This window comes from Caretta caretta, chromosome 7, assembly GCF_965140235.1.
Source record: "Caretta caretta isolate rCarCar2 chromosome 7, rCarCar1.hap1, whole genome shotgun sequence".
Classification (NCBI taxonomy): domain Eukaryota; kingdom Metazoa; phylum Chordata; order Testudines; family Cheloniidae; genus Caretta; species Caretta caretta.
The window spans coordinates 592,617-806,146 of record NC_134212.1 but is presented as its reverse complement, the minus strand read 5'-3'; the positions used below and the strand labels follow the sequence as shown (position 1 = coordinate 806,146).

At 54.4% G+C, this 213,530-nt stretch overlaps 3 protein-coding genes and 1 long non-coding RNA gene across 16 annotated transcripts; 1 reads left to right on the top strand and 3 right to left on the bottom strand.

Annotated features, from left to right (window-relative positions):
• Positions 1-3,774: 3,774 nt before the first annotated feature.
• Positions 3,775-50,445, bottom strand: CPNE9 (copine family member 9). Of its 3 annotated transcripts, XM_048858301.2 has the most exons (20): positions 49,679-49,837; positions 42,869-42,909; positions 34,335-34,381; positions 32,890-32,993; positions 29,764-29,803; positions 25,228-25,304; positions 18,801-18,864; positions 18,367-18,470; positions 18,140-18,244; positions 16,820-16,861; positions 15,811-15,886; positions 15,377-15,430; positions 14,039-14,100; positions 13,408-13,454; positions 12,043-12,224; positions 11,498-11,625; positions 10,961-11,063; positions 10,003-10,060; positions 4,698-4,771; positions 3,775-4,283 (listed from the first exon to the last, which is right to left on the bottom strand). In XM_048858301.2, exons 1-20 carry the CDS (start codon positions 49,753-49,755, stop codon positions 4,131-4,133), a joined length of 1,638 nt encoding a protein of 545 aa, XP_048714258.1. In that variant the 5' UTR covers positions 49,756-49,837; the 3' UTR covers positions 3,775-4,130. The 3 variants fall into 3 exon arrangements, with proteins under 3 accessions (XP_048714258.1, XP_074986259.1, XP_074986258.1); XM_075130158.1 differs by lacking the exons at positions 3,775-4,283; positions 4,698-4,771; positions 49,679-49,837 and adding exons at positions 5,199-6,418; positions 50,350-50,445; XM_075130157.1 differs by lacking the exons at positions 3,775-4,283; positions 4,698-4,771 and adding an exon at positions 5,199-6,418 and having other exon boundaries at positions 49,679-49,847.
• A 163-nt stretch (positions 50,446-50,608) lies between these two features.
• MTMR14 (myotubularin related protein 14) lies at positions 50,609-106,025 on the bottom strand. Of its 7 annotated transcripts, none has more exons than XM_048857458.2 (19): positions 105,887-106,025; positions 105,055-105,203; positions 96,327-96,435; positions 88,115-88,190; positions 86,969-87,029; positions 85,395-85,517; positions 84,617-84,690; positions 80,280-80,350; positions 79,046-79,120; positions 75,889-75,955; positions 74,632-74,717; positions 74,104-74,180; positions 73,778-73,814; positions 72,685-72,755; positions 71,804-71,853; positions 71,458-71,596; positions 67,986-68,153; positions 55,393-55,548; positions 50,609-50,965 (listed from the first exon to the last, which is right to left on the bottom strand). In XM_048857458.2, the coding sequence occupies exons 1-19, from the start codon at positions 105,914-105,916 to the stop codon at positions 50,785-50,787; spliced, it is 1,800 nt and encodes a 599-aa protein (XP_048713415.1). In that variant the 5' UTR covers positions 105,917-106,025; the 3' UTR covers positions 50,609-50,784. The 7 variants fall into 7 exon arrangements, with proteins under 7 accessions (XP_048713415.1, XP_048713419.1, XP_048713414.1 ...); XM_048857462.2 differs by having other exon boundaries at positions 105,832-105,976; XM_048857457.2 differs by lacking the exon at positions 105,887-106,025 and adding an exon at positions 105,604-105,800.
• A 4,183-nt stretch (positions 106,026-110,208) lies between these two features.
• On the bottom strand, positions 110,209-126,366 carry LOC125639866 (uncharacterized). Of its 4 annotated transcripts, XR_007357618.2 has the most exons (4): positions 126,259-126,364; positions 113,497-113,556; positions 111,577-111,697; positions 110,209-110,726 (listed from the first exon to the last, which is right to left on the bottom strand). It is a non-coding gene; the product is annotated as an uncharacterized LOC125639866 (long non-coding RNA). The 4 variants fall into 4 exon arrangements; XR_007357617.2 differs by lacking the exon at positions 113,497-113,556 and having other exon boundaries at positions 126,259-126,366; XR_012669165.1 differs by lacking the exon at positions 126,259-126,364 and having other exon boundaries at positions 113,472-113,619.
• Positions 126,197-200,700, top strand: LHFPL4 (LHFPL tetraspan subfamily member 4). Of its 2 annotated transcripts, XM_048857638.2 has the most exons (4): positions 126,197-126,631; positions 189,411-189,647; positions 193,417-193,433; positions 197,630-200,700. In XM_048857638.2, exons 1-4 carry the CDS (start codon positions 126,226-126,228, stop codon positions 197,636-197,638), a joined length of 669 nt encoding a protein of 222 aa, XP_048713595.2. In that variant the 5' UTR covers positions 126,197-126,225; the 3' UTR covers positions 197,639-200,700. The 2 variants fall into 2 exon arrangements, with proteins under 2 accessions (XP_048713595.2, XP_048713596.2); XM_048857639.2 differs by lacking the exon at positions 193,417-193,433.
• Positions 200,701-213,530: the final 12,830 nt, after the last annotated feature.

Here is a 213,530-nt window from a genome sequence, read left to right as displayed (position 1 = left end):
GGGGGGCTGTGGGGGATGGGGAGGAGAATGCAGGGAGGGCTGTGGGGGGTCGGCAGGGGGGATGGGGGGCTGTGGGGGGTCGGCGGGGGGCTGTGGGGAATGCAGGGAGGGCTGTGGGGGTCGGCAGGGGGGATGGGGAGGGGAATGCAGGGAGGGCTGTGGGGGGTCGGCAGGGGGATGGGGGGCTGTGGGGGATGGGGAGGAGAATGCAGGGAGGGCTGTGGGGGGTCGGCGGGGGGCTGTGGGGAGGGGAATGCAGGGAGGGCTGTGGGGGGTCGGATGGGGGCTGTGGGGGATGGGGAGGCGAATGCGGGGAGGGCTGTGGGGGGTCGGCGGGGGGCTGTGGGGGATGGGGAGGGGAATGCGGGGAGGGCTGTGGGGGGTCGGCTGGGGGGATGGGGGGCTGTGGGGGATGGGGAGGGGAATGCAGGGAGGGCTGTGGGGGGTCAGCGGGGGGCTGTGGGGGATGGGGAGGGGAATGCAGGGAGGGCTGTGGGGGGTCGGCGGGGGGCTGTGGGGGATGGGGAGGGGAATGCAGGGAGGGCTGTGGGGGGTCGGCAGGGGGGATGGGGGGCTGTGGGGGGTCGGCGGGGGGCTGTGGGGGGTTGGCAGGGGGATGGGGGGCTGTGGGGGATGGGGAGGGGAATGCAGGGAGGGCTGTGGGGGGTCAGCAGGGGGGATGGGGGGCTGTGGGGGGTCAGCGGGGGGCTGTGGGGAATGCAGGGAGGGCTGTGGGGGGTCGGCGGGGGGCTGTGGGGGATGGGGAGGAGAATGCAGGGAGGGCTGTGGGGGGTCGGCAGGGGGGATGGGGGGCTGTGGGGGGTCGGCGGGGGGCTGTGGGGAATGCAGGGAGGGCTGTGGGGGTCGGCAGGGGGGATGGGGAGGGGAATGCAGGGAGGGCTGTGGGGGGTCGGAAGAGGGGAGGGGGGGCTGTGGGGGATGGGGAGGAGACTGCAGGGAGGGCTGGGGGGGTCGGCAGGGGGATGCAGGGGAGGATGGGGGGGTTGTGGGGGGTTGGTAGGGGAATGCTGTGGGGGGATGGTAGGGGTGCCATAAAAAATGCATTTTGGGGCCGCTTTGCTGGTAGGTTTCTCCTGAAATGGGCCATGGTGGGTGGAGCCCCGTGGGGAGCAGGCCTGCCCTGTGCTGGGCCGGGCCTGCCCGCCCCTGGGGCCGGATAGGTGATGTTGTTGCTCCTGGAACCTGTGTGCTCCTCTCTGCCGGTCGCTTTGCCTGGTTATTCTGGGCTGGGCCTGGTGCCTGGGCTGGGGACAGGAAATGCCCCATGTGACACCCGCCTGACCCTGTTCTTCATTGATTCCAAGGCCAGAAGGGTTCCTGGTGATCCCCGAGTCTGACCCCTGTGTAACACAGGCCAGAGACCTGCCCCCCTCCGTAACCCCTAGAGCAGAGCTGTTAGAAAACAGCCACTCCTGGTTTAAACCCTGTGGGGCATGGAGAATCACCAGGCCCCAGGGAAGTTGTTCGAAGGGTTAATTACTCCTCCTCTCAAACCAGGGGGTGTGGAATGATCCAGACCTAATGCAGGAGTTTCCACACCGAGTCCCCCCCCCACCCCCAAAAACTAACCCCCTCCCAATGGCCCTGGCCCTGGGAATTGAGTGCAAGAGGCAGTGGGTGGAGCCCTCCACTGAGATTCCCGGCTTTGCTGCTGGGTGGCCTTGGGCAAGTCCCTGCCCCTCCCACCCCCTGTCTATCTAGATGCTGAGCTCTTCGGAGCCAAGCTTGACTATCAATGTTCATCTTGTGATGCTTTCTGGTGGGGTGGGGGTCTGTCCCACGCCCGGCACAGTGGGGCCCTGATCTCTGCTGGGCGGGCAGGATGCTGTACAGGTCTGGTTTGCACTGTGGGGCCCTGATCTTGGGGGGTGGGGGTCTGTGCAGCAGGTGGTATAATGACGCCTGAGTTCTGTCAGGGGGAGGGGAGGCTGGGGGCTGTGCAGAGCCCGGCACAGTGGGGCCTGATCTCAGGCATAGCCATAACATGAAATGCATTCAAGGCTTAGCAAAGAGGCAGGCCTGCTAGCAGCATGCTTCATCTATAATAGACTGCCCCGCCCCTCCAGCCCCCAGAGCTGTGAGGCACCCAGGAGTAAAGTCGTATCGGAGACCCTAAAGCCAGAAGCTCAAGCTCCGATTACGATGAGGAGCAGAGCAAGAACAGGCCCGTTCCTAGACTCTGGAGTTTGTCTACATCTGTGCAAAGGTGACCTGGGAGTTGGGGGAGAGGGGAGGATGGAGGTGGGCCCAGAGCAGCTCCCTCCATGCTGCAGTGCCAGAGCCCACCCAGGGGATCAGTGCTTCCTGCAGGGCGCAGCTGGGCTCCAGGGGTCTGTGAAGGCAGGTGGTTCCGGATGCTCCCCACCTACAGTTGAGCAGTGAGATCTGGAGGGGCTGCTGCCACAGGCCTGGGCTGGTGCTGTCTTGGCCCTGAGTGCTCTGTGTCCCAGGACTGGCCACGATCTTTCAGGTGGGGTGAGCCTGCGTGGGTTCGCAGCATAGCTAACAGGTTGCTGGGCGTGCAGCGGTGCTTTGGCCACACATGCCCATGCTGGTGAACGGCCCTCAATGCTCGTTTAGAGAGAAGTTAACACAAGGGACATTGCTCTTGGCTGGCAGAAGTCTCACCAAGCTGTACTGGTGACCAGGGAATGGCTAGGATGCAGCCTGCACTGACCTGCTACGGGTAGATCTCTAAACCCTTTACTGCTAAACTACTTCCTTAGCTGTAGGCTGTGCCAGCCACATAATGCCTCATGGCACAGCAGCACACGAGCGCCCAGCACAGAACCCCCCAGGGGCAGCGGTGGTACTGTGTCGTGGCCCTTCCCTGCCCCCTACCGCACCATCACGGCATGCCCCGCCTGTCACCTCGGAGTGTTTGCACTACAGTGTGTGTGGCGGGGGGGATGCGGCAGTCCCTGTAACTGGGGCAGCTGCTTGGCCCATCCAGAGCAGGAGGGCAGGCCAGCTCCATAGCTGCCTGCCATGATCTGCCCTGAACAGAGCTGGGCTCCCCAGCAGGGTCCACAGAGCCCGGCCGAGGCTGGCAGAGTTGCCCTGATTGATCAGAATAGGGACTGGCACCCACCCCCAAAAGCTGCAGGGTCTGTTTGAAGAAATGGCCTCGGCTAGGGTGTGCTCACAAATCATGGGCTGGCTCCCTGGCACGTGCCCGAGGCCCCATTAGCCCTGCCCCCAGCTTGTCCCTCTGCCCGGCTCAGGCTGAAGAGCCTGGGGCAGGGGGGTGTCTGGGGCTCGATTTGGCCAGTCCCTGGCAACCATTGAGCCAGGGATTTCCTGGGCGAGTGCTCGGCGTGAAGGAGCTGGTGGCCCAGTTGCCCTGTGCCCTCACCCACGGTCCCCAGGGGAGATGGTGGGTGGGAGCCCCAGACAGGTTCGGAGGGGGGCAACCACTGGCCGAGCCGTGCAGCATGGAGCCTGCTGCCCATGATCAGCAGGTGCCTGAGGAACAGCAGCCCCTGCCCGCAGCTCCACGTGGCAGTGCCCTGGGACCGGGTGCGGGCAGCTCTCACACCCCACTGCCATCTCAGGCCCAGGCCTGGCTCTGCCGGGGACACTGCCATGGCCTGGGCAAGGACCCAGGAGGAAGCCCTGAGTCCCAGCTGGGGGCACTAGCCTGACGCTGCCGTGTCAGCAGGGAGCAGTGTGGGGGCTGGCAGGAGAACAAGCTTGCGGGGCCTGAGCCAAGGCTGCCCCGAGCCCCAGCACAACACAGGCACGGGGCACCAGGGCGCCTATAAAGCTTTATTGTCAGCATCTGGACAGAGCAGGGCTCCGTGCCCCTTACTGGGCTGGGGGGCTGACGAGACACTGCTGAACACCTCTGACCTCACCGTGCTCCCAGGCCCCTGGGCTGCCTGCAGCTGGCAGGGAAGGGAGCCCAGCCACGGAAAGGGCCGTTCCTGGGGCAGCTGCCCTCCTGGCCGACGGAGGCGCAGTCCCAGCCCCGCGGGGCCGAGCCAGCCTCCGGGGGCTGCATCCAGGGGGCGACAGCCAGCCCGGCTCTGGTGGATGCATGCTGGAGGGGTGCGGTCTCAGGCCCGGCAGGAGCAGCGGTGTCTGGCTTGGGCAGCACACAGGAGGAGCTACTGTGGGTCGGTAGGGCGGGGCTTGATGTCGTGACTCTTCATGTAGGAGAGCAGCTGCTCGGGGATCTCGGCCAGCACGTCCTTGGCCAGGCGCGCCATGCTCAGCACCTGGTTCCCGGAGCGATCCACGTAATCCCGGAACGGCACGAACTGCAACACGAGACAGGCAGTGCTGGGCCCCGAGCACCCCGCTGCAGCCAACAGGGGGGCAGTGCTGGGCCCCCCAAGCACCCTGCTGCAGCTACCAGCAAGGCAGTGCTGGGCTCCCTCCCAGGGGACTGGCCTAGGGAGTGGGAGCTCCAGAGCCATGCCCTCAGTCCTGGGCCACGTTCTCAGGTAAGCGACATCACACCCTGGCTCGAGGGAGAGACAATACAGCAGGTGCCGCCCTCCTGCCCCATCGCAGGCCGAGGGCACTGTGTGAGGGTTGGAGACGGGGGCTGCATGCATGCCGAGGGGCCTGAGGTCCTTCCCCAGCCCTTGTGCCCCTCTCTACTGTGCCGTCCTGAGGGCCATGCTGGGTCGGGGGCAGCCCAGGGGGTGCCGGGGGTGGGCACGAGTTACCTGCACGATGTCCCGCTCTGCATAGCGCCCCCTGGAGGAGACCCGCACGTCATCTCCATCCAGTTCTTCCATGGCTGGGGATGGGGACTCCAGTCAACATTTACAAGCTGTCACCATCGCATCCCCCCACCAGCCTCTCATGCCTCCCCCCCCACACCCGTCCCCATGGGGCTGGGCTGGGCTACCCCAGTGCTGTGATGTGGGGGCGCTGCCTCCCCCACCTCCCCGGGTGCTCTGTGCATCTGGCCCGGCTGCCAGCTTTTCCTGCCCTCACAGCAGACACATAGTGCCCCCCCGCAGTGCCCTCGGACTCTGACTCCCCCACTCCCGCAGCACCCCTGGACTCCAAACACCCTGCAGCACCCTCAGACTCTGACACCCCCACAGCGCACTCGGACTCTGACACATCCCCCCCACAGCAACCTCAGACTCTGACACCCCCACCCCTGCAGCGCCCTCGGACTCCGACACCCCCCACACACCCCTGCAGTGCCCTCGGACTTCGACCCTCCACCCATCAGAGGAGACCTGCCCAGCTGAGCCAGTGCCCTGTGAGCAGCCTTGAGCCATGGCTAGTGCTGGATGCTGTGACGAATTGGGACTGTTCTTAATGGTTCCTCTGAATAGTGTGGGGGTGCCTCAGTTTCCCCTATGCAGTTCTTAAGTATCTAGGTGGTGGGATAGGGGTGTATGATCCTTGCAGAGCCCTAGAGGGCAGGTGTGTGCAGGGGTCTGGACACAGAGAATGGCCGACACCCTGTTTCCTGGCAACTGGTGGCCTGGGCCCTTCCCCCCTGCAAGGTGAGAGCTAAAGGGTTGGAGAACAAAGGAATCAGGTGACCTCCTGGCCTGGAAAAGGGACAAAGCCCAGAGGAGGAGGAGGGGCTGGAGAGAGTTTCATTTTGGGGCTGGCTAGGACATGGAGTGAAGGGCAGACATGGTTGTCTAGCTCACTGCCCCCCAAAATGGACCCAGTTGAGGGGTCCTGTTCTCTGCACCTGCAAACTCTGTTTTAGACCATGTTCCTGTTGTCTAATAAACCTCTGTTTTACTGGCTGGCTGAGAGTCACGTCTGACTGTGGAGTTGGGGGGCAGGCTTCCTCTGGCTTCCCCAAGACCCCGCCTGAGCGGACTCGCTGAGGGAAGCGCACGGAGGGGCAGAGGATGCTGAATGCTCCGAGGTCAGACCCAGGAAGGTGGAAGCCAGGTGAGCTGTGTGTCCTGCAGACAGGCTGCTCCCAGAAAGGATACTTCCCCAGAGTCCTGCCTGGCTTCTTGGGGAGCAGTTCCAGAGCATCGCCCGGGGACTCCGTAACAACTGGTGGCAGAGGTGGGATCTATTGCACTCCGTGGACTGCGCTTCCTGCAGTAAGTGACTGGGAAGCAGTAAAACGAAGGGGGATTGACGGGGACCAGGCGTGCTGAAGATTCAGAGAGAGACGGTTTCAGGGGGTGGTTAACCCCTGGGAGTGTGTGAGCAGCGAGAAGGACTTTTGCAGGAATAGGGTCCCCTGGGGGATTGCAGTGAGCAGTCCCAGGGGCGGAGGAGTCTGCAGCTCGACCCTGGCAAAGAGGTGGTGACCTCGAGAAGGGCTGGCACGCTAGGGGTTCTCCCTGGAGACCGTGGGAAGCTGAGAGCACACAGGCCTGTGAGTCCACAGCAACCTGGGAAGAGCGGAGTGATGGCCTGTCACCGTCTGCTGAAGAAGGACATTGTAACCCTGTGCAGAAAGAGAGGGTTACACATTGGAAAGTTCACCAAGGCACAGTTAATCGTGCAGCTGGAGGAGGATGACCGCTCTAAGGAACAGATTCCTGACCCCAACTGGGGCTATAGCAGGATCTGGGAGCAGCTGGAGTGGGAGCCAGGCACTCCCAAGACTCCTGTCCCCGACCAGACGAGGGTGTTCATGATCGGGTTTCCCATTGGGGGAATCAGAAACAGATGGGACTTGAGCTGAGTCTGAGAGAGCAAGAGGACTGTGAGAGACAGCGAGAGCCCAAGAAAGAGCTGCAGAAGCAGCAGCAGCATGAACTGGCAGTGGTGGGGCGGAGAGACCTAGGGGACCTCCCCGGGGTGAGTGGGGAGAGACCCTGGGGGGCCAGTTCTGCAGGGAACCTCGAGACTAAATTGCTGCCCCTGGTTAAGGGGGGGGGGGCTGTGGATGCCACCTCACTGCCTTTGAGCAGGCTGGAGATTTGAACCAAGGTGACCCCGTGGAAAAGCCCTGGTGTCTAGCTCCCTTGCTGGGTCCCAAGGTCATAGACTCTTATCAGCCAGATGGGTGGGGAGGTGGACAGGCTCCCACTCCTGACTCCAACCTATATGTCTGCGTGGAGTTTCCTGGGGCAGGTCCCTCGGACCCCCAGTGGGAGCGGAAGGTGATGGTCAATGGGGAGACATTCCTGGGGTGGCAAGATCCTGGATCAGAGAGAACTGGTGTCAGGCCCTGGGTGGTGCAGTCTCAGATGCTGAGGGGCTGTGTGAGCTGGGTGAGGGTCCCAGGGATGAAGCCCCTCGCCCTGCCTATGGCCCACATCCTTGTGCAGACACAGGAGGGGTCGGGCTGGCTGGCTGGCTGTTGGGGTTCTCCAGGATACCAGCTGCGAGACCCTGTTGTGGGGTGACTGTGTCTCTTTGGGACAGGATCCAGGCCCTGCTCCTGTAACTGCTGAGGGTTTTGAATTTGAATCCAGGGAACCAATCGGCAGAGAGGGAAATGGTCAGTGAAAATGCAGATGACCTGGCTGGCAGCAGGGAGGAGCTGCTAGGCTCAGGATATCTGCCTGCCTGTAACCAGACCCCTGGGGCTGGGTGGGACAGAGAGATGCTCCCCGCCCCCTTGCACACCGGAGAGGGGGCTCACACTGGCTCTGATGCAGTGAAGAAAGCAGGGAGCTCGCTGCCTACCCCACTGGGACAGCAAGGGCAGCGCTGAGCACAGTGGGAGCTGAGACCCCAGCTGAGGGGGGGGGGAGACACAGGGGGCAGGTTATCTTTTGGGAGTGGCAAGGTGCTGGGTAAGGAAAGTTTGGATGAGCCTAGGCAGCCTTGTGAGCTGATGGCTGTGTCTAGTCAGCAGGATGGGAAGGCGAGGAGTGTCCCTGGACCTTACCTGTTATCTGTGTCGAGAATTGTGACAGTAAAGGAAATGTGTCTGTCAGGGGTATTGACTTGCCTATGAAGGGAGCTACCCTGATCTCCAAGCAGTTGTCTGTGACCAGCCTTGTGTGCTGAGACAAGGGGAATGAGATCCCAAGCTGTGTGTCTGGGAAAGGAGAAAGTGTGTCCGGCTCTTCTTGGTCTGTGGAGCAGACAGCAGGGGCCTTTCAGCCTGTGATGGTTGAGGGTCATGCAGTTGTCTCAGAGCTGGTTCTGGATTCAGCTAAAGCCCAGGAAGGGAATGGCCCTAAGTTTGTGTCTGCTCGGGAGAATGGCCCTGTAACTAGGTCGCATCCAGTTAGTGTCTATGTAAAATCCCAGAGACCAGACAATTCTGGTGATTGTATTTTGCCTGTTGCTAGTGTGTGGCTGGGAAAGGGTGTAGCAACTCTGTCTAATCAGGGTGAGATCCTAGCCAGGGCACAAGGAGAGCATGAAGGTGATGTGATTGTGTTACCTACTGAGGGTGTGGAAACCTGTAGCAAGAAGGAAAAGATTCCTGAGCTTGTGTGTGGCAAAGGGAAGGAGAATGCTTCTGACCTGTTATCTAGGAAGTCTATAAGTTTGCCTGAAAGGGGATTGTGTAGGACCCCACCGGATGGGCCAAAGGTAATTCTGGATGTAAGGGAGACCCAGAAAGAGTCTGTTGTTGCTCAGGAAAGTGCTCCTCTAGAGCAAGCCCTAGGTAAAGAGGGTAAGAGCAGAATTTCTGGGAGGGGTGAATTGTTGCATAGAAAAGCCCCAGAGAAAGGAATCCTCATGGAGTCTTTGCAAGCAGTTTACTGCAACTGAAGGGTGTGAAAGTGATTTAATCAAGAAAGTTTCAGTTCCTAACGGCCAGAAATTTTCTGTTGTGAATAGAAAAGGAGTACTTGTGGCACCTTAGAGACTAACCAATTTATTTGAGCATGAGCTTTCGTGAGCTACAGCTCACTTCATCGGACACGGCTGTTACTCTGAAATCTGTTGTGAATGGATCCACTGACTTTTCTATTGAAAGACCCAGTGTGGAGAGCTTTGAGAAGGTCTCAGATGGAGTGAAAGCTTTTAAGAAAGTTAAACAGTCCTATAACCAAGTGGCTGTGTTTGGCCAGCTTGTTGGGGAGAAGACCCAATCCCAGTTTGACCCCCTGGGACTTTGGGGTGGCCAAAGGGCACAGGCCGCATAAACCTTCCCACATGCGGCCTGCGAGTGCTATCGACCACCCCCGACCTAAGGGAGGGCGTGAAACTGGAAGGGCCTGGTGTAACTCCTACCAAGGAATGGGAGAGATGCTGGGGCATCCATAGGAACGTTGGTGGTTTCGAACTTCCCCAGGTCACCAGCTAAAGTGACCCTGCTCAGTTTGATCTCGAAGGGGGGAGAAATGTGATGAAGTGGGACTGTTCTTAATGTTTCCTCTGAATAGTGTGGGGGTGCCTCAGTTTCCCCTATGCAGTTCTTAAGTATCTAGGGGGTGGGATAAGGGTGTATGATCACTGCAGAGCCCTAGAGGGCAGGTGTGTGCAGGGGTCTGGACACAGAGGATGGCTGACACCCCGTTTCCTGGCAACTGATGGCCTGGCCCTTCCCCCCTGCAAAGTGAGAGCTAAAGGGTTGGAGAACAAAGGAGTCAGGTGACCTCCTGGCCCGGGAAAGGAACAAAGCCCAGAGGAGGAGGGGCTGGAGGGAGTTTTAGTTTGGGTCTGGCTGGAGACATGGAGTGAAGGGCAGACGTGGTTGTCTGGCTCACTGCCCCCCAAAATGGACCCAGCTGAGGGGTCCGGTTCTCTACACCTGCAAACTCTGTTTTAGACCATGTTCCTGTCGTCTAATAAACCTCTGTTTTACTGGCTGGCTGAGAGTCACGTCTGACTGCGGAGCTGGGGGGCAGGACCCTCTGGCTTCCCCAAGACCCCGCCTGAGCGGACTCGCTGGGGGAAGCGCACGGAGGGGCAGAGGAGGCTGAATGCTCCGAGGTCAGACCCAGGAAGGGGGAAGCCGGGTGAGCTGTGTGTCCTGCAGACAGGTTGCTCCCAGAAAGGAGACTTCCCCAGAGTCCTGCCTGGCTTCATGGGGAGCAGTTCCAGAGCATCGCCCAGGGACTCGGTGACAGATGGTCAGAACTGCACACCCACAATGGCCCTGGCCACCGAACTTACCATCAAACTCCGCCGGGCCCACTCCCACGATGATGATGGACATGGGCAGGGCAGAGGCCTGCAGGGCAAAGGAGAGAGTTACTGTCAGCCTGGGGCCTGACGCCTGTGGCTCCTCCATGCCTCGCCAGCCTGGGCCCCCTGCTGTTCCCAGGGCTGACACAGAGCTCAGATGGCACAGGTAAAGTGCGGGTATCCCAGCCAGTATCCCTTCACTCCAGCCTGGCCCCGGAGCTGCGGCACTACCCTCACCCCAGAGCTGGCGGTGCGAAGGTGGGGGAATAGCACGCAGAGATTGGGCTAAGGGGGGAACAGCACAAGGGGGACGGCCGGGGGAAGGAATAGTGTGCGGAGGGCAGGGGGAATAGCGTGCAGGGTGCAGATGGGGGCAGGCGGAAATAGTGCGCGGGGGGGGGAATAGCAAGCGGGGAACGGCTAGGGGTAGGCGGGAATAGCACGCAGGAGCCGCCCAGGGGGGAGGGAATGGGGGTGGGGGGATAATAGCGTGCAGGGGGATGGCCGGTGGAAATAGCGCGCAGGGACAGCTGGGGGGGAGGGAATGGGGTGGGGGAAAGTGCGCGGGGGGCCAGGGCGGGAATAGCATGCAGGAGCTGCCCAGGGGGGAGGGAATGGGGAGTGGCCGGGCTGGGGGGAGGATAGCATGCAGGAGCCGCCCAGGGGGAGGGAATGGGGGTGGGGGCAATAGCACACAGGAGCCGCCTGGGGGGTGATACTGTATAGGGATTGGGTGAGGGGGGGCCAGGTCAGATCAGCCTCACGTGAATGAGACTCTGCCACCCTGGGCAGCGCTGAGCTTGGGAGACCCAGGCCCGTGGGAGGGCGCTGAGTCAAACCACCAGATGCTGGCTCCAGCCCGGTTCCCCTACGTGGGCTCCCTTGCCTGCAGCGGGACCGGGCTCCCCCCCCCCCCCCCCGCACTGCCCCCGCCCACCCCACTCACGTTGACAATGGCCTCCTTGGTCTGGAGCATGTCGGAGATGACGCCATCAGTGACGATGAGCAGGATGTAGTACTGAGATCCGTCTGTCACCTGGGCAGCCGAGCTAGGGCACAATGCAGAGGCAGGGGACTCGTGCCAGCCCCACTCTGCCCCCCACGGGGCAGTTTGCTAGAACTTCCCCCTTTCTCCGCCAGCCAGGCGTGGCTCCTGGGGGCCATGCTGGCGGCTGCGCCGCCTGGCTGCCCCTCAGGGTGCCCAGCCACAGCCCCACAGAGCCCATGGCTCCTCAAACGCCTGCCCAGCCCAGCCCTGGAGCTCAGCTCTCAGGCCTGGCCATGCCTGCTGCTTCCTGGCCTAGCCCACAGCTGCTGGGCCCCAAGCTCTGAGTGGCCCCCCTTCCCCGCAGCCAGCGCCGGGCCCCAAGCTCTGAGCCGGAGCCTCCACCCCACCCCCTGCAGCCAGCGCCGGGCTGCAGGGCTCTGGGGCACAGGAGGGCACCCTCCCTGTGTGCCCGTGGCCCAGCCTCTGCCCACTCACCGGGCCACCTGGTTGATGACAGGGGCAAAGTTGGTGGGCCCGTACAGCTGCACCGTGCGCAGGCTCTGGAAGTAGGACTCCAGGACGCCATCGATCCCCACACAGCTCGGGTTCTCCACGTCGCTGTTCTAGCAGGGGAGAAAGTCGGGAAGGCTGGGCTCAGCGCTGGGGCAAGGCCCTGGGTGTGCACGTGCCGGAGACAGCCATAGGGCTGGGCCCTCTCCAGAGCTCTGCACCCAGAGGGCTCTCCCCACAGGAGCCTGCAGCCAGCGGATCAGCCAGGACAGACCCATGGGATCGCCAGACCATTCCCAGGGCCGGCGCAGAGCTTGAAGGCCTAGCGGGGTTCCCTGGAGCCTGCCCTCCTGTGTGCTGCCCTATCCCATTCCAAAATGCCCCATGCTGCCCCATCTCCTCCCGGCTCGGCCTGCATGGTGGGAGCAGCAGTCAGGACCCAGGGCAACACCACTGCTGGGAGTCACCTCCCATCCCACCTGGCCCTGGGCTGGTGTGGGGCTGGCAGAGGCCCTGGCACTGCCTCCTACCAGGGGGAACTGATGGGAAATGCTGCCGTCGGGTGGGACCTTGGCACCAAAGCCGTACGCGGGGAAGAGCTTGTCGCTGTCGTAGTCCTGGATGATCTCGCCGACGGCCTTCAGTGCCATGGCGTAGGCGCTCAGCTGGTATGGGCTCATGTAGTGCAGGGAGGTGGGCTGCGACGGGACCCCTGCCGGGCACACACAGCACCCACCTCAGCCTGAGCTGTGCTCCCCGGTCCCTGGCCCTGCCCCATCCGCCCTGGGCCCCTCGCTCCTACCCAATCCACCCCGGGCTCCTCCCTCCCCCCATCTTCTTCAGGCCCCTCCCGTCCCTGCCTCCCACAGGGTCCCTCTGCCCACCCTGCCCTCTGCCCCCATATCTTCCCCAGGCCCCTCTTCCCAGGACCCCCATGTGACGAAGTGGGAACGTTCTTAATGTTTTTTCTGAATACTGTGTGAGTGCCTCAGTTTCCCCATGGCATTAAGTCTCTAGGTGGGGGGATAAGAGGGTGTGATTGTGGCAGAGCCCTAGAGGGCCTGTGTGATGGTGTCTGCACAGAGAATAGCCGACACCCTGTCCCCTGGCGACTGATGGCCTGGGCCCCTCCTCTGCAAAGGGGCCGAATGAAGGGGTTGGAAAACAAAGAGATCAGGTGGCCTCCTGGCCCGGGAAAGAGACAAAGGCCAGAGGAGGGGCGGGAGAGTTTCAGTGTGGAGCTGGCTGGGGAAATGGAGGGAGGCCAGAGGGGGCTCTGGCCTCCCTGCCCCCCAAGACGGACCTGACTGAGGGGTCCTGTTCTCTGCACCTACAAGCTCTGTGTTAGACCATGTTCCTGTCATCTAATAAACCTCTGTTTTACTGGCTGGCTGAGAGTCACGTCTGTCTGCGGAGTTGGGGGGCAGGACCCTCTGGCTTCCCCAGGAGCCCCGCATGAGCGGACTCGCTGGGGGAAGCGCACGGAGGGGCAGAGGATGCTGAATGCTCCGAGGTCAGACCCAGGAAGGGGGAAGCCGGGTGAGCTGTGTGTCCTGCAGACAGGCTGCTCCCAGAGAGGAGACTGCCCCAGAGTCCTGCCTGGCTTCATGGGGAGCAGTTCCAGAGCATCGCCCGGGGACTCCGTGACACCCCATCACCTTGCCCCTCTGATCCCTGTTTGAGGAAACCCTGTGGCAGACCCCCAGAGTCTGGGAGGCGGGTAGCTGGGACTGGGGCAAGAATGGGCTGGAGAGCAGCTCCCTGGAGGCAGGACCCCCAGGCCCTTGCCGTGAGATGGGTGGAGGAGGAAGGAGCTTGAGGAAGGACCCAGGGCTGAGCTGTCCCTCGGTTTCCGTGGGAGGCACCTGGGCCCAGCCCCTGCAAGGGGCACTCACCATTGGAGGCCGTGAAATCGATGGCGACCGTGAAATTCAGCTGTGTCCTGCGGGGGCAGGAGAGGAGAGTGAGAGAGCACTCCCCCAGCCCCCCAACGACACGTTCCCAGCTCCCCTCACCCCACCCTGCTCCCCCAGCCCCCCAACGATGCGTTCCCAGCTCCCCTCCCCCTGCCCTGCTTCCCCAGCCCCCCAACACATTCCCAGATCCCCTCCCCCCACCCCACCACCCTCCCATTCCCCAAACCTGCTCCCCCAAACTCCCCTCACACCAGCCTCCCCTTCCCAGCCCCTGCAGACCCCTGCCACCCCTCCCCGCAACACCAGCAGCATCGGTTCCCTCTCCTGCTCTCCACCAGCTCTTCCCACCTCCTGCTGTCCCCTGCCCCCTCAGAGGCCAGGGCCCGTCTCCCCGGCCCAGGGGCTGCTGCCAGCATCGGGTGCAAGACTCCCTTGGGTCTTCGCGTGGGAGGCTGGGCCAGGGTCATGGGGGCAGGGTGGGCAGATGCAGCCCATGTGGAAGGGGGGGCGCAGGGTGAGGAACAAACCGCAAAGGGGCTGAGGAGTGCAGAGGTTTGAACAGAATTGCCTGGGGGGGCCATGCCGGGGGGGTCCCTGGGCACCCGCTCACCCGCCTCGGATGTAATCCACAAAGGTGAACTCGGACTCCACGGCGAAGGAAAGAAGGGTCACCTGCCGGAGACAGAACGTCAGAGACCCCCGAGACAGGTCCTGTCCTCCCCACTGACAGACCCCCAAGACAGACCCCCCCACACAGACACAGACCACCGAGACAGGTCCCACAGACAGACCCCCGAGACAGGGCCCCCCCCACAGACAGACCCCCCCTTCTCCCCAGAGACAGACCCCCCCCAAGACAGGCCCCCACTCTCCCCAGAGTCAGACCCCCCCTGAGATAGGTCCACCCAGAGTCAGACCCCTGAGACGGGGCCCCCCTCTCCCCAGAGCCAGGCTGTGAGGGAGTAGGGAGTGTTACCCGGGAATGCTGCGTGGCACTTTTACTGGTTACTGTCTGCATTGGTACGAGATGGTGGTGGGATGTCAGGGGGTGACTTCACTGCAGGGAGATACCTGAGCAGGTAACCTGAGCCAGGAGGGGGTCGGGGTCAGGTGACACCTTCTGCCCGGGAAACCGGACAAAGGCTGGAGGAGGGGCAGGGGGTGGCTGGGTGAGGCTGCTGGAGGGGGTTTCAATTTGCAGTTGGCTGGGGAGAACCCAGGTCTGGGCTCCCCTCTGCCCCCCAAGAAGGACCTGACTGAGGGGTCCTGTTCTCTGTACCTACAAGCTCTGTTTGGGACTGTGTTCCTGTCGGCTAATAAACCTTCTGTTCTACTGCCTGGCTGAGAGTCATGGTGAATCGCAGGAAGTGGGGGGTGCAGGGCCCTGACTCCCCCACACTCAGTGACACAGGCCCCCCAAGACAGGTCCCCCCAGAGTCAGACCCCACTGAGACAGGCCCTCCCAGGGTCAGACCCCTGAGACAGGGTCCCCCTCTCCCCAGAGTCAAACCCCCCAAGACAGGGCCCCCTCTCCCCAGAGACAGGCCCCTAGAGAGATATCTAGAGACACTTATTGGAAACAGAATGTCAGAGACCCCAACCAGAGACACCCCACAACAGCCCCGCTCTCCCCAGGACAGACCCCCCACAACAGACCTCTGCCCCTCCACATAGAGACCCCCCAAATACCCTCTGTCTCCCCAGAGATCCCCCCCCAAAGAAATCCTCCCCCACTCCGCAGGGAGACAGAGCTGGAGAAACCCCTCTTCTGTCCCCCCCAGGACAGACTGAGGCTGCAGGGCAGGCGCAGGGCTAGTCGGAGCTGAAGGAAGGGAGCCGTGGGGTGCATCACCAAGGGGGCAGGGGGCAAAGAGGGAGCCGGGGGCTCTGCCTGGTCGCGGCGGGGTGGGGGCACATTCCCTCAGGGGCCCCGGCAGGTTTCACGCACCGTTCCGGAGTTGATGTATTTCTTCTTCTTGCATTTCTTCTTTGGATTTAACACCTGATGGAAGCAGAGGAACAGTTCAGGAACCCCAAAATCAGCACCTCCCCTGGCTGTTCCTGACAGCCCCCCCTCCGGCTGCCAGTCCCCCTGGTAGTTCCTGACAGCCCCCCTGGCCACCAGCACCCCCCCACCCCGGCCATCATACTCTGTGAGTTAAATTCCTGAGCCCAGAATCTCGCCTGGATTCTAACCCTGCAGCAAACTCCACAAGAATGAGGCCCCCGCGAAAGCCACCCGAACCGGCAAACGCCCGCCAGCCCAGAGCTGCCCACTGGGAGAACAACTCCATGCCCCAGAGCTGGCCCAGGCCCCCAGCCCCAGTGGGGCTGAGCCAGGCATGGGGGGAACCAGGAGAGCTGGGCAGCAGCAGGCCTCACCTCATAGACAGTGAACTGGCTCTGAGCGCGGGAAAGCTCCCGGTAGCTTGTGGCAAACTCCCCGATGAAATCGTGGCTGTGGGCCAGAGAGCACAAGGCAGGTGTCAGTGGGCAGCACAGATGCTCACTCAGCCTGTCGTGGAGGGAGAGGGCGTGGGGGGCCTCGGCCACTATAACCTGGCACACCAGGGGCAGAGCCTGCGAGACAGCCCCCTGCTCCGACCTCTCCATCCCACTCCCCTCCCAGAACCAGAGATAGAACCCAGGAGTCCTGGATCCCAGCCCCCCGCTCTAACCGCTAGAGCCCACTCCCCTCCCAGGACCAGGAGAACCCACACACCTGCTGGGTGTGTGCTGTCCCATCTTGTGACCCCGAGACCACTTGGAGATTAATGCGTCTGCTCCAGCCTTAGCTAAGGGCTGTGTAGCTTTCAGCTCATCCCTTTAGCTCCGGGGGTTTGACACCACTCACAGGGAGAGAACCCAGGAGTCCTGGCTCCCAGCCCCACCCCCCTGATCCAACCCACTAGACCCCATTCCACTCCCAGGACTGGGATAGAACCCAGGAGTCCTGGCTCCCAGCCCAGTGCCCACTAGCCCTTGCTCCCTCACAGGCAGGGCAGAAAGGGGGTGGCTGGAGGACGAGAGAAGGGGCAGCCCTGGGGCCCAGACACAGGAGCCTTTCAGCAGGCAGCCCCAGCAGGGCGGAGAGGTGGGGCCCAGCAGGTAGGGGCAGGAACCCAGCCAGGCCAAGGGCTGCTCCCGCTGGCTCTGGACAGACTCAGGGACTGGCTCCCTGGGCCCCAGAGCATGGAGGCCGGCGGAGGAGATCCGCTGGCTGCAGGGTGGCCAGGAGAGCAGTGGCATGGATACAGCCCAGGGTGAGCCCAGGGAGAGCGAGGGGGACGGGGTTCTGGCCAGGGCAGGCCCAGGGATCAGGCCTGAGGCCAGGCCGTGGCTGGACGGGGTGGGGGTGGGCACTGGGGACATGCTAGCAGCCTGATCCCACCTTCCATCCCGGTCCCAGTCGTACACGTCTATCTTCACCGTCCTGAAATACAAGTGCGGGTAGCAGGTTAGCAAGCACCCAGGATGGGCCCGGAGAGCCCCACGGGGCCTGGCACTCCACGCTCCCCCATCCCCGCCCCCGTTCCCCTGCTGGGGCCCCGCTCCCCAATCCCCGCCCCCGTTCCCCTGCTGGGGCCCCGCTCCCCCGTCCCCGCCCCCGTTTCCCTGCTGGGGCCCCGCTCCCCCGTCCCCGCCCCCGTTTCCCTGCTGGGGCCCCGCTCCCCCGTCCCCGCCCCCGTTCCCCTGCTGGGGCCCCGCTCCCCCGTCCCCGTTCCCCCGCTGGGGCCCCGCTCCCCCGTCCCCGCCCCCGTTCGCCTGCTGGGGCCCCGCTCCCCCGTCCCCGTCCCCCTGCTGGGGCCCCGCTCCCCCGTCCCCGCCCCCGTTCCCCTGCTGGGGCCCCGCTCCCCCGTCCCCGTTTCCCTGCTGGGGCCCCGCTCCCCCGTCCCCACCCCCGTTCCCCTGCTGGGGCCCCGCTCCCCCGTCCCTGCCCCCGTTCGCCTGCTGGGGCCCCGCTCCCCCGTCCCCGTCCCCCTGCTGGGGCCCCGCTCCCCCGTCCCCGTCCCCGTTCCCCTGCTGGGGCCCCGCTCCCCCGTCCCCGCTCCCGTTTCCCTGCTGGGGCCCCGCTCCCCCGTCCCCACCCCCGTTCCCCTGCTGGGGCCCCGCTCCCCCCGTCCCCGCCCCCGTTCCCCTGCTGGGGCCCCGCTCCCCCGTCCCCGTCCCCCTGCTGGGGCCCCGCTCCCCCGTCCCCGTCCCCGTTCCCCTGCTGGGGCCCCGCTCCCCCGTCCCCGCCCCCGTTCCCTTGCTGGGGCCGCGCTCCCCCATCCCCGCCCCCGTTCCCCTGCTGGGGCCCTGCTCCCTCATCCCCGCCCCCACTGGGCCCCCATTCCCCCGTCACCACTCCCGGGCCCCCGCTCCTGCATCCCCTCCCCCACTCCTCTGCTGGGGCCCTGCTCCCCCATCCCTGCCTCCACCAGGGATCCACTCCCCTGACCTCACCCCCAGGGCCCCACTCCCCCATCCCTGCCCCTGGGGCCCCACTTCCCCATCTCCTCCCCCGCTTTGGCCCTGCTCCCCTCCTCCCCCAGGCCAAGCCATGCCAGAGAGCTGCCCCTCCTGCCCCCCACAGGACTGGCTCAGAGAGCTGCCCCTCCCCACAGGGCCTGCTGGGCCAGGGAGTTGCGTGTCTGGGATCTGCTCGCTCTGGCTCTGAGCTTGCAGCCCCCCCCCCCCCCCATGGCGGGACACGTGTCTAGCTCCTGACCTGTCATAGTCCCCGTTGCACAAGGCTCGCACGGGGATGGAGAATGGCTGCCACACCGGGTTGAGTGTGTTTTTCACCACTTCTGTCTTGTGGCAAATTGTGAACCTGGAGGCGGCACCAGAGAAGTGGGGCTGAGGGCAGGCACTAGCAGGCAGGAGCCCACCCCAGCTGCCCCCCGCTGGGCGCCCGCCCATGCAGAGTGGGGCGTCACACGGCCCCAAACGTACGTGCCGTCCTCATTGCTGCGGTAGAAGACAAGGAAGGGGTCGGATTTCCCGAAGAAGTCCTTCTTGTCCAGCTTGTTGGCGCAGAGCTGCATGGTGACAATGTCCTGAAAGAAACGGACTCCGTCAAGGCAGGGGTCAGGATCCAGGCAGGGGGTGGGTGGCGAGGGGCAGCTGCCGACGCGGGCAGGCGGCTCGTTCAGAGCCTGTAGGGCAGGCCCTACCGGACCTGGGCCAGCCCACTGACCTGGGGAGAGCGGCACCCCACCCAGCCCCATGCCTTCTCCACACGCACACCCCTTCGGCCCCCCCAGCACAGCCCCCCAGGTACACATGCCTCAGCCCTCCCCTGCCACCAGCGCCCCTCAGCGTCCCGTGGGTCCCGCAGCCAGCCTGGAGCGTGGGCAGCGTGGCCAGGCCAGCGGAGACGCACTCACCCGGCAGTTGCTGAGCTCCTCAGCCGACAGCAGGATGGTCCCACACTTCTTCCCTGGGACCCCCCTGGGACAAGAAACACCCCGTTAGGCCGGCAGGAGTGGACGGCAGGCAGCCCAGGGCGTGGCTGCAAGGGGTTTGGCTGCTCTCCCCGCCACGTCCTGTCTGCCCCATTTCAGCCCACTGAAGGGCCCAAGCCAATGGCCAGAGCAGAGCACTCTCCCAGCAGGGGGCGCTGTGGGGGCAGGGCAGGGTGATGGCGGGGCAGGGAAAGCTCCCAGCAGGGGGCGCTGGGGGGGCAGGGCAGGCACCGGATGTGGGGGGGCTCCCAGCAGGGGGTGCAGGGCAGGCACCAGATGTGGGGGGCTCCCAGCAGGGGGCGCTGGGGGGGGCGGGGCAGGCACCGGATGTGGGGGGGCTCCCAGCATGGGGTGCTGTGGGGGGCGGGGCAGGGCGCTGGCTGGGGGCGGGGAGCTGACTCAGCGACAGGTGTGGTGGGTGGCGGGTGGGACGCTGGCTGGCTGGGACGCTGGTGGTGCTGAGGAATCGCTGACCACGGAGCCCAGGGCCCTGCCGTCGCTCGCCCGCACTGCTAGGCAGGCTGCTGGCTGCAGTGGGAGCCATGGCTCATGTGGGGCAGCAGGCAGGGGGCGCTGGTGTCTCCCTGGCCCTCTACGCTGGGCACTTCCCAGCCACACTGTCCCTGGGAGAAGCTGGAGTGTGGCTGGCCGCCCCCGGCCAGGCTCGGCAGAGCCAGACTGCGCAGCTCCTTGCACTGTGTGTGGCTTGTACACCCCTCCCCTGGGCACCAGGGCCTGAGCCTGAGCCGGGTCACGGCCCCCTGCGCCAGGACCTGCAGATTTCAGGGCGGGTTTGCTTGGCACATCCCCACTGCCCTCAGGAGGGAGAGCACGTGCTCTGCCGGCCACGGGGACCCCTTCCCTCGGGGAGCTGCACCCCCACAGGGAACTGAGCCCATGGGGACTGGCTGCCCCTCCAAGCCGCCTTTCTGCCAGCAGGCAGGGCCAGGAGCCTTGGGGGCAGGGCAGGATGGTCCCTGGGGCTGCGGGACGTTGTTGGGGGTCCCCCCCTCAGCCCAGCCTCCCCCAGCTACCCCCTGAAGAAGTTGTCTCACTCCCTTCCTGGACCTGTGTCTGAGTGCGGCTGGCCCTGCTGCTCCAGGCTCCATGAAAGGCCTGCCCAGCCCCAGCCCCCCATGTGCACCCTGGCATGGGCCTGGCGGGCTCAGGGGCCTTTCCCCTCTGGGGGACATGGGCTCTGACCTGGCTCCAGGGCAGGGCCTGGCTGGCTCTAGGGGAGAAGTATGTGGCAGGCAGGGACTGGCTGGCTGGGGGCAGTATGTGGGGGATGGGGGCACTGGCTGGCTGGCTGGGGGCAGTATGTGGGGGACGGGGGAACTGGCTGGCTTGGGTCAGTATGTGGGAGATGGGGGGACTGGCTGGCTGGGGGTCAGTATGTAGGGGATGGGGGAACTGGCTGGCTCGGGGCAGTATGTGGAGGACGGGGGAACTGGCTGGCTGGCTGGGGGTCAGTATGGGAGGGACGGGGGGACTGGCTGGCTGGGGGCAGTATGTGGAGGACGGGGGAACTGGCTGGCTGGCTGGGGGTCAGTATGGGAGGGACGGGGGGACTGGCTGGCTGGGGGCAGTATGTAGGGGATGGAGGGGACTGGCTGGCTCGGGGCAGTATGTGGGGGACGGGGGAACTGGCTGGCTGGCTGGCTGGGGGTCAGTATGGGAGGGACGGGGGGACTGGCTGGCTGGGGGCAGTATGTAGGGGACAGGGAGACTGGCTGGCTGGGGGGCAGTATGTGGGGGACGGGGGTACTGGGTGGCTGGCTGGGGGCAGTATGTAGGGGACAGGGGGACTCGCTGGCTGGGGGCAATATGTGGGGGACAGGGGGACTGGCTGGCTGGGGGGCAGTATGTAGGGGACGGGGGGATTGGCTGGCTGGCTGGGGGCAGTATGTAGGGGACAGGGGGACTTGCTGGCTGGGTGGCAGTATGTGGGGGATGGGAGGACTGGCTGGCTGGCTGGGGGCAGTATGTGGGGGACGGGGGGACTGGCTGGCTGGGGACAGTATGTGGGGGACAGGGGGACTTGCTGGCTGGGGGCAATATGTGGGGGACAGGGGGACTGGCTGGCTGGGGGGCAGTATGTAGGGGACGGGGGGACTGGCTGGCTGGCTGGGGGCAGTATGTGGGGGACAGGGGGACTGGCTGGCTGGCTGGGGGCAGTATGTGGGGGACGGGGGGACTGGCTGGCTGGGGGCAGTATGTGGGGGACGGGGGGGGACTGGCTGGCTGGGGGAAGTATGTGGGGGACGGGGGGACTGACTGGCTGGCTGGGGGCAGTATGTGGGGGACAGGGGGACTGGCTGGCTGGCTGCGGGGCAGTATGTGGGGGATGGGAGGACTGGCTGGCTGGCTGGGGGCAGTATGGGAGGGACGGGGGGACTGGCTGGCTGGGGGCAGTATGTAGGGGATGGAGGGGACTGGCTGGCTGGGGGCAGTATGTGGGGGACGGGGGAACTGGCTGGCTGGCTGGGGGTCAGTATGGGAGGGACGGAGGGACTGGCTGGCTGGGGGCAGTATGTGGGGGACAGGGAGACTGGCTGGCTGCGGGGCAGTATGTGGGGGATGGGAAGACTGGCTGGCTGGCTGGGGGCAGTATGTGGGGGACGGGGGGACTGGCTGGCTGGGGGGCAGTATGTAGGGGACGGGGGGACTGGCTGGCTGGGGGCAGTATGTGGGGGACGGGGGGACTGGCTGGCTGGCTGGGGGCAGTATGTGGGGGACGGGGGGACTGGCTGGCTGGGGGGCAGTATGTGGGGGATGGGGGAACTGGCTGGCTGGCTGGGGGTCAGTATGGGAGGGACGGGGGGACTGGCTGGCTGGGGGCAGTATGTGGGGGACAGGGAGACTGGCTGGCTGGGGAGCAGTATGTGGGGGATGGGAGGACTGGCTGGCTGGCTGGGGGCAGTATGTAGGGGACAGGGGGACTTGCTGGCTGGGGGGCAGTATGTGGGGGACAGGGGGACTGGCTGGCTGGCTGGGGGGCAGTATGTGGGGGATGGGAGGACTGGCTGGCTGGCTGGGGGCAATATGTGGGGGACAGGGGGACTGGCTGGCTGGCTGGGGGCAGTATGTGGGGGACGGGGGGACTGGCTGGCTGGCTGCGGGGCAGTATGTGGGGGATGGGAGGACTGGCTGGCTGGCTGGGGGCAGTATGTGGGGGACGGGGGGACTGGCTGGCTGGGGGGCAGTATGTAGGGGACGGGGGGACTGGCTGGCTGGGGGCAGTATGTGGGGGACGGGGGACTGGCTGGCTGGCTGGGGGCAGTATGTGGGGGATGGGGGGACTGGCTGGCTGGGGGGCAGTATGTAGGGGATGGAGGGGACTGGCTGGCTGGGGGCAGTATGTGGGGGATGGGGGAACTGGCTGGCTGGCTGGGGGTCAGTATGGGAGGGACGGGGGGACTGGCTGGCTGGGGGCAGTATGTGGGGGACAGGGAGACTGGCTGGCTGGGGGGCAGTATGTGGGGGATGGGAGGACTGGCTGGCTGGCTGGGGGCAGTATGTAGGGGACAGGGGGACTTGCTGGCTGGGGGGCAGTATGTGGGGGACGGGGGGACTGGCTGGCTGGCTGGGGGGCAGTATGTGGGGGATGGGAGGACTGGCTGGCTGGCTGGGGGCAGTATGTAGGGGACAGGGGGACTGGCTGGCTGGGGGGCAGTATGTGGGGGATGGGAGGACTGGCTGGCTGGCTGGGGGCAGTATGTGGGGGATGGGAGGACTGGCTGGCTGGCTGGGGGCAGTATGTGGGGGATGGGAGGACTGGCTGGCTGGCTGGGGGCAGTATGTGGGGGATGGGAGGACTGGCTGGCTGGCTGGGGGCAATATGTGGGGGACAGGGGGACTGGCTGGCTGGCTGGGGGCAGTATGTGGGGGACGGGGGGACTGGCTGGCTGGCTGGGGGCAGTATGTGGGGGACAGGGGGACTTGCTGGCTGGGGGCAGTATGTGGGGGACGGGGGGACTGGCTGGCTGGCTGGGGGGCAGTATGTGGGGGACGGGGGGACTGGCTGGCTGGCTGGGGGCAGTATGTGGGGGACGGGGGGACTGGCTGGCTGGGGGCAGTATGTGGGGGACAGGGGGACTTGCTGGCTGGGGGCAATATGTGGGGGACAGGGGGACTGGCTGGCTGGGGGGCAGTATGTAGGGGACGGGGGGACTGGCTGGCTGGCTGGGGGCAGTATGTGGGGGACAGGGGGACTGGCTGGCTGGCTGGGGGCAGTATGTGGGGGACGGGGGGACTGGCTGGCTGGGGGCAGTATGTGGGGGACGGGGGGGGACTGGCTGGCTGGGGGAAGTATGTGGGGGACGGGGGGACTGACTGGCTGGCTGGGGGCAGTATGTGGGGGACAGGGGGACTGGCTGGCTGGCTGCGGGGCAGTATGTGGGGGATGGGAGGACTGGCTGGCTGGCTGGGGGCAGTATGTGGGGGACGGGGGGACTGGCTGGCTGGGGGGCAGTATGTAGGGGACGGGGGGACTGGCTGGCTGGCTGGGGGGCAGTATGTAGGGGACGGGGGGACTGGCTGGCTGGCTGGGGGCAGTATGGGAGGGACGGGGGGACTGGCTGGCTGGGGGCAGTATGTAGGGGATGGAGGGGACTGGCTGGCTGGGGGCAGTATGTGGGGGACGGGGGAACTGGCTGGCTGGCTGGGGGTCAGTATGGGAGGGACGGAGGGACTGGCTGGCTGGGGGCAGTATGTGGGGGACAGGGAGACTGGCTGGCTGCGGGGCAGTATGTGGGGGATGGGAAGACTGGCTGGCTGGCTGGGGGCAGTATGTGGGGGACGGGGGGACTGGCTGGCTGGGGGGCAGTATGTAGGGGACGGGGGGACTGGCTGGCTGGGGGCAGTATGTGGGGGACGGGGGGACTGGCTGGCTGGCTGGGGGCAGTATGTGGGGGACGGGGGGACTGGCTGGCTGGGGGGCAGTATGTGGGGGATGGGGGAACTGGCTGGCTGGCTGGGGGTCAGTATGGGAGGGACGGGGGGACTGGCTGGCTGGGGGCAGTATGTGGGGGACAGGGAGACTGGCTGGCTGGGGAGCAGTATGTGGGGGATGGGAGGACTGGCTGGCTGGCTGGGGGCAGTATGTAGGGGACAGGGGGACTGGCTGGCTGGCTGGGGGGCAGTATGTGGGGGACAGGGGGACTGGCTGGCTGGCTGGGGGGCAGTATGTGGGGGATGGGAGGACTGGCTGGCTGGCTGGGGGCAATATGTGGGGGACAGGGGGACTGGCTGGCTGGCTGGGGGCAGTATGTGGGGGACGGGGGGACTGGCTGGCTGGCTGCGGGGCAGTATGTGGGGGATGGGAGGACTGGCTGGCTGGCTGGGGGCAGTATGTGGGGGACGGGGGGACTGGCTGGCTGGGGGGCAGTATGTAGGGGACGGGGGGACTGGCTGGCTGGGGGCAGTATGTGGGGGACGGGGGACTGGCTGGCTGGCTGGGGGCAGTATGTGGGGGATGGGGGGACTGGCTGGCTGGGGGGCAGTATGTAGGGGATGGAGGGGACTGGCTGGCTGGGGGCAGTATGTGGGGGATGGGGGAACTGGCTGGCTGGCTGGCTGGGGGTCAGTATGGGAGGGACGGGGGGACTGGCTGGCTGGGGGCAGTATGTGGGGGACAGGGAGACTGGCTGGCTGGGGGGCAGTATGTGGGGGATGGGAGGACTGGCTGGCTGGCTGGGGGCAGTATGTAGGGGACAGGGGGACTTGCTGGCTGGGGGGCAGTATGTGGGGGACGGGGGGACTGGCTGGCTGGCTGGGGGGCAGTATGTGGGGGATGGGAGGACTGGCTGGCTGGCTGGGGGCAGTATGTAGGGGACAGGGGGACTGGCTGGCTGGGGGGCAGTATGTGGGGGATGGGAGGACTGGCTGGCTGGCTGGGGGCAGTATGTGGGGGATGGGAGGACTGGCTGGCTGGCTGGCTGGGGGCAGTATGTGGGGGATGGGAGGACTGGCTGGCTGGCTGGCTGGGGGCAGTATGTGGGGGATGGGAGGACTGGCTGGCTGGCTGGGGGCAATATGTGGGGGACAGGGGGACTGGCTGGCTGGCTGGGGGCAGTATGTGGGGGACGGGGGGACTGGCTGGCTGGCTGGGGGCAGTATGTGGGGGACAGGGGGACTTGCTGGCTGGGGGCAGTATGTGGGGGACGGGGGGACTGGCTGGCTGGCTGGGGGGCAGTATGTGGGGGACGGGGGGACTGGCTGGCTGGGGGCAGTATGTGGGGGACGGGGGGACTGGCTGGCTGGGGGGCAGTATGTGGAGGTATAGGAACTCCAGCCCCAGGCCCTCCCCCCGCATGGAGCCCCCAGGAGCAGGTGAAGGGAGGCTCACGTCAGGGGTCTCTCCAAGCGGCTCCGCTGGGATCCGATCACTTCGCCCAGCGCCACGAACGCCTGGCCCAGAAAGTCCTGCCAACAAGGCTCGCTAGTTAGGGCACACAGAGCACTGTTCTTGCCTGCAGGTGGGGAAGGCAGCCCATGGCGTGCCTCCAGGGCAGGACATCTCGGATCCCCCCACACCCCATCCCAGGGTGCCCCCACAGCAGGGAAGGTCAGAACCCAGCAACCCCCATATGAAATGATGGGGTCAAAATGAGCTGGGACCACGCGAGAGAGATCTCATAGAATCCTAGAATATCAGGGCTGGAAGAGACCTCAGGAGGTCATTGTGACCAAGTGGGACTGTTCTTAATGTTTCCTCTGAATAGTGTGTGGGTGCCTCAGTTTCCCCTGTGCAGTTCTTAAGTCTCTAGGGGGTGGGGTAAGGGTGTATGATCATTGCAGAGCCCTAGAGGGTAGGTGTGTGCAGGGGTCTGGACACAGAGAATGGCCGACACCCTGTTTCCTGGCAACTGATGGCCTGGGCCCTTCCCCCCTGCGAGGTGAGAGCTAAAGGGTCGGAGAACAAAGGAATCCGGTGACCTCCTGGCCCGGGAAAGGAACAAAGCCCAGAGGAGGAGGGGCTGGAGGGAGTTTCAGTTTGGGGCTGGCCGGGACATGGAGTGAAGGGCAGACGGGGTTGTCTGGCTCACTGCCCCCCAAAATGGACCCAGCTGAGGGGTCCTTTTCTCTGCACCTACAAGCTCTGTTTTAGACCATGTTCCTGTCGTCTAATAAACCTCTGTTTTACTGGCTGGCTGAGAGTCACGTCTGACTGCGGAGTTGGGGGGCAGGACCCTCTGGCTGCCCCAGGACCCTGCCTGAGTGGACTCGCTGTGGGAAGCGCACGGAGGGGCAGAGGAGGCTGAATGCTCCGAGGTCAGACCCAGGAAGGGGGAAGCCGGGTGAGCTGTGTGTCCTGCAGACAGGCTGCTCCCAGAGAGGAGACTGCCCCAGAGTCCTGCCTGGCTTCATGGGGAACAGTTCCTGAGCATCGCCCAGGGACTCCATGACAGTCATCTAGTCCAACCCCCTGCTCAAAGCAGGACCAACCCCAACTAATCATCCCAACCAGGGCTCTGTCAAGTCTGAGAGTCCTCGGAATCCTTGTGGAGACTTCTCTGAAATCATCCACTCACTAGGCAGCAGCAGTCAAAAAAGTGAACAGAATGTTGGGAATCATTAGGAAAGCGACAGATAATACGACAGAAAATATCATATTGCCCCTATATAAACCCATGGTGCGCCCACATCTTGAATACTGCATGCAGATGTGGTCGCCCCATCTCAAAAAAGATATATTGGAATTGGAAAAGGCTCAGAAAAGGGCAACAAAAATTATTAGGGGTATGGAACAGCTTCCGTATGACGAGAGATTAATCAAGATTGGGACTTTTCAGCTTGGAAGAGATGACTAAGGGGGGATATTATCGAGGTCTATAAAATCATGACTGGTGTGGAGAAGGTAAATAAGGACATGTTATTTACTCCTTCCCAAAACACTCCAACCAGGGGTCACCCAATGACATTATAGGCAGCAGGTTGAAACAAACACAAGGCAGTGCTTCTTCGCACACCGCCCGCCCAGCCAGTCTGCGGAGGGCGCCACAGTCTCCAGGCCAGGGGGTGCGAAGGCCAAAAGTGTAACTGGGTTCAAAAAACCAACTAGATCAGTTCTGGAGGATGGGTCGGTGACGTTATTGACTTGAACTGGGACCATATAGAACATCGTTGCAACCCAGGTCCCGTAGTGGCACTAAATCTTGTATAAAGGGGGTCAACTAAGGTGTCTCAGACAAGGTGCTGGTTTGCTGGTTAGGATGATGCTGTCTGTGTGCGTCTATCATTTTGTAGTTAAAGTTATGAATATTGGCTCTGTCCTGTCTGTATTTCAAACCTGTGCTCTGCTTCTGGGGGACACCCCAGACACGTTGGGGTCAGCTCTGCCTAGCCTGCTGGACGGCCCATTAGGGACCATCAGCGACACAACTGACCCAGTGAGAGAAGGCAGACGCGCCTGGGGACTCGGCCAGGCGTGCAGGGACCTGCCTAGGGACCGAACTCTGAGGTGTTTCCAGGCCATGGATGGGCAGCTTGTCCTTGGGACACAGAAAGCAGAGACCACACGGCAAGAGACTTTCAAAAGCTGCTGCAGCTCCTCCAGCTGGTCTTCAGTCCTGCTTCTGGCCTCTGGAGGGACTTGGCGACCCTGAAGCTTTGACCCAAAGACTGAAAGACCCATCCCAGCTGGGGATGTTCTCCAGAGACTGGATTTGAACCTGCCGTTTATTCCATCCCTGCTGCAAGCCTGACCCAAGAACTTGGCCGTCACTGGACGTCATTGATTCCATTGAACCCGTTCTAGCTCTCGTCTCTGTCTTTTCCGTTTATGAACAAACCTTTAGATTTTAGTCTCCAAAGGATCGGCAGCAGCGTGATCTGTGGGTAAGATCTGATTTGTGTATTGACCGGGGTCTGGGGCTTGGTCCTTTGGGATCGAGAGAACTGTTTTTCTTTTACTGGGGTATTGGTTTTCACAACCATCTGTCCCCATAACGAGTGGCCCTGGTGGGGATACTGGGAAACTGGAGTGTCTAAGGGAATTGCTCGTGTGACTTGGGGTTAGCCAGTGGGGTGAGACCAAAGTCTGCTCTGTTTGGCTGGTTTGGTTTGCCTTGGTGGGCACAGAAACCCCAGCCCTGGGCTGTAACTGCCCTGCTTTGAGCAGTTTGTCCTGAATTGGCACTCTCCGTTGGGTCCTGCCAGAACCAGCCTCATTACACGGTCCACCAATGGCTGTTAGCCAGGATGGGCAGGGACACAAGCCCGTGCCCTGGGTGTCCCTAAGCCTCCAACTGCCAGAAGCTGGGCATGGGCGACAGGATGGATCATTCGATAACTGCCCCGTTCTGTTCATTCCCTCTACAGCACCTGGCCATGCCAGAGCCAGGACACTGGCCCAGACGGACCACTGGTCTGACCCAGCACGGCCCTGCTGAGGTTCTGGATTCCTGCCTGCACCCTTCCAGTCAGAGCTTGCTGCTGAAATGAGGCCAGTGCTGCAGTGGGGAGCAGGTGCTATGGGGCACCCCGATGGGGGGGCATGGCCATGTCTTGGTTGGCAATCTCCACCAGCCCTTTGTGTTCCGGAGCTGCAGAAACAATGGCCAGGGCCCAGGAGAGGATGGGGGGAGGGATGTCCCCCGGCCGCCAGGAGAAGAGAGGCCTCCCGTGGGGGAGGCCTCTGTGCTGCAAGGGCTCTAACTGCTTCCCTGCCCTGGAGGAGTCGGTCTGTCCAGGGCCCCCAGGCCCTCCCTTCTGGCGGGAGGGGAGGGGAGGTGTGGGGCCCTGCCTGCAGGAGTTACCATAAGAACGGCCAGACTGGGTCAGACCAAAGGTCCATCCAGCCCAGTGTCCTGTCGGCCAACAGTGGCCAGTGCCAGGTGCCCCAGAGGGAGTGAACCGAACATTCAGTGAATCAGTGATCTCTCTCCTGCCATCCATCTCCACCCTCTGACAAACAGAGGCTAGGGACACCATTCCTTGCCCATCCTGGCAACATCCTGGTTCAGTCCCTGGTGACAAACGACCCCTGCCCACCTGGGGCTCCCCCAGCCCAGTTCTTGCTCCCGGCTGTGCTTTGCCTGTTTGCCACGGGGGGCAGGAGAGGCACGTACCTTCTGTGGTCCCAGGGTGGGCAGCAGAGAGAGAGCAGGTTAGACAGGGTGAGGATGGAGCCCGGGCTGCCCCCCCCGAGGGCCAGCAGCAGGTAGTGGGTCGCCCCATCGCTCACACAGAGCCACGCTCTGGGCCACAGGCAGCACCGGATCCAGCCAGGCACCCTGGGGGCAGGCTCTGGAGAGCAGCAGGGAGGGGATGCCGGAGAGCTGGTGTCAGAGCCTGGGTGAGTGGGGCCAAGCGGCGGCCAGGGACAAGGCCCATGTTCTCTGTGCCAGGTACGCAGTGCAGCTCCTTGGGCACACAGCGCCCGCACTGTGCTCTCCTGCCGGGACCAGACGGCCAGCTGCTCCCGGGCCAGCGCCCAGGGCACTGCCTGGAAACCGGGCTCAGCCCCTGCTCGGCCACACATGCCCTGGGCGGTCTCTGGCCAGTCCCTGCCTCGCCAGGCCGCAGCTCCCATCTGTGCAGTGCGGCTGCGAGGTGCCCCCTACAAACAAGGACAAGCTGCCTCTGCACTCACAGCTGGGGAGACCCTGACACCTCCCGCCCCCCACCCCGTAGGTCACAGAGCCGCAGCGTCTCACTGGTCCAGCAACATGGCAAAACAAGGGACCTGCAAGGCACAAGGGGGAGGGCTGAGCCCAGGGAGGAGGCAGAGCCCGGGGGCTGAGTCCAGGGGAGGGAGGGCAAAGCTGGGGGCTGAGCCCAAGGGCAGGGCTGAATCCGGGAGGAGGGCGGAACCAGGGGCTGAGTCCGGGGGGGCAGAGCGGGGGGCTGAGCCTGCGGGCAGAGCCGGGTCCATACTCACGTGTTTAGAGATGTTGCAGGTCTTGGAGTCCACGTTGTAGCTTGGGGGGAAGAGAGGAGAGCCGTGAGAACCCTGCAATGGGTGCGGGACCCCCACAGTGCTGCGCCAGTCAGAGTCCCGTCCCCCCCGCCCAGCAGCCCTCCCCACCCAGGAATGAGCTCCGTCCGGGGCATTGCTGGCACGGGATGGGGGCTATAGGGCCCCACATGCAGGGCCCTGAGCACAGCCAAGCCCAGCAGGTGATGGAGGCTGGCGCCTGGTGGCTGCCCTGACACCCAGCAGTGCCCGGAGAAGCCTGAGAGCCCGGAGAGACTCCTGGACCCCTTCTCATAGGCCACTGCTCCGGACACACAGCTGGGGCTGCGCAGCTCAGCGACTGGGAGCACCCTCCGGCCAAGGATAAGCACCGGCTCCCGCGGTGTCCTCCGGCCGCTGGAAGCTGGGTCCTCCTGGAGTTCCCGAGCTGCGCTGGGCACTGCACAGACAGATCAGAGACAGGCCCAGATGTGCCCCCTGGCACCAGACACAGCTGTTCTCCAGCCCCCCCGTCTCATAGAATCATAGAATCTCAGGGTTGGAAGGGACCCCAGAAGGTCATCTAGTCCAACCCCCTGCTCGAAGCAGGACCAATTCCCAGTTAAATCATCCCAGCCAGGGCTTTGTCAAGCCTGACCTTAAAAACCTCTAAGGAAGGAGATTCTACCACCTCCCTAGGTAACGCATTCCAGTGTTTCACCACCCTCCTAGTGAAAAAGTTTTTCCTAATATCCAATCTAAACCTCCCCCACTGCAGCTTGAGACCATTACTCCTCGTTCTGTCATCTGATACCATTGAGAACAGTCTAGAGCCATCCTCTTTGGAACCCCCTTTCAGGTAGTTGAAAGCAGCTATCAAATCCCCCCTCATTCTTCTCTTCTGCAGGCTAAACAATCCCAGCTCCCTCAGCCTCTCCTCATATCTCATGTGTTCCAGACCCCTAATCATTTTTGTTGCCCTTCGCTGGACTCTCTCCAATTTATCCACATCCTTCTTGAAGTGTGGGGCCCAAAACTGGACACAGTACTCCAGATGAGGCCTCACCAATGTCGAATAGAGGGGAACGATCACGTCCCTTGATCTGCTCGCTATGCCCCTACTTATACATCCCAAAATGCCATTGGCCTTCTTGGCAACAAGGGCACACTGCTGACTCATATCCAGCTTCTCGTCCACTGTCACCCCTAGGTCCTTTTCCGCAGAACTGCTGCCTAGCCATTCGGTCCCTAGTCTGTAGCTGTGCATTGGGTTCTTCCGTCCTAAGTGCAGGACCCTGCACTTATCCTTATTGAACCTCATCAGATTTCTTTTGGCCCAATCCTCCAATTTGTCTAGGTCCTTCTGTATCCTATCCCTCCCCTCCAGCGTATCTACCACTCCTCCCAGTTTAGTATCATCCGCAAATTTGCTCATGTTCTCGCCCACCCCGGGCGCTGCTGGGTGTTTGCACCACTGGGCTCCTACCCCGAGTTCCAGGGTCATGACGACTTCAGGCCGGCCCCTGTTACACGCTGGCCCGAAGAGCTTCTGTTTCTGCCTACGGCAGAGTCAGGAACCCTGGGAGCAGCATGGCAACCACCCTGCCTTGCTGCAGCCAGCCCGCCACCCCCCACCGCCACTACCACCCCGCCACGCCACCCCCCACCGCCACTACCACCCCGCCAGGCCACCCCCCACCGCCACTACCACCCCCCACCGCCACTACCACCCGCCACGCCACCCCCCACCGCCACTACCACCCGCCACGCCACCCCCCACCGCCACGCCACCCGCCACGCCACCCCCACCGCCACGCCACCCCCCACCGCCACTACCACCCCGCCACGCCACTCCCCACCACCACTACCACCCCGCCACCCCCCACCGCCACGCCACCCCCCACCGCCACTACCACCCCGCCACGCCACCCCCCACCGCCACCCCCCACCGCCACTACCACCCCGCCACGCCACCCCGCCACACTGCAACCGCCACTACCACCCCACCATGCCACCCCCCACCGCCACTACCACCCCGCCACGCCACCCCACCACACTGCAACCGCCACTACCACTCCGCCACGCCACCCCCCACCGCCACGCCACCCCCCACCGCCACTACCACCCCACCACGCCACCCCCACCGCCACTACCACCCCGCCACGCCGCCACACTGCAACCGCCACTACCACCCCGCCACGCCACCCCCCACCGCCACTACCACCCTGCCACGCCACCCCCCACCGCCACGCCACCCCCCACCACCACTACCACCCCACCATGCCACCCCCCACCGCCGCGCCACCCCCCACCGCCACGCCACCCCCCACCGCCACTACCACCCCCCACCGCCACTACCACCCCGCCACGCCACCCCGCCACACTGCAACCGCCACTACCACCCCGCCACGCCACCCTCCACCGCCACTACCACCCTGCCACGCCAGCCCACCACACTGCAACTGCCACTACCACCCTGCCACGCCACCCCCCCACGCCACCCCCCACCGCCACTACCACCCCACCATGCCACTCCACCACACTGCAACCGCTACTACCACCCCGCCACGCCACAGCCGCTCCGCCACGCCACCCTGCAGCCACCCTGCCATGTCCCAGGACACTGCAACTGTCCTGCCATATCACACGATGGCCACCACGTCTGTCATACCACAACCGCCCCAGAGCTCTGCAACCCCACCTCCAGTTTCCCCAGTCAGGACTCCACTTTGGCCCGGTTGGCAGCCATACCACAAATCACCTGGTCTCCGACTAAGGGCCAAGTGGGAAAGCAGGGAGTGAGCAGAGCTGAGGCAGGGTGGGGAGGGGGACCAGGTGTGGGGGGGAGCCAAGATGGGATTGGGGAGGAGAACTGGGCAGGTGGGACCTGAGGCAGGGCAGGGGGGCCAGGCAGGAGGAGCCAAGGCAGGGTGAGGGAGGGAGACCTTGTGTGGGGATCAGAGGAAGAGCAGGGGGACGTGGATCAGGTGGGGGAGGGGAGCAGGCAGGGGGAAGCAGAGGTGGGACAGGACAGGGGAACTGGGCAGGGGGGAGCCGAGGCAGGGTGGGGGAGAGGCATCAGGTGGAGGAGGGGGAGCAGGTTTCACTCACACATCAAAGCGCAGATTCTGCTTCTCCTCAAAGAAATAATCAAGGACGAACTTGCGGACGAAGTCGGGGTTCAGGGTGTTGTCAATCACTTCGGTGCGTCCAAACTGAGGGGAGAAGGGGGTGAGGGGACAGCACCCAACCCAGAGGGGCCACCTGGGGCCACGTGGCCATGGCCCTGGGGTCCCAGCATGTATGTGAGGAAGGGGCTGTCCCCCAGAGCCCCTCGTTTAATTTCTGCTGCCTCCCTGGCCTGTAATCCAGATTCCCTGGGATTAAGGCCAATGGCAGAGCCAGATCATTAGTGTGGGAGCAGGTGGCCATATGGGCCTGTTTAGCAGAGCTGGGGATTAGGTGGCCCTGGCTGGGAGCCCCCGCAGGGATCGGAGTGGGGCAGGCCCAGCCCTGCAGCAAGGGGGCGCTGGGTAACCCCCGGCCAGGCCGGGGCCACGCTGTTGCTCCTGAGCCGGTGCCCGGAGTGCAGGGACGAGTGGAGCTATGGGTGGGCGCTGCTCAGACTGGCTAGTGGAGCAGGGGCAGCCCCCAGCAAGAGTCTATTCCGGTCCCTGGGCAGCCCAGCCCCGAGGCCCCACCTCTGACTGATCTGTGCTGGGCCGAGGACAGACTGGAAATCCCCAGGCCTGCAGGGCTCAGCCCCGGCTCGAGGGGAGCAGCAGGAGACTTTGCTTCTGGCCACTCAGCCCTCCCCACCCCGTGACCTGAGCCCAGGGCAGGAGCCTGGGGCTGCCCTCCCCCGTCAGGGCCACTGGTGGAGCCCCTGCCCCAACACAGCAGGGCACATGGTGCTGGCACAGGGGAAGGAGACGTCCTGCGGCAAAGCTGAGAACTAGCCCCCACCTGAAGCGAACAGGCTGCCAGACGGGCAGCTCAGTGGTGCAGAGGAGGGGGCCCAGGCTGCTCACTGCACTGCGAGCTGCCCGCTCTGCTGCCAACACAGCACCCTCGGGGTGACCGGGGAGCCAGCGGCCCTGCTCAGCAGCCAGGCCCAGGGCTATGAAAGAGTGAGACAAGGAACCCTCTCTGAAAACGACTCAGAGCCACTGGGCTTGGGGCTGGGCTCCAGGGGAGGGGGAGGAGACAAGGTCAGGTGGCTAAGTCCCACCCTGGACTTCCAGCAGGTCAGTGGCCAGCTGGCCGAGAGGTGGGTGCTCAGCTCTGCTAGCTCCTTGACAAAGACTCAGCCGTGGCAGATGAGCCCACTGACTTGCTTGGGGGTGGGGGGCACAGGGCTAGATGGGCGCATTGGCAGTGGAGCTGGGGTGGCAAGCGGGTCTCCCGAGCCCCCCATAAGGAGCCCAGGGCAGCAGAAGGTCTTTGCCCTTCTCATGCCCAGCCTATGCCAGAGCAGGACAAACATCGACCCCTGCTGCAGCGGGAGCAGAGTGCTGGCTCCGGGCACTGGGACGGGCCCCACTGCGCTCACTCACCTCCCTCCACTCCTTGCTGCCGCTCCCGTGGATGAACAGAACCACTACTGCAGAGAGGAGAGCGCGGGGTTAATGACTGCCTCTGTTTCAGAAGCCACCCCATCCCACTGCATGTCTCTCACACTGCATCCGCCAACACAGCCATCCCACTGCATGTCTCTCACACTGCACCCCTGAAACACCCCGTCCCACTGCATGCCGCACACACTGCACCCCTGAAACACCCCATCCCACTGCATGCCTCACACACTGCATCCCCGAAACACCCCGTCCCACTGCATGCCTCACACACTGCACCCCTGAAACACCCCATCCCACTGCATGCCTCACACACTGCATCCGCCAACAACCCATTCCACTGCATGTCTCTCACACTGCATCCCTGAAACACCCCATCCCACTGCATGCCTCACACACTGCATCCGCCAACATACCTATCCCACTGCGTGTCTCTCACACTGCATCTGCTGACACACCCCATCGCACTGCATGCCTCACACACTGCACCCCTGATACACTCCATCCAACTGCATGTCTCACACACACTCCCCCATGGCACACACACCTCATGTACCTGCCACTGTGCATGCATACTTTGCACATCACAGTGAGTATACACACACCTCACTGCACATACACACCTCGCCCCTACACATTGCACACCCCACTCCTCTGTGCACACACTGCATGTGCATTCCACCACCACACACTCGCACATGCACACCTCATGGACACCATCCCACTGCACATGCACATCCCATCCCACCTATGATGCAGCAGGGACTGAGTGGGGCGGATTGAACTAGGAATGTGGCAGGGGAGTTTACTGGGACTGTCTGATCGGTGATGAGATAGCAGGGAGTGACTTCACTGCCTGGGATGATACCTGAGTCTGTAACCTGAGTTGGGAGGGGGGTTGGGTCCAGGTGACACCTTCCACCTGGGGAAACTGGACAAAGGCTGAAGGAGGAACTGGGGGGAAGCTGGGGGAGTTGGCTGGAGGGGGTTTCAGTTTTTGGAGTGGGCTGGGGAAGAGGAAAGAGTCGCAGAGCAGGGGTCTAAGCGCTCTACCCCCCAGAAGGGCCTGACTAAGGGGTCCTGTTTATGCCTGCAAGCTCTGGTCTGGACTGTTTTCCTGTCATCTCTAATAAACCTTCTGTTCTACTGGCTGGCTGAGAGTCACGGTGAATCACAGGAAGTGGGGGTGCAGGGCCCTGACCTCCCCAATCTCCATGACAACTGCTGTCAGAGGTGGGATCTACTGCACCCCGTGGATGGTGCTTCCTGCAGTAAAACGAAGGGGGATTGACAGGAACCAGGCGTGCTGAAGAGTCAGAGAGGAGTGGGTTTGGGGGGTGAAGGAGCTATGCTTAACCCCTGGGAGTGTGTGACCAGCAAGAAGGACTGTTGCAATAATGGGGTCCCCTTGGACACTGCAGTGAGCAGTCTCAGGGGTGGAGGAGTCTGTGGCTTGACCTTGGAAGAGGGGTGGTGACCTGGAGAAGGGTTGGCACAGTAGGGGTTCCTCCTGGACACTGCAGCTCGAGCACCCTGGCCTGTTCGTGGCCATCAGGGAGATGTACGCTAAGCGCCTTAAGAGCAACCTGGTGGAGCTGAGCAGGCAGAGGGGGCTGCACATTGGAAGGCTCACCAAAGAACACCTGATTGCCCAGCTGGAGGAGGAGGATCGCTTGGATGCACCGATCCCTGCCTCTGAGGGAAGCAGCCTAGCAGATGCAACATGGGCCCTGGTGCCTGACCCGGCTGGGAGGGGTCAGATTGCAGCCAAGGGCATCCCGAGATCCCCCTACCTATGCCTAGGGGAGGGGCTGGGAGGAGCCCAGAGAATACCAAAGGCACCCTGACCCAGCAGCCAGCAGGGGATCCTCCGGCGGAGTTCTCCATCCCTGGAGCTGAGGCGGTTGGAATGGGAGAGGGAGATAAAATTGAGAGAGTTGGAAGATCACGAAAAAGTGTGAGAGGGTCGCGAAAGGCAGTGTCAGCATGAGCTGGAGGAATGGGAAAAGCAGCATCAGCATGAGCTGGAGTTGGCAAGGCTGAGGAGCAGCGAGGCCCCGGCTTTGGTGAGTGATGGGGGACCCAGGACTGCATGGAGATTTGATAAGTGCGTCCTGGCCCAGCGTAAGGAGAGGAGGACATCGATAGCTTCCTGACGGCCTTTGAGAACGCCTGTGAGAGTCACAGGGTTGACCCAGCAGACAGGCTCCAGTTTCTCACCCCCTTACTGGACCCCAAAGCCGTGGAGGTGTACAGCCGAATGAAAGGGGCGGAGGTAGGGGACTATGAACTGTTCAAACAGGCCCTGCTCTGCGAGTTTGGGCTGACTCCCGACATGTACCAGAGAAGGCTCTGGAGTCAGCATAAAATGCCTGAGGGCACATATCTACAACTGGCCCTCCAGATGCAGGGATATGCCTGCAAGTGGGCAGATGGGGCCCGGACGAAGGAGGACCTGCTCGACCTAATTGTTCTGGAGCAACTGTATGAACAGTACCCTTCCGACCTGAGGCTGTGGCTGGTGGACAAAAAGCCAGAGAACCCCCAGCACGCAGGGCAGCTGGCCGACGAGTTTGTGAACAGTCGGTCGGGGAGTGGCAGGGAGGAGTCCCAAACGAAGAGGCCCCCCACGATGCAGAGAGAGAGAGTCACCATGGGACCTCCCAAAGGGGGAATGTAGAGCACCCCATCCCAAGGGGAACATCCAGCATCAGGACCAACCGACCCACTTGAGGGGACCAATGGGACCTGAGCTGCTATCACTGTGGCCGGAAAGGCCACATACAGACCCAGTGCCCCAAGCTCAGGGGCAGTCTGAGCAGACCAAACCCACACAGGGTTAACTGGGTAGGGACCCAGCTGGACGAGGAGCAGGCTTCCCAGGCAAGGGAGGCTGGCAGCTTACCAACTGCTCAGGAGGGAGGAGTGCCCCAGACCAGCTCCTCTGGGGGGCTGGATGCCCCGGACTCAAGGTTCTCAGTTTACAGGGTGGGCGCGGGGCTGTCCCTCCGGAGCGAGTGCCTTGTTCCCCTGGAGGTGGATGGGAGGAAGGTCAATGGATACTGGGATACGGGCGCGGAGGTGACGCTGGCCCGGCCCGTGGTGGTGGCCCCAGATCGGGTGGTGCCCAACACCTACCTGACCCTGACGGGGGTGGGCGGGACCCCATTTAAGGTGCCCGTGGCAAGGGTACACCTGAAATGGGGGGCCAAGGAGGGCCTCAAGGATGTGGGGGTACACCACCATTTGCCCGCTGAAGTTTTGATGGGGGGAGACCTAGAGGACTGGCCAAGCAACCCCCAGAATACCCTGGTCGTGACCCATATCCAGAGCCGGCGAGGGGCACTGCGCCCTGACCGTGGGGAGGGTACCACACCGGAGGCGCAGGACCCTACCTTGGTGGGGAGGGAGCGCCAAGGGGCACGGCTCAGAGAGGCTGTGGCCTCAGACCCGGCCAGTGAGAGGGAACCAGTCCCCATCCCTTCCCCAGCCGCTGAGTTCCAGGCCGAGTTGAGGAAAGATCCCTCCTTGCGGAAGCTCAGGGACCTGGCCGACCTTGGTGTGGTACGGACCATGAAGAGAGGCTGCCAGGAGAGGTTCCTGTGGGAGAAGGGGTTCCTGTACCGAGAATGGGCTCCCACAAGGGAAGTAGAGTCCTGTGGGATCAGGAGGCAGCTGGGGGTCTCCCAGAAGTATCGCCGCAAGCTCCTGTCCCTGGCCCATGACATCCCCCTCGCAGGGCACCAGGGAATCCGGCGCACCCGGCAGAGGTTGCTACAGAACTTTTACTGGCCCGGGGTCTTCACCACGGACCAGCAGTATTGCCGATCCTGCGATCTTGTTCCTTGACTTTAGCAAAGCTTTTGACACGGTCTCCCACAGTATTCTTGCCAGCAAGTTAAAGAAGTATGGGCTGGATGAATGGACTATAAGGTGGATAGAAAGCTGGCTAGATTGTCGGGCTCAACGGGTAGCGATCAATGGCTCCGTGGCTAGTTGGCAGCCAGTATCAAGTGGAGTGCCCCAAGGGTCGGTCCTGGGGCCGGTTTTGTTCAAAATCTTCATTAATGATCTGGAGAATGGCGTGGATTGCACCCTCAGCAAGTTTGCAGATGACACTAAACTGGGAGGAAAGGTAGATATGCTGGAGGGTAGGGATAGGATACAGAGGGACCTAGACAAATTGGAGGATTGGGCCAAAAGAAATCTGATGAGGTTCAGCAAGGACAAGTGCAGAGTCCTGCACTTAGGACAGAAGAATCCCATGCACCGCTACAGACTAGGAACCGAATGGCTCGGCAGCAGTTCTGCAGAGAAGGACCTAGGGGTTACAGTGGACGAGAAGCCGGATGTGAGTCAACAGTGTGCTGTTGTTGCCAAGAAGGCCAATGGCATTTTGGGCTGTATAAGTAGGAGCATTGCCAGCAGATCGAGGGACGTGATCATTCCCCTCTATTTGACATTGGTGAGGCCTCATCTGGAGTACTATGTCCAGTTTTGGGCCCCACACTACAAGAAGGATGTGGAAAAATTGGAAAGTGGAGGGCAACACAAATGATTAGGGGACTGGAACACATGACTTATGAGGAGAGGCTGAGGGAACTGGGATTGTTTAGTCTGCGGAAGAGAAGAATGAGGGGGGATTTGATAGCTGCTTTCAACTACCTGAAAGGGGGTTCCAAAGAGGATGGTTCTAGACTGTTCTCAATGGTAGCAGATGACAGAACGAGAAGTAACGGTCTCAAGTTGCAGTGGGGGAGGTTTAGATTGGATATTAGGAAAAACTTTTTCACTAGGAGGGTGGTGAAACACTGGAATGCGTTACCTAGGGAGGTGGTGGAATCTCCTTCCTTAGAAGTTTTTAAGGTCAGGCTTGACAAAGCCCTGGCTGGGATGATTTAGTTGGGGATTGGTCCTGCTTTGAGCAGGGGATTGGACTAGATGACCTCCTGAGGTCCCTTCCAACCCTGATAGTCTGTGATTCTATGACCCCTGTCAGAGGGTGGGGAAGGCCCGGGACAAGGGGAAAGCAGCTTTGAGACCTTTGCCCATCATAAAGGAACCTTTCCAGAAGGTGGCCATGGACATAGTGGGGCCTCTCAGCAAGACGACCCGGTCGGGGAAGAAATACATTCTGGGGATGGTAGATTTCGCCACCCGCTACCCCGAGGCAGTGCCCTTAGCTTCCATTGAAGCAGACACCGTGGCAGATGCGCTCCTGACCATTTTCAGCCGAGTGGGGTTCCCCAAGGAAGTTTTGTCAGACCAAGGCTCCAATTACATGTCTGCCCTGCTCCGGGGCTTGTGGGAGAAATGTGGGGTCCAGCACAACAGGTCCAATGGGCTGGTGGAGAGGTTCAATGGGACGCTAAAGATGATGCTGAAAACCTTTATGAACCGGCACCCGAAGGATTGGGACAAGTACTTACCTCACCTGCTGTTCGCGTACAGGGAGGTGCCCCAGGAGTCTACTGAGTTTTCACCTTTCAAACTGTTATATGGAAGGAGGGTGAGGGGCCCCCTGGACCTGATGAGAGACGAATGGGAGGGGAAGGCCACTCCCGATGGAGAGTCAGTGGTGGAGAATGTCCTGATCTTCCGAGAGAGACTGGCTGAACTCATGGGCCTGGCCAGGGAGAATCTGGCCAGAGCCCAGAGGAAGCAGAAGGTCTGGTATGACCGCACGGCGCGGGCCCATGCCTACGGCACCGGGGATCCGGTGATGGTTCTCATCCCCGTGAGAAAGAACAAACTACAGGCCGCCTGGGAGGGCCCTTTCAAGGTCGTCAAGCAGCTCAATGAGGTAAACTATGTGGTGGAGCTGTCGAACCGGGCGCACCACCGCCGGGTGTACCATGTGAATATGATGAAGCCATATTATGCCAGGGGGAATGTGGTGTTGGCCGTGTGTGGACAGTGGGAGGAGCAGGAAGATGACCCTTTAGTAGATCTATTCCCTGGGACCAGAGCTGGTTCCCCCCTGGAAACAATTCCCCTCTCGGATCAGCTAACCCCTGCCCAGCAAGCTGAGGTCGGGGAGGTGCTGCATCCATACCGACAGCTGTTTTCCAACCAGCCTGGACGCACTAATCTGACTGTCCACCGGGTGCAGAGAGGGTCGCACCCGCCGATAAGATGCTCCCCCTTCCGAGTCACAGGGAAAACTGCTCAGGACCTGGAAAGAGAGGTCCGGGACATGCTGGCTTTGGGGGTGATCCAGCCATCTGCCAGCCCTTGGGCCTCGCCGGTGGTGCTGGTCCCCAAAAAGGACGGGTCGGTCCGGTTCTGCGTGGACTATCGGAAGCTCAATGCCATCACTGTATCTGATGCCTACCCCATGCCCAGGCCTGATGAGCTCCTAGACAAGCTGGGAGGAGCTCGGTACCTCACCACCATGGACCTTACAAAGGGCTACTGGCAAGTGCCGCTGGATGCAGATGCCCGGCTGAAATTGGCCTTTATCACCCCTCTGGGGCTCTAGGAGTTCCTGACCCTGCCTTTCGGCCTCAAGGGAGCGCCGGCCACCTTCCAGCGCCTGGTGGACCAGCTCCTGAGGGGGATGGAGAGTTTTGCCGTGGCGTATATTGATGACATCTGTGTCTTTAGCCAGACCTGGGAGGACCACGTGTCCCAGGTTAGACAAGTGCTGGACCGACTCCAGGGGGCTGGGCTGACTGTAAAAGCGGAGAAGTGCAAGGTGGGGATGGCTGAAGTATCTTACCTGGGCCATCGGGTGGAGAGCGGCCGCCTAAAGCCGGAACCAGCCAAGGTGGAGGTGATCAGAGACTGGCCTGCTCCCCACACCAAAAAGCAGGTCCAAGCCTTTATTGGGATGGCAGGATACTACCGAAGATTTGTGCCCCACTTTAGCGCCATAGCCACCCCCATCACGGAGCTATGCAAGAAGGGGAAGCCAGACAAGGTGGTCTGGACCGAGCAGTGCCAGGAGGCTTTCCGGGCGCTGAAGGAGGCTCTGGTCAGTGGCCCAGTTCTGGCAAACCCAGACTTTGACAAGCCCTTTATGGTGTTCCCCGATGCCTCAGACACGGGACTGGGGGCGGTGTTAATGCAGGAGGATGAAAAGGGGGAGAGACACCCCATCGTGTACCTGAGCAAGAAGTTGCTACCCCGGGAGCAACACTACGCGGCCATCGAGAAGGAGTGCCTGGCCATGGTGTGGGCTCTTAAGAAACTCCAGCCATATCTCTTCGGGCGACACTTCACCATGTACACCGACCACTCTCCCCTGACCTGGCTGCACCAGATGAAAGGAGCCAACGCCAAACTCCTGAGATGGAGCCTGCTCCTGCAGGATTACGACATGGACGTGGTCCACGTGAAGGGAAGTGCCAACCTGATAGCGGATGCGCTGTCCCGGAGAGGGGGCCCCGAACTTCCCCAGGTCACTGGTCTCAGTGACCCCGCTCAGTTCAGTCTCGAAGGGGGGAGAGATGTGATGCAGCAGGGAGGGGGGTGGACTGACCTAGGAATGTAGCAGGGGAGTTTCCTGGGACTGTCTGCATTGGTGATGGGATGGCAGGAGGTGACTTTACTGCCTGGGAAGATACCTGAGCCTGTAACCTGAGCTTGGAGGGGGGTTGGGTCCAGGTGACACCTTCTGCCTGGGAATCTGGACAAAGGCTGGAGGAGGAGCAGGGGAGGAGGCTGGGGGAGTCGGCTGGAGGGGGTTTCAGTTTTTGGAGTGGGCTGGGGAAGAGGAGAGAGCTGCAGAGACGGGGTCTAAGCTCCTTGCCCCCCAGAAGGGCCTGACTAAGGGGTCCTGTTTGTGCCCACAAGCTCTGGTCTGGACTGTGTTCCTGTCGTCTCTAATAAACCTGCTCTTCTACTGGCTGGCTGAGAGTCACGGTGGATGGCAGGAAGTGGGGGTGCCGGGCCCTGACTCCCCCTCAGGCCGTGACATCACCACCCACACTGCACATGTGCACACCCCGCACTGCACGCACATACCTTGCACATCACGCTACATGCACCCACAGACATACTTTGTGCCTCACACTTATACACGTTAACCTGGCTCACCCCAACACTGCACTCTCCCCGTGCCCCTGCACACACTGTGCGTGTCCCTTGTGCAGCACACCAAGCATCCCCCCTGCACGCCCGCCTGCCCATCCCCCCTGCACACACTGTGCGTGTCCCTTGTGCAGCACACCAAGCGCCCCCCCTGCACTGCACGCACACGGTGCGCTCCATCCCCAGTCTCCTTCTCACAATCAGCTTCTGCCACGAGGCCTAGTGCTCGTCTCCGCTGACGGGCCCCGCCGGGCTGCGCAGCTGCCCGCACCCCCGCTGCCTTGCCCCGGACAGGTTTGTCTCGGTCCCGGCTGTGCAGCTTAACGCAATCACACACCCCTGCCACCGCGCAGCGCCAGGCACAGCCTGTAGGAACCAGCTGCCCAGGCCTTGCTGCCCCCTCAGGGCACGTTCCCCGCCTGCCCTGCCAGGGACTTCGCCCTGAGGCCGGTCCCCTAGCTAGCTCCACTCCCCACACGTACCAGGGTCAGACTTGGAGAAGGTGTCCACGTCCAGCAAGTTCCTGGGGAGACAGACAGATGGACATGAGCCAGGCAGGAAACTCGTCCAGCAATGGGAGAAGTGGGGGAATCGGGCTCTACGAACTACTGCAGAACCTGCAGCCCCCGAGCATTGGGCCCCAGCCCAGCCGCCCTCCCCACTCCCAGGCCAGGCCAGGCCTTCCCTCCCCTCCAGAGCCGCTGGAGTCCATCCGCATCAAACCCGCCAGCGAGAACAGGACAGGTCAGTGGAATCTGCACCCAGGAACAGGCAGCCTCTCTGGAGCTCAGACACGGGGTCCCTGGGCTGTGGGGGAGGGCGTTGGGGGCTGGGAGAGGAGGCCAGTGTCTGTGTGTGGTGGGGGACCCACCCCGCCCCTCAGTATAACCTCTCCTGGTTGCCATGGCAGCTTTGCAGTGGCACAAACAGTAACTAAAATTAATACTTCTGTTAACAGCTGGTCCCTGCAGCCCCCACCCTCCTGGACACGTCCACTGGGGAGTCCAGCCCGGCAAGGGGCTGGAGCACCCCTGGGCGGTGTGGGGCACAGAGGGGACTCAGTGGGGCAGGCAAAATCACAGGCAGCCAGGGGACGGTTACTAGCTGGGGCTGCCCTGACCCTGCAGCCCCAGCGCTGGCTGTTTAGGCTCCTGTACTTGCCCTGGGGTCCTGTCTCTGCTTGTATCTCCTCTTGGGGCCTCTGGGTGAAGCGTCTGCTCTGTGCAGTGCGGGGAGGAAACGCAGCTGTTCCCTGTGCCCGGAGGGCTCCAGATGTGCCCAGGGGCAGGGAGCCCAGCCCTCAGCTCCCCGTCAGCCACCACCCTCCGAGGCAGCTCTTCAAACAAACAGAATCATCCACACGTTATAAACCATGGCAAGAAACCAGCATGGCTGTGGCCACGGTGCACTCCCAGCAGGGGGCGCTGTGGGGCGGGGCAGGGCACTGGCTGTGGGGTGGGGCAAGGTGCTGGCTGGGGGGGAGCTCCTAGCAGGGGGCGCTGTGGGGGGCAGGGCAGGGGGTGGCTCTGGGGGGCTCCCAGCAGGGGGTGCTGTGGGGGCAGGGCAAGGTGCTGGCTGGGGGGGAGCTCCCAGCAGCGGGGACTGTGGGGGGGCAGGGCAGGGGGTGGCTCTGGGGGGCTCCCAGCAGGGGGTGCCATGGGGACGGGGCAGGGTGCTGGCTGGGGGGAAGCTCCCAGCAGGAGACGCTGTGGGGGGGCAGGGGAAAGCTCTGGGGGGGCTCCCAGCAGGGGGCGCTGTGGGGGCGGGGCAGGGCACTGGCTGTGGGGGGGAGCTCCCGGCTTCCCCAGCCCCGGGGTTTCATTCTTTCCCAGCAAGCCCACACCAGGCAGCTGCAGAGCCGCAAGGGACCCACGTTACCTGCCACAGCCAACGAACAAGTCCCTTTGGGCTCCCTTTTTTATGCCTTCAACATAAACATAAGGCATCAGAGCTTCACCCCTGGCGGGTGCCGGCCCCCAGGCCGCAGCCCCCAGGCCAGAGCCCGTGGGGATGGGAGGAGTCTAGGACCCACCTGTGTGCAGCGGGCGGGTGCTGGTGCCAGGGGGCTGGAGTGGTTTGATTGCTCAGCCCCTGCGGGCAGCACAACTCGGCCAGACGCAGCTCGCAGGACACAGGCGGCTCTGCTGAGGGATGCTCTCTCCGGCCAGGCCGGGAGTCCTGCGGGCCGCGCTGACTCTGGCTGGGGATTGGGGACTCTACCCGGTAACAGGCACGAGCAGCTGAGTGGGAACAGCCCCCATGGGTGCAGTGCCAGGGATGCTCCCGGGTCGGGTGACCATATCTCCCCAAAAGGAAAACAGGACACTGCACCCCCCCCCCTGCCCCACAGGGCTGGCCTCCCCACTTGCCCAAGCCCTCCTCCTCAAGCGAGGCTAGGGTCTCCGCTCACTCCAGCCCTGGCTGCCCCCCTGCACGGGGTGGGATCTCCGCTCACTCCAGCCCTGGCTGCCCCCCTGCACAGGGTGGGGTCTCCGCTCACTCCAGCCCTGGCTGCCCCCCTGCACGGGGTGGGGTCTCCGCTCACTCCAGCCCTGGCTGCCCCCCTGCATGGGGTGGGGTCTCCGCTCACTCCAGCCCTGCCTGCCCCCCTGCACTGGGCTGGGGTCTCCGCTCACTCCAGCCCTGGCTGCCCCCCTGCACGGGGTGGGGTCTCTGCTCACTCCAGCCCTGGCTGCCCCCCTGCACTGGGCTGGGGTCTCCGCTCACTCCAGCCCTGCCTGCCCCCTGCACTGGGTTGGGATTGCTGCTCGGCCCCCCCCCCATGTTCCTTTGCACCGCACCCCACATTTTTGACAAAAGTGGACATTTGTCCCATTTGCTCTTGCAAACTGATCTAGTCGGCAAGAACAAACGGGACAAACGCCCACTTTTGCCAAAAAAGTTGGGACAGGGCTTAAAAAAGGGACTGTCCTGGCCAAAACGAGACGTATGGTCACTCTACCCCCGGGATCCCTGGGGGGTGCCAAGGCAGAGGGTGCAGAGCAGGGAGAAGCCTTGCACCCACATCCTGAGGGGTGTGCAGGTGAGCCCGGGGGGCCGACCCACAGGGACGAGAGCCGGGGCTGGGAAGCAGGTGCTTGGAGAGCAGCAGGGCCGTGCAGGGAGGGGGTGCACTGGCGTGGCTCTGCGAGAAGCAGGCTCCCGCTGGCAGAGCGCGTTCTGGGGGGAGGTAGGGTCGGCAAGCTGAATGGGATGAGGAAGAAACAGCGTCTCTGGCCCAGACGGTGCTCGAACATGACAGGCAGCCCGTTTACTAGCGCACTTGGTGATGGCCGAGCGGCCGTTGCACCCCGGCGCGGGAGTGTCCGCAATGGAGAGATGGGCCGGGGGAGGCAAAGTGAGAAGAAAAGAGACTTAGCAAGGTCTGAGCAGCCTGACTGAGTGAGCGGGTGCCAGGGGCTGCTCCCCCCAACCCCCTGAAACAGCAGCCGCCGCAGCACTTTGGTCATTCCTGGCTGCGCAGAGTTTGACACTGAAAAGCACCAAAGGCTGCCATCAAATCCTCTGAGCTCTTTCCTGTGCCCCATGACACCTGCTCTCACCAGGGATGGGAGACACCCCAGCCCGAGGCTGGTGGCACATTCAGAGCAGGGCTCTGCCCTGCCTGGTTCCAGGCCAGGGTCCCAGGGGGTCTGAGCCCCCCACCCTCCTGGGGCTGCCCAGGAACTCAGCCAGAACAGAGGGTTTCCTCCACTCTTCCCCACCTCTGCTGGGAACACGGCCCAGGCCAGTGGAGCAGGACCCAAGGGTGTTTAACACACTGCTGGGAAGAGCCACACAAGGGAAAATTGTTCGGCTGGAGAAGGAGCCCTTTTGGCCTGGGTTCCAGCTCACTAGAGACCCTCAGACCAGCTGCCAGCCCCGTGCCAGGCATGGAGGCTGTAAAACACTAAGGGTCCCTGGCCCATCCCAGCACAGACACGCCCAGGCCCCTCCCTGCAACACTTCCAAAATTCTCACTGTTCCTTCATATTTGTTTGCAACAGGGCCTCCAAACGGGCGCGTCCCGGATCAGTCTGAGGATGGACGGGCAGGTGAGGGAAAGGGGAGTTCTGCACAAGTCACCTGGATTTGCCAGGAGCAGCTGGGTCTGTCAGAGGGAGGTGGCAAAGGACGAAGAGGGACCAACCAGATGAGCTCAGGTCACACCCTACACAGGAGGTCATGAGGAAGGAGACACAGAAGCGACAGCTCCAAGGATTGTTACCTGGCCTCCTTCCCGCTCCCCATCCTCAATCCCTATAGGTCTGACATGTCCATGCCCATGGCAGTGAAAGAGCAGACATTTGAGAGCAGGCTTCAAGCTATGGCCACAGAGATGCTGGAGCTGTGGGGGCGGGGTGCTGCCTGACCCCTTGGCTTGAAGGGGTTTCCATCATATCCAGGTTTTGCAGTTTGGTTCAATGGCTCTCAGCCCCCCGTACAAACTGTTCCAGCACCCCACATGGCCATGCAAAGAAGAAAGGGCCCAAAGCCTTTGGAAGCCGGGGCCAGGCCCAGCAGATCCGTTTCCTTAGGGAGGTGATCTGGTGAGGACCGGGAAAAGCTGAGAAGCTTGGGCGACAGCCTTGTGCTTGGTGCGGAGCAGAGCTCTCTTGATCCAGAGAGCTGCCCTGGCTGACCAGAGGCAACAACTGCCGACCTCAGAACAGCTGTAAAGAGCAGACACGCCCCCCTTGGGGAGAGGATGCCATTTCTGCATCTCGCCCCCCCAAAGCACAGGGCGATGTGAGAGATCCATCCCTGCTGATCCGGCCCATGCCCCCCGCCTCCAGGGGCGAAAGCTTCCTCGCTGCCCTTCGAGATCAGAGTTAGTCCCTGCTCCCGCAGGAAGGGGCTGCGGGTCTCCGTCTGCTCCGAGCCGTCAAGACCTGGCTCTGCGGCTGCTGGAGGCAGAGGAGCAGGCAGCCTCGCCAGCAGCCAGCAGCAAACCCACTTTCCCATCTGGCGGAGGCGCTTCTCCCTGTCCACGCACCGAAGGCTGCAGCAGCCAGGCACCAGCACCCCTGCAGGCCTGCTCCGAACCAGAGCCTCGAGGGGTCGCAATTGTTCAGTTCATTTCCCTGTTTTGGGGCTTCCCCTCGCACCAGTCACGCTGGGATCCCAGGGGTGCACACAGGCACAGTAACCCCTCAGCCTCCCCTGGTGAGGAGCTGGGCAGACGGTGCCGCTTCCCAGCCCCCTCGTACCTTGGCCCTGCCTCCCCAAAGCCCTCGTGAGCACACGGTGCTGTCAGACAGACCCAGCTGAAAACCAGCGACGAACATGAACAGGAGCCAGAGCTCGGGCATCTGGCCCCTGCACAGAGCGGGCGTGTTCCCCAGGACACCCGACGGCTCTGCCCGTGCAAAGGGGTGTGTCCGGCAGCCAACTCTGCCTCTCTTTGGAGCCAGACAGCCCTGAAAGCGCCTTCTGTCCCATCCAAACCCTGGGCTGGGGTCAGAACCAGGGGTGCTCTGGAGACGTGGCGGGAACGTGAGCAAACACTGCCCATGGAGCCATGTGCAGCCAGGGACACCGCCCGCTCTTCCGCACGGACCTTCCCCCAGCTCATTCCCAGGAGACAGCACGGGGGGCCAGGCCCGCCGACAGCAATTCCGGAGCCCAAGGCAGAACAGTCAAGGGGCCCCCAGCCTGCACGGACGTGGTTAGCCTGGCATTCGGCTGGTGCCCAGCGAGCTGCCAGCTGCACTGCTGGGCGCACTCTTCTGGCACGGCCAGGGCTTCCACCTGCCCGCCCAGCCGCCTTCACTGCCCTGGTACCACCCCACAGGCGCCTAGGAACCTGCGGCCTGCCCGGGGCTCTGGGGCAGCCTGCCACAGACCCGCTGGGTGGGAATCCCAAGCTGCAAGCTAGGGAGCCACTGGGAAGAACCTCAGCTGTCGTCTTTGCCTGGGCCTGAGTCTACGGAGACCTGCCAGGGGAGGGGCGCTGGGTGAGAGCGAGCGAGTCGGGGGGGGGGAGCGCTGAGTGAGAGCGAGCAGGGGAGAGGCACTGGGTGAGAGCGAGTGATGGGGGGGCGTACGGGGCATGGGCCAGCCCTATCCTGGGCAGGTCAGGCTCTTCCCCGAGCAGGACCAGAGGGAACAGTCTCTTATGCAGCTCTTGCACCATGGTCCTGCCAACAAAGTCTCACTGAGCGGGGCTGAGGGCTTAGGGTGTCGCTCACACCAGCAAACAGCACGAAAGCTGCATTTCCATTGGGGGGTTAAGAGGAAATAATCACTGAAGAGCAAGTTTGCTGCATGTTCGCTCAAACACACTATCCCCTGCACACACACCAGGCACACACGCTCACATACACCCACTCTATGCACACATAGTAGACATGCATATGTGCTCACATGCACACACAGCAGGCATACATGCATGCATTGCACACTCACACGCTCCCCATGTGCACTGGGTGGCTGGGCATTACATGCTCACATGCCATCATACACACATACATGATGAATATGCTTTGCACGCTCATATGCTGTTGCACATGAACACATGATGGACATGTGTTGCATGCTCCCATGCCTTGCCATGCACGCACACACAATGGGCATGTGTTGCACACTCACATGCTGCCTGCCACACACACAATGGCAATGCATTGCACGCTTACATGCTGTCTCCCCCACATACGTTGACCATGCACTGTATGTTCAAACACCGTCACACACACAATTGACATGCGTTGCATGCTCACATGCTGTCCCCACACACATGCGATGGACATGTGTTGCACACTCACACTCTGTCCCCCACACACATGATGGGAATGTGTTGCACGCTCACATGCTGTCCCACGCTCACATGACTGGACATGAGTTGCATGCTCAGACATTGTCCCACACACACACGATGGGCATGCGTTGCACACTCAGATGCTGCCCCCCCACATGACGGACATGCGTCGCACGCTCACACACTATCCCCCCACACATGATGGACATGCATTGCATGCTCACACACTATCCCCCGCACACAGTGGACACACTCACACATTGTCTCCCACACACACGATGGGCATGCGTTGCACAATCAGACACTGTCCCCCCCACAATGGACATGCGTTGCACGCTCACACACTATCCCCCACACACAACGGGCATGCGTTGCACGCTCACGGACAGTCTCTCTGGCCAAGGAGCCCGTTCCAAGCTGCCCGCCCCGCGCCCCTTCCCCGACGGACCCGCGCTGTGCCGAGGAGGGAAGGTGTGGCTCGGCCCCGGCTGCCGGAGGCTCCCGCCCGCGCCCGGCGCTGCCCGCGGCCCCGCACCTGCAGGAGACGGTGAGCTCCAGCTTGGTGGCCGGGACGCTGGCGGGCGCCGGCTCCAGGGCTCCCGGAGACGCCATCCCCGCTGCCGGCTCGCTGCGCTCCGGGCGCGCCGCGCTAAGGCAGGCGCGGGGCGGGCTCCACGGGCGGGGAAGCGGCGGCGGCCCCGGGCAGGTCCGTGCGCCGAGCCGGAGCCTCCCGCGGGCGCCCTGCCTCCGCCCCCGCCTGCGTCCGCTCCGCTCGCCCGGCGCAGCGCGTCTGGCCGCGGCCCCCTCCCCGCCCGGCGCAGGGACCGGCCCCGGGGAGCCCGCCGCGCTCCGCAGCGCCCGCGCCTAGTGAAAGCTCCACCGAGGCACCCCCCGGGGACCCCACCCCGACCCCAGGCGGCCCAGAACCGGCCCCGGGCAGGGCTGCCCACTAACATCCCCGCACCGGGCACAGGCAGCTCCGGCGTCGGCCGCTGGTGGGGGGGCAAAGGGCCGGGCCCCCGCACCGGGCACGAGGGGAGGGGCAGGCCCAGGCCTTGGCTGCTGGGGAAGCCGCGGGTAGGAGCAGAACCCCAGCGCTCCTGGCGGGATGGAGGGGCAGCCAGGCCCAAGGGCAGTGAGTGGTGTTGCACGGGACGCACCCCCTAGCCCCACCGTGCCAGCCAGATCGAGCCAGGGGCTACTTACCCCACACACCCATTTGCAGCCCTGCCCACGTCCATATGCTCCATGGCACACAGCCCCACTGCCAGGATCCGGCCTGAGCTCAGCCTAGTGGCCAAGATAGCCTAAGCGGACTCAGGCAAAGATCATCTGCCAGCCAGCCACCAGGCTCAGGTCCCACTCAGACAACATGGGATGCTAAGCAAACAGAAGCACCCAGGCCCCAAGGCCCCCCCTCTCCCCGACTGCTGCCACGGCCTAAAACCAGAGGCAGGGCAAAGGCAGGGGTGCAGATGCCTTTACTGAAAAGGGCTGTCACAACCAGTCAGGGCTGGCCGGGGCAGAGCCCCTGGTGCAGGCGGCAGGACAGGCCCAAGGGGCAGCTCTGCCACTTGCATGTCTTTCAGGTTCCTTCTGCTGCTGGACACACCTAGGAGCCAGTCCAAGTGTACAACATGTTCAGAGGGTGCTACTGCTTCCTCTCAGTCCAACGCCCCGTGCAAACTGCTCCAGCAGGCCCCCAAGGGCTCCGGCGGGGCTGGATGGCACAGCCTTCAGGCCAATGGTGCTGCTGTAGGTGGCTAGGAAAGCAGAGCGCACTTCCTCCAGCCGGGACTCTCGGCCTGCCACTGGCACCAGCCTGCAAGACAGAAGGGGGAGGGGTCAGCAGCAGCCTTCCCTGGAGCTAGCTAGCTAGCCCCAGCCGTACCCCACCGTGGGTACACATCAGCCCTTCCCCCAGCAAGGCAGGAACTCCACAGCCCCCGACCAAGTCTGGCTGCAACCTGCCAGCTAACACCACACAGCTCCAAGCCAGGGAGTTAGCCGCAGAATAGTTCTCCAGGGTAGAACCTGTTACTAACCAGTCCCTGGCAGCTGGTGCTAGAGTAGGGGATCCGGGCTGGTGTCCTGGCCCCATGCCAGCCTCGTCTCAAGGTTCCAAGCCCCAGCTCTCCAGCACCTGGGCCACAGTGCTGTGTTCTCCCCCCTATGAAGGCAGCAGAACCAGCCCTTCTCTCTGCTTCCCTCCCCCACCCAACCCCCCTCCATCACATCCCTCGTTTTTACAACAGTCCCAGACCTCCCAGCAGACAGTATCACAAACTGTCTCCCTTGGTCCACGCTGGCCTGAGCGGTTGGCTTTGCTGCGGATGGGCCAAGAGCTGGGCCTGCAGCTCCCGGCGTCTGGCAGAACCTGGGTGTAGCTCCAAGTCTCACCCAGCTACATTTTGTCCCTTGCCAATACCTCACTTTTTGCTCCTCCTGCCCGCATCTGCAAGGCCCGGAGGAGCAGTTTCTGAGGAAAATGGTACACTTCATTTCTGAGTTCACAGGTCAGATTTGACCCTGGATGCTGGCCAAATTCCAGCCTAAGTGGGTCCTGCCCGCAGTTTAAGTGGATACTACTAAGCTTCACTTCCTCTGCAGTGAGTTGCAGTTAGGGTGCATTGGGATCCTTCTGGACTGACGATTACAGTGATAGCATTTAGTGATCTTTGGGTATTTCCCACTTCTTCTGCCCCTCTCACCTCCTGTCCTCATACAGCCAGCTCTGAGCATGGGATAAGCTAGGTTGGATTTTGGGAGGTGGGTGAGGGGGTGAAATCCCCGAGGGTTCCAGCCACAATCACTAGAGTGAAGAGATTTTTCACATCTGTTCCACTGCAAGCCTGCGCTGTGTCTGCGTCACTCTCCTAGAGCAGGGCCTGGTTCCCCTGGGACCTGCTCTCCTCTCCAGCTGCTCTAGGTACAGTTTCAGGTCGGGGGCAGAGAGAGAAGATAACAGGATATTCCCGATGAGAGTGATTACAGTTCAAAGGCAGCTGTTCTAGGGTTTAGGATTGAAGCAGTCCTTGCTGTGTCTCCACCAATGGAGCCGTGGTTCCCGGAGAGAATAAGACATTCTGCAAAGGTTATGCCAAGGGCAGAGCACAAACCTTCCTCTAGAGACTTCCCTTGATTCTTGCTAGCGCCTGGCTAGCTCTCCCCTGGCACAGTTAGTGAGTGGAAGTGTTAACCACCCCCAGCCAACAGCATTCGTCCGGAAACAGCAGCAAGAGGGGAGATCTGGTGGGAGGCTTAAAAACACCAAGTGATACTGAGGCAGCCAACTACGCTGCTAGTTACTTTCCTAAAAGCCAAGCAGGAGGGCATGCTGGAAGGCAACACACTTAACAGATACAGAGGAAATACTTTAGCCTGTAGAAGTCTGCGGCACAGGATATTAAGGCAACTTCTTAAAATTAAAAAAAAGAATTACATATTTATATGACAAAAGTCTCCTAGTGTTCAGATAATCAGACTGTTTCATGCAGCACAGAAACAAGGGCACATCTTTGGTTGTGCATCTAGACTGGTCGTGTATTTACCTCCCAACTGTCAGCTGCTTACCTGCGCAGCTTTACTGACTGCTTCATATTTAGATTCCCCGTTTATTTCTGAAGGAAAAAAAGGTGGCCTGGTTTCCTTCAACAGAGAGGTCAACTAATGCTTGTTAGTGCTGCAGACTAAGTCATGTACACAGCCACTGATGAGCAGTCAAAGAGCTGAGGCAGGCTTTCAGCCAGACCCCCAGGTTTGTCACCGTATAGAGGGTAGGCTTGGATACTGCGGAGATGTTAAAGCTTCACGGGAAGTTTAAACCCCAGCTAAGGGGGCAAGAGGATGCAGGGCCTGAGACAAGACTATGTCCAGGCCAAAACTCCAAACTGGAGACTTTGTGGTAGAGGCCCACAACAGAGTCTGAGTAACGACTCTGTGGAAAATGTCCTGTCAGCAGAGAGCAAGCCTGCGAAAGCTCAGCCATCAGGTGCAAGCTCCATACCCAGAGGGAATTAAAATGGAAACTCGTTTGTATCCTGAACTAAGAGACAGCTGCAACTGTTCCCAACAAAAAGAAAAGGAGTACTTGAGCATGAGCTTTCGTGAGCTACAGCTGTGAGCTGTAGCTCACGAAAGCTCATGCTCAAATATATTGGTTAGTCTCTAAGGTGCCACAAGTACTCCTTTTCTTTTTGCGAATACAGACTAACACGGCTGTTACTCTGTTCCCAACAAAGGCTGCTACTCAGCAGAGAAGGTAAGGACCTGAACCCCAGATCAGGTTTGGAGAAGTCACCTGGATTACCCCACTTGACCCAGAGGCAGACCATTCCAGATGGCCAGTCTAGCCCCACCAGGTTAAGTAGGTTACGGGTCTGAAAGCCATGGAAACCCAAGGCAGCTGGACATCAGGGCCACGGTTTCAGTTGTGAGTATTTTGGGGGTAGCGGTGGTTAATCAATTATACAAATCTGAGGAAATAAGCAATTCTCCCTTGTCCATTGCCCTTGGCTTGGCTGGGCCCAGAAGTTACACTGAGCACTTCACATGCTCCAGATTCCAGGTGCAGACCTGTCCACTGCAGCAGAGGGACGCTGCCAGGACCCACAAGTCACAGCTGTGGAGCTAGTGACTCTTCACACTGAAATCCCAAACCAGAGGCAACACTTCCAGGAGATTGAGCTGTCTTGAGGCCAGACCCACCTAGGACTTAATGTGGGACTGCAGCTGAGGCTCACTCTGCTTAGTGCTACCCGTTCCCAGACACTGCAGCTACCCTAGCCCCGGGGGGGGGGGGGGGGGGAGAGGAGAGGGGACGACTCACCAAAGGACAGACATGAATTAAGCTGTACATTCAAATGGTCATTCATTGACACTAGGTCTTTCAAGATTTCTCCTCCCACCCCTTCCTGCCTGTCAATCACATCTCAGAGCCACACAGAGTGCTCCTCGCAAAAGAGGACTGTCACCACCTTGTGTGGTTGAAGATGCCTTTCTGAGGTCGTGCCCAGCATCCCTCCCAGGGTTTCTGGCTGTTAGTTTAGGGTTTGCGGCAGTGCAGGAAGGTACAGAAGCTGCTGCTGTGGTTCTGGCCTGCAGGACAATAGATGGTCACATTTCATCAAACAGGGCTGGTCGCACGGAGAGTTTGTCTCAAAAGAAACGTGTTTTCCAACCCTCCACCTCCCCCCATTTTAGGAGGCATTAAAAGGGTGCTAGGAGAGAGCAGCGCAGATGTCTGCAGAACGAGAGCAGTAAAGATTAGCTGACAGTTCAGTGCACACACTGCATCCGCCACTGTGCAGTCACTGGATTGACAGTTCAGAGGGAGAGACAGCAGCTGACATTTTTTAGTTGCAATTAAAATGCATTTCATGTCTTTGAAGGTCCCTCACAAATAACTTGCTGTCTGTGGGGCAAAGCGTTTGCTTCGCCTCAGTTCTATGAAGCGAATGTCAGGTGTTTATCTGGCACTGTGGCTTGCCCTGAACCATGCTCCGATATGGCATGAGCAAGTGGACAGCTGTAAGTCAAGCAGAGGGTGGAGGGAAGGAAGGAAGGAAGGGGAAAAAAAGCAGCAGCTCAAATGTTTTGGAGGGTCTGGAATCCTTGAGTGCAGGGACTGGACTAGATGACCTCTCAAGGTCCCTTCCAGTTCTAGGATTCTAAAACGTGGTAGAGATAAAGGGTCTCTCTACACAGCAAAGAAAAACCCACGGCTGGCCTGTGCCAGCTGACTCAGGCTGTTTCAGTGCTGTGTCGATTTCCAGGCTCGGGCTGGAGTCCAGAAATCCACATAGCAGCGAAACAGCCCTGTGAGTCCAAGCCAGCTGGGTACTTCCTTGCTGGGTGGACATACCCAGAGAGGCTAAGTGGGATCCAGGGAAAGAAACAGGCCTGACTCATTCCTCCCATTCCCTCTCAGTGTTATATGGCAGAACTGCAACCTCTCTCCCAACTTGTGCCCAAACGGTGCAATGACTCCAATGAAGAGCCCAGGATTCCTTTCCCTGCCTCAAGGCTGGGCACAGTTCACGTAACACTAAGCAAGCCTGGTGGTGCGTATGCCGTGGCTTAACTCAGAGTGCTCTGTGGCAGAATGCACTTCTGATAAGCGTTAAGGCAGGGGAGACTTCGGTAGCCCAAACGATTCTTGAGGCTAATGCAGCTCTCTGGCTTGTCCCAGTTTCATAGCCAGTCAACTGTTATGCAGAGGGAGCCATCCTCTGTGCTCAGCACACTTACAGGCCACTGTTAGGGAGCTCATCCGGGAAGCTGCCAGGGAGAGCGGCGTCTGTGCTCAGGATTGCATGCTCCTGAATACTGCCACACCCTGTTACCATCTGCCAGCTGCCAAAGTCTGTAGAAACGGAGGATCCAGGCAGGGAGTGGTCCACTGATCTGGGTCAGAAAGAGAGAGGGGACATGGGGCAGTCAGTGAAGTCATGCAATCATAGGCTTTTCTGCTCAACTCTTGTGCCAGTGGGCACGGTGGGGTTGACTGCCAACATTTGTGCCAGCACGTTCTGATGCTGGATGTGAGGGTGCGATGACAAGTGATTCTGGCACATAGCACAAGGCAAACCTTCCTTCCAAAAGCAAAAGGAGAAGCCAAGCTGGTTGTGACCGAGAAAGCAGTAGATTCATTTGTGAGCTGGTAGAGCAAAGCTAGCAAGGAACAGAGGATCATGCAAGAACCGGGAAACCCACCAGCAAGATGCAACAGCACGTCCTGACCCCAGAACCAGAAAAATGGACACTGCCCAACAAAGGGCATCCCTCCACAGCCCACTTCTGCTGTTAACACATCCAAATGCAACTGCGGGGACTTCGAGAATACAAATGTGGCTTGTCTGGTGCCTTCATGTCCTGGAGACTGTTTGGGAAAGTCCTCGAGAGCCCTGCTTCTGCAGTCAGTGGAATGCGAGTCCCTGAGGGAACACACCTGATCTTGGGGGAACAGGTAGAGCAGCCACACCAGTGCCCAGCGAGCCCAGAACTGAAGACCTATGAAGATGCTTTGTATTCACTCATCAGGAGCAGTATGCTGCAGGAGCAGGCAGTTAGGCAAAAGGCCCCAAGGACAGGAAAAGGAGCCCAGGAAAGAGGATGTACTCAATGCATGCAGCCTCCTACCAGAAAGGGAAACATGAGTGAACTGGAGGAGTTCCTCTGACAATCTCCACAAGCAGACGCCCGGGAGTGCCTAAGGTCATTGGGCCCTGCAACATGGCAGTGTAGACACATGGCCCACGACACAGAGTTCTCAGCAACCTGGAAGGTGGTTCCGAGTTTGACAGCATGATTGGTGGGTGCGGGGGGGGGGGGGGGGGAAGAGAAGCTGGAGAGAAAACTGGTATTGCCATTTACTTGCTGATTTTACAGTAGCAACCTAAGGAGGAATTGAAGAAAAATCCCTGGGCTATTAGAATGCCATCATAGCCTGGAGCTCGGGCAGCTGTGGGCATTGCCAAAGGCTGGAGTTTGCATTTGACCAGCAGTAACCATCCAGATTCTTAAAGGTCACCAGTACATGCAGAGAATAGTGTGTCTCCAGCTGTTAAAAGCCATTACACCTATATCAGAGACACTTGCTGGGTTCCCAATGCGACAACCTCTGGTTTCTTAATATGGCTCAGAATTAGCACAGGCTTCTCCCAGAATGGGGGTTGGCTGTTAAAGCTTATCACGTGCCTTTTACCTGGGTGCCTGTGCTGAGAGATGTATAGAACTCAGACCCAAGGCCACCCTGTCGCCACACTCTCCAGTTCATTGATCTTCCAGGGATTCTGCTGCTCTCCCCCTGGCGAGGACTCCTGTCCGAGCAGATAAGCGCTTATGGGGACACCCTCTCTGGAGAATGAAGATACTATTTCAAGGTTGGAAGAAGGATCTCCTGGTTCCCAGGAAAGAGGGCATGAATCCAAGCAGTAAGAGCTGTTGGTGGTAAGAGCAGAGCCCGCTCCGATGCTTCCGGAGAGCACTGGAACTCAGATGTCACAGGTCGAAACATGAAAGCCCGGTTCGGAGTGACATTTGCTAAAGGGAAGAATTCCCTGCTGTGGCAGGTGGGCGTCACTGAAGCACAAGGTTTAGGAGACAAATGTAAAGAAGCCAGTTTGCTCCCCCAAGCCTACACTTACATGGTGCTTTGAAAACCCATAACAAGGACATCCCATTCCCTAGCCCCAAGGAGCTCCTTATACCCAGAGCCACAGTTCAGAGGTACTCTCCCCCTCCCCTCTTCGATCTCCTTGAGAGAAAGGAGCAGGGATCTGAAGGAAGAGAGGACGTTGGGCAGATGAGGACAGTACAATGCTGAGAACCAGAAGAGGGGAGAGGATTGGGAAGGACACAGGAAGCAAGGGGGAGTAGGGGAAATGAGAGTGGGACTGCAGGTGAGGGCTGGCATCTGAGTGAGGACAAGGCTGTAGCAAGAGGCAGGATAGCAATGGGAATTCAGAGAAGAGGTGAGGAAGGGGACACCAGCTGTCCCTTTGGAGGGCATAAGGGGCAATCCGAGGCAGGGAGGCCAGACCCAGGAAGGTGACAGTAGCTAGGGTGCACTGCAGGCAGGAGAAGGAACGGTGAATTAGAGCTAGACAAAGCAGCAAGAGGACTTTGCAATTGGCTGTGGGGAGAGGGGACATGTGAAATGACAGCAGGATTATGGGAAGGATTGAGAGTTGCCAATAGAGCCGGGCAAAAGGAGCAGGGGCTGGGCAGAAAGGTGAGGAGATCTATTCTGGAGGGGCTGAGTTTGAGAAGAAGCCAGGGTGGAGATGGATGAGACAAGTCCCAGCATGAATGCACAGAAGGGAGAGCCGGGTACCAGCTAGTGAGAGAAGAGCCGAGGGTGAGGAGCCAGGATGGATCTGAGCGTGAGGTCAGTAAGGCAGGGGAGAGCGAGGCAGTGATGAAGTGCAGCAGGGGTGTTACCAGGGAACACACAGAGGAGTGCTCTGGTGTCGCTAAGTAAGGCCAGGTTCACGTCGAGGTGAGATGATTCCAGCTGCAGGAGACGTCCGGGCAGTGAGACTAATGGCACACCAAGGTTTTGGAGGCAGAGGGAAGAGAAGAGACTGCTTGGAGGCAGACAGGAATGTGCCAGGGGCTCTAGAACAAGGGGCGACTGTAAAGAACAGTCTTCTGCCAAAATCATTTGTTCTATAGCCTCTGCAGACCCACAATGAGATTGTACAGCCTGCCATGGGGGGGGAGAGGGGGGAAACAGATTCAAATCTGGAGTCACAGCAACCACCCGAATGCTTGGGAAGTTGGGCTAATGGTTAATCACCCCCACTTAAAAATTTGCATCTTATTTTGAACCCAAATTTGGCTAGCTTCAACTTCCAAATAATTGCATCTTGTGCTTTTATCTGCTAGCCTGAAGAGCCCTCTAGTATCAGATGCCTCTTTCCCACGTAGGTACTTCCAGAATGATCAGGTCACCTCAAATCCTCTCTTTGGTAAGCTGAATAGGTAGAGCTTTGAAGTCTCCCTGTACAGCAGGTTTTTCAGCCTTCTTCTTGGAAGCCTCTAGGCAGTGAGGAGCTAACTACACAGCAGCTGTTGTGGTGTAGTTGTGGTGGCCCAGTAGTGCAATTCTGTCCAGGCCACTGCCATCTTCAGCACCGGCCAGGGCTAACGGAAGGGACAAGCCTGGAGCAGAATGACAGCAACGTGGCCACAAGGACTTCGCAGGCTCCTAGGGAAAATGGGGCTGCATGTCTATGGATTCTCCAAGTCCACCTGTGACATGGACAAGGAAGATTCTGGGCCAGACTCCTCATGGCTGTGAACTCTGATGTCCAAAACACTTGCACCAGGGAGCAATTTGCTCTTTTAGGTTTAGTCTTGTGGGGACCAAAGGTGTCCAAATGGTGCAAGGATGTGCCTAAAACCCTTGTATTCGGGAGGTCTTAAAAGGAGGCATTGCAGGCCAAAGAAGAAAAAGACAATAGAAAGCACAAAGCATCAACTCCAAGGCCAAGGGGGAGACAAATACAATTTGAACTGGATCAATGGTGTGGAGTCTCCTTATGGCCCATCCTGCCTGTCCCACTGCCCCAGAGCAGCTGCACCCCCAACTCTTGCTGTATCCCCCAGAATTTGAACTTCTTCCTTCTGCTTGCTAAGGTCAGGGTCTTCGCTACTTAGCTGAAGGCTCATCTGCTGCTGATTTACCAGAAGGAAGAATCTCATTTCCATTTCACGTGCCTACTACTGTGCTGCCACACAAAAGCTCTGTACAGGAAACGGAGAAGTTCAGAGCTCAGAAGTTCAGTATCTTCCAGTAAAGATATTGGAATGGAACCTGCATAGAGGACAGACAGGAAGCCACCCTCCAATTGTGGTTCTGCTGAAACAGAAACAGCGATTCGTAGCCCTAAGAATGTCAGAGAAGTGGCCCAAACACTTGTTTTTTAAGCTAGGTAGAGTGCAGCTCCAGACATCAATTTCTCCTCTGGTAGAGCAGATCCTAGCCACTCCAGAAGCTCCAAGTCAGAAAGCCAGCCCTGCACACTGCAATCAGGTTTGAGGTTGAGGTTCCGTCTACAATAGGCAGATTTGTGCTTTTGCTAACTATTGCTACAGGAATTGGGCTATTCCTACGACGATGAGTACACGTCTGGCTTTTGGCAGACCTTGGTCTGGATGCTCTGAGTGGCACATCCCCACTCCATCACAGTAGCCCTCCAACTCCTTTCCTCATAAAAGGGATGTGGATAATAAAACAAGTAGAGCAACATGCTGCCAGGGAGTGAGGGGGAGTCGGGGCCCTGCACCCCCACTTCCTGCGATTCACCGGGACTCTCCGCCAGCCAGCGGAACGGAAGGTTTATTAGACAACAGGGACATGGTCTAACACAGAGCTTGTAGGTGCAGAGAACAGGACCCCTCAGTCAGGTCCATCTTGGGGGGCAGGGAGCCCAGACCCCAGTTCTGGGCCTCCCCCACCCCGTCTTCCCAGCCAGCTCCAAACTGAAACTCCCTCCAGCCCCTCTTCTGGCCTTTGTCTCTCTTCCGGGCCAGGAGGCCACCTGATCTCTTTGTTCTCCAACACCTTCAGGTGGCACCTTGCAGGGGAGGGCGCCAGGCCATCAGTTGCCAGGAGACAGGGTGAGTTGCCATTCTCTGTGCAGACACCATCACACAGGCCCTCTAGGGCTCTGCCACAATCACACCCCCTTATCCCCCCACCTAGATACTTAAGAAATGCCTAGGGGAAACTGAGGCACCCACACGGTATTCAGAGAAAACATTAAGAACATTCCCACTTCGTCACACATGCCCTGTGGGAAGGCCTGACCATCAGCACCAATGCCTAAGCAGCCATTCCTCTCCAACAGTTTTCTTGGCTAAAATCAGTTAAAGTTGGTAACAGCTGCATATCTTTTTTACCCAACCACACATGGCCACTTTTTGGAAGACAGCTGTACAATTTTTGTAAATTGCCAGACTAACCTTTTGGCGACCCCAGATAGAAACTGTGGCTTTCAAGTGTTTATTCCCAGTTGTAATCAGCCATCCATAATGCCTTAATGCAGCAAGTTCCATGGCTGTAGCTCATAAGGGCCCTGGAAATCCCATGATGGCCTTTTGATTTTTGATGGAATGACCAAAGTTGAACTTTTGGAAACTCCTCTTACCCCAATCTACTTCCCAACTGTCTCGACTTCCTGGGCCTCCATGTTCCATCTAGGAGCTTTACAAACATCCTCTTCTCCTGTGACGGATCCATTCTTTCTTGGCTAAGCACTAAAGAGAGAGGTGGTGGCAGGCGTACGGAACGAGTATTCCAGACTGAGATGTTAGTTCAACAGGAATATGTCAGGCAGTCACCTGATACAATACCTAAAGCATAAATAATAAAGACCCAGTTGGACCTAAATTCTGAAGCAAAATTCCTGGATTCTGAGACTCCCTGCTGCGCGGGCTCATCGAGCCAAGGGTAGTTTTTAATTACATGGAAAGTGACTGGTGGGGGCACAGCAGCCCACGTTTATTTTACTATTTCATTCAGGTTTGCACTGGCCCCACAGCTTTAACTATGTCAAAGAACTGAAATAATCCCTAGAGCACTTGGGAAAGAGGGACAAGAGATACATCCCTAGTGCAAAGCACTCCCAAAACACAGGCACCCAGGTGAGGAGGGGGACGGCCGGCAGGTCTCACAGCCCCTGTCACGAGCAGTGGGGTACAGAAGTGTACCCCACAGAGAAGGAGAGGGGAGACTGGGTGGCATGCGAGCGTCAAGCCCGAAGAGGGCAAGAGATTCGCTCGTTTAGAAACAAAGCTGTCTGCAGGGGGTGCACACAACTATCTGGTATCATAGCAGGATCTGCATCAGAGCTGCGCTCTTCTCACAAACATCTGATGGTGGAGAGGGGACACTAGGGTGAAAATGAGCCTCAGACCCCCCCGCGTTGGAGGAGAATCCCTCAGAAATAAGAGACAGGCTAGTGAGACAAGACAGACAGAATATAAAGAGGAGGGGCACGGCTGTCCCTTTACGCAAGTGCAGCAGGACGATTAAGTCTGCTGGCTCCCTAGGTGGGCCACAAACTAGCAACTGCTACCCTAAAATGGTTCCATGTAATTAGGTCATGGCTCCCCGTGCAGCACCTTTCCCCACAGAACGCTCTCTCTGGCTTCCTGAGCATGCAGCCTCCGCCTGCAAGGAGGGAGTCGAGGCTTTCAGCAGAGGAGCAGCCAAGACTAGCTCCTCTTCTACAAAAAGCGTACAGACTCGTGTCAGCCAGCCTGGCTGCTTGGCTTGCATCTCACTCCTTTTCTGCCTTCTTCACATGCCATTTGTCCATGTAGTTATAAACCATTTGGAGAAGAGGCTGCATTTCCCTGCACCCTTACACTAGTGCAAGCATCACCAAATTCAGCTGCAAAGTATTAATGCTCTTCAGAAGGTTAAAACAATCACAAACTGGCCGAGAGCATTGATTTCAGAGGTAGGACAGGCAGGTTTCTTGCAGCCCCTTCCAGCCCTCGGATGGAAACGGCTGGCAAGCGGCACTTGGCAGCTAGTGGCATTTACAATATTGGCTAAATCTCAGGCACCTATTACCAGTCTTTTTAATGCTGTAGCATCCTGGAGCACAGTACGGCATGAGCACAATTCCCCTGCAGCATAAGCCACATGCCAATCACAGACCCACAGGTTAGCAGGGACCACAAGGGTCAGCTAGTCTAACCCACTGTCAAGGTGCAGGATTTGTTGTGTCTAAACCATCCAAGAGAGACGGCTATCCAGCCTCCTTTGGAAAACCTCCGGGGAAGGAGCTTCCACAGCCTCCCTAAGCAGGCTGTTCCACTGTCCTACTGTTCTTACAGTTAGGGGAAGTTTTTTCTTGGCTTTAATCTAAATCTGCTATGCTATGGTTTGAACCCATTGCTTCTTGTCCTGCCCTTGGTGGCAAAAGAGAACAACTTTTCTCCATCTTTTTCGTGGCAGCCTTTCAAGTATCTGAAGACCGCTATCATATCCCCCCTTCTCTTTTCCAAACTAACCATACCCAGTTCCTTCAGCCTTTGCTCATATTGGTTGCATTCCATCCCTTTGATCATTTTTGTCGCTTGCCTCTGGAGCATTTCCAGTTTCTCTACATCCTTTCTATACACTGGTGACCAAAGTTGGACACCGCTACTCCGGCTGAGGTCTCACCAGGGCTGAATAGAATGATACTATCGTCTCCCATGACTTGCATGCTATGCCTCTGCTAATGCAACCTACAATTGCATTTGCTTTTTTTGCAACAGCACTGCACTGTTGACTCATGCAGAGGCTTTGATCCACCACAACTCCCAGATCCTTCTCAGCAGTGCTGCTGCCAAGCCAGTTTCCCTCCATTCTGTATTTGTGCCTTTGGTTTTTCTTCCCTAAGTGTAGCACCTTACATTTGTCTTTGCTGAATGTCATTGTGTTCTCTAGAGCACAGTTCTCCAATTTATCAAGATCCCTTTGAATTTTAGATCTATTCTCTAAAGTACTAGCAACCTCCCCCCACCCCTGCCAGCTTTGTGTCATCTGCAAACCTGATCAGTCTGCTCTCTGTATCTACATCCAGGTCATTAATAAGGATGTTAAACACCACCGGACTCAGAACAGATCCCTGTGGAACCCCACTTGAGACCTCCCTCCTACCCAACATCATTCCATTAATAGTTACTCTTTGTTTGCAGTCATTTAACTAATTATGTATCCATTTAACAGTAGTTCTGTCAAGCCTGCTTTTCTCCAGCTTACTTATCAGAATGTCCTGTGGGACTGTGTCAAAAGCCTTGCTGAAGGCCAGGTATATTATATCCACCGCATTCCCAAACCAGTTACCCTGTCAAAGAAGGAAATCAAGCTGGTTTGGCAGGGTTTGTTCTTGGTAAATCCATGGTGGCTGCTAGTGATCATCCCTCTGTCCTCCCGGTATTCGCACATGGAATGTTTGATACGTGGCTCTCGTCGCTGCCCGGGTATCGAGGTCAGGCTGCCTGGTCTATAGTTCCCCGGCTCCTCCTTTCCCCCCCTTTTAAAAAGATGGGCACAATGTTAGCCCTTCTCCAGTCTTCTGGGACCTCAGTCAGGGTCTTGGCAACTTCACACTCTTAGCCACAGTATCAGTTCAATTTGTAGCGTAATCAGAGCTTCAGTTCTGGAAAAACTCCTCATTTCCTTCTGCAGATATTTCAGTCCTGGTTCTGGCAAGTTTTGGGCCTGATTTCTAACACCTTTAGGACATAGAGAATGACAGATGCCCAGCACAGACATGGTAAAACCTCTAGCTACCAAGCACCTCAAAGCAAGTGTGAGAAAAATTTCCCAGTGCTGGCTGAACAGAACACATTATGGTTACCAACTACAGCATCCACAGATCCCACTGCGTAGCCACACCCGGGGGTGCTGCTCTGTGCAGTCAGCGCACATTACTGAACTGGCTGCAGCAGCATTTAGAGCTAGCGTTTCCTGTGATTCACACAGCTGCCAGAACCCCGGATTCCTTGCCTCACGACCGAACACAGCACACCAGGGCTGGTTAACAGACACAATACAAACACAGGCAAAGTTTACCCAGTTTGCTAACCCAGCGTCATGATGTGTGTGCTTGCGAGTCAATGGCCCAACGCAGACACACTGCGTTTCTCTGCAGCTACTCCTCCCAGAAGTAGTGTGAAACACAAGCTCAAGCGCACTGTATTTACAGCTCAATCCACATGGGCACAAGGAGTTAGAGGCAACTTGTGTTGCTTTCTAGACACAAAGCATTCAGCTGGAGAGACCATCGTGTCCTGCTCTGCAAATAAATCCAAGGCATCTCCACAGACATGTCTAGCACGTTTGGGAAGCACACCCTATGCAGAGATGTGGTGGGAAGTGGTTTTCTGCCAGCCAGAGACCTGACATCTGACTTTGCCTTTAAACTGGGTCATGGGCCACTAATCACATTATTAGTATGACAGAAGCTCCAGGGCAAATCTCTTGTGATCCAGCCCCTGGAGGAGCCCACACACTGGCCAAGTGTAACATATGCAACATTTCCCTCTAGGATGCCCCAGTGGAAACACCTAAAGGGTCATCCTGGCGTTCAATCTTTAGGTGTTCTGCTCAGGTGCCCTTCCCCTGCCTCCATGACAAGTCAGCATTACTCTGCTCTCCATTCTGGCTGCACCTGGAACAACGGGGATTAGCGGCTTGAAGTGCTGTTGGCCCACTAGGAACAGTCCATTTCTCCCCTGCTGCTGCTGCCGGGATAAGTGTTTTGTTGCCATGACCACATGGCCAGAGGATTAGATAGTCAAGTGCAATTGTTTCCTCAGCTTAGACCTTCCCCAGGAACCAGCCTCCCGCTGTAGAGACAAGAGCATTTCTGGCAGCATGGTCAGCCAGTGGACTCCAGCTGCTCCCATGAGGATACTCCAGCCAAGTATCTGGCTGCTTAACTCTGTTCATAAGGGGCCAAGGGAAAGGGCTTCCTCCTTGCTCTCCTCTCACATATGCTCCTCTCGCTCCAGCACAGTGATGCTGGATGGACAGGTCAGTGGATAGGATGTTGGCCTGGGCCCCAGGAGCCCTGGGTTCAATTTCCCGCTCTGCCAGGGACTTCCCTGTGACCTGGGGCAAGTCACTTAGCTTCTCTGTGCCTCAGGGATAAGTACATTGATGAGTGGGAAACACTTTGACATCTACTGGTGAAACACACTATATAGGAAATAATATTGCCTATTTTGCATTCAAATGTACGTTCCCCCCAGTCTCCAGGTACAACTTCAGCTGGAGATTGCGACAGACCCTCTGTGACTGGATGTGACCCGGATTCACATAGCCAGAGGAAGAACTAGCCGTGCTGAGTGCTGCAATGCAATCCCTTCCCTTCCCCAGCCACAGGACACGCAGACACCATTCATGGAATTCCGGGCAAGGGGAAGGCCCCAGCCATGTCAGTCTCTAATTAGGTGGGTGTCTTTGGACCATGCTCCCAGCTAGTCCAGTAGTGATCAGCTCAATCCCTGGAGAAGGCAGGCAGGCTGTGTATGGACCAACGGGTGGCTGGATTCAGCAGGGAAGTGGGAGCTGGAGCAGTGTAACTGGAGCCAGAGGACTAGACCAACTGCTGCCCTGCAAACTGCACCCCTTTCCCTAGGGCCACCCAGCCATGAGCTTACAGCTGGCTTTCAAGGGCATTGGGGGGGGGGGGGGGAAGAGGAAATCCAAGCTGCTTCTGCATCAAGGTAAGGAGCCAAGTCAAGGGAAGCACATCTCTTCAGCACATTGCTGGAGCTGCTGGCCGAGCGCAGAGATTCCAGCTGCCTGCACACAGCTGTCTTGATCCCCTCAGCCTTATTACTGATGCCCTCCCCTGTGCTCCTGGCTCCAGTATTTACCACTGCAGAGTCCAGCCCCGGTTCACCCCACCCCATGCTCTTGTGCAGGAGCCTGTATATTCCAATTGTCCAAGGGAACGAGAGTCCAACTCAGCCCATTACACACAACTGTCTCCACGAGGCAGCAGGCTGGAGCCAGTATGAACAGGACGTGTCCCGTTAGAAGAGCTGTGCTCCGAGTTCTCCTGGGGAAGTCACGGATCAGCATGACGACGAGCTGGAAGACTCTAGAAAGGGGAGGAATGTTCCTAGTGGAAATTTCAGTGTGCTTCTGCTTGGTCCCAGTTAACGGCATGAGACGGCCACCCCTTCTTGGGCATTGTTTATCAGGGCAGAGAAAGAGCTACCAGCAGGGCTGATGGATGGACAGAACAAACTTTACCCTACTGGTTGCTACTGCCTCTGCCTGGCCATCTCTTGGGACTGCAGAATCCAGCATGACTCTCTTGGGTGTTCATCCTGAGTGGGAAAGGCATCCTTACCAGACAGACCCAGGGAGGGACATCAGCTGCACTGGCTTTTGCTAAATCCTGAACACTGGGGTCCTGCTGTCATCCCTCCCGGGGGTCACTTTTCCTTCTCCTACCTTGTTTCTCTTCCTTCCCCTCTTATAAGACAGAGGCAAAAGTCTGGCTGAGCTGCCAAGACAGTGCCTCCTTTTACAACAGACTGGGAGCCTGTGACCAGAGAGGCAGCTTAGCCAGCGTCAGTGAGGGGCTACGCTGGGCCTCTGTTACTCCAGCAGGGAGGTTGCAAACAAAAGCAGCCATCAAGATACAGAAGCTGTATTTGTCTTTGCTATTTCCCCCTCCCCTTGGGCCATTATCTTCCCGTCATCTGATCCTATTCATTTCAAGACAAAACGACAGCAGCAGCTTGAGACCATCAAAATGACCGCCTGCGGCACAGAGAGGACCCTTCAGACTAGCTACGGAGACGGTCAGTGGTTTCTCTCTGTAACACGGACTCCACACACACACACCAAGTGCAATTAAAGGCTCTACCTGTTTTTCTTCTGTTTCACTAGATTGAGGAGAGGTCAATACAATTTAAATGGCGGCTGTTGTGATGGGAGTCACCAGCGACAACTCAGCAGGAAACCCCACATAATAGTGAACAAGGGCTTAACAACATCTTATCCCTCACAGGCCCTCAACACTCAGAGTCCCTCAATGTGCAGGCTCCTCCTCTCCATCCCTTGCTCCCCAGACTCCCCTCCCAAGTACCCCAGCTCGCTGGTGCGGCAGAAAGGCAGTGATCAGACTCGAGGCTGCTGGAATTCCCTTCATTATGGAAAGCAACTCATTTGATTTTAGCCTGTGTCCTGGCAAACCCCCGGCTTCCCACCATGCCCCCCTGCACTGTGGGAAAGCACAGCCACCACACAGCCCAAGGTGTAGGCCGAGCCCCTGTGCTGTGCAAGCCTCACTGCCTGCTCTTAGCAATTACATCTTCCTCTGCCATGGGCACCCCGGGGTTCAGGGGAACAGACTCAGATGTCAATGGGTGCAGTTCAGTTCGAGCAGGTCCCCGTCCCCCCCGCCACATGACACTTCACTTCAAGTCTCCTGTGCACATACTGAACACTCACTGCCAAGCACAGAGCGCACCTCCAGCATCGGGAGAGCTGAGCATGCAGGCGGGAGAGACCAGAGACCCTGTACTGACGGAATCAGCGGGGCTGAGACTGGCATGCAGTTCAGGTCAGGTGGGACCGCCACCACCAGCTCTGCCTCCACACACTTATGTTATTCATGCATATGGACTGAGGCAAAAATCACCGGGAGCAATTCTCTGGCCTGTATTATACAGATAATGGCCCCCTTCTGAGCTTCAGTCTCTGAACCCACTGCACTCCAGGTCTTCAGAGCAGCATGAATACAGTTCTCCTTCCCTAAACCTGACCTTCATTTTGCTAAGAAATGGTCTGCTCTGGTGCACCTCACCTGGGTTTCGGGACCTCCAGTGGGCTGCTTCCGACCCTCAGGAAGGTGTCCGAATGGTTTGAGGAGGAGGAGCTAGAGGACTTTGCTTCCTGGTAAGGCAGTCTGTCTTCAGACTGTGGGGTCCGGCTCCAGAGCACTGTTTGGGGAGAGGACGTGCGGCTCTTCCTCCTGCAGGACAACAGGAGCCCTGGGTGAGAAGTCAGCTTCCCCATGCAAGAAGCCATTCCACCTCAGGGCAGAGATTCCCCCCTCCCCCGCCCCCAACTACAGAGATTCAGCTCCCTCCAAGCCCAGGAGAACAAATTAGTCAGGTGTAACTGCACCAGCAGAGTCTGCCAGACAGATGTGCCCTGCCCCCAGCATCTTCTGAGCTCTTGCCCTCCCCCCTCCCCCCCGAGCCAGCTCACACTTCTGGAGTGTGGCACGTCAGAGAAGAGAGGGAGCAAGAGGCCACCTCGGCCCATCACCTAGGGGCCAGGCCAGGATTGGCCCATCCGGGACCATCCTAATGTCCTGCCCCATCTCATTTTAACATGCCCTAAGCGCCAGGCCTCCCAGCACGTCTCTGGGGAAAGACGACTCCAGTCGAATGGCAATTCTCCAGTGAACGCCCATAGCTGCGTGCAGTGCGGTCATGAAGGGTTCGCCTGCACTGCAATGAAACACTTGCAGCTGGATCGTGTCAGCTGACTCAGCTTGCGGGGCTGTAAAATTGAGGTGTAGACATTTGGGCACAGGGACCCCTCCCTCCTCATGGGGACCCAGAGCTTGGACTGCAGCCTGAGCCCAAACGTCTACACTGCAATTTTACTTCCCCAAGAGCTGGAGTCAGCCAACGCAGGCCAGTGGTGGGGGTTTCACAGCAGCGTAGACATATCCAGGGGAATAAACCTGTGTAAGCAGCTCAGAGGTGAGGGATCCGAGAGGACAGAACAAGTCAGCCAGCCGTGCCAGGCCTCTGATCACTGTCACTCCTCTCTGACATTCCTCCATTTGGGCCCCCTGCTGACAGGGGGCAGCCGCATCACAGCTTGAGACAGTGCTGCTCTCCCTACATGGGTGGCATGTCTCTGCATTGCCCTTCTTCTAGTCAGACCACATGCCAAACTCCTGTCCAGTTTGCTGCCCACCACCGCCTCCCGGCTGACAGCCATTACTGCTTCCCTTACATGCCTGCCCACGAAGGGAGAGTTCTGAACTGATCCCCCAGCCTTGCAAGTCAATCAGGGTTCCCCTCAGACACCAAGGATTTTCTGGCAGGAGCGTCAGCTCCATTCTCCCAAACGACAAGCAGTTGGCCAAAGCCCTCTCTAGCCCTTACTCTCTTGCTGGTACTGTAGTGTTGTCCTCAGTGCAAACCAGCAGAGCTAATGAAATGCCCCATATGGTGACAAGAACTGGGGCAGGCAGAGCCCTGAAGGAAGGTTTTAAATCCAAGGACCCCTACAAGCTAGTGTGGCCATCCTGGCTTCCAAAGAGACCACAAGCACAGACAGCAGAGAATCCACAGCTAAACCCATCTCTTTGTGCAGAGGAGGAGAACCCTGTGTCCTCCCTTCACCCCCCAAGGGCTTGTCTGCACCATGGGGGCTCCCGTGCCATAGCTGGGGTGCCCCAGCAATGCTGCTGTCACAGCCACGGAGGGTTTCCGCTGCTGGAGGAACTTCACCTCCCCGAGAGGCAGTAGCTAGGCTGAGAAGCATTCTTCTGTCAACCAAGCTGTGTCTGGGGGTGAGGCAGGCACAGCGAAGGTGTTCAGTTTTTTCACACCTCTGAGCAAGTACTTATGTTGATCTAAACATTTAGTGTAGACCAAGTCTCAGATGTCCCACACCTCAGCCGCTAACGGCGTGCTATGGACCTCACATCAACGCTCTGCCAACATTCCTCCCTGCATAACCTGCAAGGATCTCCGTGTATAGCTAAGCAAGGAGTGCCTGGCATTTGGCAGAACGCATGTACGCCGAATCGTTTGGCACCCACAGCAACGCCCCAGCCCCCCGGCACCCACAGTAAGTGAGCGAAGCAAAAAACACACAAGTGTGAGTCAACCCCACAAGAACAGCAGCTGTTTCCTCCTCTAGTTTTCCCAGTGCACCCTGGCTAGTCCATGTTTTGCTTCAGCAGGAAGCGCCTGGGGGACGAACAATGCTATTCAGGTTTTGAGTCTGTGGCCTACCGTTGTGGGTCCTATGAAGTACTGGCCATTACCCAGAGCCCTGGGGTGGGGGAGCTGCTTTGTACTTGTCGCGGTCGAGTTGCAGTGGACAGCCAGTCGCTTGTGTTAGAGGTGACCCTGCACTAGGTCAGGTATACAAGTGCGCTGTTTCAGGCTTCTCATCCCTGCTCTCATGGTCCCCAGGTTCGTTAAACATCTCACTGCACCAGGCGTGAGGAAGCCTGGGCTGCCAGAAGCGTGCCGCAGGTTACTCTCCCCCAGAGCGTCTCCAGACGCCCCAAGCACAGCCCAAATTTAATTTAAAATAATTGCAGCACAAAATAGCACTGCTGCTCGCGTTTCGGGAGAGGAGAGAAAAAAATTAAACTCAGAGGGGCAATCCCAGAGAAAGGCTCTGAAATCCCCAATCCCAGCTGCCCCTACAACAATGAGCCTGCCAGATACCCCCCCTTTCCTGACCCCAATTTCACCATTGTGGCTTCATACCAGCCACAGGGTAACCAGACCTAGGAGAGACTCTCTCCCGTCACTTTTCAGGAGAAGTGGTCAGTGTTTTGCAATCTTTTCGGAGCCATCTTCAAGAGCTGTAAGTAACAGTCTAGCCAGCTTCCGCCCGCAGGCCAGCCACTTGGCTTTACAGAGGCTGCTCTTAGCTTGGGCGGCCCACTGTACAGGGTTAACCCCGGCTCCAGCTGGCATCACCACTCTGCGCAAGTGGGAGGAGATGCCAGCTGGGTGCACGGGGAGGGAGGACTGCTCCAAGAAGTCCTGCTTTTGGAGGGATCATTCTTCACCCAAGTCCCCTGTGAGATGCAGAGTCACTAATGGGAAGTGAGAAAGCCACTCCAGGTATGGAACCACTGGGGCAAACAGACCCGCAGCTCCGCAGTGGGCAAGACTGCCCGAAACAACTGGCTTTGATGTGATTTCAGTGCATTTCAGAAACAAACAGAGCAGCTGCTCTGTCCTCAGATCATTGGCCAGGCTGTAGGCGAAGGCCTCCTGCAGAAGCACAAGGCAGCCCCTCATGGCAGGAGCATTCTCAGGACCTGCTGTAACAGAAGGCCCTGGAGCTCTGTAGCACGGGTCTGGGTTAGTACTACTCACAGCTGAATTCCTTCCTTCTTTCTCTCCGCAGTGTCTTGCTGGTCCCTGTGCCACATGGAGTGGGCGCTCAGCAAGGGGATGGCAACTCCCTGCTCAATACGCCACCTTCTGAGCACTGCATAAGGCAACACCTTGAACCTGCCCCTGCCTGCTATGCCCTGGCCAGGTGCTTGGGTGGCTTCTTACCAAGCGGCCTGGGTCTGCGCGCCAGCTGGCATCAGCTCCACCACCTCAGAGGTGAAGCTCCCAGATGCTCCTGGTGAACTCTCCAGCACTAGGGAGAAGTCACTGCTCAGGCTTGTGGTGCTGCCCCGATCCCTCTGCTCTGCAAGAAGGAAGACAGAAGAAGACTGAAGCCAAGCCTGGAAGCCTTTGATTAGCCATGTCCCCATCCTACTTCCCATCCCAATCCCTTGCTGGTGCCCAAGGGCTTCATGCGAACACCTCGTGGCACTTCCCCCACAAACCCACTCAGCCCTGAGCTCCTTATGCACACCCAGGGGAGTGGCCAGCGCTCCGGGATAGCACTCACTGAGCATGCAGATCTCTTCCACAGTGAAGCCAGGCAGCAGGCTCTTCCTCCTGGGGGGAAAAGGAAACAGTTACATAGGATCAGAGCCATGGGGATGTCCGCTGCCATCCTGCCAGGCCAGGCCAGGAGAGCGAAGAGGGGATCCCAGAGCACTAACTGACCCTCGACCTGTCCCTAGCCCTCACGCCCTCTGCCTTCCGTCACGGCAGCAAAGGTTGCAAACAGAATGGGGCTTGTCCCTCTGCTCGCCTGGCACATGACAGAACTGGTGTTTGGAGTGCTGTGGGTCCCAGTGTTCCCCTTACAGGGACGGGGGCAGTGAATGAGGAGCCGACCCGGAGCAGTCCCTGGCTGGGGTGATGGTAACGGACATGCTTCTACCCCCACTCCCAGCTGGGGTGGGAAGGGAGGAGAGCGCTCAGCTCCTGCAGCCTGGAGGGACCCGGCAAAACCCTATGCAGAGAGGCTTAGTTAAAGTCGTGAGAAGCCTCCCCCAGGAGGGGCTGGATTCCTGCCATCTCTACACACCGAGGGGCTATTGTTCAGCCATCTCTCCTCCCCCAAGGCCCTTGACTTACAGCAGCACAGACAGGACTTGCTGTGGGCCAGAAGGCGAGTCAGAGCCCTCTCGGCCATCGGCTCAGCCGGGCTAATGGACCCCCCAGACACTTCATTCAGTGGAGAGCACATTTCAGCCTGGGCAGCTTTTCCGAGTGTGACGTGCGCACCTCACAAGCCTTGGCCCCATTCTTCAGCCTTCTGAGTGCAGAATAAATTAAGGGAAAGTGGGCCAGGACACGAGGGCTTCCATCTCCCCATGGTAACAGCACTAACGAGTCGCTTGGCTCTAGTCCAGGCAGCAGCTGGCGCAAGCTCCTTACCTCTGCAGCGTCACAGCAGAGAACTCCTCAGAGGTGATGTGCTTCAGAAAATTGAAGCAGAAAAAGAAAATCTGAGCAAAGGAAGAGAGAAGAGAAGCTTGAGAAAAATCCACAGGGGCTGCAGCCTCTTACTTTAATGGGGGGAGGATGCTGAGGGGAGGGGGCAGCAGTGCATCTACATCTACCACCAATGTCCACCATTAGCCACAGCCACATTTTGGGCCTTCTGTCTCAGAACCCGCTGCTGGCTTGCCCTGGATCGGAGTGTGGAAGTCCCCCGTGTGGCACCACCCCCCTTCCCTGACCAAGGGGAGGTTCCTTTGCCCTCTGAATGGGCCAGCTGGGAGAGTGCAACCCAGGCACGCACCAGTCGAGAAGGCCAGGACAGCTTCTCTATCCTTGCCAATGCAGCACCAGTGGGCGAGGGTCACTCAGCAGCAGCTTGCCAAGAATAGGGACGCTCAGGAGAGCGGTGACCTCCCCAACACCAAATATCACGGCACAGCCTGCTCTCTGATCTGGCTGTGCCCCACATGGCTCCCGCCACCCGGCACAAATGTCTCTTGCCAGAATGACAGCAACAGGACAGCTTATCGGCAAGGATCACAAGTCAGGACTGTGGTGCATCAGCCGACAGCTAAATAGCAGCTATGAACCCCCCCCTCCCGCGGTGCCAGAGCACCCGGAAGAGAGGCACGTGGTTTAGCCACCCAGTTTGTGAACAACTTCTCAACTAACTATTTTTCAGCACTCCGAATTCAGAAGCCTGAAACGTCCCTTCTCAGAGCTGAACCAAACCGTTATGTCTCCAGGCACTTTTGTCCGAGATGAGGTAAGGAAGGCCCTTACTAACAGGACATGTCGGGATTACAAGATCTAACCCACCCACATATAGTCCTTGGGCCCTGGGACAGCGTTCTTTCATGGAAGTAAGGAGCAGACAGTGCTAATACCGCCAAGGTCAATGAGATACCCAGCCAGGTCAATAAGATGTTGAGCTGCAAAGACTGCTGCTACCTTGAGCCTGCTGCCTAGTGGGTAGAGTACTGCGTTCAGACCCTGCTCACCTACTGCCTCCTGCAGGGCCACTCACCTCTTCTCCTTTACTGAGCCGATCAACCAACATGTGCCTGGAAAGAGAGCAAGGGAAAGGAGATCACAAAGTAGGAACGAGAACGAGCAGTGATGGACCAGGCCATGAGCGGTCAGGGACAGCCAGCGGCCTTAAGCGTCAGGCAGAACCTGCACGAGCCCCTCCCACCAAGCAAGGCGGCAAGCAGCTCAAAGCAGATGTGCCAAGTCCCCTAAGGAAAACCATCCCCTCAACCCAAGCAGGTCACCCACTAACCAGACCACGAGAGGGCCCCTCTGAGAGCCTGCCCACCCCTGGGCAGTGTCTGCACCCCTCAGTGAACCTACCCAAAAAGGAACCAGTCATAGGCCACTGTCAGGTAAAGAATCTCCGCAGGCTCCAGTGAGGCATGGATAAGCCCATCCTGGAAAGGAAAGAGGAGGGAAGCCTCAGGGATGCAGCAGCCACTAGAGCTGGGACTGAGGGTGCAAGCCCCACTGGGAATCGCCAAGGAGAGTGTCTCCCAGCACCACACGGGGGACATCCAGCTGGCTCTGCCCCACTCCACGTGCGGACCAGCCCCATCTCCATTACATGGCATCTCATGTCCAAAGCAATGTCTCGTCAGGCTGCAAGTGCAGATGCAGCCCTAATGCAGAGCTGTAGGTGCCTTACCTTGCCCCCTGGGAATACTGGGCCTCAGTACACGCCAGCACGCCAGGCCGTGCCTCCAGAGCCCATTCCTACACCCCTCTCCAGACACTGCCTTGGTAGCTAGGAACAGTGACTGCTCTTCACCCTCTTTGGGTCACACGGCTGCTCCACCACCCCAAGCGGTCACTCCCCGAGGCACAACAAGTCCGTTCCGTACTCACAGCCCACAAGGAGAGGCGCAGGAGGGCGACGAAGAGAGGGGTTCGGTCCCAGCCGGATATACAGTGTACCAGGAGCCCGCTGTCATCTGCTCCAGGGGCGGGAAGGAGAGGGAGAGAGAGAGCTTTGTAAGGAGAATGGAGCATTACTTGCACCGTATCTGTGATTCACTACACACCACCCCCATGCAGCACCGAGGGCTGTTTGCAGGGGAGGGAAGCAGGAGCACAGCTGGTCTTACTACCTAGAACATCGTCTTGGGAGAGGGCTGTCTCCAGAATGAAGAACTTGGAAGGTCCCTGATTCAGCATGCCATGCCAAGCTGTTGAGATCCTAGTCTCCCCAACTGCTAGGAGTAAGGAACCCCATGACAGGGGACCAACAGCCTGCCCACAGCCTCGAGTTGCCCAGTTACACCGCCTCTAGCCCCTCACCAGTCAAAGCACCAAGTCTGCTTGAGGAGAACATTTCCATCATTTCCCCAGTCTGAATGAGCTAGACCTCAGCTCCAGGAGCAGCAGGTCCCCTTTCACCCCCGAGATGTGATGACATCTCCACAGAGCAGAGCGGCCAAGAACAGACCACCACCACCTCCATTGTACAGACCGTTCACAGGCATGTGGCAGGAGCACACAACTTGGCTGCTAAGTCACCCCTGGCTCCTCCTAGGCGTTGGCAGAGATTGGATGGATCTAACTCTGTGCGTGCTGGGTGCAGTGTCTGACACTGCCCTAGATCTACATGCCACCAGCCCACAGCTGAGGGGCTTGGCAAGAAGCAAATGAAAACGAAAACAGATAAAAGAAGACCCCCCCCTTTTGGAGCCCCTTCTGAGGCCACACCCAGAGAAACAGCCCCAGCAATACAGGAACAGCAGGGTTTTCCCTTCAGCATCTACAAACCCTAGTCCTAGTGCACAGCTTGCAAAAGCACTGAAGTGACTTGGAGCCCATCTCATCACATCAGGGAGGTTCAGAGCTGGGGGAAAATGGGACCCTGGCCTTTGACAATCTAATTTTTACATAATCAGCCACCCTGCCAGTGGGGGAGGAGAAGCCTCGTCCAGGGGTTGGGATTTTCCTGGGTAACAGGACTCCCCTTTGAGTACTGAAGTCCAGGACAACACCCCACAAGGGGCAGGAAGAGAGAGTCAGATTCTCTACAAGGCCTGGCCAATAGCAGTGTTAAATGCCCTGGAGAAGGCCCATAAGCTCTGGCCACAGAGCCAGCTGGGAGTGCAGAGAAGGAACAAATCTCACCGTCCCCATTGATGAGTGAGATCAGCAGCTTCAGGTAGTTCTGTGTCTGTTGCACCAGGTCCCAGCTCTGTGGAGAACAGGAGGTGAGGCCCTTCATACAATTAACCACTGCCCTGCAGCATAGGGAGCCTGCTCTGCTCTCTCCGTGGCCGAGTGCAGGAAGAGGGCGCTAGGGCTAAGACAATCCCATGGCAATGTCCAAGGGGGCAGTCCTCCCACTCCCTACCCAGCCTCCCACTGGCATGCCAAGGTGCCAGCCGTGCCATCCAGGAGGCCCTGCAGACAAGACAAAGATTGGGACCAGGGGCTGGGCTATGAAAACAATTCTGCTGCTCACAGGACTTCCCCAAGAGGCTGGTCAAACCGCCGAGAACAGGTTCTTTTGACTAAAGGGAGGACACAGAACCCATTTTGCCATCACAACAGCAGGGCGAGCCAAGCTGCATAGGAAATACAGACATTCTGCTGAGCTCTCCCTGAGCCACAGTATGTTCAGAACAACGACACAGAGCCAATGAACTCCCTGCTGGGTGCCAACCCACTTCTGCCAAAGCCCCAGATGCGTATGGGGAAAGGTGACTGAGCGGTGGTGTTCCAGCTGCAGAGCGTGCTGGTTCAGGCATGCCGTGGTGAGGAGAGCCTCCCCTGCGACTGGAGTGCTCTGCCTGCAAGTCTCAGACAAGCTTAAGTGACCCCCTCCCCTTGCTCCGCAGACAGGTAACAGACCGCAGGAACCACGGCATTCCCAGCAGGAGCACAGGAGGGTGGCTAAATCCAGAGAGCTCAAATGCTAAAGGGACACAGGAAGCAGATATTTTACCTCCCTAAACAAAACCCTTCCAGTGCCCTATTAGCACGATCACAGCCCATCGGCATTTGGCCACCAAGTGGTGACTGACTGCAAGAGGCTCTGCCTCTGCGGCAGCCTGCACTCCCCACCCCAGCAAGGCTGCACTGGGGGAATGCACGGATGGTGCAGGCAACTGAGCCGTCTAATCTCCCCCTGCCATCGAATGAAAGGCGGCTCCTCTCAGCCCTGCTTCAGCAGCAGCAAGTCAGAATGCTGCAGCAGCACCCGAAAGCACCGTGATGGTCAGACGTCCAAAGACACGTGCCCAGCTCTGCAAAGCCAGCACTCTCAGAAACAGATGAGTGGAGAAAGGGACACACCATATGCCTAGACGGCAGGGGCACATGTCCTCCCAACATTTTAGGCTGGGCCTTTCATCTGCTCTCCCCCAAGTCTTGTCAGGGTACCTGGGGTGAGCAATTCCCAGAGGTCATCCGCCTGCCCGGTATTCTGATGAATAGAGCCAGCCGTGCTCCAGGGCATCTGTGCTCCCACTGGCTCTGCTCTGAGACTGCTGGTTACTTTTGATTCATGTTGCTTATGTTGGTATTTTAATATTTTCGTTGCTGATCCTTTGACAAATAATGGCACCAACCCTGAGGGGCTGAGAGAGCCTCTTAGTACTCCAGGGTGAGCAGTGGAGGATGGAGCGTGCCAGGCGCTTCCACACTACAGCTTGCCATGGAAAACCGGAGAGGCTGAGGGAGCTCTGGAAGGTCAGGAAGCAAAGTGGAACAGCCTGTAGTATCCCTGTGCTCTAATGCAGCATGGAAACGCCAGCGTCAAGGAAGCCGTGGGAGCCTCAGCAGTAACCTGGGCTGCTGCTGCTGCAGCAGTGAATGAGGGGAGCACACTGGTCAGGTGAAGAGTCGTCCACGTTCCAGTCTGAACTGACTACAGAACCCCTGCCAGTCTGAACCAAGAGCACTGACTCACCTGGCTCCGTGAAGGGCAGAAAGAAAGAAGCCCTGGCTAATAATCTTTCAGTAGTAAATGAAATCTGTCCAGAAGTGCCATGGAAGGCATGCTCCTTCTGGCAGTGTCTAGCGAGCGCGGTAGGGTGTGTGCGCAATACTCGGCATTTACAGAGCTTTTGGCCCAGATTTTGCTTTTTGCTGGTGATGCATCAATACAACAGGATGAAATGCCAGCTATGCCAGAGACGTGATAGCGTGGCATGTATTTTACAATCACCTGTATGTACACCACCTTTGCAGGCCATCACCACACTGAACAATCGCACCTTGAGGACTCTATGGAGCAGGAGGGGTCATTGCTTCAGCAATCAGTCAAACGGGAACACCTTTTCTGTGGGCCCATCTGGAGAACCCAGGTCTCAAGTTCCTTTCACATGCACAACTGCACAAACCAACCCTGTGAGCCTACACAAGCTAGGTCTGTATAGCTAGGATTGGGTAATTTACTGCAGCTACTATTTGGCTACTCTGAAACCGAGGGATGTAGTTTTCAAATCTAAAAAGGGCCTTGCTAGCCGTATGTGAGGGCCCGTAACAAAATGGGGCATATTAGAACAGAACTGCCTATTTCTCTGGAGATTTTGAACCCATCTAGAAAACAGGAAGCCATTTTGCTGTCTCCCCACTGCCCAGTTTAATTTGCAACAGTACCTATGCATGCAAGCAAAATGGCTGAGGCCAGGAATGCCCCACGTTAGCGACATTTCTGGTTTGTGGGTGTAAGTCAGCTGCTTTTCTAGGCAATGCTGCAAGGGGGTATTGGAGTGATTGGACCAGACAAAGGTGGAGGGATGATTCCACAAGGTGACTCCGTGCACACAGGACAACATGGAGATGCTCAGGAGAGAAAAGAAAAGGAAGTGGAGGCTGGTGTCACTGGAAGAGTGGCGGGGACACAGAAGGAGGCCACGCAAGCACACACACTTTGAAAGTAAGAGCAAGAGCAGATGCGAGGACCCCAGTGAAGCAACACTGAGGGGGCAGGAGGCCTGGAGGGCCGTGCTTGGAAGCAAAGGCAGGAAAGGATTTGGCAGTGGCCTTTTGGATGGAACTGCCTCACCTGAAGTGATGAGGGGGGCTCATTCTGTACGTGCAGTTCCCTGCTCTTAGATACAAGGAGCGACAGCCTCATGATCTGAGTGCTTGCATGACAGGCGTGTTCCTGCTCGCAGGCCTCTGCTGCCGGGGAGCCATCCTAGCAGGGCATGCAGGTAAACCTGCCACCTAGACTCACTGGGTGATGCTGCACAACCTGTGCCATGCAAGAGGACAGACCAGAGAACCAGAATGGCCTTACTCTGAATTCACCAGCGAGTGCCCCACTCCTCACCTGGTACTCGCGCCAGTCAATGTTCAAAGACCGGGTCAGAGACACTGGGATACTTAATGGAGCATCTACGTAATCCTGCAAAGAGACACCTCAGTCAATCACAGAGTACTGCTGAAGAGAAGGCATTGGGAAGTAACTAGTTAGTTACAGACAGCAAAACAGCAAGAGATGAACAATGCTTCTAGCAGAAGGGGGCCCAGTAGCACAAACTGCGGAGTGATTTGATCACTGCTCCTGTTCTGGATTCTACCAGTGCACGACTGTTTCTGGATGGGGATATATGCAGTGAGGTGAACAATTATAACCTGCTGGAGTGACTGGCGTGCACCGTGATTGTTTCCCCGATCAGGAGAGGAGAAAGCTGGGGACAAAGCAGTCGCCAGCCATTTCCAAGAGTTCTCCATTGCAGAGCTGTCCCAGAGCCACACCCACCCAAGAACACAGGCTGCTTGAGAGCTGAAACCAGCTGTCTGCAGTGTCGCTCAGCACTCTGTGAACAAAGAAGTGATGCCCTTGCACAGCGCTTGGAGACTGGAAATATTTCAGCTTTGAGAGACCATTCCCCTGAAGAGAGCAGCATATTCCTTCCCCATACAGTACAGAGGCGCTCCCACAGATACTCCACACATCACAACGTGCTGCCCGCCGCCCACCACCCCAGAAATTCTTATGACTTGGGTTATTACCAGACCCCAACACACAGCTTCCCTCATGCTCTCACGCCCACATTCCCCTTGCTCTGCAGCATGCTTCTCCAAAATTGGAGACACCAGGACCGGTAGCTGCAAGGCATTCTTTCCCATTCTCCTTGCACAGCCAGCATCCAGAACAGACTACATCACTTCTGTTAAGCTCTGTCTGCCTCACGAGAGAGAGAAGCATTACAGTACAGCCTACAGCCAGGTGAGTTCAAGGGTCCCCAAGGCCTGTCCCATCCTCCCATGAAGGACAGACAAAGTAAATACAGAGGACATCTATTACATGATGACATCATGTTGCTGGATACCAGGACACCAGAACACCACACTTGCCATAGGAGGCTGGATCATTGGCCTGAGCTGCTCTTTAAGGAGTCAGCGTTCAGAGATGCCCTCCATTTGTTTGGTTTGAGGGCTGCTGATTCCCTTCCCGTGCCAGGGAGGAAGCACAGACTTCACCTGCTATTTTGAAAGTCCAAATTCAATTGCCAGACATAACAGACCCGAGAGCTACCCAGTCAGAAAGATCTTGGTACCTGCTTCCAGTTAAATATGAGACCCTCAGCTCTGTAATCCCGGTCTTTGTACTCCTTAAAAAATTCACAGCCTGCAAGAGAAGAGGTAATGAATGACAGTGCAGACAACTGATCACTAGCAGCAAAAGCCCCTTTGGGACTGGCAGCCTTAGCTCAGGAGCCAGAGGCCCCAGAGCACTACGTGAATCAGCAACAGTATGTCTGTAGGAGTTAAAGAGAAGCAATCAGCCCAGCATGCAGCAATGATCCAAAGTACTGACTCGGAGAAAGCAAACACCAAAGACTGAGCATGTCTGGAGCTTGAGAGACCCTGATATTCCTCCCTTCCCAAACGGCACATTTCACAGAGTGAGCCCCAGCTCCCAGGACCAGCACAAGGCTGTATCAGGATATCAGGAAAAAAAGGGAAGGAGGATCCAGGGAACTACAGGCCAGTCAGCCTCACCTCAGTCCCTGGAAAAATCATGGAGCAGGTCCTCAAAGAATCAATCCTGAAGCACGTGCATGAGAGGAAAGTGATCAGGAACAGACAGCATGGATTCACCAAGGGAAGGTCATGCCTGACTAATCTAATTGCCTTCTATGATGAGATTACTGGTTCTGTGGATGAAGGGAAAGCAGTGGATGTATTGTTTCTTGACTTTAGCAAAGCTTTTGACACGGTGTCCCACAGTATTCTTGTCAGCAAGTTAAGGAAGTATGGGCTGGATGAATGCACTATAAGGTGGGTAGAAAGCTGGCTAGATTGTCGGGCTCAACGGGTAGTGATCAACGGCTCCATGTCTAGTTGGCAGCCGGTATCAAGTGGAGTGCCCCAAGGGTCGGTCCTGGGGCCGGTTTTGCTCAATATCTTCATAAATGATCTGGAGGATGGTGTGGATTGCACTCTCAGCAAATTTGCGGATGATACTAAACTGGGAGGAGTGATAGATACGCTGGAGGGGAGGGATAGGATACAGAAGGACCTAGACAAATTGGAGGATTGGGCCAAAAGAAATCTGATGAGGTTCAATAAGGATAAGTGCAGGGTCCTGCACTTAGGATGGAAGAATCCAATGCACCGCTACAGACTAGGGACCGAATGGCTAGGCAGCAGTTCTACGGAAAAGGACCTAGGGGTGACAGTGGACGAGAAGCTGGATATGAGTCAGCAGTGTGCCCTTGTTGCCAAGAAGGCCAATGGCATTTTGGGATGTATAAGTAGGGGCATAGCGAGCAGATCGAGGGACGTAATCGTTCCCCTCTATTCGACATTGGTGAGGCCTCATCTGGAGTACTGTGTCCAGTTTTGGGCCCCACACTACAAGAAGGATGTGGATAAATTGGAGAGAGTCCAGCGAAGGGCAACAAAAATGATTAGGGGTCTGGAACACATGAGTTATGAGGAGAGGCTGAGGGAGCTGGGATTGTTTAGCCTGCAGAAGAGAAGAATGAGGGGGGATTTGATAGCTGCTTTCAACTACCTGAAAGGGGGTTCCAAAGAGGATGGCTCTAGACTGTTCTCAATGGTAGCAGATGACAGAACGAGGAGTAATGGTCTCAAGTTGCAGTGGGGGAGGTTTAGATTGGATATTAGGAAAAACTTTTTCACTAAGAGGGTGGTGAAACACTGGAATGCGTTACCTAGGGAGGTGGTAGAATCTCCTTCCTTAGAGGTTTTTAAGGTCAGGCTTGACAAAGCCCTGGCTGGGATGATTTAACTGGGAATTGGTCCTGCTTCGAGCAGGGGGTTGGACTAGATGACCTTCAGGGGTCCCTTCCAACCCTGATATTCTATGATTCTATGATCCCAGCAGGTGCCTCAGCAGAGCCCTGGGGGAAGGCCAGGACTGAAGGGCCATGGCACACTAGGAAAGAGGTCCTCTGCCACTGAGCACCAGAGCCCCACACCTCCCCTCAGATCACACCAGAACATGTGCCGTGTTCACAGGAGCACCTTGGTAAGTGTTTCCAATAGGACTTGAGGAGCACACCAGTGACTGTTAGCCAGCTCGTCACAGGGAAGTGGGGCACCGAGTCCCCACCCACACGAGCAGGTCTAGAGGCAATGCCCTGGGGGAAGCCCAACAAGTTTCAGACAACCCCATGTTTGGGCAGTGTAAACCCTTGGTACACATTGACTGTTGGGAGGGAAAGAGACCTCTCTCTCTTTCCCCAGAGCCTCGTGGACTGGGGAAACCCACTAGCCCACACCTCCTATAGGCTATGTTTTTTGGGTCCTCTTCTCCTGTGAACCACCTTACTACTCTGCTACCATCTGCACAGGTCACTACCTCCCAGAATTCTCAGAACCAAGCAGAGAGAGTCACTTCAACCTCCTGCTGCTGCTGGGCAAAGCTCTGCATAGCAGCATTAACAGCTGTCTGCAGACTCCAGCAGACCACACTGCCCCAGGCTGGAGCTCTTCTGAACCACTGTTTGTACAGCAGTAGTGAGTAGAAACCAATCAGGGATCATGGCCCCACTGTGTTAGGCACTGCACACAAGATGGTCTCTGCCCCAGAGAGCTCTCATTCAAGGAACCAGAAAAGATAAGACATTTCTATTTTTTAAAAAAAAAAAAAGTAAACTTATATCTGCCTTAAATGATGGCTTACCCAATGCCCCCACCCCAGTAAGAGGCTCCTAGACACTTTGTTGAGTTGTTAAGGGGGCTTTTCAAACATTAAACAAAAGAAGTCCAGAGAGCCAATTCAGAGTGATGGCCGTGAGAACTAACACTTAAGTACCGCAGTGATGGGCACATCAGATGTCTGCGAATGAGAGGAAGCCATTTGAATTGTGGGAGCATAAGCACATCTACAGACCCCTCTCCTTAAATACAAGTTCTCACTACATTCTGGAAACTCCAGATCAGAGCAAGCCAGGCTAAGAACCTGAAATTCTTACAATGCAACTCGTGATGCAACCTAAATTTGAGTATTTGCAGAGTTCTACCACCCATTCGCCATGTTGCTCAGCTTGTGTGTATATGCACCTGGCTTAACACAATACACAGCATTACTCTCCTTCCACACCACTACTGTGATCAGGCAGTACCCTGAAAGAGGTGAGGCTGGTACTCTAGTTACATTAAGCTCAAGCATGGAAGCGAGGAGCTGTTAAGGGCAGCAGCTGCAAGGGCACGAGGAGAGGAAGGAGCATTTTGATGTTGCTGTGACTATTATAAATGGGGTGTGCCAGGCCCCACAACACAGCAGCATTTCATTTTCACAGCCTCCTGTACAATTCTCCCTCCTCTGTCTAAAACCTTCACAGAATTAGCCACTGGGCCTGGCCATGGGGACATTATGGCTGAGCCTAAACTCTGTCGCACACACAGGTACTCAAATTGCGTAGAAGTGGCAGACAGTTGTTTTTGGAGCTAATCCCAGAAGCCAGCGACATTGGCTTCACTTCTTGGCACCTTGACTATGTGGCACAGCAAACTCAGTACATAGCTTAGTTTACATAACTTATATTAATGCAGGGCCCCCCCCCCCAGTTTTCTTTTGTCCCTGGTCTTTGTCTCAATCTGCACCTTCACTGTAGGACATCGGGGGACACGCTGGGAGGTCTGGCAAGGGAGAGGAGCGGGAGAGAAAGTTTGGGTTTGGAGCAGCAGCTGGGGCAGCTGAGGCTTTGCAATAGGGGGAATGAACCTCCCTTTCACCCCCCCCCCCTTTGTGGGCAGGAGCAGGGGGATGGAGCCTTGAACCCCAAGAATCCCTCCCTTCCCCCTGGAAAGCAGCCATCTCACTCTCTGTACACTCAGCCATGTAACTGAATCCAGCACCAATGGGCAGGCTGAGCCCCTCCATTTGTGTTTAGGTGATTAGCATTAACCCGTAACTGACAAGGGCCCTCACTGTGCTCCAGAGCTAACACAACCAGCACGGCCAATCGGAGCAGTTCACACCAGTTGGCAGTCTCGGGGCACTGCAGACACAGCATGGCAGTTCTCTTCAGAATGACAAAGACTAGAAACATCTTTAAAATGTTTTTGCGACAAAAGGCGGCTTCCATGGCAAATTCCCAAGCATGCAGCCTGGGGTGGGGCTGCAATACCCTGGCTGGATATGTAGAGGAAGCTTCTGAACCCAGCTACAGCTCTGGGACCTCCTCCCTGCACTGGAGACCCTTCTGCCACCACAAGGAGGGCTCAATGCAGATTGGTGCTGGCTGAATCCTCTAGTTCCTCCCCTGCTGCCCTCAGGAGAGGAGTTCCCCCTCCAGAGAAAAAAAGAGAAACATCCAGCAACTCCCAGTTGCCTCACCACACACAGAGACAATTCCCAATCCCCACCAGCAGATTGTCACCTGGCCCTTGGGAGTCCCTCTGGACATCAGTCCTATACCTGGATATGGGATGGAGAGGAGGGTAAAATCGGCATAGCGCTGAGCTTTGTCCACTTTCTCGGAAGACGTCACACTGAGAAGAGAACGGTGCATGTATTTAGTGCAGGAGAGCACTCCATCTGGCCTATTAGAAGAATCTGCCTAGCCAAGCAATTCCTCCTACAGTGCTACATGACAGAAGAGCCCTGACTCCAGTTGTGGGTTGTGGAGTAAGAGTTCAGCTCACGGACAGTTACACGCTCAGCTCAGCTGAATCCCAGGGGAGGCATTCCCAGTCACTCATCCACCCACAGACTGGAAGGACGCCCCCACTCAAAAATGAGTCTCCTGATCATCGCACCAACTAGCCCCATAGGAGGAAGTCACATCACTGCTGTGATGCCATGGGGGATTGTGCCCCATGGATCAGAACATCCACCCACTCACTCCCTACTCAGAGAAGCCATAGGACAAACAGGAACCTATTGTGACTGCAGAAGATGACAAAGTTAAGCAGCTACCATGGTCTTCACAAAGGTACTGGTATGCTTGACTTGGGTATGGAAGAGAGGACCTTGATGTATGGCCTTGTATACCACTGGGGTTTCACTTTAAGGAACTTGCTGAATAGTCTGGATAACATCTCTAGAAGGCCCTGCCGTGAGGGATCTAGGAACTCCTTCTGGAATGCACTTTGGGGAAGTCAGACTTTTGTGCTTGCTTTAGTCGCTGGTCTGCACAATCTAAACAGCAGCTCCATTCCAAAGCCCACATATGGGCAAAGGACGCCATACTCACTTTAAGCCAAACTTCACTTTCTTGTTCTCCACCATCAGGTCACAGATATATCTGACAGACAGGTATCGAAGCAGCTTGATGTCATGTCCTCTGACCTTGTCAAACAGCTGGGAGTCTGCATTTCTGCAACAAGGTACAAGAGAAGGCAAGATTCTCAGGGCCAGTCAGACAGATTCAGTTTCCTTCCCGGGCTGCAGAGAGCCTGGATTCTACTTGCTGAAGTAGCACTCCACCAGCGGCACTCAAGCTGCCCTGCCCAGAGCTCTCCTACCCTACACCACAGGAACGCCTTCGCACCCCTTCAGCAGAACCCTGCAACCAAGAAGCAGGCTGGTGCCATTCATTCCCACAACGACTGCCCAGCTGCTCACAGAGAACTCAGAGGGGCTAAAGGGCTAATTTTATAACAAGTAATTAGGCAGAATCTCAGAAGAGCCATCAGAACCGGTGTGACTTTCTGTGATGTACTTATCCTTGAGAGAAAGTGCACAGCACCACGCAAGAAAAGCAGGCCTCAGTTCCTGAAGGGCTGGAGGCCTTTCCCCAATGGACTTGGACACGCTCAAAAAGCAGAACCTCCTGGATGACCGAAAGCCAGTTTACACCCTGGAGCTATCCCATCTGCAGAGGCAGAGCGTGCATTCCTGCCCTTTTCCGAGGCTGCTACAAGCAGCCTGTTCCACATAACTATAACATGCAAGCGTCAGAACCCCAGTGTGGAGAAGTGAATGGAGTCCTCTAGCCATAGCCTAACAAGAGCTGGAAAGAAAGGGGCTAGCCACTTCCTGGTGTGATTCACAGATGTTACAGGCAGATGGGACTCCTGATAGCCTGGTCTGACCTGCTCAGCACAGACCTAGGACCTACTTGAATTCATTCCTGCTTCAAGTCCAACAGTGTGAATGTGATGCCTCGTTTATACAGCTCAGAGTCACACTGACTTTGTTGCCATATTGTGCTGTGAATCTGTCTAGTTCTGTTCGCCAACACCCACAGGTCTTTCTGCATTGCTGACCCCACATGGCTCTCCCACCCACCGAGTCTCAATTCGGCAGGATTTCCCTTCCAGGTACATCAGCTGCAGTTTGGCAGGCAGGCAGAACGGTGCTACATTCAGTGTCCTTCTTCCTGCCCCAAACCATCACCATGCTGCAGTCACATATGCAGCCTGTTCCTCTCTAAGCAGAGGTCCAGAACCATTTCTCCTCGGTCTGGATTATACATCTCGTAGACCCAGAAGTACCACTTCTGCGTAATTTAGGAGCCTCTTTAATGACTTGGGATCTGCCTGCCCCAGTCCCTCCCTCTCTCAGCCTCCAGTGGGAGATGGGGCGGCTTTAGGGAGCTAGTTGGCCCCAGAGTGCTAGCACATTCGGTTTTAGTTTTTGTACCTACCCCCGAGACGTTCTGAAGGGCCCGTCTTTATGAGCAAGGCAAACAAGAGCCCACAGCCTGCAGTGACCCCACACTGCACCCACAGTTCAGTTTAGACATGAAGGAGTTGGAAATTCAGAGACTGAACTAGCCAATCAGCTCTTAACTCCTCTCCCTCCACCCAAATACCACGTACAGACCTGAGCGCAGAGTCTTCTTCTGAAAGGTCTTCGGTATCAGCCCAAGGATCATCCGAGCCCCCTGCAGGGAAGCCACAGCAGGGACCATGCATTAGTGGCCAAGGCTTGTGTCACAACTCCAGCTTCTCTCCCACTTCCCATCCAAGTGGGTTACAAGTCTCACTTAAAAGAGTTCTCAGCTGTGACCATCTCCAGCGAGAAACAACCCCATTGTCCCACACACCCAGCCCATCAGTTTCATGAGAGCAAGAAAGGGTTTGGACAACCCAGGCAGGTTTGTTCCAGGATGGAATCCAGAGCGGAAAGATGCCATTAGATCACAGAACCATTCTCTGGCAGCTACGGAAGAAAAATTACCCACGCTCACTAGTGTTTTGTCCAGTCTAGTTTTAGAAGATCCATGTTATGGGCTCCTGCCACTTCCCTTGAGACTCACAGACTAATACATGTTACCATTACCAGAGTTGCAATCCTAAACCTAGATTTTATGCCCTTATTCCTAGTTCCATTCCATGTAGTACACCAAGTTTTTCACCCTTTTAGTGACAACACCCTTCAAATATTTGCAGATCAATGCTCCCCGCCAGCCACCCTTTAACCAAGCTAGATATACTGATCTCCATAATGACAGGTTTCAGAGTAGCAGCCGTGTTAGTCTGTATTCGCAAAAAGAAAAGGAGGACTTGTGGCACCTTAGAGACTAACCAATTTATTTGAGCATAAGCTTTTGTGAGCTACAGCTCACTTCATCGGATGCATTCATCATGTTCTCTGTGTATATAAATCTCCCCACTGTATTTTCCACTGAATGCATCCGACGAAGTGAGCTGTAGCTCACGAAAGCTATGCTCAAATAAATTGGTTAGTCTCTAAGGTGCCACAAGTACTCCTTTTTGATCTCCATAAGTCACTCCCTCCATCACCCAAACATTTTTTGCTACTATTCATTGAACTCTCAACTGTGTCAATACCTTTCTGGAAATCAGGAGCCCAGAAACAGACACCATATTCCAGGGTGGTACCATACCAGACAGAGATTATTACATACTGGCCCACACACCCACCCCCAAATACGCCCAGGTGCTATATTCACACTGATTTTCAGGCACTGAATAGCCACTCAAGTATATATGCTTCCGCACTTACCTGAGAAAATGTAGTTGTACCCAGTACGTCCATACAGTTCTCCCCATCCAGCCAGGGTCGCTGACCTACAAACATGCTGGAGAAAATGTCGTTATTAACTACTTATAAAAATTGTATTCCTCTGAAGGCCTTCTGCCCATTTACACTGAAAGCCCATGCCTTGTTTCTGTCCACTGAGAGCCCTCTATCTCATCATTCTCACTTCCCAGGTTTCTCCCTGGAACTGAGTCTCTATGGTCTGGATTATTTTTCATTAGCTTGTGTATTTTCCAGATGAATTTCAGGGTTATTTCTTACCACATTTCTGACCTCTAGTGCCTGTATTTTCCTCAGTCTCACTAAATTAGTCATGTTGGAGTTCTGATAACATACTGGTTGAACCTGATCTTCCCAATCATTACCTCACTACCCTCCCCCCTACCCCCCACCAATTGATGACATCGATTCACTCGTTCTTAAGGGCCAGCAAAGTCCACATGACAGTATCCTAGCCACTGGTATTTCGGGTAAGACATAATGAGCCAGAAGACCGTTAACATAGTTCTTCAAGTGTGCCACACATGTCCTTCCACTGTAGGTGCATGTGCTACTCCTGGGGGAATTCTGTGCCACCGCGCAATGCAGAATTTGGCAGAAATTAACGTTGTGCGCGCAGAATTTCCTTTCCCCGCACAGAAATGGGCTGCAATGCTGCTAGCCACCACTACGGGCTGCTGGATCAGGGAGAGAGCTAGTGTGTTCCTGACAGCTGCACTTCCCAGCATGCCCTGAGGGAAGGAGAGGGCAGTGTCTGGGCTGGGGGAGCCTCAGCTGGGCTCTGGGTGGGTTGGGGGGGGGAAGAGGAAGGTGGCAAAGAAACAGGAACTGGGTTGTCATAGGGGTTTCTTTAACTCTCTTCTCCTGGGAGAGTTTTTGTGTGTGTCTGTATTGTGACAGGTCTCAGAGGAGCGGCCGTGTTCGTCTGTATCCACACAAAGAACAGGAGGACTTGTGCCACCTTAGAGACTAACCAATTTATCTGAGCATAAGCTTTCGTGAGCTACAGCTCACTTCATTGTTTCAGACATACTTGCTGGCAGGTATTTTGAAATAAATTACCAAAGTAACTGAAACTGGTGTGATTATGTCGTGTGATTTTGACAAATAAAATTGGCAGAATTTTAAAATGTCGTGTGCAGAATTTTTAAATAGTAAAGTGCACCTCAGGTACAGTTGGAGATTTTCCCCTCCACAGCACCTGTCGGGGCAGCTTGAGCGCCCTCTTGTGCCTCACACCACTGCATGCAGCTACAGAGGACCACACTGTCCCCAACTCCCCTCCGTTCCTTCCCTGCCTGGGTAAGACTCCGACAGAGAGGAGAAGGAGGGCGAGTTGTGGAATGGGCATGTACAACATGTCTCGAAGAACCACCATGATGGAAAGGTAGGGACCCGTTTTTTCTTCAAGTGACTGTTCACGTCCGTTCCACTGTAGGTGACTCACACGCAGTTTGAGCTGGAGGTGGGCTTGGAGTCTACTCAAAGACTGTAGGAGCACTCATCCAAATCTGGCATTGCCTCTAGATTGATGGGAGATGGCCGAGTGAGATGCAAACGTATGGCATGCTGACCAGGTTGTCAACTTACAAATATCAGACCGTGAATACAAACCAGAAAGACCGCAAAAGCTGCCTGTGACATGGTCAAGTGAGCCATCACTTCACCTGATGTTCCACCTCTGAGTAATCAGTGGCATAAATGAATACAGGCAGAGACCCTCTGGGGGGCCCTTTACTCTGTCTGACACGGTGAAGAAGAGCTGACAGCTAGTCCAATCCAATAAAAAGCTGAAGCTCTTCTAACATCTAGAATATGGAGATTTTCTTCCCCTTTACTCAACTGGGGCTTTGGAAAGAAAGTCAGGAAATAAATCGTTTTATTCACGTGAAATCCGGAAACCATTTCAGACAGGAATTTAGGGTGCAGTCGAAGGAAAACCTAGGCCCTCAGGAAAGTTGTAAAGAGAGGCTCTGATACTAAAGCTCTCAGCTCCCCATCTCTCCTGGCCAAGGTTATAGCAACCAGAAAACCCACTTTCACAGACAGATATAAGAGAGAACAACCTGCCAGTGGCCTAAAGGGGGGCCACCCATCACCTTTTCTAGCACCAAATTTAAACTCTACTGTGGAACTGGGCTATGAACCTGTGGGTATAATCTGTGAAAACCTCTTAGAAATCTGATGGACATAGGGTTTGAAAAAGTTGATTGGTTATCCACAGGAGGGTGGAAAGCTGAGATGATATCCGGGTGGATGGTGATGGAACTATGAGCTAACCTTCCTGGCTCAGAAACAAAAGACAGTCCACAATAATGGCAATTTGGAGCCTGAGACAGGAGGCGTGCCACTTTGTATGGCCCATACAGAAAACCCCTTCTATTTAGCACGGTTACTCGACGTAGTTGAAGGCTTCCTGCACCTCCTGAGAGCAAACTCATTCGGGGTAGTCAGCCATGAAGCATCCAAGCAGTCAGGTGCAGGGCTTAAAGGCTAGGATGATGGAAGTGGCCATGGCCCTGGGAGATCACATTCACATCTCTTGGGAGTGGCAGCGGAGGTCTGATCAGTGGTTTTCAATTCTACTAGTCCCAGTGTCGACAGGGCCATGCAGGGGCTCTTAGAATAAGGTGAGCGGTATCTTGCTTGACTTCAGATAGGACTTTGAGCAGGAGCGGAACCGGTGGGAAGACATACAGCAGGCCTCTCAACCGGACCAGGAGGAAAGCGTCTGTCAGTGAACCTGGGCTGTGACCCGCTTGGGAACAATAAAGATGACTTTTTTGTTTTCTCTTGTTGCAACCATATTGGGGAGTTCCCCACTGCTGGAAAATGGACCTGGATACATCTGGTCGAAGAGACTACTCATGGTGACCTGTCAACAGTCTGCTCAGGTGGTCGGCCAGATGTTTAGAACTCCCAGAAGGTACACAGCTTTCAGACTGATGGAACTGGCAATGCAGAAATCCCAAAGGAGGATCGCCTCCTGGCATAACTTTGACAAACCTCCTTCTACACTCCACCCTCCATTGCTTGTTTACACAGAACATGGCTGCTGTGTTGTCCATGAGTAACAACAAATTCCACCTCGATATGCAGAAGGAATGCCATAGAAGCCAAACAGATGGCCCAGAGCTCCTTGATATTTATATGGAGACTTAGATCCTGGAGAGACCAAAGGCCCCAAGTCTGACAAGGACCTAAGTGGCTCCCCAACCTAGATCTGATGCATCTGTGACTAGGGTGAGAGTCTGTAGTGGAGGGGCAAAGGGAACTCCTCACAGATGTTCGTATGTTCTACCCACTAGTACAGGGAGGACAAGACCTGAGCAGGCCTATATAATGACGAGCCAATGAGTACACCATGGCTAGCCAACCCTGTAGTGCTCCGGAGGTGCAGTCTGGCAGGCTGCATCATATAAGTGCATGCTGCTATGCATCCTAGAAGACTGAGGCTGTTCTGAACCGTGGTGACAGGGCACCTCTAGATCTACTTGGCTCTAGCAGGAAAGCCTGGTCTTGGTAGAGTCCAGGACCCCGCAGTGAATTCTGTTCTTTGAACAGGAGACAGAATGGATTTCTCTCTACTGATTAGAAGCTCCAGCACATCGAACATGTACAAATAGTGGCTACACTGGAGAGTACCCGAGACCTGGACCAGCCAGTCGTTCACGTAAAGAAATACGTGGACTCCCAACCTTTGCAGGAATGCTGCTGCTACAGCCACACATTTCACGAATATGCGAGGGGCTACTGACAGTCCAAAAGGCAGTACTGCAGATTGGTAGGAGAATTTGTTGAACATGAACCTCAGAAATTTTCAGTGGCTCTGGTGAATTGCTATGGGAAAATAATAGGGCTGACAAGCAATTAAAAAAATTAATCGTGATTAATCGCACAATTAAAGTTAATTGCGATTAATCACACTGTTAAACATTAATAGAATACCATTTATTTAAAATTTTTTGGATGTTTTCTACACTTTAAAATATATTGATTTCAATTACAACACAGAATACAAAGGGTACAGTAGCTCACTTTATATTTATTTTTATTACAAATATTTGCACTGTAAAAAACAAAAATAGTATATTTCAATTCACCTAATACAAGTACTGTAGTGCAATCTCTTTATCATGGAAGTTGAACTTACAACTGTAGAATTATGTACAAAAAATAACTGCATTCAAATATAAAACAATGTAAAGCTTTAGAGCCTACAAGTCCACCCGGACCTACTTCAGCCAATAGCGCAGACAAACAAGTTTGTTTACATTTGCAGGAGATAATGCTGCCCACTTCTTGTTTACAATGTCACCTGAAAGCGAGAACAGGCATTTGCATGGCACTGTTGTAGCTGGCATCACAAGATATTTACATGCCAGATGCGCTAAAGAGTCCTATGTCCCTTCATACTTCAACCACCATCCCAGAGGACATGCGTCCATGCGGACGATGGGTTCTGCTCAATAACGATCCAAAGCAGTGCAGACCGACACACGTTCATTTTCACCATCTGAGTCAGATGCCACCCGCAGAAGGTTGATTTTCTTTTTTGGTGGTTCAGGTTCTGTAGTTTCCGCATCAAAATCTTGCTCTTTTAAGACTTCTGAAAGCAAGCTCCACACCTCGTCCCTCTCAGATTTTGAAAGGCACTTCTGATTCTTAAACCTTGGGTCGAGTGCTATAGCTATTTTTAGAAATCTCATGTTGGTACCTTCTTTGCATTTTGTCAAATGGGCAGTGACAGTGTTCGTAAATCAAACAACATGAGCAATCATCCAAGATTGCTATAACATGAAATATATGGCAGAATGCAGGTAAAACAGAGCAGAGGACATACAATTCTCCCCCAAGGAGTTCAGTCACAAATTTAATTAATGCACTATTTTTTTTAAATGAACATCAGCAGCATGAAAGCATGTCCTTCGGAATCGTGGCTGAAGCATGAAGGGGCATACGAATGTTTAGCATATCTGGCATGTAAATACCTTGCCATGCTGACTACAAAAGTCCCATGCAAACTCCTGTTCTCACTTTCTAGTGACATTGCAAATAAGAAGCGGGCAGCATTATCTCCTTTCCCTTCAGAGCAGAGGCCTGGTGTCCCTGCCTCTCTCTTTCATTGGGAGCAGCAATGCCTAGGAGCGTGCGCAAGGGTGGGTGTAGAACTGCTCACATCCGTGTGAAGGGACATAGTATTTCCTCTCCACCCTTTTAGCAGTGAAAAGAAGGGAAGATGGGGTTTGCCACAAACCCCTGAAAGGTTCCAGGATAGCCTCACTACTTGAGAGAGCTACCCCAGAGGGCCTGCAGAGGCTAAAACATCCACTAGCCTCTGGGACCTTCCCTGCACCTCTCCTGGTTGGCTATCCAGAGCTGCAGTCCCTCTCCTCCACAGGGGTTGTTGAGCTCTGAAAGCATCAGGGGACGCGGGAGGTGAGAAGTAGGCTCAGTTACCTCTGCCACATCAGATGACAAAGAAGAGACTAAGGGTTGTTAATGAGGACCCTCCTCCAGTTCCTCTACAGGAGAGTCCTGAGCAGGCGGTGCCACCAGCAGGGTACTGGTCCCGTACTGAAGGAGGGAAGGGGCTGACCTTCCTGTGGATGCTCCCAGCACCTAGCTATTGTAGAAGGACAGGGAGGGAGCACTGACGAGGCGGCCAGTTCCTCAGGCCATGGGAGAGCTGGCCCCATGGGTGCGGGAGACCAGCTCAGTCTGGGTGAAATCATCACCTCTCGACAGACTCCCACACAGAGGTGCCGCAAGAGCAGAAGCTGCCGGCACCAGTGTGCTCTGGGGCTGGAGCTAGGACAGCAGGAGCACGTACTTCTAGTACAGGTACTACGCAAGGCTCCCGAGTCACATGAGAAGCCAGCACCGAGTCCCTGGCTGCCTCAAAAGCCTTGGCTGTAGACGGCCCTGGAAAGGGCTCCTGAGCCTGCTCGTCCTTTGGAGAGCGTCTCAGACCCTTCCTGGGGTCTGGAGCCTGTAATCCCTCCTGGCTCACAGATTACTCCTGGGGACATGACTAAGTGCCCCTCCGAGGCCTTGCATCCACTTGGTGCCTCCTTAGTAGGATCAGAAGCCCCAGTACAGAGTCTTGAAGAGACTTACGCAATAGGCACCAGCAACGCAGATCTACCCGTGGACTCAGTCGCGGGGGAGCACTCCAAACCAACTTGATGTCAGGAGCTGTGGCTCTTGAATCTGGGTCCTGAGGGCTCTTTGGAGCTAGTAAGTTCCAACCTGGCACCCAGGGACCTGCTAACAGTTGCCAGAATAGAGGCTGAGCCTTGACAGAGGGCTCCAGTCCTGGATTCCAAATGGCAGAAAGCTGGGGGTCCTGACTAGCTCACAGCTTCTGTATAAACCCAGCACAGGAACAGGAAGTTGTCCATGCAACTGGGATCCCCCTGCTTCGGGCTGCTTCTCCTACAATACCAGTTCCTGCTCCTTGCTACTGACCTCCTGGTAACTTGATCCTGTCTGACTCCTGACACCTGACTCTCGATTTTGTCCTCTGGCTTGCTTTGGACTCTGACCTCCTGGCATCTGACCCGGCCCAACTCCTGCTCTGACCACTAGGTCAGACCACCCATGCTCCAGCTGTGACACGTGGACGTGCTCAGTACCCATTCGGAGTGGGAAGGTTCTGACGGCGGACGAAGCACAGGCACCATAAGCAGGTACTTGACCCTGGCAGCCCTGTCCTTTCTCGAGTGGGGTTTGAACCCTCTACAAAGGTGACATTTGTCATTTTCATGCACTTCTCCCCAACACTAAATGCAGCTGGGGTGTGGATCGCTCACTAGCATAGACCTGTTACATGAACAGCAGGCCCTGATGCCAAAAAAATGGGCCATCAGTCCGGTACCCAACCAGGCACGGGTAACCCTATGCTAACAAATACTATTCTAAACTTAGTCTTGTAACCAACTATTTACAGATATACCAGACAAGACCGAAAACTAACGCTACAGGCACCATGTACCCTAACGGAGTGAAGACATGTAGATACTAAGATCATTGTTCCAACAACTGTCACTGGCAGTAGGAAGGAGCTGAGGCAGGTCGGGGGTAGTATGGCCTTTTATACCCACGTGCAGTAGCATGAGGTACCAAAGGGTGCTCACGCTGCCAACAGGTACTGCTGAGGGAAAAATCACCGACAACTCTGCACAAGGCATGCACACACCTACAGTGGAATGGACACGTGCAATCACTCAAAGAAGAACTGTGGTACGTACAGTGTTCCCACAAACTCCCTTCTATGTAATGTCTTTTCCAAAAACATCACTATTGCATGATCTCTTTGATCTTTGCCAATTAAGGAACGTTACAATTATGCTGAAGTCTTGTACTTCCAGCGCCATCACTGCTGTCAAGCAGAAGTTCAAGATGTCATTCCCTACACTGGCCACTTCAGACCATAGAGCTCATCCCTCCAGTAGCCCCATAATCCCTTTCTGTCCCAGTTCAAGAGATGAAAAGCAAGAGTCCCCTAGCTCCCTTGGGATAATGGAAATACAAGAATCAGGGACGCTGGAGACAAAGCTCCATTAGGCCATCTCTGTGATCTTGCCTTCCCCCACTGCATATACAGCAAGCTACTTAATCTGGTCAGGAACAACCTCTGAGGCACACCTCCAGAATAAAACTATTTGAGAGTACGTTTCCAGCAAAGACAGGGCTACAGAGAAGGGTAATCCTCCCTCTCAACCCCCTCCCCTGAAATTTCCCTAGCTCTTCAGGAAGAATCTGGCAATCAGTGAGATGCCAGATGAGGCTTTGTTTGGCACCCTGGCACACTAGAGTGGTTGCTTGATGAAGCAGTACAATGTTATAATCTCCAATGCTGTTCTCAGAGTGAGTGTAAGAGCTCCATCCAAGAGCAGTGCTTCCCCCCTAACCCCAGCTTCCAGGATCCTAGCACAAATCCCACCTGTTTGGGGCCTGGAGCACCAAGCAGCGATCATCTCCATCACTGCTCCAAGGCACCTTATCAGACTCTTTAGTCTGTGCCCAGGAATAGACACGGAGGGGGCAGGAGAGCTGATGGCCCATAAAGACCTGCCTCTGCATAGCTCCAGTAAACACTGTTCAGAATGCCAGGAGAAAGGACATTCCTGAAGCTAAAGCAAACAAGACAAATGTGCTTATGCAGCTTTACCTTTCCCTTGTACAGAATGACTGGGCAGACAAATCGTCCTCTACATCTGGCCATCTTACTGCGGCTGATGAGGTCCTGCAGTTTGCTGACCTGCACAGTGCTCTCAAACCTATCAAACAGAGAGAAGAGTCCCCATTATCTCATATCATCATGGTGGTCACATTTTGGCTACAATCTCAGCACCCACATCCCTTTAGCTGAAAGGCCGGCTATGAAGTCAAGGAGCCAGGCGACTCTTTGAGGAACTGCTTGGCTTGTAATCAGATGGATGTGCTCCCACCACCCAAGTCAATCTCTTGCTGCTGAAAAGCACCGGCCTGGTTTGCTCTTGAAGACACTCACTGCAGCAGGATCAGGTGTGCAGAAAGTCTGTTGTCACATGCGATGCTCCTGGGGGTATATGCAAGGCTGTGAGGCACTTTGCTACCACCTGCCCTGAGAGTGAGAGCATCTTGTCTGCACCTGCCAGGGGTCGGGTCCCTGACAACCCTAGGCACAGAAGCACAAACACTCCTCCGTCACCACCAGCCTCAGCTCTGCTGCCCCTCTACAGGTAAGCGATAGATGTACTCCAAGTCCTCCAAACAGCCCCGGAAAGCCCAACCCCTGCTCCACCAGACACACAAATTACCAGAACCGCTTTCTCAAAGGAACAGGACGCAACAGCTTATTAGCCCACCTTAGATTACAGCTCCACTTTAAACAAATCTAAGTGGTGTATGTTTAGAGAAAGAAAGTATAAGTTTATTTAGCAAAGAACAGAGATTCATGAAATAGAAAACAAATACAGAAGAACCTCAGAGTTACAAACACCAGAGTTATGAACTGAGCAGTCAACCACACACCTCATTTGGAACCAGAAGTAGAGACCCAAAAAAAGCAAATACAGTACAGTACTGTGTTAAACTCGGAGGTTCTTTTGTATTGGAAACAAAAGGTTAAACAGATAAACTCATACCACACTTTCTATGGTTTAAACTCACCTAACAAGTTCTCCTCCTGTCCAAAAAAATTTCTCACCCAAAGTTCTTTGCAGCATTTTCAGACAAGCCTGGCTGAGATCCCCTTTTCATGAAGCAAACCCACTGTCAGTTTATTTCCTTGGTGAAGGATGCCAGGATGTGTGTTTTCCACCCCGAGAAATACCAGATCAAACATCTGACCTTCACCTGAAAACAGAATTCCCTCCCCCATGTCCCGCTGTTTACCTCTCCCTGTTAACTTCCTTCTGAAATCTCCACAAGATCGCCATTAGCATTTGACTTAGGATGCTAACAAAGGTCTACTGTAACACAACACACAGTACTCAGTGCTTAGCTAGGGCAATAACATCTACCCCTCCTGTCTAGCAACGTTTGTCTCAAAGCACGCTACCTTTGAGTGACCTGCCTAGAATTACAAGGCCCTAAGGACATAATTTCCCGTATATACATATATCTTCTTACACATTAAGTGCACACACCTCTCGCAATGATTTCGCTGACCAGTGAGACACAGGCTTTTGTTGGAGACCTTCCATGACATTCCCTGGGGGACTAGCAGGTAGACACCAATCCCAGGGGATCTCTGTAACCCTCAGGCACTCCTGGGCCCAATGCCAAAGAGGTCCCTGGGTCACAGCGTGACACTGTTTCGGGTTTACCTGACGTGTCTGGGGCAGATCCTCCCGCTGTGAGCAGGTGGCCGTGAAGGGCTGGAAGCCCACCAAAGGAAACACTCCCCTGCCACTGGCTGCTAGTGACACAGGTGTTCTGCTTCTGTCCCCTGGAGCTCCGCTCTTTCCCCATTCAGGCTAGTAATTTACACACCCCACCTTGTTACACTTGAGAGCCCAATCCCCTATTCTGGACACCTGCAAAGTGCACCGATCCACTGCCTCCATGGAAGCAAGCCTCCCAGCTCACTGGTTTCACCTCCGTGCAACCCTCTCCTTAGCACAAGGCCCTTAGACAAGTCTGTAGTGAAACCAAACGGATGGGTATGTGATAGCGCTTGACCTAGAGATTCCAATATAAATGAGTATAAGGATTTGGAACACAAGATTACAGAAAAAACAAACTGCAATCTCTAGCCTATAATTATTACCAAGTTACTAACCCATCTCAGAAGGTATTTCTCATCCAAGGGTGGTCTTTGCAGCACCTGTCCAGCTCAAGGTGGGACCCACTTTTCATGTCACCCCTCCACCCCTGCTCATAGAGTCTCCTCCTGTAACGGATAACCATGTGGGCCATTTCTTCTGCGCTTAGACACTCACAAGCTATTGTTTCTTAGACCAGGGCCCCCCTCTTCCCAAAACTCTCCTGGCTGTAGTTTGCCTTTGTAAATCTCCAGCCTGCATCTAGTACAGAAAGGCTGTCTCCAGGGACAATCATTGTTCTCATGGGACGGTCACTGTTCTCATGGGACAGGAGATCCTTGGCATGGCTACGGCTGGCCTGGGTCAGCTGACCAGGCCTCACACAGTATGTAATGTTGTAAAATTAAAATTGTAAAATTGCAGTGTAGCTTTTTGGATTTGGGCTGCAGCCCGAGCTCTGGGACCCCATGAGGGGGCAGGGTACCAAAGGCTGCGCTCCAGGCCAAGCCTGAACGTTTAGCCCCGCACTCCAGGCCCCATGAGCCCGAGCGATCTGACCCGTGCCAACCGCGGCCGGGCCACAGGTCTTTTATTCCAGTGTAGACGTATCCAGGCTGATTGGGTCAGCTCTCAGAATGCCCCTCCACAGGTGACAGGTTTCTCTTCTGGCAGACTTGGAACAGAATATCCTACATGTTACACAACTCCACAATTGCTCTCCATACAAACACCTTATACTAACCATTACAGTCGGATAGTTCTTAGCTTTGGGCAGAGACCACACACAATCCGTTTCAGTAGGGCATTGAGAAAATGGTCGGACCCAGATGTAATATACCTGCCTGGGCATGTTTGGACATGTCTGTTTCTTACATGGCTATCAGAATAGCCTGCTATAGACTGGCTGCAGCAGCATCGCAGTTCACTAGTTTAAGGCACTAGTAAATGATATGACCATGCCTTGTAAAAAATCCACTCTATTTTCACACTGTTTTTAACTCAGAAAAACCCAAACCCTCACACCCACTGTTCAGGCTGCATTTATATACACAGATCAAAAAAGAGAGAACTCAAGCCTGAATGCTCACTGGACTTTAATGTTGATGACTTGTGCATGTACATTTTAGCATAATTAGACTTATCAGCAGTCTAAAACTGGCTGGAAATTAGAGTGCTAGGTAATTAGATTAATGACGCATCTAGAGAAGCATCTCCACTGTCCAGGCTGCACTCAGCTATCCAGTTAAAGCGAAACTGAAATCCCAAAAGTTTTAGCCCTGAAGACACATGGACCACAAGCTAAACCTCTGTCACTTACACCCACATGAGAGTTTAGGGTTTATAAGAATATGAAGCTACTCCTCAATGGGTTCTGGATGACTCAAAATGATCCATGGGTAGAGTTTGTGGTCGGTATTTAACATTTTTCATATTCTTCTCATAGACAACTTTATTTCAGCAGCTCTCCACTTACAAAGAATTTTGATATGCAGAGGATTTTAAAGAATTAAAAAAACCCAAGTAGTTGCCATTCTTTAATGGTTTGCATTCACAGCCATCTAGGGGAAGTTAGTAAAATACCAACATGTAAGATTATACATAACAGTGGGTAAGCCTGTGTGAACCTTCGTACAGGAAAAAGTTACCGAAAGATGCATCTGCCCAGAAGAGACTCTGCAGAGACGAGGTCCCTGTTTCAACAGAGATTAGGAGCTCTGCAAGGCAAGCACCTTCTCATGTACCTCAGAGTGCGCTCCTCTACTGCACACCGGAGGGGTACAGAGGGGAGAGCCTGGTGGCAAAGAAGACTGTGCCCAATACACAGTTTAATGCCAACCCAATTTAAACCTGGCAGTTAATAAAATTCCCAAAGTAAAAGCCTCTGTTACCTGATGGGTTGCGGAGGTAATATATAGCCTTTCTGCACAGGTATGCCACTACAGCATTTTCCATAACAAAAATGTAATCCGTAGAGGCTCGAAGCAATCAGTTAAGGTAACGTCCCTAAAATTCCCACTATCCTTTATGGTTCCTAAATCTGGTTGGCAATACAGTCAAATGAGACATCTAACACAGTCGGACAGACAGCGTCTGAGACGTATACATCAGGAATGTGTACGTTGAAAGAGTTCATAGCGCGCCTTGTTTAAACTGGATGTGTAATGTGAAAATTCACAGAGTCAGGAACTAATTTCACAGACCAAAAAAGCTTTCTTCATGCAGAGTGCAGGTGCCCGGTGGTATCTCGTGCCCTTTCAGAATGTCGAGCTCCGCAAAATAAACTTCCAAAAACCAGGAAATAGAGAGTTAAGGTAAATGCTTATGCAACCTTAACTCTGCCCCCACTGGAGCTGGCAATGGCCACTGGCAGTTATCTGCATGCACTCCAGCTGCATTCACTGTCTTAGGTATAGGCATTAGATAGAAGAGCTGGGACTATGATATGAAGTGATCTTGGGGGCAGTATGTGTGTGAGCCCCTCTTCCTGACCCCCTCATGTTGGTGGGGGAGAGAGATGACACAAAAGAGGTACACGTGTACCTTGAGAGATCCAGTATGCCTCATCTCAGCACTGTGCTATGTGAGTCATGGGCTTGGCAGCAGTTAGGTGGGAGAGGAGCATAGTCTGTGGGTAAGTGAAAAGCATTAGATTGCATTGTGCGCACAAGGGTGAAGGGGTTGTAACAATTAGCAGATACGGTGTACTGTCTGTGGAGTAGGCAGATTATTTGAGCATAGGACAGGTGAAGTAGCTGCTGCTCAGTACAGGGCAGAGGCAGATTGTAAGTATGTGTTATGAGCACATTGGGGCATTACCTCAATTAGGGCAGAGTTAAAGTTGTGTGTTTATGTACCTTCACTCTATATGTCCCGGTTTTCAGAGGTTTGAGATTTGCTCAATTCAGTCTTCTGGAATGGTGCAATATACCATTGGATAACCTTAACTGTATGTTACAATGTTTGTTGCCAGTGAATTTCCTAGGTGGTTGGTTTGGGGTTTGTTTTTTTGGGGGGATGGGGGCAGAGAGTTATAACAGAAAGTGTGTTGTGGGTAGAAGTTTGCGGACATTTAGGCAGTTGTAATTCTCTTATAGGTCTGCAACTGAGACTCTGCTGTGACCAGTTGATAATACCTAACCCTTGTATAGCACTTTTCATCAGTAGCTCCAAAGGATGGAAACATCTCTGTGGTACAGATGAGGAAACTGAGGCAAAGAAATGAAGTGCTTCACCAAAGTCAACCTTCACGCCAGTGGCAGAGCCAGGAACACAGCCCCAGTTTTCTGAGTCCCAGTAGGCCACAAAGACACTAGGTGATTGCTAGGTGCCCACCTCCCTTGGTGTACTTTCTTCTAGTGGAGTGGGGATAACCACTGTGCTTTGAAGTGTGGGTATCATGCAATTGCTAACAGGGCCAATGCCAGAAATCTCATCTGTGGGCTACGTCCCAAGAACTTGACAGTTTGCTTATGTCATAAACATACAGCTAAGGGTAGCATAAAATCCCTCCTTTACCTGTAAGGGGTTAAGAAGCTCAAATAACCTGGTTGGCTCCTAACCAAAAGGACCAATAAGGGAAGAAGATCCTTTCAAATCTGTGGGGGGAGGTTTTGTTTGTGTGGTCTTTTGTTGTTCTCTCTGGGACAGAGCGAGACCAGGGCAGGGAAAAAAAAAAACCTCTCCTAAAACCCTTCCTGAAATAAGCATCTAGATTACAAAAATTGTAAGTAAAGCAAGGAAATGTGTTAGCTTGTGAATTTTCCTATGCTAAGCGGGAGGTTTATTCCTGTTTTTTGTAACTAAAGTTTTGCCTAGAGGGGAATCCTCTGTGTTTTAAATCTTATTACCCTGTAAAATTATCTTCCATCCTGATTTTACAGAGGTGTTTCTTTTACTTTTTCTTTATAATAAAGTTCTGTTTTTAAAAACCTGATTGGTTTTTAGTGTCCTAAAAACCCAAGGGTCTGGTCTGTGCTCACCTTGTTTACCTAATTGGTTGGTATATTATTCTCAAGCCTCCCCAGGAAAGGGGGTGAAGGGGCTTGAGGGGATATTTTGGGGGAAACAGGAACTCCAAGTGGTCCTTTTCCTGAATCTTTGTCTAACTCACTTGGTGGTGGCAGCAAGGAAGAATTTGTGCCTTGAGAAAGTTTTTAACCTAAGCTCCTAGAAACAAGCTTAGGGGGTCTTTCATGTGGGTCCCCACATCTGTACCCTAGAGTTGAGAGCGGGGAGGGAACCCTGACAGCTTACACGGTGGTTACAGGTTTCAGAGTAGCAGCCGTGTTAGTCTGTATTTGCAAAAAGAAAAGGAGTACTTGTGGCACCTTAGAGACTAACCAATTTATCTGAGCATAAGTTTTCGTGAGCTACAGCTCACTTCATCAAATAAATTGGTTAGTCTCTAAGGTGCCACAAGTACTCCTTTTCTTTTTACGGTGGTTACAGGAACTTTAAGCATCTGAGAAAAGACTAGCATCTCTTCCCGCTCTCACCACACCCACACAACATATAACTCTCCCCACACTATTTCCAGATCACCCTTCCTTCCCTAAGTCATTAGAAATTTAGAAGCTAGGTGCCCACAAAACGCAGTGGTAGAATGTGTGTGAACTTTACGAAAACCTGTTTTTTCAGGGGTTGTGTCTCAGGAACCACTTGCTCAAATGACCCCAAATTTGGATCTCTAACCCTACCTCGCACTCCCATGAGGTACACCAAATTTCAAGACAATGCAAGTAAGCATAGGGGTTTTAGAGCCCTTAGAAGAATTCTTCTTTAAATAGAGAAGTCTTTTCAATCGTAACAGTTGTAAACTACAGGCCTTCCTCTATAGCACGGTATGGAATTAACCATCAGCAGCTGCACTGCTATACCCAGATTCCCAGGGCCCCTGCTGAGGACGTGCACCAACACGAGGAGCGCAGCATGGACAGGCAAAAGCAACTCAATTGCTGTGGTTGCTGTATGTCAACATATCTTTGGTTGACTTCATTTTGTCATGTAGACTTCCCCTTAGGAGTACTCAATATTTTCCTTTCTAGCCTATCCAATTATAGGACAAAAACACCATTTTCAGAGCTCTTATTTCATTCTACAAATGCAAAGCATTTATCTCACTTATTCCCCACAAGACTAACATATTACACAACACACACCTCAATCACATCCAATCACTATTAAAAAGTTCACCATCAACAGCAGCCTATGTCTGGAGATTATTTAATAGGCTGTAACAAAGCTGTAATTGAAATTTCATCTATTAACATTCGGTTCTTCCACGTAACTTCCATATTAGCTGACATCCAAGTCAGGGTGCTTTCCAGAGGTATGACCAATAAGGACTTAGCTCTCCTAGGCCCAACTGTTAGAACCTCCAATTCCACAGCGTTTAGTCCCACTCACGTAGTTTCTGGGATAACTTTTTCAAAAGCTTTATAACTTAAGTCAAAATCAATGGTTTCCAACATATAGTAAGCTGATTCACTAATAGGTTACAAATAAAAGCATAGAGTTTGGGTTGTTGTATGTGGCTCAAAATTAGTATCTCCAATACACGAATCCCAGAAGCCGAACAAGTTTTATCAGCAAATGATTGTCCAAAAACATATTACAAAAGTTTGAGTAATTTTCATGTTTGAAAATTTTCAGTCATCTGACGAGGCAGCGCAAATACCATGGAACTTAAATAACCAGTCATAACAAACCTACCGCACATATGAAGAGAGCAGCTTGCTGACTGCCTGAAAGCGATTCACACTTTGGGACCTCAGAGCCAAGTACTGGCCTAGCCTAACTGTGCTTGGTAATGAGATCTGACATAATCTCAGCCCAAAGTACAATGAGTTTCTTACTCCCACAGTCAGTGGTACAAGACAGTTCACAGAAGCATTCTGCTCTCATCCACATGCTCCTGCCTTGCACCTACACCTGATTCAGCCTCACCCCCCAAAACAGGGTCAAAAGTCCAGTTGCATTTATTTAACACCAAGAGAGCATTCATCGCTATACAAATATGAAGAATGCTACAGTACCTACACCAGATAGTGTAATCTGAAAAAATTAGTCCACCCTTAACTGCTGTGCACCTAAAGCTGCCTTGCAACATATTCGGTTTTTCCCATCCAACAAATTGAAAAAATTTAGCTTATTTCTTCTCTTGCCGAAAAGCCCAAGAGTTTGAGGCAGCAGCTGCTCTGAAAGTGCCAGAAAGACTGCAAAGCTCCACAAGATTAGGGACTAGAGCAAAGTATCCTAAAACCATGGAACAGCCTCCCCACTGCCAACTTCTCAGTAAAGTGCAGAGACACAGTTCTGTAGGACAAAAGTAACCTAGTGGGTAACCTGCCTAGTTAAAAATAGGGAGTTTGTACATCCAGCAGGCAGTGCAGGCACAATTATAACGCTGCAAAGAGGGCACTTTCAGTTTTCTCCTGCTTCTCAAGAGCCCAGTCATGCAGGTAAGATGGGAAGACTAGCTAGCCCGCTGTGGAAATGCCACCTTTTGGAGCTACTCAATCTGGAGCCTTGGAGCACACTCAGTCTGTGTGTCTCGTAGGTGACACAGGGTTTGGGCAGTTCTGTATGGCTCTCGTGCAGCCAGCTCTCCTGGCACAAAGGAGGGAGGCCGGGGCAGGAGTTACTTACATGTTCCGGTCCCTGTCAGTGCTCTCGTACTCTAGGAAGACGATCTGCCGGGGATAGTGGCCACAAATTTCCCCGTTCACATTCTGGATCAGGCTGTAGCAATAGTCCCTGCCAAACAGCTCCAGGCAGCGCTTCTCAATCCTCTCCACCTGCAAGACAGCCAGATTTACAGCTCAGGGGCTGGAGCTCAGGCTGCCCCCTCCCCTCAGGGCACAGGACACCTCTGCTATAGTCGCCACCACAGGCCTTGGCCTAGGCAGGAGGGGGCGGCTCTGGCCCAGCTGGAAGCGAGGTGTGTTTCAGGGGGTCTCGCCCAGCCAGCAGGGGGAGAGGGCGTCAGCGTCTCTCAGACCAGGGAAAGCCAGCGGGGTCCCGCGGGTGTCTCTCGGCACAGCCGGGGAAGGGTGGCGCGGGACGTGCCTCGGGGGACGTGCCTCGGGGCCCGGCCGGGCCTGGCCCGGCCGTAGGGAGGGGTGTCGACCCAAAGGGGCGGGGCTCTCGGGGGCCGGGGGCAGCGGGTCCCGCCGGGGCTTGGCCTCGGCCTCTCACCTTCGCGCTGCTCCCGGCCCCGCCGCCGCCGCCGCCCCCGTCCTTGGCCCGATACTGCGCCCGGGAGAACTCGAGCAGCAGCTCGGCCAGAGCCCGCTCCCCGGAGCCCGCCTGGGGGCAGCCCCGGGCCCCCGCCATCCCCGCCCGCTCACGGCTCCCGGCCCATCGCGGCCCGCACTCGGCCCCCGGGCTGCGTCCGTTCCCCGCTTCCGGGGCCACGGCGCGCACCGGACATTCGCCGTAGGCCCAGCCAATCCGCTGCCGAGAGGGGACCGGGAAGCACCATCCCTTCCGGGCGCTGGCGTGACGTCATCACATCGCGACGCAGCGACTCGAGCACCTCGCGCCAGGCCAGGCGCTCCCGCTATAGACGCGCACGCGCCTGGCGGGGTCCCTGCCCCGCCCCCCCTTCGGCGGCGCTGCAGGCTCCCGCCCCGCCCATTGGGCGGCCCCGCTGGCCTGGGGACCCCAGAGGCGCCTGCTCCAGCCCCGCCCCCCCCGCATCGCCCCAGCCCCCCCGCTTCCCCTCAGCCCGCTCCGCCCGGCCCCGCCCCCCCGGGGCCCCCAGCCCCGTCCCCGCTTCGCCTCAGCCCGCTCCGCCCGGCCCCGCCCCCCCGGGGCCCCCAGCCCCGCCCCCGCTTCCCCTCAGCCCGCTCCGCCCGGCCCCGCCCCCCCGCATCGCCCCGGCCCCCAGCCCCGCCCCCACTCCGCCCGGCCCCGCCCCCCCGGGGCCCCCAGCCCCGCCCCCGCTTCCCCTCAGCCCGCTCCGCCCGGCCCCGCCCCCCCGGGGCCCCCAGCCCCGCCCCCGCTTCCCCTCAGCCCGCTCCGCCCGGCCCCGCCCCCCCGCATCGCCCCGGCCCCCAGCCCCGCCCCCACTCCGCCCGGCCCCGCCCCCCCGGGGCCCCCAGCCCCGCCCCCGCTTCCCCTCAGCCCGCTCCGCCCGGCCCCGCCCCCCCCGCATCGCCCCGGCCCCTAGCCCCGCCCCCCCGCATCGCCCCGGCCCCCAGCCCCGCCCCCCCGCATCGCCCCGGCCCCGCCCCCCCGAGCTCCCCAGCCCCGCCCCTCCGCATCGCCCCGGCCCCCGCTTCCCCTCAGCCCGCTCCGCCCGGCCCCGCCCCCGCTTCCCCTCAGCCCGCTCCGCCCGGCCCCGCCCCCCCGGGGCCCCCAGCCCCGCCCCCGCTTCCCCTCAGCCCGCTCCGCCCGGCCCCGCCCCCCCCGCATCGCCCCGGCCCCTAGCCCCGCCCCCCCGCATCGCCCCGGCCCCCAGCCCCGCCCCCCCGAGCTCCCCAGCCCCGCCCCCCCGCATCGCCCCGGCCCCCGCTTCCCCTCAGCCCGCTCCGCCCGGCCCCCCCCTCCCGCTCGTGCCCCAGCCCGGCGCCACGGTCCGTGCGGCGCCCTGTCTCTGCGGCGCTGGAGCCGAGGCCGGAGCGGGCTGGGGCGTGTCTGCGCTGCGGGGCCCTGCACACTCCCGGGGGATCTTGCGCCAAAACATGAAACATTCTGCGCACAGTATTTAAAATCCTGCAGACTGTTTGTGAAATAACTGCGGAGGCTCCAGCGGCACGGCGGAGCACAGGCCCCTGGCGGCACAGAGGCGGGAGATCAGTGTGCAGCTCCCCGGGACACGGACTCCGCGACCCGGCCGCACCCAACCCTGACAGCGCAAGGACTGGATCTGCCCCGGAAACACCCCAGGGCCCTGCCCCTCCGAGCCAGGTGACCAGGTGTGGGCAGGCAGCTCAGCAAGGCAGGATCTTCGTGGGGGGGGATCGAGGTGTGGGCAGGCAGCTCAGCAAGGCAGGATCTTAGTGGGGGGGGGATCCAGGTGTGGGCAGGCAGCTCAGCAAGGCAGGATCTTAGTGGGGGGATCCAGGTGTGGGCAGGCAGCTCAGCAAGGCAGGATCTTAGTGGGGGGGGATCGAGGTGTGGGCAGGCAGCTCAGCAAGGCAGGATCTTCGTGGGGGGGGGATCCAGGTGTGGGCAGGCAGCTCAGCAAGGCAGGATCTTCGTGGGGGGATCCAGGTGTGGGCAGGCAGCCCAGCAAGGCAGGATCTTCGTGGGGGGATCCAGGTGTGGGCAGGCAGCTCAGCAAGGCAGGATCTTAGTGGGGGGGGGGATCCAGGTGTGGGCAGGCAGCTCAGCAAGGCAGGATCTTAGTGGGGGGATCCAGGTGTGGGCAGGCAGCCCAGCAAGGCAGGATCTTCGTGGGGGGATCCAGGTGTGGGCAGGCAGCTCAGCAAGGCAGGATCTTCGTGGGGGGGGGGATCCAGGTGTGGGCAGGCAGCTCAGCAAGGCAGGATCTTAGTGGGGGGATCCAGGTGTGGGCAGGCAGCTCAGCAAGGCAGGATCTTAGTGGGGGGGGGGGATCCAGGTGTGGGCAGGCAGCTCAGCAAGGCAGGATCTTCGTGGGGGGATCCAGGTGTGGGCAGGCAGCTCAGCAAGGCAGGATCTTAGTGGGGGGGGATCGAGGTGTGGGCAGGCAGCTCAGCAAGGCAGGATCTTCGTGGGGGGGGGATCCAGGTGTGGGCAGGCAGCTCAGCAAGGCAGGATCTTCGTGGGGGGATCCAGGTGTGGGCAGGCAGCTCAGCAAGGCAGGATCTTCGTGGGGGGATCCAGGTGTGGGCAGGCAGCCCAGCAAGGCAGGCTCTTCGTGGGGGGATCCAGGTGTGGGCAGGCAGCTCAGCAAGGCAGGATCTTAGTGGGGGGGGGGGATCCAGGTGTGGGCAGGCAGCTCAGCAAGGCAGGATCTTAGTGGGGGGATCCAGGTGTGGGCAGGCAGCCCAGCAAGGCAGGATCTTAGTGGGGGGGGGATCCAGGTGTGGGCAGGCAGCTCAGCAAGGCAGGATCTTAGTGGGGGGATCCAGGTGTGGGCAGGCAGCTCAGCAAGGCAGGATCTTAGTGGGGGGGGGGATCCAGGTGTGGGCAGGCAGCTCAGCAAGGCAGGATCTTCGTGGGGGGATCCAGGTGTGGGCAGGCAGCTCAGCAAGGCAGGATCTTAGTGGGGGGGGGGATCCAGGTGTGGGCAGGCAGCTCAGCAAGGCAGGATCTTAGTGGGGGGATCCAGGTGTGGGCAGGCAGCTCAGCAAGGCAGGATCTTAGTGGGGGGGGGGGATCCAGGTGTGGGCAGGCAGCTCAGCAAGGCAGGATCTTCGTGGGGGGGGGATCCAGGTGTGGGCAGGCAGCTCAGCAAGGCAGGATCTTCGTGGGGGGATCCAGGTGTGGGCAGGCAGCTCAGCAAGGCAGGATCTTAGTGGGGGGGGGGGATGCAGGTGTGGGCAGGCAGCTCAGCAAGGCAGGATCTTAGTGGGGGGATCCAGGTGTGGGCAGACAGCCCAGCAAGGCAGGATCTTAGTGGGGGGGGGGATCCAGGTGTGGGCAGGCAGCTCAGCAAGGCAGGATCTTAGTGGGGGGGGATCCAGGTGTGGGCAGGCAGCTCAGCAAGGCAGGATCTTAGTGGGGGGGGATCCAGGTGTGGGCAGGCAGCTCAGCAAGGCAGGATCTTAGTGGGGGGGGGATCCAGGTGTGGGCAGGCAGCTCAGCAAGGCAGGATCTTAGTGGGGGGATCCAGGTGTGGGCAGGCAGCTCAGCAAGGCAGGATCTTAGTGGGGGGATCCAGGTGTGGGCAGGCAGCCCAGCAAGGCAGGATCTTTGTGGGGGGATCCAGGTGTGGGCAGGCAGCTCAGCAAGGCAGGATCTTAGTGGGGGGATCCAGGTGTGGGCAGGCAGCCCAGCAAGGCAGGATCTTAGTGGGGGGGGGATCCAGGTGTGGGCAGGCAGCTCAGCAAGGCAGGATCTTCGTGGGGGGATCCAGGTGTGGGCAGGCAGCTCAGCAAGGCAGGATCTTAGTGGGGGGGGGATCCAGGTGTGGGCAGGCAGCTCAGCAAGGCAGGATCTTAGTGGGGGGGGGATCCAGGTGTGGGCAGGCAGCTCAGCAAGGCAGGATCTTAGTGGGGGGGGGGATCCAGGTGTGGGCAGGCAGCTCAGCAAGGCAGGATCTTAGTGGGGGGATCCAGGTGTGGGCAGGCAGCTCAGCAAGGCAGGATCTTAGTGGGGGGGGATCCAGGTGTGGGCAGGCAGCTCAGCAAGGCAGGATCTTCGTGGGGGGGGGATCCAGGTGTGGGCAGGCAGCTCAGCAAGGCAGGATCTTCGTGGGGGGATCCAGGTGTGGGCAGGCAGCTCAGCAAGGCAGGATCTTAGTGGGGGGGGGGGATGCAGGTGTGGGCAGGCAGCTCAGCAAGGCAGGATCTTAGTGGGGGGATCCAGGTGTGGGCAGGCAGCCCAGCAAGGCAGGATCTTAGTGGGGGGGGATCCAGGTGTGGGCAGGCAGCTCAGCAAGGCAGGATCTTAGTGGGGGGGGATCCAGGTGTGGGCAGGCAGCTCAGCAAGGCAGGATCTTAGTGGGGGGGGATCCAGGTGTGGGCAGGCAGCTCAGCAAGGCAGGATCTTCGTGGGGGGATCCAGGTGTGGGCAGGCAGCTCAGCAAGGCAGGATCTTAGTGGGGGGGGGGGGGATGCAGGTGTGGGCAGGCAGCTCAGCAAGGCAGGATCTTAGTGGGGGGATCCAGGTGTGGGCAGGCAGCCCAGGAAGGCAGGATCTTAGTGGGGGGGGATCCAGGTGTGGGCAGGCAGCTCAGCAAGGCAGGATCTTAGTGGGGGGGGATCCAGGTGTGGGCAGGCAGCTCAGCAAGGCAGGATCTTAGTGGGGGGGGATCCAGGTGTGGGCAGGCAGCTCAGCAAGGCAGGATCTTAGTGGGGGGGGATCCAGGTGTGGGCAGGCAGCTCAGCAAGGCAGGATCTTCGTGGGGGGATCCAGGTGTGGGCAGGCAGCTCAGCAAGGCAGGATCTTAGTGGGGGGATCCAGGTGTGGGCAGGCAGCCCAGCAAGGCAGGATCTTCGTGGGGGGATCCAGGTGTGGGCAGGCAGCTCAGCAAGGCAGGATCTTAGTGGGGGGATCCAGGTGTGGGCAGGCAGCTCAGCAAGGCAGGATCTTAGTGGGGGGGGGATCCAGGTGTGGGCAGGCAGCTCAGCAAGGCAGGATCTTCGTGGGGGGATCCAGGTGTGGGCAGGCAGCTCAGCAAGGCAGGATCTTAGTGGGGGGGGATCCAGGTGTGGGTTGAGAGGGTTCTGTTGGGACAAGCAGGGTGCGGTGGCTCAGTGGGGGATCCGGAGGCAGGGGGGATCTGGGTGCAACAGTAAGGGGACTCTGCAAGGGGGTCCAGTTGAAGGTGGTTGGGGTTCAGCAGTGATCTGGCTGTGGGGCGGATAGAGCTTGGCAGGGGCTTTGTTTGGGGGGGATAAAGCTTGGCAGGGGGTCTGGCTGGGGGGGGCTCAGTTGGGGGTCCAGATGCTGGGGGAAGGGGCTCAGGGGGGTGGGGATCCAGGTGTGGCTGGCTCGTCAGGGTGATCCAGGTGCAGGGGGAGTGGGGCTCATTGGGGGGGTTCTGGGTGCAGGGGGGGTGAGGCTCAGCAGGGGGTTGGGTGGATGGGGGGTGCGGCTCCCTGTACAGGGATCCCTCCCCCTGCAGCTGAGGAACGATGGGTGCAGGAAGCGGGCGGGGGGGAGTTGGCAGAGCTTCCTGCAGCCAGGGGATAAATCTGGGGGGGGGGGTCTGACACAGCCCTGGATGCTGTGCAAGGGAAGAGGAAGTCCCATCCTCCCCAGCCCAGTTGGGAGTAGCAACTGAGCCCAGGTACGAGCCACCAGCTGGTTCTTCCCTAGTCCTGCTCCCTGCCCCATGGTGATTTACCTCTCTGCTGGCTGCCCTGGGCACCCAAAACATACTGTGGGGGGGGGTCACATGACCGCTCTTGTGGCTTCCCTTTGCTTCCCTATCAGAAAGGGATTTTTCTGTGGAAAAGCAAAGAAATCTGTAGGGGGACATAAATTCTGCGCATGCGCAATAGCACAGAATTGCCCCAGGAGTAAGTAGAACTGTGACTGAGCCATCTCCCGAGTGATGTAAGTTACACCCACCTCAGCAGTAGGTCTGGGGAGAGTTGCTCCCATCAAGACAGCTACCACCTCTCCGACGGGAGCTCTCTCCCCTCGGCATAGAGCATTTTCACCCGACGCAGCGCTTCTAACGTGGACCAGCCTGGAAAGAAAGTCAGCTCAGGGTGCTGCTGGCTCAGGAGCTGGCATATGCCAGCATGTGCATCCCTGCCTCTGCTGCAGCCCAATTACACAAAGGGATGGGGAGCCTCTTTGTCCTGTGTCAGCGTTGCCTGCCATACTCCTTCACCGTCAGGCCAGAGTGGCTGCCTCTCCAGGCTGCTCTCTCCAGCCTTTCCCCACCCTGCAAATTTAGTCACGTCACATCATTATGCCTCCATACCAGGGTACATCTGTCATGCCCAGCTGTTTTGTCTCCAGCTTGTCTGAGCTCTGCTGTCTGTCAGACACTCACAGCAACTGCCAGGCCTGGCATGGGGGCCTGCAGGGCTGCAGGAATCAGATGAGGCATTTTGTCAAAGCTTTTCATGCCTCACTAGGCTTCAGTTCGAGCAAGTGGTTCTGACATGCAGCAAAAAAAGCAGGAGTTTGTCCTAATCTGTGTATTGGCTGCAAGAGCAAGGAGGCAGCAGTGCACAGGAACAGCCAGGCTGTGACACTAGATAGTGAACTAGCCTTTAGCTTCATGAAAAGGGCCCTACCAAATTCATGGCTGTGAAAAACACGTCAGGGACCGTGAAGTCTGGTCTCCCCTCCGTGAAATCTGGTCTTTTGGGTGCTTTTACCCTATACTATACAGATTTCCCAGAGGAGACCAGCATTTCTCAAATTGGTCCTGACCCAAAAAGTTTCAGGGGGGTTGCAAGGTTATTGTAGGGGGGATAATGGTATTGCCACCCTTAATTTTGCACTGCCTTCAGAGCTGGGCAGCCAGAGAGTGGGGGCAGTTGGCCGAGTGCCCGGCTCTGAAGGCAGCGCCCCGCCAGCAGCAGCGCAGAAGTAAGGGGGCAATCCCAGACCAGGCCACCCTTCCTTCTGCGCTGCGGCCGGCGGGCCTCTGCCTTCAGAGCTGGGCTCCCGGCCAGCAGCCGCCGCTCTCCAGCTGCCTGGCTCTGAAGGCAGCGCCCCGCCAGCAGCAGAAGTAAGGGTAGCAGTGCCTACAATAACCTTGCAACCCCCCCCCCCCCCAACTCCTTTTTGGGTCAAGACCCTACAATTACAACACCAGGAAATTTCAGATTTAAATAGCTGGAATCATAAAATTTATTATTTTTAAATTCCTATGACCGTTAAATTGACCAAAATGGAGCGAGACAAGTCAGACATCGGCCAGGGATACAGATGAGCTCAGAGCCTCTCTCCATTTACACTTCACAGGGAAGGGGCTCTCCAGGGGGCAGAGCAAAGTCAACTGGCTCCCGAGGGCACAGATACATGCCTGCTGCTGAGCCAGGGATGAGAATTCACAGCTGTCCATGTGGACTGGGGGAAGGAGGCTGTGTCCAAGGGCCGGACTGGACACCATTCCTGAGCCTGCAGCCATGGGGACCAGGATGTTTTCTGCTCCTGCTCCAATGCCCAGTGGTGCTGACCGGGGATTGCTTCATGCTGGTTGCCTAGCCCCTGGGGAATCCTTATCACAGCCCAGCTCAGGCACGTTTCAGGTCCTCCCCCCTTCCCCGTTTAACAGGATATCTCTGTGCATGATTCCCTTAACTCCCTCCACGAACAGTCAGGACTTAACCCCCCTGACAGCTGACCTGAGGTGGTTGGGGGTCACCTCTGCAAGACCTGAGATTTAGGGGTGAACGTCTTCCTCCCCCATTCTAATGACTGCAGAGGGCACCCTCTCCCACACTGCCCTAGACAGAGAACCCTCTGGCACATGTGTAAATCAGCCACTATAAAGCGCTAACCCAGCATCACAGGAACTTGCCAGACCTTGCCTTGTGTCCTGGCGAGGCCAGAGTGGGATAGGTTCAGCCTGAACTGCAGGGACGACTGTGTGAAAGTGAAATAAGATGCTTTTAAAAAAACAACCATTGTTTAGATCCTTTGATTGTTAATTAGCTTGACACGGGGGTTTCACATAGCACAGAAACACGCTACTGAGCGGGTGACCCCGTGTGCTGGGATCCTGATTCCCCCAGGTGCGGTGCAGGTCAGGTCATCGAAGGGGCGCAGGGAGAGTATGGTAAATGGGCTGTATGGCCAAACCCAGACTGTCCCACAGGGCTGCTGCCTCCCATGGGTTCCCATGTGCCCCTTGGGGAGCAGTGGTGCAGACTGGCTATCTGGGAACCAGGTCAGTCAAGCAGCAGCCAAGCCTGCCATTTCACACAGGCCAATCCCCACCGTACGTCTCTTCCAGGGCACAGTGGGGTCCCCTCCCCACAGCTAGGGTGTTCCAGGTACATGGGAAAGTCTTAAACAAGGGTTCTATAACTAGGTGCTTCATTGTTCCCACCTGGCTTTCCCAGACACACACGGCCCTAATGAACCTGCTACGACAGCACACACAGCCTGGGAGGGGGAGGATTTCTTCCAGTCCAAAGTTCTGGGTCTGGAATACAGCGAAGAAGGCTCAGGGACATTGCACTCCACTCCCATCTGGGGCCTTCTCCCTTTTTCAGCTCTCGCCTGCACTTCCCTCTCCTCCTGGCCAATCTCCTTTCCTCCTCAGTTTCTGTGCAGGCCCCGCCCCATGGTGGCACTGACTGCAGCCCCTGGCCATGGCCTCCTCACCATAGCGCTTGCTGCCCACTCCACTTAGGTGCTGCAGAACGTCCAGGACCTGATTTTCATGTAGTGGGCCCTTTATGTTGCTCTAGCAGAGCCAATGTAATTTACAGTAGTGTTAAAGTCCCTTTATGCGGCCAGAGCAGGGCAAAGGCCACAGCGAAAGTGAAAATCTGGAAGGTCATATTTTGGAACCTGTGTGAAGTAAGTGGGACCTTGCAGAGTTTGCTCCACATGCAGGCTCCTGCCTCTGGCTATCAAGTTGTTCCCGTCCCTCTCAAGCCTGGATGCTGAATTTACCCATCAGATGGGGCTAGGGCTTCTCTTTCCTCCACCAAATCAGCCAGTCTGCCCAGGCTCATGGTGAGCACCCATAGGTGCAGCTCTCAGGAGCCCGATGCCACCCCATGGCTCTGCACAAGGCCATCCTCACTCTCACTCCGTGCTCTGCCATCTCTCACCAGCTCAGCCACTTACACCTCTGCACAGAAAAGGGCAGGTTGGTGGGAAAGTGCCATTCCCACTGGCTAGCAATGACAGTGCAAAGATGCAGGGCAACCAAAACTCTGGCCCTTCCCCACCTCCCTGTGCCTTTTCTCAAGATACCCCTGTAACCATGCTCATCTCCTACAAGGCCTTCCTAATCACTCACTGCTTCTGGGCCAGGCCACCACTCCCTGTTTGCTCATCTCCAGCCATACAATTACTGTAGAGCTGCCAGCCAAACCTAACGAGGCCTGTGCCTAGGGCCTCCTGCTACCGTGCACCATTCCTGTGACATGCATTGTCTAACTTGGAGTGTGAATTCATCTGACATTGTGCCACTCACACCTCTGCTGCTGCAGCAGGCACCTTACGGAGAATAATGGCCAGTTGAGCAAGGGTCTGGGAATCAGAACGGCTGGGTTCTAGGCAGCTGTGGGGTCAGGGGGCTGGGAGTTAGGCCTTCTGGGTTCTATTCCTGACTCTTGCTGCGTCCGCATGATTGGAGGAGCACAGGGGTGGCCCTCTGAGAGTCTTTCCTCCTCACACTCACTCCAGGCCACCAGCACCAGCAGGCCATTGGCAGCAGTGCTATTTATAGGTCCCAGCCAGCTGCCCCTCTTGCTCCTGGGGGGCAGGGAGCAGTACTAGCAGTCAGCTCTGCCTTCCTTCCTCCCCCCACTCCAGCTTCCTTCCTCTCTGCTCCCAGCTGCTGGGGTCGCTCCCCTCTAATCAGCCCTTCAGCTGTGGCTTTACTTGTTAACTAACCCTCTGTTTAGACCCCAATTAACTTCTCCTGGTGGAGATTTGAGTGGCCAGTCCTGTCAACTCCTGACCCAGAACCCCTGTCACAGGGAGGTTTGCTTGCCCACATGGTAGGCCATTCTGTGTGATCCTTTGCTAGTCTTTCTGTGGGTAAACAGTCCTTGTGATCCATCCAAGAAATTCTTTTTCTGCAATCAACGTTCCCCTCCAGTGTCCATCAACATGCATTGCCCACGGAACCTCTTCAGCTGTGCCTCGCCACTCAAATCTCTCTTTCCATAAGATCTGACTGGCATCTGCGGAGTTCCAGTCATCCCCAATGATCTGTCATTGGTTACTCAGTCTGTCCATGACATTTTCAGAGTTCTCCTAGAGCACCATAATTTTAATTATTGTAATTTATCATTGATTGTTTGAATGGCCAGGCTTCAATTCAACACAAACGTACATTTTTAAGAGTCGGAATCTAGTCTTCAGAGTCTGAACATATAAAGTGCTAAGTGGTCTGTCAAATGAAGTTCTAGCTGTCTCAAATGGGCACTCAAAATTAGTGGACACTTTTGGCCTTAATCTCCCTGTGCCTCAGTTCTCCTTTGTAAAATGGGAATAATATCACCCTAAACTGGGGGCATTGCAACGAGAAATTCTTTAATATTTGTGAGATTCTCAGACCCTGCAGCGAGGAGCCCCATTGAAACAGCCAGGAGGAAAGTAGTAATTCTGTGTTCTATGGAGGATTTGGATGTGTGCAGAACACATGGCCTGGGGGGCCACACACTGAATGAGAAGCATAAAGAGAAATATGGACTAGTCACCGATTGAGGGAGCACCACCCGCCCTGTGCCCCGACTGGGTTGATGCCCTGGGCAAAACCCAGGATGTGATCATGTAAAAACAGACTAATAATAATGCATACACACTTGGGGTCACAAGCAACCTGCAGTCTGGCATTTTGTAACTTTTCAGTGCTTGACTCTGCAACCTTAACATTCTTTTAACATTGACTCCGATGAAGTGAGCTGTAGCTCACGAAAGCTCATGCTCAAATAAATTGGTTAGTCTCTAAGGTGCCACAAGTCCTCCTTTTCTTTTTGCGAATACAGACTAACACGGCTGTTACTCTGAAACTTTGTATGAAATAATAATTATTATAATTAGTAATAAATCACGACCACGAAATCTCTTCAGAGTGAGATGCCCCACTCCAGCAAGACCTGGCACTACCCTAACCAACATGTAGGGATGCCATTTTTACTGTGTGACTGCCCTAGCCCTGGACTTCCCAGTTGTGCTGCAAGTAACTGACTTAATAGTAATTGTAAGCCAGGCACCCGATCTCTCTGTAACCTTCTTTTTCTCCAGTTCCTGTTTATTTCTCTGGCTTGGCTCTGGTTGGGGACAGACAGGCCTTCCCAGCAGGCCTCGCTTCCTCTACAAATTCTTCTTTTTTCTCTCTTGGTTAGTTTCGTTTCTGTTCTCCTTTCTCGCCAACCCATCAGCAGCTCCTCCTTTGCAGTCTGATGGAAGGGAATGGGGTCTCCTCTCCCTGACTAGCTTCATCCAGGCTCAGCCCACAGTGAATCAGGTGTTCAGCAGCTCCAGTGTGAGATCCAGGAGCCATCCACATAACCTTGGAAATTATGTGGTTCCCCCATCCATGTCTGACCAGATGATCAGCCTGGGGAGCAGCTTCCCCCTCCACCCCCCCAGTTCTCTCTGCTCCACCCACCCGGCACCACATCAGATCTGTTATTTGGGCTAAAACAATACATGACAGATGATTTAACATGTCCTATCCCAGCGTGAGTGCCAATCATATGGTCCATTCACCGCCAGGGCACCTCCTGGCCATATCTGGGGATTAGCTCCACTCACGTGGGACACCCCTTTCTGGTGCTTGCTGCACACCCTATCACCATTGTCTCTCTCAGGGTGCTGTTATAGTCATGGCATTTGATGTTTGTATTTTGTGTAATTTAGAATGAAGGATAAAGAATAATAATGTAGCATGCATTAAATGTATTGACGTAGGATTTGACCATACCCTGCCAGCCACCCTTTCTGAAAGCAGAAAGGAATGGCCTAGCATGCCGTTGGTAAAGATGCATCAGCCAGAATCTTGTGTCTGAAGCTGATTTCAAGGTAGTGACAGACCTTTAGGGTCACCATTTTGTTGTAAATTTAGCATTTTGAAATAAGTAAAAGAATGTAATGATTGTTTTCTCCTGCATTGCAATTTGATGTTCCCATTCAAATGCTCTGTGTAAATCAATCCTGTTTTGTGTGTGTGAATGAGGAATGTGTTTGCTAGAAGACAAGCGTGAAGGCCATCACCAGACCAGATGTTCTAGGGAGGAACCAATGACAGACATAAGGGCAGCGCTGAGAGTAACTGAGGCCACTTACAGGTACGGGGCGGGGTGGCTCTGGCCCCCGGAAGGGGCGGGGCCTCGGGTGGAAGGGGCGGGGCTGGGCGTCAGCATCCCCCAGCCAGCCCTTCCAGTCCGGCTGGCCCACGCCACCCAGGGCTCCCGTGTTGATTTAAAGGGCCTGGGGTTCCAGACGCCGCTGCTGCCGTAGGGCAACGGCGTCTGGAGCCCCAGCCCCTTTAAATCGCCGGCCCCAGGGCAGCTGCTCCCTTTGCCGCCCCCGCCCGTTGGCAGCACCAAAAGGGGCAGGAATGTTAAAGTGCAGCAGGGTCCTTCCTCCCCCCCCACCGGTAGGGTCCGTCCCAGCCTCAGGCCGCTGACGGGAGGCGAAAGGGGCTGCCGCGGCAACGCTTTACTGTGGGCTGGGTACGGGCCGGGGTGGGTTCTTACCGGTACGTGGTACCGGCCCCTCCCGACCGACTTTCACCCTGCGTAAGGGCACCAGGAGGCTGCACCACGCCCCTGTTGGAATGTCAGAGGAGGGCAGACTGATGACTCTAAAGAGGAGACAGGCACCTATCCATGGGGATAAGATAGCAGTGATCAAAGCCAGCCTGGGGTAGTTCCCTGAGAGACTTGATGAAAGAACAAGATAAAGGATGAGAAGGACAATCTAAGAAAACAAGCTCTCGTCAAACAGCAATTGATTACAGCATGACGGTGCAAAACTCATTGGTCCCAATGAAGGAAAATCACTATAGAAACAGGGGGCCTTGCCATGAAACTCTGGGTTCGCCCTGCCAAGACTTACGTGGAGCATCGTGTCATGACTGACAGAACCCGGCTCCTTTCTACCTGTGATCAACCTAGTTGGCCACTAGATGGATCCGGACTCTGGACTGGTAACTATAACATCGACTGGTGGGACAGTGCGTGTGTGTGATTGAATGCATATGCTAATTGTTGTATTTCCAATTAATGCAGCATATTGCCTTTTCCCCTGAAAAAGATCCTGGGTGCTTCTTATAAGCATAACTCTGTGTCATCATAGCTTGGCCCTCTGGCCAGGTCACTGTGCATTTTCCCCTTCAGGGGTAGCAAAGTCTTTCTGTACCAATGGTCCCTGGCAGTCTTCTCATTCACAGCCCCTTCCCTGGTGGTTTATAGGGGAACCCAGGCCCACCCACTACTCTGGGTTCCAGTCCAGGGACCTCAAACCTGGCAACTGGGGTCTTCTTTTCCTCCAACCCTGTTGCTCTTTCCCCTGAACTCCTTCCTACATCTTCTTTTCCCCCCACTCTCTGGGCTTACCAGCTCCAGCTCCCTACTCCTGGAGAGTGATCGCACACTACTTCCCTGCAGCCTCTTTCTGTTGCCAACTTCCTGGCTTTATACCAGCCCCCTGCTCCTCCCCAGTTGGGCTCCATCTTCAATCAACCTGTCAAGCCCTGGCTCTTCCCCAGGTGCAGCCTATCAAGGTAATAACCCTAATTTACTGGCTCTGCTGGTGCCACATAGTGTTCTCCCTTGGCCCTTTCTCCTGGGGGTGGGAAATAGCATGAGTCCAGGTCACTATTTGTACATTGCCATAATCACTGTGAAACAAACGTTGAAAATGATCAGGCCCCCTGATGCCAGCAGCTGTTACATTCTGTTCCCCAAGAACATCCTCTGAATCCAGCTCCAAGACCATGGGAGAGCTTCAAGGAGGCGCCTGGCTCTAGTGCCCAGGGCAGCTCAGTCAGCATTATAATGCACTTTGTAGGATAAACATGAAATTAAAGAGTTAGAATTAGCTTAAGGAAATAGATCTGTGCTGTAAAGAAAGGCCCTGACTAGCAGGTAGAAGGAGAGCCTTCAAAATAGTGAGGTATTAGGCCAGAAGTAATGAAATAGGGAGGATGGCTGGTTCAAAGACTAATAAGGGGAGGTTTCTCTAAAGAAGGATAGGGCTGCCTGCCAATCGTTTTAAATAAATCAAAGAGAATCTGTCTTAAAATGAGCCGACATGGTCCTTCCCACCTCACACACCAGTGTTAATTCCTGTGTGAGCCCAGGTGCAATGGGGAACCTGTTGGGTACTAAGAAGGAGGGGAGGGAAGGCCGTGGGAAGGAACGAGGTTGTAAATCTTCTCTGGATTAAGACTGGACATAAGGGTGAACTGTCTCCCGCTGGTTTTTAGCTGAAGTCAGTCATTGCAATGGCATCACTTGGTTGTAAAAGGGGATAAAAAGTGAACTCTTCCAGGGTTCATTGCTAATACCTGCCTGCCCATGCTGGAGCCGACCAGCATGGGTCAAAGCACTATGGGTTTTGCCTGTTTGTGCGTCTCTTGATCAAATGCGTATCACCGTGTTTTACTGTTTGGATGTAGTAAATTGCTTATTAGTGAGGCTTTTTAGGCACATTTACAAGAATTGTTTAAATACCATTTGACCTTTGGATTTAATAAAGGACTTTATGGTTAAACTAGTGTTTGCAGGTTTTCTATATCAATAATTCCAGCATAGCGACTCATTGCCGTGGGCGCGATGTAGCGGGGGGTGCTCCAAGAGTGACTGCTGCACCATGGCTCAGCTAAATCTCATCTCTCAGCTGGGTCTGCATCCAGGCAGAGCCCAACCTTGTATCGCCTTAGGCCCCTGCTCCCCAATTACTCATTGGGCACCACTTTGAGCACTGTATGGGGTGCTCCTGGCCCATCAGTTCACTCCTACTGTAAGTCTGGTGAGTGTCAATGCATATGCCCAATTGCTTATGCCAGCAATGTGCTGGGGCCTGACCCTGCAAGCACAGGACTCCCATGGACATTGAAGAGTGCAGGATCGGGCCCCTGCTGTATACTTCCTTGGCTACCCTGACCTCTCACTCCCCACTTGATCCAGGACTTCTAAGCACCCAGTAAAATAGCAGGAATCCCAGTTACTTCATTTCTATCATCCCCATCAAGTAGAAATGAAACAAAAGTGACATAAACAGGACGACCACCGGAGTGACAAACCTGAGACCTCATTGCTAACCTAGGGAATTCCCTTTCCAATGGCTTATGGCAGCACATTCCCAGCCCCCAAGCCAGACCTCTGGCTACCGACCCAGGGTCAGGAAAAGCAGTTTGTCACACTAACATTTTAAACAAATATTCTACTGGAGTTAGAGAAAACTTCTCCACAGATTCCATCAGACTTTGTGACTCATTCTGAGAGCTCCCCTAAATATTTTGGGGCACTTTCCTGCTTTCATAATGGGGGAAGGGGGAGAACAGCACCAGTATTGGCTAATTATTCCCCTTTCTGCAGGAGGGTTATGCCCTGGCAAGGGTCATAAAGTAAAAAAAAAAAAGAGGTAAATGTGGAATTCAAGAAATCATGGGAAATGCCAAACAGGAGCCCCTATGAGCCCTGAGACAAATGTACCCCCTCAAAGAGCAGATTCTGTCCCCAGGAAAAATGCCCTCTCCAACCCACCCTCCCCCCCAAGCCGTTTGGAAACATGGCACCTGCTCCGCATCACACTGCAGTTCAGAGCCGGCAGCCATGTGCAAGAACCCTGTAACCAACTGAAACAGCAGTAAGGCTTTAGGGAGACCAAATGGAATCAAGTGAGTTGAAGCAGGTTGCATAAGCCATGCAGAGTGCCCTATCTTCTTCTCCCAGACCCTGAGCTCCTGTCTCCCTGCACAGATTTCCAGCCTCCTCCACTGCCTGCCTGGACCAGCTTCTGACTCTCCCGGCATGGCAAGGGCTGGACTTTTCCCCAGGAACTGTGAGCCTCACTGGGAAATGCGCTCAGTGAAATGTACATAAATGTGTAGCTGCTGTGATTAATAAGGGGACTCAGGGGTGGGTAAGTGGGGAGCGGTTGGCTCCTTCCCTTTCACTATAGACAGATTGTGCCTTACCCTGGGTGGAAGGACACTCACAGTTAGTGTATAAATAGCTCTGCTGAGAGCTAACAAAGGCCCCTCTGCTGTACCTAGCAGAGCGAATGGAGAAGTGCTCGGGTAATGTGAACTGAATGTTTCGTGTCACTGACCATGCTCACTCAGGGGGGATTCCCAGCTGCTTTAGGCTAAACACTTGAATCCATCCAAACAGCAAGAATATTTAAACAAAATGAAACCATTGCAAAGTAAAATACTTTGTACAGAAAATAAAATAGAAAACACTGACAGAAACCAGAGGAAGACAGGCCCCACCTCACACAGAATCCAAACTAACCAAGGAACATGCACTGCCGAGTCTCCGAGCAAGGACTCCCCTTTGTCCATGGGCCCATTTGGTGCCTATTTTAGCTTTGGATCATTTTTAATTAAAAGATGCCAGACGAGTTTAAGATCATAGGGTCAGATTTGGCAGTGAGAGCTGTGTGAATGGCCTGGGAGGATTGATCCACAAGCAAGAGTGATGGGGGATTGCATGGTGGTGTGGAGCTAGCAGAGGGCTTCACGTGGCCAATTCCCTCCTTGGCCAGGAACAGTGTGAAAGACCAGGATTGTACTGTGCTACCCTGATCCTGGGCTGGGTATTCACTAATGCCACCCGGCAGCCCTGGCTGCCCTCACACAGTGCACACTGGGGATGGACACAGAGTGATACTGGGACTGGAGCAGTGCAAGCAGGCATTTCATTAGAACATCAGAACGGCCAGACTGGGTCAGACCAAAGGTCCGTCTACCCAGTAATCTGTTTCTGACAGTGGCCAGTGCCAGGTGCCCCAGAGGGAATGAACAGAACAGGAAATCATCAAGTGATCCGTCCCCTGTCGTCCATTCCTAGCTTCTGACAGCCGGTAGGGTTGCCAACTTTCTAATTGCACAAAACCGAACACCCCTGCCCCGCCTGTGCCCCCGCCCTGCCCCGCCCCTTCTCTAAGGCCCCGCCCCTGCTCGCTCCAGCCCCCCTCTCTCCATCGCTCGCTCTACCCCACCCTCACTCACTTTCACCGGGCAGGGGCAGGAGGATGGGGTGTGGGAGGGGGGTGAGGGCTCCGTCCCAGGATGCGGGCTCTGGGGTGGGGCTGGCCATGAGGGGTTTGGGGTGCGGGTGAGGGCTTCAGACTGGAGTAGGGGGTTGGGGTGCAGGGCAAGTATGGGCTCTGGGCTGGGGATGCAGGCTCCAGGTGGGGCCAGAAATGAGTGGTTCAGGGTGTGGGAGAGGGCTCTGGGCTGGGGCAGGGGGTTGGGGTGTGGGGGTGAGGACTCTGGCTGAGGGTGCAGGCTCTGGGGTGGGGCCAGGGATAAGGGGTTTGGGGTGAAGGAGAGGCTACGGGCTGGGGCAGGGGGTTGGGTGGGTGAGGGCTCTGGCTGGGGGTGTGGGCTCTGGGGTGGGGTCATGGATGGGGGGTTTGGGGTGCAGGAGGGAGCCCAGGGACCTGGCAGTCACTTCTGGGAGCCGTGCGGAGCTAGGGCAGCCAGAGAGCCTGCCTTCGCTCTGGGCCCCCACTGTGCCACCAACCAGACTTTTAATGGCCTGGTCAGCGGTGCCGACCGGCGCTGCCGGGGTATCTTTTTGGTCGAAAACCGGACACCTGGCAACCCTAGCAGTTGGAGGTGAACACCCAGAGCATGGAATTCCGTTCCTGCCCGTCCTGGCTGATAGCCGTTGATGGACCCATCGTCCAGGAACTGATCTAGCGGTGAACCAGACCAGGTGCACTGCCCGCGGCTCGGCACTACAAGAAGGATACAAATGCAAGAGGGCCACATCCTATTCCACCCCGCGCAGCCCCTTTGCCTTTCCCTCGGCAGGAAACAGAGCAATGCTGCCCCCTGCAGGCCAGCTCCTGGCAGTCTCCCTAAAGGACACGTTGGATGGATTCCCACTCTGGGCCTTGTGGCAACAATTCTCCACCCTGACCCACCTCAGAGCAACAGGCATTTCCCTGGGAGTCCACCTACATCTCTCTTTGCTCCACTCCGTCCCATTAGGACTTGTGATTCGGCCAAAAAGACCCATTTTATTCAGGGGCCAAGGGTTCCCGGTATGGGGGGTGCTTGAGACTCCCCTAGAGGGAGGGCTGCTGGAACACCAGGCAAGGCTTCACCAGAACCTCCCGCTCAGGCTGTCTGGGCGCCCAAGCAGCGCACTGGACTTCAGCATGCCCCTGCCCCATGACTGCAGTTCCCATCACACACCAAGGCCTGCCGGTGGCCTGTGCTGTTACCCCTGCTTCCCGAGGGCTTTCCACCAGTGAGTCCAGGGCATCAGCAGCCAGACAGTGAAAGGGGGACTCTGGCAGGTGATAGCTTTTAGCAGCAGGGCAGGGTGCCACGGTAGGATGCAAAGAAAGATGCTGCAGCTAAGGAGAACCAGGCTGGCAGCAGCCCCTGGGGATGGTCAGGATCTCTGAGTTTAGTGGCAGTTTAAAGGTGGCCCCTCCTGCAGCATGCCCCCACAGCACTGCGCTGGGGACCTGGGGTCAGCACTGAGGGCAGGGCACAGCCCCCTTCTGGCCCCGACACACTCCTGCAGCACTTGGCTGGGCAGGGGGCCACCGGCACAGGCAGGCCTGGGTCGGCCTGTGAGCACTGAAGTAATCCCAGCGGGGGGAAGGATCCCCAGGAAGCACACCACAGCCCAGCACCCATCCCACCCAGAGCCAGGCCTCACCTGCCTGGGGGTCCTGCCCCGGCCGCAGTAGGGCAGCGAGGGAGGGGGCTGCAGGGGGCCTGGCTGGCCTGAGCTCTTGGGGAGGCTGTGCCTCCCTGGCACCCCAAGCCTGCAGGCAGGGCAGCAGAGGGGGGGAGAGGCTCAGACTCTGCACCCTGGGCAGCTCCCTTCGGCCCCCCAGGAGCAGATTCCTGGGCTCCTTCTGGCCTCTCCCCAGGGTTTGGAGTCCCCAGCCCCTATTGGGCTTTCCTGGCAGGGGAATCCCCACCCCAGAGCACTGGGGGCCGGGGCAGGACCCGGGTACTGGGCAGGGCAGAGCGCAGTGGGAAGCCGGGGTTAGCAGGAGAGAGGGGAACGGTCCCCCCAAACACGCCCCTCTCCCCACCCCCATTGAAGGACCCGTGCCCGTGCCCGTGCCCGTGCCCGCCCAGCTGGGGGCGCCGGCCTGGGTGCTGTGGCCCTGCGAGGAACAGGCCCCGGGCCCCCGGGGCTCGGGTCCAGGCGCAGAGCCCGGGGCGGCCGGGGACACGGCCCCCTGCCCCCCCCGCCCCCTGAGCTGCATTGTCGCGGGAGCGCGCCCCGCCGCGGGAGCGCGCCGCGCACAGGAGCAGGGAGGCGGCAGCCAAGATGGAGTCGCGGCTGCTGCAGCTGGTGGGAGCGAGCGGGCGCGTCTAGGGCTCCCCGCCCGCAGGCTCCCCCCATGGCCTGGCCCCTCGCAGGCCACCCCGCGGGCTCGCCCTCCGCACCGGAGCCCCTCCCGGGGCATCTCCCCTCGGCCTAGCTGCTGCTGCGCTGCGGCTGCCAGCCCGTGCGCCCCCGGGCCCGATCCGTGCGCCCCGGGCCCGATCCGTGCGCCCCGGGCCCCCACCCCTGCGCCCCCGGCCCCGGCCCGTGCGCCCCGGGCCCGATCCGTGCGCCCCGGGCCCCCACCCCTGCGCCCCGGCCCCGATCCGTGCACCCCCGGCCCCGACCCGTGCGCCCCGGCCCGTGCGCCCCTGGGCTCCCATCCCTGCGCCCCGGGCCCCCCACCCCTGCGCCCCCGGCCCCGGCCCGTGCGGCCCGGGCCCGATCCGTGCGGCCCGGGCCCGATCCGTGCGCCCCCGACCCCGACCCGTGCGCCCCGGGCCCGATCCGTGCGCCCCGGCCCCGATCCGTGCGGCCCGGCCCGTGCGCCCCTGGGCTCCCATCCCTGCGCCCCGGGCCCCCCACCCCTGCGCCCCGGCCCCAATCCCTGCGCCCCGGCCCGTGCGCCCCTGGGCTCCCATCCCTGCGCCCCCGGGCCCCCATCCCTGCGCCCCGGCCCCGACTCGTGTGGCCCCGGCCTCGCGCCCCCACCCGTGCGCCCCGGCCCCGATCCGTGAGCCCCGGCCCCGCGCCCCCAGCCCTGCGCCCCGGCCCCGATCCGTGAGCCCCGGCCCCGCGCCCCCAGCCCCGCGCCCCCAGCCCTGCGCCCCGGCCCCGATCCGTGAGCCCCGGCCCCGCGCCCCCAGCCCCGCGCCCCCAGCCCTGCGCCCCGGCCCCGATCCGTGAGCCCCGGCCCCGCGCCCCGGCCCCGATCCGTGAGCCCCGGCCCCGCGCCCCCAGCCCCGCGCCCCGGCCCCGCGCCCCCAGCCCCGCGCCCCCAGCCCCGCGCCCCGCGCCCCCAGCCCCGCGCCCCGGCCCCGGCCCCGCGCCCCGCGCCCCGGCCCCGGCCCGGCCCGGCAGGATGCTGCCCTCGCAGGAGGCCTCCAAGCTCTACCATGACAACTACACGCGGAACTCGCGGGCCATCGGGGTGCTCTGGGCCATCTTCACCATCTGCTTCGCCATCATCAGCGTGGTGGTCTTCATCCAGCCCTACTGGATCGGGGACAGCGTCAGCACGCCCAAGCCGGGCTACTTCGGCCTCTTCCACTACTGCGTGGGGAACGGGCTGGCCAGCCGCGAGCTCGCCTGCCGCGGCTCCTTCGCCGACTTCAGCACCATCCCCTCGGGCGCCTTCAAGGCGGCCTCCGTCTTCGTGCTGCTCTCCATGGTGCTGATCCTGGGCTGCATCTCCTGCTTCGCGCTCTTCTTCTTCTGCAACACCGCCACGGTCTACAAGATCTGCGCCTGGATGCAGCTGCTGGCGGGTAGGCGGCCGCGGCTCGCCCCGCTGGGGCCAGGGCCGGGCGGCCGGGCCGGCGCCGGCTCTCAGCGCAGCCTCGGCCCGGGGCTCTCGGGGCTTCGCTCGGCTGGCGGCGCTGGGGCTACCCAGGCTGCAGCCCGGGGAGAAGCACCAGCTCCGCGGGTAGAGGGCGACAGACGTGGGGGAGGGTCCCGAGCAGGCCCGGGCGGCCTGGGGCAGGGGGCTCCTGTGGTTGGGCCGGGCCGGGCCGGGCCGGGCCGGGCCGGGGAGCAGAACCCCACCGGGCAGGCTGCAGAGGCCGGGTTTGGGTCTGGCTTGGTGCCGGGGGTCCCCCTCGGAGCAAGGGCTGCTTTCGGTGTAACGGGGTGCCCTGTGCACACCCAGATCCAGCTGCCATTTCAGCCGGGCAGTCTGGTCTGTTCCAGGGGTCCGGCCCGGAGCTCCGAGCTAACTAGTTTGAGAGTCACCTGCCCAGGTTGCCCAGAGTCTGAGTCGCAGCCGAGTGGCTGGGCTCAGGCATGGGGATTGGACCCGCCATCCGCGGGGCCAGGCGCCCTGCAGCTGCCCGGGGTGCAGCCGGATGGGGAGCCAGCCTTGCTGCCTATGGCTCCGGCGGCAGACAGGGGCCTGCCCGGCTCCCCCAGCTTGGACCTTGGCATCCCAGCAGGGGTGGTGGAGAGCCAGGCCAGCTGGGCCCGAAGGCTGGGTGCACAGGGGGCCCAGCACACGGTGGGAGGTTCTGGCTCCTGACATGGCACTCAGCCCCCAAGGTGGGAAGGACACAGTGCGGGATGGGCGCAGGTGCTCCCTCCCACATCCTGGGCCCACCCTCCCTGCTGCCAGACACCAGGCCTTGCCCCCAGCCACTGTGCACAGGGGGCCCCTTCCTGCAGTCCCTGTCCCCTACCCAAGGCAAGGATACGGGATCGATACATTTCTACAGCAATGAATGGTGACCCAAGCGCCAGTCAGAGGTGACCCTGCAGGGGCCAGACCCTGGAGAGACAGCCCAACCCCACCCTGACCTTGCAGGGGTCTGGGCACTGGTGAGACAACCCACCCCAACTCCCACCCTTCAGGGGCCAGGCCCTGCCAAGACAACCCACTCAGACTCTGCAGGGAGCCAGGCCCTGGTGAGACAGCCCATCTCCACCCAGCAGGGGCCTGGGCAGATAGCTTCCCTCCTCTCGACCCAGCAGAGGCTAAGTAAAAGCTGACACAAAAAGAGGAATTTGGACCACTGATTTCAGACCTGAATAAATCCCTGTTCCATGGTTCCAGGCCCTCCAGCTGCATGGGGGCCCTGTGGGCTCAGCCTCTGCTCTCTCCCCTCCAGGGTGGGAGGCTCTGCTTGGCCATCTGCCCGCCCACCTGCCCACCAGGCTGAGGAGGGTCCTGCTGCAGCCTCTGGCTTGTCAGACGGATGCAGTCTAGCCCTGACAGGAAGCTCAAGTCAATGCACCCAGCAGGCCTGGTTCTGCTCTCCACCCTGGAGCCTGGCTTTCTGAGTGAAGCTGCAGTGGTAGGGCATGGCTGGAAATGCTAGGGCTGATCCATTAATGGGTTTGAAAACCAGGCTCAAGTCCTTAAAGTGGCAGCAGAAGCAGCCTGGGGGCAGAGAAGGAAACAGGGCACAGGGGCATGGGCTGGTGCTGGCCTTGGCCCTGGGGGAGGCAACCAGATGCATTCTGCATGAGTGAGAGCCTCTGCTTTGAAGGTCTCAATCATCAGTCCCAGGAAGGGCAGGATACAGGAATCCAGGGGGTGGGGGGGCGGGGAATGAATGCGTTACATTCGGAACATATTTTGAGAGCAGGTCTGGCTAAACCCTCAGGTTTTCACTGCAAGAGTTTGTCTCAGCCCAGGCTTCTGAGGCAGTGCGCTACGGTGTATTCACGCTCTTGGTACCTTTAAACTCTGTTCAGTGAATTGGGGGAGCAGCTCTGCCTCATTGCAAACAGTCTGGAGTCGAAGGCCATTATTTGATGCCAGTTCTGTTTACAAATTGCTCTACGCATCCAGGCCCCACTGCTGTACGGTACGTGTAGTTCACAGCACCCAATGCAAATGGAATCCAGGAAGCGAGGTGGCTGGCTGGTGCAGTTACTGTTACAGTCGATCAGAACACGGGGGCAGGGGGAGCAGCTGGGCTTTTGGAAATGGACTATTTTACAAGAGACCTTCCTGGGCTGGCGTAGCTTTCCTAAAAGTCAGGTGGAGCATCTTTCAGACAGCTAACTAAAACGAGCCCTGGACCAGGGAGTTAGGGGCTGCTGGCAGAGGAGGAGAGGGATTTCTCACGGTGGCTTTGAGAGGAGAGGAAGGAGCCACAAGGAAGATTGGTTCAGATGGCAGAGCCCCATAGCAAAGGCTCATAGCCCCCTCAGCGTACAGGTCAGTGTTAGGTAAGCAGACAGAGGAGGGAAGGGAGGAGTGAGACAAGGTCTGGGAGTTAGTCTGGACTCTGGGCTATTTTTAAAACCAAGGCAGATGAGCTAGAGCTAGATCCTGAAGTGGGTGAGGAGACAGTGACATAAGGTTCAGCTGGGGTGTCTTGGCAGCTGCCACATGCTGGAGTGAAGGCAGCTCTAGATGTGGGAAGCGCAGTAGTCCAGGTGGAGATCATGTAAGCATGGAGAGTGAACTGAGGCAGTGAAGCCCATGGAGCGTGTGAAGGTTGCACTAAGCAGAGTTATGGACATGGGCTGGAGAAGGAGGAGGAGAAATCAGGGCCTTGGCTGATAGACACAGTGTTATGGACAGTGGAGATAAATGGAGGAGTTGTGTTGGGGGTGGGGCAGTAGAGGAGATGATGATGTGCATGAGTAAAGTAGCATTTAAAGTAGCATTTAAGGCTAGAGATACTGAGCTGAAGGAAGCCACACCTTTCCCAGGCCACAGCAGGCAGTGAGGCTGAAGGCTGTACAGTCTCACTGGCAAAGGGGCGGTAGGCAGGTGAAAGCAGCGAGAAGGGAGAAGACGGCCCGCTCTCATTTCCTACCTGGTTTTCAAATTCACTCATGGACTGGAGCTAGTGAGCAGGAGTCCACACAGGGGAGTGTTGTGAGAGAGTTTAGAGAGGGAGTGTGAGAGCCAGATACACCAAATAAACAGTCTCCAAACTTAGGCAAACCCTCTCCCCCATCAAAAAACCCCCCACAACCCACCCCAAGAACAAAGAAAGAAAGAAAACCTGGAAGAGTACAAATCAGGTGTGCAGAAGCCCGGCAACAGAGTGGGGGCTAGCCAGTTCATTGCACTGACTGCAGCCTGGCTAAGTACCTACCCTGTGGGCAGGGGGCTTGTGTGTGCATTCGATGCAAGCAGTTCATGGCCCTCAGAGCCGGTACTCAGCCTCTGGAGACCAGAGTGACTGAGCTGGAGGAGCTGAGGAAGGGAGACAGGTACACAGGCAAGACTTTCCAGGACACAGCAGAGTAGTCCCACCCCAGTCTGGCAGCCTCTGTGCTGTTGAAGAGGAGGAGAGTCTCAGAGAAGGAGAACATCAAGCTGGAGTGGAGAAAAATGATCCCGTAGTTTGGACCCTCCTTACAGATGATATCATAGTAGTTCTCTGGGGTGGGGGGGGGATCACTGTTATTATGAAGAGACAGGTAATAGTAATGGGGAATTTGATTATTAGAAATCTAGGTAGTTGGGTTTGTGATGACCAGGAGAAGCGCATGGTGAATTGCCTGCTGGGTGTGAAGGTTGTGGACCTCTGGAGACAACTAGACAGACTTATGTGCAGCCAGTGGTTGTGATACATAGGGATGGACATAGGGATAGGTAGGAGAGAAATCCTGGAGGCCAAGTTTTGGCTGCTAGGTAAAAGATTGAAGTCCAGGACCTCCATGGTAGCATTCTCTGAAATGCTTCCAGTTCCATGCTCAGGGCCAGTTAGACAGGCAGAACTGCAGGGTCTTAATGAGTGGATGAGACAATGGTGTTTGGAGGAGGGGTTTAATTTTATTAGGAACTGAGGAACCTTTTGGGAGTGGAGGATGAAGGATAGACATGAAGGATAGGCTCCACCTAAACCAAAACAGAACCAAATTGCTGGAATGTAAAATTAAGAAGGTCATAGAGGAGTATTTAAACTAAGGCCTGAGGGAAAGCCAACAGGTGCAAAGGAGCACATGGATTGGACCCCTAAGGGGAGGGAATATTCTATATTCTAGTAAAGAGAAGAGGATAGATGGGCTAGACGTGCAGGTAAGAGCTGAAGAGTAAGTCAAATGAAAAAAAGTCCAATTGATTATATCACATGAAGGCAGACAACTGAATATTGACACATTTTATAAGTACTTCTATATAAATGCAAGAAGTTTAAATAATAAGATGGGTGAATTTGAGTGCTTGGTGTTAAATGAGGATACTGATATAACAGGCATCACAGAAACTTGGTGGAACAATGATAATCAATGGGACACGGTAATACCAGCATGCCAAATATGTAGGAATAACAGAGTAGGTTGGACTTTTGGGGGAGTGGCACCATATGTGAAAGAAAGTGTCAAATATAATAAAAATATTAAATGAATCAAACTACACCATAGAATCTCTATGGGTAGAAATCCCATGCTTAAATAATAAGAGTAGAGCAGTAGGAATATACTGCCAGCCACCTGACCAGGATGGTGCTGGTGACTGTGAAATGGTCAGGGAGATTAGAGAGGCTTCAAAAACAGAAAGCCCAATAATATTGGGGGATTTCAGCTATCTCCATTTTGATTGGGTACATGTCAGCTCAGGATAGGAGGCAGAGATAAAATTTCTAGACACCATTAATGACTGCTTCTTGGAGCAGCTTGTCCTGGAACCCACAAGGGGAGAGGCAATTCTTGATTTAGTCCTAAGTGGTAAACAGGACCTGGTTCAAGAGGTGAATGTAGCTGAACTGCTCAGTAATAGCGACCATAATGTAATTAAATTTAACATCCTTTTAGGGGGAAAAATACCAAAGAATCCCACCACAGTACCATTTAACTTCAAAAAGGGGACCTATACAAAAATGAGGAGGCTAGTTAAATGGAAATTAAAAGGAACAGTCACAAGAGTGAAATGCCTGCAAGCTGCATGGAAGTTTAAAAAAAATATAATAATAAAGGCTCCAACTAAATGTATCAAATAAATAAATAAATAAATAACCAACCAGTAAGAGGACCAAAGAAACCCCCCAAAACATCACCATGGCTAAACAAAGTAAAAGAGGCAGTTAGAGACAAAAAGACATCTTTTAAAAATTTGAAGTGAAACCCTACTAAGGAAAGTAGAAAGGCGCATAAACTCTGGCAAGTCAAGTGTAAAAGTATAATTAGGCAGGTCAAAAAAGAATTTGAAGAGCAACGAGCAAAAGACTCAAAAGCTAACAGCAAAAAAAATGTTTTTAAGTACATCAGAAGCAGGAAGCTTGCCAGTCTGTGGGCCCACAGGATGATTGAGGTGCGCAAGGAGTATTCAAGGAAGACAAGGCCATTGCACAGACGCTAAATTAATTCTTTGCATCGGGCTTCACTGCAGAGGATGAGAGGGAGATTCCCACACCTGAGCCATTCCTTTTAGGTGACAAAGCTGAGGAACTATCCTGGACTAAGGTGTCCATAGAAGAAGTTTTAAAACAAATTGATAAAATTAAACTGTAAGAAGTCTCCAGGACCAGATGGTATTCACTCATAAATTCTGAAGGAACTCATATGAAATCAAGGAAATACTAACTGTGGTGTGTAACTCATCACTTAAATCAGCCTCTGTACCAGATGATTGGTCGATAGCTAATGTGACACTGATTTTTAAAAAAAGGCTCCAGAAGCGATCCCGGCAATTACAGGCCAGTCAGCCTAGCTTCAGTACCAGGCAACCTAGTTGAAACTATAGTAAAGAACAGAATGATTAGGCACATAGATGAACACGATTTGTTGGGGAAGAGTCAACCCATCTTTTGTAAAGGGAAATTATGCCCCACCAATCTATCAGAATTCTTTGAGGGCATCAACAAATGTGTGGATGAATATAGTGTACTTGGACTTTCAGAAAGCCTTTGACAAAGTCCCTCACCAAAAATTCTTAAGCAAAGTAAGGAGTCATGGGATAAGAGTCCTCTCATGGATCAATAACTAGTTAAAAGATAGGAAACAAAGGGCAGGAATACATGGTCAGTTTTCAGAATGGAGACAGGTAAATAGTAGTGTCCCCATGGGGTCTGTACTGGGACCAGTGCTGTTCAACATATTCATAAATGATCTGGAAAAAGGGGTAAACTATGAGGTAGCAAAATGTGCAGATGACACTAAATTGCTCAAGATAGTCAAGTCCAAAGCTGACTGTGAAGAGTTACAAAGGGATCTCACAACCAGGTGACTGGGCAACAAAATGGCAGATGAAATTCAATGTTGATAAATGCAAAGTAATACACACTGGAAAACATAATCCCAACGCTACATACAATGGGGTCTGAATTAGCTGTTACCATTTGAGAGAGAGAGCTCTTGGAGTCATTGTGGAGAGTTCTCTGAAAACATCCACTCAATTTTCAGCAGCAGTCAAAATAACTAACAGAATGTTAGGAACCATTAGGAAAGGGACAGAGAATAAGATGGAAAATGCCACTATATAAATCAATAGTACGCCCACACCTTGAATCTCCATGCAACTCTGGTCGCCCCATCTCAAAAAAGTTATATTAGAATTAGAAAAAATACAAAGAAAGGCAACAAAAATGATCAGAGGTATGGAACAGCATCCATAGATGGAGAGATTAATAAGACTGGGACTTTTTAGCTCAGAAAAGAGACAACTAAGGGGAGATATGAGAGAGGTCTATAAAATCATGACTGGTGTGGAGAAAGTGAATAATGAAGTGTTATTTATCCCTTCCCATAACACACAAGCCAGGGGTCACCCAATGAAATTAATAGGCGGCAGGTTTAAAATAAACAAAAGGAAGTACTTTTTCACACACGCACAGTCAACCTGTGGAACCCTTTGCCAGGAGATGTTGTGAAGGCCAAAAATATAACTGGCTTTTCAGAAAAAACCAAGATACGTTCTTGGAGGATGGGTCCATCAATGGCTATCAGCCAAGATGATCAGGCATGCAACCCCATGCTCTGGGTGTCTCTAAGCCTTATTGCCAGAAGCTAGAACTGGACACCAAGGGCTGGATCATTCAATAAATTGCCCTGTACTGTTCACTCCCTCAGAAGCATTTGGTAACAGACACTATGGTATGGCCATTCTTATGTTCTTCTAGTACCAATGACAGAGTTTCACATAAGTTTATTCTGATCTCCTTGAAGATGCATTTCTGACTGGGAAGCTGCATAACTAGGGATTCCAGCTTGTTACATTAATCCTGGGAAACACATGGGTGCAATCTGTGAGTGATTTGACATTTGCTTCAGACACAGCGGAGGAAACCTAGGTCACAAAGTGGGTGGGGGTAGGGGGACATATTGAGAGAGAGAATAGTCTGAATCCAGGAGACAGCGCCTCTTTTAGCAAAAGGGTTAAACCTCCAGTGTCTGATTACTGGACAGTAATCAGGAAAGGGTTTAATTAAGGCGTCACAGAAAGCCCAGCTCAAAAACCACTGCCCCCTAGGAGGAAACTGGATCTAATTAAGAGGAAAGACTTTACTTCATCACAAACAGAAACCCAGCCATCTGCCCTGCTCACAATCCCAGTAACACAGAACTGGAGATTTTGCTAAATCCTTCGCTGTTATAAAACCAGCTACAACAGTTGTATGAGTGACAGTGTCCTATATTGCCCCACAACACCACATCTGGCAACAGAGGCTGCCGTTCCTTCCCAGCTGTGTGAATAGAAAGATCTGTGGAACAGAACTGATACTTATTTGAAAAGAAATAGGGTGCATGTTTTACTCCTCTTCCCCACCCTTCATGTGTTGCTTGTCACCTTAACCTGTGAGCTCTCTGGGAAGGGACTTATCTGTTTGGGAAGTAACTGGCCCGTTATGGGCACTACTATCATCTGGATACATAACTACTAACAACAGAGGAAGTTCCTAAAGGGGTAGAATGGAGGCCAGACAACCTGAGTTAGGCTGCAAGTAGTTTGGCCTCAACTGCATCTGGTGTGGAGGGAGCCACCAGGCCATTTGACTGGCAGAAGGACAGAGAGGGAAGGTGCTTATACGCAGCAGACGGAAAAGGGGACTAAGATAGCTGGATTGATATTTTCAATGTCTTACCTCCAGAGTCTACATATTGACCACCTCCCCTGTGACCAGTGGAGTTGGGGACACTTAGAAAGGCTCATAAGATGCCCTGGCACATTGGTGACACCCAAGGATCACAGAACAGGAATTTCTTGTACCCGGAAGCCATAGCAGCATTACAGGAACAATAGGCGATCAACAGGCCTTGAGCATTCCCGTCTTCCTCCCAGAAACAGAGTTGGAAAATTTAAAATTTTATTCTTTTGTGAAGGAAATTTGTTGTTTGAAATAACAATTGTCTCCTGGTATTTGATACTAATGTTTAAGAGCAAATGATACTTCAAACCAGCCTCATGGGCTTTAGCCCCCAGACTTACCATTGGAATCTAGCTCCATCATGACTGTGTGGCAATCGCCAAAGTCCACGACAAGTTGACAACATGCATCTCCTACTGTCTGTTGGGTTCGTTGCGCTAATCCATAGAGCCACTTCTGAATGCTGAAGTAGCAGAATGTTCCTTAGCCAGTCTTCCAGACACATATGGGCAATAGAACATCAGCAGCATCACTCGATAGCTCCATTTTCAAAAGGGCCTCAAGCAGGCCTCTGATTTTGTGCTCACAATCAATTGTGGGCAGAAGGCAGCAGATGCAGCCAGCTAGGCAGACGTCTACGTTCTACTGCTTGTCCCCATGATTCAGTGTGGACAAAAAAATTAGAGCCCACATCTGAGCCCCCATTAGTCCTCCTTCCTAGCAGTCTACCTTCTGTCTGCCATAGTCTGCAGGCCCTAGATGACACCAGATGGGAAGTCTGAGAAATACGGGTCAGTCTTGTTTGTACAGGGTCATTTCATTGGCCATTTCATTGGCCTTACCTGTTGCACTTTGGAGTTAATTATATTAGTCTCATCATGTTTTAGTGTTCAAGAAGCTGTGCTGGGAGGCATATGTCCAGCTGGGCAGCTAAGGGGTTACACCCCCTTGCTGGGCCAAACAAAGCAGAGGAAGCACACTCAAGGACTGCCTTAGCTGCCAAGCTAGAGTGGGCAATTGCTCACACAACAGCCCTGTGACTGCTCCATGCTGTTCATTTGACCCTGCTGTCAAGGGGATGAGCAGCGTACTGCATCCCAGGGGCAACCCCTGTCCTGGGGGAACCATGGGGGCCTTATGTTCCCCCAAAAGCAGGAGCAAACTGAGTGCCAGAGGTTCCCCCTCCTCAACGAGGCCATAACCCACTTTCCCAGGCTGCACTGACATCTCTCAGACAGGCCCTCCCCTCCAGAAAGCAAATGGGTATCATCTATTGTCAAACACTGAGACACGGCCACTGAGTAGTATCGGCCACTAGCCAAGCTACACCAAGGCAATATCACTGCATTGCCAGAATGAAACCCTCCATGAGGCACGGGTGCTGGCGGAGGATGGGGGGGGGACAGCTTCCTCTGTACCTGTGAAAAGGAACCTTTTGGAAGGATTCACCCCCACAGCAGTTCTTTTTTGCAGCTTTGAAAGCCGCTGCTTAAATGACTGGTATTTCTGCACCCAAAGGGACCAGATCCACTTCCCAGAGCCTCAGAGCTAGAGTATGCATTTATGCTGGAATGCCTCTTAAGGCAAACAGGCATGGAACAATCACTTACATCTCCCCGGCGTGGATATGCAGTTGCAGGCTCAGTTTCCTCCCTGACGAGAGCCTTCCTGGGCGGGTGTAGTGAGGTGATTTGGGGTCCAATCTTCTGGTCAAACCCAGGAAAAGGTACCTCGTTTTGTGGGAAAGGAGAGTCCAAACAAAGCCCCAGGAACCCCACCTTGCCTCCGGGGCTGGCTTGTTCCTGCTGCAGGGCTCCAGAGTGCTTCAGCCCTCTCCAAGGACAGGATTTTTTTACCACTGCCTCCAGGTGGCACCAAAGAGGAGCCAGAGGCTCCCCTCCCTCCCCCATCCCATGGGCTCTAAGAGTATGTCTATGCAAATTATTGCTTCATTACAAGTTTACACCAAGGAACTTAGGGAAGGTCAGGTGCCCTCTGTACCGCTGCATTCCAAAGGAATCAGGTTAACTCATCTTGCATACTGAGCCAGGCCAAGCTGATAGAATGGGAGTGGGAAAATGGATGGAAGCTGGAGTAAGAATCTTTGTGCAGAGCTCACTGTGGTGCTAACACACACTAGAAGGTTGGCACTCACTAGATGCCAGGGGAAAAGAAGAGCTGGCAACAGTGTTAGAGGCCATTATATGTTTGTGTGTCTATCTTTGTGAAGAACAGACAGGGAACTGGTTACTTGCACACAGGTGCTGGCAAAAAACACCAATGCTAGACACAGTTGGACATACTAGCTCAGCAGAAAATCCTCCAGCAGCCCCCTCCTGTGCATTTCTGCTGCTGCTTTCATCAGGAGATACAGAAATAGCACGTGCCTTTTCTCGGGGGCTCTGGCTGGAGTGCTGGCAGAGCAGAGGAGGGTGGAAGGTGTTATTTCCTGAATCGGTGATGTTTATGTCAGGAGGTAGAAGCTATTGTTGAAGATTTTGAGTTTAAAAGGCAGTATTTATTTATAGCCTGGCCCAACAAAAGGCTCACAAATTATCTACAACACTCAGAAGGGATCCCCTCTGCACAGGAATACACCCCAGTGCCATTTCTACAGGGATCCCAAGGAGCAATGGGAGAGCTGCCAGCCAGCGTGGTAGAGAGGGGACTTGGTCCTCAAGTCTGGACTGAGGGTGGGAGACTGAACAGCTGCCTAAACAGACACATCAAGGGCCTGCCTTTTTGTAGTTCACATGCAGAGTGTCATCCCCTTAGACAGTCACAGTTAAAAACAAATGCTTCCAATGGCGCAAAACACTTAGTCCTTCTGATTCCAAGGGCATATATTAACCAAGGAATCCTGAGCGCTCCCTGGCTCACTGCAGAGGCAAAGCACTGACCAACCGGTACATAACAGCCAGTGATGGCACTTGGGGGCTTGGCCACCCTTTGCTGTCATGCACTGGAGAGCGTTAACCTAAAGATCGCAGAACAACTGTTAGTCTTTGGTACCAGCAGGGCCTCCCACGCCCTAAGGACAGCCCTGTCACTCCTTCAAAGACAGCAACAATCCTCCCTAGGGGTGCCTCTTAATTACACTGGGAAGCCATGTGCATTTCAAGGGCTGCACATGGGAGCCTTTCTTGTGAACATTGCTCCATTAAGCAGGCAGCAGAGCAGACTGGGCAGCCTCTCGTGGTCAGGCTGAGAGGGGCAAGGTGGGGTGGAGCAGTCATCTGGTTCAGGAGGCTCCCCTGCATCCTGTGGCTGGGATCCTGAGATCTTTCTGAATGTATGTCAAGTACATGCTTTAACGATCCCACATTCAACCACACCACTGAAGCAGGGGAGAAGGGGCTCAAGGCTGGGCAGTGAGGGGGACAAGAGCCGGGGCGCATTTCCTGAGCAGCATGCATGGAGAGCACTCTGCAACAAGAGTGCCTATAGAAAACACACAGCTTTAAAACAGCCATAATTTACACCTAACCCAGCTGTTCCACACCCAACCCAGGCCCTAGTCCTCTCCAAGAGCTCGATACCAGAGCTGCTTGGAAGGGTTTTGTTACAGTTCTTTGACAAAAAAGTCGTGTTCATTAATTTGATCAATTAGCCCCCTCTTCTCGAAAGGAAGCGTTATGATAATGCTGAAATGTCCCATTTCAACACTCTCAGCAGGTAATATTTCAGAATGAGCTTTCAAAATGAAATCCATTGTTAATTTGATTGGAGAAACATTTTTAAAAAGGTCAAAATTGGAACAGAATGTTATTTCATCTCCATTGCACATTGTGTGAAAAAGTGTTTCTTTTCTCAGTTTTAAACGTGCTACCTGTCAGTGTCCTGAAACGCCCCGGTTCTTCAGTCAGGACAGAGGGAGAACGGCAGTGCCCACTCTGCCTTTTCTAGCCCATTCATTCTCCAGGCCACCTTAATCCGCTCCCCCCTTGTCTCTTCTCTAATGGAGACAGGCCCAAGTGTTTCAGGCTCTCTGCCTGGGGGCTTTCCAGCCCCAGACCATTCGCGTTGCCTCTGCCCAAGCCCCTTGATTCCTGCTGCGTTCTGGCGGAGACGTGGGGACTAGCACTGATCACAGCATCCCAGAGGAGGCTTTTTCATCCTTGCGTATCCCACCTGTCTGTTAGCTTGTTCACTGCGGCTGCACACGGAGCAGAGCTTCCATTGATTCATCACGAACACACCTAGGCCCTTGTTCACTGCAGCTGCACATGGAGACTTTAATCTGCCATCAAGTTCTCCATTCCCCTTGTTGGGTTAATCCCTTAAAGGCTCCTTTCAGTCTTCACTATCTTAACTAATTTAAATAATTTTGTGACTATGACAATTTTGGGATCATCCAGACCAATAAAGGGGTCGGTCACCACCTGCCCTGTAACCTTGGGTGCCTTAATGCTGTGCTGCTATGGCTCAGAGCCCTGACTCCAGTAGCCAGCCTAGAAGCACAAAAGTCTCACCTTGGCTTCCACTAGCGTCGTTATGCCTTGCCTGGTGACACCAACACCTGTTCCAGTCTGGATGATCCCCAAATACGTCTACCTCAGTTCTTAACTATCAGACACTGGGACTGTGTCATCACCTTCTCAAAAGTGTGAAAACAGCCCCCCCAGTTTATCTGTTCACTTTGGGATATACCCTTCACACTGTTTGGAAAACAGAGACTTGATTGGGGTATAGATAAACACAGTTCATGTAATAGAAAAATCATCGATTCAGAGATGAACTGATAAGGAAAAGCAAACACCCACTGGTTACACAGAAAATAAACCAAGACAACCTCAGGCTTTACACTTCTATATTAGCCAAATTTCCTTTTCCAAATTACCTATCGACTCTAAACAGTTTTGCAGCATGCCCTCTGTCCTAGATGGGTATCTAGTGTTTCACAGACAGCAGCCCATTGAGATGCTGGCCTTCCGTTTCTGTTGTCCTTCAGTGTTTTCCCATTAACTCTAATGGTCCACCATTGTCTTTTCCTGGCTGGACAATGGATGGGTATGTGAAGTTAGTTTCGTGTAAACACCTGGCTTGGGAGGAACCCCTCCATGCTGTGAGGTATACTTGAAGTCATAGCACTGGTCATGAACATACTATTCCATATAAATACATAATTCATAGCCATCCTCTGTGTGTGTATATCTATATGTATCTGTCTATATATCAAAGACCATCAAATTCAGAACACTATCATCTTTCATAAAAGACCTTACTCAACATATTTGTATACACAATAACATTGTATATACCACTTGATTCAATTGCTTACTCTTTGGGGTTCAGACCCCTTGTCCTCCCTTAGGGTTGTCTGGACACTGATTGTCACAGTGTCATCTGCAACGGTTGCCACTTCCCTGCTCACCTCCATTTCTAAATCACTAAACAATACCATAAACACCAGTCCTAGTACAGAGCCTTTTGCTAGGATGCAAATTGACCATTTACGCTTGCTGCATTTTCTGTCTCTTAGGCAGTTTCTGATCCATGACAGAACTTTACCTCTCACTCCATTGCTGCTTAATTTCCATAAGACCCTCTCCTGAGGGACCTTACCAAAGTCTAAATCAGTTACGCTGAGCAATTCTCCTTTGTTATTTATATTTCCCATTAACTATAGTGGCGGAAGGCTTCAACTGCAATTTGTGCCCAGTTGTCCTGGGCACTACACAGCCACACAGTGAGTGACAGGTCCTGCCTCAAAGATCATCACTGATATGTTCAAAGAATTCTGGTAGAATAGTAAGATACCATTTTCCTTTGCAGAATCCTGGCTGGTTAGACCCTATTGTACCATAATCTTCTAGGTTTATTATTCCATTTGATTATCATTTCAGTCAATTTACCAGGTACAGATCTATGACTCACTGGTCTGTAATTCCCTGATCACCTTTAATACCATTTTTAAACAGAGATGCAATATTTGCTACCCTCCAATCTAACAATTTATTTTAATCTGGCTCAGCTGATGCATTCTTATGTTCCTTCAGAGCTCCTGTATGTGGCACATGTGCCTGGGGAGAACTTGTTTCTTTTTAATTTATCATTTGTTCTTGTATCATTTTGTTAGAGAACAGTCTTACCAATGTCCCATCCTTGTTACCAGGAGAGACTAGTTATCTCCCCAGCACCTTTTGTGGGGAAAGACTGATGCTAGAAATCATTCTCAGCAGAGTTCTTATCTGTAATTGCTCCCTCTACCCTAGTGACTCACACCACACCACTTAAAGAACATAGAGACATTTCTGTTGGTTTCATGCTTTTGCCTGTCTGCTCTCAGAATTCATCTGGGTCCCAGGAGCAGCAGCCTCCCTGGCTGCTGGCATGTCCAAGAGCAGCATGGCCCCTCAGAAAGTAGAGGCCAGCTGAGAGGGTTTATGCACATGCTGAGGCCAGGGAGTAGTCTGGAGATTATTCCATAAAAATGGAAGAATCCTAGGGGGGAATCCCGGACACCTGCAGCTTGCATCAGGGGACATTGGGAAAGCTGCAGAGTTTGTGCTTCTAATGATGCTATGGATGATGTCAGGAAATCAGTTCCTTTCTGTCTCTAGGAGATGGGATTTTATGCACAATTCCTGTAGAGGGAAGTAATCTTGCCAGAGAACAGAGGGGCGGGGTTGTAGTTATTTCCTGGAGGGACTATACATCTGTCCATCGTATCCTACACTGACATTACATGTGTTCTCAGGTAGCTCTACAGTCTGAGCCATGAGGACCAAGACTGCAAACGGATATCACCCCAGAGTTCTAAAGAAACTCAAATATGAAATTGCAAAACTACTAACTCTAGTATGTAACCATTTGCTGAAATCACCCTCTGTACTATTCTCTGACTGGCGCATAGCTAATGTGACACCAGTTTTTTTTAAAAGGCTCCAGGGGCATTCCTGGCAATTACAGGCCAGTAAGACTAACTTCAGTACCAGGCAAACTGGTTGAAACTACAGTAAAAGAACAGAATTATCAGGCACATAGATGAACATGATATGTTAGGGAAGAGTCAACACAGCTTTTATAAAGGGAAACCATGCCTCACCAATCTATTAGAAATCTTTGGCAGGAGTCAGCGAGCAGGTCGACAAGGATGTCCAGTGGATATAGTATACTTGGACTTTCAGAAAGCCTTTGACAAAGTCCCTCACCAAAGGCTCTTAAGCAAAATAAGGAGTCATGGGATAAGAGGGAAGGTCCTTTCATGGATCAGTAACTGTTAAAAGATAGGAAACAAAGGGTAGGAATAAATGGTCAGTTTTCAGAAGGGAGAGAGGTAAATAGTGATGTCCCTCAAGGATCTGTACTGGGAATAGTGCTGTTCAATGTATTCATAAATGATCTGGAAAAAGAGGCAAACAGTGAGGTGGCAAAGTTTGCAGATGACACTAAATTACACAAGATTGAAGTCAGCTTTGGACTTAACTAAAGCTACAAAGGGATCTCACAAAACTGAGTGACTGAGCAACAAAATGACAGATGAAATTCAATGTTGATAAATGCAAAGTAATGCACATTGGAAAACATAATCCCAACTATACATACAAAATGATGGCGTCTAAATTAGCTGTTATCACTCAAGAAAGAGATCTTGGAGTAATCATGGATAGTTCTCTAAATACACCTGTTCAATGTATAATAGCAATCTAAAAAGCTAACAGAATGTTAGGAGCCATTAGGAAAGGGATAGATATTTTCTGTCTTATTATCATAATACCACTAAATAAATCCATGATACACCCACACCTTGAATACTGCATGCAGTTCTGGTTGCCCCATCTCGAAAAAGGATATATTAGAACTGGGAAAAGTACAGAGAAGGGCAACAAAAATGATTAGGGGTATGGAACAGCTTCTGTAGGAGGAGAGATTAAAAGAACTGGGACCGTTCAGTTTAGAAAAGAGATGTCAAGGGGGAGATATGACAAAATCAGGAATGGTGTGGAGAAAATGAATAGGGAAATGTCATTTACCCCTTCATTTACCCATAACACACAAACTGGGGTCACCCAATGAAATTAATAGGCGGCAGGTTTAAAATAAACAAAAGGAAGCATTTCTTCATACAACACACAGTCTACCTGTGGAACTCATTGCCAGGGGATGTTGTGAAGGCCAGAAGTATAACTAGGTTCAAAAACAATTAGATAAGTTTATGGAGGATAGGTCTATCAATGGCTATTAGACCAAGATGGTCAGGGATCCAATCCCATGCTCTGGGTGTTCCTAAATCACTGACTGCCAGAAGCTGGGATTGGACAACAGGGGATGGATTGGTCGATAAATTGTCCTGTTCTGTTTATTCCCTCAGAAGTATCTGGCACTGGCCACTGTCAGAGATAGGGCACTGAGGCCATTGGTCTGACCTAGTAGGGCCGTTCTTAGGGTTTTATGCAGGGCTCCCACTGAAGACTTAGCATGACGCCTAGCCATTTTTACAATCTTTTTTTTTTTTTTAATGTGTGTGTATCTGCCTTCCCAAAGTGTTTACAGCCCTTATTGATAGTTGTTCTCCATTCAGATCTGTCTGCGGCTGTGTCATCGAAGTTGCCAGTATTTATGCTGCAAGAGGTGAGATTCTGTTAAGGGTATCTTTAAAGTGTTTTCATTGACCAAGCCTCCTGTGCTTTCTGAGTTTCAGCTCATCATAGAAAACATTTTTCAAGAGTCTATTATTGCCTGTTCTGGTAACACGATCTGTCTATCAAAGCTCAGCAAAATGGACAGATGATCATTGCTTAAATGGTGGTTAGTTTTGCTCTTTTAAGGATGTTAATGTTTTAGACTATCTTGCTAATGGACATTTATAACAGATCAGAGACAGCACATGTGAAATTCTTCCAAGTTGCTTAATGGGTCTGCAGTAAACAGTCCATGTTTCACACCCACGTAAAAAGGTCTGATCACTGCTGCATTGCATATCTTCCGTTTTGTTGACTGTTTGGTGTGCAGCTTAAGTATCCTATGGTGAAATCTTCTGAAGGCCTGACTTGTCTTTCATATTCTATGATATTTCTTGACTCCAGAAACTGTCACTTGAGATAGTACTGTCAAGGTATCAAGCTCTTTACATGCTCTTTGGTTCTGTACCATCAGCAGTGAGTTTGGCTCCAAAGCTGGTTGGAAGAGGACTTCAGTTTCTTCCAGGCTGATGGTCAGTTCAGACTGTTCAGTTGCTTTTGAGAACCTGTCAAGGATAAGCTGTAGATCACTTTCAGTATAACTAAGTAGACCACAATCATCTAAAAAAGGACTTCACACATGAATTCCTCAAGAACTTTGTCTTTGCTGAAAGCCTTTGGAGACCAAAGAGATTTCCATCAATCCTGTAACTTACATAGGCCCCCCCCTTTTTAAGGTTGCCTGTTGCATAATTCAGACTGACTGCAAAGAAGAGACCAAACAGTGTTGGTGCCAGCATACAGCCTTGTTTCACCCCATTAGATATGGGTAATGGTTTATAAAAGGCCACCATCTGAGAGTATTGAGCAGTCATGTCTTCGTGGTGTTGATGTATGAGGCTAACAGATTTGGTGGGATAGCCAAACTTTTCTAGAATTTTCCAGAGGCCATTTCTGCGTAGTGTCAAATGCATTTTTTAGAGAAATAAGACATCATACAGGACCATGTATTGTTCGATACACTTTTCCTGAATCTGTCTCAGAACAAAGATCATGCCTGTGGTGCTCTGATCTGACCTAAATCCACACTCGCTCTCTGCTGGAAACTTCTCTGATACTGTTTTGACAAGCCAGTTGATTGAAATATGGGCCAGGCTTTTGCCACCTGTAGCTAGCAGGGAGATACTGTGACAGTTCTTGGGGCACCTGGGACTGAGTCCCCTTGTTACCCCTACCTCCAGCCAGAGGGAGTCTCGCCTGTGGTGACGGAGTGTGGGCTCCCTAACACCACCTGCCTGTCAGCCACTCCAGCCCTCTCCTCTGGGCTACACCAGCCCTGTCTTTGCCTGCCTGCCTCTTTCTTTTCATCTCCATTCTCTGCCTTTTCACACACGCTCTTTTCACGCTAGGTCCAGCTTGCACAGCTCTCTCCTGGCTTTGGGGTTGACAAAACTGGCGGTGGTCTCAGGCAGGTTCCCTGAGTCTTTAGGCACCCTCAGGAAATTTGGCTGCCCTTCGTGCTGCTTGTCATATTCCATGAGGAAGGTTTTTAACTCATCCATATTTTTTCCTGCAGATAATAAGCAGTGTTCTGCACAAAACCCTTCTAATCGCTTTCTGGTAGGTTTAGCATGTATTTCTCTGCTCATCCTGCCTTTTCTGGCACTCTAGTCCCTTACCTGAAATAAACAGAAAACAAGAAACTGTAACCTTTTCTTTCCTTCTCACTCTTTAGTCTCTCAGTAACTGGTTTATAAGTGCTGGGAGCATGGTCTTTGGTTAGCTAGTAAACAGGGTACAGATCCTGCCACCAATGCCACTGTGACAGTTCTTGGGGCGCCCAGGACTGAGAGTGCCCTGACACCACCAGCCTGTCAGCCACTCCAGCCCTCTCTTCTGGGCTAGGCCAACCTTGCCTTCTCCTGGCAGGTTAACAGGAGCAGAGGACCCTTTGCCAAGGGATCATAGAATCATAGAATATCAGGGTTGGAAGGGACCTCAGGAGGTCATCTAGTCCAACCCCCTGCTCAAAGCAGGACCAATCCCCAACTAAATCATCCCAGCCAGGGCTTTGTCAAGCCTGACCTTAAAAATCTCAAAAGGAAGGAGATTCCACCATCTTCCTAGGTAACCCATAGCAGTGTTTCACCACCCTCCTAGTGAAAAAGTTTTTCCTAATATCCAACCTAAACCTCCCCCACTGCAACTTGAGACCATAACTCCTTGTTCTGTCATCAGCTACCACTGAGAACAGTCTAGATCCATCCTCTTTGGAACCCCCTTTCAGGTAGTTGAAAGCAGCTATCAAATCCCCCCTAATTCTTCTCTTCCGCAGACTAAACAATCCCAGTTCCCTCAGCCTCTCCTCATAACTCATGTGTTCCAGACCCCTAATCATTTGTGTTGCCCTCCGCTGGACATTTTCCAATTTTTCCACATCCTTCTTGTAGTGTGGGACCCAAAACTAGACACAGTATTCCAGATGAGGCCTCACCAATGTCGAATAGAGGGGGACGATCACGTCCCTCGATCTGCTCGCTATGCCCCTACTTATACATCCCAAAATGCCATTGGCCTTCTTGGCAACAAGGGCACACTGCTGACTCATATCCAGCTTCTCGTCCACTGTCACCCCTAGGTCCTTTTCTGCAGAACTGCTGCCTAGCCACTCGGTCCCTAGTCTGTAGTAGTGCATTGGATTCTTCTGTCCTAAGTGCAGGACTCTGCACTTGTCCTTGTTGAACCTCATCAGATTTCTTTTGGCCCAATCCTCTAATTTGTCTAGGGCCCTCTGTATCCTATCCCTACCCTTCAGCGTATCTACCTCTCCTCCCAGTTTAGTGTCATCTGCAAACTTGCTGAGGGTGCAATCCACACCATCCTCCAGATCATTAATGAAGATATTGAACAAAACTGGCCCCAGGACCGACCCTTGGGGCACTCCGCTTGATACCGGCTGCCAAGTAGACATGGAGCCATTGATCACTACCCGTTGAGCCCGACAATCTAGCCAGCTTTCTGTCCACCTTATCATCCATTCATCCAGCCCATACTTCTTTAACTTGCTGGCAAGAATACTGTGGGAGACCATGTCAAAAGCTTTGCTAAAGTCAAGGAACAACACGTCCACTGCTTTCCCCTCATCCACAGAGCCAATTATCTTGTCATAGAAGGCAATTAGATTAGTCAGGCATGACTTGCCCTTGGTGAATCCATGCTGACTGTTCCTTATCATTTTCTTCTCCTCTAAGTGCTTCAGAATTGATTCCTTGAGGACCTGCTCCATGATTTTTCCAGGGACTGAGGTGAGGCTGACTCGCCTGTAGTTCCCAGGATCCTCCTTCTTCCCTTTTTTAAAGATGGGCACTACATTTGCCTTTTTCCAGTTGTCCAGGACCTCCCCCGATCACCATGAGTTTTCAAAGATAATGGCCAATGGCTCTGCAATCCCACCCGCCAACTCCTTTAGCACTCTCGGATGCAGCACATTCGGCCCCATGGACTTGTGCATGTCCAGCTTTTCTAAATAGTCCCGAACCACTTCTTTCTCCACAGAGGGCTGGTCACCTCCTCCCCATGCTGTGCTGCCCAGTGCAGTAGTCTGGGAGCTGACCTTGTTCATAAAGACAGAGGCAAAAAAAGCATTGAGTACATTAGCTTTTCCCACATCCTCTGTCATTAGGTTGCCTCCCTCATTCAGTAAGGGGCCCACACTTTCCTTGACTTTCTTCTTGTTGCTAACATACCTGAAGAAACCCTTCTTGTTACTCTTAACATCTCTTGCTAGCTGCACCTCCAGGTGTGATTTGGCCTTCCTGATTTCACTCCTGCATGCCCGAGCAATATTTTTATACTCTTCCCTGCTCATTTGTCCAATCTTCCACTCCTTGTAAGCTTCTTTTTTGTGTTTAAGATCAGCAAGGATTTCACTGTTAAGCCAAGCTGGTCGCCTGCCATATTTACTATTCTTTCAACACATGGGGATGGTTTGTCCCTGTAACCTCAATAAGGGTTCTTTAAAATACAGCCAGCTCTCCTGGACTCCTTTCCCCCTCATGTTATTCTCCCAGGAGATCCTGCCCATCAGTTCCCTGAGGGAGTCAAAGTCTGCTTTTCTGAAGTCCAGGGTCCGTATTCTGCTGCTGTCCTTTTTCCCTTGTGTCAGGATCCTGAACTCGACCATCTCATGGTCACTGCCTCCCAGGTTCCCATCCACTTTTGCTTCCCCTACTAATTCTTCCCAGTTTGTGAGCAGCAGGTCAAGAAGAGCTCTGCCCCTAGTTGGTTCCTCCAGCGCTTGCACCAGGAAATTGTCCCCTACACTTTCCAAAAACTTCCTGGATTGTCTGTGCACCGCTGTCCCAGTCACACATGCCCAGAAGTTCCTAAAGTCAGATTTGCTTCCTTTATTTGTGTTTGGTGCAACTATTATTACATCTCTAAAGTCCTGAGGAATTTCCTTAGCTTCCCAGTTATCCTTAATGATTTCATGTAGATACGGGACAGTTTGGGTGCCTGCAAGTGTAAAGATTTCAGCTGGTATTGTGCCTGTGCCAGGTGATTTACTTGACTTCATTTGTGTGATAGCTTTTTGCAACTCCTCAGTGGTAGGTGGCTGGGCAATTTCTTCATATATAGGTGCTGGGACAGTCCTCTAGCATCTGTGTGTTGACAGGAGAGGGATGGTTGAATAGCTCAGCAAAGTGGTGCATCCATCTTTCAGAGATTCCTCTCTTTGACCTTGATTAAGGGACAAGTAGCATGCACCATCTTAGAGTTGCACAAATGACATTCCATAGAGGTCCTGAAATTCAGTAACAATTACTTGCTGTAGAATTAACAGACGTTATTAAAATGGCTAAACTTCCTTGTGACTCATTTTAACCTGATTCCAACAAGACTGCAGATAATTGGCCAGTTCAGCAATGTATGCTCAAGGGGGAAGATGCATCATATGGCATCTTCTCTGCATGAATTCCAGCCAGCACCACTTGCTCAAACTCTGGAAGCATTTGGGGACCTTCATGTTGTGACCTGCGAATTGGACCCATGTCCTTTTTGCGTGGGAGAGCCTAGCAGGGGGACAGCAAGTCCATTATTGGAGGAGAACATCAATGCCTCTCCTAAAAGGGCTAGGTGTTAGCATAACTGAAAGAAGCTCTTGTTAGCACTGCTCCAGAAAACATTTCCACACAGAGCCTTGCCAGTCACTGCCTGCCCCAAATCTCTCTTCCTTAGGGAAAAATAGGGTGGAGCGTGAGATCTCCGTAAGCAGGTTTTGGGCCTGGAACAGCTTCTCCCATTGGTCTGTGATTTTCTGCTGGCAATGAAGATCACATCCTGGCTGATTCCTTTAGACTTTCTCAGCTGACTGGAACCATCAGTCATGAGCTCTTGCTGACATGCATGCAGGCTCTGGCCGGGGTATAGAGATGTGCTCAAGGGCTCACATGCTGGTGTCATAGGGTCTTGTTGCATCTCTCCTCCTGTACAGCATGCACACGAGCCCCCGGGGAAGACACTGAGCTGGTATGGGCTGTGGTGCTGGAAGCATGCAAAAGGCACTTAGTGCTCCAGCTCCATAGCTTCAGCCAAAGATTATGCTGTTGATCTACCTGGCTGAGGGGATGTTGGTGGGCTGGAAGAAATATCTGCACCCACCTTTCATTACTGAGGGCCTCAGCGTAGGAGGTAGTTGGGTCCCTAGCTACATCTGGATTTCAAATAGTACCAGTCGCCAAGGGGGTGCTTTCCATCTATGATTGACAAGAGTCGTGACCTGCTCTGTCTTTGTGTAACGAGGCCTATATGGTGCCTTGTGCTGTATTTGGGACTACCCCTTAGACCACTCAGAAGCTTCAGTTTCTGCAGGGGGCAGCGGGCAGCGTACTTAGCATGGTTTTTCAAATGAAGCATCTTACACTAGGGCTGCAGGGGCCTCACTGGCTTCCACTTCACAGTGCTGTGTAGCTCTAATAAAGCCCTGTATGCTTTGGGTTCTGGATTCCTTAGAGACTGGGGGGTGTGGGTGTCTTTTAGCCCAGAGACTGAGTCAGCTGCCAGTCTCCATCTTATAGTCCCCAGAGGCATTAGCGTGGAGGTGGGGTGATATGAGTGGAGATCCTTTGACAGTGGAACATATTCCACACTCTTGGTCAAACAAAGCCAAAATCTGTTGGCCTGCAGGGCATGTTGACAGGCCTCTTTCTCCATTTATCATGGCTTTTGGAGAGTTGCTGGAGTAAGGGGGAGGGAGGGTAAGAGATTTAATGTTCCTGTTGGGTCATGTTGATTTTATTCTCTACTTTTGTGTTGAGTTGTGCATGCACCCAGAGCTCTGGAAAGAAATAAAATAAAATGTCCAATGTGTGTCTATGTTTAGAAAACAAAACTAGGTCATGAAAAGCATAGTCGCCTCTTCTCAGGCTTTAGGTTGGGAGACTAATGTCTATTCTGGCCTAGAAATGCAATCTTCAGGCCCTTTACAAACTGTGTGTGGAGTTTTCAGTGGAAAAATAAATCAGATCTAAACCCTGTCAGACAACTCCCAGTCCTGTGCAGCTGCTCCTCTGCTTTGGAATAAGTCTGCTATTGTGCAAACATGCAAGTTACTCAGACACTCCAAATTAGCTAAATGCATCTTCTACCAAGGGGATTTTAGTCCTGTCAGTAAGAGCCTCCTCATTGTAATTTGCTAAAATCCTGCTCCATTGTCGTAGCCTGAGTCATAACATTAAATTCCCTTCAATTAATTAATTTTGCTAGGATAAGAAAAGCCCTTGAGATGTGCATCTCATTTCCAAGGGGCCTCTGAGAAGATGGTAACAAAGTATGTGAAACTAGACAGCCATAAAGCGTCTCCAAAAAGAAATGCAGCCAAGAGATTCCAGCTAAACAGAGCCAAAGATGTCAGGGCAGCCAAAGGAGAATTCAGGAACCAGCACAAGACACTCCTCACATAGAAATGGACTTTTTAAAAATGGAGTGAATCTGAGATAGATTCCTGAAGTCTGGAAAGGGACAAACAAAGGTTATGACACCAGGAAACCAAGAGCAGCCTGTTTCTAAACTCTCGCCTAAAGGACCTGGCAATTAGGTGCTGGGGAGTCCAGTTGGTGGCTGGCTTTGCCAAGGTGGATTCAGGCAGCAAAGCATGTGTGTGTAACAGCAGAGGACCTGGGAGGAGAAAGGGGGAAATCAGGGATCAGCAGAGAGTTGGTCTAAACAACGGACAGGATTCGACATCTCACACAAATGGCTCATGGCAAAGCGCAGGAGCAGGAGGAGAAACAGGGGAACTGGCTAGAAAAGTGTAGGAGCATGAGACAAAGGGGACTCTTAGGAGGAGACTCACCCAGCTCCAGAATGGCTGAGTGGAGCATTCAGGGTGGTTCTAGGACCTCTACTCATAATGGAACTGCATTGGATGTGAGGGGATTGAAAACAAGCTCTCTGGGTTCATAGGCCAGACTAACCTTGGGGCACGGCAAATAATCATAGAATAGAATATCACAGTTGGAAGGGACCTCAGGAAGTCATCTAGTCCAACCCCCTGCTCAAAGCAGGACCAATCCCCAATTTTTGCCCCATATCCCTAAATGGCCCCCTCAAGGACGGAACTCACAACCCTGGGTTTAGCAGGCCAAAACTCAAACCGCTGAGCTATCCCTCCGCCCCCCCCAAATGATGCAGGGAGATTCCAAAGGGATGCCGGGGTTTCGAGGACTGGACAGCAGTGGGGAAATGCAGATCAATGGAGACCAGTGTAAAATCATGATCTGGGGAACAAGGACTCAGTCTTGGGAATATGAGCTAACTGGACCAACCACAGAGCACCCAGGTCTTGAGAAGCTCCCAAGATGATTGTGAGGAAGCAGGAAACCTGGCAGCATGGTAAAAAGGCAAATGAAATATTACTAGGCATAAAGGCAGAATCCCAGACAAGAGGTGCTACTGTTAGTCCCTGTCTGTGAGCGCTGGGTACCACCTGACAGGAAGGAGATTACTGCCCTATGGAGATCCTGGGTCTGAAGAAAGTATGAGTCAATTTTCTTCTGCTTGGAACAGAGGAGACTTGCCTCATTGGGGCCCTTTAGAGCTGGGAAAGAGGTCCAAATTCATTCAGAAACACTAGGGGCCAAAACCTAGCAGTGAGGAAGCTAGGAATAAACAGGTCAGGAAAAGCATGTGGGAAAAGATTCTGGAGAAGGCAGCTGCAGCCCAGAGCCTGGAGAAGTTCAGGAGGGGTCTAGATAAACCAAAGAGGAGCAGCCAACTTGTTTTTAGTATTGCAACCCCAGCACTTAAAAAATCATGGGACATACTTAAAAATCTTGAGATTTTTAAAAGGTAACAGAAGTTGGGTTGCTTTATTTGCATTTGGTTTCTGAGCCACATGGGTTCATGGTTTCCAACTTTGCTCCACAGTCATGAGGGCTAGAAATGCATTCCTTTATAAGTGAAAGCCACGATTCTCACATAACCACAGGACTCCAGGAGCTGGGACTTTAAGAAAACATCAAACATTGTGAGGCTGGTGATAAAATCATGAGTTGGCAAAAGAGAGAAGTGTCCCTTGCCTTGGCAGGCAAATATACGCACACGCCAGGCCAGGAAGTAGTCAAACCCAGCCTGACTGGGCTTCTGAAGAAGGCAGATGAGACCTTAATAGAAACAGTACTGTTGTTGTGTAGTGTGTGCATGCTCCTTTGCACTAGGAGAGGGGAGGTGCTGCACGCTTCTCCAGAGCAGGGCGGGCAAACTTTTTGGCGTGAGGGCTACATCTGGGTATGGAAATTGTGCGGTGGGCCATGAATGCTCATGGAATTGGGGTTGGGGTGCAGGAGGGGGTGAGGGCTCCAGCTGGTGGTGCAGGCTCTGGGGTGGGGCTAGAGATGAGGGGTTTGGGGTGCAGGAGGGGGTGAGGGCTCTGGCTGGTGGTGCAGGCTCTGGGGTGGGGCTAGAGATGAGGGGTTTGGGGTGCAGGAGGGGGTGAGGGCTCCGGCTGGTGGTGCAGGCTCTGGGGTGGGGCTAGAGATGAGGGGTTTGGGGTGCAGGAGGGGGTGAGGGCTCCGGCTGGTGGTGCAGGCTCTGGGGTGGGGCTAGAGATGAGGGGTTTGGGGTGCAGGAGGGGGTGAGGGCTCCGGCTGGTGGTGCAGGCTCTGGGGTGGGGCTAGAGATGAGGGGTTTGGGGTGCAGGAGGGGGTGAGGGCTCCGGCTGGTGGTGCAGGCTCTGGGGTGGGGCTAGAGATGAGGGGTTTGGGGTGCAGGAGGGGGCTCTGGGCTGGGACTGAGGGGTTTGAAGGGTGATCAGGGCTGGTGCAGGGGGTTGGGGCGCCGGGCGGGGGGTGGCTCAAGGGTGCAGGCTCTGGGCGGTGCTTACCTCAAATGGCTCCCAGAAGCAGCGGCATGTCCCTGCTCTGGCTCCTATGTGACGGTAGGGCCAGGCAGCTCTGCTGGGTGCTGCCCCACCCACAGGCAGCTGCAGGGGAAGCACTTGGGGCAGGGACAGCATGTGGAGCGGAGGCCCCTGGCTGCCCCTATGCATAGGAACCGAAAGGGGGACATGCCGCTGCTTCCGGGAGCCACGCAAAATGGCCCTGGACCCTGATCCCCATCTGGAGTGCCGGAGAGGGTCAAGCCCCAGACCACACTCTGCAGTGGGAGCGCGAGGGCTGGATTAAAACGGCTGGTGGGCCGGATGTGGCCCACGGGCCGTAGTTTGCCCACCCCTGCTCTAGAGCCTGCTCTGTCTGCTCAGGGTCCCTGATGCCACCACCACTGCCTGACCTTTCTGAAGCACGTAGCTGAGTTGTCTCAATGGGCCAGTGTCTGCATCTGAGAAAGGTTAGGTTTGCAGTGGCAGCATGGCTGAGAATGTCAGCTTTAACTCTCTGAGGGCTCCTTGCCTCTCCATAGGGGTCTCACAGGAACAAGGTTCAGCATGTGTCAGACACTGGGCCTGGCAGCAGACCACAATGCTGCTGTAGATCAAGGAGCTCCCCTGAGTGACTGGTGTGAATCCAGTGGGAGGTGCAATCCCACTGGTGTTAGTGAAGATACCCCAGATTTACACTGGTGGATCTGGGAGCAAAGTCCAACACTAGGAGCACTTGGAGCTTGCACTGAATTATTGGTAAAGAAGCTTTATGCAACAAACTGGTGTAGGGGAGGCTGGACCAGGAGAGCTCTAGGGTTGTCAAACATTCAGAGCCTTTAGTGAACAGCTTGGTGAATGGACACTGGCAGGCCATGTTGGGCTGGGGCAGGGCAGAGCTTCGAGACTAAACAGTATTCACCAGATCTCATTGTTGCCATTCATTATTTGAATTACAAACTTAAAGGGTTAAGCTATGTAGAGTCCTCCTGAGAGCTAAGGGTCCAATTCAAATCCCACTGAAATCATGGGGATGGGTTTGTAGCAAAGCTGAATGGAAACTGAGTTATAATTAGCCAAAGCACACACTCCCAGATGTCAGATCCCAGCCCCAACCCCCATCTCTCTCTTACACACATCCACAGATGTGCCCCAGCCCAGCCCTTTTGTGCCCATCACTTTTGTTGAGCTCCCTAGAACAGTCCTCATGTTGCAGAGTCTCAGATTAGCCTCATGGCCACCAGGGAGATCCCCCAATTCATCTGGTGCTTCCAGGCTTCCAGTCCTGCCAGAGTGGATCACCACTTTGCAGACCAACATTCCATGTTGGTGATGTAGAGGGAACAAATCCAGCCATGTGTGTAGAGTCCTCATCTTGTCTGCCTACCGTACAGCCCCTTCCTCCTACCCACAGTGCTGCTTTGGCTTTGCATCTATCCCTTTCCCCATGGAGTGCAGGGGAAACCCTACTTTTGTCCCCCATCCAGCCTCAAGCTCATTCACCCTTGTCTCCTCAGCATTGTCCTGCCTAACATACGCCTAGGATCCTAACCATCAACCCCCACACATCCATAGACATGTGATTACCATTCATTCCTCAATTCCTTACCCATCATTTTTCCATCAGGCTACTCATTCATCCTCCTACACCTACAGTATAGCCTTTGCCAGCCACTGAGTCATTCATTTTTTGGAGCCCAGCCCACCTGCCTTCCACTCAGACCATCTATCTAGTCATCTGCCCACAATCCCACTTGTGCCTGCCACTTTCTAGTTTGTCCCCAGTGCTGTCCATCCCCATAGGTAGGCACTGATGAGAAAGGGAAAGGTGGTAATCCAGGGCAGCCACATGGCGATCAAGGGCAGTTACAGAGAGCAGAAGTAGCTGGAGACTAGGGAGGCATCCTCCAGGACAAGCCACCTACAAAGTGCCTCCCACAACCACTCTGAGGCCTGATCTACTCTATACATTTGCATTGGTATAATTATGTCACTCAAAGGGGTGGGAAAAATCCATCCCCTGCCCTGAGTGACAGCATTACACTGACCTAGCCCCCAGTGCAGACAGGGCTATGTCGACAGGAGGGCTTCTTCTGCCATTGCAGCATTTTAAGTATAGACCTACCCAGAGGTGCCACAACTGAGGGAGGCAACGGGGTGTCTGCACACCCTGGATAGCCCATTGTACCTGGTTTATATTGGTGAATCACACAGCCCCTTCTTATGTGGCTCCAGTCCCTGGGGCTGGACACTCATAGTCACTCTGGGCTTCACGAAGCTTGGACTCTAAGTTAAAGAGAATCCTTTGGGGTTTTGCCTGGGAATTCCCAGGAGAATTCTCCCCCATTTCCAGGAGGAAACACAGGGAAAGAAAAATCCAGTGTTTTTGGAGAGTTGGCTCCAAGATATTTTGGGAGGCAAGATGGGGGGAGGGATAGCTCAGTGGTTTGAGCATTGGCCTGCTAAACCCAGGGTTTTGAGCTCAATCCTTGAGGGGGCCATTTAGGGATCTGGGGCAAAAATTGGGGATTGGTCCTGTTTTGAGCAGGGGGTTGGACTAGATGACCTTCTGAGGTCCTTTCCAGCCCTGATATTCTGTAATTCTTTGGATGGACAAAGCAGCACAGTATTCCTGAGAGGGGTCTGGGTCAGATAGAGAGGCTGCAAGCTGCCCTGAAAGGAGCAGAGGGAAGTGTATAGACAGACGGTCACCCTGGGGAAGGAGAGGGGGATACAGGAGTCGGGGGAGGGAGAAGAACATGCGGAAGTGATTATGCAGCTCAGATGGAGTTGCCCTGGAGACAGGATTTCAGAGGCATCTTGTTCGAAGAGAGCGTGACATTCCGGTGACCAAAACCCCACTCCTCGCACCCTTCTGGAATTGTGAGGGGCAGACTGCCTTTGCTAGGGCATTGTCCCCTGTTCTTACTGACCCCTCAGGAGTGTGGGGGAGAAATAAGAGAGGAGAAGCTCTTGGGGGTATCTTTGGAGTGAGGAGGGATGGGTGCAACAGGGGAGAGGGAGTGTGAGTGGCTCAGCACAGGGTGTCTCATTCATATTCTCATGGCAGGTGCTCTCTGTGTCCTGCTCTCTGCAGCTCATTAGCCATTCCAAACACCTCTGAACAGAAAGGTCTCCACCTTCAGCAGGGATGCAGAGACTTTGGTGGATTGGGCAATTTGAATGTAAATGAGATTTCACTGCTGAAATCAGAATCGGGAGAGTTAGAGTGAGTGTGTGTGTGTGTGTGGGGGGGGGGGGTCCTGCAATGAAGGATGGTGACAGAAAGGAGGCCCTGGTGAGCATCTCCTTGTCCCTGCCACAGGGAAGCACATATTCCCGGTGGCTCCTTGCAGGCTGCAGCTCCACATCCATGCACAGAGACACAATCTGCTCAGCATTGGGCATTCACATTCTTCCATGAGTGTCAACACAAATAAGTCTCATGCCACAAAGGCCATAAAATCCACAAAGGAAGATTTATTCTTTCCTGCCTGCGCTCAGCCAGGGACACTCCCCAAACCCTCACCCTTCCTCTGTGCTCAGCCCGTTCACCCGTCACAACTGAGTTCCTCAGGGGCCGGGTCCTGAGGGCAAAGACCTGCTGTAATTCTCCTCCTGAGCAGGGTGGTGCCAAGCCCACCCCAGCTCAGGGATGGGAGGGAAGGGAAGGGAGCAAGTGCCAGGCGAGGAACAGCCCCAGCTTGGAGGAGAGAGGTGGTACGGATTTGGGAAGGGTGAGCCATTTAGGGTAGAGGGGCACCTACAGTCTCCTCCCAGCTGGGTTTCCAGGCAGCCCTGGGGGCTGCGTTATTGTCCAACCTTTCTCAGAGTGCCTTCTCAATGGGCCACCCCCCGACTGTCTGCCCCCCCCGCCTGAGGGAGCGCGGGCCACCCCCCAACTGTCTCATCCCCCCCCGCCTGAGGGAGCGCGGGCCACCCCCCGACTGTGTCCCCCCCCCCGAGGGAGCGCGGGCCACCCCCCGACTGTGTCCCCCCTCCGCCTGAGGGAGCGCGGGCCACCCCCCGACTGTCTCATCCCCCCCCGCCTGAGGGAGCGCGGGCCACCCCCCGACTGTGTCCCCCCCCCCCGAGGGAGCGCGGGCCACCCCCCGACTGTGTCCCCCCCCCGCCTGAGGGAGCTCGGGCCACCCCCCGACTGTGTCCCCCCTCCGCCTGAGGGAGCGCGGGCCACCCCCCGACTGTCTGCCCCCCCGCCTGAGGGAGCGCGGGCCACCCCCCCGACTGTGTCCCCCCCCGCCTGAGGGAGCGCGGGCCACCCCCCGACTGTCTGCCCCCCGGCCTGAGGGAGCGCGGGCCACCCCCCGACTGTCTCATCCCCCCCCCCGCCTGAGGGAGCGCGGGCCACCCCCCGACTGTCTCATCCCCCCCCCGCCTGAGGGAGCGTGGGCCACCCCCGACTGTCTGCCCCCCCGCCTGAGGGAGCGCGGGCCAGCCCCCGACTGTGTCCCCCCCCCCCGCCTGAGGGAGCGCGGGCCACCCCCCGACTCTCTCACCCCCCCCCCGCCTGAGGGAGCGCGGGCCACCCCTCGACTGTCTGCCCCCCCACCTGAGGGAGCGCGGGCCACCCCCCGACTTTGTCTCCCCCCCCCCGCGCCTGAGGGAGCGCGGGCCACCCCCCGACTGTCTGCCCCCCCGCCTGAGGGAGCGCGGGCCACCCCCCGACTGTGTCCACCCCTCGCCTGAGGGAGCGCGGGCCACCCCCCGACTGTCTGCCCCCCCGCCTGAGGGAGCGCGGGCCACCCCCCGACTGTGTCCCCCCCCGCCTGAGGGAGCGCGGGCCACCCCCCGACTGTGTCCCCCCCCCCGCGCCTGAGGGAGCGCGGGCCACCCCCCGACTGTCTGCCCCCCCGCCTGAGGGAGCGCGGGCCACCCCCCGACTGTGTCCCCCCCCCGCCTGAGGGAGCGCGGGCCACCCCCCGACTGTCTGCCCCCCTCGCCTGAGGGAGCGCGGGCCACCCCCCGACTGTGTCCCCCCCCCGCCTGAGGGAGCGCGGGCCACCCCCCGACTGTCTGCCCCCCTCGCCTGAGGGAGCGCGGGCCACCCCCCGACTGTGTCCCCCCCCCGCCTGAGGGAGCGCGGGCCAGCCCCCGACTGTGTCCTCCCCCCGCCTGAGGGAGCGCGGGCCACCCCCCGACTCTCTCACCCCCCCCCGCCTGAGGGAGCGCGGGCCACCCCCCGACTGTGTCCCCCCCCCCCGAGGGAGCGCGGGCCACCCCCCGACTGTGTCCCCCCCCGCCTGAGGGAGCTCGGGCCACCCCCCGACTGTGTCCCCCCTCCGCCTGAGGGAGCGCGGGCCACCCCCCGACTGTCTGCCCCCCCGCCTGAGGGAGCGCGGGCCACCCCCCGACTGTGTCCCCCCCCCGCCTGAGGGAGCGCGGGCCACCCCCCGACTGTCTGCCCCCCGGCCTGAGGGAGCGCGGGCCACCCCCCGACTGTCTCATCCCCCCCCCGCCTGAGGGAGCGCGGGCCACCCCCCGACTGTCTCATCCCCCCCCCGCCTGAGGGAGCGTGGGCCACCCCCGACTGTCTGCCCCCCCGCCTGAGGGAGCGCGGGCCAGCCCCCGACTGTGTCCCCCCCCCCGCCTGAGGGAGCGCGGGCCACCCCCCGACTCTCTCACCCCTCCCCGCCTGAGGGAGCGCGGGCCACCCCTCGACTGTCTGCCCCCCCACCTGAGGGAGCGCGGGCCACCCCCCGACTTTGTCTCCCCCCCCCGCGCCTGAGGGAGCGCGGGCCAGCCCCCGACTGTCTGCCCCCCCGCCTGAGGGAGCGCGGGCCACCCCCCGACTGTGTCCACCCCTCGCCTGAGGGAGCGCGGGCCACCCCCCGACTGTCTGCCCCCCCGCCTGAGGGAGCGCGGGCCACCCCCCGACTGTGTCCCCCCCCGCCTGAGGGAGCGCGGGCCACCCCCCGACTGTGTCCCCCCCCCCGCGCCTGAGGGAGGCGCGGGCCACCCCCCGACTGTCTGCCCCCCCGCCTGAGGGAGCGCGGGCCACCCCCCGACTGTGTCCCCCCCCCGCCTGAGGGAGCGCGGGCCACCCCCCGACTGTCTGCCCCCCTCGCCTGAGGGAGCGCGGGCCACCCCCCGACTGTGTCCCCCCCCCCGCCTGAGGGAGCGCGGGCCACCCCCCGACTGTCTGCCCCCCTCGCCTGAGGGAGCGCGGGCCACCCCCCGACTGTGTCCCCCCCCCGCCTGAGGGAGCGCGGGCCAGCCCCCGACTGTGTCCTCCCCCCGCCTGAGGGAGCGCGGGCCACCCCCCGACTCTCTCACCCCCCCCGCCTGAGGGAGCGCGGGCCACCCCCCGACTGTGTCTCCCCCCCCCGCCTGAGGGAGCGCGGGCCACCCCCCGACTGTCTGCCCCCCCGCCTGAGGGAGCGCGGGCCACCCCCCGACTGTGTCCCCCCCCGCCTGAGGGAGCGCGGGCCACCCCTCGACTGTGTCCCCCCCCCGCCTGAGGGAGCGCGGGCCACCCCCCGACACTCTCACCCCGCCCCGCCTGAGGGAGCGCGGGCCACCCCCCGACTGTCTGCCCCCCCGCCTGAGGGAGCGTGGGCCACCCCCCGACTGTCTGCCCCCCCGCCTGAGGGAGCGCGGGCCACCCCCCGACTGTGTCCCCCCCCGCCTGAGGGAGCGCGGGCCACCCCCCGACTGTGTCCCCCCCCCGCCTGAGGGAGCGCGGGCCACCCCCCGACTCTCTCACCCCCCCCCCGCCTGAGGGAGCGCGGGCCACCCCTCGACTGTCTGCCCCCCCACCTGAGGGAGCGCGGGCCACCCCCCGACTTTGTCTCCCCCCCCCGCGCCTGAGGGAGCGCGGGCCACCCCCCGACTGTCTGCCCCCCCGCCTGAGGGAGCGCGGGCCACCCCCCGACTGTGTCCCCCCCTCGCCTGAGGGAGCGCGGGCCACCCCCCGACTGTCTGCCCCCCCGCCTGAGGGAGCGCGGGCCACCCCCCGACTGTGTCCCCCCCCCCGCCTGAGGGAGCGCGGGCCACCCCCCGACTGTGTCTCCCCCCCCCCGCGCCTGAGGGAGCGCGGGCCAACCCCCGACTGTCTGCCCCCCCGCCTGAGGGAGCGCGGGCCACCCCCCGACTGTGTCCCCCCCCCCGCCTGAGGGAGCGCGGGCCACCCCCCGACTGTCTGCCCCCCTCGCCTGAGGGAGCGCGGGCCACCCCCCGACTGTGTCCCCCCCCCCGCCTGAGGGAGCGCGGGCCACCCCCCGACTCTCTCACCCCCCCCGCCTGAGGGAGCGCGGGCCACCCCCCGACTGTGTCTCCCCCCCCCCGCCTGAGGGAGCGCGGGCCACCCCCCGACTGTCTGCCCCCCCGCCTGAGGGAGCGCGGGCCACCCCCCGACTGTGTCCCCCCCCCCGCCTGAGGGAGCGCGGGCCACCCCCCGACTGTCTGCCCCCCTCGCCTGAGGGAGCGCGGGCCACCCCCCGACTGTGTCCCCCCCCCCGCCTGAGGGAGCGCGGGCCACCCCCCGACTCTCTCACCCCCCCCCGCCTGAGGGAGCGCGGGCCACCCCCCGACTGTGTCTCCCCCCCCCGCCTGAGGGAGCGCGGGCCACCCCCCGACTGTCTGCCCCCCCGCCTGAGGGAGCGCGGGCCACCCCCCGACTGTGTCCCCCCCCCCGCCTGAGGGAGCGCGGGCCACCCCCCGACTGTGTCTCCCCCCCCCCGCCTGAGGGAGCGCGGGCCACCCCCCGACTGTCTGCCCCCCCGCCTGAGGGAGCGCGGGCCACCCCCCGACTGTGTCCCCCCCCGCCTGAGGGAGCGCGGGCCACCCCTCGACTGTGTCCCCCCCCCGCCTGAGGGAGCGCGGGCCACCCCTCGACTGTGTCCCCCCCCGCCTGAGGGAGCACGGGCCACCCCCCGACACTCTCACCCCGCCCCGCCTGAGGGAGCGTGGGCCACCCCCCGACTGTCTGCCCCCCCGCCTGAGGGAGCGTGGGCCACCCCCCGACTGTCTGCCCCCCCGCCTGAGGGAGCGCGGGCCACCCCCCGACTGTGTCCCCCCCCCGCCTGAGGGAGCGCGGGCCACCCCCCGACTGTGTCCCCCCCCCCCGCCTGAGGGAGCGCGGGCCACCCCCCGACTGTGTCCCCCCCCGCCCGAGGGAGCGCGGGCCACCCCCCGACTGTTTCCCCCCCCCCGCCCGAGGGAGCGCGGGCCACCCCCCGACTGTGTCCCCCCCGAAAACTGCCGATTTAAGCCGCAGTACGGTTAAACACACCGCTTACAGCTGACAGGGAGCGGCCTCCTCGTTCCCTCACGCGGTAATAGGGTGAGTTAGCGGGGCCGGGCCCTGCCTCGCGCCGGGGTCGGACTCGGTCCCTCCTGAGGGCCTGTGAGGCTCGTGCGGGCTCGGCCGGCGCCCTCAACATGAGCGGGTCACAGACCCCCAGACCCAGCTCGGAGACTCAGTTCCTCCGACAATTGCTTCCTGGAGCAGCTACTTCCGAACTCGCTGTGTAAATGCCGCTTAAAAAGTTACCGGATTAAACAATACTAGTTTGGGGGCGGAGGGCGAGACAGTCGGGGGGTGGCCCGCGCTCCCTCAGGCGTGGGGGGGGACAGTCTGGGGTGGCCCGCGCTCCCTCAGGCGGGGGGGGGCAGACAGTCGGGGGGTGGCCCGCGCTCCCTCAGGCGGGGGGGGGGGCGAGACAGTCTGGGGTGGCCCGCGCTCCCCTCATGCGGGGGGGGGGCAGACAGTCGGGGGGTGGCCCGCGCTCCCTCAGGCGGGGGGGGGGGCAGACAGTCGGGGGGTGGCCCGCGCTCCCTCAGGCGGGGGGGGGGGGGAGACACAGTCTGGGGTGGCCCGCGCTCCCTCAGGCGTGGGGGGGACAGTCTGGGGTGGCCCGCGCTCCCTCAGGCGGGGGGGGGGCAGACAGTCGGGGGGTGGCCCGCGCTCCCTCAGGCGGGGGGGGGGGCGAGACAGTCTGGGGTGGCCCGCGCTCCCCTCATGCGGGGGGGGGGCAGACAGTCGGGGGGTGGCCCGCGCTCCCTCAGGCGGGGGGGGGGGGCAGACAGTCGGGGGGTGGCCCGCGCTCCCTCAGGCGGGGGGGGGGGGGAGACACAGTCTGGGGTGGCCCGCGCTCCCTCAGGCGGGGGGGGGCAGACAGTCAGGGGGTGGCCCGCGCTCCCTCAGGCGGGGGGGGGGGGAGACACAGTCTGGGGTGGCCCGCGCTCCCTCAGGCGGGGGGCAGCGAGACAGTCTGGGGTGGCCCGCGCTCCCTCAGGCGGGGGGGGGGGGAGACACAGTCTGGGGTGGCCCACGCTCCCTCAGGCGGGGGGGGGGGCAGACAGTCGGGGGGTGGCCCGCGCTCCCTCAGGCGGGGGGGGGGGGAGACACAGTCGGGGGGTGGCCCACGCTCCCTCAGGCGGGGGGGGGGCAGACAGTCGGGGGGTGGCCCGCGCTCCCTCAGGCGGGGGGGGGGGGAGACACAGTCTGGGGTGGCCCGCGCTCCCTCAGGCGGGGGGCAGCGAGACAGTCTGGGGTGGCCCGCGCTCCCTCAGGCGGGGGGGGGGGGGAGACACAGTCTGGGGTGGCCCACGCTCCCTCAGGCGGGGGGGGGGGCAGACAGTCGGGGGGTGGCCCGCGCTCCCTCAGGCGGGGGGGGGGGGGAGACACAGTCGGGGGGTGGCCCACGCTCCCTCAGGCGGGGGGGGGGCAGACAGTCGGGGGGTGGCCCGCGCTCCCTGAGGCGGGGGGGGGATGAGACAGTCTGGGGTGGCCCGCGCTCCCTCATGCGGGGGGGGGCAGACAGTCGGGGGGTGGCCCGCGCTCCCTCAGGCGGGGGGGGGGAGACAGTCGTGGGGTGGCCCGCTCTCCCTCAGGCGGAGGGGGGGCAGACAAGCGGGGGGTGGCCCGCGCTCCCTCAGGCGGGGGGGGGGGAGACACAGTCTGGGGTGGCCCGCTCTCCCTCAGGCGGGGGGGGCAGACAGTCGGGGGGTGGCCCGCGCTCCCTCAGGCGAGGGGGGGGATGAGAGAGAGGCGGGGGGTGGCCCTCGCTCCCCTCAGGCAAAGTTGTCTTCCTGTCATTTTCCCCTCTAATTGGCTTAGTCATCTCTCCATCCCCGAGGGTTTGCTCAATCAGAAGGCTCAACGCCCTCGGCAAGGTTCGCATGCTGCACTTTCCCCCATCTCTCATCCTCCCAGCAACAAGCCTGGCTCCCTTTTCAGTCAGACCCATTAGCCCTGGTTCCGTGAGCTTTCCTCTGCAACACCGCAATGAAACCTCAGCAGCCAGCAGACAAATTAGTCACTCCAGGTGGGGCTCGTTAAGTATCATTTTGCTGAGTGCTACCTAAGCAGGCAGGAGGAGCTTTTCACCAATAAGAAAGAGGGGGCATTTAGGAAATGCACGGAGGGGTCAGAAACATCATGGAATTGAAAGATATCACTTGGAAGAAGAGACATGTGCAGTGTGGAAGTGTCCATCAGACCCCGTATGAAATAGACAAACACTGCTATGGCTAGAGAAGCTAATGATTCAGGTGAGTTTGTTGTGACCTGGGAGAGTGTATTGTTGTGGGTATTTCCCTAACCTCAAATGGGAGGCTGTATCTTTTATGACAGTTAAAACATAGTTTAATAACAGCCTGAGAATCATAGAATATAAGGGTTGGAAGGGACCCCAGAAGGTCATCTAGTCCAACCCCCTGCTCAAAGCAGGACCAATTCCCAGTTAAATCATCCCAGCCAGGGCTTTGTCAAGCCTGACCTTAAAAACCTCTAAGGAAGGAGATTCTACCACCTTCCTAGGTAACGCATTCCAGTGTTTCACCACCCTCCTAGTGAAAAAGTTTTTCCTAATATCCAATCTAAACCTCCCCCACTGCAACTTGAGACCATTACTCCTCGTTCTGTCATCTGCTACCATTGAGAACAGTCTAGAGCCATCCTCTTTGGAACCCCCTTTCAGGTAGTTGAAAGCAGCTATCAAATCCCCCCTCATTCTTCTCTTCTGCAGGCTAAACAATCCCAGTTCCCTCAGCCTCTCCTCATAACTCATGTGTTCCAGACCCCTAATCATTTTTGTTGCCCTTCGCTGGACTCTCTCCAATTTATCCACATCCTTCTTGAAGTATGGGGCCCAAAACTGGACACAGTACTCCAGATGAGGCCTCACCAATGTCGAATAGAGGGGAACGATCACGTCCCTTGATCTGCTCGCTATGCCCCTACTTATACATCCCAAAATGCCATTGGCCTTCTTGGCAACAAGGGCACACTGCTGACTCATATCCAGCTTCTCGTCCACTGTCACCCCTAGGTCCTTTTCCGCAGAACTGCTGCCTAGCCATTCGGTCCCTAGTCTGTAGCTGTGCATTGGGTTCTTCCGTCCTAAGTGCAGGACCCTGCACTTATCCTTATTGAACCTCATCAGATTTCTTTTGGCCCAATCCTCCAATTTGTCTAGGTCCTTCTGTATCCTATCCCTCCCCTCCAGCGTATCTACCACTCCTCCCAGTTTAGTATCATCCGCAAATTTGCTGAGAGTGCAATCCACACCATCCTCCAGATCATTTATGAAGATATTGAACAAAACCGGCCCCAGGACCGACCCTTGGGGCACTCCACTTGACACCGGCTGCCAACTAGACATGGAGCCATTGATCACTACCCGTTGAGCCCGACAATCTAGCCAGCTTTCTACCCACCTTATAGTGCATTCTTCCAGCCCATACTTCCTTAACTTGCTGACAAGAATACTGTGGGAGACCGTGTCAAAAGCTTTGCTAAAGTCAAGAAACAATACATCCACTGCTTTCCCTTCATCCACAGAACCAGTAATCTCATCATAAAAGGCGATTAGATTAGTCAGGCATGACCTTCCCTTGGTGAATCCATGCTGGCTGTTCCTGATCACTTTCCTCTCATACAAGTGCTTCAGGATTGATTCTTTGAGGACCTGCTCCATGATTTTTCCAGGGACTGAGGTGAGGCTGACTGGCCTGTAGTTCCCAGGATCCTCCTTCTTCCCTTTTTTAAAGATTGGCACTACATTAGCCTTTTTCCAGTCATCCGGGACTTCCCCGGTTCGCCACGAGTTTTCAAAGATAATGGCCAATGGCTCTGCAATCACAGCCGCCAATTCCTTCAGCACTCTCGGAAGCAACTCGTCCGGCCCCATGGACTTGTGCACGTCCAGCTTTTCTAAATAGTCCCTAACCACCTCTATCTCCACAGAGGGCTGGCCATCTCTTCCCCATTTTGCGATGCCCAGCGCAGCAGTCTGGGAGCTGACCTTGTTAGTGAAAACAGAGGCAAAAAAAGCATTGAGTACATTAGCTTTTTCCACATCCTCTGTCACTAGGTTGCCTCCCTCATTCAGTAAGGGGCCCACACTTTCCTTGGCTTTCTTCTTGTTGCCAACATACCTGAAGAAACCCTTCTTGTTACTCTTAACATCTCTGGCTAGCTGCAGCTCTAGGTGCGATTTGGCCCTCCTGATATCATTCCTACATGCCCGAGCAATATTTTTATACTCTTCCCTGGTCATATGTCCAACCTTCCACTTCTTGTAAGTTTCTTTTTTATGCTTAAGATCTGCTAGGATTTCACCATTAAGCCAAGCTGGTCGCCTGCCATATTTACTATTCTTTCGACTCATCGGGATGGTTTGTCCCTGTAACCTCAACAGGGATTCCTTGAAATACAGCCAGCTCTCCTGGACTCCTTTCCCCTTCAAGTTAGTCCCCCAGGGGATCCTGGCCATCCGTTCCCTGAGGGAGTCGAAGTCTGCTTTCCTGAAGTCTAGGGTTCGTATCCTGCTGCTTACCTTTCTTCCCTGCGTCAGGATCCTGAACTCAACCAACTCATGGTCACTATATAATATAGAGAATATAATTTGTTATTGCTAGATCAAAGGGGAAGCAGGTTATACCTGAGTAGGGAGACAGGGTCCATCCCACACCACAGAGCTGGGGCTGACACCCACCATTTGGCTGTCAGAGAACCAAGTGATGTGGAAACAATACTCAGGTCTTGCTCAAAGGGACAATTCAGTCTCCAGCTCCAGAGTTTAACGTTTAACAACTTTCTACCTCATACTGCCTTTCAGCTAACCTGATTCTTGCTGTTTGGCGTAGGGCCTTCTTACAAGGAGACACCTCTCTGCTGAAGCGGAGATCTGCCAAGGCACCTAAGCTGGCCCTTCCTTAGTATCAAAGAGAGGGGACTGCTGGTAGGCAGCTCTGTCCTTAGGAACGTGCATTTAAGACAAATGAAGAAGTTGGTTGTTTTCTGGTGCCTGGCTATCTGTACAGTTCTATGTTGGGGGGCTGTATTATTGTGTATTGTCAGAGGCAGAAAGAATAAATACATACATAAATAAATATTGGGGAAAGTACTGTCTGGCCCTTGGAGGCAGCCTCGGCCAATGATGCAGAGAGGTCATAGCAGCCTGTGGATGTGTCACACTGCTGAAAGGTGAAATTAGGGCTAAAGAAGAGCCCTGGGTACCACTGGAGGCACATGCCTGAAAGTACAAGATCCCCTTGCACCTGCATTCTAGCACATTGGTATGTTCTGATTAGTATTTTGGATAAAGAGTAAGACCAAGGGAGGCAGTTCATTAGTCTCCTGGGGCTTCCTGGGTGGCAGGTGGCACTTTGGCAAGAGCTACTGGGGAAAGAGCAGGTATTTTCATAGATTTGTAAAGTTTCAGGCCGGAAAGGACCATCTGATCATCTAGTCTGATCTCCAGTATATCACAGGCCATTTAATTTCACCCAGTAACCCCTGTATTAAGACCAATAATATGTATTTAGCTAAAGCATCTTCCAGAAAGGCATCCAGTCCTGACTGGAAGACATCAAGGGATGGAGAATCCACTGCTCCCTTTGGTAGCTTGTCCCAAAGTTCACTGTTAACATTTTGCCTTACTTCCAATTGGAATCTGTCTGGCTTTAGCTTCTAGTCACTGGTTCTTATTCTGCCTTTCTCTGCTAGATTAAAGAGCCTCAATATTTTTTCCCTATGAAGGTAATGATATACTGTAATCAACTCACCTCTCAATCTTCTTTTTGATAAACGGATCAAGCATAGGCGGTGGGTATATTAAGCCAGGGAAGGCTTTGCCTTCCCTAGCTGCAGCCTCTGCCACAGGATGCTGGGCTGGGGCTGCTCCAGCCCCAAGCCAGCCCATGCGGCTGGGGCTGCTCGGGCCAGGGTTTGGGTGGGTCTGTCGGCCTGCTGAGGCTGGCCTGGGCCTCCTCTGGCAGTGGGGGTGGGCGTGGCTTGAGGTTCCAGGTGGCCTAGGGCTTCTCCGGCCATGGGAGAGGAGGGTAGGGGAGTCAGGCCGTGTGGGGCAGGGTCTCACACGAAGTGGGTGAGGCAGTGGGGCAAGCCTCCCGGAATGGAGGGGGTCCACCCGCCACCCATGAGCTCAAGCTCTTTCACTCTCCATGCAAAGCATTTTCTTGAATCGTACAATCGCTTTTGTGGCTGTTCTCTGCACCTCCTCAATTTTTCAACAGGACTTTACAAATGTGGACACCAGAACTGGACGCAGTATTGCAGTATCTGTCTCATGATTAATCGCAGTTTTAGTTGCACTGTTAGACAATAATAGAATATCATTTATTTAAATATTTTTGGATGTTTTCTACATTTTCAAATATATTGATTTCAATTACAAACACAGAATACAAAGTATACGGTAGCTCACTTTATATTTTTATTACAAATATTTACGCTGTAAAAAACCAAAAGAAATAGTATTTTTCAATTCATCTAATACAAGTATTGTAGTGCAATCTCTTCATCATGAAAGTTGAATTTACAAATGTAGAATTATGTACCAAAAAATCTGCATTCAAAAATAAACATAAGAACGGCCATACTGGGTCAGACCAAAGGTCCATTCAGCCCAGTATCCTGTCTGCTGACAGTGGCCAATGCCAGGTGCCTGAGAGGGAGCGAACCTAATGGGTAATAATCTAGTGATCTCTCTCCTGCCATCCATCTCCACCCTCTGACAAACAGGCTAGGGACACTATTCCTTACCCATCCTGGCTAATAGCCATTAATGGATGTCTTCAGAGAACTATCCAGTATGACTCCAAGATCTCCTTCCTGATTAGTTGTAACTAAATTAGCCCCCATTATATTGTATGTATAGTTGGGGTTATTTTTTCCAATGTGCATTACTTTACATTTATCCACATTAAATTTAATTTGCCATTTTGTTGCCCAGTCACTTAGTTTTGTGAGATCTTTTTGAAGTTCTTCACAGTCTGCTCTGGTCTTAACTATTTTGAGCAGTTTAGGATCATCTGCAAACTTTGTCACCTCACTGTTTAACCCCTTTCTCCAGATCATTTATGAATAAGTTGAAAAGGATTGGACCGAGGACTGACCCTTGGGGAACACCACTAGTTACCCCTTTCCATTCTGAAAATTTACCATTTATTCCTACCCTTTGTTCCTTGTCTTTTAACCAGTTCTCAATCCACGAAAGGATCTTCTCTTTTATCCCATGACAACTTAATTTACATAAGAGCCTTTGGTGAGGGACCTTGTCAAAGGCTTTCTGGAAATCTAAGTACACTATGTCCACTGGATCCCCCTTGTCCACATGTTTGACCACCCCTCCAAAGAACTAATAGATTAGTAAGACCTGATCTCCCTTTACAGAAACCATGTTGGCTTTTGCGCAACGATTTATGTTCTTCTAGGTGTCTGACTATTTTATTCTTTACTATTGTTTCAACTAATTTGCCCAGTACTGACGTTAGACTTACCGGTCTGTAATTGACAGGATCACCTCTAGAGCCCTTCTTAAATATTGGTGTTACATTAGCTATCTTCCAGTCATTGGTACAGAAGCCAATTTAAAGGACAGTTTACAAACCATAGTTAATAGTTCTGCAATTTCACATTTGAGTTCTTTCAGAACTCTTGGGTGAATGCCATCTGGTCCCAGTGACTTGTTACTGTTAAGTTTATCAATTAATTCCAAAACGTCCTCTAATGACACTTCAATCTGTGACAATTCCTCAGATTTGTCACCTACAAAGGACGGCTTAGGTTTGGGAATCTCCCTAACATCCTCATCTATGAAGACTGAAGCAAAGAATTCATTTCATTTCTCTGTGATGACTTTACCGTCTTCAAGTGCTCCTTTTGTATCTCGATTGTCCAGGGCCCCACTGGTTGTTTAGCAGGCTACCTGCTTCTGGTGTACTTAAACATTTTGTTATTACCTTTTGAGTTTTTGGCTAGCTGTTCTTCAAATTCCTTTTTAGCTTTTCTTATTACATTTTTACACTTAATTTGGCACGGTTGATGCTCCTTTCTATTTACCTCACTAGGATTTGACTTCTACTTTTTAAAAGATGCCTTTTCATCTCTCACTGCTTCTTTTACATGGTTGTTAAGCCACAGTGGCTCTTTTTTAGTTTTTTTACTGTGTTTTTTTAAATTTGGGGTATACATTGTTTACATTTAAAACAATGTAAAACTTTAAAGCCTAGAAGTCCACTCAGTCCTATTTCTTGTTCAGCCAATCGCTCAAGCAAACAAGTTTGTTTACATTTGCAGGAGATAATTCTGCTTGCTTCTTGTTTACAATGTCACCTGAAGGTGAGAACAGGTGTTTGCATGGCACTGTTGTAGCTGTCATCGCAAGATATTTGCCAAATACGCTAAAGATTTATATGTCCCTTCATGCTTCAAACACCATTCCAGAGGACATGTGTCCATGCTGATGACGGGTTCTGCTTGATAACAATCCAAAGCAGTGTGGACCGATGCATGTTCATTTTCGTCATCTGAGTCAGATGCCACCAGCAGAAGGTTGATTTTCTTTTTGGTGGTTTGGGTTCTGTAGTTTCCGCATCAGAGTGTTGCTCTTTTAAGACTTCTGAAAGTATGCTCCACACCTCATCCCTCTCAGATTTTGGAAGGCACTTCAGATTCTTAACCCGTAGGTCGAGTGCTGTAGTTATTTTTAGAAATCTCACATTGGTACCTTCTTTACGTTTTGTCAAATCTGCTGTGAAAGTGTTCTTAAAACGAACATGTGCTGAGTCATCATCCGAGATTGCTAGAACAAGAATTATATGGCAGAATGCAGGTAAAATAGAACCAGGGACATACAATTCTCCTCCAAGGAGTTCGGTCACAAATTTAATTAACACACTATTTTTTTTAAATGAGCACCATCAGCATAGATGCATGTTCTCTGGAATGGTGGCCGAAGCATGAAGGGGAATATCAATGTTTAGCAAATCTGGCATGTAAATACCTTGCCATGCTGACTATAAAAGTCCCATGCAAACTCCTGTTCTCACTTTCTAGTGACATTGTAAATAAGAAGTGGGCAACATTATCTCCTGTAAATGTACACAAACTTGCTTGTCTGAGCGATTGGCTGAACAAGAAGTAGGACTGAGTGGACTTATAGGCTCTAAAGTTTTGCATTGTTTTGTTTTTGAGAGCAGTTATGCAACAAAAATCCAACCTACATTCGTAAGTTGCACTTTCACAATAAGGAGGTTGCACTACAGTACTTGTATGAGGTGAATTGAAAAATACTATTTCTTTTATCATTTTTACAGTGCAAATATTTGTAATAAAAATAATATAAAGTGAGCAGTGTACACTATGAATTCTGCATTGGAACTGAAATCAATAAATTTAAAAATGTAGAAAAACATCCACAAATATAAATAAATTTAAAGTGGTCTACTATTGTTTAACAGTGCAATTTAAAACTTAGTTTTTTTAAATTGTGACTTTTGAGTTAATCGCGTGAGTTAACTGCAATTAATCGACAACCCTAGTATTTACCACTCCCTCCATCTTTGTGTCATCCGCAAATTTTATCAGCAGTGATTTTATATTTACTTCCAAACGAATGATGAAAATGTTGAATGGTGTTTTGCCTTGCACTGAACCCTGTGGAAACCCTCCTAAACACCCCCATTTCATGATGAGTCCCCATTAACAATTACTTCTAAAACTCTGGCAATCAGTTCTTAATCCATAGACCTACCTTATGAGAGGAGATTCAAAGAGCTCGATTTCTTTAGCCTAACCAAAAAAGGCCGAGAGGAGAGACGATTTCTCTCTATAAATACATCAGAGGGATAAATGCCAGGGTGGAGAGGAGTTATTTAAATTAAGCACCAATGTGGACACCGGAACAAATGGATAGAAACTGGCCATCAACAAGTTTAGGCTTGAAATTAGACAAAGGTTTCTAACCATCAGAGGAGTGACATTCTGGAACAGCCTTCCAAGGGGAGCAGTGGGGTCAGAAAACCTAACTGGCTTCAAGACTGAGCTTGATAAGTTTATGGAGGGGATGGTGTGATAGGACTGCCTACAATGGCATGTAGCCAATCTGCAACTTCTAGCAGCAAATATCTCCAATGGCCGACGATGGGACACTAGATGGGGAGGGCTCTGAGCTACTACAGAGAATTATTTCCCCCAGGTGTTTGACTGCTGGGTCTTCCCTGCTGTCACGAGTCACTCTGAAGCTCAGCCAGGACTCTGGGGCAGCACACTTTCACCAAGGCAAGAAGCCTCCTCAGCTTTGGCGCTTCCTCGGTCCAACTCGGAGCATCCAGCACCCCTGTTTGCACCATGAGCACCCTGCCGTGAGTCCACCTAGATGGGGCATCTGGGGAAGCCTTGCACACCCCCAAAGGGCCCTGCACTCCAACTTTGCAGTCAGAAGAGACTCTCAGCCAGTGTTGTACAACAGAAAGGTTTATTAGTCATCAGGAATACAGCATAGAACAAATCCTGTTAGCACAGAAATCAAGAACATTCAGTAAAGTTCATCTTGTGAGGAGGGGAATAATCCAGAGCCCAGGCCCTCTCCCTTGAGTCCCAAACCAGGAGACTGACTAGCCTCCAGGTGCCTGGCCTAAGACACACCCATTTCCCCTCCTCCATCCTTTGTCTCATTTCCTGAGCAAAAGGGTCCCCTGGTTGCCACCTCTCTCCTGGTTCCAACTCATTGCAGCCGGCCCCAGTAGGAGGGCCCCAGTCAGCAGTTGCCAGGTTATGGAGTGTTTTGGCCATTGTCTACATGCAGACAGCTAGAGGCAGCCCCACCTGCCCACTAGGGTCTCAGCAAAAATCACACATCTTTGTCCCACCACCTAGGCATTGGGGTAACACACAGGGAAATTGAGGCACACACAGTATTCATGCAAATCATTAAAACTCTCACAAAACATTAAGAAAAAACCTACCACTTTGTCACACCCACATACTCAGATTCCAACTGATCCCCATATTTGGGGTCAGGAAGGAATTTTCCCCAGGTCAAAGTGGCAGAGACCCTGCTGATTTTTCACCTTCCTCTGTAGCATTGGGCACAGGTCACTTGCAGGTTTAAAATAGTCTAAATGATGGATTCCCTGTAACTTGAAGTCTTTAAATCATGATTTGAGGACTTCCAATAACTCAATCAATGGTTATAGCTCTATTACAGGAATGGGTGGGCAAGGTTCTGTGGCTTGCAATGTGCAGGAGATCAGACTAGATGATCATGATGGTCCCTTCTGATCTTAAAGTCTATGAGTCTGCACATAGTAGACACATGGGCCTGGGAAGCTTATGAAGTATTTCCAAGGTTCCAAATAGTTCTGGGGCCTCTGGCAGTCCCAGAGCATTCACACCAAATTGATACATTAGCAAGTGTTTTAGCAGTAAGTACTGCCATTCCACTGAGGGTGGCAGGTCTTATCATTGCTTTACTGTTAGAAGAGGGACAAAGCCCCCATCCTGCACTAATTGGGGAATCCATAAAATGCCTCTGCTCATACAGTTCTTCCAGATTGTATGTTTGTTCCCAATTTGCAAGTCTGGGTTGCCTCAAATAGGTGCTTTTGCATGACAGCAAGGATGAAATTGGTGCCTCTTAGCTAGCCAGACCCTTCACACAGCCACCACTGTAGGCATCCTGTTTTTGTCCAATGGAGACAAAAAAGAATTGAGACCTTCAGAGGGAATTGCATGCATCCATACACATTCAATTTAATAAGGGTGTTAGTGTGCTGAAAGCAGTTTGATATCTGTGACGTGATAAAAGCTTGATAGTAATTTTGTAAGTCTGGGATCCCAATGCTTCCTTGCCCCTTGCCTAGAGAGAGTTAGAGGTTTTTAAATTATAGCCTTAGTTGTTGACCAGCGACCCATAGGAAGGCTCTTACAATGCTATTAAATTTTCTAAAATAGGACCGAGGATCTATATAGATAGGCTACTTGGAATATAGCAGAGTCTAGGCAGAATATTCATTTTTATTATGTTAATGTTCTCCCCCAAAGGCTCATGGAGAAAGGATTTCTATCACTAACTATATAAGAAATATAGGATCGAAATTTATCTTAACTAGTTTGTTAACATTTCTGGTACTTTTATAGCTAGGTACTTAATTGCATCAGTTTGCCTATGGCAATTCCATTGAGAGCGAGCCTCACTACATGATAACCGGGAGATTTCATAGTGCTAATTTTTTAATCAGAATGTTGTGTGGTACTAAGTCAAGTGCCTTACAAAAGTTTGAGTGTATTACATCTACATAATTACCTTTATCAACAAAACTTTTAATTTCAAATAATTAAATCAGGTTTGTTTGAAAGATTTATTTTCCATAAAACCATGTTGGCTGGCATTAATTATTTTCCTATCCTTTAATTGTTCATAAATTTAATCCCATGTCAGTTTTTCCATTATTTTGCTCAGGATTGATGTCAGGTTAACTGATCTGTAGTTAATTGGATCATCCCATTTGCCCATTTTGAATACTGGCACATCATTAGGGCTCTTCCACTGTTCTGGAATTTTCCTGCTATTCCAAGATTTATTAAAAATTATCAGTGGGCCAGAAATCTCCTCAGTGACTCAATTCTTTTAGCAGTTTTGGATCAAGTTAACTGGTCCTGTTGAAAATTTTTTTGTATCCCTAGTAGATATTAACATTTTCCTTAGTTAAGAATGGACTGGAATGTACTTCACGATGCTCATGTGATACAAGTACATCATCCTGCTTCTTTCCAAATACAGAACAGAAATATTTATTAAATACTTCCACCTTTTCTACATCAACAGTGTTACCATCTCCATACAGTAATGGATTTTTTAGCTGGTGTATTTAGCTTCCCTTATCAATTTTCTACACTTCATAACTTCTAATTGATATAGATTGCTATGTATTTTCACTTTTTCCCTTTTACTATATGTAACTTTATTGCTAGTCATTGCCTTCACTTCACCACTGAACCAGGATTAGCTAACAACCCAAGTCTCAATTTCTTGATTACAGAATCATGGCATTTTGGCCATCTAAAACTCTTCTTAACTCCCAGTTTTCATTCAGATTTTTCTTTCAAATTTTCTCAACTTTGGAACGTTCACCCTTTTGAAGCACCATATATAGTACTAGTTAGAACTGCCCTCGGATTGCCTATATTGAATGAAATCAGATCATGATCACTGGTCCCTAGGCAACTACCAACTTCTAGTACACTGATTAATCCATCTTTATCAGTCAGATAGATAGAGGTCCAAAATAGAATTACCTTGCATTGGATATAATACCTTTTGCGTTAGAAAACTATAGGTTCTAATAGGGTGTGGGGTATTTGTCCTACCAAAATCAAGTTTCTGATAACAGCACTCCCATACAGAGAGAACACTTGCAGGGTGCCCATGGGAGACTGTCTGGATATATCAGGTTGTTTTTTAATTAACTGAACATGATGCTGTGAAAGATGCCAGACTGACAGCCCTGGTGACTGGAGTCCTCCTCTTACCCATAGGATAGCTGCAGCATTGACAGTGACAGCACAAACTCCTCAACCAGGTGCTTCAGGCCTCCTCTGGAGGCAGGGGAGGTTATGGCCGGGTCTGTGGATCCAGGCTCTGGGTTGGTGTGAAAAGGGGAGAGGATCCAAGGGTCTACAGCTGTGTGCTCAGGCTCTGCCACAGGGACTGGATGAGCAGGAAGCCAGGAGTGACATGAGCCATTTGCTTGGTTGTGGAGGAGCTTTCGGGGGCCTGGGTCTATTTTGTTTTAATCCATCCTTGTTTAGAGGGTCATTGCCTGGTCACATGTATCTCTGGCAGCCTCCACAGAGAGGCCCAGAAGTTGATGGGGCCACTTTGGGTATGTTTACACTGCAATTAAAAACCTATGGCTGGCCTGTGCCTGCTGACTCAGGCTTGTGGGGCTCAGACTGAAGGGCTGTTTAACTGTGGTGTAAACATTCTGTTTCGGGCTAGAGTCCAGGCTCTAGGACCCTGTGAGGTGGGAGGATCCCAGAGCTCAGGTTGCAGCCTGAGCCTGAATGTCTACACTGCAATTAAACAGCCCTTTAGCCCGAGCCCTGTGAACTTGAGTCAGCTGGCACAGGCAAGCTGTGGGTTTTTAATTGCAGCATAGACATACCCTTTGATCAGAAATGGACTGACACCCCCAAACCATTTCGAAATGGCCACTTGGCAGCCACCAGCTGGTAACAGCTTTCAGGCCCAGAGACGGTCATCTCTTTGAAACAGAGATTATCTTTTTGCCCTGTGTTAGTAGGGTACCTAGCACAATGGGGTCCTGGCCTATGGCAGGGGCTCTAAGCACAAAGGTAATACAAATAATATAAGTACCAACCTGCATCACTCAATGCTAACCAGTTGCACAGTCTGGTCCCCTTGCTCCAACACTGGTCCTCTCCAATGGAGATGTTCATGTCTTTAGTTGCTTTTCTCAGTGCTCCTGCACCAAACATCCCACTCCCGAGTCTGCATGGGAGCACCACCTCTGAGTCCCAGGTAGCTGAGCTGACAATGCACAGCACACAGGAAAGCCATGCTAGTTTGAAGAACCTGGGAGAATTGTAGGGCAGTGCGAAGATCGCTCTGGGACATCATATACTCTCTGCTCCATCTGCTAAAGCCTAGTTTGACTAACAGGTGAGAGATATTTGATGGGGGAAGTGGGGACCCAAGATCCCTTAGATAAACTCTGGGATTTATACTCTGTGGCTCAGCCAGGCTGCACATAAGAGTAGGAGATAAACTCAGACAGCTCCAAATGTGATCAGTACCTGCAACTGAGTGAGGCAAGAGGAAACCAAGCCCAGGAGAAAGTTGTTTCTCCTGGGCTTACACTGAAACTTAGAGTATGCCTAACCTCCAGTGTTAGCCCAAAGATCAGTGGGATTTGAGCCCACTGGCTCAATGTTCGTAACCCTGGGCTTGAGTGTCCAGATGAATATTGAGCCTAGATTCAGAATTTCTGAACCCAGGTCTCACGCTTGTGCTCAGGAGTCTACACTGGATTACACAGACTCAAGTCAAACCAGCTTAGGCAGACTTTCTAGCACCCTACCCACTTGTAGCAACTGTAGGCCTTGGTTTTTGGTGCAGTGTGGGAAAACTTGACTGTCCACCTCCCACGTTAGAGGAAGTGGTCACAACCTGCCAACACAAACTGCCATGTCACCTTTTGGGTTTGCATGCTCCCGTCATCCAGAGCCAGCAACACGGAAGTGTCACCATTGTCTTTCTTGGAGTTTCACTCCTGTTTCAGGAAATGAGCAGAGCATCCATGAAACACTGGTGGACATTTGTGACATTTTATGACCTACCAAAGGCACCTATCAGAGGAGGATGAGGATGATACAGACATGGCAGACTCAAACTGCTGATGCCGCTCACAGCTCTTGGTATAGCTGCTGATTCTCTTACACTGACTGCCTCTTCTGGAGCAGGGCCACAAGCAGAGACTGATGGGTCACATAGTCAAGCAGATCTGGGATGATCAAGTGAGGGTCCAGAACTTTAACATGAAGAAAGCTACATTTCTGGTGCTTTGTGAGCAGCTTGCCTCAACCCTAAGCATAATGACACATGCATGAGGATGGACATGCAGTCCAGAAATGGGTTGTTATAACCATCTGGAAGCTGGCTACCCTGGACTGCTGCATGTCCATTGCTAATCAGTTTGGCATGGAAAGTCAACTGTGGGTAAGATGTTGGTGGAGGTTTTTAAGGCAATCAGGAGTGTGATTTACCCAAAGGTGGTAGTGGGCATAAATAATATCCCTGAAGTAATTGCTGGTTTGCAGCGAATGGGGTTTCCAAACTGCACTGGGGCCATTGATGGGACTCATATGCCTATAGTTTGCTCCCCTCAAGGAGCATGAGTACATAAACCACAAAGGGTACTACTCCATTGTTATGCAGGCCCTTGTGGACCACAAAGGTCAATTTATGGAAATGTTCATGTCACCAGGGTTTCCCACTGATCAGGAGTCTACCTTTATAGTCAGGCTGGGACACTGTTCCCAGGAAATGACACTATCATACATGAAGTAACCATCCCCACTCTTATTCTGGGGGATCCCATGTACCCCCTTTTGCCTTGGCTTATAAAACCATACCTTGATCTCAGAGGCACTGGCAAAAGAGTTTATGTTCTCAGTAGGTGTACAAAAGTGGCTGATTGTGCGTTTGGCAGATTGAAATCCCTCTGGCGCTGTTTATAGAACTGTTTGGATTCCAGTGTCCGCATCACTGTGTCTTGCTGTGCTCTTCACAGTCTTTGTGAATCCAAAGGTGAGCCACTTGTTCCTGAGTGGCCCTATGATAGTAATGGATTGCTGAGCTGGTGCATTTTCTGGGTGAGCGTACCTGTCATAGCTGGAGCAGGATGCACCCAGGCAACAGAAATCAGGGATGCTTTGTACACCCACACTATGGACTTCCCTGGGCCAATGGAAGAGGGAGAATAGTATGTTTATGGATGTATTTGTGCGGCAGCTTTCACAGTAAATGAAGTACTGTCACTGTATACTAAGAATGGGGGGTGTTAATTGTCATGAATTGTTAATTGTGGATGAGATGACTGTTAATATAATGGCGTGGGACAATGGTTTGTGTGACATGAACTGTGGATTTTCATTGTGGATTGATCAGAATAGATGTATTGAGAAAGTGTGTTTGGATGCAACTTCTCAGTTGCACTTTACATGTTTTTATCATTCTTATTAAAAATGCACATTATATGATGTGATGCAATAATGGTAAAAACTTAATTCAATAAAAGCCTTTTCTTATGACTGTATTAAAAAAAAGCAATATTAAAGCATTGTTAGGCAGGCCAGCTGTCATTGCAACACCAAAACACCAGTAATAAACCAAAGCCAATAATAAAACAAAGTGCATAAAGAAAACCCTGTGAATAGTACAAACAGTGAAACCAGTGCCAACTAATAAATGCCCTACTTTTGAAAGTTCTCCGGCCCCCTAATCTCCTTTCCCTTTCTTGTGTGTTTAGCACATACTAGAGCCACTGCATGGGGGTGGATGCCAGTAGGAGCTACCTTTGTCCTGTCCAGTTAGTGTTGTCCCATTTGGGCCACCCAGCCATGGAATTGTCCAATGCATTCCTGGTCTGCAGCATATGGTACTGTGTAGGGGACTCAGGATGTGGTGGGGGTGCAACAGGAGCCTCTTAAACAGGTCTTTCTGGAGCACTCTATCTTCCTCCCTCAAGCAACATTCCTGTTCCAGAAACTTTACTGCCAGCCTCTTCTCATGCACTGAAATTCTGTCCTGATGCCCTGCAACCTGTCTGTGTCTTTCCCCTTGCCATGAATCCTTTTTGCTTGGGTACTGCACCTGCTTGTTCGCCCTGTCTAGAATGTCCACCATACTTTCATCATGGAAACAGTTCCTCTTGGACTGCTCTCGGACAGTTCAAAATCCCAGGGTCCTGCTGAAGTAGGCTAAGCTGCTGAAACACAAGGGCCTGCACAGGCCAAAAGCCCTGAAAGTAGACATCAAGTCGTAGAAGTGGATAACTGGAAGGGACCTCATCTAGTCCAGTCCCTTGCACTCAAGGCAGAACTAAGTAATAACTAAACCATTCCTGACAGGTGTTTGTCTAACTGGTTCTTAAAAACCTCCAATGACGAGATTCTACAACCTCCCTAGGCAATTTGTTTCAGTGCTTAACCACTCTGACAGTTAGGAAGTTTCTCCGAATGTCCAACCTAAACCTCCATTGCTGCAATTTAAGCCCATTGCTTCTTGTCCTAGTCTCAGAGATGAAGGAGAACAATTTTTTCACCCTTCTCCTTGCAACAACCTTTTATGCACTTGAAAACTGATGTCCCCTCTCAGACTTCTGTTTTCCAGACTAAACAAACCCATTTTTTTCAATCTTTCCTCATAGATCAGGTTTTCTAGACCTTAAATCATTTTTACTGCTCACCTTTGGACTTTCTCCAATTTGTCCACATCTTTTCTGAAATGTGGTGCCCAGAACTGGACACGGTACTCCAGTTGAGGCCTAATCAGTGCTGAGTAGAGTGGAAGAATTACTTCTTGTGTCTTGCTTACAACACTCCTGATGAAGTGAGCTGTAGCTCACGAAAGCTCATGCTCAAATAAATTGGTTAGTCTCTAAGGTGCCACAAGTACTCCTTTTCTTTTTGCGAATACAGACTAACCCGGCTGTTCCTCTGAAACACTCCTGCTGATACAGCCCAGAATGATGTTTGCTTTTTTTGCAGTAGGGCTACACTGTTGACTCCTGTTTAGCTTGTGATCCATAATAACCCAAGATCCCTTTCCACAGTTCTCCTTCTTAGGCAGTCATTTCCCATTTTGTATGTGTGCAACTGATTGTTCTTTCCTAAGTGGAGTACTTTGCATTTGTCCTTATTGAATTTCATCCTATTTACTTCAGACCATTTCTCCAGTTTGTCCAGATCATTTTGAATTTTAATCCTGTCCTCCAAAGCACTTGCAACCCCTTCTAGATTGGTAACATCCACAAACTTTAAAAGCGTACTCTTTATGCAATTATCTAAATCATTTATGAAGAAATTGAAGAGAACCAGACCAGGATCAATCGCTGCGGGCCACCACTCGATATGTCCTTCCAGCTTGACAGTAAACCACTGATAACTATTTTCTGGGAACAGTTTTCCAATTGTACATCATCTCAGTACTTCAAAAAATGTTCAGTGCCTTCACTGAGAAAAGGGCCTGTGGAATTTCAAGGCCAAAAAATTATATTTTGTAAAACTCTGATTCAGTATACTGTCAGAAGAATGCTTTGGTACCCAGAAGCTCCATGAACACAACCGAGTTAATCAAAGTGAAAAGAGTGAACACAAGATAAAATTTACAAATGCTATATATTTAAAAATTGCAGACCTCTGTAGCTTGGGGGAGGGGGCCAGTGGTTTACTACCTGAGCTTTCTCTATCCTTTCAGGCATTCCATATTCTGGAGGACATAACAATCTTGGAGTTTCTTGAATGGCAAAGGGACATTCTATTCCAAGCTGCTGGTGGAACGCCAGCCATGTATGGCATAGGGGTTTTCAAGCTGACGGTGACTGAGGAGAAGTACATCTATAAGTGGAGTGGGCAGGTGTTCTACAGAGTTGGGCGCAGAAAAATATACCCTTACACAAACTGTGACTATCTATCTGGAGTTTCTACTACAGGAAAAGTTTGCAGCTATCAGCACCTGGGACTGGGTCAAAATTAATGGGGGAAAATCAACAGGATGCTGCATTAGTGTCCACATGGATTACTGCCTCCCTACAGCTTCCTATACAGCCTGCTCTGACTACATCTACCTATGGACTACATGCAAGCACACATGATAACAAAGACACGCAAAGAACTACACAGCCATTCCCCAGCCACATATCCCAGTATATTTTCTAGTCTGCAAACAAACCCCCAAACTGTATGGTGGATATTGATTTTGTCACACATGCACTACGTTGTACCTGCCCTCCATCACCCCTATGCAGTTTACTGTTTACAGACAGGTTTCAGAGTAACAGCCGTGTTAGTCTGTATTCGCAAAAAGAAAAGGAGTACTTGTGGCACCTTAGAGACTAACCAATTTATTTGAGCATAAGCTTTCGTGAGCTACAGCTCACTTCATCGGATGCATACTGTGGAAGTGTAGAAGATTTCATGCTTTGTGTGTATAAAAGATCTTCTACACTTTCCACAGTATGCATCCGATGAAGTGAGCTGTAGCTCACGAAAGCTTATGCTCAAATAAATTGGTTAGTCTCTAAGGTGCCACAAGTACTCCTTTTCTGTTTACAGACAGTTTGTTATGCTGTGTTGTGGCTGATTTGTTCAGAGCGGCATACTAAAAGGGAAGGCCTTATAAGGTTCTTACTCTTAACACCTTGGCACTGACATCTCTATAAAAATGTGTGAGTATCAAGGAAAAATTTGATGTGAAATGTTTGTTTCACTGTTTGTGCTTCCCTTCTGAGTTCCATGTGGTGGTCATGTAATGCCAAGGAGGAAGCATGCAATCTGCCCTCAGTGTATACATGCTGCTACCCGCAGCTTGCAATAAGTTTTGCATTGGGTCATAAAACAGAAATACCTCCCATCCCTCTATATTAACCACCACAAAATGAATCCAGGTTTCAGAGTAACAGCTGTGTTAGTCTGTATTCGCAAAAAGAAAAGGAGTACTTGTGGCACCTTAGAGACTAACCAATTTATTTGAGCATGAGCTTTCGTGAGCTACAGCTCACTTCATCGGATGCATACTGTGGAAACTGCAGAAGACATTATATGCACAGAGACCATGAAACAATACCTCCTCCCACCCCACTCTTCTGCTGGTAATAGCTTATCTAAAGTGTTCATCAAGTTGGGCCACTTCCAGCACAAATCCAGGTTTTCTCACCCTCCGCCCCCCCCACAAACTCACTCTCCTGCTGGTAATAGCCCATTCAAAGTGACCACTCTCTTTAAAATGTGTATGATAATCAAGGTGGGCCATTTCCAGCACAAATACAGGTTTTCTCACCCCCTCACCCCCCTCCAAAAACCACACACACAAACTCACTCTCCTGCTGGTAATAGCTCATCCAAAGCGACCACTCTCCCTACAATGTGCATGATAATCAAGGTGGGCCATTTCCAGCACAAATACAGGTTTTCTCACCCCCCCACCCCCATACACACACAAACTCACTCTCCTGCTGGTAATAGCTCATCCAAAGTGACCACTCTCCCTACAAATGAATCCAGAATCTTACCAGGGTCCAGAACTATTTCTGCCTCGTCTGCTGTCAGCACCATGGCACGTTGCTCCTCCAGGGACTCATCAAATAGCTCCTCTAAGTGTGCATCCAGGATGCACTGCAGCTGCTCTGGCATTAAAGCCTCCTTGCAAATTGGTGTGAGCACCAGAATCATTTTGTTAGCCTGATCAGGCATCTGCTGGCTCTTCTCCAGTCCTAGACTGGATCAGGGGCTGAGAAAGTTGCCATCCTGGCTGACCAGGTCTCCAATCCGGTGAATCCCCAACATTGCCAGCTTCTTTGCTATTTCTGGGTGTGCATGGTCATTCTTGGAACTCTTACTGAAGTCAAATGTTTTGCTCGTCTCGCACCAGTTTTACCAAAAAGCTGGCTGTGATCACGTGACCAGGTAGCAGTGTGCTTGGCAACGGAGGACTTCTTATCAGTGACCACTTCCAACCCCCAAGAAAGTTCACTCTGTTTACAGCTCAGTGGTCAGAATAAATAAATGGAAGGTTTAAACCCCAAACAGCTGTACTTGACTCCCAGGAAACAGAAGCAACCCTGGTGGTTTGATTGGCTAATCTTGGGATTGAAAGGACAATTCCCCATGAAATTGTGGCATAGCATTGGCAGACTCTCAGGACATGAGTCTGCGGGACCCAGACCTGAGCTGAGCCCACACAGCAAAACAATGGAGTTTGGACCCAAGTCCCAGGGTTGGGCTCCAACCCACCTGCCTTCTTGCTGGGTCCTAGGGCCTGGGCCTAGGCCTGGAGGATTTACTGCCTGACTCAACAAAATTGTGTCTAGATGGAAGGGGGCTTTGGGCTCGAGCCGGAGTCTGAGCCCACATTGCAACGTAGACATACCCTTACTCACCCAGAGAACACAGGATGGGCTAGAGAGATACACAGGCCAGCAGTACCCTGGGCCCTTAGAAAACCTGTGCAGACAGTGTCATACAGGTACATGCACATGCGTACACAGATGCATGCACACAGTTTGTAACAACCATCTGTCCTCTCCCCCTGCCCTTCCCGACCCTAGCCATCACCCTGACACGTCCCTTCATGCTGGTAATGGAGAGCTCAGTCTAATTTACTATTATGAGGCACTAAGCTCCACAAAGTTTTATAAATATTAACTAGCCATCATCATCCTAGCATGGGTCAGGATCATCACCCCGTGTTACAGATAGGGAAGAGGCTTGAAAGACAGAGTTAGGGTGGGACACTCTGGTCCCCTCCCAGGCTCTTACAACACCTCTTTCTCCTAGAGAACAGCAGAGACAAACTAAACATTAAATACTGACATAGCAGCTCTTCTTCACGGGAAAGAATGCCCCTCTGCCATGTACATTGGCCAAACCGGACAGTCTCTACGCAAAAGAATAAATGGACACAAATCTGACATCAGGAATTATAACATTCAAAAACCAGTAGGGGAACATTTCAATCTCCCTGGACACTCAACAACAGACTTAAAAGAGGCAATTCTTCAACAAAAAAACTTCAAAAACAGACACCAATGAGAAACTGCAGAACTGGAATTAATTTGCAAACTAGACACCATCAAATTAGGCCTGAATAAAGACTAGGAGTGGGTGGGTCACTACAAAAACTAATTTCCCCCTGCTGATACTCACACCTTCTTGTCAACTGTTTGAAATGGGCCACCTTGATTACATTGGCCTCATTAGCACGACAAAAGTGATTTCCACCCCTTCTTGTCAACTGTTGAGAATAGCCCACTTCCACCTTAATTGAATTGGCTCGTTAGCACTGACCCCCCACTTGGTAAGGAAACTTCCATCTTTTCATATGCTGTGTATTTATACCTCCCTACTGTATGTTCCACTCCATGCATCTGATGAAGTGGGTTTTAGCCCATGAAAGCTTATGCCCAAATAAATTTGTTAGTCTCTAATATGCCAAAAGGACTCCTCATTGTTTTTACAAAGATTGATGCCACTCTCAACCCTGCAGGAAGCTTGGGTCCCATGGCAGCCATGTAAAAGCCTGAAGGGACAAGAAGAGCATTGCTAGATCACAAATTGAGGCGAATTAAATCATACATTAACACAAGAGCCTAAAGTGACTGTGGCCATTACTGCAGTGGCTTGGTGCAAGGTGCAGCATGGGCACCTCATCAACCAGACTCTAGCACTGCCCTGTATTAGGATGACTGCTTCTCCCCCAGTCCTGCCAGCTCCCTTCACAGCCCTCACAGGTCCCTCACACTCCATTTCACTCTGAGCACTTCTCTGTCACGTCCGCTAGCTGTAGACTGAAGTACTGTCATTATTGAGCAGCTCAGCCTCACCAAGTCTGTGAATATTCAACTCCTTCTCACTGAGCCAGGCTTAGACGTTTGTAGGGTCCCTGCCTCATTTGTTCCAATTATCAGAAGGTGTGTAGTGAATGAGGCAGGGGATTGCAGGATGAAAAAGAATGGACTTGTAGCTTAAGCAGATGAACGCCACCTGAAGAACTGCAGTCTATCCCGGCCTCTGATACAGGGTGCCTGTGTGTTGCTTGGCAAGTCACTTTGTGAAAAGTGCTCCTCATTTTCTGGGGACCCAACCTGAAACCCTGGGCTCTGATTTGCAGAAGTACTGAGCACTCACAGCTGAAGTCATAGGGAGCTCTCTTTTTATACATTACTTATATGAGAGGAAAATTCTCTTTTGCCAGGCACCTGGAGTGATACCCTATGGAGGTCTGCCTGTGATAGCTCATCCTTCCAGCACCTCCTTTTTGTATCTGGGATGGCTGAAGCCTAGTGCAAGGTACTTCTCAAACACTGAACTTTAGGGCTCCCCTACCTCCCTTCACTTTAATTCCCGGTCAGTCCAGAATCAGAAATTGCTTCCCTCCTCTGCCCTGGCTGGGACATTTGCATCCTCCTCCTAGAATCTCTCACAGCTGTGTGCATGTCCCCCAACACACTTCTCCGAGGAAAGAACTAGTGACTCACAAATCTGTCTGTGCATGACTCACAAGCATTTCAAATGCAATTTTAAAATCCACCTGGTCAGCCCTGCTCCTCTCTCTTCTCCCAGGGTAGGGAGGTGTGGCAGGGTCCTTGACACCCCAGCAAACTGCCAGCTCTTACACAGTGTGCAAACGAGGGATGAAAAGCAACCTAACAAAATGCGCTGACAAGTAACAGATGAAGGCACAGGCCACTCTGTCCAGTCTCTTCATCTCAAGTGATACTCAGATATGTTGATGACAGGGCCAGATAAGTTACTAGATAGCCAGATCAGGCCTAAGCTCTGGAAGCAGATTCAGAGAGAACACCCAAAGCCAGTAATCCAGGGTAAAGTCCCTCAGTTTCACCCAAACCATCACCACCACCAGGGAGCCACCTGTTCCAATTACTGACCAGCAAACAGGAGCTAGGAAAGTGCTAGGAAATCTTCCTGCTTCAGCTGATGAGCCAGCCTCTAACTATTGCTAACAAACTCTCCACAGGTGGCCACTGATTACATACTGTTCATTTTCTGGGGGACCAAACTTGAGGCCCCTGAAATCTGATTTGCAGAAGTGCTGAGTGCTCAGCTGCACCTAAAGTCACTGGGAGTGCCACTCTAAATCTATGAAGTGTTATACATAATGCTAAGTATTCTGAAAAATCAAGTCCTAGCCATCTCACATTGGGCAACCAAACTCAGTGGACACCTGATAATTGTGTCCTTAATCTTTCTGTCCCCATTGTACAATGGGAACAATACCTCACTACCTCCTGGGCAAGTTGGAATTATATATTCATTTGCATATGTGAAGTTCTCAGATCCTATGATGAGAAGCACCATAGAAATGTCCATGAGGAAATCAGTAATTCCATATTCAGTGCAGTGTTTAAATAGTGGGGAGTAAATAAGGCCTGAGGCCACACATTCTTAGATTCCAAGGACAGAAGGGACCATTGTGATGACCTAGCCTGATGTCCTGTATAACACAGACCATAGAACTTCCACAAAATAATTCCTAGGACAGATTTTATAGAAAAATGTCCCATGGTGGTAAATTGTTCCGGTGGTTAGTTATCCTTACCATTAAGAATGTATGCCTTATGTCCAGTCTAAATTTGTCTAGTTTCAACTTCCAGACATTGGATCATGTTAGATCTTTCTCTGCAAGATTGAAGAGCCCATTATCAAATATTTGTTCCCCATGTTGGTACGTATAGACTAATCAAGTCACCCTTTAACCTTCTCTTTGAAGATAGATTGAGGTCCTTGCAACTCTTACTATAAGGCAGGATTTTCTAATCCTTTAAATCATTCTGATAGCTCTTCTTTGAACCCACTCCAATTTATCAATATCCTTCTTGAACTGTGGACACCAGAATTGGACACAGTATTCCAGCAGCAGTCACAGGAGTGTCAAATATGAAGGTAAAATAACCTCTCTACTCCTATGCAAGACTCCCATGTTTATGCTTCCAAGGATCACATTAACTCTCTTGACCACAGCATCACACTAGGAGCTCACATTTAGCTGATTATCCCCCACAAACCCCAAATCTGTTTTAGAGTCACTGCTTCCCTGGATAGTGTCCCCATATTATATGTATGGCTGACATTCTTTGTTCTTATATGTATACACTTATGTTTAGCTGTATTAAAATGCATATTATTTGCTTGAGCCTAGCTTATAAAGTGATGCAGATCACTCTGTATGAATGACCTATCCTCTGCATTACTTACTACTCCCCCAATGTGTGTGTCATCTGCAAACTTTATCAGTTATGGGTTTATGTTTTCTTCCAGGTCATAGATAAAAAAATGTGAAATAGTGTAGGGCATGGGCAGTAGGAGGGGGGGCTCCACATGGAGGCTAGCCCCTGACTCTGCACATGCCCACAGCCCTGAGACTCCCTGCCCCTTCCCCATGGCCAAATCCCTGAGCCCCCTCGCAACCTGGAGGAGCCCCTGGGCCAGCCACAGCCATGCCTCCCCTTCCCAGAGCCCAAGCCAACCTGGGGAAAAGCCTCTCATGCAGAAGACACTTTTGATATGTCCCATGCAGGTTCTGGGGCAGCTGAGAAGGTGGTATGTGCTACTTGGCTTCTGGGGTTCATCAGTATTTTCTTTGGAGTCCAGGGAGATTACTGATGAACCAGGGAAGCTGAATAGCACTTACTGCCTCCTCAGCCACCCTGGAACCTGCATGGAGCATAATAAATCAAAAACTTACCCCCAAAACTCTGCAACCAGGGGTCTGGCAGCTGCGGCAGCGCCAGCGGAGGCTGAGCCTTCCCTGGCCTATTTACCCCCTGCCCATGGTATAGGGCCAAGAACTGATCCCTGCAGGACCCCCTGGAAGCTCACTCACTTGATGATGATTAAGGCTGCGAGCCTGTCACAGAAGTCACGGTTTCCGTGACTTTCCAGGACCTCCATGACTTCTGCAGCAGCCAGTACTTCTGGCCTTGGGGCTGCCTGAGCAGCTCAGGCGGCCCCAGGCCAGCCACACTGACCGCTGCTGGGGCAGTCTCAGGCCACTGCGCCCCCACTCCCAGCAACAGCAGTTTGGGTGTGGGAATGGGCTCAGGGCTGGGACACAGGTTGGGGTGAGGGCTCAGTTACCTCAGGGGGCCCCCCAGAAGCAGCGACATGTCCCTCCCTTGGCTCCTAGGCAGAAGCACAGCCAGGCGGTTCTGTGTGCTGCCTCTCCCTGCAGGCACTGCCCCACAGTTCCCACTGGCCATGGTTCCTGGTCACTTAGATCTGCAGAGTGGGCACTCGAGGCAGCAGCAGCAGCATGTGGAGACCCCCCGGCTGCACCTCCACCTAGGGGCCGCAGGGACATGCCGGCCGCTTCCAGGAGCTGCACGGAGCTGGGTAGGGAGCCTGCTAGCCCCCTTCTCCCCCACCCAGCACCAGCAGGGGTCCTGGGTCACCCCCTGCCCCAGAGCACCCAAGTTTTAGTCAGGGGTATATAGAACAAGTCATAGATGGGTCATGGGCTGTGAATTGTTGTTTACTGCCTATGACCTGTCCATGACTTTTACTAAAAACACCAGTGACTAAAACGTAGCCATAACGATGATTCCTTGCTTGCAATTAAAACCTATCAGCTAGCAAGCTTTTAATCCATTTAATATGTGCCATGTTACTTTTATGTTGTTCTAGTTTTTTTAATCAAAATGTTGTGTGGTACCAAGTCAAAAGCCTTACAGCAGTCTAAGTTTGTTACATTGACACTTTATCAGCCAAACTTGTCATCTTACTAAAAAGAGATATCAAGTAAGTTTGACAGGATGTTTTTCATAAAGCCATGTTTGACTGGCATTAGTTATATTACCTTCCTTTAATTCTTTATTAATTGAGTCCCCTATCAGCCTCTCCATTATCTTGCCAGAGATTGATTTCAGGCTGACAGAAATAATCAATTACCTTGCTCATCCTTTTTGCCCTTTTTAAATATTGGTACTATGTTAGCTTTCTTCTGGGATTTACCCAGCGTTCTAAGGCTAATTGAAAATCAGCATTAACAGTCCAGCTAGCTCTTTTAAAACTCCTGAATGCAAGTTATCTAGACCTGCTGATTTTAGGAATGAATTGAATAAGAATGATAAAGAGATATTGGCTAGCACGTCAGTGACCACGGTCCATCCTCTGCACTGAATGAAGCAGAGGTCCTGTGATCATGTAATTAAAGACTGTATCATAAAGCATATGCACAAGGGTCCAAATTAAGGTTGGACAGAAAACCTTACCTCTGGCATTTCCTAACTTTTGAGCGCTTGACTTTGCAACCTCAATAGCATTCTTTTAATATAATTTTAAAGTGAAATTTCCTAGGTTTTTAGGAAAGCAAACTAAAAATATACACCCAGAAATCCCATCATGTAGAACCCTATTGACTCCCCCAGGGGCCATCAGCAGGGTTGAACCTTTAGCTCGGTAGCACAACCCCTACCACTTGGGCTAATGGAATAAGGAGTAGCAGCTGCAGGCTGATACCATCTATGTGGATCACCCACTAGAAGGGGATGAGACACACTTTACTAGCCAGTTTCACAGCTGTTTGCTAATGGTCGAAGAGCATTGAGATGCATAGATTTTAAAGCTAGAGGGATCCTGGTGAACATCTAATCTGACCTTCTGCATAATACTGGCCAGAGGACTGCCCTGAACGAATTCCTGCTTCAAGTCCAATAGCTGGTCTTGAACTATAGTGTATCTTTTAGGAAAAAAATCCCATCTTGATTTGAAAATTGCCAGTGCTGGAGAATCACCACTTCCTTTGGTGAGTTGTCCAGTGGTTAATTACTCTCATTGTTTAAAAAAAGAAAGAAAGAAAAAACAACAACTGTGATTTTCAAGTCTGAGGGTATCTAGCTTCAACTTCCAGCTGTTGGATCTCATTATATTCTTGTCTGCTAGATTGAAGAGCCTGCTATTGTCAAATTTCTGTTCTCTCTCTCCCCCCACCCTCCTCTCCCCCTCCATTCCCTGTATCCCTCTTTTCCTGTCCAGCACTCTGCCTGGTGCTGGGCTGCATGATATTTCCAGATGGCTGGGATGCAGAGACTGTCAGGGACATGTGCGGGGAGAAGACAGGGAAGTACTCGTTGGGCGATTGTTCTGTACGCTGGGCCTACATCCTTGCCATCATCGGCATCCTCAACGCCCTCATCCTCTCCTTCCTGGCCTTTGTCCTTGGCAACCGGCAGAATGACTTGCTTCATGAGGAGCTCAAGACAGAGAACAAAGGTAAGAACTACTCCTGCCCCTAGCTGCAGCCCCCATCCCGCCTATGCCTCCACAATAGGATGTAGCAAAGGTTTTTCTCCTGGCTGAGTCCCTTCCAGCCCCTCTCCCTGCTTAAATGAATCCAGATAGTGGTAGGACTTAAGAACTCCAATGCCACCCTCTCCACACTGCACTGTATCTCTATTCCTCCTCTCATCTAGTCAGCATCTCTTTCACAGCCACCAAAAGCGCTGAAGCCTGAAAGATACCTGATAAGCCCAAGTCTCTGGCCAGATACGTGGATGCCAGTCCCCATCCTGTTGGGGGTGCAAGTAGCCACCAAGATCTGTGCAGAGTTATGTGCAAGCAGAACCTTCCCACATTACACACAATCCTGTTCTCTCTCTCTGTCTGGTTTTCCTGGAGCCTGGTCCAGACCTGCCCACAATTAACACTATAAATAGGGTCAGCTGGGGAGGAGAGGAGCGCTCCAGGTTTAGCTGCAGTGAAGGATCCTGAGCCACCCTGTGGGGCACAGTAAAACTTAATAAATATTTTACAGGCCCTAGGTTTTCCAGACAGCACAAGAACCTGCTCCAGAGAACAGGCTTCCAAATGGTTCTACTAAGATTAGGGCAAGGGGGACAGTATCACATTCCCAATTAACCCTAACAGAATCTGCCCCAGCTAGTCCTATCTGCTGGGGAGCAGCTGCCAGGCAGGTTCCAGCTCTAGGCATTCTGCTGGGTTTGTGAATAGGCAGGTTCTGTGACAAGGATGTCAGTCACTGTTCAGAGCAGGGAAAGGGGCTCATTCATCTGTGCATTGTGGTGGGGAATCCCTGCATGACAGACTTCTGTCCCAGTGCCTCTGCCCCATCCTTTGCTGCATCCCTCAGACACCCAGAGATAGGAAGGGGGTTTAATGACTTATTATCACAGACAGGGCACAGTTAGTATTACTCCCAAACCAGCTTTCCTCTGAGTCACTGTGGCAGCAGAGTCAGCAGAGCATAATCTATTCCCAAGGGAAGGTGTCCCTTGTGCTATAAGACTGCAAAGTTCTCCGCTGGCCCATGACAAGATCAGAGTCCTAGGACACCCACAGGCTAATGTCCCTGCTGCAGCTGGATTGAGTTAAAGTACATTTTTATATGGTGAGTCAGCCAGTCAGATACCAGTTTATCCATAATAATAGCATTTCTAAAAATAAAACCTGATTTGTGATTGGCTGAATATTTGTTTATTTTTGAAGAATGGCCATCCAGCCAGCGATCAGATTGGTGCATGGCTCAGTCCCCCAGCCAATCAGATTAGCCAGTGCAGTTTCAATTTGGAACACTGGAATGGCCAGGTGGGAGCAGTCCACACAGGTTCATGTAGCCCATCTCCTATTGCTGAGAGCAGCCAGGCCCAGCTGCTTCCAAAGAAGGTGTGATAGCCCCTGAATGGGCAGTTAGAGCATACCCTGCTCGTAGGGAAAGTTTCTTCCTAACTCCTCAGTCAGAGGCTGGTCCCTTCTCTGAAGCAGGAGGGTTTGTATTCCTCCCATAACTGGTGCATTAACAATATCTCTAATTCTCTCATTTGTGGCAGCGTCCTCCTCTCTGTGCCTTCTTGATTCTGTCTGTGCTTTGCTCAGTTGGTTACTTTGTTGCCTGTCCTGGGCATCACTAAAATTTGAACAAAGGCCAGAAGGGCCTAAAGGGCCTAAGTGGAAATGTAATTAATCACAATAATCTACTGGCCTTAGAGTTTGCACCATCTGTTTGAATTAAACCTAGAGTTACAGTGGGTATGGCTAGCTAGAAGCCAAGGGAAGAGGCTCTGAGCACAGGTGCATTAGGGTATGTCAGTGGGTGGGTGGGAGCCTAGGTCTGACTGAATCCCTGGCCCCTCACCTCTGACTGGGAGAGGTTCACTGACCTCCATCTGTTCCAGATTGACTCTGCATGCAGCCTCTGAATGCTCAGCCCACGCTTCTATATGGGAATGGGAGCTCTTTAAGCCTCAAACTGCCCAGCGAGCTGTACTGGCATCAGGCTGCCCTTTGCAGAGGGTCCACAGCCATCTTGGGATCAAATCAAAGAGTCTCTAGAATAATAAGTTACAGATTTCACAAAAACGTTTGGTGGTAGGACAGATCCACATTAAACAAGGAACAATTCAGAGAAGCCATGTTCCTCATAACTGTAAAAAGCAGGGAACCTGCTTAATGGGGTTTCAAAATATATGCAGGGTTTCTCACTCAGTGCTTGTGTGTGTGAGTTCATGCAGTTGTGTGTGTGTGTGCGCACGCAACATGCCTCTATCCACAATGCTAGGCAAACTCCTAGAAGTGAGCTGCCACACTGGAGTAGCTTCATAGATCCCACATTCATCTCTGATTCCTGCCTCATCATAGAATATCAGGGTTGGAAGGGACCCCAGAAGGTCATCTAGTCCAACCCCCTGCTCGAAGCAGGACCAATTCCCAGTTAAATCATCCCAGCCAGGGCTTTGTCAAGCCTGACCTTAAAAACCTCTAAGGAAGGAGATTCTACTACCTCCCTAGGTAACGCATTCCAGTGTTTCACCTCCCTCTTAGTGAAAAAGTTTTTCCTAATATCCAATCTAAACCTCCCCCACTGCAACTTGAGACCATTACTCCTCGTTCTGTCATCTGCTACCATTGAGAACAGTCTAGAGCCATCCTCTTTCTGGGAGTGCTAGCAGAACTACAGTGAGTTCTTGTGAATATCCACTCTCCCTAGGATGACTGCTGTTTGATACGGTGCTTTTTTATGATGTACTGAGATACTAGCTACAGATGCTGCTCATTATGGACAAAGCCAGATACATAAATACCAGTCCCATTAGGGATTTTTTAACTAGATCATGGCTGAGTTCATTTGATCTTAGACTAACTGTACTCATGCCCTCACTACCTAAAAAACTGGAAACTACCCAGTAGGTCAATACTCTGACCACAGACTTGTTCCCTTCCTCCTGGCACAAGAGGCCTGTGTCATAGCAACAGGGCCCTTTCAGCTGTAATACAGGCCTCCTCTTGGGAGCAGGGAAGCTCTTCGATGTCAGAAATAGTTTTCCTTCTGACAGAGAAACACAGATCCTGAAATTTGCCCTGTACTTTTCTGTTGTCACAGAGACTGAAAAACACCCAGCCCAGAGATGAGGGTCCATCCAGGGTAGGGCTGAGGCTCAATGGCAAACAGTCTGAGGGAAACATAGGAACAAATGAGACCAGATTCCCCTTATGCCTCAGTTGAGGATAGGGCTCTTCAGACCTGGGTTGGAGAGTTGAGTGTGTTACTGTGCATGAGGATATAGCAATCTGTCTATGGCCGTAGGTGTGTGCATAAAAATATCTGGGTATAGCATGGAAAGCTCTGGCTACAGGCTTTCTACATGCATGGTTAAGCAGGTGCACTCTTCTTAATAGGGATCAGGCTATATGTGCTTGTGTGGTGTATTGACCATTCCATCCAGGAAGCTACATTCCCCTCCCAGTTATGCTGGTGCAAATCCAGCCAAATCATCGGGAGGGGAGGTGGAGGAGACAGTATAACCACACAGTATTTGACCCACTGCATCTAAACCAAGACCAGATCAATAGGATGTAGACTAATGAGTCATGAATTTGAACTCAGAGCAGCCCCAGAGAGCTTGGAGATGTGCCATGGGAACCACTTACTCTGAGTGGCAGCGCAGCCAGGAGGAAGTAGAGGCTGAGTCAGACCCAGAGCAGATTCCTAACTCTCTCTCTCTCTCTTTTTTAATATTTTTCACAGACTTTGTTGGCACTGCGGTAAGTTCTGTGTGTTGCAGCGTGGCTCACCAGGCCTGGTTCCATCCTGTCCCAGTTAGTGTGTGCGCGCCGGGGGGCAGGGAAGAGAAGGGTGTTGGGACCCAGTTCTGTTCTGTCTGCATCTGTGTGGGGGGCATTGGGCCTGGTTCTGTTCTGTCCCTGTAGCAGTACTACTAAATTTACGGGATCAAAAATCCTGAGTCAACCCCAAAGATGTTGAGATTAACACCCAAATCATAAGTGTTGGGGTTTTTTTTATTAAATCCAATCATATTTAGCCTGTCTTGACGTCTCAACCCCTTCTGCTCCTCCCTTGTGTGTGTGAGAAAATGTCCAACCTATAATACCCACAGACATGGCGACCACTCCTTGGCTGCTTAGATGGGACTCCACTCACTCTCTCCTCACTCCTGAGATGGGGAACTACCATCCATTTCCTACCATCCATTTACTGTCTTGCTCCCTGCCCTTCCCCCAGATCTCTGCCTCAGCTTTCTTCCCTGACCTGTCCCACTGCACTCTCCTGCCCGATCACCAGCGCCTTCAGAAATCTGGCACAAAGAACCATGAGATTCTCCTGGAAACCTGAGCTATTTTCTGCACACATCTCAGAACCAATGGGCTGCCACACGGACCCTAAGCTAGATGGACAGTGTGCACTGAGTTCAAGATTGAGGCTTTAAGACTAAATGAATTTGCTGGTTTAGGCCACAGTTTGGCCTAATTGCAAAACCCATTCTGAGTGCAGTAATTAGATTTATAATCCTGGACTTTTTAAGAAACAATCAGTTCCCACCTTCAATGCGTTTCAATTTTTTAAAATTGTTCCATCCTTTGTATGTAATTTGATCCAGTATGTAATCATCCAATAATCTCTCCAAAACATTATCTAAATTTTAAAAATGACTAATTATAATTGTGCAAATTGCTGAGGATACTAATTTTTATTTTCTTTATCCTTCGCTCCCACTGCCCCAAGACCACCCACTGCTGGGGGAGATCTTGGAGCAATGGGAGGGAAGCAGTAATTCCCCAACTCCACCACCGTCTTCCCTACCCTGCCTTGGGACCTCCCATGTATGCAGCAGCAGCTCTTCTCTGACCCTCTTGACACTCTGCCTCCCACTTCCCCAGGATCCTCTGCTCCTTTGTACTCACATAGGGCCTGACAAAGGCAGGGCTGTGGCAAAGACAGGTCTCTGTCAACCAGAGCTCTGCATATGTAACTGATCCTGAAAATTGGGGGAACGGAGATATTCACGTCATAACAAGAGCTCCTCCTGCAGGTTCATAGATTCATAGATACTAAGGTCAGAAGGGAACATTATGATCATCTAGTCCAACCTCCTGCACAACGCAGGCCACAGAATCCCACCCACCCACTCCTGTGAAAAACCTCTCACCTATGTCTGAGCTATTGAAGTCCTCAAATCATGGTTTAAAGACTTCCAGGTGCAGAGAATCCTCCAGCAAGTGACCCGTGCCCCATGCTACAGAGGAAGGCGAAAAATCTCCAGGGCCTCTTCCAATCTGCCCTGGAGGAAAATTCCTTCCTGACCCCAAATATGGCGATCAGCTAAACCCTGAGCATATGGGCAAGATTCACCAGGCAGATCTACAGAAAATTCTTTCCTGGGTAACTCAGATCAAAACTGAGCAACTCACAATTAATTCACAAGAGCTGTCACCCCTGAGCTAGTGTGTGTATGGCATGGGGAAGGGTTGGGCTGGTTCAGTTCTGTCCAACCGCGTTAGTCTGAGGGATGATGGGGGCAGGGGAGATGTTGTGGCAAGTTCTGACATGTCCCCACTAGTGGGGGGGGTGGAGGTGCAGGCTCACCAGGCCCAGTGTGACCCCCTTCATGCCTGTCCCCTCTCTGTCAGGAAGAGGACTGAAGGGGTTGCGGTTCTGAACCACTCTCAGGGTCAGCCACAGCCTGTTTGAAGCTCGTGCCTTGCTCCAGGAGTGCTCCTCGCCTTCAGACTGCTCCAGTGAATGGGTCAAGTCCCAAAAAGGCAATATCTTGCCATTACTTGAGAGGACAGGACCACCCAGGACTCCATTCACTGTTTATATCCCAGGAGCACCGAGAGGCCCAGCCAAGATCAAGGCTTCATGGTTCTGGGTGCTGTACATAGGGTTACCGTATTTCAGGTTCCCAAATGAGGACACGGTCAGAGGGAGAGCTGGAGAGGGGGTACAGTTGGGGGTGCTGGAGGGGTTTGTATGTAGTGGAGGGGCTGTGTACTGGGAGGGGGTACCTGAAGGGTGCTGGAGGGGTGTGTGTATTGGGAAGAGTATTTGGGGGTGGTGGAGGGGGTACATGGAGGTGCTGGAGGGGAGGTGCATACTGGGAGGGATTACCTGGGGCCTCACTCTTGAGGTGGCGGGGCAGTGTCACTCTGGCTGGTGCAGACCCGGGATGTAGAGACAGTCACTGTCCTGATGAGCTTTCAGTCTAAAGACAGCAAGCAACATGGGAAGGATGAGTCAGAGAGAGACAGTTAACTGTGTGCTATTCTTACATATGTCTGTGTACATACCAGTGGGCTCCCTTACCTCCCCGGGATGCTAGATCCAATGCATTCTTGCATTTACTTAGTTTTATTGGCAAGCTGAATCAGGCCTTTTGCAGAGATTTTGTTTCCTGCCTTTAAGTAGGGTGGACTGTAGGACAACAGAAAGGGTTAGTCCAGTGCTTCTCAAACTTTTGTACTGGTGACCCCTTTCACATAGCAAGCCTCTGAGTGTGACCCCCCCTTATAAATTAAAAACACTTTTTAATATATTTAACACCATTATAAATGCTGGAGGCAAAGTGGGGTTTGGGGTGGAGGCTGACAGCTCACGACCCCCCATGTAATTTCCTTGAGATCCCCTGAGGAGTCCCAACTCCCAGTTTGAGAACCCATGGGTTAGTCCATCCTGGGCTAGGCCCAGGAGTGCTCCCCATGCAGCCTGACAGCGCATGGGGGAGTGTGGAGAGCCTTCCAGCACTCAACAAATAGAGGTGAATGCCCTACCCTTCCCTCTCAGCTGTCGTGGCAGAAAGTGAGAGAAGCTGGAAGGGAGGGGACTTTGTGTGGGATGGAGTCAGAGGCAGCAAGGGCCTGACACTGCGTGAGAGCACTGCCTCAGGGTGTCGCACTGGCAAGCAGTGGGGCTGAGTTGTGATGGTGTCACATGCTGCTGTACTGGGGCCCCCAGGGTGTGAGGAAGGAGCCAGGCTGAGAATGCAGCAGGCCTGGGGCAGGGCCTCTTTGCAGAGCAGGAGTGGCGCAGAACGTATCCCCTTGGCCCTGTACAGGAGGACTGTAGCTTAGGGCTACACAGTTTATACCCATTCCATAAAAGTAACAAGCTTCTGCTGGCCCCAGGTCAGGGAGGGCTGCATAGCAGCAGCAGTCACTGTGTAACTCGCCACACCTGCCAGGAGCTGCTTTCCTCCATAGCAGGTGAGAACAGAATCCCGGCCCCAGCAGAGTGTCCTCCTCAACTCCATGCTGCTGGACAGGGGTGGGGTCTGCGTGCCCTTCTCAACAGCGGTTCAGGCAGTGACTTTCACTGATGTGCTGGCAGAGATTCTCTCCCAATTTGCCCCTGTCACCTTGCCATGCCCTCCCTGTGCAGGGAGTTTCTGGGTATCACTTGGATAAGGATCCTAGGAAGCTCCTGGGCCCCTCCATGACTTTGAGATCTCCACACTTTCTCTCCAAGGGTTAATTTCCAGTTGGCCAGCTGAAGAGCTGGGAAATGATTGTAGGGTCTCGTCACTGGCATGGAGCTCTCTGTGCTAAGTAAATTAGAAATGCAGGTGGGCAAAACAGTTCCACACAAGTGGCTGCATGGGGCCCTAAAGAGGTGCCAGGAATACAGAAACTGGCACAGGGGTGTTGTACATAATGCCACAAGCTGCAAGGGCCCTTCCTTCCCTGGGAAGTTGCTGGGTCTGCAGGCACACAAGGAAGCTGGTCCCAGTATCATAGAATCTCAGGGTTGGAAGGGACCTCAGGAGGTCACCTAGTCCAACCCCCTGCTCAAAGCAGGACCAATCCCCAACTAAATCACCCTGCCCTGATTGTTATTATTGGTTACGTCAACCCCCTTGGGGTGCTGACACTGCCTTTCAGGGTTCTGGTGCTGTAGGTGTTGTGGCCTGGCTGGCACATGCTGATTCTCTGTGTTCTCTCCACAGAGGATATAATGTAGAGAACATGCAGCCGGGCCCTTATCTCACTGGTACCTGGCTCAGACGCTTTCTCTATCCTGCCTTCTTTCTGCTGCCGATGGTTCCATAACGTCAGCCTGAAGCCTCAGAATCTGCCAACCTCTCTGGGGATTTGCCAACCTTGCCCTGTGTCCATGACGGCCCGCCCATTTCATGTGACTCACCAGCTTTGGCTCCCTCCCCCTGCTCGGGGGTTGTATATGGAGGGAGTTTGATGCCAAATCCCCCTGAACCTGCTTCAAGAGGAGCAACAAACGGCAGTTTTGTTTCACTGAAAAAGACAGAGTTTTTAACAGATTTCTACATTCCCAAGAACCTCTGGAATTTCCATGTTCCCTCTGGAGAATGCTTCCAGCTGAGTTTCCTCATTATCATTTCCTTAAGCAGCTGGCGCAAGCAACAGTCTGTCTGGGACGCCCGCAGGACTGCAGCACAGCAGACTCAGCCAGGAACCCTCCCCCACCCTGTTTTGTACAGCTCAGCTTTTCTGCACTCTGCTGTTAGGGAAACCCAGCACCCGAGACTGGAACGTTTGATACTTTTATGTGTAAATGAATCTTCTCTGAACAGGGTAAAGTTACTCTGAGTCCCCTGGGGATTCCAACCTCCGTGACTTTGTACTTTACCTCCATCCTGCCTGGGATGGCAGGAGGGGTTGCAGACTGACACTCCCTATCCCAGAGTGTAGGGCTAGAAGGCCTGCCCTGCCTGCTCCCTCTACTGATTGTGGGCCTCACTGCTTGGCCCAGCCTATGTGGCTGCCGTGGCATCTGGCTCTCTACAAGCACTGAATGTAAACCTTAGCCAGGCCCCCTCATAAGGTGGAGCAACTGGAAATGCAAACCACACCTGAGGTGGGGATGGGAGTCTTTCCTCCCCTGCTGCTGGGTCTGTTCCCTCTCTGGGGCCCTCCCCTCTCTGATTCTGTCTCAGGCCGGTGCCAAATACCATACGCAACATATATGGTGCTTTTATCTCCACTGGCATAAGCAAAGCTGTAACTTGGCATCTCTCCCTTAGGGCCAGCCTTGGAGGAGGGGCCAATGGAACAGAGGGAGGCGTTCTGTCCTGGAGCCCCCTCCACTGCAGGAGCCCTGCCCCTCACAGGCTCCAGCTCCAGGCTGTGGAGGGCTGAGCTGCCTGAACAGTCTGTAGCCTTTGGCCAAGTATCAGGAGAGGCAGAAAACAGCAGGGACTCCCCATGACCAAAGAGACATGAATCCCTCCCAGGCTGGCTTTCTTGAAGCCTCAGAGCTAGGAGTCCTGAAAGGCAGTGCCCCTTGCAGGGAATGATGCCATTTCCTGTTCCATCATAAAATCCACCGTCCCAAGGCCTGAGCTGAGGGCTGAGAAATAGAAGGAAAGTCACCCAGAGTAACCATAGTGACAGCAGCACCCTCAACAGCTCCCTGGAACAGAGCTAAACCTTAGCCACACCCTGCAAGACCAATGTGCCCACATCACACCCTCTAGCTGGAGCAGAGCAAGAGGCCCTCTCAAACACACACCCTCCCCTCTTTCCCACTCACCACACCAAATCCCACGGGCTAGGGATCTGGATTTTCTGGCCAGGTCAGTGTGTCAGGTTTCCTGTTTTCCTCACAGGCCCATGGGCACAGGCTTTATAAGCCAAGAGCATTGGAAAGCATGCAGTCCTTGGCAATGCAATAAAGTTCTAAGCACTAACACTGAAAGTGTTGAGCACAAAGGTGGAGGCAACCATGAGATTGTCTCTTCAGCCACAGCCTGAAGGTGGAGTAGGAAGGGAAAACATCCAAGTACCCCTGGAGCTAGAGGAAGCTGGATAGGGCACATGAGGGGGCGGGTGTGTGTGAAAGAGAGAGAAATGTCAAGGGGAAAGGGCCACTTATTAACAGAGAGGCAGCTTGCCTGAGAGATGGGGAGCAGAGTGAGAGGCTGGTATTTCACTGGGCATGGTAGAGGCACAAGAAAGCTGCTGGCACTGAAATCAGGGTCATAGTTGGGGCAGCTGTTGTTTGGAAGAGAAGGAAGGAACTAAACAAGGATATACAGATTCTGCAGGGAAAAGGGAAGAAAACAAAGTAAGTTGAAGCTGCCAAAGGGGCTTTCACAAATGCCCCAGGGGAAGCAGCTCAAGGAGGAAAGCAGATTGGCGGTAGAGTCCTGCTGACTCCAGGGGTCAGGCGTATTTTACTGCTCTCTGAAAGCTTGCTCTATAATGAGAAGGGAAGAGATTTGGGCAAGTAGGAAGCAACAAAGACTTTGTAAATATATCTTGAATAAGAGGCAGTTAAGGGGATAGTGGGGAGAGGCAAACACATACAAAGCCAGCCATTCTGGCTGGGCTGCAGCCCCGGGCACTAAGGGAATTATTTGATTCACTTACTGAACCACTGAGAATTTTTCTGAAAAATCCCAGAGAAATTGGAAGGTGTGGAGAGTAGAAGAAAAGCAAATGTAGCAGTGAATTTTCTGACAGGGTGAGTGCAATCCTGGCAGTTCCTATCCGACAAGTCTAACCTCTGTTCCACTAAAATAATAGCAAATATCAAGAAAAATACACAAACACAAACCCTCCAATATCTAGAGTCAGGGTTCTCAAACGCCCAAAGCTTGGGTTACAGCTCACAGGTCTCTTATTGACACGCTTCTTGTAAGCACCACCCCCAGCACCTTCTCTCCTTCCGTTCACAATCAGCGAAACTTCATTGTAGCAATGACTGCTATTGCTTATGCAGAGAAGTCATCAGGAAAATACTGGGTGAATTTATAAATTTCTTTTAAAGCAATTTAGCCGCTAGAAACAAGGAGAAGGTGCCAACACCCAGCAACCAGCCAGTTCTCCACAGAGCAATTTGAGAACCACTGACCTAGCAGATACTGCATATGGGGGATACAAATTACAGTTTATGTCAGACAAACGTGATTGGTTTTGTTGATTGAAGTGGAGAAGGGAATACAGTAGCTGTAATATATCTGTATTTTAGTACAACGTTTGATACAGTGTTTCACAAAACCTTACTGGAAAATATAATTCAAACTGGATTGGATTGGAACCCCGTGGTGCGGTTTGAGAATGTCAATGTGTTTTAATGAGGGGCCGTGCCCAGAGGGACTGGTTTGAATCTGGGATTATTTACAAAGAGCTCCTTAATTAAATTCAGAGAGTAGAGCATACTAACTTGGGAGAAGTTGCAAAGACCAAGAAGGGCAAAGAACAAATACAAGGGGATATGGAAAGGATAGAAATATGGGCAGGTTGCAACAGAGCAAGAAGCAGTCTGTAAGAATGCAGCTAATACATCTGGGGAAAAATAATTGGAAGCAGTTATTCAGTCAGAGAGATGGAAAGCAGTAATGCTGAAAGAGACTAGGGCCATTGTACAGGGAAATTTGAAGAGGAGCTTGCAATGAAATATGTAGGAAAAAACCCAAAAGCCATGATTTGGGCTGCATGTGCAGCGGTGTCGTGGAGCAGAGTGTGACAGCCCCTCGGTACAAGGCTCCATAGCAGCTATCCTCTAGAATTCTGTGCTCCACTCTAGGGCCCACCCCACCACAGACATACAGACATGAAGGGCATTCAGAGAGGCAGCCAGCGATCAAGCTGTGCATGGAGGGTCTGATTCATAAGAAAGATTAAAGGACCTAAATCTGCTGATCTAATTGGGGAGGAGGGGAATATGCTGATGACAGGTAACTGGTATGCAGATCCCAAGGGCCAAAGGCTCTCCTTCCTCAGTGTGGCTGTGCAAGGGGGCTGGTGAAGGGGGGGCCATGGCTGGGTGATGTCCTGGTGCTTCCCTGCTGGCACAGTGAGGGCCAGAGGGTGAAGGAAGGGACGCACTCTGAGGCTCATTTTACTGCGGCGCCAAAGGAGCACGTTCTGCCCTGCCCCTCCCCCAGGACAGAGAAGCATGGCACAGGCCAGGATGCATCAGAGGGTGCTTGCTTGAGTGCACACTCAGGAGGATGGAGAAGAGCAAACTCTGGGCAGGCTGAGCCTCCAGCAGGACTAGCAGTGGGAACAACAGGTGGAGCTTCAGAAAGGGGGAGGTTCAGGCTTGTTATCAGCTGCATTACTGCGGCCCAGACGACGTACCAGAGTGTGGGCTTGCCGTCCCTGGGGAGCAGTGGGAGTCCCATTGCTTGGGACAAGGAGCAATTCTGCACTGGCCCACTGAGGCAGGGGTGGGAGATGGGCTGGATGCAGTCTCATCTCCTAAGTCGCCTCCAGGCACACGATAAACAGAGCTGAACCTTTCCAAAGCTAGGGCCAGAATACACACCAGCACACAGCTGCGGAGGCTGGGTCCTGCCAGCCTAGGGCAGCAAGAACCGACAGGCACTCCCTCCTGATGAAGTGTTTGGTCAACTGCATGACGCAGGCTGGCTGGATCCCATGCCAGTTCCTAACAAGCTACAGAGCAGCTCATCCTCAGCCCCTCAGCATCCTGGGAGCACCCGCTACCCTCTGGAACAGCGCGAGGGGAGGGGAGCTGACACAGCTGGCACCAGTGCGGTCCTCCTCCCACGCACAGACAGGCCACTTCCCAACTGCTGCCGCCAGCCGGCGAACAGGGCAAGGGAGGCAACCTCTGCATGGGTGAGACAGGCCAGGGAGGGGACGTCATCTTCCACCAGAGGGCGGCAGAAGATAGCACCGAAGCTCCAGGGAAGAGGCTATGAGCCTGCCAGGCTCTCACAGAGAGGCCAGAGCTGTGGGGAGAAGTGAGGCACTCACCTACCTGGAGGCCCTCAGCTTTAGGATCACCTCCACTCTCTAGGCTTCTGCCCCCTTTGACCTCTCAGTGGAGACACAGTGACCAGGGAGGAGGGCTCTGTGCCACAGGGGGAAGACCCAGCAGGGAGAGGCAGTCACTGGAGCCCAGAGTCCTGATAGATTGTCTCTTAGAGCCCACGTCTCCTCGACAGGCTCCTCCCTCCCCAGGCTGGTCCCAGGCTGTGCCCCCTATAGGCACTATGCACAATGGCTGGGCAGAGCAGCCACCGCATTAGTTATTGGAGTGGGTAGGCAGGGCTCAACTGCCTTGTTCCCACACACCCTCCCCACCATGGGAGGCTCTCAACTGCAGTCCCAGGTCCTGCTGCTGGGCAGCCTCTGCAAGGCTCCTCCTGCCCCTGCCGCCCGAGAGCCCCGTGTCAGCTCCCACCCCCCAGCATGCTGCCCAGCCCTACCCTGGCCCCGGCTCCTGGGCAAACAGCATTGGGGCACACCCAAGACATATGTCACGGAGCTGGGAGGGGCCAGCCCCTTCTTTGTAGGGCCCTGGGATGGCCCATGGAATAGTGCATTCTGTTTGGGATGCTTCATTGGCAGAAAAATATTGACAAGCCAAAGGGAGTTCACCAAAAAGCAACAACAGTTGCTGGGGGCTGGTGAGAAAAATGTAACCCTTCTGTCAGGTGGAGCCGGCAGCAACCAGGGCCGGATTCAATATCTAGGCGTTCCTTTTTAACAATACAACACAGAACCGGTTCAAGCCCCCAGCCAGTAACTTGGGAAAATTACACACCATCCCATGGGCATGTCTGAGAGGCAATACTTCCCCCTTGCAAGCACGGAGTCTGAGTGTAGAAAAGAAACTTTTAATGAAAGGAGGGATGTCACTTGACATTAATTTGGGAAAATGCCACAAGCAGGATTCATAATCGTAAAGCTGTGAGCAGGACACCCACCGCAGAGTGCGTGGGGCAGAGCTTTCCGCCCCCTGTTCTTGAGTCCTACAACCAACAGTTCCTTTTCTGTGTCCCCCTCTGCTCCCTCACCATACCCCACTCAGAGTGGTTGTCCTTGGTCAGTGAGCACCCAGGGTTCAGGGTTCACCTCCCATCCGGGGAAGAAGGCACCTTGTTTGCTCCACCATCTGAGCACTTGCTTTGGCTGGCTGCCCCATCAGCCACTGCGCCTCTCCATTAGCTATCCAAGCAGCTGCAGTTCCTGTCCTCTGGCTGCCCCTCAGCAGCTCATTGCCTTGCCGGCCGCTTGTTCTACTTGCTGCCTCACCAGCTGCTCATTCGACAGCAGACTGTCAGTCACCTTCTGCTACTTCCTGCCGCTCTGCTGTGACCTCTGCACATCAGTCTCTTAGTGATTTTCAGCAAGACTGGGAAGAAACACTGCCCCATCACAACTGATTTCAGCTCTCATTTGAGCACTTTAACATAATAAAAAGGCTCCTAATGAAGCCTATTTAGCTCTATCTTTTAACAGTGGGGAGGAACAGGTTAAACCAGACTGGGGACCCTTAGGGAGAGTCCACCCTGACTAGCTGGGACACTTGTGCACACCCCTCTTACTTTCACAGGGCTCTGGCATTCGAGCCCCTGGCTTAGCAAGTTCCTTTCAGCTGAGGGTGGCCCTCAATCGGGATGAGCTCAGCATGGTTCTGCTCCCCTTAAGTCAGACAATGAAGATAACAATACTGATAACATTTCACTACCCCTGCATTCAATACTAAAGTGATTTTTAACCCAACACCAGCCAAAGCTGATCTCTTGGAGTGACACAGCTCCTGTCTGCTAGATACCTACGCAGAGTAGGTGCGTTCATATAAATACAGTTTGCTCCTGAAGTCTCTCCCCCTCCCGAACTAGCTGTCAGAGGAGAGTTCATTCAGACCCTACTTAGAAGTTGTTGGGGGGCTGGTGAGAAAGATTCATGGGGACGCTCTGTCTAGCACAGCTACAGAGGACCTGCTAATAGTGCAAACCCCAAGGAGAGAAGGGAATTGTCTCGGGGGGGGGGAAACAAGGAAAGACAAATGGAAGCTAAGGACCAGGAGCCACCTTCTGCCAGCAAGTTCATGAGGCTGGAGAAGAAACTCTGAGGGGGTGAGAATCGATGAAACAGTAGGGAGCAGCCTGTCGCAAACAGCCCTGCCCTGGCAAGGGCAAGGAGAGGTCAAGCAGGAACATGTGTATTACTTCTAGGACCTCTTGCCTGGCTGTTTCTCATGCCCCTCGGGCCGGAGGTGGTCCCTGGACACTCAGATACAATTCCCAGCTTTCAGGAGACTCTCAGCTGCTGCTCTTGCTGCCTGGTGGGTGCCATTCACCACCTGCAGCAATGTACTACACTGCCACAATGACCAAGGCCTGGAACATACAGCCAGAACACAGAGTAACCCCATGGCTCAGAGACCGGTAGAGGCTGCCTCTTTTGTGAGACAGCCCAGAGTGGAGGAGGGTGTTCTAGTGAGCAGATCCTGGCTTAATGGCAAGGGGGTAGAAGTGGGGTCCTTGGATGAGGAATTCACCTTCCCTGTTGTCTCGCCAGAGCCCAGGTCCTGCTCCTTTCCCATCTCCTGGGCAGGTTCTGGCAGAAGGGCCAGGGAGCAGGCGCGGGGATGCTGCAGGGATGCATGGGTTGAGTGCCGTTTGTTATCGGGCAGTTTGAGCCCAGAGTGGCCTGAGGAACGGGCTGAGGCAGTGTTGCTCAGGTCAGTGAGATGCTCTCTCTGCTGGATTCTCCAACCCAGGCCTCCCCACCCGTTACCTGGGGAAGTGCTTCATCTGTGTGGGGATGGGCCTCCACTTCCCCCAGCCATGGCAAGGGGGTGGAGAGATGTCCCACAGTAGCAGAACCAGTAAGTGTTTCTGGGGTCCCACAGATGCCCCTGCACAGGCCCCGCATCCTAGCTTGGGCCCCCAAAATGGTTTTTCTGGCACACAAAAGAGGGGTGTGTGGGATGCTGGCCCCCAGAGGGTACCTGTAGGTTTGGGAAGAGGAAGCAGGCCTGCTAGCTGCTCCTGGAGGAGGGGAAAGGGAGGGGATTGGGTTGGTTGGGTTGGGTTGGGGGAGAGAAGGTGGTGGGTTGTCTCCTCTTACACATTCTGCTTGCCTAACCATATTCAGATTCTAGGAGGGCTCCCACTCCATGCTTTGCAAACACCTTGCTCTGGTCTTTGTCACTGTGCAACATCAGCAGCTCTTAAAACACCACAGCTGCTCTACAGCCAATGCCCAGGGCTCCTAAAGCCCAGGATCAGAGCTGAACTGATGTTAGAGACGGGGGCAAAGCCTGTAGTGCAGGCAAAGCCTGAGGGAACGAACATGGGTGAGCTCTGGGAGGAGCCTCAGGACACTAAACTACACAGTGCTACTGGAAAATAATCCAAGCAGATCAGGGAAGGGCCAGTCCTGGGTCTGGAGCAGAGAGACCAGCAATGGTAGGGAGCAGCCGCAGTTTAGTCAGAGGGCTGGCAAGCACATGCAGGTAGCATGCAGCAGACAGAACCTACCACTCAGGTGAAATGGCACATGTATAGGCCCAGGGGAAAGGACCCTGTTGCTTTTGGAGCCCAGGCCCATTTTGTCAAGGGCAGGGATACAGCATGAGTGATTGATAGCCCCACTCTTCAGCACACACCAAGGCCTGGGGTGTTCCACTCTTTAGGCCGTTGCAGCAGGGATCTTTGGGCTCTGGGGACTAGCTCACGAAAGCTTATGCTCAAATAAATTTGTTAGTCTCTAAGGTGCCACAAGTCCTCCTTTTCTTTTTGCGGATACAGACTAACACGGCTGCTACTCTGAAACCTGTGATTAGGGCGGTTACTCCTCCCCTGGCTACAGCGGCAATCTCTTTGTACATGCTCAGTGCACTTCCCCCAAAAAAAGAGCTGGTTTAACACAATCTGTGGGACCCTACAGAAGAGGAGGGGGAAGCAGACTGAACTGCCATCCTCCCGCCCCCAGGAGCACAAACCAGGACTGGCCTAGTGGATGGAGAAAGCAGTAAACATGATGTATCTTGATTTTAGTAAGTCTATTGACACAGTCCCACAAGACAGCCTCATAAGCAAACTAGGGAAATACAGTCTCTAGCTGAAATTATTATAAGGTGGGTGCACAGCTGGTTGAAAGACCGTACTCTAAGAGTAGTTATTAGTGGTTTTCTGTCAAACTGGGAGGATGTAGCTAGTGGGGCGGGTCCTGTAGTAGTCAATCTTTTCATTAATTCATAGTTCTAGATTCATAGATTCTAAGGCCAGAAGGGACCATTGTGATCATAAAATCATAGAATATCAGGGTTGGAAGGGACCTCAGGAGATCACCTAGTCCAACCCCCTGCTCAAAGCAGGACCAATCCCCAACTAAATCATCCCAGCCAGGGCTTTGTCAAGCCTGACCTTAAAAACTTCTAAGGAAGGAGATTCTACCACCTCCCTAGGTAACGCATTCCAGTGTTTCACCACCCTCCTAGTGAAAAGGTTTTTCCTAATATCCAACCTAAACCTCCCCCATGGCAACTTGAGACCATGACTCCTTGTCCTGTCATCTTCTACCACTGAGAACAGTCTAGATCCATCCTCTTTGGAACCCCCTTTCAGGTAGTTGAAAGCAACTATCAAATCTCCCCTCATTCTTCTCTTCTGCAGACTAAACAATTCCAGTTCTCTCAGCCTCTCCTCATAAGTCATGTGCTCCAGTCCCCTAATCATTTTTGTTGCCCTCCACTGGACTCTTTCCAATTTTTCCACATCCTTCTTGTAGTGTGGGGCCCAAAACTGGACATAGTACTCCAGATGAGGCCTCACCAATGTCGAATAGAGGGGAACGATCACGTCCCTCGATCTGCTGGCAATGCCCTTACTTATACATCCCAAAATGCCATTGGCCTTCTTGGTAACAACGGCACACTGTTGACTCATATCCAGATTCTCGTCCACTGTAACCCCTAGGTCCTTTTCTGCAGAACTGCTGCCTAGCCACTCGGTCCCATGGGATTCTTCCGTCCTAAGTGCAGGACTCTGCACTTGTCCTTGTTGAACCTCATCAGATTTCTTTTGGCCCAATCCTCTAATTTGTCTAGGGCCCTCTGTATCCTATCCCTACCCTCCAGCGTATCTACCTCTCCTCCCAGTTTAGTGTCATCTGCAAACTTGCTGAGGGTGCAATCCACACCATCCTCCAGATCAGTAATGAAGATATTGAACAAAACCCGGCCCGAGGACTGACCCTTGGGGCACTCCACTTGATACCAGCTGCCAACTAGACATGGAGCCATTGATCACTACCCGTTGAGCCTGACAATCTAGCCAGCTTTCTATCCACCTTATAGTCCATTCATCCAGCCCATACTTCTTTAACTTGCTGGCAAGAATACTGTGGGAGACCATGTCCAAAGCTTTGCTAAAGTCAAGGAACAACACGTCCACTGCTTTCCCTTGATCCACAGAACCAGTTATCTCGTCATAGAAGGCAATTAGATTAGTCAGGCATGACTTGCCTTTGGTGAATCCATGCTGTCTGTTCCTGACCATTTTCCTCTCCTCTAAGTGCTTTAGAATTGATTCCTTGAGGATCTGCTCCATGATTTTTCCAGGGACTGAGGTGAGGCTGACTCGCCTGTAGTTCCCAGGATCCTCCTTCTTCCTTTTTTTAAAGATGGGCACTACATTAGCCTTTTTCCAGTCGTCCAGGACTTCCCCCCGATTGCCACGAGTTTTCAAAGATAATGGCCAATGGCTCTGCAATCACATCCACCAACTCCTTTAGCAGTCTCGGATGCAGTGCATTCGGCCCTATGGACTTGTGCTCATCCAGCTTTTCTAAATAGTCCCGAAGCACTTCTTTCTCCACAGAGGGCTGGTCACCTCCTCCCCATGCTGTGCTGCCAGGTGCAGTAGTCTGGGAGCTGACCTTGTTCGTGAAGACAGAGGCAAAAAAAGCATTGAGTACATTAGCTTTTCCCACATCCTCTGTCACTAGGTTGCCTCCCCCATTCAGTAAGGGGCCCACACTTTCCTTGACTCATCTAGTCTGACCCCTGGATAGCACAGGCCATAATGATTAAGGCCTGGTCTACACTACAGCATTCGGTCGATTCAAGGCAACATATATCGACCTAATTCTGTAAGCGTCTACACTAAAATTTCGCTCCCACCAATGTAACTGCCCTGCTATGCCAACCAAATAACTCCACCTCCATGAGAGGCACAGAGTCAGTGTTGCTGAAGTTAGGTCGACAGAGTGTCAGTGTAGACACTACATTGCCTACATTGACTGTTACTGCCCTTCAGAAGCCATCCCACAATGCCCCACACTGACAGCACAGTCAGAACAAGCGCTCCGGGTGAGGACACGCACGACCGGCACAACGAGCATAGTGGTTACACGCATAAGCGTTTTAATTACTGCGGCAGCTGTACGCCAACATAATTTACGTTAAGTTCGTAGTGTAGACATGGCTTTAGATAAAGGCATGGAGATGCGCTTTCAAAATTTGCATGTGACACCAAGCTGGGAGGGGTTGTAAGCACACTGGAGGACTGGATTAGAATCCAAAATTACCTTGACAAATTAGAGCATTGGTCTGAATTCAACAAGATGAAATTCAATAAAGTCAAGTGCAAAGTACTACACTTAGGAAGGAAAAATCAAATGCCCAACTAAATAATGGGGAATAACTGACTAGATGATAGCACTGCTATAAAGGATCTGGGGTTATACTAGATCAGAAAATGAATAAGAGTCAGCAATGTAATGCAGTTGTGAAAAGACTGATACGATTCCGGGGTGTATTAACAGGAGTGTCATATGTAAGACACAGAAGGTAATTGTCCTGCTCTACTTGGGACTGGGGAGGTCTGAGCTGGAGTAGCATGTCCAATCCTGCGCACGACACTTTAGGAAAGATGTGGACAAATCAGAGAGTCCAGTGGAAAGTAGCAGAAATTATCAAAGGTTTAGAAAAACCTGCCCTGTGAGGAAAGGTTAAAAAACCTGGGTGTGTTTAGTATTGAGAAAAGACAACTGGGTTGGGGAGACCCTGATCACAGTCGTCAAATATGTTAAGGGCTGTTCTAAAGAGGGTGGGGATCAATTGTTCTCCATGTTCTCCTTAACCTCTGAGGACAGGACAAGAAGCAATGGGCTTAATTGGAGCAAGGGCGGTTTAGGTCAGACATTAGGAAAAACTTCCTGTCAGGGTGGTTAAGCGCTGGAATAAATTCTCTAGGGAGGTTGTGGAATCTCCATCGCCAGAGGTTTTTAAGAGCAGGTGAGACAAACACCTCTCAGGGATGGTCTGCCATGAGTGCAGGGGACTGGACTAGAAGTTCTCTGATTCTGTGTCCACTGAAGGTAGAACAAGGAGTAATTGGCTTCATATCTTCAGCAAGGGAGATCTAGGTTAAATATGAGGAAGAACTTTCCAACTCTCAGGGCAGCTAGGCTCTGTAATAGGCTTCCAAGGAAGGCTGTGGGATCCGGATCATTGGAGATTTTTAAGAACAGGCTGGACAGACACTTAGCGGGGATGATCTTCATGTTAGGTCCTGCCTCAGTGTTAGGGGGTTGGACTTGATGACCTCTCAAGGTCCCTTCCAGCCTGACATTTCTAAAATTCTGTGATGCACAGAACTACTTGAAGGCAGGCAGGGCAGACACAACCCCAGTGACTCTACTCAGACTGGGGTACTCCTTAGTCATCTTGTCCCCATCTCTACTGGCCCCTGCTGTCCCACAATACCCTGCTGGTTTATCTTGTACCCATCCTCTGTAGAGAAGCTGCAGGGTGAGCCAATGTGCTGCCCCAACTGAGGCTGCTACAGACCCCAAAGACAGGGCAATGCTGATGAGTCTGTGCTGTGGGGAAAGTTCTGCAACAGGTAGGATGCCCAGGAACCTGGCACTCCCAGCAGGCCCCAGTCTTGCTGGTGCTGATGCATGCTCACAATTTATCACGAACATAGTGCCACAGGGGGGCCTGCTGCTTTTTGCACAACTCTGCAAATAGGGCCCTGCCCCAGGCTGATGAAATATCAGACCCCAGGCTGGTGCAGGAAGCCCAGGCTAAATCAGGAGAGGGGTTGCTATGCAGCAGTCTCCATCCTCAGTGAGGGTGTGGTGGTTGCATTCTCCTAGCCTGGGTGAGGGGCAAAGACAGCTCAGTGCCCTTCACTGCCTTTGGCTGGAGGGCAGGTGAGGGACAAAGGATGAGTCTGAAGAGGAGCAACTGGTGAAAGGCAGCCAGGGTCTGGGACAGGAACGAGGACATCTGTAAAGTCAGAAACCAGAAATGGGAAACCACACTTCACAGTTTCTCATTTCTCAGCACAAGTGAGGAAATGAGATGCTCCCCAAGCCGCTGCCGCATCTCCACGGTGACTCACTGTTACACCTGGAGCTGGGGCTGTCAAGAGCATTCTCCTGCTGTTGCCATGGAAAGCCAGCGAGTGTAACTATGGAGATGATGATGTTGCTGGCACTATGGCAGCACTGGGGGCTGAAGGGAGGGTAGACTGGGTAAGGGGATGCTTCCAGACAGCTTAAGATTTGCTTTACAGCTTTATTTAAGATTCAGCCCCACTCAGATGGCCAGAGAATTCAGGAACCTGGGAATGACAGACAGAGGAGCTTTGGCCTCTAAAGCAGCAGCTCCCGTGCACATGAAGTCAACAATGGGCAGGGTCTGATACTGTCTGTGGAAGAGTGAAGAGTGCCAGCAGGTCTCAGCCTAGTTCTTAGTGGGCAAGTGGCCATGTCACAGACCATAGTCACAGCAGGCCTATCAGGTCCCTGCCTGTTGGCAATCTCGCCAGCGAGACCAAGGCCTGACTGGGCCCCAGATGCTGCATGTAGAGAAGACCTTGGATGGCTGGATAAAGGCTCCTGAGAGGGGACAAGGGCAGGACTTGCCTCTGGGAAGCTCATGCTGCTGCTCTGGGCAGTGCTGGGGATCCAGGTTCGGAGGGCTCCACCCAGACCAAGAGAGACCCTGTTCTGTTCCCCGCTGTGCAGCAAGACACACTGACAGGAGCCACAAGGTGGGCTCAGGGCGCCGAGCTGGAGCCATCTCTCATTTGGGCTTGGGTGCAAGGGTGGGACCCAGCTGGCTACTTCCAGTGAGAAAAACATTCTCTGGGCCCAAGAGTCCAGCAGTGTTGCTGCCCCAGCAGCCCCTGGGCGCCTGAGGCCATCCCTTCGGTGACTGGCTGTGGGGTTTGGCGGGGGTGGGGGAGACTGAATGTCTAAGAGCAGGGCTTGGCTTTTGAGTGATGTGTTGGAGGACAGCTGTGTCAGCCTCACTCTGGGAAAGGCCAGGGATTCCCATTACTGCCCCTGAATACATCCCTGCCTGACACCCAGCGAGAGCTGTGGCCACTGGCAACACAGCTATTCAGACAGAATCAAGTCCACGTGCGGAAAGATGAAAGGGACCTGAATTTCTAGCTGCTTCCGCAGAGAGATGAGGAGAGGCAATCTGGAGAGTCATGCTGGGCCCAGCCCCCACCTGGGTTTCTTCCTGGGGAAGCTGTAACCGGAGGAAAAACCCGCTGTCTTTAGTTCTCTCCTTGGGCTGCGCAGTGGGGTGGCTGCTGCCGCCTCTGGGAAGACAGACGCTGCCTCCAGGAGTCTGGATCTGGATCAAGCTTTCAGAGGGTTTCTCCAGCCTAGTCCTGTACCCGACCTCCACAGCTCTTCTGGCACTAGAGCCCTGGGGTTTGGCGCATGGCGTCCGCAGGCTGAAGTCTCAGTCCTTTACTGTGCGATTCCCTTGGACATAGACGGGTAGAGCGAGCAGCAGAGAGAAGCTCCCTGGAAACAGGCTCTGGCCTAGATAGTCCTACGGCAAACCCACTGCCCTGGGTGTGCCTGCCACCCCGCGTGGCTCCATCTCCAACAAGAGCCTGAGGGTTAGAGGTGGGGCCAGAAGCAGGCAGGGCCGGGATCTGCAGGGGCTAGATGTCAAGAATGGTAAGAGGCTTGACCCCTGGTCCCAATCCTTTTGCAACTGCTTCGGTGCCCTCCTCCTTCCTCAGGCTCAGCAACACCCACACTCCTGTGGCTTGTAGAGTGTCTGATAATCGCCAGCATGGGAGGAGCTCTCAGCACTCAGCCTTTGCCTAATCACTGATCACCCTCTCACAGAGCCCAGCCAAGGCCCAGCTGTGCCCCTAACCCCCATCTCCCCTGCGATAACGCACCAGGTGAGTGGGTGGCTGGAATGGAGGAAACATGGCCACCACTGACAATGAAAATGGCCCTGGCTGTTGGACGGGATTCCCCTGCCCCTCCCCTACCTCACTGGCTGGCCTCATTCAGCCAGCAGAGATCTGTCTGAGCCACCACCCTGTCCTGGCAAGAGGAACAGATACGAGGCTCTTCTTCCCCGAGACGCAGCTGGGGTTCTGTGGGGGAGGTGTGCCAGCTCTCAGGCCTGGAACAGTACAGGGCTGCCCTGGGGGAGGGGGTGGGGCAAGTGGAGCAATTTGCCCAAGGCCCCGCCCGGGCCCCACAGGGGCCCCCACGAGAGTTTTCAGGGGCCCCCACAAGAGTTTTTGGCAGCACTTCGGCAGCGGGGGATCCTTCAGTGCCGCCGAACACAAGCGGAGTGAAGGACCTGCCGCCGCTTCTTTCGCAATTCGGCGGCGGGGGTTCTTCCGCTCCATGTTTTCAGCGAAGTGCCCCGAAGACCCGGGGCAGAAGGACCCCCGCGGCTGAAGACCCCAGGCCCCTTGAATCCTCTGGGCAGCCTGGAACAGTACCATGTGCCCTGGACCTAGCAGGGGACGAGCTAGGGATACAGTGATTGCTTCAGAGCCAGGCTTGTGTCTGCTTGGTCCTTGAGGTGTCTGCCCATGCCAAGGCATGGCTGGGTGGAGAGGAGTGGGCACAGCCCAGCACTCATGCCCTGGAGTGTAAGGAAAATGGGGCCATGACTCAGGCCCAGGAAGCCTGGGACCTGCGGGGTAGAATTTGGGGCATGGACTTTTCTCAGGACTCTTTAGCCAGCCAGATCTTTGGAGAAGGCACCTTGTGGCGTTCTAGAGGAGCCATATCAGAGGCAGCACCATTAGTAGCATCTGTCCCTGTCCCGGACTGAACTTGAGGGGAATCCTGCCCTCCACAGCTCAG

Excerpts from the sequence above, each read along its gene's own strand:
- CPNE9 (XM_075130157.1), bottom strand. The coding sequence starts at position 49,755 with ATGGCGTCTCCGGGAGCCCTGGAGCCGGCGCCCGCCAGCGTCCCGGCC. Across the intron at positions 32,994-34,334 it reads GCAGCAAGGAGTGGAGGGAG|TTTGGACGCACCGAAGTGAT; the intron begins GTGAGTGAGCGC and ends TTCTCCCCTCAG. Across the intron at positions 15,431-15,810 it reads GCCAGTTCACTGTCTATGAG|GTGTTAAATCCAAAGAAGAA; the intron begins GTGAGGCCTGCT and ends TGCTTCCATCAG.
- MTMR14 (XM_048857457.2), bottom strand. The coding sequence starts at position 105,741 with ATGGCGGGGGCCCGGGGCTGCCCCCAGGCGGGCTCCGGGGAGCGGGCT. Across the intron at positions 74,718-75,888 it reads CTCACTCATCAATGGGGACG|ATGACAGCGGGCTCCTGGTA; the intron begins GTGAGATTTGTT and ends CCCCTGGAGCAG. Across the intron at positions 72,756-73,777 it reads GGCTCAGTAAAGGAGAAGAG|ATTTTCTTTTTCTGCTTCAA; the intron begins GTGAGTGGCCCT and ends TCCTTTGCTCAG.
- LHFPL4 (XM_048857638.2), top strand. The coding sequence starts at position 126,226 with ATGCTGCCCTCGCAGGAGGCCTCCAAGCTCTACCATGACAACTACACG. Across the intron at positions 126,632-189,410 it reads CTGGATGCAGCTGCTGGCGG|CACTCTGCCTGGTGCTGGGC; the intron begins GTAGGCGGCCGC and ends TTTCCTGTCCAG.